Source organism: Dermacentor albipictus, chromosome 3, assembly GCF_038994185.2.
Source record: "Dermacentor albipictus isolate Rhodes 1998 colony chromosome 3, USDA_Dalb.pri_finalv2, whole genome shotgun sequence".
Lineage (NCBI taxonomy): Eukaryota > Metazoa > Arthropoda > Arachnida > Ixodida > Ixodidae > Dermacentor > Dermacentor albipictus.
The window spans coordinates 104,387,643-104,603,035 of NC_091823.1; the positions used below are offsets into that span (position 1 = coordinate 104,387,643).

Here is a 215,393-nt window from a genome sequence, read left to right on the forward strand (position 1 = left end):
CACGCTGTTGGTGCTTGCTCTGTCTGTCGTAGTTTGAAGGATTAGTTTGTAGACTTTCGATCTATATCTAGTGAACTTTAAGAGCCACTAGATAGGTGGTGGTAAACTTTATTGAAATGGGGAAGGGTAAAGGGGGACGCGGCTGAGCATGTGGCTGAGGGATCAGGCTCTAGTTAGGCCCTGGGCCTGCTTGGCCTTCTTTTTAAACTTGTTTTCAAATGTGGTGCTGAAGAATGGCTACCATTCTCCCCCATGTATTGTGTTCTACTTCCCCCGTTTGAATAGGTGTGTGTGTTTGTGCAACGCCTCCTTTATTATAATAAAGCAGGCGTTATAATAAATATAATAAAGGACGCCTCATCTATAATAATAGAGGAGGCGTCGGTGTGTGTGCACGCGCTTATTTCACTTTTCTCCTTGATCCACGCTCCTAAGTATTTGCATTCCCGTGACCTGGGGATGAGGTGTTTGTATTTCTGTAACGTAGGGAACAACGCGCGAACGTTGTTCAAACCCTAGAGCATCGCGTTCCCCCTGTTATACGGCAAAACCTGCCAAGTGGCGCCATCTGGGACGCTGCATTAACGCTGCTTTGAGTAATTATTGTGGCCTCAAAGATTGTATGCGCCTTCGCGCCGCAGAATCTTGGAGGCGTAGGGTGTAGAAATTTAACGTTGTTTCTACCACGTTTCGACAAACAATATTAGTACAAGCTCCCTGATCTACCACAACGCTATGGCAATTAGCATGTCTTTGGTATTTTACGTACCTAACCAGGCAAATGTTTAGTGCATGGCTCTTCCAATTGTCGGCGCCACCTACCACCATGGCTGTCGTAGAGCTTATTACGCGCTTTGACTTAGCTTCGTGTGGTACTTAGCGCCAATAAGGCGTAGTGGATTGTGTTGTAAGTCTAGTTACCTTCTTTCTCTCTTATAGGCAAGAGAAACGCAAGCGTTGTTTTAAGAAGAAGAAAGGAGGTGTGGGGCGGACGCCGCGCGCATGCGCAGAAACCGTTATTGATCGGTGGAGGAAAGGAGGAGAGGAGCGGTCGCTGCCGCTCGCTTCTTGTTCTTCCTGAGGAAACTTGCCGACCGTGCGCGCGTTGGAAACAGTGGTGATAAGCGTACGACGAGGGGATTTCGAGACGACGCTGCTAACCTGTCTGTGATCTCGAGCCGCGCGGACTACATTACTCTGCGAGGACGACAAGATGGCACTAAAAGGATGCTACGCCTGCCTCAAGTACACGGTGGTCATCCTCAATTTTCTCTTCTGGGTGAGTGGCCTCGAGCACCGGAGATGAGCGCAAACCGATTTTGCCGCCCAACTTTTGTCGCGGCAGCAAGCCGACGCGACATCGCGCCTTGTGCCGCCAAGCACTTTGACGGCTCGTGTTCGTCCCACGTTTCGGTTAAGTATGTCGCGCGCTTTGGAGCGTGCCGCGATCACGTATTGTGTTTGTATTGTATTTGCCAGGCCTTATTGTTGCTTCTTGGAACAGAAACGAAGGATCCGGCGGAGCTGTCAACTCAGTGCCGGCGCGTTCCTTATTTTAGGCTGTTGCCACCGTACTGAAAGCGTGGGGCGTGCACTCATGCCTTTGATTCAGATGTAGCTGTTCTTTTGAATAAGTGAAATAAATACAGGACTTGATGATGCGATGTATGTCCACATATAGAGATAGATTGTACGATGCAAACCTCCGATCCTATGCGAGTCTTTATGCCGCTAACTGAATATCTCTTGACGGGACACACGCACACAAGCACACACACACAAAAAAAAATGTAAGAAAGAAACGAAAATCTTGCATGTGTTTTGTTTCCCGTGTTTCACTGCCTGGGTGCAGGATGTTTGCCTCTGCGTTGCATAACATACGCAGTGAGCGTCTAGCCACTGCTCGATGCACTTTCACAGCTTTCACTTCCGAACTTAGGAGTTGCTGTCTGATATGTGATCTGAACACTGGACGCTTGACTTGCCCTGAATGGGGCCCGCCGTATGCTTGGCTGCTTACGGGAGGCCCTCTTCCTTTCACAGCGATAACGATGTAGTGAATCTCGTTTTTTTTTTTCGTTTTTTTTTAAATCGTTAACTGCAGGAACATATCGAATTGGCTGGTAGTACAGTTAAACTTATTCTTCTCTCTAAGTTCGCTGCTGTGCAATTCTGAAGTTTAGTAAGGCCTGCAACGTTTTGTCCCCCCAGGACATGTCCCTCGAACTAAACCTCGGAACTCCTCTCCGCGTTTGAGCATTTCGATTGTCTTGCGCGCATCCTTGCGTCAAGGACCTCTGGCAGCAACAAAAAAGAACGCGGAGGCTCGCTCGCTCGGCCAGGAAACTTGTTAGAATGCGCCTTGAACCTGACCGCGGACTGTTGCGGCTCTCTGGATCGTCGTAGCGCGCGACATTTGCCAGCCTCCGTAATAACAGTGAGGTGCATTTCGTGGCGTCCTTCGCGGTGCCGTCGAACTTTCGCCGCTCCTGCCCGCACTCCACGATCGGTATTGTTGGCAGTTGCCGGAGGCCATCAAGATGTGGAGAGCGGTGCCCACATTCCTGAAGCCGTGGCTTCCCTGCGCTGGACGACGCTGTGTTTGCACTTCTGCATACGGGCCTTTCCGACTGGCGCTCGCCTGCTGCTGACGTTCTCCAGCCATCTTTCTCCCCACCCCCCTCCTGCCTCTCGGTCGTGTTTAGTTTTTTTTTTTTTTTTCTCGCAGCCTGCTGCAACTGTGTATACAGTTGCGCACTTTTCTTGCTGGACATCGCGGTAACTCGTCACGTGGTACCCTCGCTGCGCGTTCTCTATGCAAGGGCGTGACATAAGACCGCGTGTGGTTGAGCGGCTCGCTTGTTTGCCTGTCCGTCGTTCTTTCCTTTAATGCTTGTATTCCTTTTTTGGTTGAAACACCGCAAACTGCGCGGCTTCCTTGCGTGAAATCTCAGATGGTTTTTCTTTCAGCGTGCGCTTTCCTCATTAAAAATAAATTATTATTATTATTATTAAACACTCATATCTGACCGCGTTGATAGCTTATTACTTACTAAAAAAAAAAAAAGATGCCAAAAAAACAGCAGTTGGCAACCAAGGCACACGGACCGCGCGGGGTTGTGTTACTACGCCAGTCAATCACAGAAGCAAACAAAATCGTCGTCATGCGATCATTTCAAAATGACGTCGCACTTGATACCACCGCAGCGTCTGCTGTTCTTGAAGAGCCTCTTCATCGGCGTAAGCGATGAGTTGTGCAATAGACGTGGACAAAGTGTATAAGTAAAATTTCGCTCTTCAAAAGTCAGCGGTATAGTCAATTTCACTGCTGATACCGTGTTGCTCATTAAACTTCACTGCCACCTGAAGTGAAACTTGACCATAAATAGTTGCAGAGAAGTAAACGTTTTATTTCAATTCTATAAAGAATTAGGCTTTCACCGTTTCACTAGAATAGACGAGAGAAAACGTATGAAATTACGCGCTTATACTTTTATATTTGTGGTTATCGCCTTATTTAGGTAACGAAGAAAGTTTGAAGTACGAACTATTTGAAGCCTCGCGGAGGAACAGTGGCTCGTGGTTATGAGGGCGTGGGCGGGGCTTCACTGCAGACTTAAGTTGTATCCGACTGCAATAGGTACCTGCGTTTTCATATTACAGCGCTGTGTCGCTTTAACGAATATATGTTTTCACCATGTCTTAATTTTGCGCTGAACTGATTGCGGTGAAGGAAAAGGGGAGGAGAAGCCTCACAAGGATAGGCCATTAATTGAGGCTTTATCATCGTCACAGGTATAACAAAGGTAAAACGCTAAGACCGCTCCTGAGCGTTTCTCGTATCTCTCTTGCTAAAACGTACTGTTCGCTCCTTGTTTTGGCGTTTTTATTGGAGCCCCGCGATATGCAAATCGCTTAAATGGAAGGGCACTCGCAGAGTCGGCTGCGTTAGCATTGGGAACCTTCTGTATTTTTCTTTTCTTTCAAACTCGGAGTGAACTAGGCCTAACGGAGTTAAGAACGGCGCAAGATATGGTTTCGGCACCGTTGTGTGGCGCATTATTTTGCACTGCCACATTATAGGGCGGCTACACCATAACCACGTATATTCAACCGCCGTTTGCAGCCGTTAGCAGGCCATGCGTTCAGTTCTCATCGTTTCTTTTATTTTTCCTCTTTTATTTATGTTTCCTTCTTTCTTTCGATAGTTCTTGCATCCCCCTACTTAGAGTGAACTCCCGCTTTGTACGAACGGCATTTAATCGCTCAACATGTGTTGGAGGAATTGTCATGTAATATGAAAGGCGACGACCTTATGTTGCCGCGCCGCCATTCCGGTTTAGACAGAGCGTGCGTCAAATCCGACGTGCCCGAGATGCGCAGAGGAAGTTTGCGCGCACAGCTGTGAGCCGGCGGAAAGGCGTGTCCGACGCATCCGCGCGAGGCACCTTTAGAATATTGGCATTTTTCGTGTCCGTCTTCGCGGTCGCGCGTGAAATCCTGCCGACGAACGCGGCGAAGTGGGGGCGGAGTTTTACGATGAAGTTAGCGCAACACACACACAATGTGATGCGTTGACACTTATTTGCATGGCGTTCTGCATGGTGGTGGCTGCATGCGGACAGGTAGAACGCGGGGAACATTATACAAAACGTTACATTGTCGGGTTTAAATCGCCCCGAAACTGCTCAGCGGGCTATGCCGAGGATCATCGTTATAAGTTGGAGGGTTCCGTGTTAATTTTGGCCGCGTGATGGTTCTTAGCGTGCGCCCCAAAGCGTTTTTCTCGCATTCCGCTTCCCATCGGAATGTGGCCGCGCCGCCATCGGGTATTGATCCTGGGACCTCGAGCTGAGCGGCAGAACGTCGTGCATTCAATGAGCCATCATGACTGGTACGGCAAGAACACAACCAGAGAGGTTTGAGTCGTACCTAGCCAACCCTCGTGATTTTTTTTTTATTTTTTCGTAAACCTTAAAGCTAGTTTTGAGATTTTACGAATATTGCGGCAAGCGTTACGAAAGATCGATTCTGCGTGTCAAAATGTGGTAAAAGTGGTGAAAGGTTATGCTGACGCAAGATTGCAAGAAGTAAGAAAAGAAGAAATGTTTGCAATAAATGAAGTTTGACGGTGTACCTTTGTCACCATTTTGTGGCAGCAGAAACCACCATATACTTTGAGCAAGTTTATTTGGTAAAAAGGAAAGGGCCACAAGACCGACCAAAAGGATTTAAGAGCGCTTTCACGTTTCGGGTTCCCCACGGGAGCCTTGTCCACAATTTGTGCGAATTGTGTGTCACACCGGCGCAGACATCTTTTTTTTTTTTCTCATACTCTAGATTTCGGCAGGTTTATTCAGACAAGTTCCTGAAGCAGGCGAAAGTGGCGAGAGCAGAGTCTCTGGAGAAGTCGCTGTGATCCAGAAACAATGGATTGCTTTTATGTTTCAACTCTTGCTCCTAGGTTTTTAAAAAATAAATCGTTAATGAAGTGAATATGTATCCCACAAAATGTGTGCCCTCTGTGCTAACGTTAATAAAATGCATTTTACCTAGCGGCCCGCGCCTTTCGGTCGCATTGGAAAAGTCCTAGGCCCTTAAACGAAACCTGAAACACGTTCCAAAATCCAAGAGTCGGTGAGCGTAAAACGCTACGTAAAACACTTTGTAATGTTGGATGTGCACCCCGCAAAACACCATTTACGTTTCTTCTGTGGGAAAACAAAAATTACTCTTTCGTTAAGGAAAACGATAGGCCTACCTTCCCTCCTTGAATTTACCACCGAAACTGGTTGAAGAAGGTAGTTGTGACGTGTTGTTTACGCGCATTTGTTTCCTCCTACTGCAAGAAACGTACTGGAATGTTGTCAGGTTCATTCACTCTTTTCGTTATTTTTTGAGGCAGGATTATCCTTTGAAATAGTGAGCAGCACCGAGCAGACGATATCGAAATCCGTGGCATCCGGCGAAGCTGGTGGGGGAATTTTAATATGGCGTCGGCCGCTGCCCTTTCTTCTTTTTTCTTTCTCGTTTTTCTTCTAAGGTTCTTTCTGGCTTGCTTTCCATTCAGTATGTCTCCTCAGTACCCGATGTACAATATCGATACACTGCTTAATCTCCACCATGATTGCGAAAGTTTGAGAACTACCATCTGTGCCTTGCTCCGTCTAACTCTTCTCGATAAACAAAACCCATGCACGCATGGAACGCGTGTCTCTGCTTCTGGAGTGTTTCGGTTAGAGCGATCTCTCATTTCAATAGCGCGCAAATGTGATAGACATGTAATATATATATATATTCTCTCGTCTGCAATCGGAAAAACGGATTTTGTTATTTTCGGAAACGGCTATGGCGCGTTATTGCTTTATTTAAATGCGTTTTTTTTTAAACCCCGAAGCTTTGAGCTGACATTCCCTGATAGCTGTCTGGACGAAGCCTTTGGGCCTATACAGGCGGTTACCCCATATTGTTCGGCATTTCTTGTTGTTTCTTTCACGTTGTAGTGCCGTTCACTGCGAGAAAAGACAATATGGCAAGGCCGTTTCTTTCTTTCTTTTTTTCTAATCTTTACGTGAGCTGAACTGCACGCCTATACCAGAGAAGCGCGCCCTGGGAATGGCCCTATATGTTCATTAGCGGAGTGCTTTCTCGTCGCGCTTTGCGGAAACACAGCCGCACTACATATACTCCAGGCACAAGTGCTCTTTTTCCCCTTTATATTTCACTTCGCGGCCAGCCAAGGATATATATATATATATATATATATATATATATATATATATATATATATATATGCTCTGTCCAGTACGTGTTTGCTTCTGGCGCTTCGCGCAACGTCGAATTATCATGCGCAGCGCTTCTCACGGGGCGAACAAGAACACGTAAAAGCGCTTAGGAGTTCGCATTTTCTGTTTGGTGGGGTCGTTTTCTTCGTGTTTCTTTCTTCTTTTTCGACCGCCCCCCCCCCCCCCCCCCTCACACACACGCAGACACACCCACGCCGAGGTTATATCGCGGTCCCCGTCCCCTCGCAAATGTCTAAAGTAAAACATTAATAAAATACTAACGCCTCCTTGTAAGTCGCTCGCCGCTCCCGAGTGGTGAAACCCCCCGCGGGATCGATTAAACAAACCCCGGGCATCCGAAATGTCAAGAGGCGCGCCGAGAGTGGCCAGTGCAGCGAGATACAAACCACTTGTTTCTTTTACGCCAAAAATAGAGGCAGCACCATCGTTCGCGGGCGCCGCTTCTGCTAAGTAAACAGAGGCGGTTTCTCGTGTAAACAGCCGCCTGATGAGATAATTATGTGTTCTCCTTCTATGTGAGAGTGGTATGTCACCCTGTTTTCTTCTTTTCTTTTCTCTCTCGCTATACTTTAATTCGGGGAAAGAAGTGTAAGCGTCATGACAACGCTTATTGAAGGTATATAATATGTGGCTAGAGGGTATGCGGTAAGATAAGCTAGGGAAGCAGCGTGTATACCTACGCTTCTATAGAATATACCGAAAGCGGCATCTCTCATGCCGGCAGCGGCGCGTCAGTATTCCCGAAAAACGGCGTCGAAGGGTAATGCATACTGGTGGCGACGCCAACTTGAAGTTCTCGCACTGAATTGTGTGACCCCCACAAACTGCCGCTACGTCTGCTAAAGCAGGAGTTGATACTGCCGTCGGAAACTAACGGAAGCACCATACTTTCGGAAACGGAAGAAATTTCCGCCTTTTTTTTTTTTTACATCCCCTGTTTGAGCGATGTAGAGACGTCACATGTGCCTATCATCTTCCTCTTCAACACGCAGCTGCGCGTGTTCGAATGGAAAGAATTGCGTCGCGTGTAGAGCCCGTGCTTCCACATTCTAATTTGTATTCGCGGTAGCAATTATACATAGCTTATATACGTAGTATTCACTGCATATTTGTATTGGCTATAAGGCCATTTTTTTTAATTATCTAGTGCTTAATTTCAAATTACTTTTCTCAAAACATTCTTTATGCTACTGACTTTGCCACCCGGTTTCCTTCCTTACTGTGCGCGCGCGTTTGTGTGTGTGTGTGTGTTGCGCCATTACATTGAGGGAACAGCTAACCAAACCAATCTGTGCTGCGCCCGTGTCGTAACATAGGGGCACTTCTTTTGTTGGGCTAGTTGTGGGGACACGTAGCTATTGGAAGAGGTGCGCAAATTGAGACATATGTACTGCACAGACGAAGCACAAGTTGGCGATCGTCCCGTCTGCTTCGTCCGTGTCTTAATTTGCGCCCGCTCTTCTTAATAGCTTGCGTGCCGTAACATCGCGTGTTCGGTGCGGCACTGTTGATGGCTGCGGTGCCCATAGCGTGCCGCTCGCTTGTCCCTCGAGAGTTCATCGTGGCACTACTGTCGCAGCCACGCAGTATACGTATGCAGTGTGTATACGTCACCGCATAAATAAGAGTCCGTATGCCGCCAGCCCGGAGTGGCCACTACGCCCCTCACTTCCCGTCGCCTCCTCCCCCACGCCGGAGTGCGTTGCTCCGCGACCCTGAACGCCGACCTCCTCGAGTCCTCGCCGCACGCAGCAGCCGGAACACACACACACTCGCACTCCGAGCCTGGTCCTCCCTCTCCCGGCGGCTCCCCGTGCGTGCGTGCGTACGTGCGTGCGTGTGTGTGTGTCTGGACGCCCTTGTTCTCGGTGTCGCGCCTCTCTCTTCTTTCTGCCTTTCGCTGGGCCACAGGCCTGTCCGCCCCGGAGTGGGTCCCCCCTTCCTCTCGATGGATGCATCCTGCTGCTCTTCTCGCCGGTGCCGTATTTTAGGACGATGCCTTGGCGCCGTTCCACGGTGCAGCGCCGGCAGCTGTGGTACCTTGGCTTCTGTGTGTGCTTCTTCGCGTGTCTCTTCTCCGCGCCTGTCGGGCAACCGGGCGCGCCGCACCACCTCGTTGTCTGGCTCTCTGTCTTCGCCCGTTACGCGCGCGATCCCTTGTTACGGCTGGGTGGCATGCTGCGCGTCCTGTGTGTGTGTAGGTGTAGACTTGAAATACGAGCGACGAGGGTTCGGGCTCTGGCCCGACGTCTCGGCGTTTTCGGTGAGCGTGTGCGATCGTACTCGTACGCTGCTCTGTATGAGCGATAATTAAAGGAACCGAGGGACTCGACATATATATATATATATATATATATATATATATATATATATATATATATATATATATATATATATAATTCGTTTACTCAATATTACAATGCAAGCCACTTGAAATCACCAATAAATAAAAAGAATACAATAAAGACAAACATGGAGATAATAAGGCACCGCGCGATAGTACAGTCGACCAAAAAACTTTACGGACCACGGGATCTCATAAAATTCCAAATATACCAGTAGCCTTTAAAAGCAGCCACTAAAATTGTGCATCACAATGTTGTTCGCATATGCCACAAAAGGCTGGAAATGGGAATAATAGGCTGCGTCTTGAGACTGAGGAGATATTCAGCTTTTTGTGAGATCTCTTGGTCCGTAAACTTTTTTGGTCGACTGCACATTCAGGGTGCGGGTGAGGCGCAAAAAAAAAAATAAAAAGAAAGCCTCAGTGATGCCCGAGGGGCTTGGCGCCCCTGGTGTCGTGCGCTCGAGTGTACGCGGCCCACTTCCTTCGCGTTTCCTTCAGCACGTGTCCCAATGTGCGAGCGAAACCGTCGTGCGACAAACGTAACCCCCTCCTCCAGCATGCGCGCGCGTGAATGCTGCAGCCAGCGAGCCAGCCGCCGGGGGTGTCGTGCGTCAGCGCGGGTCCCTTCACCGTTACTGGATTACCGTTACCGTTACTAGATCACCGTTACTAGACTAGAAAGAGGTTATCTAGTAACGTCGGGTCCCTTCACGACCCGATGCACGCGCGCGATGCCGCCAGATAGGAGATCGTCCGCCGACGCTCGGGTAGCGACGAGGTAGCGAAGGGAGGCCGCCGTTCGCGCCGCTTCTGGCGTCGAAGACGGGGAAGAGGGGGTCGCCGGGGGCGCTTTCCTCGCGCCGCGCACATGATGGATCAGCGGCCAGGGAGGAGGAGAGCAAGGAGGCGCGCCAGTCCGGGAAAACGTGAAGCCCCTAGGAAAACGGCGAACGATGGTAGTCACCACGCGAGGAATTCCAATTCGTGACGCATCTTTCTGTTACGAGGTTTGTGTAACACGAGCGGATTTCCCCCTTCCGTGTTTTCGGACAGCGCGATCAACCGGGATCGTGCTCTCAACTTGCAGCTCGCGCTGCCTCGGCGGCGGTCATTAAGTGCACAACGCAGGAAATGGGACAAAAAAAAGAAAGGGTGAACAAGACGGGTGGACAGAACAAGGCGCTGTATCGACACGACTGTATGGTCGTAGGCTTACGTTTGCATTTTTTATGGTTTTGTAAATTTAACAGGTAACCGGAAGGTTCAGCTCTCGTTAACGTCCCTGCCTTTCTCTCTTTTGCATCTCTCTCTCTTTCTCTCTCTCTCTCTCTCTGCGCCCACTGTCCGGATAGCTCGTGTTCGATAGCTATTTTGTGTGCGCGCGTCTGTGTTTGTGCGTGCCTTTAACTCTGTGTTGTCCCTATCGTATTTCATTCGTCAATAATTAACTACAAATTCATTTTTATTTGTCTTCTGCGTTCCGAAACAACTGCGACGGAGAAGAGCGCGCCCCAAAGTTGTGGCCCGGCCGTTCTGACGTGAGCGCGTAGTTTCGACGCGTGCGTGGTATTTCTTCTGAGAGCGATCGGGTCCTATATACCTGCCTGTATAGCAGCGGATAGCTCCACTCTCACAAAGGCACGTGCGACATTGATGAATACCGCCAGAGCGTTTTGCAGCGCTGCCTTTTTACGGTGTACGGGGTGGAATTCACGCTCGCAGACATGCGCCGAGGTATTCTTCGACTCGATTCTTTCCACCGCAGTTGTTCGGAATTTCTGCTTGCTGTTCCTACGCGCTCCCGGGAAAGGTATGTATTGCGCGACAGGTATTGATTGCGCGGGCATCGTGGGAATTCGGTCAAATGGCGGCGTGTCTTTGGGAAGGACGAGAGCACGTGCATTCGAAGGACGGCGAATGAATGAACGAACGGCTCTCGGTCGCTGTTTGGGACGAGGTGGCAAAGGGGTGTCTGGGTTAGGGGATTGGTTAGGTGAAGGGCCTGTTCATCTCGTTCTTAGTTCTTCCGGTCTACGAACCCTTGTACCATCCTCCTTATAAGTACACGTTCAAAGCGATCGCTTTCGCATGGGCCGGTCGACTTCTTCGCCGTTCGAAACGGAATGCTTTGACCAGCTTCAGGGTTAGATTCTGTTACATTTGCTGCGGTTCTCATTCCAGCCTGTAGTAAGTGTCGGATCTTGCCATTGTGAGTAAGCTGCGCAACTCCAAATGGGGACGGTGTTAACCTTCTGCGCGTGACAAATTACTCCCGACAGTGTGTGTGCATCGTGGCCCGACTCTTGGCAGTCGCTGCCGTTGTCTGGCTCGGAGCCATTTGTCGGGTGTGTGTGGTGTGCATGCAACGCTGCATGCCCACCACACACACCCGGCAAATGACTCCGAGTGGTCATGACTTTGTTTCGGGAAAAAAAAAAATTCTTCCGGTCCAGTAAGCCCGCCCTGGTCGTCTAGCACTTGCACGCGTGTAGCTTAATTATAATAGTTATCTCTGTTTGCTGCAGAACCGCTAATCGATGAAGTCAAATTTATTCGCTACATGCCTCTTTTATGACTTGACTTCGACTTGCTTCTCCGCTAGCATGTGTGTAGTGGGGGGGGAAAGAGCAATTAAACACCGCCTTCGGGCGAAGGCAACCGGGATTAAGCCTGAAGTGGCCACCGTCGTCTAAGCGTATACGCGTTTGCTCGTTATCGCTGTTGCGTGCTGCTATTCGAAAATCGCGCTTGTATAGTTTCGGTATTCTGCGTTTAGAGCTTCGTCGCGTGACCTACGTATGTCCTATGCTATTGTGGTGCAGTTGCTGACAAAGGAGACACTGAAAATCGACGGCGCTGATAGGCTTCGCGATTTATCCTCCGTCATGCCACTCGCTTAGGTACGTAATTAATCATTGTAGATAGTCTGCAAATATATATTATGATTTTATTCTTCCCGCAACATCTTGGTGGAGATATGAAATAATTCTCTTACAAGGAATCCGCAGTGAATTGTCCCCTTCGCTGATGCCCTTACCGGTAACAAAACAAAGCAAACGAAAATCGCCGATGAATTTTTTTGCAGTTCATTAAAATTATGCGAATCCCACGCAGTCCCCATAGTTCTAATGAGCAACAACAAAAATTCAACGGTGATTTTCTTTTTTTTTCTTTGCTTTGTAACCGATGTAAGCGAAGCATTCTGTGCTGTTTGCTTTGATTGACGGTAATTAGCGGTGATGTTGACGGCGAATGTTTAATTTCTTCAACGTTCAGTCCAACACGAGAGTGGTGAGTTGGTGTTAAACGTTATTTTGCGTGCACCAATGCCGCTTATCTGCGTCGTACACAGAACACACACGGGGAGGTGCTTGCTTGAGGCACTCTTGTGTGCCATTGTTCGTAATCTCTGAGAGAGTTGAGCATTATCATTACCTCATGGCACATCGCACCGTGGGAGAAGTGTTAAACTTTAATTGAACTATGGGGCTGTACGCGCCAAAACCGCGATCGGGTTGTGAGGCACGCCATGTAGTAGTGGAGTCCGGATTAATTTTGGCACCCTGGTCTTCTTTAGCGTGCACCTAAATCTAAGCGCAATAGCGTTTTTGTATGTCGCTCCCGTCGAAATGGGGCTGCCACGGTCGGAATCAAATCCGCGACCTCGAGCAATGCCATAGCCGTCAATCTACCGCGGCCTGCCCAGACGTGTTGATTTGACGTTCGAACGCTTCCGTAGTGTCGCCTAGACCCTACGGCATTTTAATGCGGCTTTGCGTCTGCACGCCTTGCGTAAGTTGTCCGCTTGACAAATTTGCACGGTGTTTATTTTTTCAGAAATAGCAGAAGCGTACCGTAACTTCAGTTTGCCCACAACCGCTGTTTCCTTGGCTGCTCACGTCATTTTTTCCCCTCTCCCGCCTTCTCTCCCTGTTTGGGAACTGCGAGACTCGTTTAGCGACTGTGTCGGTTCTACTCCTACCCATTCTCTCCCTCCTCTCTGCAGTTCTATCTACGTCCCCTATAGACTTGCACGGTATCTCTTTCTTTTTTTACAATTCAACATGTTTATTTAACGTCACAAGGATGTTGTGTCCGCCGTCAAAAAGCCAGTGAGAAGGCTTGACTTAGTACTGTAAGTAAGCGCCGCGATTTCTCCACTGCTTTTGCGGGGGGTCACGGATAGTTACAGCTGTCAATAGGCTAATGTGGCGACGCCCAGGGAGCTCCAGAGGGAACTGTTGGCACTGTGCATATCCGACGCGGTGCAAAGGTCCAGACGAGTTTCTCGCGTCGCTTTTTTCTCTTTGCCGCTCTCCTGTCATGTGCACTCACGCTCTGAAACACCTCCGTACGTGGTGTGCGAGACAGCAGCAGCAGAAGCAGTGGGAAAGTTGAAGGAAGAGGCAAAGAAAGCTTCGCTTTAACAAGACCTCCTCCTCGTTTTTCTTCAATTTTGTCTCGCCACCAGAAGCTCCCAATGGGACCTATATACTTTGCTGAACAGCGTAAATTTTAGCTGGATTGCTCGCGCCTAGCCCAGTAGCGTCGTGACTTTGAGTACGCATATTTATATCACCGTCGGGCTCTCCTTGCATTTTCACGTGGCATAGGCACTCAAAGGCCCGTTTTTACAGGAAGAGCAAAGTGCAGGTCGCAGTTATTGTTGGGCGTATAATTAGCAAAGGCGCCCAGCTAAAGGCAAAGCGCACATTCGAATTAAAGGCTTTGTGAATTCCGCCCCATATCCGCTTTTTTACGGTAATCCGCACTGCGACCAGTTCCGCTGACCACGCTGTAGACTGCAAGGTGGCCCTTACGCATTAGCCAATTAACAGCGCCTGCGGCACAGACCACGTGTGTCTGTCAACGAGGTCGCGGCTGCCCTTTCTCTTCTCCCCCTCTCTCTTCTTTTTTAACCGCTCCTTCGGCAACCGTCGCCCCGGGGCGATCTTTCAGTGCTCGGGTCAGGTTCGGGTTTTTTTACGAGCGTGGAAGCGGTCCAGTTGAGGCACAGCAGCAAGCAGCGCGCTAGCCTCTGCTTCTTTCCCTTGCCACTGCACGTGCATCGGCCAGCGACGACAGCTCCGCTGCCGCCGCCAGAAGCAAGAAAGGAATGCGCACCCACAGGGCGGTGTGGGCGTGACACGTCTGTGGAACGCGTCTCGATCCTTACGGCAACGGCGCGTGTGTATACCCCCCCCCCCTCTCTCTCTCCTCGCCCCATTCTTTCCCCGGTACGTGAGTGTGTGCGTACCCTCGGCTGCGGCTCCGAGCTGCGTCTGTCTTGCGTTCTCTGTGCCCCCCCTCCGGACTTCCTGGTCTCGGATGCTCGTTTCCTGCCGGCTTCTCGTTCTCTCGCTTCGGTCTTTCTTCTTCTTCACTTGCTTCCGGGGCACGTAGTCGCCGAGTGGCGTAGCCTAAACATGTCATCAGTCGACGCCCGCTCGACGGGATTATTTATGCGCGTTTTTTTTTCTTTTTGTTCTTCGCGGTGGCACCGTTATTCGTACGACGAAGGGTCGGAACGTGCCGATTGCTATCGGCTCTTTCGGCCTCTTCGAACACACTTCCAACGAGCGCTCATTAACTTCGGGAAACGGGCTCCCGGTAAGAACTGAGAAAGACGTGCGCCTGCGCCGAAGCTTAAGAAGTATTCCGGAAACCTCCGTTGCACGGATCTGCTGCATGCTTCGCTGACGGACATCGGTCGCCGCTGTGTGTGTTTGTGTAGGTGCGAACGCGTATCGATTGGCGAGTGGCCGACGGGCTTTGTTGTGTCGGGCAAGATGCAGCGGGCATGCAGCTCCTGTACATTGAGCGCCTCCCGAATATATATACCTGTGTACCTCGCGGAGCGTATTGATTTGGTAGAATAGAACTTCTAAGCAATTGTTGTTTGGCGCCCTTCCGCAAAAATAATAATAATAATAATAATAATCTCGGCAATGTCCGCCAAGAGAACCTTGTTACAAGCCGCGCGTACCCAAGTCGTCTGTATATGCGTGCATATATATAGCGTTATGAATATGGGCGTTCGTTTTCCTGTGGGCGCCGATGCGATTTGACATTTTCAGGCGGGTTCGTTTTGAAAAAGGAAAGGGGGGGGGGATCGACTCTCTTTTTTTGAAGCGTCACCGCTATTCGTCTCCGGGAGGCGCGCTCGGGTTTTCAGCCGCAGTTTCTCACGCGTCGCGGTGGCGGTGCGAAAGGAGATATCCTTCGCGTCTGGCGCGCGCATTGCATATCGTGCACCGGTTCATCGCCCCGAGTGCTCGCGAGTGTGTGTGTACAGTGTTGCGCTTTGTATGTCACGTTGCCTCGCGCGAAAAAAAAAAAAAGATAAGGCTGGCTCCCTCTTTTATTGCGTTTCTGTTTCTCCTGACGTGCGCGCGCGCGAACGACGCAGTTCTATTGCTGCTATCCTTTCCGCGCTCTCTCTCTTTTTTTTTTGTTGTTCCTTTTGCTTTCACATTTTGTGCAGATGTAAGAAGCCGCACTTAGGCTTTTCTCTTTGAGCATTGGCCTGTAATGTTAGCTGCTGCAGTCAGTAGTTTCGATGCATATCTCGCGAAAAAAAATGTTGGCGACCGTCGTGTGATTTAGTCGTATTTATTTATTTATTTACACTGTCAATTCCATCGGAGATCTTAGCAGTAAGTAAATATACAGAAGGTGATAATCGTAATACGCAGCAAATCTATCTGTACAAATGTCAATAAGTCCATATGGAAAGTAAGTTTGAGGTTCGGTACTAATGACATATAGGCAAAACTATGGTAAACGGAAAGTTTAAAATTTACTTGTTGGGTTTTACGTGCCAGGACCTCGATCCGATAGTAAGACACACCCAAGTTGGGGGGGGGGGGGGAGGACTCCGGAATAATTTCGGCCATCCCAAGTTCTTTAACGTGCACCCAGTGCACGGTACACGGGTGTTTTTTGCATATTTGCCCCCCCCCCCCTCCCACCTAAATGCGGCAGGTATCTGATCACGGGGTCCTTCAGGGTTGGCATCACAACACCAAAGTCACTAAGCCACCACGGCGGATTGTGGTAAACGGAAAGCAACGCAGAAGATGTGACGCTGTTAATAAAGTGGAGGGTTCAGTTTACGCGTCAGTATTACAAGTAATGATAATGCGCAGAACGTGGTGCGCATGAAATAAAACCGGTAAAGCATCTGATTTTTCATCTAATGATAAGTATAGGGGCAGTTATTGGATGTTAGTAATGGAAGAATCCAGCTTGTTCAATTTGCGAATTGCGGATACGAATTGTTAGTATACGCGCGTACAGGAAAATACACAAGTGAGACTTAAACGCGATGGCCGCGTCTTATTGTTACTGCCTGTAGCTGCACTATCGATCCGCCAGGTGATGATAATGATGAGGATTTATTGGCATCCCCTTTGAAACGGGGTGGTGACACACAGTCACCACGCAAGGTGACGCGATGTAGTTCGCGGCAGCTGGCGGGTGTGGCAGTCTCTTCCCTACCATCCGGTAGGAAAGAGTGATACGACCTGATCCGTTGCAGGCATAGGTAGCGGTACAAGGTAGACAGATAAGTTTTGAGGAAGGGAAAACATGTGAAGGAGATGCATACAGAAATGCCATATGATTGAGGAGCGTGTATATAGAACGCCTGATTAACTCAAGTAGGCTATAGGTGACTGTTTGCCCGTTTCAAACGGAATGCCAATAAGTCATCATCGTCATTGTCACCTGAAGGCCAGAAACGCAATTATGCGGAAATTGATGGAGGATTGAAGCAGGAATTGTCCCCTCTCCACTTTATATTAAGGGTATATAGAATGACGACTGGAAAGCACTGAATAAGGTTTTGATTTGTCTTACACCATTTAACGGGCAAATGGTGCAACGGGAGGTCGCTTGGCTGATGTATGCTTCTCAAACGCTCTTTTTTCAACAGAAGCCATGTCCTCTCTTTTCTGGACGCTTTATTTCAGCATACAGCAGATTTCCTTTGACGGCGGCGCTGCTATTGACCGATCGCTGACATCAGTCAAGAAGGGCGTTTGGATCAGTGCGCTTCTTCCTACTGTTACTGTGTATATGTATTGACGCGGTTTGATAAACAGGCTGAGGTCCAAAAAAAAAAAGTTCAAACGAAGGCGCACCTGTTGGAAACTGTAAAGGTGGCACTCTTTGACTGTATTTCGGTGTCTTCCTGGGAAACTTTTTTTTTTTTACCGCGTTTAAACATTTGAAATGTTCCATACTCTGCGACATAGAGGCACGTCGTCGTATACGTTCCGGTTTGGCAATCAAAAAGCGCTCGCGAAGGAAGTGAACTCTTCCGGTGGGTCGCTCTATAAACCATACGCGGCTTCTGGCGCGCTCCGCAAAGATGGCGCCCCTGCTATCAGTCCTCACGTCGCGTAGAAACCGGCAGCGAGCAAACTTTAATAAAATGGAGCTTTGAGCTCAGCTGTGAGCTCCGTTTCTCATTATCTTTCACCTCTTGGTCGTATCAGTCAAGACTCAATTTTTCCTCGGCTTCTTAGCGCCAAAGTTATACTTCTTTTCTCAAGCACTGTCTAGCCTGTTGCAGTCTCTCATAGCCAGACCGTGTTCGCGTTTCCTCTTGAGCCTCCGATCCTGTGCGTCCGCCACTTGTGCGTTCCTCGATTGGATGCGTCCAAACTGTGTTTTAGCTTTCACTTCGTGTGCGCGCAACCGGCCCGCGGCGTCCTCATCTCATCCAGCCAGAATCTTCTTATGCAAGCCCCGTTTCGCAAAATGCGGCAAATGCGCGCCGTCGGACCCCTTTTGTTCGTGCGATTTTCTCCACGTTCGGACGGGCTGAACTTTTGCGCGCATGCGATGTCGCGTGGACATCGGGGAACCATTGACAACGCGTATCGTCAGTCACGTCACGGCGGTCAGCTGCAGACCTACGTTCTGTTTTGATAAACTGCCGAGTTCAGACGCGTCTTCACCAAAACAGTTTTTATAGTTTGTGTTTAAAAAAAAAAATGTTTTCACTAAGGCGACTCCATCGAGGTGCATGCGAAGCGGAACGGCTGTGCTAATTTCTCATTTGCGGAAACGGCATATATATATATATATATATATATATATATATATATATATATATATATATATATATATATATATATATATATATATATATATATATATATATATACACACAATGAATTCGCACGTGCTCTATAGATTTCCTGGTCCGGATCGTCTCGGTATACCGTATACGAAGTATTGTTCTCCCTCTCTCTCGTAAACTTGGCCTCGTATAGCACCAGTGCTGACTGACCAAAGGAGCGTCCCGCCGACCGCTCGGCATGTGGCATCACGAAAGTCGGGTCTATTGCGTGTGGCTTTGCATTCGTCGCTCTATATTTGGAAGGCGTGACCGCGCGGCGCAGCTGCCGCCCGTACGTAGGTGCGAGGGCGCCTCATGCCCTTCCCTCCTCCATTCCTCGTCCTTCTCAATAAGGATCGCGTGCCCATCTATCTTTAGGCGCTCCGTTTTTATGCGGAGGAGAACCATGCAGATCTATATATGCGTACGTTGCATATCGCCTTACCGGATCCGTTACGTGCATGTGCATAGTGCGCGCTCTCGTTCCCAGCAGCGCATTCTCGACGTTCCGCGTGCTTCACTTGCACGTATTACACACGCGGATGCACTGACCGCACGGGCATGTGCGTGCAGCATCGAGGTGCTCGTTTTTATTTATTATTATTATTATTATTATTATTATTATTATTATTATTATTATTATTATTATTATTATTATTATTATTGCAGGTACGCGCGGTGCTCGTCGAGTGCGCGTCCCAGTCGCCTAACGTAACGTTATAATCCGTTAGTATTCAGTTTGCGAACCTGGAATGGCATAAAGGGGTAAAAACAGGCTCGCGGTGACTGGCTCAGGTGTTTCGCAAACGTATACGCTTACCCGGATACGGGCAGAGCACGCACGCGCGCGCGCGTCTGGCCTTTGTCTTTGAAAGCTGTTTTCGTGATGCGTGTGGTATTTCAATTAGAAGTATGTACGGCCTCTCGCGAAACTGTCCTATCCGCACGCGTCCCAGCGCCGCGATCCGAGAAGGAGGCCGGTGTAAATAATACGCAGTCGCTGCGCATGTGTGTGTGTGTGCGCCTGGCAGGCGACGGCAGTGAGGCGAGTTTAGGGTTGACTTGTGCGCAGGGAAGGGATGCGGCGAGGGGCGGTGATGACGTGTGGTGGAGGGCGCGTGCGTTGACGATGATGAGCTTGCCGGACCGCTTCTCCGGACCCCGCCGTCCTCGTCCCGACTGCATGCAGGGTTGAACGATCGCGTGGCTCTTCCATAGCTTTATGTGGCCCCTTGGTCGAAAAAGAATGGAAAAATAAAGTAGAGGCAAACCCGCACCACCGTTAAGGTATAACGGGTATAAAACCGAATATAAGATAAATGAAAAGGGGCCGCCAAGGCAGCCCAAATCGGCTCTTCCATAGCGCGGCAACCTCGGCATTAAAGGGCAGCCGGGCCGAGTTAAGAATTGAAGGCGCCGTGCTGTCCGCGCGTCTTCTTGCGGCGGGGCTCGCGCGCTCCTTGGATGACGCCGCGCCGTCTTTTTTTTTTTTCTTGTGTGTGTGTGTGTATGACGCACGCGCCGCGTATGCGCGTGTCAATTGCCTTCCGGTGTCGCATGTCTCGGCGTGTTCCTTGGTTACGAAATGGCCGCCGCTTGTTCCGCGTCTATATTACGCTCGCTTATAAACGCGCCTGCTGTAGTGTCGCATTCGGCGCAGCGGTTTTCAGCCGGCGCTGCTGCTCATTTCCTTTGGCCTCGGCTGCAGGCGGCGTGGAGTTCCCGCTTTGAAGTTTCAATTGCAACTTGTTTCTCTCCGTCAGCGTTACGCCTGTTGTTTTTCAGTTGTTTTCCTCGTTGCGCGGTCCTTTGGTTCATATCTCGAGCCCTTCTTGTTCTCTCCGAGTTTCGGTCTTATAAGGTCTCTCTACCGTTGTCGCCTGCGAAGGCATTACTCGACTCCGCGTGTGCTACTTTTCTGTGGACTCATCCCGGGAAGAAACCGGGATATATATCTAGCGCGATGCGCTGGTCGTTTCAGTTCTTCCCGTTAATAATTGCCGACCTTTTTAACACGCGCAACTTCGTTCGTGGTCTACGCGTACGCGTAAACGCAGAAGCGTCGGAGTATATGCAAGTTGAAACCTCGACTGAACGAAATCCGATTTAACGAGGTGCTTTCCATTCTGAGACACTTGTATATTCATAGGGCATATTGCATTGAAAATGCTTTAAGGTATGTAAATCGAAACAACGAAGCGAGCTCAACTAGATTCTTGGCCGGTTTAACGAAGTTTGGGACGGCCCAGGGAGGGGACCGTATATTGATTAAATATTGCCTGTCCGGGTTTATAGTTCTCCTGCGAACGAACTCGTATACACTACGCGCCCGTCGGCTTCGCCGGCTACGATAAGTGCGTACGCAGGCAAAACTTGCATCTCTTAAACTTTTGCTCTTGCAGATATATAGATACCTTATTCTCGTCTTAGTTATTCGTGGTTTAACGAAGTTTTCGATTTAGCGAAACGCTCCCCGGATCGTTAATGTAGCTTCTACTTGCAAAAAGCGTATATATGCAACGGCCCACAAGCTCAGCTGACTCTTCCACTTCCTGCCGGCCCCGTCAGCGAGAAGCGAGACACGTACATAGCCCGCTATGGGTGCGACAGGCGTAACCACGCTGCTTCCGGCGTATTTCGATCGATTCAGCGTAACCTGACCCTCGCGTAACAGTATACCGTACGCCTGATTTACGAGGACGCATCCTCTCGCAGACTTCGGACTCGGACGTGCACGCCTCTCCGCGGTGCTTGGCGCGGCGAAGTTCGATCAGCGGAACTTTCCGCGTGCCGTTCTTATATACGCGGAACAGTTGTGGAATCGTTGGTGCGGGTCGGACTGCCGCAGTGCTTCTCTAAGGGAGGTGCGTAGAAAGCGGGTAAACCTGAACCGAAACCGTCAGCCGCACGAGCCGATAGAGCGTCGACATTGACGAAAAGGAGGCGAACGAAGGAGAGAAAATGTCGGAAGCATTTCTACGTGCCGAGCACGCATTGCAACTTCGCTTGTATACCCCCCCCCCCTCCCCATTCACGTTTCTCCCCTAATGTGCCTGTCGATATGGGCATGTATAGGCAGCTCCTATAGACGCGCGACGGGGTGGATGCGAGTCCTATACGAGCCCCGCGCATCTCGTACACACTCCTGTCTCGGCAGCAGCAAAATTTGCATGCCTGCCAGCGGAGTTTAAAGGCGGCGCGCGCACTTTTTTTTTTCTTACTACGCGCTTCCCGCGAAGAATGGCTGCTGCTGCTGCTGCTACTGCTCGTCTTCGTGCACGTGGTGCCACGCCACTCGGCAGACAGCCACGGTCGGCGAGCTTGCGCGGGCCCGTGACGACACTCATTCCACGCACGCGCGAGGTTGCCGAGGGGGATGGAAGTGGAGCGAAGGTCGAGTGGTACTACTACTACCACTGCTACACGGGCGGCCAAGGAAGAGGCAGGCGATTACTCGATGAGTCGCCGCCGGCGGCGGTGGCGGTCTTCCTGGAACCGCCGCTATATGCGCAACTCGTGGGGACGAGTTACCCAATACTCGCGCGGCTCTGCCCCCCCCCCCCCCCCCCCCGTATACGCTTGCGCCCCGCTACGCTCTGCCCAGGGGGTCTGCAACGTTAACGGGCAGCAGCGGGACCGGTTCCTCCGTAACGGCGCCGCCGTCAAGGGCGCGCACGCTATCGCGAGCTACCTTTACAACGCGGTGTGCCTTCGCATGCGCGATGATCGGCGACCCATTGGGCGAAGGATTCCCGCTGCCCTCGGCTACGCGGTGTTGGTGCTGGATAATGCGTGCCCCCCCCCCCCCCCTCCTCTGTCTCTCTTTGTGCGCCTCGCCGTGCGGAAGCTCATCTCGCACGACGGTCGCTCCTTCGACCTTGGCCCTGAAGTGATCTTGCCGCGCAGCGTGCGATTTCTGGGTCGTGCTTTTATAGCGTGCTTTTATAGTGGTGCGTGCGTGAGGCGGAGGGCTCTTTTGTCATTAACTCGACTATCGGTTGCAGTTTTCTCGATGGTTTGGCGTCTCTCTCTCTAGGCGTGTTCTCTTAAACCATACGAGAGCATATATATATACGCTCGCTTTGCTGCGTGTAGGAATCCTGGATCATGTCTGCTCTTTGGTTCGTGCGCCTTCAGGTGGACCCTGAAGAAGCTTGTGGAATGGCAGTCACGTCTTGCGCCCATCGGCGGCTGCCGTCGCAAGCGTTGTGGAGCGCCATCTCTCGGCGCGATCGACTCCGGGACATTTCGGAGCGCCGCGTCGTTTTCCATCAATTTCTTTCCGCCCTGCCTGTCGCGGCGGCGGTTGTTGTTATTACGCCGGCTGGCCCACATTTCGCGCCAGGTATAGATCTGCCGCCCTTCTTCCTTCCCCGAAGAGGTCGGCGCACGCTGCCCCAGAAGATTGGTGCCGTACTTTTTGAGATCTCTGTGTCTCTCTCTCTCTCTCTCTCTCTCTCTCTCTGTGTGTGTGTGTGTGTGTGTGAGGTGAGAGAGAGAGAGAGAGAGAGAGAGAGAGAGAGAGAGAGAGAGAGAGAGCTGTACGTACGTAAGCGGTATATAGTTCGCCGAGTCGATCGCGTCTCATTCGCGAGCGTGTTGCCATGCGGGCCTGCCTTCGGTTCCCGCGGCGCCTACACAGCGGGGGGCGGCTATGGCGGCGGAGGCAAAGGGCGCTCGTGTGATGTCTCGTGCGGCGAGCGTTTCCTGTCTGCAGCGCGCAGTCTCGGTCGCAGCTTTTGTGCATCGCGTGTATTGCGCAACAAGCGCCCAGCGAGCGTAGAAAAAAATGGCCAGGCTTAGCTTGGTTAAGCCAAGAATGCGTTGCATATTGCGCGAGTTGGGACCCAGCTTTTCCCCCCGGCTGTCGTGACGTCACGTCACGTGGTTGCGCTAAAGGTCAATGGTGGCTGCCCGGCCGCGCCCAAGGGCTGAACTGAGTGATTGCAATATGCAACGCATAAAAAAAAAAAAAAGATGGTGACATGATGACCGGCTTGCACGAAGTATTTTTGCTAGAGGTTACATTTACCTGCAATACATGAGCCGTCGCGAGGCGTGAATTGCCGCTAAATGGCCGTTCACGAAAACACGTGGTGTGAAAGTATATGGCGCCTACACGCCGACACGGGCGGTACTTCCAAACGCATCCGTGAACGCGCATGTGAGCAAATTACAAGGCAAGCTTGCGTGCTTGCGAACCTCAAAAAGCAAATAAGCTGGAAGCTGCCTGGCTGTCCAAGTGTGTAAGGCTGCGTACCACAATCCCGCCAAAACGTTCGGGCTTGAGCCACACCGTTTCTATTAATTCACGTGGAATTACTTTCTACCCCAACCGCCCCGCCCCCTACTCCCCAAGTAATAAGTAATGATAACAAAATTTTAAAAAAAGAAGGCGGTGCGAGCTGTCGCAAAGGCTTGTTACATACAGGTCGAACGGAGCGGTGCCGCGCAAGGCACGAGAGACGCTTTGGAGGCGCAGGCGAGCGCGTCAGACCCGCGGCCTCTTCGCACTCGAAAAGCGCTTTCGACACCGCGTGAAGAAACACCTCGGCATGCGTGCACCTCCGAGGCTAGGCTCCTTCGTTGCGCCAAGCATAGAGGCGCCCGAAACATGCGTCGAGCCAGCGCGTTCTTCGCACCTCTACGCAACGCGTTAACCGCGCTGTTCACCGCATGCCTGACTGAGCGGCTGCGCGTGTTGTTGTGGCCTGCTGCATCCTCGAGCAGCAGCAGCAGCAGCGACGCCCGACCGCGGAAGCGCTGGCATGTCATGTGTCGCATCACCCGTCCGTCCGTCCGCTGCGTGTGTCGCGTGTATACGAGCGTCTCTCTGTCTGTCTCTCTATGTGTGTGTGTGCGTGTGCGACATGTGCGGTCGTAGTGGTGGGGACGCATGCGTAGAAGGGCGTGCCTCGTTTGCGTGGGGGTGCGCGCGGTAAACGTCGCCGACGCTGAATAATTTCTGCGGCCTCCGTGGCTCCGATGCGGGGCTGCTCCTTCCGCGCGCTCCACCTGCCCCCCCCCCCCCGTATACGCGGATGGGCATGGGCGCGGGCGCCATGTGTCCCCCCCCCCTCTTTCACACACACACGCACGCACAATCCTCGCCTGGGGCTTGGGACCGGGGCTTAAAAATAGAACGGCTCCCATTGTCTCATACGTCGATGATGGCTCTGTTTTTTTGAGTCTGATGACGTTGCTCTGGCTGCCACATGGAGTCGCATTGGTGGTTGGGGTTGTTTTGTCAAGTGCACGCGCTTCTTGTGGAAGGAAAATGTGCACGTCATGTGTGTAGCGGTCGCACGCGTAAGGCTGTGCTGGATGTACGCCGCTCTGCTGTAGTGGAATCGCGAACTAAGCTGAAGCGATTTTCTTGTGCGTGAGAACTGTACGTAAGTGTAAATATTCTGTTGTGACGTATATGTGTCGTCACTACCGGTCTTTTACTCCCCCGCTTTTGCTCCCCGTTGTTGAGGTGTCAACCCGTTATGCGTAGACTGTTGCAGTGCGGCGAGGATCTTCTTTCTTGCTTCGTTGTAATATTATTTGTGCGATAATGCAACCAGTCGTTGCTACTGTGCTACAGGAGAGTATGCCAACGGGACCAAATCTGTTTCTTTATATAGTTAACGGGGTTTCACAGTGACCACTGCTACAAAGGATATGCCCCATATAGTAAATTATTCCGGCCTAATTTAATTCACCCAACGTTATAGTCGGAGCACGACTGTTCTAGCATTTTGCATACATACATGGGTGACGCTGATGTCTGCCGGGAATCGAACAGTATGGACCTCGCTGAGTGCCGTTGTCACTACGTCACCGCATATGGATTTCTTTTTCTTTCTTTCTTTCTTTCTTTCTTTCTTTCTTTCTTTCTTTCTTTCTTTCTTTCTTTCTTTCTTTCTTTCTTTCTTATTCTTTCTTTCTTTCTTTCTTTCTTTCTTTCTTTCTTTCTTTCTGTTATTGGTATTTTGTTGTTATTTTTTGTGTGTGTGCGGGGGGGCTTGTCGCGGCCTCCTTTTTCATATACCGCTGTAGAGTAATTGCGTTAGAAATCGCGAGCTTTCTTCTGCACACAAAGACGTGGGTGGCGATACGGCTCGCGACATCCTGCTCCTCCTTGGTCGTCATCGAGGTTTTGGAGAGAGAAATGTATGTTTCACACATACCCCGTCGCAACATGAAAGGCGAGTCCCGGCCGTCGCCGGGTGAAGGGGGGGCTTCTTTGGCATGGAGATGTGTCGCAACATGCCGCGCCGTGTTCAAACGGCTGAACGGGGCGCCCTTTCTTTTTATCACTCTTCAATTTTTCTTTCTCTATTTCGCTTCCTTCCCGACTCCCACGCTGTCCTGAAATCCAAGGCAAATAGCGGAGGCCGTTGCCGCGGCAACCCAAGCCGCTGGCCTCGCATCACCGCTGCTATATTTCATATAAGTCTTTCTTTCTTTCTTTTAGGCGTAAGATTTTTCTAGGTGCGTAGGCGGATTTTAGTTTATGGTTGAGCTCTTCAATCAATTCATTTGCGAAACACTTCGTTGACGCAGAATGTTCCAGAATTTGTTTTTTTTAAGTGAACTTTGCGGTGGTTGTAAAATAGAAAAGGGAAGATCTTGCTTGAGCGGAAAATATTAGCGGGGACGGCCGACCAATGGCGCAAGAACTCCACCTAAAAGCGAAAAGCTTATTGAAATGCTTCGCCGGGGCGGCCAGATTGGTAAAGCGTCGCCTTACGCATTTTTGTGTTAATGTGTGTGTGTGTGTGTGTGTGTGTGTGTGTGTGTGTGTGTGTGTGTGTGTGTGTGTGTGTGTGTGTGTGTGTGTGTGTGTGTGTGTGTGTGTGTGTGTGTGTGTGTGTGTGTGTGTGTGTGTGTGTGTGTGTGTGTGTGTGTGTGTGTGTGTGTGTGTGTGTGTGTGTGTGTGTGTGTGTGTGTGTGTGTGTGTGTGTGTGTGTGTGTGTGTGTGTGTGTGTGTGTGTGTGTGTGTGTGTGTGTGTGTGTGTGTGTGTGTGTGTGTGTGTGTGTGTGTGTGTGTGTGTGTGTGTGTGTGTGTGTGTGTGTGTGTGTGTGTGTGTGTGTGTGTGTGTGTGTGTGTGTGTGTGTGTGTGTGTGTGTGTGTGTGTGTGTGTGTGTGTGTGTGTGTGTGTGTGTGTGTGTGTGTGTGTGTGTGTGTGTGTGTGTGTGTGTGTGTGTGTGTGTGTGTGTGTGTGTGTGTGTGTGTGTGTGTGTGTGTGTGTGTGTGTGTGTGTGTGTGTGTGTGTGTGTGTGTGTGTGTGTGTGGAGAGATTTGCACGGTTTCTGGGATTTGCCCAGCGACGCATGCTCCAAATCAGCGCTCGGAGCGCATGTCTAAACTCGGGCGTGTCAAAAAGGGCCGCAGCGCGTCTGCAGCGTCGCGAAAGAGAAGAACGGGGACCGTGCAGTTCGGAACGAGAGCGTCCATGAGCCCCCCTTCCTCGTGCAACCGCGGCGGAGCACGCATCGCCGGTTTGAGCAGAGATCGTGTTCTCGAATTTTCGTCGCCGCCGTGCGTACGTGTGCAGCTCATCGAAGATCGTGTTGCCGAATTGTTCGCGGCGGTTGTTTACGTGTATGTAGCTATACTCGCTCCCTTGCAGGACGTGCTCGCGGGCCCGAATGCTTGCCGCGTTCGTTTGTTGTTGAGCGAGGCAGGTGTCTCGTGTTCACCTCCAGGGCCAACCGCGTGCATTGCATACGTGACACGCCGGCGTGACGCGTTGAGATCGGGCGCTGGTGTGTATGCGGCTTCGCCATTATGCTTACTTCTTAGAACGACTGACGGTTAAGCTAGTTGTAAGCTCGGCTCTATGTAGGAGCTTATATTGGCTGCTCCGCATGTATCCCTGTTCTTTTTTTCTTCTTTTGCATGCTTAATTCTTACCATTCTTAGTTCTTGCACTTCTGCTTAATTATTACCGGCGAGGAACCGATAGTCTATCGATCGATAACGACGGTTTGGCGTCATTCGAGCCAATGCACGAATGGAAAATGAAGAGTCCTTGCTAAGTACGGCCCTTGCTATGGGTATCTGGTACATAAGCTGCCTTGTTTCATTCCTCAATTCTCGTTCAAAGCCACGTCGCTTTGCAGTCGCCGGAAATTATGCGCCCCTAATTGCCGCTCTGTGAGGAAACGTTTATTGGAAACTACACGGGCCAGTCACCAACGGCGTTTCTATGTATAGGGCGGCTCAGCAGTGAAAGAACTGCGGCTGATACGCCTATGGTGGTCGACTCACCTCCCCATAAACGGCCAGAAGCATACGAATCGTAAAATTGGCGGAAGAGCTTGAAGAAAGCTGTCGCTTTAAAACGCCTTCTGAATGCGGTCCCATAAAAGCGTTGAGGCTGAGGCATGATGCAGCTTACACAATGAATAATGTATAAAGGCGGCTGGGCACTGCGCGCTATATATATATATATATATATATATATATATATATATATATATAAACACGTGAAGTGAATCATGTTAAGCAACGTCGCGCGTGTCAGCAGTTTATTGTCCTGTTATACTTATTTAGGAGGCAGTTCAGATATGTTTACATAATGTGTGCGTGTTTGCAAGCGCCCTGTCAAATGAATCTCTTGTCAGGCGTCATTGCCTGATTTTGGTCATCTTTCTGTTGAATAAGAAAATAAAGTGATAGCGTCAACGAGGCGCGCGGCATAAAAGCAAAGGAACGAAAAGGGAGCTGTGTGCAAGTATGTAGTTAACGATTGACGTGCATCTAGCAGGGGGGGGGGGGGTGAGGGGGGGCAATGGCTGCACTGTCGACGCCGCAGAAATTTGTGCGCCAAATTCAAATGAGCGCCATCTTTGACGCGGGCGGGGTCCGCTACAGCAGACGCACGAAGGACACCTGCCGATAAATATCGACAAAATTTACGTCGTGAACGACTCGCACTGCAAGAACTACTAGGTTATTTGGGTAACTCGAGCAAGAATTTACTGGCGACAGCTTTTCGTGTATGCATAATTGATGCGTCCATGCTTTCAAAACTCATTAAAAGTCTTTTCGTTTACATTATGCAAGACTCTGTGCTCTCTCTCTCTCACTGTGTGCGTGTAAGAGAGAGAGAGAATCGTTAAATCCTGCAATTTAATGTTAAAACAGGTGAGTAGTGACTGTTAATGTTACGTTTTTATGCTGCGACTGCATGATTGTTACAATACTAGCATGGTTAAGGCCTCTGTCAGTACGGCCGTATAGAAATTACGTACACGTTCCTCTCTATTATGTCCATCGCCCGTGTTTTTGACGTGCGCACGTAGCTCGAATCGAAGAAGAAAGCAGGAAAAAAAAGTAATAAGCCTGTCGCTGCACGCCATGTACGTGCTACCGCTGTCAGCCCGCGCTGACATGCCAGCGCGTGAGAGGCGCAGCCGCGGTGTGACCCGATTCACGCGCGGCGGTCGAAAATCGGACCAGTTAATTTTCCCGTCGTATCCTCCCGTCTCGGTAACGCCATGCATCGACGGTACGCGCAAAGCATTTCGGTCTACGATCCGCGCTTTGAGATCGGCGATCTTTTTAGATCGCTTTTAGATCGGTTGTTCTTTTTTTTTTTTTCGAGTCGCGATTCGAAGCTATTCGGGGAGCCACTCCCCGCGATAAGGGGTGGAACCCCATTCCTCGCCTTGGTGTGACTCGAGGCTAATTGGGAAGCATTGCATGTGAGGTGGACAAAACAGGGCGGCTGTAATTAGGCGTAGATAGCTCGGGGATGTGCGCGGGTCACTGCTTAATGCGGTCGCTATACCGATGGACTTTTGACAAGAAAGTAAAATACCGAAAGATATTTTAAAAAACGATAATTCCCCATTTACTCATGCGGCTCGTGCCTACCGACTTTCAAGCAAGCGATAAGTAAGAATAAATAAAATTAAAATTAGAGATGAAAATTACACTTTTCAAGGTAGCACGGAGATCCAGTCGTATTGAACGACATGCTTCAGAGCTATAGCGCGTAATTATTTTACACCGTGCACGTGTAAGGTGCCCACGATATGGTAGATTGATTTGTTTCATGTTCGGTTCTTAATGAAAACAATTCTCGGTAACATTTTTACGTGCGCGCGGCCAGACCACCGGTGGGCTCCTTCCGTGTGCACGGAAGCCGTGAGGGAAAGCACGCTTTACAGGTGCGCGTTGGAACGATTTTTGAACCCCCTATTCCCCCCATCCCCTTGGATTTTTTATTGCAACAGCAATTATATGGACACTCTAGTTGCATTCTTGTCGTCTCCAGGATGTTCAGTTTAAAATCCAACGGCGATAACGCCGTCGCCGCGCACAGTATGCTGTGTGCGAGTGAACGCACGCGAGGGGAGCCGACGATCACGGCTCAATCTGGTGCACGGGAGGGAGGAGACAGAGAACAAACGCGCTACCTTCAGTCGCGCGAAAGGCCGGGGCGGGGGGTGGGGGGGGAGGTGGGAGGGAGGGAGGGGGGCGGCGGCGTTGGGCTCAGGCAGCAACTGCGTATTTCGCGACCGGGCTCAAGTGGAACTGACGATCTCGGCTGAATCTCGCACGCGATGCGGAGGAAAGTGGGAAGCAGCGCGGGAGGAGGAGAGGAGGGGCGGCTTCCACTCCGCGAGCAACTGCGTACTTTGCGGCGCGCGGTCGCGCGCGACGTATCTCGAAAGCGATCTGCAGACGGCTCATACCTCTGTGCGTGTTGTTTTCTCGCCGCTGTTTGCGTTTTAACGATAGACGGCAGGAAGGTAACTTCGCTCGCTGCTGCTGCAGCGCTTCGACTGCGATGCGTTCATGCTTGCCGGTGCGCGCGCTGACAATATGCTTGTTAATTGATTTAGTAAGCGAATGTTTCCAAGTTTATGCGACCGATAAAACTGATATCCTTACTTCGTGTAGCTGTGTACTAATTTACGCGCGGCAACTATTTCATCGCCCTTGGACTATATGCGGAACCTCACGGTGATGGCGACGCCGATGGCAGAGATGCGCTGTAGTGTTCATATAACTGCTATCCCAGTGAAAACAAGCGAAAAAAGAAAAAAAAAGTGTGGGAAAACGTGTCAGTATCAAGCGTATGAAGTGTGGGAAGCCGGTCACGTAATAGATGTGGAGAGGGGATGAGAGAGCTTAGAAGAGCGTGTATGTTTGTATGTGTGGTACATATATTGACGGCGGTCTGCTCCGGGGACCTCCACCAATTGCACTCCGCTTCTCGAAGAGGCAGGACGTGTGTTGGAGTGAGCTCCTGGGCAACACTTTGCAATGTGGTGAACACGGTTTAAGTCATGGATCCGCGACCTCAAAGGTGTGCGACTTAATGCGAACGCATTTCTCTCGCATTCACCTCGCCATTCATTCATTCATTCATTCATTCATTCATTCATTCATTCATTCATTCATTCATTCGATGGCCGATTCATTCGATGGCCGATTCATTCGATGGCCGAATTTCCAGTGGGCATTCGCCTACAGTGCAAGCAGCGGTGGTACCTGTTGCTGGCGCCGGCGCCGTTCATCCGACGCACGCATGAGGCTCGCATTTTTCCGCGGCGCAGCTTGCCCCCGGAGCTGCAGATCCCGCCGCCGGAATTCTCTGGCCGCGCCTCAGCTGTTGCCGATCCTTCTTTTCTTACCCTTGTCTCCCGCTAGGCCTCCTAACTGCGTCTCCATTTGTTGCCATTACGTTGCCCGTGCCTGGCACGCACAAGCTCCGCGGGCGCGCCTGTGCCGCGCCTGCGCGTCTGATTTGTCGCGCGTGTGCGCCCGTATTGAGGCGACGGAGAGGGCACGCGCGTTATCGATCGCCGGGTGCGTGAGCGAGAAGTTGCGTGCATCGTCGCATATTAAGTGCAGCGGGTGATGTCGCGGCGGTTTAGGCGCAAGAGGGAATCCTTCAAGTGCGCATGTACACTAGCAGACGACACAACGCAGCTGCGGCAGAACGCCCACACCAACTGACGGCGAGCCGCTGCGGCAGTCACGTGACAGCACGAAAATCTCGCCTCCTCTCTTTTACTCTGCGTGTAGGTGCGAGATGTATAGCTTGCTTTTTTTCATTCGTCTGCTTCATTCATTCATTCATTCATTCATTCATTCATTCATTCATTCATTCATTCATTCATTCATTCATTCATTCATTCATTCATCCATTCATTCATTCGTCTTTCATTCATCCGCATTCATCTGTGCAGCAGTAGCTACTCGTGGCAGGTTTCTTTTCCATTACCGCCACCCATGAGATTATTTCAGCCTCTCTGACTTTCCGCTTGTCTTCTTTGCTGCCATGTTGCTTACCATACCGGTCGCATACTTGCTGGTAAGCTTCCTATAGTTCTTTTCCTCCACTGGGAATAGCAATGTTTTTCCTGCACAAATACTTGAAAACTTTCCCAGCGCATTTACTTTCTTCCACGTTACTCAGTCGCTCTTCATAATCAATTTTACTCTGAGCTTCCCTCAATTCAAAAATTGTCCAGCCCGTGCCACCCTGCACAGCTTCATTTGTAGTCTTTCCGCGAGCGCCCAATGCGAGGCGACCCCACTGACCTTTGGTTGCCATCGAGTCCTGATGGTACCCCTGATTTCAAGCAAACAACGGCATTTAAACATGCAAGTCCTTGAAGCATTACACCTTTCCTCATAGCCCGGAACACCTCATGCCTATTGTATCTTCATAGCGCTCTGTGTTTCGTTATGGCCACATTTCTCTTCCTCTTTGCTGTTATTGTTTTTTCCTGTGTTTCCATATATCTATTGCCTTCGTTTATCCATATGCCAAGGTGTTTATATTCATTTTACCAGAGTTATTTCCTGGCCTTGAATTCGCACTATCTGTTCACTGTTTTCATTGAATATCACAACACCCGATTTTCTAACGCTAAATTTCGGCGCCGTGTTTGTCTCCTCCCCTTTCTGGTCCTGTCGTCTAGCGCTGTTTGAATTTTATTGTTGCCATGGAACACCAACTCGCCCAATCCGCTGCCCATCTGCAGCTAAATTTCAGACTCAAATTATCGCCTTTTTGTCCACAGGTATCAGCCAGCTTTCGCATATCACTTTGCTTGTTAGGTGGCAACACAATGTCGTCCGCATAAAACGAACCTGGAAGCTGCTGCCCTACTACTGTACATGTCTGTTTGCGTGAAAAATGAAACCCGATATTACTTCCCTGTAGCGCCCTTTCCACCTTTACCTTGTACTTCATAAACAGCAGTGGGGATAAAGGGCACCCCTTCCTCGGTCCCTTGTTGATGTCGACTTTTTCCTTGCTGCTGATCCCTTGCTATTCAACGAAGGGGGCTTATGGAGGCGAGCGACATCCGGTGATATTGTAAGAAACGCAGCGGGTCGTGCGAGCAAGACCACAACAGCAGCAGCAACAGCAGCGTCCGGAAAGTCGGGAGAATATTCAAAGAAAGCTTCGCTTTAAAATGTCCCACTAAGTGTAACTTAAGTGGAACGAGGTTAAGAGTTACGGCAGTGACGTGTTAGATTGGATTTACGATATTGGGATCGGAGAAATACTTCTGTTCTTCGGGGAAAAAAAAAAGGGGGGGGGGGGTGTTAGAGGGACGCTAAACAGTAACATTAAATCAGGCTTAAGCGATATATAGTTTTCTTTCTGTCTCTTAAACTATGCAGTTTCATTTAGCTGGCTGGAATACTAATATAGTATAGTGCAGCAAGTGCAGTGAAAACATCCCTTTTTCGAATTTAGCGTTGGAACCTCATCCTCGGTACGTCGACCAGTGTGACGTGACGGATTTCTTCATGCTACTCGGGCGGTTTTGACAGTGTAAAAGCTCTCGGAACCTTCCACATAGAGAGTCTTGTATGGAGTTTCTTTAGGATTCAATGTCGCTCTATTTTATTTATTTTTTATCTTTGTTTTTCCTCAGGCTTTTGGCTTTTGGATTCCTGTGACTGAATAAGTTGCCGCTTTGTTCTCGCAGTAAGCGTCATCTGTTGATACAGCTCAACTTAAATGTTCCTTTTTAGTATCCCTTCGGTATGGTTAGGTCGGTGGTGGCAACGACGATTCAAGAGCGCGCTGACGTACATCTGCACCACACTGCATGGCTGCGCGGATTGCAAGCTCCGCTCCGCATCGGTGTGCTCTGCGGGGCATGCGTAGAGCGTTCGCCTGGAGAGAAATGGCGGCTTCGGTGCAGTACTTGCATGCATGCACCCCGCAGATGACGGGACTCGCTGGTGAAAAAAAATGCGAGAGGGTGTCGCAGACTCGCCGCGGTTGCCAACCCGCTGCTCTGCGCGATCGAGCGTGCGTGCAAGTCGGCAAGTTTTCTGTTCCTCAACGAAAAAAAAAAGGGGGGGGGGGGAGTTCGCTTTACTCGTGGTCGATCTTACTTTATGTCGTGCTGCCTTTGTGTGGTGTTGCGTTTGTGTTGTCGGTTCTGCCCTAAGGTGATTGAATCGCGTGTCGCCCGCGCCTTGTACTATAGCTTCTTTGACTCGAGGGCATCCGATCGATCGACAAATCAGTATTTCGGGCTGTCGTTCTCACTTCGCAAATAAATAAACATGACAATACATCTATGAACGCATCGACCGCTAACGCGGTCTGGCAACTAATCAATCGATTCATCTTTCAGCCTCGCGCAATCAATAGAGAAGGCGCGCAGCGAACAGCTGGCTTAATTAATCAACCAATCAGTATGTGGCGGCAGCTACACCGCCCGCTCCTCCCCACGTGTATACATCCATTCTCGCGCGTAGTGAGCCTCAGGAATATTCTAAGTAGATTCACGACGTCGGGGTATTTAGGTTATGACGCCATCTATTATAGCGGTAGTGTAACGGGCTAGTTGGTGTTCGTTCATCTGGTACTGTGCCGAGTAAAACTGAGCGTAGCTCTTGTAATAACCAAGATAGGACACACCAGACATTTCGCCATGTCTTCCTTGTCTGGCGTGTGCTGTCGTGTTTATTAGTTGCGTACAGCGCATTACGTGATGAATGTCATCGGTCATGCTAATTAAGCTAATGTTAGCCCAATTGGGTTAGGGGCGCGCGCGTGCTCTGCGCGCTGCATCGAACTCCGCCGACGCACGCCGCCAGCCCCGCGCTCTGTCGATTCTCGATGGAGGATGGCGGATGAGAGGGATGCCGGGAAGCTGCGCTGCGCCGTCGCCGTCCGCCGCATCCTTGGCCCGGGAAGGGATGCCACACCCTCTCGGGGGAACGGCGCCCGCTCTTCGGTGACCTACTCTGCGTGCGTGCGTGCGTGCGTGCGTGCGTGCGTGCATTGATGTGGCTGTTGTGCTTTTTCGTTTAGGCTGCGCGGCAGCCGAGAGAAGAAAACCAAATTGACTATAGTGCCAGTTTGTATCCGAACCCCCCCCCCCCCCCCCTCATCCTCCTTCTCCACTCCTCAATCCAAGGCCGCGCACTCCTTTATCACTGCCTCTTTCGCTACTCTCGTCGCAGTGGGCGCTCGGTACATTCTGGCCTGTGCCGTCTTTGCCATTTAATGCCTTCTATATAGGCACTGTTTCTATGCTTCTTCGATCCTGTCTCTGTATATTTTTTTTCAACACTTTTTTTTCTTCTCTTCGCTGGTTCTGGAGAGGGTACATGAGATCGCTTTTCCATCGTTCGGGTAAAACGTTCCCGTGGAGCTCTCTTGTTTTGGCATGATAGGACCACCCCCCCCCCCCTTCCCTTCCTCCCCAAACACCGGGCATCAATTTATTCGCCGTGGACGCGCGGTGTCGTAATCTGATTGGTGGTAATGCGATTACTTTGTAACTAGATTAGGTTGCTGTTATCCCGACGCCCATGGTCGTACGCCGACGTAGAAATAAAGGAACACGTGGGTCGGCGGCCCTCTATCGCTTTCTTTTTAATTTTTTTTTCGTGGGTTTCGGTCTCCCATCTCGCCGGTCCTCCCCGGTATTTGTGCGTACAGATGTGAGACTTTGTCAATTGCACGCTGTTGCGTATATAGCCTTGTGGATGGTCTTTCCAGTATATAGCCTTTCTTCGTCCGTGTAAATTGGCGCTGTTTTTCCACAATGCATCGATATGTATGCTCGCCCAATATGACGGCTCTCGTAAGCGCTTGTGGTGCTATAGATTAATGTATGTTCATTTTGCACGCTTGGTTCGTGATATAAAAACGCCAAAATTTCCCCCCGTATTTTGCCCCCTCTTCTTTTCAGGGTACTTCATATATATAGTTTAACTGCACGCATGGGTGATTGAAGGCGAGCTTTCCCTTTGACGGGAGAGCTATAAGAAACGGAATCGCCGCGCAGGTCCGCATAAACAACACTGGCGGCAGTTATATGCAGTTTGTTTAGTTGCGCCTGTTTTATGTTTCAGTGCCAGCGACTCCGTTATAAAGCGCGTTGGCGGGCTCTCGCGGAAGCCTTTCTGTATACGAGACCGATTGTGGCTTGCGTAAACGATTCAAAGGCGTTGTTTATCTGCTTGCGCACATGGCATGGTCGTCGTGTAGCTACGGACTCGGCAGAAGCCGCGTATCCGTATGTTAACAATGTAGATCACGCGTAGCGAGTAAGTGATGCAAGGAGATTTGTAGAGAGCATATATACCTGGACACGGTCTCCGTATATAGTCTTTGTTATACCGGCGTCCCACGGGTGCGCTTTAGCTCACGACCGAGCTGTTTCCTAGGTATTTCTCGGAATTTCTCGATCGCGATTGGCTCCTTTGCGGAGGCTGAGGAGCGAGACCATGTCGCGATCGAGAAATTTGATCCGGGTCGGGCTCGCGGTCGCGATTGAAAGTGGCCCGCATGAGTGGAGTGTCGTTCTGTATTGCATATTGTATATATATGCACGTACATCTCCTCGCTGCTGTTTTCTTATCGTGTTGCCCGCTCGTATCCGGCTGTGTATGTATATATATAACACGCATATGCTGCCGCTGCGTGTGACGCACATTGTGCATGTCGGCGGCGGGCAGGCGTCACCGTGTCACCGGAATGCAAGCAAAGGTGTACCCCGGAACCTCGTATTTCCGTCCGCGATCTGCGTGCTCTTTCCGCTCGAGGAACGCTCTGCTTTCTTGGGTCGCGTTCGGCTGCATGTGTACGCTCGCTCGTTTGCGAGAGAGGAGGAAGAAGGTGGAGGACAATGCGAACGCCAAGCAGTGCCAATCAACTTTATTATTATTATTATTATTATTATTATTATTATTATTATTATTATTATTATTATTAGTTTTATTACTGTTACCGTTCTTTCTTTTCGGGTTGTACCCGAAAAGAATATATATATATATATATATATATATATATATATATATATATATATATATATATATATATATATATGTGTGTGTGTGTGTGTGTGTGTGTGTGTGTGTGTGTGTGTGTGTGTGTGTGTGTGTGTGTGTGTGTGTGTATATATATATATGTGTATGGGCCCGATTTTTATTAGTCATATCATAAGAAGCCGACAAACACGCCCAAGGTTCTACTAGGACACATATATACCCAAGAAAGTGGTTGGCGAAACAGCGCCGCGGTAGCTCAATTGGTAGAGCATCGCACGCGAAATGCGAAGGTTGTGGGTTCGGTTCCCACCTGCGGCAAGTTGTTTTTTCATCAACTTTAATTTCCATCAATTTATCGTTTCCTTATTTCATTTATTAGGCACAAGTGATTTCCCCTATGTTGTCCTTGGTGTCAGTGTTTGTTGGCTTCGTAGGATATGACTATATATATTCCTATTTATTTTCATGGTAGATTTCGTGTCACCATTTCCCGCACTCCTGTATCATGTACTCGTTATTGGAGAGGTTTATAGGTTAGGGGACGCAAGCGGCTTCTATAGGGGCCACGGTACTGCGCTGGCGCGGACCCAGACGTAGGTGTCTGCGCATAAGCAGCAACGTGCCTCCCCCCCCCCCCCCCCCCCCCCCAGTTCTTGCGTACGCTAGCCGCTTGCGTCCCCTATACTAAAACTCTCTACTCACAAGTTTATGCGCGCGCGCTTACAGCTTTTTAGAAATGCCCTGTCACTGTAATGAGTGATCGTACCATCCATATACGGTTTATGTCGCACCGCGACCATATTGCGAACTGTCTCGTATATATTAGACACGTACTTTTTTCTTTTATCTTCCTACTCGGCGCAATTCGAACGCACCCGCCGTCGCCATCTTTCCTTCATCGTCTCGCGCCTTTCTTCTCTCTTTCCTTCGCGTCGCGCCTGCGGGCGCCAGCGCCGCTTGGCTCGGGCGAATCACGGCCACTTATTTTCGGCAAATTGGCAGAGCCGCAAAGTTTGGATGGAAATAGAATAAAATTAAAAGGAAAGTAAAAAAAATATATATATAAACTCGACGCATATGACGCCTGCTGCCTTGAAATCCGGGAGCGAGTCACTCGTGAGCGGTGGCGGCTGGCATGTGTGTATCGTTTACGCTTACTTTTCCATCGTCTCATTCGTGATCTCTTTCTTTCTTTTCTCGCGCGAGGACCGCGGAGCAAATAGGCTGTGTCCATCGTCAGAACAAGCGGGGAGAAAGAGTGGGGTGGGGTGGGGGAGCAAGCGGTGGAAGAATCCGGGGGAGTGTGCAAGGGGTTCTGAGATATAACGGATGGGTAGAAGGGGGGGGGGGGGGAAGGGGAGACTCAAGGGGTTGTCCGGTCAGGGTGGGGTCCATGCGGCCATTGCCACGTTCACGCTGTCGGATTTTGGCGTCGAGAAAGGAGGAAATAAGAGTAATAACAGCGGGAACTGGCGCGTGCCGCGTTCTTTGTTCTTTTTTTTTTCTTTTCCTCCTCGTCTTCTCTCAATCGGTTTGTTTTACACTATTTCGGGGCGCAGCGCCGTCGCCGCCGCCGTCGCGGTTTCCGCCGCCGCTGCAGGGAGAGGAGGCAGAGCTGCAGGTTTGGGGAAAGGGCGGACCGGGGATTTAACCGCGAGCGCTCTCTCTCATCACCACGTGCGCCACTCTTGCGTTTTGACGTCTTTTGCTCTTTTGTCCGTAATGCCCGGCTCTTCTTTTACTCTCTCTCTCCCCCTCCCTGCCTCCCTCGCCATTTATGTAGCGGCCGTGCGTGGCCCTCCGGTCTGGGCCCGTGGCTTGGCAGTATAGTACTGGCAGCGAGAGCAAGCCGGAAAGGACAGACGTGCCGCTCTGCCTCCCCCCCCCCCCCCTCCTTTCGGTTCCGTCTCGTGTTCGCCGACACCTCACCGCTCGCGCCGTCTCTTTTGTTTGTGCGCCTTTCTTTCCCGACGTCTTCGCTGGAGCGGCTTTTGTTTGTGCCTTCATTTTCGCCGCTTCCTGGCAGTGCAACGTGTCTCCGTTGGAGGAGTGATGGGAGTCCCTGGCTGTAGTGCAAGTTTGAGGAAGGTTGGGGAGGCGGATGGAGACGGCGGTCTCGCGCGCGACGCTCTTTATTTGTTGTTCTTCAACGTCCCCCCCAGCTGCATCACGGCTGCATCCGTGGCTGCGTTGCGTATACTCTTGCGAGGTCGAGGAGGAGTCCCTTAGCGCAACGAGGTTAAGGTTAGCTCCCGTGCCGGTGTGGTTAGGAGAAGTATACAGCCACTGAAAGGAAGCCCTGCGCGGAGCGCGGCCGCGAAAACTTGGTCGCAGTAACGTACGTAATTGACGCCAAGTTTGCAACGAGCTTTGTCCCGCGTGCGGTGGTGGCTCTTCAGAGTCTTGTCTCTATAGGGTGTCACTCAAGAGCCGCTACATTGGCGACAACCAGATACACGAAAGTGCGACTACGTACTCGGGTAAACAGAATAAAGAGCTATAGACTCCCCCTTAACCGAAGAGGGGAGTCTGTGTGGCAGCTCAGGCTGCAAAACGAAATTCTGCTCCAGGCTCGGACCGAATCACATGTGCTATGATCATGAATCTCAGGGACAAAGTAATTGAGGAAATCGCCTTCTGCTTTAACGAACATTACTGATCCAAAGGTTACGTTCCGACCGAATTGTAGGAAGCCGAAATCATCACAATATCCAAACCGGGGAAGAAATCCACCCTCGAGGCGCTTAGACCCATACCACTCACGTCGTGTATGGGTAAGCTTTTCGAGCGAGTCATGCAAACACGACTACTGAGCTATATAGAAAAAGATCTCTTCCCGGCTACCATGTTGGATTCACATCACATCAAATGAAAGACTCTTAGGACTCGGCGTGCACAGCACATACGCCGAGCTAAAGGCGGCGGTGTACTTCTATCACAGAGAAACCGGCTGAGCCAAACTCGGTCGGGCAAAGAAATTCTCGCCAGATTAGCAGTACCGCCGTACCCGCAGCACTTCGATGAGGCCCTCGTAGCAGCACCGCAAGACATCCGCGGTATGGTCTCGGTCGCACCACCTCAAGAACATGAACCGAGACCGTAATGCCGAAAGAAGGGCAGAAAGAGTCAAGTGGCTCAATAACTAAATAAAAGACAACACTCACGACATGTATACAGACGTTGCCAGGTACAACTGGGGGGGAAATGCGCAGCAATAGTGATAGACTGGGATATGAAGACAGTCATTCAAAGGAGCCTCTGTGTACACGTCCCCAACCACCAAAGCAGAGTCCGTTGCCATAGCTTTGGCCTTCGAGAGCAGGAACACAGGGGAAAGCAGTGAATCATCGTCACAGGCTCCCAGGAAGTGCGCCGGCTTTATATATGAACGGCCGCCTACGCGGCCCCTACCCACAACAGTCATCAAACTACTGGGGCGTTAATTAACCCAGAAACACCGACTGGTCTGGTGCCCGCCACACGCCGGGCTCGAAGGGAACGAAGGGACAGATGCTCTAGCTCGACAACTTGTCAGCCGAGCGAAGCATCTCCACCCCGTCAACGAAACTCATTTAACAACTTCAAAAGGCATTCTCGCTCACCAGCGGTTGGGCCACGGACCTCCGTAAAATACAAACGGCTGTCTTTCAAAATTAAACAGTTTATTCGACGCTGTACCGAAACGCTTGTCCGTGGTGCGGCGGCTCGCCAGCATTGTACCACATCTGAAGGGGGTGCGATAAGAAGCCCGGAAATTTAGAGACTTTCCTGGGCGACAAAGTGGTAAATAGCATGGAGCAGTGGGAGTCACAGCTCGCCAGCTTTGACCAGCAGGTGCAACTGGCGCTTCTGGGTCGCGTCCGGCGGGCGGCTGAAGCCAGTGGAGTCCTCCCCACCTGTAACGTTCCGTTCCCATTTCGCTTTTCCGCCCTTTGCAAGAATGTTAGTTCTTCCTGCGCGCTTGAACGCGGAGTTTTATTTAATCGGTGTTGTCTCTTGTGCTGCGAGCAACCGGCTGATCCCGTTTTAATGAACCTGCATGGAAATCTCAATTTCACGAAAACGCAGTCGTTCTTTGTTTTAATTTTTTTGTGTGCGGTGCTGATTACACGAAAGCGTCCCCCTATTGGCAATTCCAGAATGCGTTACTTGTACTGGCTTGGACTAAACCTGGGAATGTTAGCCAGCAGCGGTGGCGCCTCACGCCTTTGTTGGCGGATGTGGAACATCCTTTTTTGTCGCAGGCTTCACGTGTAAGTGACCTTTTTTGGGGGAAGGCAGCTGGTTAAGTTACCTTCACCCTTCTACAAGAACCTATCTACTAGAACTAAACCTGGGTTAGGCCCAGGTTTAGTTCTAGTAAATAAACATAAACAACCCCGAAAGTGGATGGGAGAACGGTGCCGCGGTAGCTAACGTGGTAAGAGCTTCGCACACGTAATGCGAAGACTTAGGGTCGTACCCCACCAGCAGACAGTTGTTTCTTTCATCCATTTTCATTTCCATTAATTTATCATTTCTTTAATCGAATGAATAAGTACATGTAATTTCCCCTATGCTCTCCTTGATGCCCTTGTTTGTTGAATTCTTATGATATGACTGATAAAGATCGTGCCCTCGGTTTCCTTTCTTCTCGTTCTTTACGTGGTCAATGTGTCTTGAGATAAAAACAAATGAGAGTTCCGTTAGTGAGTCGGGGCCGCACCTTTGTTTTCGTAGCTGATACGTGTGATAAGGTCGTCTGCGTCCGATGACTGGTGCTTGTTCATGGTTGCAGTACGCAGTGTTTTAGGTACGGCTCGGGCTTGCGAATGCAGCGGGAGTTGGAACCTCCAATAGTTCGTCATGGTAGGCTTGGGAATGTGCATCACCGGTACACGAATATGCATTGCGATGACCAGAGCAAATAGTTCGGTGGGAGAAGGAAAACGAAATTTAGGCTGAGCATCAGCCGAAGCGGAGCGTGCTGCTCTTGCTCCAGCGAAAGACGCATGCGCGGTTTGCAGCGCGCGGAAGCAACGACGTTCCCGACTCCTTCGCGCACTCCGAGAATGGACGGACGTGCTCATTCCGCGGAGTTGCGAAAGCCCGCGTCGATGCGAAAAAAAAGTAGGAAGAAAGTCCTTAACGGCAGAACGGCCGTCATTGTCGTTGGCCACCCGCGCGTATAGAGCGGAAGATTAGGCGACCGTTTAGTCGCGGGGTGCCTCCGTCCAGTACGCATATGTAGTTCGAGCGCGTACACGTGACGCTCGCCTTGGACGACAGCGCGGGGAGCGGCTGCGCGCGCACGAGAAACGCAAAACAGCCGAGGGCGCTAATCAGCATCGCGGGTGCACCCTCCGTCTGTCTCCGCGCCATCAGCCATGCATTCAGCTGCTGCAGCGCTGCTGTGGCCGCATGCCGCGAAGAAGGGTGCCCCTGTTTTGAATGCGCGCGTCCTCGAATGGGAGGGGGGGGGGGAGAGGGGGAGGAAGCGACGCCGTTAGCGCAACAGGAATGGCGATGGGGAGAGGAGTGCTCCCTTTTTTTCCCCTCTCTCTTCGTCGACCCGTCCCGACAGAGCCCACACTTTCGCCTGGTGCTTCTTCCTTCGCTGCGTATACTTCTTCGCCTACCACGACCTAGTGTCTCTTAGTTGCGTGCATAGCTGCAACACCAGGAGTCGCCGGCTGCATGCTGTCTCTTGTAGGAGCAGATACGTCCTGCCAGTTTTCAGAATTTCGGCTATGCTCGTCGCGGTCGGTGTGTGAACGGCGATCGGTGTTCCAGTTAACAATCGTGCAGGGATGTCAGGCGCCTCCGGTTCCTCCCCTTCTTTTCTGCGTTGGCCTTTTCGTTTAAATTTCTCCTTTCCCGTTCGCTTTCAAGGGTCGGGTAGGTGAGTCGAACACCGTTCGACTGCTCGTTTCGCAGCGTTCTTGCAATGATGATGTACTGTAGGGCCGTGCGGGATAGCTGTATTACGAGCGGCAGCGGATCTAATAGCGATTACGTGGCTTCCTCGTACCCGCTTGACGAAGTACCCGCGTACGTCGTACCCGCTTATACGCTCCCATTAAAGTTTTGTGTGCTGTTTTACACGACCTCCGAAGCGCCGCCGCTCAGTACTCGATAAAAAAAAAAATCTCTATGAAAGTACAAAATACCATTCCGTCCCGGCCATGGCCACGTGTCAAAAAAAAAAAAAACGTTTCTCCGGGAGGCGTCGTCCTGTCATTTGACCCGGGATGCAGGGACGCAGACGCTGCACGCTTCTGCGATCTAGGGATTTAGAGGAGCGATGGGAAGGATGAAGGGGAGCGCCCATGGCGTCGCTCTTATACAGCGTCTTTAGGGGGATTGCTTTCGCGCGCGCCGGGCACCGTTCCCTATAGTACTTACCCCTCCATCCGACTTCCCCCCTCCCTCGGATTCCTCCTCGTGCTCCCCCCCGCCGGGGAATCGCTTCCCGCTTTTGTGCGCCGCACGCGAGCTCTTCGGTGGCGCCTCTTCGGCGCCTGTCCCGCAGCTTGACTGCCACGGGCCTGTACGCGTGCTTCTTAGGGAAGGAAAAACGCGGAACGCTTTCTATACTCCCCGCCCCCCGCGGTCGCCTGGTGTTCCCTTTTTTTGCCGCTTTCTTCTCTCCTCAGCCCTTCTCATCATCGCTCTTCATCCTTGAACCGTTGCTTCCTCCGAGCGACCCGAATGCCTCGATCCTTTCTTCCTCCCTAATGTACCTTTCATTCCTTCTTTCTCGCTCAACTTTGACGCGCGTCCCTCGATCATGAGCGCATCTGTAGCTGCGTATACTGTACGTCTGCTATTTCCCGACAAACTAAAAATGCCCCCTCCCCCGCTCCCCCATTTCCTTTCGTCTGGTGCGGTTGGCTTTGCCGCCGTCAGCGTATATCGCCGCCTTTTTGTGTGCTGCTCGGCGCCGAGTCGGCCGCGGGCCGTGCGTTATCTCCCATTTCATTGTTAACTCGCAGCTCGTGTATTTACTTTATCCCCGCTCTGTCGCATCGCGTGGACGTCTCGTTTCTCCACGCGCGGACATCGATCACATTAGCGCTTGGACCGTGTCCCATTCAGTCAACCGTCTTGGGAAAGATAGCGCCGTTTCTCTTCGGCCAACGATGACCTCTGTTGCGCGCGTGCCTCTGTGCAAAGATGCTGTCTCGTACACGACGTCGGGAGCAGGCGTATACTCGAATGGCTCGTCCGACATGTCCGTGATGAGAATTGAAGGCCGCACGCCTTCTTGTGGGATTGCGTGTATAATGGGAAGCGCGCAGCTTGCTTGTAGGTGTACTGCTGCGTATACAGTACTTGGTTTAAAGGCGCATGTCAACGTGGTCGCGGCTGCAGCGTCCCGGATCCTTTCACCATTGCTTGATAATGTGTGCATCGGTGACACGTCTATTGGGCCGGGAGAGCGCGATGGAACACCCGCCGCCTGTGGGGTGTTCTTTCGGTTAGCGTGGATGAGAGTTGGCTAGAATCATCTCGGCAACATGACTTCGCGAGGCCGTTGAGGACCGTAGGTGGGCGCACGTGTAGGAGAAACGGGGGTTTTGGGGGTGAGAAAAAGGAAAGGTTGGTCGGGAGGCGTATTTGGAATATCCAGAAGGTACAACGCATGGCAACCGCAGCACCACGCTATTGGCTTACGAGCCTGCGGGACGCCGTGATGTCACTCCTAGCAACGGCGCCAAGCGATAACTCTCGTTCCCGGTGCTCTCCGTACAAAAATCCCTCACGTGACCTGATAATAGGTGCCTAGGGACAGGATTGTTTACGGTTTTTGAGAAGGCATGATGGTGGCGCCGAGCGACGCCGTGGCGTGTTCGTTCTCGGCATGTTCGTTCTCCGGCTCGCGCGGACCGTGCGTTGTTCGACGTTGCTTATGTGATCGTGCTTGCGTTGCTTGTGTGTTGGTGGTAGGTTCTGTGTTACTTGGCGGAAAGCCGCGAGTAGTGGTGGTGCGGCAGTGCGACTTTCGCCTCGGTGAGCTCTGGCAGTACAGAATCTGCGTTGTGACCCGTGCTTCTAGCGCCTCGGCAGCGAAGTTCTGCGAACCGCGATGTGGCGTCGCCGTGTCCGACTTTGCTTAACGGACATTGAGGGATGTGCTGCTCGCTACAAGTCATGTAAATGCGACTGCGTCGATCGCCCATGCACTGTTCAGCGCTGATTGTGTACACAATTAAGTGTGCTGTGCTTGAAACGAGTGGTGCAGCCGTGCAGCGGGGGGTGGTGGAGGAGCAGAGTGGCTTAGGGGTCTCCATTTGCACGTTCACAGATATGTGCTCCCGTTTTGGTCTCATTAGCGGCTGTCGCGGGATTGTGGTGTGCTCCTTGCCTAGTATGAAGTTTACGATGCTAACACACAGCATGTTCGCGTTTTTCCGTGCTATGTGTCATTTGCATGATGACCGAGTTGAAAACAAGGCATATGTCTGTGTTGTTTGCATTTGTGTGTTGTAAATTACTTCCTATTGTGGAAGTTCTGGCAGTCTTAAACATAAACGTAAACATATAAACATATTTCTGTGTGACTGAAATTTTGAATTTCCCATAATAGCCTTTACGACTGATAAGCGGGCTACACAGCCTGTGTGAATCAGCTACCTTTTGTTGCGACCCTCTTCCATGTGGTAGACTGATGCATGGTGCGCGTTTATTTCTGTACTGTTGTAAAAACCATTTGTTTATTCACCCATGGAGTACAAATGTACTGCTTCTTCGCCGCAGTACATTTTAGTTGCGCGCTGAAGGATACTAAAAGTGGGAGGGGACCGCTATCACCCAGCATAGTATGTCCACTCAGGCGACCTGAGAGGCGGCGGTTGCGCGAGTGTATAATTAAAGAACTCTTTTTATGTCCAGTGACAATTGCCCCTTTCCCCTTTAGTATGCTTCACCGCAGTACATAGGAGTATTGCGAAAAAGGTAATCTTAAAAAGCTCAATTATGCAACGTTTCTTTCGTAGCTTGCTACACCGCAATACAGGGGTGTAGCATCGTGCAGTAAAGCATAATAAGAGTGGAAAGGGCACATAGGTTTACTCATTATTTTCAATTGTGATATAATTTGCAAGTGCATCTGTGCTCTTGGTAAGCTTTATTGACAATTCTTTGTACATTACAAATTCATATTGCCAGGAAGCTTACTAAGGCACATTCGCCATATTGTAATGCATTATTCACCTTCAATGCAGGAGCACAATGCGGATTCATGCCTATGCTTCTGGCTGGACTGCACGTGCTCTTTGAGAACTGATTCGTTGTTCATAAGTGCACTGGTACTTACTCTAAACTGGAGGGCTGAAGTTGATACGGAAGCACAATCTTTATTAAGAGGACAAGATGTTGCCAAGGTGGTTGTAGCACAGTTTTTTTTTCTTCGAGGTACCTTTTCTACTAGAAGCTTCCATTGCAGTGTTTCGAGCCTCTTTGAGCCAGCACATAGTCTATATAAACATCGGACACCGATTGGGAACATCACCTATGCTCTCTGCAGTAAGCTGCGCACAGGATAAGTTCATGCCTATCTATAGAAAAAAATGTAGCATGACCAGACTAAAAGGGGGTGGGCTGCAGCAATACTAAGTGTTAAATGTTGCCTTATCCTTTCTGTTGAGTTTTCTGTTTTGTGCTTTTTATTATGGATCCTCCACAATAACCATTAGAGTGCCGAACGTGAGCTTGTTGGTCTCAGATCTCATGGTTGTTACTAACAAAACAGTGTGATAAACAAACAAGGGCTTGGAGGCATCCTGTCACCTTGCTTATCTCATGGTGTTGCTTCATGAGCACCGTAGGCCTCCAGACCAACTAGGAAGGGAAATTTGTTGCAATCACTTCAGAACTGTATTGCAACCAAACGAACAGTGCTCTCAATGACAACATTTGGACAGTAGAGTGCTTGCACCCAGCAAAGTCTAAGAAGGAAGCATTCAGGATGTGCAAGTGGGCCTTTTGAATCTGGCATCATTGTTGAAGGGGCTTTGCCTGCTACCCTCTTTATGGATACACAAAGATGATTTCCTCTTTGAGAGGGATTGTTTCAGATGTCGTTACATGGCAACAATGCTGGGTGTATAGTAGCAGAGAAGCTTGTCTTTGCCCACTGTCAATAATATGTTCCTTTTCCAGTTCCTGTGGAAGTGCCTACTTTTTGTACACAAAGTGCTCTCCATGCATGCATGCATTTTTAGCTTGTAAAGATGTCTATTACCCTTTGCCTCAAGCTGGTCCTTGTTGATGTCACCCAAGAAGGCATTGTGGAGTATGGCGATGCGCACTTACAAATCAGTGTTGATGCCAGTGAAACCAGATTAATGGAGCTGCCATTTATTTCTGTCCACTCCATCTTCATCCAGTTACAATGAGCAGTTCTTTGTCCAAACAGAAGGCATATGTAGTTGGTCATGCATAGCCTACGCACTAAGATTTGTTGGCGTGCCTGAGAACCTTAGCAGTGTCTATATGCAAAAAACATTCTGATGTGTTGATGACTTCCTTCTCTTTATCACCCTTTGCCTGATGAAGCCAGCAACTTGGTCACCCGCCGTGGTTGCTCAGTGGCATGGTGTTGGGCTGCTGAGCACGAGGTCACGGGATCGAATCCCAGCCACGGTGGCCGCATTTCGATGGGGGCGAAATGCGAAAACACCCGTGTACTTAGATTTAGGTGCACGTTAAAGAACCCCAGGTGGTGGAAATTTCCGGAGTCCTCTATTACGGCGTGCCTCATAATCAGAAAGTGGTTTTGGCACGTAAAACCCCATAATTCAGCAACTTGGTCAATTAGATGTACAACAGGCTTCCCATTAGTTTTCTCAGCGTCTCCTTTACCAGGGTGCTGCTCATAGATATCTGTTTTCTTGACCTTGCACTGCACTTAAACCATGGCCACACCTGCTGAACCTATAGTATGCGATCAGAAAAGTGCTATACATCACGTTGCTCCAAACTCGTGACATGCGCTACAAGGCCTTGTGGAACACCCTCATTAATTTCCGCCCTCATCATACTGTATGAAGTTTCACATGACAAGTGCGACAATTAACATCTGCTGGTTTTTCAGTGCTATTCCTGTCCAGCTTGCTGAAAGCTGTCCCGAGTGTTTCAAAAGCAAGACTGCTGTCGGACAAGAAGTGCATAAAGCAAGGGTAGCAATAACCATATATGTCACACAAAATGAAGGTCACTGAGTGTACAGGCGATTTAATTCTTATCCAACAAGCTTGGTTCTCCCTTTGCAAGTGAGTAAACCCAACTTGCCCCAAAGACATGGCCTGTGACAAACTATGTGCCAGATGCTGTGTCCCCTGCGAAGCCGAAGATGTGTACAACATCCTGACACCCATAGTGGCTTCTACACTGGGCAAACAGGCTACTACAAGAATGACCGCCTCTAATAATATGCTAATAACATGAAAACGTGCAGAGATTTGGCTATTCATTGGGTCCAACTGCAGGTGCAAGCCACTCTTCCACCAGATTTGTGTTGTTCACAGGAATTGGAGCTATACAAATGCAGACAAAAACAGTGATGTTTGAAAGTAGTTGAGTTCAACTATATTCTGCACAAACAGTGCTACTTACAGCGCCGGTACCTTGTAGCTACATTTCATGGCTGTCCCGCCATTCAAAGGCACCATTCTTGAATTATTAACTTCTATTTATACTTATGGTGGCCACATATTGCAAGTACATATCTACATTTGTGCAATATGGTTAAATGATGTCAACTATGATAGCCATTCCTAATCTGAGATGCAACAAAAGAACTAATATAGACAACAAATTGCAATTCAAGAAGACAACCCGTGCACAGGATAAGTGATAGACTTCCTTTTATTGAACAAAAGTCACATGTGTCGCACGTCACCAGCAGTGGGTAGCAAACTTGCAAGCTTGGGTGACAGAGGCAAAACTTAGCAAAATGCTACACTCATACTCAAATGTATAATGGCCTATGACACAATAAACTACATTATATTGTACTGAATGAAAGGGCAAGACTCCATCCAAGAACACATTACGGCACAACATAATTGACATGGTGTAAAAGATGTTAACACGCCTTCCCCATAAAAAAAGAAACACTGAAAACATGCCTTAAAGGGCAATGTGCAGTGTCTGAAAGCAAGGAAAAACAACCCAAAAAAGGTTTCGCTAAGTCTTTCAATGATTAAAATTGTCAAACTGTCTTGTCACTTCTTAATGGATCTGCATTGTGTACTAGGGTGTTCTGATAAGGCAGTTTCAGCAAGTGTATTGGAAAGCAGTGTTCCCAGTCTGTGCCCAATATTTCGAATTTAAAGAGGGTCAGGCTGCCTTTCAAAGATGTACATTTTAATTTATAAAACAGAAAAAGGCAAGCAAAATTGCTGTGCTTTAGAAATTCACTTAAAGCAGTGCTAGTAAATTAAAGTATTAGTTTTCACTTATACAGCTTTCCACCTCTAACATTGTTTATCCCAGTTGTAAAAAGATGGGAATTCCTTTTTGAACAGAACTTTTTAAACTATATTTAACAGACGAACCAAATACATCATAAAAGTGGCATTTCGCATCTGCAACAACTTCAATGTACTTGAAATTCAGCATATTGGGACATGGAGGAAGCCATAAAAATGCAATAACGGCCCGAGAGAGTTCTCTGCAATTAGGTGAAGAAATTGGCACATACCTGCAACATTTATTGATATCTAGGGTGAACTTTAACATCCAATGCAATATAGGCTCTTTCGGGACTGTTTATAACGTTTTGTGCCAGCGCACATACGTTAAAACACTATTCAGTGCTTGCACGCCGTGTCGATGTATGCCGAATTGCATTAACAGGACGTGAGCAGCACAGTAATCGCAAGGGCGTTTTGTTTCCTCTTGAGGGCATCGCGCTGCGTATCATTAGTAGTAGTGGTGGAATACGACTCCATCTCACAGGTTCCGATCTTGTCAGCATGGTTTTCGCCCAGCGATCCTCGCAGCGTAAACTGTCGCACCGGCGTAGATCCCGATTCCTATCAATCGGTTGTCGGCATGGGTTTCGCCCAGCGATCCTCGCAGCGTAAATTGTCGCACCAGCGTAGATCGCGATTCCTATCAATCGGCAGGGCGGAGACGGCGCTTCGATGGATGGGACGGAAAGTCGCGTCACCCTCGGCTCGCGACCGCGCCAGCACGCCAGTTTCACGTAGCCGCGTCTGCGTGCCAGCCACGACAAAACGTTGGCCACGGCGTTGGCCACGACACGCAACAAGCTACGCGAAACCGCTGGTGATGAGAGTACGTTGTTAGGCATGACGCCACGGCGCGTCCCCGCAGGCGGCAGCCAATAGCGTGGCGCTGCGGTTGCCATGCGTTGTCCCTTCTGGATTTTCCAAATACGCGGTCGGGAGAGCATTCATCCTAATAGGGAGTGGTCGCATGACGTCACGTAGGTGCCATGTTGCTGCCCTGTGCGTATAGTTTCCACTGCCCCTCTGGAGGTAAGCTGATTCAGATGAAGCGCGGCTTTTTCACTGTGCTAGCTGTTCAACGATGCGACTGTCTATGTGACGTCAGTGCACAGCGATAAGGTTTAAGGGACGTACAGGGAGGAGAGCTATAATGTTAGGTGATGATGTATTAGTACGGTCTGAACCACCACTTCTCTGAAGAGGTAAATCGGCCGATTTGGCCTGCGTCTATTGCACAAAAAAAATGAAGAAAAAAGAAATGCAGGCTGACGTCGCAATGAGCCCACGAATGGTCAGTCGAATGCTAGGTCAATGTGCTGTAGGACAAACATAACTGAAACCTAGCAGCTATATATGTATACTTCGAGGCAGGAGCGGCGGACGTTGGTGCAGCCGGCCACATGACCACTTTAGACAAGTCTGATTCAGACCGCACCATGAACTGTAAGATAGAATCGCGTAAAAGGGCTCCCGCCTGGCTGTATAGCTGCTCTCAATCGAACGTCGTTTCCTTCGCGTTCTCCTTGGTTCGGCTTCGGCTTCGAATACTGCCCGTTCTGCTGCCGTAAATATTTGAACTTTCTGGCTTCGCTTAAGTCACCGCGAATCGTTGTTTCACGCGCCCTGCCCTCCCGAATGCGCGCCATCTTGAAATGGCCGCGGTGGCCTATATATAAAGTTGCACGAATCCTCGGCCGAGTGGTCGGTCGTCCAGCCGACGGTTTATAATTCATCAATCCGTGTTTCGGGTATCGCTGTCCGCTTAAGTGCGCCGACGTGTTTCTCTCTCTCTCTTCATTCTTCGTCTTCATTTTCCGCGTCGTTAAGCAGGCTTCGACTGTTTCCGCGAGCGCTGCAAAAGCGCCCGCGGTGTCTTCTTTCCAGGCGCGATCGTTAAAAGGGCACGCGCACTCTCTCCGTGTCCGAACCCTGGGCAATTTCCTCGCACAGCCCCCTTGGCTCTGTGTGACCCCCTTGCCCGGTCTTAATGGCGTGTCGTCTTGCATTGGTCCTTCGAGACGACGACCCCTTTTCTTGGGTTTGTCTTTGGGCTTTCGTATTCTCGTCCCGTTTGTTTCGCTCGCTTCGCCAACGGTCTCGGCGTTGCGAGAGAGAGAGAGAGAGAAAAAAAAAGGAGAGACATAGAGAGAGGCTCAAGCATCCATCGGAAACGGGCGCGGAGCAGCTCATGGCGTTCGCCCGAAATTTCGCTTGCGAAAGAGCGCGCCCATCGACCCTCGCCAATGTCGGTGGTGACGAATGACACGCTTCTCTCTTGTCGCTGCCACTCGCCGAACGAGCTTGCAAGCAAGAAGAAAAAAAAAAAAGAAGAAAAACGAGGTGAAGAGAGAGAGAGAGAGAGAGAGACGGAGGGAGGGAGGGAGGGAGGGAGGGAAATTGGCCGACCTTTGACGTTGCGCTGCATTTAGGTCGCAATAATCAAGACAGAGAAAGAAGAAGAAATGGAAGGTTAAGTGATCACTGTCGCTTTCCATGCGTCCGGCGATGTGAAATTGTCGGGCTCAAAAGGGTATTATCGCTCTCCCATGCCCACTCTTGCGCCGTTCTTTCGGCGGTTACGTCCGAGCGTTCTGGGGTTCCGCAACTCCCGTGCGTGCCAAAATACGATACGAATACGAACGAGAAGAATACGGTGCTTATTTATTTATTTATTTATTTATTTATTTATTTATTTATTTATTTATTTATTTATTTATTAGAAGTGATTTCAGGGTCCGAGCACCTGCACATAAAGGACTGGTTACATGCACGCAAAAATGTGCAGAAACTTTATGACTTACAGAAAACACCTTCTATCGCAGTATTGGACGCGGTATACCGACCATAATGGCTGCGATGGAAGCGTGGAGCTAGGTTTGTTCGGCAGGATGGGACAGCAACCTTAAATATGCCATCCGTACGCGTTGTATAGTGTACATGGAGCGATATGACATTATTATATGCCTCGTATATAATACAGTGTATATGCAGAAGGGGGTGAATGTTTAACTTCGATCCCCCGTGCAAGGAATGAACGGAGAAAGAGGTTGCGGGTTCGATTTGCCCGGCCTCATTCCGATCGATGGCCGTCTATAGCAACACACACACACACACGCACACACACGCACACGCACACACACGCGCACACGCACGCACACACACACACCTACCACATAACCTGTACCACCCGCCTCTCCATATAGGCTCTACGTTGGTTTTAGACGCTTATCAATGAATGAATCAATGAATCAGTCAATGAACGAATGAATCAAAATAAAGCCTTATCGGTCTGCGGAGTCTTGTTCAGTGGTTTAGCAAGTGGGCTACTATAATTGCCTTTGTTGGCAGAAGGCTGCTCGACCTTTGGCTTATGACGGCTAGTCACACAGGGTTAGAAAAACAAACGCAGATAAGCTAGTAGTCGAGCTCAGATTAAGGGCCCCTAATTAGGGTATATAACATATCATGGGGTCAGAGTGAACAGAAGTGTCTTGAAGGGCGGCAGGGGATTTGGCGGAACGATAAGGCTAGAAAACTTGTAAGCAACAGAAAACAAGAGTCGGCTGACACAACGGGACAGGGTCAACTACACGAGTGTTGGGACTGATCTATCCATGATGGCCACACAGTGCGAGGAAAACACTTACGCAGGAAAAAAGGACACCGGGACAAGACGCATTTTCCTGTAAAACAGTGATTTGGGCTTGTTGGTAAGACATCGTGAGGCTTATAGCGCGTGAAAAAGACAAGGACGAAAGTGAGACGTGACACACACAGGCGCTAACTTGCAACAATCTTTATTTCGAGCAAGGGACTGATACATATACAGAACTTTTTCGCGTACATCATATACAGTCGCGGACAGAATAAAATGGACCACGGGATTTCCGAAAACGTTCAATTCCCGAGCAGCCTGTAGCAGTAACCAGTAAAACTGGCCACGACAACGTTGTTAGCATATTCTAGTCGAGGTCCAAAATGCAAATACCAGATTGCGTTGTGAGGTTGCGGAGATATTCAGCTTTTTCTTAGATTTCATGGTCCATAATATTCTGTCCGCGACTGTACATGCGCTGTTTGCAAAAAAACCCTTACACACCATTGCGCAGGTACGATAACTCTTTGCGGGAAAGGGCAGTCGATGGTTTAGACACACAGTTATCCCCAAGCCTATCAATCATTTCTGCTTCTATAATTTCGCGAGTTATCCTACCTCGGGCTCTTCCCACAATGGAGCAGTCTCTGTATGCTGGAACACACGTCGACTGGTCACCATCATCCACCCCGGCAACAGTGCACCTGCAATGCCTGAAGTGGGCGTCAAGGAACCCACCCCGCTTTTCTTCTACATTATACCGGTGTTCCTTTAAACGCTCGTTGAGGCACCTTCCGCTTTGCCCCACGTAGTTCTTCCCACACTTTAAAGGAAGCTTGTAAACAGCTGCTTCCACACATTCAACGAACGGTTCCTGGTGTTTCTTTTTGCACCTGCGCTTATCAGAGAGGCCTGGTCTGGTTAGTCTGGTTAGTGAAATTTTGCTTGAAATAAAGATTGTTGCAAGTTAGCGCCTGTGTGTGCCACGTCTCATTTTCGTCCTTGTCTTTTTCACGCGCTAAAAGCCTCACGCATTTTCCCCCTGTGTAAGTGTTACCCTTGCGATGTCTGGCGATCATGAATTCATACCGACTCGTTCAACTCTCGTGGCTTCTACAGTCATCTATCCGGCTCGTAATGGACTTAAATAGGACGACGATGGTAATAATAATAAAGGTTCACAGCACTATGCCATGCCACCCGGACAACGACCGATGCAGTGACCCTGCAGGTATAATAAAGTGGCTCGCCCATGAAACTCGCACACAGAGGAGGGGGGGGGGGGGGGGGAGACGCGATGTCGAGGAGATTGACGCAATGGAGTCGCGTGCTTCGTCTATCCACTTTCTCGCGTCCTTGTCTGTGAAACTCGCACTTCGAGTGCAGCATCTATAGTGTTATAGCCCTTGGGCAAAATATGCCGGGCGGAGGCGATAGCGTGCGCTGCACGACCGCGTTGAGTGACGAGTGAACGGGGGGTAGTGCGGCGCCGGCGAGTGAAGAGCGCCGGCAGCGGGGATGGAGCTGTCGACGATGGCTCGTCAACCCTTGGCAGCTGTCAAACGGCGGCGTCTCGTGACCCACTGCGAATCACACGTGGGCAGTGGGGGAAACACGCCTTCGCGTGGCCGGAACAGCTGCATGCACACCTGGGAAGGCGCATTACATTACATGGGTGACAGCTATATAGACGAGCGAGTTCCCCGCCGCATTCCTGTGTGTTGCTTGGGACCCTGCGACCATTTCGCCGTTAACGAACGGAGAGGGCCTGGACGGCTTCCGGCTTTTCCCATTCGCATAGAGCGTGCTTATTTCTGTTTTCTTTTTTTTTACGGGGAAAGAAAGACAATCGCGAACAGAAGGGCTGAAAAAGAAGAAACAGAAGCCCGCAGGTTTTCAACACTTTTTTCAGTATATACGAATAATCAAAATTTTACAACTCAATTTTGCCGTATAAAAAAACGAAAAATTATGCACGTGTAAGTATTTATGCATGACGGGCCTATTACTTCTTTGAAAAACGTAGAAAGAGATTCCTGCACGCCGAACAAACTTAAAAAAAAAACGCGGCTTGTTCCCAGGGCACAACATGTGACCAGAATTTTCTGGGGGCTGCAGGCCCACTGGCTGCCTTGGAGAGTGCAAAGCAAAACCGGGTTGCCTCTGTGACTGAGGTGGAAAAAAAAATACTGCATTGTATTATATGACGTCCTCGGCTTCGAAGCCTCCCAATAAAAACGTTAGGAAGAAGTTTGAACATTTCACGAGATGCATATAGATTTAGCGTACAGCGTAAAAAAGACACATTGAACGTTTGATACGACATACAAGTTTTATACGTATACAAAAACAATAAATAAAGAAACTAACAATAAATGCTCGTTCGCTTAATCTGACGGCTAAGAAACCGTGGTGCGCGGACGGTAACAAAAATGTTAACGGACAGAAAGTTGCCCCCGAGTGACCCATATAATTCCGCCCCTGCGTTCGGGCGAAGCTTTGTACAAAGGTTAAAGGTGACAGGCGGTCAATTCTTTCCCTTTTTCCGCCGCCCTCCTAGTTTCTTCGTTTTTTATTGGTCCTTTATTTCTCACTTTCTTTTTTTTTTCCTCCAAAGCCTCCGCACTGTCGCTAGCTCACGACCGGGGAGGAGGGGGGGGGGGGTCAATGCACTGCGCCGCAGATTCGGCGATCGCCCGCGTGTGTGTGTATCATATTGACCGAGCCGCGCTCTGTTTGAAACCGAAATGTGCGCCTTAATTCGCAAATGTATGAATAGCGTTTATGTGAAAGTCTGGCGTTGTTCTGTTCGAGCTTCTTTGATTGTTGGTAACTTGTCTGCCTCTTTCCTTTATTTATTTTTTTTTCATCTCATACTATGAAAACCGTGCTTGAAACAAGATGGCCAGATGGGCGCGAGTTGGTTAATGGCCGTTAAAAAAAAAAAGAGGATTTTAAAAATGATAGAACAGGCAAAGCGAGCTTGACAAAGAACTACAAAAAAAAAGGGGGGGGGCGCTTCATAGCGATGCGCGCCTCTCTCGGGCAATGTGCTGTCGCAGGCGCGCAAACTACACTTAAAAGGAAAAGTATACTATAGCTGAGGCATAGGTACATATACCCGTAACAGTGTGTCAGTGAACCATCCTTGCATCAGGATGGATATTATAATAGTTGGACTGGTTATCATTTCATTATCCGTAATACTACTACTACTACTACTACTACTACTACTACTACTACTACTACTACTACTACTACTACTAATAATAATAATAATAATAATAATAATAATAATAATAATAATAATAATAAAGTAGGGGACATGAACGACAAGACATGAACGAGAGCTCAGCACAAAAAAGAGAGGGAGAGAATCGGCGTTTGTTTGTGTCATCTTTTCATGTGCTTTCACGCTGAAGAAATTGATTATTTGAATCAGTCGTGATGGTCATTGTCGAAATTGCGCCCTCTGTCCTTCGCGTACACGAGTCCCGCATAGTCTGTATCGCGTAGTCTAGTCTTGTCGGTCTGTCTGTATATATGTGTGTGTGTGTGTGTGTGTGTGTGTGTGTGTGTGTGTGTGTGTGTGTGTGTGTGTGTGTGTGTGTGTGTGTGTGTGTGTGTGTGTGTGTGTGTGTGTGTGTGTGTGTGTGTGTGTGTGTGTGTGTGTGTGTGTGTGTGTGTGTGTGTGTGTGTGTGTGTGTGTGTGTGTGTGTGTGTGTGTGTGTGTGTGTGTGTGTGTGTGTGTGTGTGTGTGTGTGTGTGTGTGTGTGTGTGTGTGTGTGTGTGTGTGTGTGTGTGTGTGTGTGTGTGTGTGTGTGTGTGTGTGTGTGTGTGTGTGTGTGTGTGTGTGTGTGTGTGTGTGTGTGTGTGTGTGTGTGTGTGTGTGTGTGTGTGTGTGTGTGTGTGTGTGTGTGTGGTTTTATGTGCTTGTTATTTTCCATTGAATAATAAGCGCTAGCGTGTATTTTTTATACTTTGTCCTGCGTAATTACTACAGCCCAAAGTACGAAGACGAAGGGGAGACACAAAGAGACGGTTTCGTGCGCCGTATTTGTTTTGCCCTGACTTTGTCCTCGTTTGTGCTGTTTCGAATCTTGTTTTAAAACGTATTCAGTTTTCGCCGGAGGCCTGCACGGCGGCTCGGCTTGGGAATGCTGCATCGGCGCTGCAACGTAAGCGCAGCTGTAATGCAGAATTGCGCTGCGGCATAAGTGTGCAGCGTGAAGTGGACATGCCCGTATATGTTTCCTGGTGTGCGTATACATAGGCACATTAGTCCGTCGTGCGAGAAACCTTGCTGCATGCTGTACGACGACGCGACGTCGCTTTGGAAGTAACCGGAATGGCGTGCCTGCCGGGGTCGCTGGCACCGAAAGCGGGCAGCGTATACCATCCCGTTGGAGCCATTAGGGTGGCCTCATTAAGATGGCGCCCATATGTGTTCGTTCTTTCTTTCATTTTTTTCGGGGGGGGGGGGTAGTTCGGTGTTTATGCTGTTGGCGCGTGGCTTTTAACGCCTACGACGAAGTCAACTGCGATGTCGTGCCGCCCGTTCCCTGTAAATGCGCGCCCCGGGTCATTTGCCTCATCTGTGGCAACGAAGCGCGTTGCTCTAAAGTGTAAGCCGCGAACCGCTGCAAACGCGCCCACATACACGCACACAGATGTGCGCGAGTTCTTTGGTTGTGCGCTTGTGCGTTGTGGGGTAGGAGATGCTCTCTCTCTCTCTCTCTCTCATTACTGTCATCATCGTGCTTCGTGTAATATACACATGGCTGCGCTCTTTACGCCCACTGTTCGTGGGCGTGCCGCGCCTCATTTTGGTTGCTACGCGTGTATAGCTAGCGACACGTTGACAGTCCCGTGACAGTCTAGCGACAGTGTCCATCCACGCTCAAAAGCGAATCGCAAAGCTTCCAAACGCGCGTCGACGACAAGGAAGAGGGGGTGATGCCGTCCGCGGGCGGACCTGTATAGGCCTTGCAAACGCGCTCCTCCTCCGAGCGAACGCCGCTTATCAAGTGCGAATACATAGCAGGCCCGTCCCAAGACTGACGGATCACTAATGGCGAGGACCGAGTACAAAACACGCTGCGCGCCATCCGCCACATTTGGCCCCCGCTATATAGACCCCGTCGACGACAACTTGGACGCTCGTTTTTGGAGGTTCGCGTTTCAGTTTGGCGCCGGGCGTGCTTCGTAACCTAGTCGGGCCTGCCGCCGGCGTGCTTGCGTGTGACGATGATTGATGAAGTGTGGGGGCGCATCGTTCCAATAATAAGCAACGCAAGGAGCTTTGAGAGACGCCGCACTATAGAGGACTCCGGATGAAGTCAAATCAAATTTGGGGCCGTTTATATGCAGACAGATTAGCCACGGGGAAAAAAAAAAGAACGTAGAAGGGGATTTGAGAGACGCCGCACTAGAGGACTGCGGATGAAGTCAAATCAGATTTCGGGCCGTTTATATGCAGACAGATTAGCCACGGGAAAGCAAAAAGGAAAAAGAAAAACGTTGTAAACAGCTCGACAAAGCACCGGCCCCTTGTTTGACAGCAGCACGCAGATACAATCTCTCATCAGTTTCAACCAGAAAGAAATACATGAGGATACACAGAAAGCCGAAACACTTATATACGAGGGCACTACAGATACGTAAGTTATTGTGCAGCGTTGGTTATGTAAGAAGGAGTTCCAGAGGTGATCAGTTGGATTATTTATGCACAATCGTAGTACCTACACATTATGTTCATATTTCGTGTATTTCTGACGACTTTCACGGTATGTACAGGTGGACAGATCAAACTTGTAATTTCGGCCAACTCGGCTTCCTCAACTCTTCCTTTACTGAGCCTATATATAAATGAACTAGTTTGATCGACAGCTTTTCCTACATATTTTTAAGCATTTCAGTCGGGACGTTTCTACTATCAACGCCACGCACCGTCTTAAATGGCGACTGAACTTTACCTATTTGTCAGATATGACTTTTTTTTCAGATTTAGGAGTCTGGAAAAATAAAACTTCGACTAAGATTATCGTCAGAACTAACATTCAGTGCTCCTAGCACTATACTTCAATAAAAAATACACAGAATATGCGCTGTGGTCGGCTCGGCAACCTAAATAATAATGGCAGCAGTGTGAAGACACAGAAGCTTATTGGGATAAAAGCAACCCTCCTACCCCCTCCGTAAGTTGCTTTTATCCATCTGCGTTTCGACAATGTGTGTACGAATTATTACCAGCAATCAATTCCCGTAGTGTGGAGTTCACGAGTGCACAAGAGCATGCCGTCTATTTCAGACCGACCTTCGAGCGAAGCTTGACTAGTAGTCTAATATCTGACATTTCGAACAACGCTTGCGCAAGTGTCCTTAATCATTACTGTACTATATTGTGCAACATTCAAGATTTACTGCACAGCAGTGTACAGGAATTGGAACAAAGTACGTAGAGGCTCCAAGCGCCAGTTGAACGCCCGCCAGAGCACCTCGCTTGCTGAAAGAAGCTGGGCGAAAGCAATAATCTAGTATTAGGAGGCTTCTTCGTGCTCCGTGACCTGACAGCTATTGCTTCGTGAGCCTAAAAAAAATGGAGTAAAAAAAAAAGCTAGCCAGGCGCCTGGCGCAATAAGGAAAAACAAATGCTTCCTGCACAATAGGAGCTTACCCAATTTCACATTTTCGAAGCGACTGCTTTCCCGCATAGCATGAGCATTACTATGGCTAGTATTGACGCCAATAAACATGCGTGATACCTCTTCCTTGCATGGTCTGACTTGCAAAATTGACTTGCACTCTAGAAGCCAGGCTCATATTTCGTATATGTCAGATGTTTCTTTTTTTTTTTACTCTCCGTAAATATACTAAAAATATAGCTGATTATTACTCTCTTTCAGGTTCCTCGAGATGCTTCTTTCAAGTTGCACGTGCAAATTCTAAAAAAAAAAAAATCTATCTGAGCACTTATTGCTGCTTTACAACCATTAAAAAAGAAAAGCAGTGATCAGGCTATAATTTTACGTATCCCGGTAAACGTTTCGACTCGTTAGAAAATAAAAGCACCGAGATTATACAAGCACATTCCTAGCGGTAATGAAAGAGTTAACGAGCTCCATAGGCTCGGTACACGGGCGTTGCTTGTATACCACCCCGTAGGAATGCGGCCGTTGTTGGCGCCAAGTCGAACCCGCGACCTCGCGTGGTAAACAGCGGCGGACGCCAAATTCCCGGAGCACCCCCCCCCCTCCCCGTTACAGCGGGTTTGTAATCGGATACGCAGCATTAGTTGGGTAAGGTTATATGCGAGGTAAGGTTATATGCCTTATACTGTCGGGTGGTCGCTGCCACGTTGTGCGCATATGCAAACGAGCATGTGCGCGGAGAGCGTTTTCTTTCTTTCTTTCTTTCTTTCTTTCTTTCTTCCTTTCTTTCTTTCTTTCTTTCTTTCTTTCTTTCTTTCTTTCTTTCTTTCTTTCTTTCTTCTTCTTCTACTTCTTCTTCTTTCTTTTTTTTCTGTGCTGATGTTCCTTCGTCGGACGTCCCGACGGCGTGGGAAGCGACGACAGCCCCACGGCGCGCTTGCTTGCTTTTTTGCTATAAGGCAGCACCCGTGCGCTTCGGGATCGAGTGCCATTTCTGGCTGAAGTGCATGCTACGTGGAAAACGACACGTCCGTGTTTCAAGCAGCGCTGGGAAGACGCGTCGCGGCTTTCCGTTTTCGCCAACTCGATGCACTGCTGCGAAAACTCTAGTATAATATGCGGTGACACTGGCAAAACTGCAGGCGTGCTCGCCCATTTTTTTTTTTTTTCGTCCCTAATCCCTCTGCTATTCTTCTGTTCAGCGGACGTCACGTACCGGCGGATTAGTATAAAGGCGGGCTGTCGACGAGCCGTTCTTTTGTTTCCCATTCCCGATTTGCTGACACGGCCCCGTATAGTTTTCGCTTCACTTACAAGACTCCTCGGGGCTAATTTTGCCTTGCACGTTGACGCGTGGTTTGCATGCTTGCTTGCCTGCTTGTTTGTTTGTACCATTTGTGGCGTGTCGTTCGCGCGTGTGAAAGTTCAGTTACGTTGTCTTGGGCCTGGAGCATCGAGAGCCGCCTTATCAGGTCCGATATCGTCGAAGGCGCTGAGGTACAAGCGACGCCTGTCGGCGCACTCGTGCGTTTCTTTCACTTACATTGTTCCAGCACCGCTAACCTTTTGCCGAGGTACAAGAGAGACCATAGTTCCTGGAATGAAAGGGATCCTTGTTCGTGCGTATATATATATATATATACACACATATATATATATATATACATATATATATATATATATATATATAGACACACACACACAGCAATACCGGGCTCGCGACAAGGGTGAATGCGAAAGAGGTCCTCGATTACAGAAACGAGAGTCATTTTTCGTCCGCTCGTTCTACCCCATGCTCCCGCGCCCGCCGATGCATCCAGGCAGGGCGGAAGTGGTTCTCTCTCTCTACCGGAGCGATTAAAAGGCCGCGGCCCCGGCGATCGTCGATGTCGTCGGAACGACGTCGCTTCCTCTCCCACACCGCGGCTCGGTGCACCCCTTCCCCTCGATTTGGTCTCGGAAGGGAATTAGAAGACACGCCGCGTCGGTGGGGTCGAGCTGCTTGCTGTTACGGCTCGGGCCAACTCACGAGGCGTATCTGCCCTCTCGCAGCGTCGAAGGCGGCGTAATGAAATTGGCTGGGAGAGGGGGAAATGACGGTGGGAAAGGAAGGAAGCGCAGCGCCCCCAGGAAACGGCCGCGATCTCGTCCGTCCACCGCGCGCGATGACGGTGTCGACGGCGGTTCTCGGTTCTCCACCGAGAGGGAGAAGAAAGTATAGAGAGTGATGGGCTCGAATATGATCTTGCTTATTAAAAAAAAAAAGATGCTTTATATATATATATATATATATATATATATATATATATATATATATATATATATATATATATATATATATATATATATATATATATATAACGTGCTCATTTTTTTCCCTCCTTCTGTTTCTTTGTCGTTTGACCGGTGTGCGCCGTTAATCGTTCACGTCGAAGCACGCGACAACCTGCGCGACGTGTAACTCGCCGCGAGCTCGTTCCACTTATCATCGCCGGCCAACGGCGGGCGACGGTGCAGGAAAAGGCGGCGCTGAAAATTGGGCCGATTGGCCCGCTTTGTTTTCGAGCGTCGGCGGCTGACGTCCAGCGCGTCTCAGCGTTATTAGTGAACCGTTTCGAGCTGACGGTGCGTCGATGTTTAGGCGACAGCAGCCTCGTATTAACTTACGTTGGCGTGTATGTATACCGGGTAGTCAAGTATTCGACCAAGCCTCGTCTGGTCAGGTAGTATGTTTAACGAAACAAAAGTTACGCTCACTGGCCATTTCACAAGTAGTCGGCGTTAAGGAACCCGTACGGGTTCCTTGTTCACAATATCGTTTCAGCGAACACTTTCAAAGTGTTTCTATTTCATGGACTGGTCCACTCGAATAGGCGGACATTACTTAAAAAGAAATGATAAGCACAATAGACTAATTAACAAAAACACTAAGTTTTTAACTAGTTACCTTACGGCACATACTACAATTTACGAATTCTAGCCGGGGAGTTCGTAAGACGCATCCACTTGGAACGAATCATCAGGATAACACCAGTTTGGAGATATTAATTCCCGAACCTTGCGGAGAAATCCATTGGCGTTCCAGTTACTTTTGTGCTTCAATGCATAAAATGACGTTTCATTAAGAAAGTAAGTGGAACGACAGTGCATTTTTACCGCAAGTCTGACGGCGCATATCTCGTAAATGATGTCATCCACACAATTCTTTTCAAGTGGATATGCCTTCCAGTCTCACCAGTTAGAATTTCTAAATTGCAATGTGTGCCATAACGTAATACTTAATTAGTTTATTTTTGTTAATCAGCCAATTATGCACTTCAGTATATATATATATATATATATATATATATATATATATATATAATAGAAATAACTTTATTCATTATTAGTATCGTAGGGTTAATGGGTGGGGACCTTAGTCGAGGGTTCCCACACACATATACAAAGTGATCACATTTAAGTGTTACGGAGTTCTTAAAAATAACCTGTTGCAGATAGCATAACTATAGTCCTTGAGTTGGATTGTTCAGAGGCGGACATATTACCCAAAACAAGGAATCGAAACACATATTCAACTAATGAATAAAAATCTCCTAATTATCGTTTGAATTAGTTACTTTACGGCACACTTTGCAGGGCAAGAATACCCTATCAGGCCAACCTGCGTTAGTACATTTCTCCTTTGCGTCAGGCCATTCAGCGTCCCGATTAACTCTTCGCTCGCAGTACGTGCTGCGAATGCTTTGTACGAAGGCACCGTGCCGAGGACTCCTCGCCGTTCTGCAATGGCCTCCGAGATTTACCCCCGCGCGCGCTCCGCGGTGGATCTCGGAGGCCATGGTTCTGCCCTCTTCTTTCGAATCTCCTCTGCTCAGCGCGCTACGAGCAGCTTCGTTGAGACAGATGTGGCCGGATGCCCCACCGTCGCTCCTGCGCGCGTGTGCGTATACATGTATATGTACGTGCATACACAATCCTTCGCAAGCATCCTCAGCTCGTCGCTGCCGCCGCCCATCCTGTCTGTCCGACCGCCGAGTTGCTTTAAAACGATCAAGGAAAGAAAATATAAAGGGATACAGCGCGCGCAAGTGGGGAGTCCCTGGCGATGCTCGGCGTCTACACTTCCTCGATGCGAGAGCTGCGGGGAAACGTGATCATTGCGCGGTCTTTGTGACTTCTTTGATTTTCTTTTCTTCGCGCGCCCACGACTACCCACGCGAATTGGGATTTCTAAGCGCTTGCGCGAGCGATGAATCTTAATGAGCGGACTGCACTGCTGCCACTTACGCTGATGACTCCCACCGAGCGGCGCTGCGTTTCCTTTCACTTCCGCGCGCTTTCGAGACGCCTTTAGCGGAGAGTATACGGCGGCTGTTTATATATAGCTATATAGCAACGCTGCAAGCGCCGCCCTTTGACGCGTTGCTCTCTAACGATCCTCGGGCCAACCGGCAGACCGCTTTTCCAGAGGATGCATCTGTGTAGCGCACGCTCCGAAAGTTACTGCGCGATAAACTGTGCGGGCGGAAGGGGGCCCCTTTCCCTGTAGTCCGTGCGCGGTCTCCCGCTGGCGACGATGGTATGCAGCTGCTGACGTTTGCGGTCCGAACGGCTTAAATTTAAAGCCGGACGTTCCCTGCCCCCCTGAACGGGGCTGGAAGGTTTTCGGTTAGGGACCGATGTCGCAATTACACGTGGTTGACTAATTAAACTTGCAAGGTACTCCCACTTGCAACGACTGCTAACATACACAGGAATTTTGGACGTTGCCCCTTTGACGATCTGTTAAGACTTTGCCGCACCGCAGCGCACCACCGCAACTCGATGGGTGCATGGTGCTTTCAAAACTTCTATTTCGAAGGATCGACTTATAATTTCAACAAGCTTTCGTTATAGCAGCGTGCTGCGTTATAGCAGTGTTTTTGGCCCTGGCCAAAACGCAACAGCGAGTGCCGACTAAGTGCGGCAAGTGAGGCTGTTATTAGAAGGAAGTACTCTCTCAACGTTGGGTGTTTGAAACTTGTTGAAACTGGGCCGGTCTTCTAATATATATATATGAAGATGTTGGCCGTAGAGCTACGTGGCTGTTTTGCGCTGAAATTCCACGGATTGTCGAAGCGGCACTGTGCACATTTTCTGGACACGGTATCATACGCACGCGGGTTTCGAGATAGGTGCCCCGGAGCTTGCGGTAAAAAGTGCACTGTCGTTCCTCTCACTCCTTTAACAAACTGTCGTTTGACCCATCGAAGCAGAACAAAAGTAACTGGTACGTACGACCACGTATATTTAATTCAAATTAAATTAATGGGGTTTTACTTGCCAAAACCACGATTATGTGGCACGCCGTAGTGGGGGACTCCGGAAATTTTGACCACCTGGGGTTCTTTAACGTGCACCTAAATCTAAGTACACGGGTGTTTTCGCATTTCGCCCCCATTGAAATGCGGCCGTGGCGGGGATTCGATCCCGCGACCTCGTGTTTAGCAGCCCAACACCATAGCCAGTAAGCATTACGTATAATTCGTCGCACACTTTGGGAAATATCTCGAAATTTTTGTTATCCTGAAAAATTCATTCCAAGTGATGCGAACTCACCGAATTCGTAAGTTGGAATGTACCGTAAAGGAATTATAAATTAATAATTTCTTCGTAATTAGTTGATTATTCATTATGATTTCTCGTGCGAGTAATGTCCGCCTCTTTTAGTAAGCCAGCTCAATGATGAACTGTGAAATCTGCCACAGGCTATTAAAAAAAAAAACTTTATGGCCTAAAAGAAAAAAAAACAGTGAAAAAAAGGAGGCAGTGACGATTTTATATATATATATATATATATATATATATATATATATATATATATATATATATATATATATATATATATAACGTGACCGGCTTCTCACACTTGACACATAATGCACACTTTTTCCCACTTTAGTACTCCTAATGCTAACGCATTAACAATAATCTCCCGGTATATTTCTCGCGCGCGCGCGTCTGTATGTCTAACCGTATATGGGGTTTAACATCATAACAGTTGTTCATAAGGGACGCCCTAGCGGAGGGACGATGCCTTGTTAATTTGTCTATACCTGGGAGTTAACGTGCACTCAAATCCCGCGGTTAACGAACGTTCTTGCATGTAACAGCGCGGTTATGTCCCGAAAGAGGCGCTCTTGTCGTATCTGCAGTTCGCTCTGTCATTCGCGCAGACGCATCGATGCATTGGAAATACTGGGAGGCAGTGCAGCTATGGGCATGGTATGCGAGCGCGATGAGCAGCGATGGAGATTGCACAGCATATATATATATATATATATATATATATACACACCCACCTGCGGCAAGTTGTTTTTTCATCCACTTTAATTTCCATTAATTTATCGTTTCTTCATTTCATTTCTTAAAACACAAGTAATTTCCCCTATGTTGTCCTTGGTGTCAGTTTGTGTAGGCTTCTCCTGATATATATATATATATATATATATATATATATATATATATATATATATATATATATACACACACACACATATAGGTAGGATCGAACATTGACCTTTCATGCCTGTGGTAGCGAGGGCGATACTTGGCGATACTGCTTGTAGTTTTGCGGTCACCTGCAGTGATTTGGTATTTGCAGCCCGGAGGGTATACACTGACAGCTCGTGACTTTGAAAGTCTTCGTACGGCTGAATAAAACAACCATTGCGTTTGGGATGGAATGATCGATAAGTTCATCCGATATTGAATGGCGAACGCGTATGCTCATTGACTTACCCAATTTTTGAACTCTTTCATTTGCGTTTCCATTCACGAATATCCTCGTCGATTAATGCCCATGACCCGAAACCTGCCAAGTCGCTCACGCGCTCGCTAAAGCGATGATGCGTTTCCTTCGCACATTTATAAGCGCTCGATCGCTCCAATCGCTGGCGCGCTCGTTCAACACAGTCACTGGCTCCATTCATTCACGCAATGCAGCGTACAAGCTAGCTAGCGCCGGGGAGCTATTTGCAGAATGTATTTTAGTTGGCGGAATGGTCGGTTCTCGCGACGGGCCGCGAATTTTGCGCGAATCTAATAGCGGCTGGTGTCGATCGCCAGAATACAGCGCCGCGACGAGTTCCGACAGCCCGGCTCGGACACTGAATCGGTTTAGCTTGATGTAATATAGTTTCGAAGCACTATTTTTCTTGCATTTTCCTGCAACACGTGGATCATACTGGAAGAGAAAACGAGGCTATGTAACAGTTCCGTTTATTAAATTCCGCGCCGAAACACCATGTCGCCGGTATACGTCAGTGTGACGTGACATATATTAAAGTATATCGTCTGATACTTCATGGTCCCTTGTGGCGCAGCAAATGTATACTAGAATCTTTCTAAAAAGTTTAGTATTTGGCCCGTCTAGAATACACTGTATTGTCCCCCTTTACATGAGCATGCGTTTCAATGGCTTGCACTGAGCGTGCACAGACATTTGTGTTTGGGGTAGGTGCACACTTTATTTTCGATGATTTATCCAAAACTGGCAACCCACTGTTTTATAGCATGCACGGTGTGACTTCTTCGGCGACGTTGCTGCTGCCAATGTTGAACTTGGCTGAACAAGTTTGCTCGAAGCAAGTATATACACTCTACTTGTGTGTGTACGGCGTTTTCTGCAGCCTCGAAGTGACGACGAATGTACGATCAGAATTTCTTTGTTGCACGCATTTTCTTTTCTTGTTTTCTTCGGTTTGCAATCTTGCGCTGCAGCGCCACCTTTCTCAGCACCTTTAAAACTTTTTCAATACCTTTCAACGCCTTTTCGTAAAGTTTACGAAAGAATTCGGCGCCACTGCAACCGGATTGCGAGACGCAGCCTGGCGTGGAACAGCCGCCCGCCGTTGCCGGACTCGTGTGAATTGAGAGCGCCGTCGGATCAAGTGGCGCCTGCTCTCGTATTGCACGATCGCGTGCGTTCCCTGCACCCCCCGCAGGGACAGCTGAAACACATTCCTAAGCATCTTATAGACAGTGTTGTCTCCTGTAAGTTAAAACAAATCTAGAGTAGGCGAATCGGTCTGCGTATAATGTTGAGAGGCAGGCTTTTTGAAGGTGTACTTCGCTTTTTCCCGCTCCTCTTCAGCGTCGGCTATCGTACTATTTATTTATTTATTTATTTATTTGCATACCTACACTTGCCCTGAGCCATTTTTGCGGGGCGGTGTCTAGGCTGGAAAAAGTACTCAAAACAGTCGCAACATTTAAAAAAAAGAAAATAAAAGAACTAAGGAAAATAAAACGCATGAGCAACGCATAAATATAGGTACAATGCATAGTGTGATTACAGCGGCATACAAACAATCAGTTTACTCAGCTACAAGTCGTGATGAACGGTGCGCAAGTGCTTGCTTCTTACCCTCTTCCTCTTCTCCCAAGTAGCTGGCTAGAGAACGAATGTGCAGTCGCGTTCAATATCAGCACGGCGCCCGTGGTTGAAGTGGCTCCAGCACTACACGCTGGCGCAGACGTACGAAAAAAAAAATGGTTTAATAAGTGCATTTAATTGGAACGGTGTTTCGTTCTCCAATATTTCGTATGTCGGCACCGCCGGAGAGTCTTGTGCCCTCCCTCCCTCCCTCCCTCCCTCCCTCCCTCCCTCCCTCCCTCTCTCTCTCTCTCTGTCTCTCTCTCTCTCTCTGCGCTGTGACCTTTGAGAAGTGCAGTTCAAGCGGGAAAATTTTCGCACGTCATTCCGTGTGCCTCGTTTGCTCGTACGCAACACCGTTCTCGATTACCATGCTGCATTCGAATGGAGTCCCGCCTGAGCGCCCCTGGTTTGCAGGTGTACATACGGTTAAATGCGCCAACGCAAGCGGGATTTTCCGACGCCGTTATCTGCGCCGCGTGAACTGAATAGAGCTCCGGCGGCGCTGAAGCCGAACTGCGACTTCTTTCGGCGCCGTGACCAGCAGTGGCGTAGCCAGAAATTTTGTTCGGGGGGGGCTACGCCACTGGCCCAAAAAAAAAAAAATATATATATATATATATATATATATATATACCTATATATATATATATATATATATATATATATATATATATATATATATATATATATATATATATATATATATATATACCTATATATAGCTGCACGTTGCGGCTCAGCCTCCTGCGCAAGCTTTAGCTCGGGTGCTCCCATTTAAGTACATGTAATAGGGGAATTCGTTTTTCCCTGCAACCACTTCACCAAATTTGAGGAGGTTTATTGCATTTAAAAGAAAAAGTTTAATTCTAGTGACTAGTGGCTTCGAATTTTTCATTTAGGTGGTCAATTATTGATTAAAAATTGGCCAAAACTGAAGATTTTCAGGAAACGAAACTATCAAGCTTAAAACTCCGTGACTCAACAATGAAAAATGATATCACAATTCTGTGAATTGCATCTAATAGTACATCTACAGCGGACAAAATAGATATGTTACACATGAATCTCAAAAAAAAAATTAGTATTGTGGAAATACGGCTTTTGCAGAACCCTTGTACACAACGTAACCAATTCACGTAAGATACAAATTGTCATAGCAAACTTGTCCGCTTTGACTGTTATAATAAATGCCATTTACAGAACCACAATATCTGTTCTTCATGCATAGCTATTAGTTTGTAAACGTCGTTCTTCTATTTTTTCAAACTTTCGAATTTTCCAAAATATTTTAAACAAAATTTAGGCCCTAAATCGAAGTTCTGTTTGCAACAGTCACTAGGATTAACTTTCTCTCTCAAATGCAACCAATTTCAATAAAAGCGATTAGCAGGATTATCTCAGAACAGCGTTTCTGCGTTTTACAAGTATTTGAATAGGCCTCGTCGGATTGGGCCCGAGCTAAAGCTTCCTCTTAAACAATTTATCGAGGGATCAAATACATGAATAATAATTGCATTGTAATTGCCAAAGATGCTGCAAACGAATTCTTGAAAGCTACGCACTCTAAATACAAGTAAAATATGTATTTTTTCATAAAATATTGTACTCGTATGTGCCAAAAATTGGCCCAACATAACTGACGTCAATGCTTCCATGTTTTTTGTCTATTTATTAAGTAAAGAAAATATCACACGAACTTTAGAACTATATCAGTTCGAAACCGGGAAAGCAGTGCATGCCGCTGATATGAAAAATTAAAAGGCAATGAACATAACAAGTTGAGGACAAATATTTTAATGAAACTTTGTCATTGAAGAACCGTGCTTACATTCTTGTATATATGCAATGGCCAGTGAAAAATCTCAATGACGCTGTCGTTTGTTCCAATGTATTACGCAGGAGTAGCTGTCCCTTGTGTATCGTGAGTAATTGCACCGAAGTTATAGTTGCGACCGACAGCACGTATAAAAAGCAGGAGTTCTGCAAGATATATGAGGGCAAGTCAAATGAATGAGCCAACAACGGGGTACTTTATTTAAAAGTAGTCTTCATGAGAATTTGGACATTTGTCCTATTGACTAACGAGTTGCGTGATTCCCGTCTTATAAAACTCCTTGGGTTGCTGCTTCAAAAAGTCTGTATCTGGTTCCCTTGAGCTGTTTTTTCGGTTGCCCCAAAATGTAAAAGTCGCAAGGTGACAGGTGTGAGCTGTATGGCGGATGTTGCAGCGTTTCCCACTTGAACTTTGCCAGTTTTATATTAACCACATAAGCGACGTGGGGACAGGCATTGTCATGGAACAAGATGACCCCATTCGTCAATTTTCCACGTTGTTCGTTCTTGCTGTTCGTTCTTGCGACACGCTGCCATTCTGGCGTTTCACAATATAGCAAACAATTGATAGCCTCTCAAGATTTTAACAAATTCTATCAGTAATGGACCCTGTCGATCGAAAAAAAAGTCAACAACACCTTTCCAGCGGAAATGATGGCCTTTACGTTCTTTGGGCGTGGTAAATTCGAATGTTTCCACACTAAGCTTTGCCGTCGTGTTTCAGGCTCGTAGTAGTGGCACCGAGGTTCGTCCCCGATCACAGTTGCAAACAAGAAGTCGTCATGCTCATTGTGATACCCGATCAGATGAGTCAAGGCAGCGCGAAACTTCTCCGTCTTCTCGCGATGGATAAAAATCTTGGGGATCCATTGCGCACCAAAGAGCCGATAACCGAGAAGCTCATGAATTATGGCGTGAACCGAACCGTGACTGATGTTCAGACGGTCTGCCAGTTCATCGATGCTTATCCTCCGTTCTTGTTTCAGCAGCTCATGAACCTTTAAAATTGTGTGGGGGGTGATTGCACGATGGTTTTGGCCCGGTCTTGGAATGTCTTTGCAACGTCCTTTGAACCGCTTGCTCCAACGCTTCACAGTGGTTAATGAAATGCAGTGTTCAACGTACACGGCAGTCATATGGTGATTAATTTCTGTTTTGGAAACACCTTCAGCTGTCAAAAACTTTGCGACACCGAGCTGTTCAACTTTTGAAGTGTCCATTATGTGACGCAACCATATTCAACCCAGTGTATGAGAGCATTAAAGAACATTATCTTCACACCTGCGTGTCACTTTTGTAAATGAGACATGCCGTTCTCCTACGCGCATGCCTCGCAGATAATGAACCGAACCATCATCGCGTGGTTAGGGTAGGCTCACTTCCATGTGACTCGCCCTCGTACATTAGAAATGCAAAGATACAATGGGATATGCAAATGCGAAAATACGGCTTGATAAAGGACAAAAAATTGTCACTGGAAACAAAGTTCACTGCATGTATACACAAAACCTCGCAACAAGATATTTAAGTATACGTATAAGTCTCCAATGAGTCTATGTATGTAAGAAGTAACTGTATATAATGCGTCAAACAAGGCAAATAAACATGTTGCACAATCCTAGATTCACAGAATCCTAGATTCCGCCCCCATTCCATCCACTTCCCCCGATGTATTGCGCGCGACGGAAGGCGGCGCGCTTGCTCCCCGCTTTTCTCCTTTGCACACACAAGACTGAGCCACCATCGTCGGCTCACCTATTCATCCTCCCCTCCTACGCTTTCACTCGCACATACAGCATGCAGCGCGTGGTCACGACGTTATCACCCTTGGACTTTATACGAAACATGAGGGCGATGGCAGGAATGCGCCTGGAGTGTCCATATAATTGCTTTCGCAATAATATAATAAACGTATCCGGCAACTGAAGCGTCCCGTCGCCCGTTACTTTCCGCAAAAGAAGTATCAAAATCGAACTTTCACCATGCGACCATTCGCTGCGCCGCAACAATGTATTTTTTTTCTGCGAGGCGGAGGCACCGAAATGAAAAAAAAAAAAAACGCATAGGAAAGTAAGTTGGCCAGAATCTAATGCCTACTTCGGGCACCTAATGGGGCTACGGAAGGAATACTGAAGAAAACATGAGACGCTTGGTCCACTGAGAACCATACGCATACTGCTCAGTATCCTACAGCGGCGAAACAAGACTTTCCGGAAAGGTTCCGCTCAAGGAATGCGGTGCAATCCTTCGAGTCCCCACAGTGATGGCGGCGAGCGGCCATTGTTTTTTTTTTCTCGTCTGCTAGCCAGAAAGCGTCCAAAACTCTGTCAGGTGAAAATCCACTCGGCCAAAGCAAACCGAACGCGCACCGAAGTGCACCGCACGGTGCTCGGGGCCATACGAGAAAAACGTATGCGCTCTGGCTGGCTCTGGCAGCCCGCGGGTAGGGTAGCGAGAACAAAAAAAAAAAAAAAAAAAAAAAAAAATTGAAGAGGCTCAATGTGTCCTCGCGAATAAAAGTCAAAGTAGTGAAAAATAAATAAGAACGTAGTTACTTTGGCTGGCTTTAGTGTCTTGACATGGATGTTCTGGCGTAGGTTAAAAAAAATGTTGATATTTTTTATGTGACGTGACGGCACAAGTGAACCACCCCAACGCTTCGTCTCATTGGACCTCGCTGCTTGCTTTGTCAACTCGTCTGCTAGTGTGTTGATTTGGCTTGTCTCGTATGTTCCGATGTAAGAGTTTAGAAAAATCAATAGACCTTTGGCGTCAAATGTTTATAACAACATTAAACCCACAAAGTTCCGCAATTGAAAATCTAAAGCACAACTTTGGAAATGTCAATGCACCTTTCACATCAAGAGCTTATGAAATTTATACCCATAAAGTTTCGCAATTGATATCCATGCGCTCCATAGATTCCGTGGCCTCAGTGAGATGCCGCGGCGAGCCCACTCACCATCAAAGCGCCCTTGAAACTTTGTGCTCGGGTGGGACTACTTGGCGTTATGTGACTCCCGGTGTATGGGCGTTGCCACGAAATCCAGCCCGAGTTTGAAATCTTCGCGGTTAAATGTCTTTTCGAGCGTCAAAAAGACATTCTAGACAAAATCCAGAGTGATTTCCGGCGCCGGGGGTCGCTTTGGTCGGCGGTGCATGGACAGCACGAAAAAATTTCGGGGGGGGCTGAAGCCCCATAAGCCCCCCCCCTGGCTACGCCCCTGGTGACCAGCTGGGGCTATATAGCTCTGCCGTGTGACAGACGTGCACGGCATATCGCGAACGGGTCTCCGAATTACACTGCACACATACACACGCGCACGCCCGCGGACTGCGCGTGCGTGTCCACTACACCGTACTCCGTATGCGCACTCACGTTCGAGGTGCCACGCCCCCAGTACAGGTCGCTACGCAGTGGCCCTTTCTTGGAACTGCTCTTCTCCCTCTCCCCCCTCTCTCTCTATAACACACACACGCACGCACGCACGCACGCCGCCGCCGCCTTTCTCACGTCCGTCGTGGCCTTTCATCATACATACTCGCTCTGCCGTTTCGCCATTGTCCCGTGCCGTTATAGGGGTATAAGTATGGATTGTTCTGCAGCCATCGATCAAGATTGGTTGCTGGCGTTGCCGTCGACTGCGTGCATGCCCGTCCCGCAGGAGGTACAGGAACAACGCTTGTCACGTGTCTGCCTTCGGTGCCCCGTCTTAAGGTGCGCGCTTTTTTGAACCTGCGCGAGGTTTGGTGTTCCGTATTCCAGCGATGATCGGCTTTTAGCCGGACTTGAAGCAGCTTTTCTTGTGTAGCTCCACTCCATGGATGGGAACTGCCACGTATGCCCCGTTTGGTCTGCGACGCGTATTGAAAGCGAAACTTTGCGAACACGCATGCATCACAGGGTTTTCGTGACCGTGGGAGTGGCGTGGCTGTTCTTTCGCCGAAGTATATGCGAACCAATCACAGCGCAGGAGGCGCGGGTCACTGCCGCTGGGTACCTTGCATTCACTTCCAGGTGGCTCTGGTATCTGCGCATCCGCGGCAGTGGCGGTCGAGGAAAAGTAAAAAAAGAACCAGAAAGCTCACCTTCGTGCACCGGCGGCTGCGCGGTAAGGAGGAAGTAAACGCTTCTCGCCCATAGAATGGATTCGCATTGCGCTACGTACGTATGCGCATGCTGCCTCTGAAACCATGATGCGTTCGAGGCGTCCGTCGTACTCGCTAGTATAGTGAGCAACTCCGGTTAACAAAAGGCTCGGTGTAATTTGTATGCACCCACGCTTGTGTGCGTGCGTGCGTGTACTCGTGTTTCGACTCTTTATGTGCTCAACAAAGCATCGCTCTATATAGATTACAACTCGTTGGATCTGCTGCATTTTATTAAGGCATGATTCTGTACAGTGGTAGATGAAAAATGCCACGTCTTACGGAGTGTAAGAAGGATGTTGTACCAAAACTATAAACAGACACAGCGGGCCATTGTCCGCGGAACAGAAATTGCGCCAAATCGACCGCTCGGAATTCACCTTTATAGCGGCGCATCGCTCGTTCGACCCGAGTCGGTAGCAACGTATACGTTTAGTTGGACGCGCCAGCAGCGCATTGTATCTTCTAGCCTGGATCATCTCAACGCGATGCGCCAGCGTTACTTCGCTAAGAAGGATTTTTCTGGCAGTATAATATTTGCGTATTCTTTCTTTTTTTCTTTTATAACGAATTTAAAAAAAAGAATAGGAATTGTGTTGCAACGATCACTATTCTATAGTCCTTGAACTTCACGGATTGCTCAGTAAATCGAAATACACTAATGGAAATGTATAATTGACCAGTTAACAAACTTTCTTCTATTAATTGCGGGATAGAGATAGCAATTTACGAGTTGTAGCGGATGAGTTCACGAGGCACATCCACTTGGAACGAATTCTGTGGATGGCACGTGCCAGTTTCGAGATGTGCATCGTCACACTTGCGCGGGAACGCCAGTGCATGTCATCGCACAACTTTCAGAACGGATATATCGAAACTTGTGTCATCCTGAAAGCTCGCTCCATGTGAATACGCCTTGCTTAAGCCGCCGGCTACAATTCGCAAGTTGCAGTTAAGTAACCTGCTCCAAACTTAATTAACCTTTTTAATTAGTCGGTTATGAATTTCGATTCATCGCACAACTAACGCCCGCCTCGTCGAGTAATCCAGCTCGTGAACTACGATTGGGTTATCTGTCACGGGCGATAGTTAGAAACATTGTTGAGTCTAAAAAGAAACACCCGATATACCTTTGGTTTCCCAGTCTCCACGTTTTATGATTTCGATCGATGCACGAGAAATATGTATGCCACGCGCTTCTATCGCATTCATGCAAGCTTGACTACTGTTCTGTCGAAACGAAACCGAGCAGGCTTGTGCAAGCGAGACTGTACGACGTTCCTCCAATGAGAAAATGAATGAACAGCCTCTTCACTGCAGTGACCGGCGCCGTTATGATTGGCCAGAGCAAATGCCGCAGCCACGCGTTACATATTCTTGCCTGTGAACATGCTTTGAAATTCAGCGCTTGGTTCGCCTACGCGAGACGTGAAGCTCCGACAGCACTCCAGGGTTCGGGGCCCAGCACACTGCTGCCGCCTTGCTGGCGCGCCTGCAAAAGCCGCGTTAGGCTTTGCGCAACGCACCGTATTCGTGCTGAGAAGACAGATTAACGCGCGGCGCGTGGGTGGCGCGGGATTACGTTATTGCTTCGTAGAACAAGATTAAAAGCACTTTTGTTTATTTATATATTTGCTTAGTTTCGCTTTAAAATTTGCTGCCAGAATCGCGTGTATTAGGAAACGTCGCTTGCTCCAGCAACTATTTTTCGTGGGAGGAGAAAGGAAAAAAAATAAAATAAAAAAGTGAGTAAAGTCGTCCCAATTCACGCGATTTTGACAAAAACATTATGGACCAGAACTAACCAAATATATAGATAAACAAAAATGGTTCTTATTTTGTAATTTTGCTTCGATCTTATTTTCAAGGTACTGTGATGCAATCGGATAAGGCTGCTTTAATATAAATAATTGATGAGCCTTTTTTTTTTCGCTACGTACGTGGTTTGCCAACATCATCATGGTGGCGCAGTTTTGTTATTTGAAAATATCGACATAATCACGTGACGTTGTCGAGCTGTGCTCCATGCTTAGTTTCATTTTAAAGGATTAGGAAACTGTCGATCGATCTTGTAAATGTTTTACCAAGGACAAAACTACTTCGCAACTGTTTCTTTCTTTTTTTCCTTTTTTGCTATGTGCCGCTGTCAGCTATGAAAATTTACTTTTGATAGCATACATAAGCTGTTGCACTATCGTACGCGTCGTACCCTGTGGAACCTACTTATGTTTCCAGATTTTTTTTTCTGTCTTCTTTTCGTGCTCATAAATAAAAATCCGAGGAGACCTGAGCACTTTATCAGTTGTGAATGCAAGAGCATTAATGTCCGATTGAACGCCGCTGAGCGGTCCTTATTGTTATGAACTTTTATGAATGACAAAGATGAGCGAGTTGATAAGATATTACGGTTTGGAAAGGTAGTCGTATAATACATTGACACTGAAAGAACGAAAAGAGCACTTTAAACTGTACCGTCCACAAGCGGCTGTCCACTGTTTCTGTACTGTTCACAAGCGGCGGATCATGCTGTCCAGCCCCGCCCTGGAAGACCAGCTCCGACTGATCCACAGGGGCCAGGCGGCCCTGGAAGCATATGGAGCCCGCGAAGAGGGAGCCACCCCATCAGACGCTTAACGCGTTTCATTTCATAATGGCCCAGTAAAGTTGTTTCTCTCTCTCTCTCTCTTCACAAGCGGCCGTTTGCATTATCCATTCCGTTCCCCCTATAGTGTCCAAGGCTTCAAACCTACTTTTTTGGGGGGGTTTATTCTGGTATTTTTATACATTAATTTATTTATAGGGATTACCGAGGCGCAGTTAGAATGCAGGCGAGAGCTTGAGCGGACAAGGAATGCGCGGGTAACACAGGCTTCCGAGAGCGAGGGTGACGTGGCGTCGCGGCGATGCCCTCTCCCTTCACGCTGCACCTGCTGGTGAGCTAGGGAGGCAGCAGGCGTTCCCTTTCGCCCGCTCTGCTCCGTCGAGGCTCGCACGTGATATCGCGTCGCAGCCACTGGAAATTTAGGTGCCGTTTTTCGCTTGTCGAGACGACAGACACCGACTTTTTCTCACAATGGGCCATTCGATGCCCTCGCATCAATAACGGAAGCAGTGTGTGGGGGTCAGCCATAGCACGCTCACCTCGCAGCTTCCTGGTCGTTGCGATAATAACCGTAATCATGCTGTCAGCTTGATCGCTATAACAAGCGCTGACCAGACGAGCGGCCCGCCGTTTCAGCTCGTCTTGTCAGCCGATGGGCCAAGGAACTTAAAAGCGGCCAAAGCGATAATCAGCGAAAAGGGCGAAGTCGTGGACGCAAGTGTTATCACGGCTGAGATCGCGCGCCCACTGTTCGCGAACGAGGGATGAACGTTGACCGGTTGCATTAGCGCCGGTCAATAATGGCCGAGTAATTGCTCTTCGGCGGAGCGGGCAGGGCCGCCCGCGCACTGATTCTGTCCATCTACCTTTCAGCGGGCAGCGGCACGCTGGTCGCCTGACCACTTTCCTCCCGCGCGCAGCAAGCGGCAGCAGGAGCAGTTTGCCAGTCGCTTTTGTTGTCGTTCGGATCACGCCGCGGAGCGCGTTGATGGACGCGGAATTGCGTACGCTTTGTCTCCGATGCCGTGCCTCAAGTCACGCACACAATAATTCTGAATAGTCGCAGTAAAGGAGCGGACCAAGCAACTGAAGTTCATCTCACGCCACGTCAATGCAGTAAAAAAAATGTCGCCACCGCCATTTCTTTTCGCCCACGAGGGATGGCGCCACCAGTCCGGGCGCGCAGCGTATCACGTGATCGTTGCCATAGCACACGCAGATGGGCAATCGTGCAGGCGGCGACGATGCGCTGGCGGGCGCCGTTAATACGGATACCTCGTGTGCAGTCAATTAGTGGGGGTTTTTTGCAATGTTATGGTTGTGTGAGCGAGTGGGTCCGCTGAGGCGCGGCCACCCCTGATGCCTGACATCGATTGAGCCGTCCAGCGCTCCTCATCTTCGTGCGCGAGTTGGCGCGTGCGCTTCGAAATACCGTCTGGGGACGCGCGCGCGGAGTTGTGTCACCGAGCCCTGGCACGACGGGCACCTCTCGTCTCCGGCACCCCTATGCCGAAGAGGCGGGTCTGAACCATGGGCTTTCGTCTGATCGACGCTGCCAGGGCCAGATGGAAGAGGGTGGTCCACAGCGGCACCCTGGCGCACTGCATTTTCTTCACGACGGCCTTCATCGTGAGTTGGGGTTTCCGCGTGATCATCACCGAACCGCGTGCGCACGCATGGCCTATCTCGCGGCAGCTGCGCTAACTATAGTTTCCCCGAACGCCCCCCGGTTGCGCTTGTTAGTGGCCGCTGCCGTGAACTACAACATGTGCGCGCAGCATCGAAGAACAGCGTGCATGCATTACTTGCGTGCAGAATTCGCCAGGCGCGTTTTGCGGCGCGGATAACCGAAAGCGTATAGCGTGGTGTTGATTCTTCGGTATTGTTAGTTGTTCGCGGTGTTGTCGAAAGCTAGCCGTCGGCTTCATCGTGGGTTGCGCAAGACTGCGACGGGCTCAAAATAGAAACTTCCGTATGTTTCCGTAATTGGCGCCGTTCATTTAAAGGATATGGTCTCGCAACAACACGTCGCGAATATCAGAATGGCTGCACCTTTTTAATTCGCTTACTCGAAATGTATCTGTGGGCACGTCTTTCGGTTTCGTTCTTCAGCTGTAGTGATATATAGTGCTGCGGAACAATTAGTTAATTGTCCAAAGCAGGCCTACCATGCTTCGAAATACGATGACGCCGGCTGCTCGTTCAAGGCTGTTCTACGCATATGCGCTTGCAAATATACTTGTGTGTAGTCGTTCCCGTGCCTCTTTCTGCGTAACATATTTGGTGGCGATGCTGTGTCCTCAATTTTTTGTAGCCCGTTTATTCACCATTTCTGAATAAGGTTCATGCTTTTCTTTCTTTTTTTTTCGCGTAATTGCACTGTGCCGTTAGTCTACTCCTAGAGCTGAACAGGGGGTTCTCATCTTAAGATTCAAAGGTTTCTTGCTGTTAAGTACACTTATCTGTAACTTAGGCCCGGATGTTAAATAACGTTCCAGTTATGGTACCTCTATTGTAAAAGCCAGATAACGCCTCGCATTTCTCCTTAGTGAACGGGTAATTGGAGGTGCGGGCTCGCGCATATCTCTAGATGAGCCGAGCTTGCAAGCAGCACCATAAACATGTTTCATGGCAGCTCCGGTCATCTTGTGGATTGCTGCCAACTCCGCATTTGCGCAGATGTGGCCGTTTCGCGCTTCTCTGCCTGTGGAACGGAGCCAGAAATGGAAGAGCGATGCTACTTTCTTTCCTGTTTTGCTCAGCATGGTTTCTTGTTTGGGCAGCTTCTGTGGGGAGAACTCTCCATATGTGTGATGGCCTTACGCTTACATGTGATTAGCCGTCTTCGGTCGTTCATGAATCATGCAAGTTTAAATTTGTGTGCGTAGTCCAGAGATGCTGATGATTCTTTTTCTTTTTCCGAACTATAGGTTCTAGGTCACGTTTAGCCCTTACCTCTTCCGTGTTTGTTAAAGTGTTCATAGAGATTGAGTCATTCTAAGCGCTGCACCTAAAGAAAAAAATTAAAAATGTGTGGGTGTGTGTGTGTGTGTGTGTGTGTGTGTGTGTTTCATAAGTGACATGAGCCTCAAATTTTTCATTAATGGGCCCCTTAGCACTGTGTCAACAGTACCATTTGGTGCGCTGCCAGGATTGCATGCTTAATATTTTTGGGAAGGAAGAATATTTTCTTTTGCAATAAATCTCCAGCTTCAGAAATTAGCTGCCGTGATCGCTGAATACACTGTAACCGATCCCACAGAACACTCCTTCAATTCATATGCAACTCTGGTCACTCATCATGCATATAACATGTTACGTCGTTTGGCAGATCTTTGTCGAAATAACTCCTCATCCGCCCGAGTTCATAGATGCAGAGCACCTAGCTTCTGTTATGCAACAACATTAAAGCTTCATAGAGGGCTTGCACTTGTTGTTACAGATGCCGTATTGGAGCATCATTTACAGCGTTTTCAGTGCAGGTGAAAATGAGATAGATGTGGATGGGCCAGATTAAGGTGCAGTATTTACCGTTGTAGTAGTACAATGCAGTGGCCATGACATCACCTACGCATGCAGCCTAGCTGTTGACACATGAAGCCTTTGAATCTAACAACTCTCTTATTGTAAAACCATTGCATGCTCATCACACAGTTGCTGGGATATTGGACTTTCCACTCCAGCAGAGTGCATTTTCACCCTTGAAGCTGAAAGCAACAACACGAAAAGCATCAGGAATTGTTTCTGGCACATTCAAAATATCTTTCTTCATTTTCATGCTCTTTTTTGGCCATGACATCTGCATCAGAGTAAGCTATGAGCCTCTTCAGCCAATAAAGAATATGGATGTTTACTCTTATATATGTATGCGTGTATATATAGACACAGATGCAGCACTGATAATTCAAATAATTTTACAATGCCCACCTGATCTTGTGTTTAATTAGTGAAATTTATGTACTTTGATCACCAATATATATATATATATATATATATATATATATATATATATATATATATATATATATATTGCATAGTCCTAAGCTTATTGCAGACTGCTACATTTATGCTTCATTTGGATGATGTTTCAGTTTGGCAAACCCTTTATTTACGAAAAGCTAAACAGTGCAAAGCACAAGGCACTGTGAAAGAGCAAGTAACAAATGCTGCCTGCAATTAAGGTTTACTTTGTAATAACAGTGCACATACAATGAAATCAAGCACATGTGCAGGGAGCAGAATTTAAAAAAAAACACATAAAAGGCATGGGTAACATTCTCAGCCGTCAAGGCATGTAACACCTTTGTTTCACGGCACAATCAGTGGTTCTTTGCATGACACATTCTCATTAGTGCCATATGCTTCCGAGGCTAGCCACGCATTTCTACTTTCGATATGATGTGAAGTCTCTTGTTTTATCAAACAATGCAAGTGTGACCACACTGTTTGTATCATAAAGACAAAACAAAGATCATCACATAGTTTCTTCGTCAGTGACCTTTTGGGCTCACATGTTTTGACAGGACATTAATGAGGACATCCCAGAAAAAAAAATTTTTGCAAGATTTGGTTGTTCAGTTTGTTCAGTTTGTTCAGTTGTTCAGTATGTTCAGTTGCAGAACTGTTTGTGTCATGTTCAGAGACAGTAGCAGATAAGTTTCTAACCAGATGCGGAATATGTTTCACTGGCCAAACAGTCAAGTATTCAGTGACCCCAAAATGTCATTGACTTGAAAACCAACGTAATTGTTCTCTTGGCTTTCACAACGCAAACAACGTGGTTGCCATGTCTGATGAGACAGACTTTATGTAGGTGCAAGAACAGGAATGTGCAGCTTGTCGCAAACAATCATGCATGCCACGTACAAAAGAATGAGCCCATGTACCACAGCAAACCGTTAATTTTCCTCCATGGCAAAGAGGTTATGCAGCATGGCACACTCCACAAATAAAGGGAACACCAAGTTAGTATTTCGGTACTGATTACAACCTAATTTTGACACAAAGGGCTCAATAACAATTTATTATCTGTAGAAGTGTACCAGTGCATCACATCAAGCAATTTTTCCCTAGTTGATAATATGTTTAAGCTATTTTGCTTCGAATACTACTTAAGAGTTCCTTTTAAGAACCGACGTTATTGTATCTTGGCAACCGATGTTACCCATGCCTTTCATGTTTTTGTTGCACTGCTATATAGTCAAGCACCTGGCTATAATGAAGTCAGGTCCAGCACAAATTAGTTTTTCTTTATATCTGATATTCGTTATAAGCATATATTCATTACACACTGACCTTGGCCAGAAACATTTTAGATATATTTCATTATGTCCAAAAATTTGTGATATTCTAGTTTATTATATTGAATTTCAACTACTTTCATCCTGCTCCATGTACACACCATAACTTTTCGGGTTTACATTTTCACACTTCTTCCAAAGTAATGTTTAGCTGTATGCAGCATTTGTTTTGTTTTCTTACATTGTCTCTTGTGGTTTGCACTGTTCAGGTTGTGGTTTGCACTGTTCAGGGCCAGTCTAATGGAATGATTGCTTTAAAATTCCATTATTTTTCACGCTTAATCAGTGGATCCGGGCACCGTTCCACCCATGTTATTTATTGGGATCAGCCGGCTGTGAATGCTGCATGATAAAAAAAAGGAATAGAATCGATCGCAAGGAATTCCTACATTATACTGGTCCAGTTTTCCATGTATGTTAACCAACTCAAGCAGTTGGCAACTCTACTGAAACACTTTCTCTTGAGGCTCCTTGAGCCTCATTAAAATGAGGTTCCGCACTGCCACCCTGTATTGCTACTTGTGTTATGACTCTGGCATTGACTGAACATTGCATTAAATGATGACATCCCTTGCAATACTTAACAGGACACCACTTAAATAAGGACAATACTTAAAAGAAACATCCGGTTAAGCTGTATCAGTTAATTAGTTTCTGCAACAGCAAAGCAGCCACTTTCCGTAAAAGGACTGGTTCACTGAAAGGCCCAAATATGAAAGATGCAAGGTTCCACACCAGCCTGCTTTGACAGCATCTCTTTGGGTCTAGTTGCTTGTCAATCAGTAGAGGAGGACTACATTGCTTTCAAAAACCTAAATAGAAGAAATCACTTTTTTCTCCACTAGTAATGAATGAAACCTTTTCAACCAAATGAATGAAAATAGTTTTGAAAGAAAATTTTACCACTTCAAATCATTTTGGAGTTACTCTCAAGTGTCTCTTTAAGAAACATGTGACAAGCCGTAGCCAACGAATGTGGTACTTGGAAAGACACCAACAGAAAGCATGAAGGCATATTAGAAGTTTGAGTGGGGTGTTTTCTCGTCTTGTGTGGAGATATCCCAATCTCGTGGCTGCCTTCAGCAGCTCTTTGTGACCAATCATTGAACCCCAGGTGATGCATCCTTTCACGTGATTTTGACAAGAGATAACGAGATACCAAAGTGTGCCTTCAGAGACAACTGTATCTGGACTGCAGTCAAGCACTGACGGCAGTCATCGGTGTCGAATGTTGTTTGCTCAGATTGTTCAGAAATGTTTGAAAACATGTTTAGTACACTTAATTACACAGGCCCAGTCTGTTCCAGCCAAGTATGATAAGTGATGTGTCACTGGTAAATCACTGGTTATGTTTCACCCAACACCCTCATTATATTATATTACCATGCACAGGAAATGGGAAACTGCACACTTATAATTGTTTATGCTGAGGTGTTCCTATATACTTAGTTATCATGGGCCAGCTTTTTGTTGCCAGTTTCCTGATTGAAGTTATGACAGAGATATCCAGTAGATAAGTGAGAACTATGACGCCAGATGTTATAGAATTTTGCAGTTTGCCGGAGAGCACGATTTTGTGGCAAAATTAGAAAGCCATGCGATATGAGCTTGTTGGGATTGCATTAAAATTATTGCCTTCAGGCTCATTCGTACAAGTTGAACAATGACCAGCCCTTCTGGCTGTAGAACGTTCCAGCACAGTGATGTTGAGTCACAAGTTATTGGCAGCCTGTCAGCAGCCTGTGATGTTCTGGTTTTGAGATGTGCCAAACTCTTGGTGTTTGTGTGGTGTTAACGAAGTCGCACCATTTGTTGTTTCAACGCAGCTTGCGGGCATTGCGGTGGTGGTAGTGTCGGTGATGCTTCTGCTGGACAGTAGCAAGTACCTGGCCAGTACTGGGGAGAGCAACCAGGACAGCCACCTGTACTTCTCCGTCATCTACATCCTGCTTGGAGCAGGCTGCTTCATGGCTATTGTTGGCTTCTTCGGATGCTGCGGAGCCCTGAGGGAGAGCCCTTGCATGCTGTGCACTGTGAGTACTTTGCCAGCATCAAGGAAGGTGTTCCTCCTCCTGCTTGGCTTTAAAACATACTGAAATAAGGTCTGGAAACCATAGCAGTGGAGTGGTGAGGTCAGCGTTTATGATTACCATATCGGTTGTGGTTTAAATGACAAAGGCAGGTATGACCAATTCCTTCCAGTTTGTTGCTCTTGTTACGAACTTTGCACCGCTGCACCACGATTACGGCTTTGTGGTCCCGTAGCGCTCGTCACCCGTTTCGTGACAGAGCGTTGGTAGCGAAGACTCCGAGCCTGGCGTCGATGAGAATAACGAAAGGGACTTTATACATTATATACAGGTTATCATACAGGACATGAACGTGTCGGCACTGGGGCCGAGTGCTCACAACAAATGCGACTGTTCTCGCACGACGACGTCCGGCGAAAACGCGTGACACATCTCACCCCAGTCGGGAGCGACACTGTCTCCCGGTGGGTCGGCGGATTCTGTTTTCGAGGTGGCCTCCTCGCCGCTTTATAATCCCCGAGAACCATTGTCACTCAGACGGCCCAATACAAAGTCAGCACACGACGGTCGTCCGAGGGGTCCAACCAGCGACCGCGCTGGCCACCCGGTTCAAAGTTCGCGCGCGCGATGACCTCCAGGCAAAGGGAGGTGTGGCGCCGGGCTGTCTGGCACACGCCGACACGTCCAAACATGCGGCTCGCCGAGGCTTCTCCCGCTGCCTGACGGCTCAGCATCTTGACTTGTGAAGGGAGAATTAGGGCGCTCGCAGGATAGATTCTGCATCTTGCAGATTCGGAATCCGGGCTTGTGGTGATGGCACAACAGCATCCCCGCCCTCAGATAAGGCGCCGGGAAGAAGAGCTGCCTCCACGTGGCTCGGATGCCAGGCGCGCACGTTCGTCAGGCTCGTCCAAGTTCACGTCCAGTGTCGGGACGCCAGGTAACTTCACGTGCCCAGGTCCGACTCGCCAGGACAGGAGCTCTGCTCACCGCGTCGTCGCCAAGGCACCTTGACCAGCTCCGCTCGGGTCGTTCCTAAGACCTTGCTTCTCGCCACTGGTCCCGCTTGGTCGTTCTGCAGCTTGCAAAACCGACCGGCAAAAGGCAACACCCAACACGAACAAGTGCCTTCTGTCTCCCGTCAAACACCAGACAAGGCCATAATCCAAATCAACCTAACTAAATCGCTATCCCCTTTTGCTCCCGCTGCAACAAGAGGCAGGTGTACGATCTAGCACACAAGGCTCAAACAATCAGTTTTCAAATTAACAACACACCAAAATAGAAACAATTAATAATCAGCAATAATAATGACAAATAGAATGGTCCCCTTGAAATCGCTTTGGACCGAAAACATACTACTGAGGAAGCAAATGAGGCCATTCATTTTTACCCCGATCTCCCTGTGAACAGGACAGGTCGTCGCGAAGTAAGAGAAGGCAAGTAACGAGCAGGAACGAGTAGGCCACTGAAAGAAGCGAGGCCTAGAATGCACGACTTAGAGCATCAGCGTTCGCGTTCAACCTTCCCTTCTTATAACGGACAACGAGGCTGTGCTGCTGTAGGGTCATGCTCCATCTCAGCAAACGGCCGCTTTTAGAGGACATGCTACTTAACCAAGTTAGAGGGCAATGGTCTGTTTCCACAACAAACTTAGAACCGGAGACATAACAAGCCAGCTTCTGAACGGCCCACACAACGCAGGCGCACTCTTTCTCAGAGGTGCTGTATGCCTCTTCTCTACAACTTAGTTTGCGACTCAAATACAAAATTGGTCGTTCATGACCACTAGCATCTTCCTGGCATAGTACCGCTCCCATGCCGCGATCACTCGCGTCGCATTGAATGACGAAACCTTTCGAAAAGTCTGGTGCCGTCAGAACCGGCTTATGGCTTAATGCTCGCTTCAGCATTTGGAACGCATTTTCTTTCTTTGAGTCCCACGTCACCTTAACGGGCTCCGACTTCCGAAGTGCGTCGGTTAGCGGGCTGGCAAGGTCAGAGTAGTCTCTCACATAGTGTTGGTAATATCCAGCTAAACCTAAAAAGGCCCGTATATCCGTCTTCGTGGTGGGCCGGGGATAGTTCAAAATAGCAGCTACTTTGATGTCGGACGGTCTACGCCGGCCGCGCCCCACCACATGGCCCAAATAAGTCACTTCACCGCAACCTAGGTGACATTTAGCTGGTTTCACAGTAAGACCTGTCTCTTTCAACCGGCTCAACACGACTCGCAAGTGCTCCAGATGTGATTCCCAAGTGTCCGAAAATATGGCAACATCATCGAGGTACAGCAATGCGAACTCGCCTAAACCATGAAGCACTCTGTCCATCAGGCTAGAGAAACAATACGGCGCGTTTTTGAGGCCGAAGCTCAACATGAGTGGCCGGAATGTTCCAAGCGGGGAAACGAAGGCGGCATAGCGGCTAGCCCGTTCCGTAAGGGGTACTTGCCAATAGCCTCTCACGAGATCCAGGGTAGAGATATAATTTGCCTTCGACACTGTCTCTACCCTTTCTTCCAGGTTCGGTATGGGATATGTCTGATCTCGGGTTATCGCGTTCAGACGCCGATAATCGACACATGGCCTCGGATCTTTTCCTGGAGCCTGGACTAGTATCAAGGGCGACGTGTAGTCGCTCTCACTTGGTACTATAACCCCCAAGTCACGCATGCGCTGAATCTCCTCAGCCATGATTTTTTTCTGCACGGGCGAACAACGGTACGGTTTACTGCGGATCGGTTGATCAGAGGTTAACTCGATGTCATGCTCTAGGACCGTTGTTCTTCCGGGACGGCTCGAAAAAACCTCCCTAAACTCTGAAACGATTCCCTTTAAATCCTCCTTTTGGGCGGCACTTAGACGCGCTTCCAACGTCAGCTGTTCCACCATTAGCTCTAAACCACATCCCTTCATATCAGCCGTCGTCAGGATTTCGGCCCCTTCCTCATCGTCAGCATTTATCGTCATGCTTATAATCGCGCGACGCTGAATGTAGGGTTTCATCAAGTTACTGTGGTAAATTTTGTTGGGCCGTTTCCCTAATTTAACTTCGTAGTTGGTATCGGAAAGCTTAGTTACAACCTTTGCGGGCCCCTCCCAATGAACCTGAAGCTTGTTTTTTTTCGACGGTCGCAGCAACATCACTTGGCTACCTTCTTCGAAGGTGCGTTTTTTTGCTGACTTGTCGTAGTATTCCTTTGACAAGGTTTTCGCCGCCTTCATGTGGCTCTCTACAAGATCTTTGGTTTTCCCGAGCCTCTGGAGGAGGTCGAGGACGTACGAGACTACATTTGGGTCGTCGTCACTGCCTTCCCAAGACTCTCGCAGCATGCGCAACGGAGTTCTTAGGCTCCGGCCATATACAAGCTCCGCGGGGCTAAAGCCGGTGCTCTCATGGGGAGCCGATCTCAAGGCGAACATAGCGGCGGGAATGCAGGCCTCCCAGTCACAGTGACGCTCAAAGCACAGGGCTCTCAATATTCGCTTCAGCACCGAGTGCATCCGCTCTACTGGGTTAGATTGCGGGTGATAGATGGAACTGTGCACTACTTTAATGCCGCATCTTTCCAAAAAAGTAGAAGTTAGGCAGCTGGTAAAGACGCTGCCATTGTCGCACTGAATCTCGGAAGGGAACCCGACGCGTGCGAACATTGAGAGCAGAGCGTCCACGACCTGGGAGGAATTTAGCTCCTTAAGAGGTACTGCCTCGGGGAACTTGGTCGCGACACACAGGGCGGTCAGAACATACCTACAACCGTTCGTTGATTCTGGCAGAGGGCCTACAATATCGATTACTAGTCGCCGAAAAGGTTCGGATATGACTGGCACCAACTTCATCGGTGCCTTCCACTTGTCAGTGGATTTGCCGATTCTCTGGCAGGTGTCGCAAGAGCGCACGAATTGTTCGACATCCTTCCAACAATACGGCCAATAAAACTCCTGAGCCATTCTAGCCTTGGTCTTTTTCAAGCCAAGATGCCCTGCCCACGCATTTTCGTGCGCGAGTTCCAGTAACTGTCGGCGATATTTCCGAGGAATCAGAAGCTGTTCATATTTGCGACCCTGCTTATCTGTGTAGCGGCGGTACAATAAGCCAGATTCCTCGTAAAATGAAACCCTCTTTTTTTTCACTCCCAGTTTGACGCTCTTCATCAGATCGGCTATTGAACAATCTTCCTTTTGCTCGCGAATCAGAGTTTCTCTTTGAACTGCAGCCAGCTCCTGCCAGCTGGCGGAAACCGGAGCGAGTAGGGATCCTGCGTCGCCTAACTGCGGCGTCGTGTCCTTATCGCGGCTAGCACGGGACGCGTCACTCCCATTCACTTCCAGGACACGCTCGACCAGGCCAGCCTCCGAGCTCTGCCTCTCCCGTGCCTGCTCGCCACTCAAGTTACCCTGATCAGTCCGTGTGCCGCACCGCTGTTCGCTCACCGACTCAAAGTCAAGTTCCCTCGACAGCTGGCGCGCTTTGGATCGCGTGAGGGCCAGGTACACCACGTCGGCAAAGAATGATTTGCCCTGATCCTTCAGCAGCTGCTCCGAGCTATTTGAGAAGAGGTAGGGAAAGTGCTCCGGGAGGGCGGCAGACACAGCGGCTTCTGTGTTAAGTTTCCCAAACTCTCCTTCAATGGTAACCGTTGCGATCGGTAAACAGACACTCTCCTCCTCGGCCACTTGCCGTATCCAAGCGCACTCTCCCGTAAAATTACTCGAGGAGACGAAAGACGGGTGGACAACGTCCATAGTTGCTGCAGAGTCTCGAAGTGCTCGGCACTTCTTGCCGTTTACCTTAATTTCCCGCATATATGGCTCCAATAGTCGTATGTTTTTGTTAGTTTCCCGTATTGTCGCAAAAGCAATTTTCTTTGGGCAGCTCGCTGCGATGTGCCCTTGCTTTTTGCAATTGTAGCAAGTTAACGGCTTCCGTTTTTCAAAAGAACGCGTCGTATCGTTTCGCTGCTTGGGACCATCGTTAGCATTCTGAGATGCATTCTGTCCTTCCCTTACAGTTTCTTTGGTAAGGGACTCATCTTTCCAAAACTCGCGATGCGTGATTTGCTTCCGTTCGTCGGACTTCCCGGAAAACCCATCTCTTCTATCAGCTTTTTCTACGCGCACTGCCTTGCTGTGCAAGCTGCGGCGGGTGTAATACTCTTCCGCTAACTGCTGCCTTGTTTAGCTTAACCTCCTTTAGCCTATCTTGCAGCCAGAGCCGGACATCCTCATCAATGCAACGGTAGAACTGCTCCAACGCGATGCATTCGACGATTTTGTCGCGGTCGTCGTAAACCTCTTCGCCCTTCAGCCATTCCACCAGGTCGGCTTTTAGACGAAACGCGAAGTCAACATTCGACTCCTTGCCCTTTTTCGCGTACCGGAACCTCTGCCGGAAAGCTTCGGGCGACAATTTGTACTTCCGCAGTAGCGCTTCCTTCACATCACTGTAGCTCTCAAACGCCTCTTTCGATAAGCAAGTTATTACGTCTGATGCCTCCCCAGGAAGCAAGGCTAACAGATTCTGTGCCCAAAGGGATCGCTCAATGCTATTCCGTTCACACACGTGCTCAAATTTCACGAGGTATTTGGCCATATCCTCTCCGACGACAAAGGGTGGAAGTTGATCGCGTATTCTTGGAACGTTAGAAGTGAGACTAGGCGCCGGCGAATTATTTCGGATCTCCAACTCTTTCATTTTAAGCTCGTGCTCACGTCGCTCCCTCTCTCTCCTTTCCTCCTTTTCCTCTTCGCGACGTTCCTGTTCTCTCCTTTCCTCCTTTTCCTCTTCGCGACGTTCCTGTTCTCTCCTTTCCTGCTCGCAACGTTCTTTCTCTTTCCTTTCCTCCCTTTCCCGACGTTCATTGATATCCGCCCAGGCCTCAGCGGCTTCCTCAGCCGTTACGTCCCCAGTCCTCATGACCTCAAGGATCGCATTCTTTCTTTTGGTTGAGCCCAACTCAATGCCCAACTCCTCACAAATTTGGAGAAGTTCCTTCACCTTGTACTTCTCCATCGTTCACACTGTCCTCCTGCTGTTTACCCTTTTTGAATATACCTGCCGTACGCTACTATAACACTACTAGTAAGACATATGCAAGTATTTCACACACTGCCCTGTTTACCCCCTCAGCATCCCCTGGTTTTCAAAACACTCTTACTAGGCTTGAAACACACAAGGTTATCACAATGCAACACCAAATCCTTCCCTAAGCTACTATAACCTGTGTCAGAGAAAGTCTGGTGTTTGAGGTAAACTTCAGGCACTCACCGCGCCGAGGTAGCTGATGCCGGTCAATCCCGTAGCTGCCATCCAGTGTTACGAACTTTGCACCGCTGCACCACGATTACGGCTTTGTGGTCCCGTAGCGCTCGTCACCCGTTTCGTGACAGAGCGTTGGTAGCGAAGACTCCGAGCCTGGCGTCGATGAGAATAACGAAAGGGACTTTATACATTATATACAGGTTATCATACAGGACATGAACGGGTCGGCACTGGGGCCGAGTGCTCACAACAAACGCGACTGTTCTCGCACGACGACGTCCGGCGAAAACGCGTGACACATCTCACCCCAGTCGGGAGCGACACTGTCTCCCGGTGGGTCGGCGGATCCTGTTTTCGAGGTGGCCTCCTCGCCGCTTTATAATCCCCGAGAACCATTGTCACTCAGACGGCCCAATACAAAGTCAGCACACGACGGTCGTCCGAGGGGTCCAACCAGCGACCGCGCTGGCCACCCGGTTCAAAGTTCGCGCGCGCGGTGACCTCCAGGCAAAGGGAGGTGTGGCGCCGGGCTGTCTGGCACACGCCGACACGTCCAAACATGCGGCTCGCCGAGGCTTCTCCCGCTGCCTGACGGCTCAGCATCTTGACTTGTGAAGGGAGAATTAGGGCGCTCGCAGGATAGATTCTGCATCTTGCAGATTCGGAATCCGGGCTTGTGGTGATGGCACAACACTCTGTTGGTGCTCCTTAAGTGTTGCACGGAGGCAGCATTTCATGATGCACTTTAATACAGTGCATTGCTTCCTTTTTTTCTCTGTGATGGCATGGCAATGTGCCATCTGTCGCTGTTATCCCAAGAGCAGCAGTATGTGCCGTGCTTTGCCCAAACGATGACAGATGGCGCCGTTGTTCCTTTCAGTAGGACAAGTACGTTCTTGCTCCCACCTCACTGCAGGAGATGTGCAAGTCTGATTTATTCTGAAGGAAATAGACATCTGCAGCATCCCAACCTGGTACAAAAAAAGAAAGGAAAGTGCCACCAAGGCTGTTTCTATGCGAAATTGGACCGTGGACCAGCCAGTTGTATTGACGGAAGAGCCAAATATAGACTACTCCATAGAGAGTGGTCTACGTCGAGAGTGTTCGTCCTGTCTGGACTATTGTGTGCAAGTGTAATGCTGATATGCTACCGCTCTTGCAGTGCTTTTCTGTTGAGTGCTCTCGCTTGTGTTCACAATAACAGTCCAGAGTGCGTTATGCCGATGCACAGGTAGCTTGCATTGGAAAGGTCTACGGTTTATACAGGTGATGGGCCACTGATAGCAGGCAGATTGATACCAGAGAATTTTATTCTGAGGCATGCTTCCGAACATTTTTCAGCAGTTAGGCCAGTTTGCATGCATCCAGGCACAGCCACATTATTTTGTCAGTGTGTGACAGTATCTCGCCGTTGTTTCTCACACTTTTTGTCCTCTGTTCTCTTTGCAGTTCTTCATATTCTTGGTGGTCATCATTGCTGCCGAAGTAACTGGTGGCTTCTGGGCCTGGATGAACCTGGAGGGTGTAAGTCTTGCACGAAGCGCAGCATAAGCTTGCGACTTGGTGATCGTGACACTAATGATATTAATAGAGTCAAACATTGCCATTATAATTATGTTGCATCCAGCATGAAAATACTTACCTTTATTATACTTATGTTCGTTATAAGTGCACACACTGATATTTGTTTTTAAAAGAAAGGAACAATATATTCATCATTGCGTCTATGCAAAAAGAATTCAAGCATACGTAATGCCTCAAATGAGCTATCAGATGGTCTCTTGCCAGTTTTGATTGCCTGTTAGCATAATTGTCACCACACACACAAAAAAAAGAGCTAAAAAACAACCATGCTAACAAATCCACACCATCTAAGCTCACCAAGATGTTCTTTTGAATTGCATTTGATGATCTGTTGATGGCTTGCTGTGCTAATATGCAGCCCATGTGAACAACGCTAAATTACAAACAGGTATTGCGATGCCGTTAAAATGCAACGGCACGATCGGTGCTATCACACAAGATTGGCATGTTGTTTCACCAGCTACAGGTCAGCCAAGCCATTGGCCAAAACGCACACGCACATCCAGAATGTTGTTTCAAGTTGTTAATTAGACATTTTTACTACCAGAATACAGTAGAACCTCATTCACACATTCTGAAAGAAATGCAACAAAAAAACGCACTAACTGGGAAACGTATGACCCAAAGTCACTAAAAAAAATTTTATAGACTCAACTGTAGTTAACACCTACTCAATACGAAGCATTGTGTGAAACATTTCAGCGCGAGGCACCAACGGACACATGCCGAGCTGGTGGGGTCTGAATGGCAGGTCCACAACGCACGTAGCCATTTTCGCAGCTTCGGCAAGCTTTTGTTTGAACTCCTCAAATTAGGCTTGGGCCATTAGGTTCTTCAGGCGTGACATTTCAGCTGGAAGTTTTGCCGTGCCAACTCGGTGAGAATAATTACAGCCTGAGATGCACTTTGTCGGTTTCCTATTGCTTCGTGCTTTAAGAGGGGCAACAGGAAGCTGAAACAAAATTGAGCTTGTTGGCAATGCTGCTGTTGGTATGTGCACCACTCGCATTGGCATTGCGGGGTGCCTAATGACTGTTTTGTTTGCTGTTTTGGAACTATGCCCTTACGACATTATACTTGGCTTAGGCTTTTTGTCGTTCCATTAAGCCCTCTTTGATTGTGCGTCTAGTTTCATTCAGCTCGAAATGCCCCACGGATGCTATAGTCCACCAGTCACACAACCATGGTTATTCTCTCCCGCCTGTCGCCTCAAGCCACTACGTACGTCACTCTACTGTCGTTCCAATCTGTTCCCAATGGTTTCTATGTACTATGTCCCATCGCTGACATACTGCTTGAAAAAAATTTGGCCATTCCCCATATCATGCTCGTTGTTCCAGGCAATCAGACTTCGCTCCCTCTCCTTAATTTTAAGTGCTCAACTCAAATTCTTTCCAGAGGCATGTCTTTGGGTGACATCTCACTTGTGAACGATTGCGAGATAATCGGCTCTTGACGCCGAAATTCCATCGCCCTCTGCAGGAATCTCCGATTCGTTGTCTCTCAAAGACAAACTTGGCAAGATAATTGCACCTGATCTTCTTCCGGCACAAGCTGCTGACCTCCGCCATCGTTTGGAAACTTGCCGCGACATTTTTTACCTGGATGGCCATCCTTTAGCCGAGAAGGCGGTGGTCACCCACTGTATCTAGACTGGAGATGCCAATTCGATACGCCGCTGGCATTACCGTGTCTCGTATGCTGAACGGCAAGTGATACAACAAGAAGTCAATAAGATGTTGACTAAAAGGGCTATCGACCCATCTTGCAGTCTGTGGGCATCCCCTGTTGTCCTTGTCAAGAAGGACAGCAGTTGGCACTTCTGTGTGTATCACAGACACCTCAACAAAATCGCACACAAGGATGTCTACCCCTTCCCGCGTAATGATGATGCCTTGGACTGCTTGCACGGAGCCAAGTACTTTTCCACGATAGACCTCCTATCAGGCTATTGGCAAATCTCAGTAGATGATTGGACTGTGAGGAAACAGCCTTCGTAACACCTGACAGCCTCTGCCAATTCGAGGTTATGCCGTTCGGCCTTTGTAATGCCCTGGCTACCTTCGAAAAAATGGACTCCTTACTTCGTGGCTATAAATGGTCCCCATGTCTGTGTTATCTAGACGATGTCATAGTTTTTTAACCAAGTTTCACAAGTCATCTAACACATCTATCGGCTATTCTTGCTGTTTTCCGACGCGCTGGCCTGCAGTTAAGCTCATCCAAGTGCCACTTTGGATGTCATCAAATTACTGTTCTTGACCATCTCGTCAGTGCTGCTGGCGTTCAACCGAACCCTGACGACATTCGCGCTATCCAGAACTTTCCTGTTCTGTCTTTTGCCGCAGATGTAAAAGGCTTTGTTGGGCTATGCTCATATTTCCATCGTTTTATCAAGAGTCATCGTTAAGATTATCACCAACTTACTTAAAAATGACGTTGCTTTCGCACTTGCTCAAACCAAAGCCTTCTCCGCCTTCGTACGCTTGCTCACGGCTCCCCCATTGCTGGCTCATTATGATCTATCTGCCACCACTGAACTTCACACAGATGCCAGAGGCCATGGAATTGGAGCTGCACTTGTTCAATGGCAGCGTAATGCAGAGCACATAGTTTCATTGCTGCCTGGCGTTAGTTTGGGCCGTTGTTAAATTCTGCTGCTACTTGTACGGCTGCACATTTTCCGCGGTTACCAATTAACCACGCCTTGTGCTGGCTCTCCTCGCTTATACCCGTGTCACACGGGCGTTTGGAAGGCCTTCCAACCGATAGTCAGTTGACTCGAAGGTCAAGTTCGAGCTGCTACATGGGTGGTTTCGAAGGCCGCCGAGTCAATAGTCTATTGAGTCAGCGGAGCACCCTACAACTCTATCGAAATCTCGATGGCTTTTGAGCAATGGAAGCGGAAACAGCGCGAACATGCCCTCTCGTTCACAGTGTACTGGTACTCACGGTTAGAAAGAACAAATCAAACCAAATGCTCTAAAAATACTATATACGAGTGTTATTCATTATTCAATAAAGTGTTTTTGCCGCTTGACATGTGCGAACAGACACCAAAACGGCAGCCGCATCGAGCTGCGCAAATGTTGCTGCAGTTTCGCTACTAAACAACTTAAATACTAGACATATATGTATGGCAATGTATAAACAATATTTTTTTAATGTATAAACAAATATAAAAGAAATCATAGTGCTTTTAAATGGTTTTAATGTTGTTTAACTTTTCGTAACATGAAAGCGAAAATAAAGATGCGCAGCGCCACACAATTTTGCGAGAAACGCCTGAACCATTCAACGGCCTTTTCAAAAGTGCCATGTAGCAGCGCGACAACTCCTTTGAGTCGATAGAGTTGTGGCGTTTCAAAGGCCGTTGATTGGAAGGCCTTCCGAATGTGCCCGTGTGGTACAGGTATTAAAGACCTTACTGGATGATTGGGTAGATGGGTGCTATGGCTCTAAAAATATTCGTTTGCCGTTTTATATAAGTCGGGCCATTTGCACAAGGACGCTGACTGCCTCTCCCTTCATCCTGTTGTGTGTCCTGAATATGATGCGCATGACACCGACTCTTGCATCCTAGCCATTTCTGATCTGCACAACATCTTCACTAAACAACGGCGTGATGACTGCTTTTGGCGCGTGCAAGGTGCGTCTCTGGCGCCTTTTCTTGTTCAAATGGGATCTAGCTGCCTGAAAAATGATCATACAATTGCGGTTTGGTGATGTACTGAATGTTAGTGCCAAAAGATCTTATTTTCTGGGAACTAATTAACCATTAAGAAAGCATAACTGTATTGGGTAACTTATTGTGTTCTTGATTGCAAATTTTGGCATTGACAAATCGTATGAAATGGGATCATATCGACGAAGTTCTACTGTATGTAACTAGGAACTGCTGAGCAAACAAATATTCACTTTGCTGTAACCTATATTGTCCGAGATCCTGCATATTGAGTCTCATTGTATTAATAGAATACTCATTGATCTAAAGTGTCACCAGTGAAATGTGTCATGCTTAGCTTATCACAAAGGGTGCTACAGCAGGATTAGCCAGAACCATGCCGGTGACGTGCACTCACAAATCTGACTCGGATCTGGAATGGCAAAGCACAGTTTGTGCAGGAAAGTAGCTCCAACACACCAACCATGTCCACTTACCATGCCGCTGAGGCAGTCGTTTCTCGGAGATCAAACTTGGCAAAAGGCTATCACCACGCATGAGCTAGGGGTGAGTTGTGGAAGGCATCTCAATCCCCACAATGCGCAGAAGCCAAGGCAGACGTTGAACTGTTACATCAGAAAGAAAAGTAACCAAAAATTGTCAGCATACTAATTGCATCATGGAATTGAGAATGGATACAAGGTCAACATTGAAAATCTTGTAGCCACAGTGAGCACAGTAATGGAACAACATGAGTGAGTATGATGTGCATGTAGCAGTGAAGCCGAAACGAGACACACTTGAGAAAAAGAAATGGTGGTACATAGCTCCTTTGATACAATGCAATGAAGAAGCCTTGGGTGAGCAACCTGCTCAGCACTCAAGTGGTTTTTCCCAGATTGTGGCAAAAACTGTTTTGGTATAGCCGTAGCTTTAGCCATCCTTCGTCTATTTTCTAGTCTGATTGTGGCTCCCCTTTGCGACTTGTTCTTGCAGTTTGAGAAAGCAGTGAAAGGCCAGGTGCAGCACATGATGCATAAGGACTACTCTGTGTCCGACGTCATCACCAAGACCATCGACACCATGCAGCATGATGTAAGCACACAACAAACCTTTTCTTTTTTCCTGTCTTGCGCATTGGGCGCACTGTAGTGTCTGCCACCAGCAGAGGTGCTCCATAATTCAATGAGCCCTATGGCCTTGGCCAGTCAACACTATAATGGTGTAAATTCAACAGTCACATGCGCTTTAGAAAATGTTGTGGTCTGTTCTTTTTTTAATATTATTATTACTTTGCTAACAAAATCCATGTGAAAGATAGCACACCACAAGCATCTGAAATTTGTACTGTTCTAAAATGCAAGCAATAGTTTCCCAGTTGAAATAAGGGTTCTCAACCAAGTATGACAGGAACAAGTCAAATGTATGGAACAGTTGGGGCCTGAAAGACAGTGATAATTGCAGGAAAACTGCAAAACACATCAGTGATTTCATCCCTTCGTACTGTACTGAACGTGACACGTTGCAGCCTCCTGCCCCCTGCTGTTTTTCTAAGGTTTCCTGCTCTGAATTTAACCATATGACTTGTGGGTGTGATTGACTCGCCGATCTGCAGTGCTGTCTTTTCTTAGTAGGCAGTATTAATTTTAGCCTTTGTCAAGCTCTACTACGGCCTTTCGCTTTCTCAGTGGTTGGTGGTTAGATTACCATTGGTACCAGCAAAATCAGTAGCTATGTGGTATGCAACATTGTCACCATCTGTGTCGCATTCATAGTTCATTGGTATAATTTGCCAATACAACATTTAGTGCATTAACATTACAGGCTACGTGATATGAAAATGGCCTTAGTGTAGCACATTTATTTATGTTGTGTTCATTTCTTTGTACGCAGGGTTGGCGAGTTTCGATTTCTCTTGAGCAAAAGTATGTGCCCTTACTTAGACCCAATATAATCCCAGTGATATGAATAACCTCAAACTTGCTTTACACAGGCTTGTGGCCATGTCATGCATAGTGATAGGGGTCATGTCGTGCATAGTTGAGGTACTATAACATATAGACTTGAAGAAATAAAAATAAAGCATCATTTCATATATGCACTTTTTATAGGTACGTTTCAAGAAGGAAATAGGACCTGTGTGAAAGAGTACCAGAGCAAAAACTAAAATACTTTTATCCTTTCTTTCAAATGGGTAATAGAGCTGTGATGTTATTAGGATCGTCACGTTGCAAAGCGTGTGACGCAAGGAAGATGGAGGAGACTGTGCATGATGAACAAACACACAATTATATTAGACGGCACGTGAACACGAAAAAAAATGTCTTAACCTAGACCCACACATACAAGGTTGTTCGTAAGTAGGAAATAATGTAGTCTCACGAGGTTGTGGTTAAGTCTGGAGTGTGGTGACACGTGGAGTCCTTGACGTGAAACGCTTGTTCGTCGAGTGATGACCGGCGTGGTGGTAGAGCTGACGCAGCAGCACGGGGCAGGAAAAGGTGGACGGCCCGCAGCTCCGTGGACGCGAACAGGCCACTCTGGAGTCTCGAGCAGGCCCCAGGCGCTCATTTTGATGACGGACGCCCGGTCACCCGAACCTCGCGCGTAGAAGCGGGTTCGAGGCCGCAGCAGGCCGTTCCGGGTCTCGTGCAAGGCAGCGACCTGAGGCGTTCCCAGTCCCGAAGACGGACGCCCGGTCAGGTGAACCTCGCCAGGAGATGTCGGTTCCTAAGGCCCGGTGGCCCTAGTCGCGTCGGCGTTCCGAACGATCTCCGTTGCGCGAGCCCCTTCTCCTGCGCCGCACGAGCCTCCTTCCTCTTTCTTTTTCTCTTGTTGAGGACCGCCGCAATATCGTCTGCTCTTGCGCTCGGTCCTTTTTGTGTACTTCTTCACAAGAGCATATACATTGTCGATGGAAAACTAGACCAGTACTCTCTCTCTCTCTCTCTCACCCGCACAAACACACACACACACCTATGCCAGAACTGCTCGTAAGAGCAGATGTTGGACATATTTCCAGCAAAGACAGCCAGTCAATGGCAAACAGAACTTACGAACAAAAGAAACGTTTTCTAGTGTCTCAAACCAGATAGGTCTGTGAAAAGTGGTTGTTATATCTGTAGTTCGTGATACATGGACTCTCCCTAAAAAAATAACTGCACTGAAGCTGGCGTCAGCAGCTGCAATTCAGCAGCACTTTGGTGCGAAAACCAGATTTTGGTGTCATTTTTGTTCCTGCAGCTAGCTGCATATTTCAGTTAGAAATGTGTGATTAATGTATGAAAAGTGTCGTTGTATAGCTATTTCGAAACAGCGCCTGGTTCTGATCACCTGTAATTCCAGAACTACAAGCATAGCCGCATTTTTTTATTCAAGAGGTTACAGTATATTTTACTACCAGCAGTACTTGACCGTATTCTGTAAAGAGATCAAGGCATTATAGCTGGCCGGAACGTAAACTTCGGAAACTGCTTCGGCATGATGCTGCCATTTGGCAGAGGTCTTGGACATCAGGGTCACCAAATTACAACTACACGTTAGCCACATAAGAGACATGAAATTACATTATCTATGTCGCTTTGGGCAAAATAAAGAAAGGAAAAGAAGAAATCTTTGAAAGGTAGACCATTATCAGCAATCGGAACCGTGTAAATGAAGCATTGCCGAACCGTGATCTCCTGATAATGTCTTAGTAACCGCCGATCCTTTGCAACATTGTTTGGCAATAGCATGCCAACTCGGGCCAGATGGATATCGACAGTAAAGAAAGGAACACATGAGCGGACGTTGATCCCACGGTGAAAGGACATAGCTAGTCATTCAAAATTGCTGAAATAGGTGTAATGCGCGTGGTACTGCACGGACAACTCTGCAAAAAACGAGATTGTATCGCCATGGCATCCAATATTGCACCGGTGCGCACCCCTGGCCATGCTGTTTACGCTGTACGCCTCCTCCTCCCCCCTGGAGGCTTGCCTAAAAGTGAGCAACCTTCTTTGCGGCTTTGAAATCCGCACGCAGTGGTCGCTCGCTCATCTAAGAAGTCGTTATCATCAAAGCTGTTTGACTGGAGTGAAGCGCGCCCGCCCTGCTGAGCACCCAGTTTGGTTGCGTTTCAGTGTTCCGTGCCTTAGTACTTCGTGTGCACCTTCTGTTCATTGTAACAGCACAGCGATGTTAAAAAAAATGTTTGTTATATCTGGAAGTAGTTTCAATAGTGTTGCATCTGGGTCACAACCCCCAAGGGTAGCGTTGGCCTGGCGGCCTGGGGCACAACTGGAAGCATCCGAAGGTGCTGGCAAAGGATGAGTCAACTGCTAACAGAACAACTTGTTTATTATAGCATCGCAAAAGAGCGGCCGGTCAGGTCGACCGAGGTGGAGAGACGGGAGAGCATGTTACTCGATGGAAGAAATCGGAGCCTCTCTCTTGGCGTCCGGGGGCAGCTGCTTTTATACTCTCGGAGTCGAGCGCTTCGGATGGGGCGCACGTGACGGCGGCGCACGGACACATTGAGACGAGTAGTGGCGCATCCGCCGGGCCGGCGCCGGTCAGACCTCCTCGCTTCACAGTTGGGGAGCTCCTCTCTCCGGCTGCCGCACTTTGAGAAGCGTGGGCACCAACATGTATGCACACACACACGAAGACACGTGGCATTGAAACATGCCTGGACGCGCTTGGCAGGAAGCGTTGCAGCAGCGCTGAATGGGCCAAAATGTCCACCGCTTCTAACGAAGCCCCGGCGTCCGTTGCGTCCGCGCCGGCTATGCCGCACGTCGTAGGCGAAACGTAACAGACCCCGCCTGGAGAAGGGGATCCCGATGGTCACGGGACTGCATCCGCTGTCAGGAGGGATGTCGCTCGATGGTGCTCATAACCGAAGTTGGTCGTCCCTCGGCGTTTCTTGAGCGCAGTGCACCGAGAAGGCCTCGTTCTCACGTTCAGGTTCACACAGGACAGTGCAAAGCGACTTTGGGAGAGTTGCCATTTTTGTTCTCGTTCCCAGCAAGCGTTAGAACTACGCCGAAACTCAACCGCTCAGTCAGCAAGCACGACACAACCCTCACTAAGCCATGCCAGGCTCTTTCCCCTTTTATACTACTGCCTAGTTCCTTGCTACTGCCTAGTTCCTGCCTAGCAAGAAGGAACGGCTCCGGATGGGGTGCAGATGATGGCGGCGCACGGACACGTTGAGACGAGTAGTGGCGCATCCGCCGGGCCGGCGCCGATCAGACCTCCTCGCTTCACAGTTGGGGAGCTCCTCTCCTTGGCTGCCGCGCTTTGACCAGCGTGGGCACCAACATGTACGTACACACACGCACACACTCAAAGACACATGGCATTGAAACATGCCTGGACGCGCTTGGCAGGAAGCGTTGCGGCAGCGCTGAACGGGCCAAAATGTCCGCCGCTTCGAACGAAGTGCCGGCGTCCGTTGCATCCGCGCCGGCTATACCGCGCATCGTAGGCGAAACGTAGCAATAGGCAGGGTTGAAAAATCGCAAAGGTGCTGAAATGTGGTCGCTATAACCGATAGATCATTATATCTGGGATCGTTACATGTAGGTTCGACTTAGTTTAGAGCGGTCAGCTCATGCTGCTGCATTTGTGTGTTACATATCTGCTTTACCATCACAGGAATAAATTGTCATCTTTGTCGCGAATGAATCTACAGGCTGCACTGATCTGCCCTCGGTCCAGCAGCTTGTTCCTTGTTTCTGTTACAGGTGCGAAAAAAGAGTACCTGAACATTTTGCAGCTATAGAATTTGGCAACGCATGACATTTCCCTTTCTTGATGTTGAAATAGACTTCGTGGACATAAGCTTAGAGCAAAACGAACAAATCTTGATTCATGTTGGAAGCGTGAGACTTAATGTTACCATCCCTCAGAATAAGTAGTGATTTGATCTCGCTCACTTAAATGTACTGTAACCGTCTGCTATACTGCAACAGTGCTGACAGGCCAATAGTGCCGAGGTGCGTAGAGTAATAAATTGAGCACAGAACAGGAGAGCACGACAGATATGTCGCAACTCTTTTTTTTTCTTTCTTTCAATTGAAGAGGTCATGGCAGCAGGCAGCTTCGTGGTGTCGTCTAGGTTGTGGATGATGCATCAGGAGAGAAGCTGCTTAAAGAAGCCTACGTAAAGTTTTATGCAAAGCCAATTCTTTGTTGGTTGAAAAGGATCGGACAGTCACTGGCAAAAAGTCAAAACAGGTAAACACTACGGGTGACAATACATGCAGCCACATAGCAGAAACGATAGTCTGCGTGCACACAGCGGGCATGGCAGCAGTTGAAAATGAAACGAAGCCATCATTCTGCTGCCGAATCGTCTGAGGGGAATACGACAATGTGTCTGTCTATCTTTTGTGTTCGTTTCCAGCCAAGTTTACTGCACACCAGTTGTGTGCAGTAAGGAAGTGCTGAACTCGTGCAGTATACTAGAGGGTAAAATATGAACGAAGGAGATCATAAGGCAGAGCCCATCAGAAACATTTGAATATTAACTTGACACATGCACCGGCTCGTATGAGTGCTGATAGAGTTGTCACGGTCTTCTCGTCTGCACTGTAGAAGCGGACTTTTAGAGAACCACAATCTGGGCAAGTTAGTGTGTCATTACCTTTGAAGGTATACCAACCAATACACAAGCCAGTAGACAAGGGATGTGACAAAGGCAGCCGTACACTAGCACTACTTGCAACTGCCAAAAATTTAATCAAGGAAATCTGAAGAAAGAAAAAAATATGTATATTGAGGGACAGAATCTGTGGTGAGTGAGCTAATGGCTGTAAATGCAACATTTACTTCATTTGAGTTTGGTCATTGGTAGTTAGTTTGGTAGTTGTGAGCAGCACTGGTGCACGTCTAACTTTTTCACATCTTTTTTCTTTTTTGTCTGTTGACTCCTATGAATTAGAGCTCTGGAACGTGGCCGAATAGACCATTAGCGTCATGTATGGAATCTTCAATGCGAGTTTGGAATTGAAAAATCTCTGTAGTGCCTCCATTTAACGAGTTCTTTCGTTCTTCTGTCATTCGTGGTACTCACCTGCGTTGGCACCTTCCTTCAGCTGCGCTGCTGTGGAGTGGAGGGCCCGCAGGACTGGGCCTCAGCCCGTATCAACCAGAAGCCATCAGAACAGGGTGGCATTGTGGAAGCGGGCGTGGAGGCTGGCATCCGGGCCCTGGGGATATACCAGGTGCCGAAGTCGTGCTGCGTCGAGGAAGATTCGGCCTCCTGCGAAGTCAATCGGCAGTTTGGCGGAGTAGGGATGCAGCTGCATGGCCTGCACCCACAGGTTGGCACCACCCCATTTCATTTTGCAGGCACAAAACCTGCAAGTGTGTTTTCCCATGCATCTAACCTTAACCTAACCCTAACCTAACCTAACCTTGTTTAACCTGTTAAGTTGTGCCCACTTACAACAAACACCACTACAGTCGACTCTCATTACAACAGACCCTGACAGTCCGGCAAAAACCGTCGGTTTTATCTGAAGTCCGTAATTTCCAAAATGCCTCACTTCCGAAACTTTGTTCGCGATGTCTAACAACTTTATTGCAAAGAGTGAGTGACGAACGCTGAAAGTACAAAACGAACAAAGAAAGTTGCAGTTTCGCCCGAAAGGTGAGGCATTGATTGCGATAGCAAATTAAGCAAGATAAGTGCAGCAGCAGCCGCAGACGAATTGACCTTCGTGCTGTCTCTCGCTTCAACGCAAACTAAACTTAGCACAGTGCATACGAAGCTACCGGCACTGGGCACCCTTTGTCCACATGGCAGATCGCTTTCAATATACGGCTCCCACGCCGTAAGCAGCAGCCGCCGGAGTAGAACCGCCTTCTCTCTTGACCCCCTCCTCCCTCCCAGACAAAAGAAGACGGCGCATTTCCTCCCCACCGTCCTCTCTCTCGCGCGTGATATTGAGCCGCGATCGTTGGCTGACCCTCGCAAGTCAGTCAGTCTGTGTCGACACGCAGAAGTATGTTTTATAAGCCTGATCTCGAAAAAAAATTGCTGCTGATTTTGTCCACTGTAGCCAATAGTTTGTTGTAGCGCAGTCCGTTAAATGCAAACTTCATTGTGTTAATAAAATAGGTAGAACGAACTAAGGCTGAAATATGATCCATTATATCTGAAAGTCTGTTGTACGTGGGTCCATCGTAATGAGCCTAGACTGTATCACACAGGATGCATTTGTTATAGCTGAGTGTTCGTAAAACGTGGACACGTAAGAATAAGCCAACGAAATGGTAAAAGCTCATTTTTGTAGTTATCAGTAAGCGTGCTTTAATTCTTCAATTGCAACCAAATAATCATAGATTCCAGGTTGTTAAAAGCATGCATATGTCTATAATGAAGGGCAGTCATTGAGTAACTTCCATTAATGTCCGTTCTCAAGATGTTTGGTCATTCTGACCTTGCTCTTCTTGCCAATGGCACAATTATCACCTTTAAGTGTGTCATCTGTGGCGGCATTCGAAAGAACACTGGGGTTTCATCAACATGCACCACTGCGCGTGCGCGAAAAAAAGAAAAACAAAGGTACAAGAAAGTGGTGCATGTCGGCTGTGTACTTGTATGTGTACATTGTGGAATAAACTTTAGTTGCAAGTCTGCGCCCGTCCTTGTCCCTCTCTGTCTTTGTGGTTCGTGTGTTCGCGCAGTTAAACAATGTTCGCTGAGGCCCCATGAGTGGGATTGAGCAACAGCTTGCAGCAAGCAGCTGTAGACAGCTGCATTAATTGTGTGCCGCCAACAAATCCACAAGAGAAGAGACCCACTCATGGGATCACACACAGCAGTTTCAAGCGATGGCCTGGGGCTTGAGGCCTTATCACAGATGGGACTAGAATACTACTACAATTCTGGTGCACCCTAGATGGAACCAGCCCCAGTTGGGCCAATCAGTTTTTGGAAAGAAGGAATCACGGCTATGATTGGATGCCAATATAACAATAGCGTAGGGGGAAAAGATTATACTTATATACTCGGGCTGAATCAGGGAGACTGGGAAGTAAAGATGTGCCAGCAGGTGAAATGAAGTAGACACATACCGTATTTACCCGCGTATAACCCGCCCCTGCGTATAACCCGCACCCCTAACTTTGAACTCGGCGAAAAAAAACAAAAAAACTCGCGTATAACCCGCACGTTTACCTGAAAAAAAAAATGAGCGCTAGAAAGATGCAACTCACACTCAGTGATCATTTCGTTTTCAGAACATTTATTCAAACGACCGCCACCACGTCACTGGTTATCCGATTCTTAATCGTCGCCGCTCTCACTACTGCCATCCGAGGCTTCATCGCCACTCTCAAAGACGTAGTCGTCCTCGGAACCATCCAAACTATTACTGATCGCACATTTTTTAAAACTTTTGCGCACCAAATCGGCCGGTATCGCTTTCCACGCATCCACGATCCACTGGCACAGCAATGGAATATCAGGCCTTCGCACGCGTCCCGTCGGTGTGAGGGCGTAAAGGCCGTCGGCCATCCACTGGGCATACAGCCGCTTCACGTGTGCCTTGAACGGCTTGTTCAGGCACACGTCGAGTGGCTGTAGCATGGACGTCATGCCGCCAGGTATTATGACGAGGTCGGTGCTGGTCTCGGCAAGGCGAGCCTTCACCGCATCAGTGCAGTGGCCTCTGAAGGAATCTAGTACGAGCATCGACCGGCGTGCCAGCAAGGCACCTGGTCTTCGCTCCCAGATTACTCGAAGCCAGTCACCGACTAGGCCACTGTTCATCCACGAATTTTCTTCCGCACGCACAACGATTCCTGGGGGCAGTGGAATGCTAGGTAGCGTCTTGCGTTTGAAAATGACATACGGGCGCAGTTTCGTGCCGTCAGCCAAAGCGCATAGCATGACTGTGCAGCGCAGCTTGGCATTTCCGCCGGTCAGCACGCTGACTGATTTGGAGCCCTTTTTTTCCATGGTCGTGTCCATCGGCATCTCAAAGTACACAGGTGTTTGATCAGCATTTCCCACCTGAGACAGCAAATAGCTGTGCTCCTTCCGAAGTGCGATAACATATCGTTGAAAGTTCAACAACTTTTCCTCGTAGGCTTCAGGAAGCCGCTGGCACATGGTTGTTCGCCGCCGCATAGAAAATCCATGTCTTCGCATGAAGCGCTGGAGCCATCCACGGCTTGCACGAAACTCACGTGGAATGTTCAATTCCCGGGCCAACTTCAGGGCTTCCCTTTGCGCCATCTCAGTCGAAACAGCGTGGCCACGACTTCTCTGCTCCTCAATGAACTTCGCAAGCTGCGTCTCGAGGTGGGGGTACGCGCCAGTCTTCGGACCCCGAAACGCTCGCCTGTCCCGGTTCGTTGCTTCGAGACTCTCTTTTTTCTTCCTCCAGTCGCGAATGCACGACTCGTCGACGTCATGCTGTCTTGCAGCAGCTCTGTTGCCGATTTCTTCGGCGGCGGCTATAATCTTTAGCTTCTCTTTCGCTGTGAAACACTGCCGTCGAGTCGCACTCATGATGCCAAAACAAAGCAGGCAAACAGTGCAAACTGGGGTAAGTACACTAAACAGCGCCTAACGCGAGGCTCAACAATGCTGGCCCGGCTGGCCTTTCGTTGGCCCTTCATCGGCTTGACAAGCGTCGATGACGATGGGGATGGCGGACTACACGGGGAGGCCGCCGCACATTGCGGTGAAGCCGACCCCCCCCCCCCCCCTCCCAAGTAAAAAATTCGCAGATAACCCGCACCCCCACTTTTTAAACGCGTTTTTTCACATTTTGGTGCGGGTTATACGCGAATAAATACGGTATGTCTCATCGAATGGCGTTTGCTATTCAGATGTATTCGATTCCAGAATTCACTATTGAAAACTTACGAATAGTTTGCGTTCGAATGTAATGCATAACAGCACTTTGAAGTCTCGAGGGCGAGTAACCAATGCAAGTGCAGACTGTTCCGAATGATTCTGCTGCTGGAGAGTCGTGGCTGTTGCGCTGAGGCGCACCAGTTCCTGAGTGAATTAATACACAGGATTGATAACTTCTGCTTAACAAGTTCCCTAGCTGTCATTCAATACAAACGTCCCGTTTCGGGGTAGCCTGGTAATGTGCTAACTCATTTCAGGCAAGGAAATTTTTGCAAAGCAAATTTCACTTTCTTTACCTCTTCCTTCGACTTTTGTGCTGCTGCTGCTTCCGTAGTTCTGTTGTAGTTCCCATGAAGGGGGCAAAAGTAGGAGAGGGAAAAGATGGTGCGAGACGGTGAGGAAACAGCGATTGTGGGGAAACTGAATGTACGGTATAGTACACTTTCGCTATTTTTGAAAGATAAACACCGTAGGGTGTAGCATACGCTATGGAAGCGGTTGCACATCAAATTAACGCTTCCTTCTGTGCCCTGCGCAGTAACTTGACGGCCATGGCATTGCTCGAGGTCGTGGGTTCTGTCCCAACCGTGGCAGCCGCATTTTGACTGGAGCGAAATGCAAAAACACAATTGCACTTAGATTTAGGTGGTGCACGTTAAAGAACACCAGGGTGTCTAAATGAATCCGTAGTCTGCCACTATGGCATGCCTCATAATCCGAATGTTGTTTTGGCATGTACAGCCCCATAATGCAATTAAAGTTTCACACTTCGGCCACGCGGGAGTTCTGAACTGCCACTGCGAACGAGTACCGAATCCCATGGAAAGTGATGTACTCATTGCGTAACGGTCCGCTATATTTTGGTATCGGAGGCGAATCTAGTTTGTTATACCCATTGGCAGGATAACGTCACTTCATTAAAACGAGGTTTTACGTACATGGATCTCTATGGGGATTTCAAGGGGAATTTCACTTATACCCATTATTTCATTATATCCGATTTCGTTATAATGAGTTTTGAGTGTAGTCACAAAACATTGCATGTCATGTTGCCTTTGCTGACTGCCCACTTCTTTTTTCCCATCTACAGGGCTGTGGAACGGCTCTTTGGAATGGCCTGTACAACAATCTTGTCCTTGTTTGTTGCATTGGCCTGGGAATTGCAGTGTTGCAGGTGAGTGTAAAGACTTAGGGCTCAGTCACACCGGTGACTTGCAAAGGTTCTGCAACCAAGTTGTTCGCACAGTGACTGTTTTGGATTGGTCACTCAGCTGCTAGTTTTTTCAGTTGTGTGACTGCTGTCGCATAGCTATTGAGCAAATGAGCAGCACAGCAGCAGGATGTTGGAATGCACTAACATTTATTCGATGTGGCAACGGCGCATAGAGCAGACGTGAATGACAACAATCGCGAGACATTTCTGTGTGGCAGCGGATAGGCCATGCTTGCCGGTGGGAACATCGGTAACCATGAGTTGCTCCTTGGTTGCCAAGCGTGGTTGGTCACAGGACCGCTGTCAATTGCCGGTGTGAGTACACCATTTGCTGAAAGTGTAGCCCTCTGTACAGGCTATTGCTCGACTGGCCGAGTAGGTACAATGCCACTATCAGTGCTGGCATTACTTCATGTAGGGATATCTTGAAACGCCAAATGCTCAAGACATTGCAGGCTAGCCAGCCAATGCCTGCTCTCGCTAAAGTGTGAAAATGCAAGATACAGTCGCAAAATTTGGTGGTTTCGCTGTCCACCACTTGTCCCTAAATTTGGAAACTCAATGGTTTCTGTGACCACCCAGTGATGCACTGCAGGGTTTAATGTTGTTACAAGGTTTAACGCTGAGAGTGTTGCTGTTTTTTGCAGTGAAGGTACTACTTTGTTCATAGATTGTGATCTCATACAGAGAAGGCATGCAGCCCCTAGTTCTACGCTGGCCAACACTATAAGACATGGCTGAAGCTATGTCAGGAAACAGCATTTGTGGGAAGATTGCAGCGGCTCTCAACAACACTTTCATGCATATTTAAAGAAACCTTTTCTCGGGGACGAAATGAAGTCGTTACTTTATTTAGTTGCCGTGCTGGCACGATTCTGACATTTTACTACGAGGAAAAAAAACCAGCATGTCGCCAATTTCGCTATAAAAAAAGAATTCTACCTGAACAATTTACCATCACTCATCTCGGAAAGAAATGTATCGCTGCCTAAGTTGTCCTTCACGGAGTACACTGTATTTGATATTCTGCGTTTCTCGAACGACTTTGCAGCCATCATGAATGGAATAGAGGTGCAAGCCTCGAACTAACCAATTTGCCAATTCATCTTGTAACATGCACAAGTTCCTGGACCATCAAAACATGCAACATGGCTATGCTGCCGCTAGCTTAGCACTTCAAATAATTTGTCATTCGAATGCACTTGTGTAGTGAAAGTTGCCCACTGTCGTTGCTGACCTTTTACAGCCCTTGCACCCCTCCATCGTGTCTCGGAGGGTGAATAGAAACTGGAGATAAGCATGAAATGCAGTGATGCGCACATCATGTGCAGGGGCTCACTTTTTTCTTTTTCCTCTCTCTTGGGATTTTGTGTTCCTTTTTTTTTCAGCACAGACAGCAGTTATGTAAGAGGTTTAGTTTACCATAGAACATGCACAAAAGCTTCCGGTGCTGTAGCTGCTCGCTGTTGCATTCGTGTACTGTTAAAACCAGTACTGTTACAAACATTTTTCATCTGCCTCGTGGAAATCACTACCACTTTTTGACAGATAAGCTTCACAATGAGCGCGCTGCGTATTGCCACTCATTTGTTCCGTGCTTTTGAATATTGCTCTGTTTGTTTGTTCTGCAGATCCTCGGCCTGATATCCACCATGGTGCTGTGCTGCGCGGTGCGGAGGGACAGTGGAACCAGCTTCAAGGCTTGAATGCGGCGCCCCCTGTGCTGTCCTCGTGCTCGGCGCCTGACGCCTTTTCTGTTTCGCGCCTTCCATGGCCCCTTACTGCTATGTCGCCTAGCCTCCCCCAATCTCTCTCACTCGAAGTGGTCAGGACAGTGGACCACCAGGTATTCCAGCCTCGTTGCAGGGCTTTCGTGCACATCTCTGCCGGAGGATGCGACTGTTGACAATAGCACAGTGAACTGCATATTTCTAGGTGGGGCTGCTCCCTATCGTTGCCTCATTTCTATCTGCAGGCATACGGTTGTTCTTGAATAGGTGAACTACTTGCGTGCAGCACTTTGTCAAGCCCTTACAAAGATCCATAGGCTATTGTCTGTTTTGCTTTGAAATCTGAGTACTTTGTGTATTGAGCCATGAATGGTGAGGCGATACCAGCACCGACATAAATTAGGTGACGGGTTTCTGACTGCCTTGCTGACTGGCCGTAGTTGTTGAGAGACAGGTCACCAAACTTACCATTCATCTATTTCGTAAATTCTTCTGTTCTTTTTCCTTGTGTAACTCACACACTTGTTTGCTCAGTCAGCTAATGCCAAGAAACAATTTACATAGCAGCGCCATGTGCTGAGCCATTTCAAGCAAGACAACCACTATGTGATACTAGTACGGACAGTTTCATGCGCCAATGCCTCATGCTAGTTTCTGTGTGTTTGTATTTGCAGTGTCCCATTAATTTTGTATACTGTTAACACGGCTTGTCATAAATGCGAAGAAGTCGTGCTGTAAGGTAGATGCTCATTTATCTGCGAGAATTACTTGCCGCAGCCAGTGCTTACTCTGAGTAGGATTTAGTTTCTATGGAAAGCCTACCATGTCAGCCTGCTGATTTAATTGTTAGCAGGCTTTATTCCTCTATTAGCATGCCTCGTCAAATGCAGAAGGTAACGTCGAGAGAGAGAGAGGTTGGGATTGTCATTGAAAAAAAGAAAGAAGAGGCTGTTCTAATGTTACCTCGCTGAGACAGAGATGCTAAGGGGATCAACGTCATTGACTGCCGCAACTGTTTAATTGTATGTACTGTACGAGTATATGGTTGTAAAGACCCTTTCTCACATCTTTTCGATTGAACTGCCACCAATCTCTACATGCGTTCTATTTTGTGTCAGTTTTCTTTTGTACATTCTGTGAGGCACACCCACTTTCGCGAACTGATTATTTTTGCTCGCGAGAACAAGCGCACTCTCGCCTGCTGCTGGCTGTACTTAGAGTGCATTTGGAGTGCACTTATAGTGCATGAGCGCGTGTAGTGTTGGAGAAAGTGCACCGCAATCACGCTACACTAACGACTGTTGCTTGACTAGATGGATGTGCATTTATTTTTTATGAACACATCATAATATGCGTACATAATCCCTGCTAGCATGTTGTAGGATGCTGTTTTGCTGGTGGAGTGCACAATGCATTCTTACATACTCGTGGATGGATATTCTCAGGGCAGTGCTGCAGCAGCGAAGAGCCCACCAATTTTTGTCATTCTCTCCTCCGACTGAAACATTAAAAGAAGTTAAAGAAACATGACAGTACAGGATACTGGTTTGAGGCAGGAGAACGTTAGGGATTTGTCGCAATTACCTGGTCATAGAAGAGCTCGGCCGTTGAGGCCATCAGCCAGAAAGTAACGTGACGGGCATGTTAGCTGCATTACTGCACAATGTGTCAAACAAAGCCGAAGTAATGCCCACTTTAGTAATGTCATTGCCAGTAATGCTTCTAACAGTGCTAGCAATGCTGTCATTGCTTTGTCTTATTTCCATCTCGTTTTCTACGGAGCTGGGAAAGTATGGTAAGGCCTTTATGTCTCGATGGCAGACAGCCAGGAAGTGTGTTGCAGGAATCGCTGCTGTGCAACCGGCGTTGGAAATTGTTGGGCTTTTGCGCTGCGCATGACAAGCCGCTGCATAATTGTTGCACATTTCATGTTGAAAAGCTGCCACACACGGACTGCCGTGCATGTTTTGAAGTGCTTGAACTCAACTTTGATGCACCACCATTTTTTGGGAGAATTGAAAGACACTAGATTTTTGTATCATACTCTGTTGAACCTTCGGCCATTTACAGAAGCAGATGAACAAAGCTGTTATATAGCACACGGGGCCAATGTTTGAACATTGTGTCGCAGGAAAGCCAGAGGGCTGCACGGCGGGGCACACGTGACCTCCTCATTTGCGCTGTATTTTTGCTGGAGCCGCTTCTTGCATTGGCACAAATTTAGGATTTGAAGCAAAAAATTTTGGATGCGTTTTGCTCAAAGGTTCAGAGAGTCGCACAGTGTTTTTCTAAGGATGATGAGTTGCACATCACTTGCTGGGCTAATGTCCCTGTTCTTTGTTTCATGTGTTTCGTTCATCTCTTATATATAGTACTGTTTGCATCATCTCGTTGTGAATAAGTCCGCTTAATTATTGCCATTATTATTATTATTATTTTTCTTTTTGCATTTCAAAGTGTTACCAGGTCTGCCTAAATGTTGCTAATATATCACCCAACAATAGTATTTGTTTTACAGCTTTAGAGTATTTGTATGCTATGTACATTTGTAGCATCCGAAAACTCTGTTGCCGAAACATGGTATGTATCATGTTTATTCATCGTCCTACAGTTCTTGCAAAGTATTTCCTGTGCTGTGTTTGCAATATGTAAAAGAGTGCAAGTGTATACACTGTTATGATCTCTGTTGTGCATCGTTTTTTTTTTTTAATTACTGTGAAAGTTTGACAGCCATGTAATATTGTGAAACCAATAAACATGTTTTCCTGTATTCCACAAACAATGTCCAAATGTTTGCCTTAATAAAAAAATCTAGAATAGCAGACCGGTAAAAGAGATGGCTGGTGTGAAAAGTCCTCTCCATGTTTTTGTCGTTTGCTTAGTCAGTGAGAGAGAACCTTTACTGAGTGTAATTTCTTTACTCTTAGAATTGTTGGCCTTAACTCCCAACATAGTACTTTTGCTAACACACAAGTCACGTGTGGCAACACATCCTACAAGTTGCAATGCCTAACTGCAGCAGCAGGCACTTCTTGATGCACCCTTGTGCACGTGCTTTTACAATGCACTCAATAGGAAATCGTGTAGACGGGATACTAACTGCCCAAAATTTCTTTTGGCACGTTCAAATCTCGTTTAAAGACAGCTGGCACCTATGATCAGTGGCGTAGCTAGGTCGTCTGGCACCCGGGGCCCATGGGTCTTCTGTCACCCCCATCCCCGCGTGTAGCCGGCGGAAAGAGGGATGTCTTCAGACGTATACGACCCGCCCCCCTGTTGCTACGCCACTGCCTATGATATAATATAGTGAAAGCAATATTGTCATGCATACATTGTTTTATTTATTGTGTGTGTGGAGGGGGAAGACATTGACAGATGGCAGCAGCACAAGTCATAGCTTTTGGCTGAGGTGGTTTTAGACTACAGTTTTGGAACTCGCAGCAATTGCTGGAACTCTTCTTTGACATCAGCAATTGGGGGCCACCTTAGGCTGTTGCACTGGAAATGCCTTCCACAGCTCCTCGAGCACAACAGCTATAATTGTCTCATTGCAGGTGTTTTGAGCCCAGTGCTTGAACTTTGGTGCTGTTTGGCATCAGCAATCGGCAGTCATATTGCCTGGACGTCAACCTAAGACGCACACGCAAAAAAAAAAAATCTGCACAGTTCAATCGTACACAATAGCTTGCGTAATTATTCCAAACCAACATCACAAAGTTTGGTTCGTCAGATCGCACCACTGCGAAATTGCAGCAGTTCAAAAAAAAGTTCACCGACGATTACAATACTCCCTAATGCGAAACTTGACCGCAGCTCTACAGGTGTTTTCATTTCGAGATTTATTGGCTGGCGCGGACAATCTGTCTCGTGCGGCATGTTAGAAATGAGCGAAGTGCGGCATGACTGCCTTGTTAATCTGGGGGTCACGAGAGGCAGCGCGTGGGCGCGATTCACAGACACGTGCCACTCTGGCTATCGTCGCCACACGACGCATCTCCGACTCGTGGTTCTGCTGCACCTTCCTCTCCGGTTTCCTCCTTGCATAGAATTCATATTCCGCTGCACTCTGCATTCACTCGGTTATGCCGCGGGACAATGCCGATGCTCGCTGGTAGAGCCAACGCCTAATGGGCCGCTATTTTGTTCCGAAAAGTTAACGTCCAATTTTGTGTGAGGCGAAAACGAAGGTCGGCCATGGGTCAACTTTTCAAACGTGTACAAGATGGCGGCCCTGTTCTCTAATAAGGACATATACTTGCTACACTTCACGAGCAGCACATATCTGTCCTTCACGCGGTGTTACCAGATCCGAGCACACAACCCACGTTGGAGATTCCATGGAGAAGATAGAAAGGTTGCAGCTAACGTCATCCACAGTAAATGTACCGCATGAAAAATAAGCAATGGAAATATACGATGCAATTTGCATGACAACGCTAGGATTGTACGCCAATCAAAATGAAATGTCCGGGTCACTCAAAAGTCTGATCATTTGCGACGGATTTGAGTCATCCAAAAATTTGTCACGCGCTATGGAAGGCACAACTTGGGGCACCTTGGTAGTCGGTCGACGCGAAGCTGATGCAATCTCCGTGCTCGGCTCAAGCGACATGTTGCTTGTCCCAATCAATCCTTGGTCCATATTTAAGGAGAAGTTTGGGTCAGAAGAGTTGGCACATGAAACGAATAGTCTAGCATCACAATCACTGTTGACTGCAGCGCACTTGGCGTTGTGAAACTTCAGCAGTAGCCAAAAGCGGCAGCGTGGTGAAGCTGCGTCTACAAGACTTCTCTTGCGCAGTCAACTTATTCAATTCACAATGTTCCGTCCTTCGTGACGTACCATGCATGCGTCAAAGTTCCATACTTGAAAAAACTAAGTTATGGGGTGTTACGAGCCAAAACCACGATTTGATTATGAGACACGCAGTAGGAGGGGACTCCGGATTAATTTTGACCACCTGGGGTTCTCTAACGTGCACCTAAATTTAGGTACACAGGTGTTTTTACATTTAGCCCCCATCGAAATGCGGCAGCCGTGGCCGGGATTTGATCCCGCGACCTGCTGCTTAGCAGCGCAACGCTAAAGCCGCTAAGCATCCACGGCGGGTGAAAGTTTCATACTCGAAATTCTCCGAAATCCGCACCGAGGTGCAGTTTACACGGACAGATATGCCGCGGCTCCGCCTGTTGAATCCATATAGTAATCTATATAATATCCATATAGTAACTCTATGGTTGAATCACAATGACAAAATGAAGACGTTAATGACCACGACGGCATGACGGCAACCCTGCGATGACGACGATGGAATGATAACTGCTCGAAAATGGCCATATCGTGACCGTATATGGTGTGAGCTGACCACTATAACCACTACATGACCGATTTTCACTAGCGCGCTTCGAACAACGATTCCCGATCGCGCCCCAGTGTAGCGGACAGCGGTAGTCGTAGTAGTACAAAAGGGGCTTTAGTACGGGCCTATCGGCGTAATCTCACCCTAGACGTATTTATGTCTCGCGAGGAGCGGGAGAGAGAGCTGACCAGCTCTCGCCCTGAGGACCAGCTGCGACGACGGCAGCAAGATTCATCCGAGTCCTGGGCTGAGGAGATTGCCCGCTACGCGAAATTCCTGGGTTTCAATAAACGTTTATTCCTGTTTCTTCATGCATCGCTTACATTCGCTAGCAGACGCACGAACTTCACGCATTCTGAACTAAACGAAACCGAAAAACGCGGCGTGGGCGCCTGGGCTAGAGTGACTCTAGCCTGGGCGCTTTCACAGCGCCGCCTGGGTGTGCTCATAGCCCTACGCATGGATGATCCCACGTCCTTTTGGTAGTTCTTCATTATATGGTGGTATTATATCCTGCATGTACCAGCCAGGGATACACGCTGTAGGTTTTACGGGCGGGCAGCACAAAGCTAATTGGCAGAACTAAATTAAAATGAATAGCGATTGGGACTACGGCTCCACTGGCCATGTAATGCGGTTACATTTGGGGTAACAAAAAATAGCTCAAATGCTCAAAATGTGCAACGCGCATGCAAGAAGGTTATGAGCGTAGAAAATGATAAACGAAAGCTGCAAAAGCTTGTGCAAATTTATAAGCGGGCATGAAGAAGGTCCTTGAAAGTTCTGCGTGTTGACACGTCATTAATGATTTCGGCTGATACACATACTTTTACAATTGACGAGAATAAATATTACACAATAATTAATTATCGCTAAATTTAGTAATTTTTATAAAAAGAAATCACGAACTTTGAGTTTTCACTTCGTTATCTTTTTTTTGTCATGGCTTTTTTATTTGTATATTCAGTGCCTCTACTATTCTATGGCCTCTATCTAGGCGCATGTATATTGCAGTCTGCGGCACGGTGCTCTGCGGTCCTGCTACACTGCATGCTGGGATAGGTTTAGGCGTTTTTTCGGTTTCTCGTGGCGTCTTAACTTGCGGTGGTCGGCTCGCCGCACATTTGAGATAAGAAAGGTGGGTCTGTTTTGCGTACAGCGCTTGTACAGTCTTGTTAAGTAGTAACTAAACGTTGGCTGCAAGGCTTATGATGGAGCCACATCCCGCCAATGAGTCTCCTGCAAGCTGTAAACTTAAACAAAGGAAGCGGCATCTCTAAGCCTATCCGGCCGGTTAGCGCTGCCAGTGAATGTAGCCATATTGTTCTCTCAGCTAATTTACCATACGTTTGAGCAACATTATAAGCTCAAAAGCGCGTTAATTAGTTGTGTACACACTGTGCAGAAAGCTTGCTGCTGAAATGTTAGAATTATGGCGCGCCGGCTTAACATGGCGGCAGTGCCTGCCGCATTTACGACAGGCTCTCTATTCCCTCGTGCGGTTTTCTAGTTGAAGGAGTAGATAGCCATTTAACCGTTTACGCGTTTTTCCCTCGTTTTTCATATTTGCCTTTTAAGGGCTTCTGCTTAGCAGGTGCCCTCTTTCTCTGCTTTAGTTGTGTAGCGTGCCTCAAGTTCACCGGCCCGAATTACATCGATAAGATTGCACGCCCTGAAATTTTACGCCTCTTCTGAAAGCAACGTAGCCGTTCCAAGAGCCACGGTACGTTTCATGGCCGTTGCATTGAACAATGTGCTGCGCCATAACGTCTGCGGTAGTCTCGCGCGTTAGCCTTGCGCGTTCGAATTTCGCTTGGCGCTGAGCGCGCTCCACTTTGTCGTTGGGCCGAAAAGCTCCGCGATTTTCGGTGGTGTGGCGGATTAGCTACACGCCGATTGTACCAGCGGTATGGTGACCAGCGTAGTCCGTAATTTGGTGCACGCAGTTAAGGTAGTGCCTCTTACTTACAGGTCTTGTCCGTAGGCCTCAAGAGGAAAAAAAAAAAGTTATTGAACGCAGCTCAGCCGCTCCTTAAAAGCCCCGCGCGAGACACGATGTTCTAGTAGTACGGACATACTAATAAAAAGAAAAGGAACTAGTGTTTTCGTAACTCCTTGCACGTTCAAGCTTCTATCTTTACCTTTGCCCCCCTCTCCCCCCTATATTGACGTTCGCCAGACGAGCTACCCGTCGAACCGTGGTGTTTGGCCGAGCGAGCCTGGCGAGCAAGTGTGTGCATGGGCGCCGCTAACGTGTGTTTGTGTGGTCGCGTGTGTGTGTGGTATTCGCCAGGACAGCTCCAGTGGATGTCCTGTCAGCTTTTGCCGCCCCTCCCCACGCACGGCGTCTGCAGTCCAACGCAAAAATGTCCTCCCGGGATTCTCCGCAGATGGCACGCTACAGAGACACCTGCCCCATAGACTGCAAAGTGTACGTCGGTGAGTTGGGCAACAGTGGCACCAAGCATGAGTTGGAGGAGGCCTTTGGCTACTATGGGCCCCTGCGCAACGTTTGGGTAGCCCGAAGTCCGCCGGGCTTCGCTTTCGTCGAGTTTGAGGACCCCCGAGACGCACGGGACGCTGTGCGAGCACTTGACGGCAAGTGAGTACCGCGCAGCAGCGCACCGCACATTTCCATTTTCTTGCCGGTATAGTCTGCTAACGCAGCCATTTGCTCTTCTGCTGTTGAAGGGGCACTAAAGATGAATAGTAAGGTAGCCTGTATTAGTTCACTATGCTTCTGCAATATCGAGAAAGTGGCTTACTGTGAGAAAACGACTTGGTAGGCCAGGAAAGACAAGAAAATAAAAGAGGTGGTGACACCTGCACCAGTCTTCTGAACTCATGTACTACACTTGTGGCTTGTTTTCTGCTTCTTGCATTAGAGAAGGCTATGTCAAGCCCAACAGACCATTGGAACTCTTCTAGAAGAGTTGATTGTTGGGCTAGTTGGTTTTCCGTAATTGAAGTAGTAACTTAGCTTGATAAAAACCACACATAAGAAAGGTGGACGAAGACAAGCGCTTGTCTTTGTCCACCTTTCTTTTGTCTGGTTTTTGTCGTGCTAAGTTGCGACTTCAGTTATTGAAACTATTGCCCTAGCTTTTCCATAACTGCATTGTAAGGAAGCTATTCTGATATCAATCCCCTTGACGATTGTCGATAAGTGTTTTCTTGCAGACTTAAAGAGTGGCACCTGGCGAGTCTTCATTTGTGACTAGAAGCAGTGGCTATATGTTGACCTTCACACTTTCAGTGGCCTCCTGAGATTAGCAACATGCGCTGAATTAAGTCTTGCATGTCTCACATTTGCAATGTCTGCCTGATTGTCTGCATTGTAACATTAAGGGGACTGACAACCAGTTTTCATGGTTTCTAATTTTTTTAGTGCAGTGGAAAGCCTACCGGTCAATGTGTTGGAATTATGCAGTGATAACAGGGAAAACACCATGGAACATTTTTAATAATTTTTATCCGCAGTGAGGATGTAGTTCACTGGAAGCATGCTGGAAACAGGGATGGGTGAGCGTGATGGCACTAATTACGCCACCTTTGGTGGGAGGCAGACAGGTGTGGTCATAGTTATGAAAAAGTACTAGTAATACTTGTTGCTGGAGTAGTCAGCTCATACTGTTATAAGGACAATAAGAACTATGGCCACGTGGTGCAAGTCGAAGTGTTTATTTCTACAATAGCTACGTGGTTTCCTGTCCAGTAGATTTGGTTGTTGAGTCGAGGGTGTTTTAGCCAAGCGAAGTTGAGTTTCACTAAAGTGAAGCGATGCTTTTACATATGATACGCGGTTCAGCAAGTTGCTGCATCTGTGGGTGTGCTTTTTATTTCCTAAACGTGTTGTCTCTGGGAAACCTGAGTGAGCTGGAACATAGGATTTTAGCCTGCATGCCTGCTCAGAATCCCGGGCATGTACAACAGAAATCATGTACACTCTGCAATGCATTGAGGGATGCGAGTGCTGCTTGTTGACTTTTTTTTTTACTGGGTAATATGCATAGAATAAAGCGGAAAAGCCTAATAATGTATTCTAATTGCAAGCAATAACTACGTGATAATTAACAGCCAACCTGCGTAATATCTTATACTACATCCAAAGTACCAAAGCTTCACCACTAGTTCGCGCCACTTACTGGTTTTTAAGACTTGCTTTGCCAAAATTGTAATTGCTTACGTGAACAGTGTGCATTATTATATTGCTATAAATCTTGCTCATTTCATTTCCATAAAATCGCAACACATTCTGGCCAGTTGTCAGTCCGTTTAAAGGGCTCCTTACCCAGGTTCTGTAGCAAATTTTGGTTATACGCTGGAAGTTGCGTGTCCTCTATGGAGAGTTCTGTTGCAAAAAATTTTCAGATCGGCTCATTAATAGCCGAGGTAGCATTTCAGTGTTGCGAACCCATGATTTCAGAAGGCGAGCGACACTGCCAAGGGAGATACTTTCTCTACTTGCCCGGTCTAGCCTCTGCAAGCGAAATTCCTTCCCTGCAATCTCCCATACTGGACCTCAAGGATCACATGACTCCTATGTCACTGGGTGTGGCGCGCTTCCGCTGGCGTATGTGCTACACTAATACTGAGGCAGACATAAGCGGATCACAGAGCATGATTCCGCACTGAAACGCGGTAGAAAATGAGTTTCGGTGTCTGCGCACGCGACTGCACGACATGGTAACAGACGAAATGGAAGTACATCTCTCTTGCTGCGGTTCGAAGTAAAACAAAAGCATGCAGACATTCAGTGTGTGTTTGTTATTTCTCTAAGCTTCAATTTGTCTATTCTAGCAACATATTACACAAATAAGATGTTGGCTTCAATAATTCTTGAAGTTGCGTGTCACCACGAGCGATGTCACAGCACGAACATGTGCATGTAAGCAGACTAGCATGTGTACGTCATCCACCAGCTTGGAGCGCAACGGCCACAAGGATAAGGGAAAATGGTGTTCGGTTGGAAATTTCTATCTTCGCATGGTGCGCAGCGATGTAAAGCTTTGCAGATAAGATCGTTGCAGTGCAATATATATGCTTCGCTGCGCAGCTCAAAATGGCCAGACCTGGTGAGGTGCCCTTTAAAAAGGTGACTTGTAGTAGCATAACAGCAGCGGCTTTAAAAAAATATTCCCCAGTGTAATCACTCTTTTAGGCAGTAGACATTTAAATCAGTTCTGGTTATTTCATTCTCTACTGCAAAGTAACTTTATGTTGAATTCCAATGGCAGATCCAAGTGCTTCGCCGGATCACGAACGGAGTGTGTCATTCTGACCGAGATCGCTCTCGTCAAATTTGCAAATTAAATGTGTGCGCTCCCGCGGGGAACTAGTACAGGGAAACAAAGTGCGAGGACGCTAGACTAGAGGTGGATCGGGTAGGCCTCATCACCATCACCACTGCCATCTGGATAATCCTGGCATTCCGTGTTTTTCTTCTGTCAGAAGAATCGTCACTGGATTTCAGAACTTAGTGTCCGAATGGGAGCTGTCACTATCCAGGAGCAGGAACAAAAACGCATGCGCGACGCAGCACCCATGTTTTCCATGTCATCCATAGCTGCCCGCGACTGGAAATAGGCGACCGTGATAGGAAGCATAGGCGGGTGAAGAAAATCCGGTCAAATCTGCTGATTTCGGCGAAGCAAATATTTTTGTTCTGTAGAGTGATGCAAAATCGGCTGGTCCCACTCTGCCACTGGAATAGGATTTGTCCATGCAGAGCAGAAAAACTTGATCTGGATCTTCCATTGGTATTCAACATTAGAAACCCAAGAGAACACTGTAGGTGTTCCCTGCTGTTCTGGCCGATCAGACTGCTCTGCTTGGGGAGAGGGAGCTTTTGGCATTTTATAATGTGCCCTCATGTGGCAACATTAGGTTGTGCTTAGCAGCTGCTGCAGTAACTGTGGTGGTTTTTCAGGATGCTTTGCGGCCGCCGTGTGCGTGTAGAGTTGTCCACAGGGAAGTCTCGCAACTCTTACCGTGGCTCCTCACGCCCATTCCAACCAACTGACCGATGCTACGACTGCGGTGAAAGGGGACACTATGCCAGAGATTGCAGAGTCTACTCGCGCAGGAATTCCTCGCGGTAAGTGGCGGTGCTTTTCTCAGATCGCAATCGCTTGACATTCAATTTTCTTCTCATTACACTGGTAGAAAATTTAGTCAGGGCAGAGTATAGCAGCTTAGTGCACTTTCCTGCAGGGAATGAAAATGTGTACACTTTTTAAAGAGGCAAGCATTGACTTCATAATTCGCTTGTCCTTGTAGGGATGTTATATTGCAGTAGTTATGGGACACAGGTGGTTAGTGGGCAGATGTAGAAAGGCTATTGGGACTTTGATTTGCTGTGGAGGGTTTTGGGGTTTCTTTGCATTGAACAGGTGGCGTGCGTGTGTGTGTGTGTGCGTGCGTGCACGTGCGTCTGTGTGGCGAGTAATGCTGATGCCCCATGTTTTGTAGGCCTGAGCCTCGCCCCCGTTGTCATAAATGTCTGCGCACGAGAGGCTTCGGTTGAGTCAGCGGTGGTTGGCAGCGGCGCACGATGCCAGCACTCCCACCACAACCACTACTACTACTACAGCGCCAAAAAAGGGGGCAGCTAGAGAGATCACATGATGAGCGAGGCGGCCACTGCTGCAAGCGAACGGGGGTGGCAGCCAGCACTGCTACTCGGCTTCTTCCGCTCTGCTAGTCTGCTAAGAAAGAGAGAGCTTCCACTGCCACTGAGACTTGATGGGGGCATACCGCTCCGCGGAACACACTACTACTACTACTGCGTACTTCCACTACTACTTCTACTACTGAGAGGGTGTCGGGAAGAGATTTGCCACTAGCGGCAAGAGATTGCACTGTGCACCTCGGCGAGTGGGCAGAATGCGCGGCGGCTGCGTCTGCTGCTGCTGCTGCTACTGCCAAAGGTGAGTGGCGTCCGAGGTTGGGGGCCCCGCCTCACGGGGCTACCCTGCACTTCTTAAGTGGCCCAATCTGAGAGCTATGCGGTGAATGAGCCCTCTTTCGTGTTTTTTGATGGCATTAGCCCTGTGGCTCCTTATTGTCAAGAGGCCTCGGGAGAGCGGCGCTTGTGACCCATTCTGAGGAAACGGGCAGGAATGGGGAAGCCACGGGTGTGTTGAGTGGTTGTGGAAGGTGAAGGACGGGGCATTCCCCGGCTGCGTGTGAGGATGAGCGTTTTAAGGGGGTGCCTCGAGCCCATGGCTGAATAAGTGAGCAGCATCTTGATGCTTGTGGGAAAGGCTGGAGTAGCTGGAATCGCGTTTCCTAGTCGGTGGAAAGGGTTCTTTGTGTGCTGAATGGCCGAGCACGAGGGCTCGTGCCTCGTGCAGACTGGGTGCCCATTGGAGAGGTCTGGGAAAATGGTAGCACAGTGATGCATGCTGCATTGCTCGGAAGGAACTGTGTGATTACACCTAGGAGAGCATCCCAGTTGGTGAAGGGTTTTATTTGTGGCCAATTTTTGCACCTTGCTTCTTTCGTGTGCGGTGAGCAGACTGGCTACAGCACGTGGTGGCCGTAAATTTAAAGCTGGGCAGAGTAATTTTTGTTAGTCAAGTTAGTGATTCTACAGTTGTAAGATCTATGCATATGCACTTTTTGTGTGTAGTGGAAAAGGACCCGGTTAATTAGTGCTGTGCAGCTTTGATGAAATTAAGATAGACGTACCATTTTTACCCGATTCTAACATGCCCTCAGTTGTAATGCCAACCCATTGTTGTGGCCAGAAGTGCAATTTCCTTGATTGTATCAAGCACCCCAATTTTTCTGCTACAACAAATATAAGCGGTTTGTGCTAACCTAGAAAAAGAAAAGATATCTATGCCTTAGTAGACAAAGCACTGCTCATCGTTGCTATAAAAAAAGTTGCCAACTGCGCAGAAGCCTCTTTTGTGCTGCCTGCAGCTTTCTAGCTACCACATGTTTAAATGCCTTGCAGGCCATAACAGCCTAAATATAGTATCCAGAATATATAGCCTGACAAATTTATGGAATGGGCACAAAGCTGCTGTTTCTACAGCTGCAGCAATGTGTGGATAGCACAAAAAATACTTGATGCCAAGGAGGAAAGCTTGTCACTATTGTAGTTTTTGTTGCATACTCTAACCACTATTGGTAAATTTTTCAGGAAAAAAGGTGCGCGTTAAGAGTAAATGCGGTACTTATACAACTCAAGTTTCTTACATAACATGTTTTGTAGCCTGGGTTCCTGTTGCAGCAGTTGAACATCTGAGTTCACTTAGCTCCGTGGAGTGCCAGCTTTCCGTTGTAGAATTTTCTTTGTCTCTCCCTTTATGCACTTTGTTGGACTTTTGATTTAAGGCTTTGCAGTGTTTCTTTGTCACAGCATCCTTGCTATAATTTTAAGTTAATTGTTCCTCAGTTTTATAATTTGGCATGAGCTTTGCCAAGTTACTGCCAGTTACGAAATGCAAGTACACTTGGAATAGCCTTTAACATATTTAGTGGTGGTGGTGGCTGCTAAGGCTTATGCCAGTCAGGTCAAATCTATTTGCAAGTCTGATTCTGTATGCCACCCCAAATGCCACGTCTTAAGAATTCTGTTGTCAATCTGTCACATGCCAAATTTTAGCCTGCTGTAGGTGATGCACTTCAGGTGGATGTCTTGCATGATTTGCGAGCCCTTCTGCCTATTTTTTCTTTGTTTCTTTTTATTTTTGTCTCTCATCATTTCCTGCATGTTGTGCACTTGTTGATCATTTCAAAATTGTTATATACACTTGTCATGGGAGTGGGGTGCAGAAGAAAGGGGAGGGTTTTTGGTGTAGCACAAGGCACGTTGTTGTCATTGGGTTGGAGCTGTGGCAGGGGAAGGCCTAGTGGTGGCAGTTTGTTGGCTGCAGTGACAGGTTGTGGTCTCGGGGTCGTCATTCGCGCAGCCGTAGCCGATCAAGGTCCAGGAGCCGGTCATTCAGTCCCCGCCGCGGAGGTGGTGGTGGTGGTGGTGGCCGATCCCGCTCGCTGAGCCGGTCGCCGCGGAGGTCCCCGCCTGCTGGATCACGAAGCCGCTCACGCAGCCGGTGAGTGGCACAACCCCCTCCCACGGCCACTGCAGGTAACTGCACACCGAGACACGGTCTCTCTCTTGTCCCCCCCAACTGTGCCTGCCTGCTTCTTGTCATCCACGACTGCTGCTGCACGTGCATGGCACCTCTGTTTGGCCGGTGTCGGGAGCAAGCTAGTGAGCTTGTCGCCACTGTTCAGTAGGAACAGTGTGTAGGTCAGGTTCCTGTGGAAAGCTGTGGGCTGCGTACAGACGTAGGGTGCACACAACTCTGGGTCCTCGCGATGTTAGGTAAATTTTGATTCGATTTGAAATGTCAACCAAAGGCCAACCTAAATATATGAGAGGAATTTGCAGAAAGCGTCCAATTTTCCTCCTTGTTACTCTTGCGATATTAAGGGGGGACGCGGCAATTGAAGTGGTCAAAATTTTCGATTTTCCAATTTATTTTTTTTCGCAATCCTCGGACCTTCTTTTACCTCGTGGTGAAATATTATAACAATATACGCGGTAGAAAACGAGAAAACAGCATTTTCCTAGAGCGCCGTTATCGAAAATTGCGAAAAAATCGGGCCTCGGAAGGTGCCGTCGCATTGCGGATAGCTCGGCTATCTGATGACGCAGCGCCGCCATCTTGGCATCATCGTAAAGAGGAGAGATCGGAGCTCAAGATAGCCACAGCGCCGTATTTCTCCCCTGAAAAATAACGCCAGCAAACGCGAGCGAAAAAGAGGTAAAAGCGGCATTGTGATTGGGCGCAGTAGTCACGTGGGGAACATGGAGTGCTCCTATTGGCTGTTGTTCATTTGAATTGCCCGCGAAACACACTCGCGCGCATTGGCGCAGTAGCGCCTTGCACGTTCCGTTCATTGTGTTTGCCCATCGTGGCAGCCAAACTACCCTAACGTGCGTGTTCCGTGATGAGCCCCAAAGGAGCCAAGTTCCGAACAGCCCACGCGTACGGAAAACGACGAAAGGCGTGGAACAGAAGGCGAATACTACCCGCAGAAGCGGATGCCGCTGCCCGCGTCGACTAGGTGCGACCGGCGCACGCGGGTGATCGGGAAAGCGCGTCTGCGTGCAGTGCTGACGACGTGACCGCGTGCCGTGACCGTGGGCTGTGTTGACGACGTGACCGGGTGCGGTGGCGATAACGCGACCGTGGGCTGTGGTGACGACGCGCCCGCGTGCGATGGTGAACGCGCACCCGCGCGTGGTCGTGGCGGCAATGTGACATCGGCGAGAGCAGACGTCGCGTCAAATATTCAGCTGCGGATTTCAGCTCCAGTTCTCACGAATGAAGAGATTGTGAAACGGGCGGTGACAAGAGCGGATGTTTTTAATGCGCTGTCGTCTACCTCTGCAACAAAGAGGAAATTTCAGCTTTTGAAAGAATGAGAGTGTGCCGACGACGTGGTTCCTGAGTCATCATTTGCGGCAGGCTGCTAAAAAGGATGCACGACGTATCAAAAAGGCAACGAAGGCACATGAAACTGCTGTAAGGAAGCGAAAAATTATCTCAAAATGTAAAGGAAATGTGTCCTCACTGTCAAAGGACTACATTCCAGGCGGGTTTTAGGTGCCCAAAGTAAATATTTTTGTTTCCAGCAAATGAAACTTTGGGCCCCGTTCTCTCAGCTTTCACTTTTTGTGCAGTTGCTTTCAGTAATCCCAGTGCAATTTCACAACGAATAAAGACAGAATTATTCTGTCTTTTGCACTTAGATCGTGAAACATTGATGAGTGCAATAAAGCTGTCCATTTTCATCTGCACCTCATTAAAAAATTTATGGTAAGTTTTTTTCAAAGGTCATTAGTAAAACAACATGCAGAGAAAAGTTCAAAAGAAGATTTTGTGCTTATTTCGGCATTTAAAAAATAAACCAATAGCTTTATTGCACATAATGGGCTTATTTGAACATGCTGGTATGAAAATCTTGACAAACTTATGTGTATTTAATTAATTAATTTGGGGCATGACCATTAGAGGATGTCAAGTGTTCTAACTCAGGAACTATAGTAGATAGCTCAAAACTGATTTCAGTTATGATATCAGCATAACAAATCATACCTACATGCCAAATTTCGTCAATTTTCTCCCATAAATACAAAAAACCTTTTTTATTGCCACGTCCCCCCTTAAGGGGGGACGCGGGGATCAACTCCGGAAAAACGACCCAAAAACCACTTTTAAGAAAGTTTCAGATTTCGAATCTTTGACCCCTTTTCTATAAGTTTTTCAAGTATTTCCGCTGAAAACGACTGCTAAGTACCATAAATAAATATATACATAAGGCAATACAGCGAAAATTTCGTGAAAATCGGTGGAAAAGTCGCGGTTTTCGAGCGTCCCTAGCTCCGGAACGGCAGTACGCGGCGCGGCCATGCTAGTACCGTTGAAAAGCGCGCCTCTTCGCCTTTTGACTCCTCTTTCATTTCCTGATAGAGAGAAGAGCAAGCATAAAAAAAGCAAAAAGTCTGAAGGTCGCGGAGCTGCTTGTCGCGGCTGCCGATTGGCTTGCTCCGTCACGTGCGTTCTATGAGCCGCCCCATTGGCCGGGTCTGGAAGCGAGCTGCTGCGGCGTCTGCTTCTCCCGTTTCTTCGCGCGCTGGCTGCTGCCCCTTTGTTTACGTGTTGGATATTCGAGGTACGCCGCCGCTTCATCGCTTTAATCGGATTTGAGTTTTCTATTTCATTTTGTGGTTTCGAGCATGACTTGGCGGGCGTGGACGACGAAATACGCGACCAAGCGCCGCTTCGGCAGCAGCAAGCGCAAGCCGCCGAACATCCGATGGATAAGTAGTCCTAGCAGAGTTGCGTCCGCGCGCAAGCTTAGACTGTCGACGCATTGCCGGGCAATTCGCAGGCTGTTGCAGCCTTGAGTTCCAGTGGTGATGATACCGAACTAATAACCGCCTTTTCTGATGCTTCCGGGCCTGCAACGCCCTGTAAATGCTCCGCGACGTACCCCGATTGTGCCACCGCCGTCACCGAGATGAACGACGAAAGTGCGGTCCAAGCGCGTGCGTCTGCGGCCGTGAAGACGAACCGTGCATCAACAACGGTCGCACCATGCAATCGCATCTTGAGTCACAATTCATCTTGTCGGCGGTGTTGAATATGACCGCCGCCACTGTCCGCGCGTCACTTCGTTCTGTGCCGGCAACCGAACGGAAGATAGGGTTTACGGCTGGAGGAGCATGCTCGGTGGCGACGGACTCAAGCGAGTCGAGCAGCTGAGAAAGATGCCTTGCGCAAGAAGAGGGCACAAAAAGCACATTAAAGCAAGCATAAAAGATCCAAGAAGCCAAGAGATCAATCTGACACCTGTACCTAAAAGGCCGGTGGTTTCTAGTCGAATAAACATGGCCCAAAACTTCAAACACCTTTTTCTCAAAACTTTTTTCTACCACCAAGGTCAACTTGCAAAGCCAATATCTCAGCCACCGTTATGAATATTTTTACACCGTTTGTTTTGTTACACTCATTGTGCACCACTGCACACAGTGACATGTTTTGTTTTCAAAAAAGTTGCTTCAATAATTTGTTATCTTTTGTTTTCACAGTCGAGATTTTCATGCAACTGAAGTAGCTGCAAAAGAATGAAAATATTAAAAAATTCTGTTAGGCTAAAAAAATTACAGGAATGTCACTGTGTGGAGGATACATATATGAGTGCTATCAATGTTTGTTTGAACTCCTAGCACCAATATACAGGTGTGCAGGCATTTTGCAAAAATGAAAGCAGAACAATTTTGTAAACAAAAAAGTACTTCAGATATTGCAGCCATATTTTCACCATATTTTCACAGTTTTGTTTATGTGATATTATTAACATCTGTGCAAAATTTAATCAAAATCGGATGGTAAATAAAAAAGTTAGCTCTGATCCCCATATCCCCCCTTAAGAGAGAAAAGGATGTCCGGTTTCCTTTTCTAATGAGTCGCTTGAAAATTTCACTAAGCTTACTCCACTTATAAGGTAACTGTTTATAGTGCAAAACTGGCTGCAATGCGGCCTTTCTCGACTCTCGTTTAACGTCCCATAGAACTCCACATGTACACATACTGCTTATAGCACAGCCGTGCGAGATGTGATACTGTTTTTAATATGGCTTTCGCAGTAAAGTCCTACAAATGCGGTAGCGAGTGCACTTCTCAGTGAGGTGGAAAGAGGTGGAAGTTGGAAGGTGGAAAGAGTAACAAGGGTGATGTGGAGAAGGGGGAGACGCGGGAGTAAATGAACAAGAAATGGAAAAAAAGATACTGCAGCGGCGGTGCGCTGCAGGCATGTGGTGGTTTTCTCGGGAACGGAGGAGTCTTTGCTCGGCCGTTCATCGGCGCACACTTTGCACTGAAGGCCACTCGAGTTTCTGTGCATCCATCGTGAAATCCAGATACACGTGTGCGACTTTTATTGCTGTCAGTTTAAGGGGGGGGGGGGACGCGGCTTTCGCATCGCAGTTTCTATAACCCTTTTTCTATCTGATACCCAAATATCATCACTGTAAACCACTTAGAAGTGCTCTAAAAAATTTGTTTCATCAGCCAAGGCGAAAAATCTCGCAGAAATCAAGAAAGCCTTTTTGAAGCCACAATATCTCTGGAATGGTGCAACCAAGCGCCGTCATATTGGTATCGTCGGAAAGCGGGTTTCTCAGTCTTCAAATCTGCCGCTTCAGCGCGATCTCCTCCATACAGAAACAAGCGCACAAAAAGCAAATGATTGAAGGTCGTGCCGGAGTCTGCGATTGACCGCGCCCGCCACATGACTCCAGCGTGGTTCGCCATTGGTCCAACGCTCGCGTCATCTGCTCGGCCCTTTGTGCCTCGCGAGTCATCTCCACTCGCCGTAATCTCAACGTGTCGAAACGGGCGCCACGCGAACATCGCAGTAGCTAGGCCGATCCCTATTCTTGTGGACGTTTCAGACTCTCGGCTAAGCATTCCAAGCATCGGCGACGCGGCCTTCGCGACCAATATTCATGCGCGGAATCCTCAGACATGCGGCTAAGCCTTTCAGCACTCGGTGTTTTGGAATTCGTGACTAAGCACATCGCGCACACAATCCTCGGGCACACGGCCAAACATTTCGCTCATAGGGAGTCTGACTCGGCGATCATGCACATTGCGCGCGGACTTCTCGGACCCTCACCAACGCATTTTGCGCATTGGCGCCTCCGAATGCGCGAATAAGCGCATCGAATGTCAACTCATCGAGCCCGCGGCTAGGCATTTCGCGCGTTGGCACCTCGGACCGTGCGGCTAGGTACTTGGCGCGTCGGCACTCCGAACTGCGCGACTAAGCACATCGCGCGTCGGCTCCTTGTAATCTGCGGCTAGGCATTTCGCGCGTCATCATCTCGGACCCGCAACCAAGCATATTGCGCGTTCACTCTATTGTCACAATAGCTCATAGCAATATCTATCATACCACCCCTTCATAAAGAGAATCTCATCATGAGCTCTGTTCGCTAGGCCCCTTGTGCTGGCACAGACACCTGGCTGCAGAAGTGATCGAGGCATCGTACAAAAGTAGAATTCTGGAAAAGCACCTAGCAGCTGCGTATCTATCACTGGCTCTCTGATCCTAAGTTCTACATCCATTGTCAAGTAAAGATGACTTCGGAGGCTGCTGACACTCGGAGCCTTCATTCAGTAACATGGTCAATTCTACAAAAAAAAAAAAAGTTTGCTATCAATCGGGCAGTCTGTGCGTACAGGCTGCCTGAATGTACACTGGAACTATATTGATGCCTACACAGAGTTCTGCACGTCACTTGGTTTGAAACCTAGGCACCATGCTCTTTGCAGTGCAGCAGCAGCAAAGAATGCCCTATAAAAAGAAAGAAAGGGGGGGAAACACACCAGACTGGAGGCCACATGTACAAGAAGCCCCCACATCACAAAACACCCCAAATACTACAAATTTGGTGCCTTTAGAGAACTGAAGAGTAGGTGAAACTTTGAGAGCCGTTTTCTCAAAACTGTTTTTCTGCCTTTCTGCTCAGTATCTGGAGCTGATTTCCTTGTTACCGTTTAACATATCTTGGTGAGTTTTTTTTTTTGGGTCACGTTCCTTAGGCTGCAGTGCAGGTCGTGACATTCTCGCTTTCTTATCTTGACCCTTTGTAAGTTTACGATATGGCTGTTCACCTACCCTGAAAGTGTGCTTGATGTGAAGGAAACATAAAATATGGCACCCCAAAAAATTTGTGTTGTGAAAAAAGAAAATGCAAGAATGTCACGACTTTCAGCATGCATTTAGCTAAGCAGTCAATACTTAAGAAGCCTTCTATCACGTTCCTTAGTTTCCCCAGGCTCTCCAGAATGTAAGAGGGAGAAAAATTCTGCTCAATAAAATTGAATAAAGTGTTCTCAAGATATCGTTCTGAAACTTTTGTGGAAGCATCAGGGAGAGATGCTAAACATTTGTGCGAATTTTCATCAAAATCCATGAAGAAATAAGGAAGTTGATTTTCAAAGCCACGTCCCACCTTAACAGGTTCAAAGGGCCACGGCAGAATTCGCATTTCGCGCACCGAAGCAGGTGATTTAGAGCCGCTAGGCTTAGAATCGTAAACGCGGTCCCGCTTGCCGCCGCTTCTTGGGAATCTCCGATAAGTGACTGCTTTCGCCGGGTAGCTGATAACGAATACAGCTTCTGTCGTTTCTCCTCTGCGCGCCGTTCAATTGCCACTTGTTCGGCTTCTGTGATGAGAAGCGTGTCGATGCGCATTGCCCTCGATGCGTTGCTGGCCACAGGCATCGCGTGCGTGGCTGTAGCTGCCATTCGCTCGCTGGCGCATGTCACCGTGCTGGTTGCCGTCACTGCCGATTCATCCGACGCCACTTGGGTATCCGAGAACGTCGCTTGCGTTTTTCCCCGAAAGCATGAGCCGTTGCGAACTTCCGTCGACCGCCAGCCATTGTCGCATTGCTATGGCGCACTAGACTGCGTGCAAACCACATCTAACATGGCGTCTCGCATTGTCGGAGAAACGAAACTCCCGGTCGTGCAATCAGAGATCAGGATTTACACCACGTGGTACAAAGGTGCCAATGCTGTGCGAGTATTCCCCTTTTTTGAAAGCGTGTACCTTCATAGTATCCAGACTTGGTGCCCTTTTCTCGCTACGGAATGTCGAAAAATCCAGGTTTCGAATGATGCCAAAATGGCCGCGCTGCGGGTAACGGTTGGCATAGATGAAGGCATTGAATTCGCCTCTTTTCAAGGGGCATTTTTGAGCGAAAGCGGTGATGAAGCTAACTTTAGAGCGCAATAACAAAATAAGTACTCATCAGAACGCGTTATTATTGCAGCTATAGCTTCTCTAGGACGTCTAGATTTCGAAAAAAATTTTTACAATAAGATCAATTTTTTTTAGATTTTTTGGGCCAGAAGACCCGTGTCTCCCCTTGATAAGGTGCTGACAAACACACGGGTCGATGGTCGCACGATACTGCTAAAAACATGGCCAGGTGCACATACGAGCAGCATTTAAATAAATACTGTCATCACCACTGTGCAACCGGCTGAGTTGCATTTGTTTCAAGGTAAAGGGTCGGTACTTTTGCCATTGAAAAAGATTTTTTTCATTTTTAGAATTGGTTAGTTGAGGAGTCGACCTATATTCCGCTCCGACCTATAGTCTGGTTTTTACGATACAATTTTTTTATTTGTGGGAATTGAAATTTGCCATGCGGGTGCGATTTCTCATGCATAACTGATACAGTGAAACCTCGTTAAACCGTAGTCGGCCGGAGCTCGGAAAAAGTACGTACTAAACGGTAGTACTGTTTAAGCGAAATAGCATGAGATCGCCCACTTACCTGTCGATAACGGAACTCGGAGAGAGTGCGATGAAAGGGGAAAAAACATGCAGTATTTATTCACTTCGCGGGACGTAAGTGTTATTTTTGTTTGATGTCGCGGCGGCCTAGCACGATGACAGCGGCCTCAAACTTACTGAAGCTGCGTGCCCGCTTCTCAGCCAGCCCCCCTCTTCTCGGCAAACACTCGCACGGCACGACAGATTCCTCGTTGGCGTTACGTATTCTCCGTGCACGCGCGCAGTAGTGCTGCATAAGTCCCGTGGCGCCTTTTTCATTGCCGGGTGCCGGAGTCCGGAAAACTTTCCGTTTGGAATAGTTACGTTATGGCGCCCCTGTTCTTGCGACGATCGCATTCACGAGGCTGACGTAACGCGCAGCTTCTGCCACTGTCAGGCCTGAATAGCCCGTGTTGTCGCTTTCCGTGTCGTCCTCATCACTGTCGCTAGTTGACACTTCGGCAACAACAGCGACAACGATGGTGAAAAGTCGAACCTCGTAGCCGACATCTCTTCGCGGTCGCAGCAGCGCTGCCGAGCAACTTCGCATTCCAAATGCCACACACTGTTGTCAACAGCAGATCCATGTCGCAGGCCAACGTCGACTTCTTCGTGTCACGTTCGGTAGCACGGACGATGTCTAATTTTTCTTCTATGCTGAGCACCCGGCGTCTTTTTTATCCTAGCTTTGACATGACGTGAGTCCTCGCTTGCACGACGCCACAACGCTCTCTGGCATGGCGTCCATGCGGCGTCGAAATGATGTTGATGTTGATGCAGCTTCACGTGCAAACGCACAGGGCGCTTGGAGGCCGTTGTACCGATCTCTGAGGCTTGTTGTTCTGCCGGGCCGCCCGATGGAGACGACGCACCGCCGTGTTTGCGCGACGAAAAGTGGAAACGCTACGTTTTAACCGATGCGTACGCAATAAGCTGGTACGGTTTATGTGGATACAAAATACATTATGTTCAATGGCCGCTGAGTCGGGGAATTGACTTTACTACTTTTAAACCGAAACTACTGTTTAAACGGGTACGGTTTAACGAGGTTTTACTGTATCGGTATTCTGTCCGTTATAGTTTTCGAGTTACAACACTTGACAGCCTCTAATAGTCATCCCCAAATTAGATAATTATGCATAAGTTTGCCAAGATTTTCAGATCAGCATGTTCACGAAGGCCCATTCTGTGCAATAAAGCAAAAACCTATTGTACATATTTTTTATGAGGTGCAGATAAAATAAAAATTGACAACTTTATTGCGCTCGTCAATGTTTCAGGATCTACATGCAAAAGACGGGATTTTGTCATCATTCATTGTGAAATGGTACTGGGATGAGTGAAAGCAACTGCACAAAATATGAAAGCTGACAAGAACGAAGCTCAAAATTTCATTTGTTAATATTTCAGTATTTACTTTGACCACCACAAACCTACTGGGATGTAGTCCTTTGCTTTTGAGGGCATTTTCTTTACATTTTGATGTAGTTTTTCACTTCTTTGCGGCAGCTTTGTGCAGCTTAGCTGCCTTTTTGACACTTTGTGCAGAGGTTGATAATTTTGCGTTCAAGACGTCCGCCCTTGTATCCTGTTATTGCGAAACCTCTTCATTAGTGAGAGTTGGAGCTCTCTCTAATCCGCAGCAGAATATTTTATGCGAAAATGTCATGCTCTTGCCAATGTCATGGTGCCGTCACGACCACACGCGGGTGCGCCGTCAACACAGCCTGTGGTCACTATAGACGTCCGCACGCTAAGTTTCATCCGAGACGTCAGCGCTCATTTCTCCCCTGGTGGAACGATTTCACCTCCGAGTGTATTGGTTTCCGCCGCCGCTTCCCTTCACGGTCGTGCCTGCGTTCAGTTCGCGCTGCTAGAAAGAACCAGAAAGCCCGCGCTCATGCATAGTGTTTGCTCAAAGCATTTTCCGGTAAAGATTACAGTTGCATAAGTTTGTAGTTGCCGGGAGACGCAAGAAGCAGTCCGGGACCTTTTAGTGCCATTGGAGATGCTTAAGCGTCTCTTAATTTTAAGGGGGGACGTGGCAATGAAAGTTCTTTTTTATTTATTGGAAGAAATTGAAGTATGGCATGCAGGTGTGATTTGTTATGCTGATTTCATAACTGAAATTAGTATTGTGCTTCCTTTTATAGTTTTCGAGTTACAGTTGACAGCCTCTAATGGTCATCCCCAGATTAAGGGGGGACCTGGTGCACGAGCAGAGCTTTATCGTTATTAACTCTAGAGAGTTGAAACTTACAGCTTATATTAAGTTTAGTGAGCTGAGTGCAAATATGTAATCAGTTTTTTTCTATGTTTAATGAAAAAAAAGTTATGCAATCTTTAGTATTATAAATTTGGGATGTGACTTTCAAGAAATTTATTGTACTGAGAGACCTTAAATTAACTGGGTATGTTTCTGAATGTTTGAAGAGTGCACATATAAAGTTTTGTATCTCTATCTACATATTAGCCAAAGTTATCAAAATTTGAATTAGCAACTTTGGAAGAAAATGTTTTGTTGTTACTTCTTGCAAGATTTGAAAAAGTTGCAATGCACTAGCATACTATATTATAGTTTTCTTGCACTCTCCGACTGTTTAGCATCAGGAAAAAAAAAGAATCGTGCGAATCGAAGAACTTACAGAGACACAGTGCACATCCCAAATCTTCGCGCGTGCGAAAATCATGATCTGAGAAAAACGCAAAAAACATTTAGCAATGTGAAAAATACTTTTTATGGGACAAAATCATAGAATTCACCACTACAATGAATCAGAATGCTCCTGGAGAATAGTCCGAAGCAGACTTTTCTTTGTGTCTCTTCTTGATGGCTTCCTGGAATGCTGCCGATGATGTGCGCTTTCTGTCTGCGTTGGCCACACGGCGGCTGTCTTTCTCGGATGCTCGCCTACTGCCTGCGCAAGTTTGTTGCACGTGCAGCTCACTGAGTATGTGCGAGCTAGACTGGTGGCTTCCGAGGTTGAACCGCATAACAGCTTCTGCCACGGCAGCCTCAACAGCAAACAGTGATGCATTCTTCTCTTTTGGCACCAGGCTCCAAATGATCGAGTGCAGCGATTCATTGGCATTTTGCGTCTTCCCTCTCTGGCACCTCTGCAAGAGCTTCTTATCAGAGAGGCGCTCATACACTGGCCGCAGTGCATTGCTTACAGCATATGGCAGATTGTATCTGCTTTTTGGGGGGGGCTCATTCTTTGCAATGGCTGCATTATATTTGCACCATGAATAAGGGCCGTGGGGACAAAAGCTATGGTTGGGCTTCTCATCAGTTGAGGTTACGTGGTAATATGTAGCCCACACTGCTGTGTGCATCTCATCCACATTTCCCGAATGTGATTTGAGCACCCAACCATAATAACTCGTCAGCTTATTTATGAGGTCTCCTGTCAGGCGGCCCTTACCACTGATGCGCTCACCATTTTCCCCTTTCTGCTTCTGCACAAGATTCCGCAGCGCCGTTCCCATGCGTTTCTGCACATGGTTTGCGCAGTCTTCCTTTTCCACAGGTATGAAGCCGTAGACTTTTGCTTCATCAATGGCACTGTATGATCTGCTGTCACCATCGGAGAGCATGGTTGTGTACCTCAGGCCATGAAGGGAAAGCGAGCGCTGAAATAAAATTAGTGCTGCCTCCACCTCCATCTGGCCTGCCTTGGAAGACGTGTTCTTTTGGCATGAATGCTGTGACTTCCAGTGAGCATAATCTGGGGTTCCTGGTTTCGGGCCAAGCTCACAGCCAAGGCAGAAATTTGAAAGGACAACATAGTCCAAAACATAGCCTGAAAAAAGCTCTATCACTGTGGCCACTCCTATGTGAGATGAATGTCCCCGAGTGTGCCAAGTGCCATCAAAAGAAACTGCAATATTACCTGCATTTCCAAAATTCAGGCTTCGGTACACATTCTTCACCGAAGTGGCACACTTAGCCATATTCTCAGTGCAGGCACTTGTTGCAGCTGGATTTAGTTTTGATTTCAAATAGTGCTGATAGGTCTTGTTGTGAAGACCTCTGTGCGAAACCCCGATAGCGGCAAAAATATCGTTAAGCACTGTCTGCCCGTTTCCCGTGCTCTGTACGGCACGCGCCGCGAGAACATTGATCTCGAAAGGATTGCAGTTGGCAGTGCCACCAACTCGTTGCGAGCTCCATTTCGTGTCAATTTCGCCGCAGTTGCTGCACAGAACTTTCAGCTTCACGGCAATGCCGTACTCCCGCGAGTCCCGCTCGATAGTCAACGCTCCGCCACACACTCGGCAACCAGCAACTTTTAGTAAACAGTTCACCATGTCGAGGTCGACGATGGTGTACGTTTTTGTCGACGCACTTTCCAGACGAGGCTCGCTCGTTAGGCACTTCACCTTGCGCTCCGTCGCTGAAACTGAGGAGAGTTCCGCTATTTTTTCCCGTGCTTGTAGCTCGATCTGATCTCGCTCCACCGCCGTGAGATACGCCGTGTCGATTCTCGCGCGGTCCGGCCGAGTGCGCATCTCCGTAGCACACGCGCCCGTGACGACCGCCGCTCCGCAAGCAGGGGTGTGCGCTGTATGTTCACGGTCCGCCGTCAACATCGCGAACGGCACCGACGTTTTCCGTAGCACAGGCCGAGCACCAACGCCGTCAGCCGTCACGATCGCCTCTTCCGGTTGTGCTGCACCCAACTCCTCGGTTACACCGCTATTCCGCGGCGTCTGCAAGTCCGCCGGTCCGATAAGGTCGTCAGACGTCACTGGAAGTTCCGGTGCATCTTTTCGCTGCACCGCGCGCTTTCTTCTACGCTTCCCAAATTTATGCACTGTGCGGAATTCCCGTGCACGGTTTGGCATCTTGACTGATCACGTTCACAATGAGCGATAGTCTAGGCAAAATGGCGTCGCCGGCGCGGACGCCCGGCGTTCCTGCGCTCCAATCAGAAGGCGCTATTTAGTCACGTGATGGTGGCGGACCAACAGGATGGCGGGATTGTCTCTCTCGTTGTTGCCTGGTTGCTCCCTCCTGAAGCAACCTTGAATGCCCTTTTTCGGCGGGAAAGGGAGCGGGAAGCACACGCTTTCGAACGAGACCAAAATGGCGGCGCTCCGTTGATCGGTTTCGAAACTGTGAGCGGCGCAAGATGGGGCGTTTTCGGTGCGTCTTGCAGATGAAAATGAGCGTCTCGCGTGATAAATACGGCGTTCTTTTGCCCAAAGACGCGTTCTTTCGCGTTAATTTTTTGTCGACAAGCGCGTGATGACGTCTAGATTGCGAAAATAACAAAACTGAAAAATCGACTTTTTAGTGATTTTTTCGTCTCCAAGACCCGTGTACCCCCTTAATAATTAATTACACATAAGTTCGCCAAGATTTTCACATCCGCAGGTTTACAAAGGCCCATTCTGTGCAATAAAGCTATTGGTTTATTTTTTAAATGCCGAAATGAGCATAAAAATACTTTAAATTTTCTTATGCATATACCCATATACCCAATTTACTTCTGCAAAATACCCATTATAAATTTTTTTGTGAGGTGCAGTTAAAAATATACAGCTTTATTGCAGTCATCAATGTTTGAGGATCTGAATGCAAAAGACAAAAATTTTGTTTTCATTCATTGTGAAATGGCACTGGGACGACAGAAAGCAACTGCACAAAAAATGAAAGCGAGAAAACGTAGCTCAGTTTAATTTGTTGTAAACGTTTTAATCATTACTTTGAGCACCTATAACCTGTCTGGGGTGTAGTCCTTTGCCTGGATGTAGTCCCTTGCCAGGTCCTTTTCTTTACATTTTTATCTGGTTTTTAGCTTTCTTGCAGAAGTTCGATGCACCTTAGTTGCCTTTTTGATCGTCGTGCATCCATCGGTCTTACAGAATTAGATGATAGCGCTTTCTAAATATCCGCTCTTGTTTCTCGTTGCGTGCACCCTCTTAATTAGCTAGAGTTGGAGCTGAAACTCGCAGTTAAATATTTGACGTGAAAACTTCTGCTCCGCCGATGTCGAGTTGCCGTCGTGACCACACGCGGACCAGCGCTTGCGCCGCCGCTCGCGGACGCGCCTTGGCCGTGAGCATCGCCCGCGGGCAGGCTTTCCTGGTCAACCGTGTGTGCCGATCATGCCTCGTCAGCGAGCTCGGCGCCATCCGCTTCTACGAGTAGTTTTCTCCCTCATTTCCATGTCTTTTGAGGTCTGTACGCGTGGGTCGTTCGGAACTTTATTCCTTTGGGGCTTATCCCAGAAAACTTGCATTAGCTGCCACGATCGTCAGTCACGTTAATCAGAATGTGCAGCTCGCGGCTGCGCTAATGTGTGTGAGAGAGGTTTGTTAGCAATTCAAATCTACAACAGCCAATAGGAGTGCGCCCTGTACCCCACGTGACTACTGCGCCCAGTCGTAATGCTGCCTTTGCCTTTTTTTTTTTCGCTTGCATTTGTTGGTTTATTTTTTGGTAAAAAAAAATATGTCGCTCCTGCTATCTCTAGCTCTGATCTCTCCTCTTTACGATCACACCAAAATGTCGGCACTGTGTCAACGGATAGCCGGGCGATTCGCAGTGCGGCGTGGCCTTCCGAAGCCCTCTTTTTTCTCAATTTTTGATGACAGCACTCTAGGAAAGTGCCATTTTCTCGATCTCTATTGCATATTTTGTTAAATTTCACCAAGGAGTAAATAAGTCGGTGGATCGCGAAAAATAAATCGGAAAATGGAAAATTTTGACCATTTCAATTGCCGCGTCCCCCCTTAAGTTTTCTCATGAGTGAAGCTCATAAGCGTTTCTATTCTTCTAGCTGTGAGTCTGTAATGTTGTTAAATAATCGTAAAAGTTATCGTATATTTCACCAAATTTTAGTGTCTTTGGTTTCAATTTGTATTCTTGAAATTTTAAGGTTGGCCAGTCTGGTGGTTTGTTTAGAATAAACCACGTGGGGTGCCTGTTGAAAGAATGTACACTGCGTTACGTCATTGTGGCCATTTGCACAATGAAGCTGGACTATCTGTATGAGGGCTGCATCAGTTTTTTTCAAAGAGGAGAGCCTTGCATAAATTTGGTGGCGGGCAGGCACATTGGCTTGTTCTTGGCAGTGCGAAATTAGATGAACATGGCACTGTGCGAAACCTTTGTCTGTGACCTCCGTTCAACCCTTGCATTCACTGAATGAACTGCTAGCTTGTGCTTTTCTTGTGCTAATTGTCTCGTGCCTGCTGCTTAGCTTCCTTCTCACTCTGTGTATATCATTTTGTTTGACGTGCAATGCTCTGGAGTTGTGCTTTAAGTTTGTGTATATCTCCTTCGCACAGCTACAGGTCGGCATTTAAATGTCTAGTGGGTACAGTAGCGTTCTATGTGAGCTGCAACATGGTACCCGCAGTTGAAAAGGCTCCACGACTGCGCAGTGGTGTTGACGCACAAAAAATTGGTTGAATAAATACCAGTAATTGGAACTGTTAATTGCTAAAATTCTTGCATGTCGCCGCCGCTGTGCAGTCTTCGGGTGTCTTTGACCATGGGCACCGTCTTGGAGATCATATTGAATGTGATTGTACAGTGGAATGTGTTTTTAAGCTGCATTTATTTATTTGATCTTTGCATTTAGTGTTCTGCCTACCCCACGTATAATAAAAGCTCGATACGATGAACTTCAGGGGACTTCAGCAAACTTTATTACGACAGGTCGCTATAGTCCCAAAATTAACCATTTGGCCCATCAACCAATCAGTTGTCACCGTATAAGCTATCTCGGAAAATGTCTGTGTTGGCTCTTGGGCTGCACTGTTGCTATTTTCGATAAATTACTTAGCCACGTGCCACCCCACCGCAGCAAAGCATATGCAGTGGCGAAAAGATGCTGACACCGAGAAACACTTGAAAAGAAGCTCCATGTCGCCTATAAAATGTACTGTTTCTTTTTCACTTCCCTTGCCGTGGACACCACAGCTGTCTCAACGGTCTTGCTTAAGGCGGACAGCTCGACTATTCCAAAGTGCAAGCATGTGTAACCAACACTGTCCGGAAAGTGACCGTGTGGCAACCCCGCTAGCACTGAGGTTACATTTCTCAGCGCGCATATCTGTTATGACCGCAGACCGCAATTGCCGTGCCAAAATAGATGACTTAACATAATCCCCACGTGACTTGCGTCTCTACCACTCTTTTGTGAAACAGCCAGGGTTGATCTCGCATGAGAGGCACCATGCTGTAAAATAGGAGGTGCCACTGATTTTGTTATATAATTTTCTTGGTTTTGAAAGCCGTTCTCACTGTAAATGAATTTACCCATTATAACTGAAGCCACATCTGTCTATCTCGACCTAATATTTGATTTTATAGACCCTTTAACCCGACAAAGGCAGAACACCATTCCACATTAAGGAACATTAAAACCACTTGTTCATGTTTATTTCTGGCTGTAGAGGGTATATTGGTACAAAAGAAATAGTGAAATAAGAGTAAAAGTAAATAGCATAGTAATTACTTTATTAACTAGTTTGCTGAACTATCCACAACTGAAAACTCCCTCCATCCCTCCTCCAGTAATAAAGAAAGAACGCTAGTATGGGCTTTACATTGTGTTTTCAGCATCTATCCTTGAATGATCGAAATTCGTGTACAGTGAAACCTCGTTAAACCGTAGTCGGCCGGAGCTCGGAAAAGTACGTACTAAACGGTAGTACTGTTTAAGCGAAATAGCATGAGATCGCCCACTTACTTGTCGAAAACGAAACTCCTAGAGAGTGTGATGAAAGGAGAAAAAAACATGCAGTATTTATTCACCTCGCGGGACGTAAGTGTTATTTTCGTTTGATGTCGCAGTGGCCTAGCACGACGACAGCGGCCTCAAACTTACTGAAGCTGCGTGCCAGCTTCTCAGCCAGCCCCCCTCCTCTTGGCAAACACTCGCACGGCAGATTCCTCGTTGGCGTTACGTATTCTCCGTGCACGCGCGCAGTGGTGCTGCATAAGTCCCGGGGCGCCTTTTTCATTGCTGGGTGCTGGAGTTCGGAAAACTTCTCGTTTGGAATAGTTACGTTACCGCGCCCCTGTTCTCCTTGCGACGATCGCATTCATGAGGCTGATGTAACGCGCAGCTTCTGCCACTGTCGGGCCTGAATAGCCCGTGCTGTCGCTTTCCGTGTCGTCCTCATCACTGTCGCTAGTTGACACTTCGGCAACAACAGCGGCAATGATGGTGACAAGTCGAACCTCGTAGCCGACATATCTCTTCGCGGTCGCAGCAGCGCTGCCGAGCAACTTCGCATTCTAAATGCCACACACTGTAGTCAACAGCAGATCCGTGTCGTGGGCCAGCGCCGACTTCTTTGTGTCACGTTTGGTAGCACGGACGATGTCTAATTTTTCTTCTATGCTGAGCACCCAGCGTCTTTTTTATCCTAGCTTCGGCATGACGCGAGTCCTCGCTTGCACGACGCCACAACATGCAACAACGCTCTCTGGCACGGCGTCTATGCGGCGTCGAAATGATGTTGATGTTGATGCGGCTTCACGTGCAAACGCACAGGGCGCTTGGAGGCAGTTGTACCGATCTCTGAGGCTTGTTGTTCTGTCCGGCCGCCCGATGGAGACGACGCACCGCCGTGTTTGCGCGACGAAAAGTGGAAACGCTAAGTTTTAACCGATGCGTACGCAATAAGCTGGTACGGTTTATGCGGATACAAAATACATTATTTCAATGGCCGCTGAGTCGGGGAATCGACTTTACTACTTTTAAACCGAAACTACTGTTTAAGCGGGTACGGTTTAACGAGGTTTTACTGTACCTACTGTTTTTATGGCGAAGCTAGCTGTAAGCGTGAAGTATCCAAAGTTTTGGTGTAAACCTACGCAATCTGCCTACGTAAATATTTGCCAAGACCACTGTCACTGTGCAGTACTTTGTTACCAAACTGCAACCACATTTGCTAACTACTAACTGCATTTGCTCGTGTACCATGTTTCAGTATGTAGGCAAAACCGCATCTGACATTTGAGCCAACAGAAATGCTTGGTGTGATCGACAATTGAGATCCATAGCGGACATGCCAGGGGGCATAGCAGAAAGTTACTTCTTGACTTCAATTTATAGACATTTCTAAAAAGAGGCTTTTCAAGAAGTCTAACAATGGGGTGACAGAAACATGCTGCTTACATGTGTTATCGTGATAATTTGCCCAAGTCACCCTAAATTGAACTGCATAAATGTGATTATGATAAGATTAAGAGAAATGGAGCTTAAGAACTTAGTGATATCGGGTTTAGGAAATGTGGCCAAGCCCCGTGTTGGAAACTTGGAACATTACTCAGATTTCTTAGCTTCTCAACTGTGATCTTCTTAAGCATGGCGTTTTTTTTTTTCATTTTTCAGTCCTTTAAAATATGCTCACTGAGAAAATGCTAATTGATTGTTTGGGCTAATGAAATGGGCAAGTAGAAATTAAGTTTGCTATGATTACAGCAATAGTAAAACAAGAAAACATCCTGCACTCATTGTTTTACGTGCTTTGATAAATGCTTGGAATTGGTCATCCATTGGCACTTGTGTACGCTTGAACCCTAAATGCCACATGGCATGGTGAAAATGTGATGCTGTCTTCGCCATGTACCAAACCATGTTTTCTTTTGTTTACATGTTGACCAGGTCACCTATTGCCAAGAGGGGCCGCAGTGGATCCAAGTCACCGAGCCGCAGGGACTCTCGCAATGGAAACCTTGACTGAACAGATGCACGCACGCATCCTTAAACGCAGGTGCTGGCAGCAGCAAACCTCATCAATCCTGCATTCATCACCCCTAAAAAAAGCTTGCATCAGCATTCTCCCAAATCCACATTGCAAACATTTCACGTGTGTCCTCCTTGGCTTGGCTATAAGCGTAGCTTTTTTCATTCATTTGTTCCTGTGAAGACATGTTCATTCTCTTAGGCCAATTTATTTCTGCAAGACGTTCTGTGGGGAGGAAAAGGCCGGGGTAGGCACTTGTCTCTTTTAAGGACATTCCAAGTGAAAGCCCGCAATCAGCCGAGCTGCCCACAAACATCTTGCCACAGAACATTTAACTACCACCATACGTTTCCTTCTCTGTGAAAAATAAAAATAAAATGTGCTGTCATCACCCCTAATGCGTCTGCCATCACTGATTTGTAAAGTTGCACGGAGCTGCTGGTTTCCAAGTGCCTGGTGAAGTCTGTCGAGTGCAAGTGTTGCGGAAACAAATATGGTGAAATATATTTGGTAAGTGCTCTAGAAGCCCCACGGGACGGGGGGGGGGGGGGGCAATGAAGCCGAAATCTCGCAATACGCTTACGGCAGTGCTTGCTGTATCAAGCACTTGGGTTATCTCTAATCCACTTTTAGAAGTGGTTGCAGTAGTCCAGCAGACTTGAATTCGGTTACCTGCTTTATTGAAGCTGTTGGCGGAACCCGGCGGACCTAGCTGGATCAAGTGCCGAGCTTCGAGTCTTACGCCGACAACCTCCCTAGAGGGTACAGCAACTGGCTTGTCGCTGCGTAAAACTTTATTGCCAACATACATACGCTCTGGCGGCCGCGTCAGCCCGCTGGATGACCCGATGTTCGTCAGGGTCCGAGTTGAGCAGAGCAGCCTCCCAATGCTTGGTATAAAATTGCGAGCGTTCGTGGTAGGGGGGGGGGTGCCGAGCAGGTCGCATGTGACTGGAAAAGAATGTGGCAGGTGGCGTCCGTGCTCCTTGAAGCATAAACCACAAGTAGCCTGTGGCCACTTTCGGCGCTTCGTTATCGAGCTGCGTTTCCTACGCAATGGAACTTTCGGGCTGGTCCCTTGCGTACTTTCCACCCGATTCAAATACTCGAAACAAATCAATATACTTGCCTATTCTGTGCGAGCAGGTGTTTCTTCATACTGGATCATAGCGTTACTGCTAGCAAAACGCAGTAACGTAAAAAAAAAAAAAATTCAAGCCTAATAATTGGATTGAGTAGCTATCATCGGTACGGCAGCGGCACGTTTCCAGAAATTTCGAACCATTGATAGCGCCATCTCGCCACAGCGTTGGCAGCGTCTCACTGGCTGAACTGCCACCAGTAGGGGGCCTCCTGTTCATCCAGAAGCTTGGAAGGCATTGGCATTGCGTCGTTCGCTCTGGGTGCAGTGGAAGGCCGGAAGCCGAATTAGAAATCTCGGGGGACGTACTCGACGGCGCAATTTCACAAAATGTGAGTACCTTTTGTATGCCTTCCTGATGTAGTGCAATAGCGTGTGCTTATTTCTGATTAAGCGGAATGGTGCTCCGGTTTGCGTACACAAAAAAATGTTCTAAGCCTAGTTGTAGCTACGCCTCGTTGCGGTCTACGGTGCGCTCGACCGTGCGCTGTGGACACGCTCTGCGAAATACTGCGCAGCGCAAAGAAAAGAAAAAAAAAAGACAACGTCGTTTTCACTACAATATGCGCAGTTAGACGGTCAAAGGCGTTGCGTTTAATAGCTGGGTGTTAACTCTCGGGTGTCGGTAGGCGGGCGACCATTACTTTCATGAGCAAGCTGTTACCGTCACCCGAGCCTTCCGCGGGCCATGCGCGGGCACGTGTGTAGGTGCGTATATGCGGGCGTCAACGGCGCGATGCCACCTGTGTTCTACAAAACAGTTCGAGTAGTTCGCTAGCAGAGGCTGCTCAACAATGCAACGCCACGAACGCTGCTTCGCAGCGCGCGCGCTTGTACTCGTCCTACCGGAAAACAGGCTCGTTCCTTTTTCCACTGTAAGCTACGTGAAATTTGTCATCGCCATTTTAGATCATTTTCGTGCGATTGCCGAGCCGCCTTAAATATCATTCTGGGTGTTGTGCTAGCGGTGTGCGTATTCGGATCGTGTGGCGCGCTTCCCGCAGTGTGATCTAGGTGCTGGCAAGATCAGCTTTCAATCGAGCAGCCTCGCTATTAAGCGATAATGTTAACCGTTCGACTCCTGTTTACTTTGCTGGGCCGGTGCACCTGGAAATGGCCCACAGGCCAAGAGACCGCGTTCGATAGTTTCGGTTATTGCACATGTGTATGGCATACCCGCCAACACTCCCGAACTTAGCGTAAAGTTCACGAATTCTCGTTTTTTCCACGTTTTTAAAAAAAATGTTGCGTTGAGTTTTACGAAAAATAACTTGTTCGCTAAAAATTAAAATTCTGAAAAGTTGATTTAAAGAATGCGTAGTAAAAGAATGCACCCTGTAACAGGGCGCCACATCATATGCCAACTGAATGAGTTTATTTAGAAAGTAACTAGGGCAGGCCATATCGGCCAAAGCAAGGTTACTGCTTGCTGCTGCTTCTATGCTACGTTTAAGGATAAACCATTATTAAATTGTGTATGTATCCCACAAAAGGTGTGTGTGCCCAGAGAAATGCGTGCCTATCTTCGGCTCCCTTGTAATGTCCGCGGGATTTTTACTAATTCTTAGTTCACAGTTATGTGTGCCATGCAGGCATATGGCAATCTTGACTCTTGTCAGCGATGATTTTCACACGCTTGATATTGCTTTAGATTTGAAGTGCGCCCCCTTGTTGCTCGCAGGGAGTGGAGCCTTGACTGCAAGGTGTATGTGGGTAACCTGGGGAGTGGGGCAGCCAAGCACGAGATCGAGGCGGCCTTCACCAAGTTTGGCCCCTTGCGCAATGTCTGGGTGGCCCGCAACCCTCCGGGCTTTGCTTTTGTCGAGTTCGAGGACTCTCGTGACGCTGAAGATGCCTGCCGTGCTCTCGATGGCAGGTGAGTGGGTCTGGACTGCACTTCTTTACTGCACCGATGACCTGCAGTTTTTAAATTGCCAGTCTTCTCTCTTAATTACTGTTTTTTTTTTCCTAGCGTCATGAGCAAGGCTGGAGGCAGTTTTATTTCCCGCCCTGGCTGTGGCTCGGGAAACATTTTTAGCCCACTGTTGCACACTTCACCAGTGATAAACCCGTTTTGCATACTCTAGCATGATTTGAGTCTAACTGGATCTCGGTGTTTTCTTCAACTGCGCAGCCGTCTTTGTGGAACAAGGGTGAGGGTGGAAATGTCGCACGGCCGATCACGCCGTGGTGGAGCTAGCAGGCGCCCAGCTGCACCGCCACCTCGGTAAGTTCCTGTTGCTCTCTCAGCCTTTCTACGAAATCTGAATGCCTCGTGACAATAGTGAACTAGTGGCAGTTTTTGAGGAGCTTGGAGGACAAATTACTTGTTTCTCAGGATACTTTAGTTTTTGGGGCAGTACGTTATCCCGAGTTGTCGTAGCCCACCACATAGATTCACTAGGTCACTAGCTAGAGACAGTGTTGATGTTGGCTAGCCTAAAATAGCTCATGATGGACTGTCCAGAAATTGTAGGGGCTCTCACAGTTTGGGCAGTGCTGGTTTTTGCTAGGTAGAGATGAAGTTAATTGCAGAGGGTGCGTGTTATTGTATTTTTGAAGTTTGCTAGCTTGTTTTCGCCATAGAGTCAGCGTGCGAGTTCATGGTTTTGTTTGTCTTTGTTGATTTAGTTTCCGAACATTCTACTTCAGTTCACTTCTTTTTTTTCTTTGCTTCATTTGGGTGCTTCTGTGGGGAAGGTGAACTATTGGATTAAGCCTGTACAGGAACTTGAATGATGTCACCATGTGTGCAAGGAAGTCTTCGCATTTAGATCAATTAAAGTGCATGCAAAATCAGTGTTCCTTCCTTTCTTTTCTTTTTGCTTTTCTAGCTACGGAGGTTACGGAGCTAAACGGTCCAGGTAGGTTTCTTCCAGGCGGACTGTGTGCCTGTGCTGTCCATGTGCTATTTTGTCACTGCTTAGAACTGTAAAACTGGCATTACCACATTTCGGTTTCTTCACCTCTTTGCTTGTCTTTTGTGTCTGTAGGCTTATGCTTGAAATGGTGGTGGGAGGTATGTCCGTTGATTGCTAGTTTAGAGGAAGGGTGGTATGAAGAACATGGTTTTTGTTACCCTTTTTAGTGTATTGTAAATGTGAGAAAGGCCATACCCAAGCCCAGGCAGTTGCATACATTTTTTTTAATGATTAGGCTGCAAGTCGAGATGTATGCCGCTGGTGTACTTGACTTTCTTATTTGTTGCCTAACAGTATGTTCTGTGAATCAATTGTGGCGTCCACTCTAGCACGCGTCATTTCGTTAGGACGCACTGTTGACAGAGGCCTATATTTAAGGTTTGTGTGCTAACTTGTATTTGTCTGTCTTTCTGAATTCCTGAACGGCCCTGTGTGGTCTGTAGCCACACGTGATGCCTGGGTTTGGTGTCTGGGCCGTTCCTGTGCAGGTTCCTGTAATGATTTTCATGATGGGGCACCTTACAGGGCATGCGACATCATCTCTAACTCTGCCCCCCGAGGGACTAAAGTGACCCAACCTACCACCACCACCACCTTTCTCCTTCGTCAACAACCACCGCCACACTTCTATCTCGCTGCGCGGGAAGGGTTTGCCGCCGACGCGGCTGGCTGAGCCACCAACCCCCTCACCCCCTTGAGAGAGAGAAAACGTCGGGACGCCGCCCCTGTGCGAGCAAATCGAGGCAGCAATGCCAGCGCCAACAGCTTCCCAACCAACACACTTCCGCAGGGGGATGGCAACGCATTCGGTGGCAGACGCCTTCTTCCCTTCTCGTGCCCCCCTTCGCTCGCCACCGCTCGCCTAGCTGGCCGGTCGGCGCTCAACGCTCTTCTTTGCCACTGGCACAGGTTACCCGTTTGCTGTCATTCTCGCGTCACTGGGGGTTGCAGGACTTGCAAAGGGGCGCCTTCTGTGACCCTCTCTTGTAGCTTGGTTCGGGCCAAGCCTAGTGCAGAATTGGAGGATGCGCAGTGCTATTCACAGAGAGCGGCTCGCAGGAAGGCTTAGCTGTTTGCCTAGCTCTATATTTGCCGCCTCGTGCTGGAATTTTTTATGCGTAGCTTGGCAAGTGTTCTTGATGCATTTAACACTTCAGGGTTCTGAGAACAGCATTTAGCACTTGACGGCACTGAAGCAGTTGGTTGTTAGTGTTGGGGTTTGTGTATGCAGCACAGTGGTGGATGGTTTCAAAGTGGAGGGAGTTTGATAATGTGTAATGTAAGATCTTAATAAGCGAAGCATCATGTTGTGTTGGATTGGGCTTGCTGAAAAGGAAGTGCATTCATTCAGAGGTTAGGATATCGCACATTGATTGCATGGGGTTTCTCAAGCAGGAAATTTAAGCATTGGTGTCCAAGGATAGGTTAACTGTCACAATGTGATAATTTGCCTTATAAGACTTTGGTTGGTGCTGTCAGAACTTGCATAGTGTTAAATAGCGCCTGTTAGGAAGTACTGCTTGACAGATGCATGAGCTCGGAATGCCTAAAGGGAGCATCAGGTAATTGCTATCTGGCGAGGCAGAGGATTATGCTTGTTTTGCAAATGTGGGGGGGTGCCTCAATTTCTGAATTGTCCTTGCAGGTCTCGTTCTCCTCGAAGACGTTACTCCCGAAGCCGCAGTCGTAGCCGCTCCCGCAGCTTGCGCAGGTCTACCGGAAGCCGCTCACTCTCTCGGGAGAGGCGTTGACAGGTAGGGCGTTTTATTGCATTTCAGGCCACTGCAGATACCTTCGCATCGACTTGCCAGCCGAGAGCTGCGTCCTGCTCCGAGCGCTGTTCACACGCCTCTCAGCTTAAAAGCATTCTCAACTGGCCTTCGCATCGCATGTGTCTTCTTGGCTTGCTCGAGAGCCAACAGCGGTGTGCATAGTGCAAGCATGGCGTCCCAACTGTGCAGGGCCGAGGGCTGGCCACTCTGCTGTGCTGCTGGCATCCTGCGATGGACTGTGGGAAGACTGAAGAAGCAGGACATGCAGTTACCACCACATTGCATGTGTGATTCCATAACATTTTTTTTTCATGTTAAGTTTGTTTTCAGCTAAGAAAAAAAGACTACGGAAACAAAAACCTTGGTCATGTGTGTCATGTAGCTATTTCATGAATTGGCAAAACTTCACAATAAAAGCTTTTTTCAACCCCGTCGGCTGGCATTTGTTTATTTGCATACTGCTGCATGGTTCACCCTTTCGCGCGTGCATGTGTGTGCGTGTGAGGGGGGGGGGAATGCAAACTTCCGTGTACCTGATAGTGTACGCTGACAGAAAATGGAAAAAAAATAGTTAATCCAAGAGTAATAGGGTTTGCTAACCTGTGCAGGGGAATAGGAACGCAGTATAAAATTAGTAATATGTACCTCGCTGGACCGGGAGCAAGTGTCAAATATCAAAGAAAACCCACTCGGAAAGTATTTCATCTTGAAGTTCAGATATGTTAATAGTGTATGGGCACATTGATTGTGCCGGTAAAAGTGCGCACTAATATTTACCAAAGACCATCTTGAGTCATGAGTAGAAATTTCTGGGGCGTGTCCAGGTTTTGATATGTCCCTATGTTAGTGTCGGCTGCATATGAGCATCTACAGAACTGCTTGCACTAGGTCTTAAGCAACTTTTTGCATTGGGTGTCCTGAAAGTCTACAGGTCCCCATTGTCCAGGTTTTGCTATGTTTCCAGTGATTTAATACACTCGTACTCGATTTGCCATTAAACTTCGGGTAATATTTTAGCCTTGTCGAAGAGTACTAGTGGTTTTCTGTGCCTTCACCCTTGGTGTCCGAATTGCGAGCTGTAAACTTTCATTCCTTCAAAAATGGAACTGAAGGTTCCACATTTTTTCATGCACATCGGTTATGTGGCAACTGCCACAGTGCTTCAGGATGGCTGTGTGTCTGCTATTAGAATAGGTGTTCGTTAGTGCCACTACACAATTCCTTTTTCATTCCAGGCAATCGCTTAAAATGGGTTTGATGTAAATTCATCCGACTATCATATCTTGACTTGTGATACTTTGTGTCATGTCCGTACCGTAGTGTATGGTGCACGGAGTTCTATAACAGTGTGTGAAGTTATTCAACAGTTAACGATGGGGCCGGCTATGAAGTACCACAATGTTGCATATGCTGAGCACTTGTGTAAGAAACAAAAGCAACATTTTTGGGTCCCTCAGTTCAGACTGTGTTTCCTTCCAAGCATTGTCTGTATTAAACTTGTGCCAACAAATTTATGCCTCTTTGGGAACCATTGATAAGTATGCATTTATACCAGAGCAGAGCCCTTGTTCTTCAGCTGACTTCAAGAATATCTTAAAGGAGAAAAGATAGGTTGAGGAAGCAGCTGATCGAGGTGTTGAAAATTTGTTTCAATGGTTGAGAATAAGGTAGCATGTGTTTTGCTGGCCAGAGCATGATAAACATTTTGATGCCAGCATAAACAAACTTGGTACTCCAGGCCCTGTCCTGAAATGTCCAAATTTCTTGGTGTCCCAACTCGAGCGCCTATCCAAGACTTGCCCAGGCAGACACGTGCTCGAAAAGCTCGGCATCAAGGTAGAAATTCCAAGAACCATACGTGAGCAACTATACGTACCCCCATTGCCTCGCAACATGCACCCCCAACACCACACCGGGAGTCGTAAAGCCAGGGCACAACACATGAACCAAGTTTACTCTAACGACAAGGAGGCGGTCTTGACCGACGCAGCCCGTTATCGAGATGGGAAGAGTTTCGTGGCGGCAGTTACTAGCCACGAAGGCCACCACCTCGCGAGCGTCACCGTGAACACGGCACATGCCGAAGCGGCATAAGAAGTGGCCATAGCACTGGCCCTCACAAACCAAAGCGGCATACATCATCTGCGACTTGCAAACAACAATCCGCAATTTTACAATGGGCGTATCTCGCAAGAGGCGTATCACATACTTCAGTGACATCCCGTACGGGATGTCACTGCGAGAGGCGGAATTCGATAACTGCAGGCATTTGCTGTGGATCCCGGCACACACTGGATTGAGCACCCCCAACGAAGTGGCTCACCGCGTTGCTCGAGGCGTCGCCCACCGAGCATCATCGGAGGAAGAGCCCCCGCGGGGTACTGCAAATGTCTGGGCGTGGGAGGATCGTATGACCAGGTTCCACAACATCATGACACACTACCAGTTACAAAGATGCATACCCATCCCCTCACGCTAGGTTAGACGGGACACAAGCAGTACACTTCAGACAATTGCAAATGGATTCTTACAGAAACCCCAGACTCGTGCACGCCATGTATCCAGACGTACACTACAGATTCACATAGTGTGGCGAGGTTGCCACACTTAATCACATGTTGTGGGAGTGTCGGCAGTAAACAGACAAGTCGGGCAGTGCCGACCCTTCTGTCTCTTCCACTGCCAGCCTCCGCTCGAGCTGGAAGACCGCACTGCTCAGCTCGAACCTGACAGCGCAACTCTGGGCCATCCAGCGAGCCGAGGAAGCCGCATCTACGGTGGGTGCCCAGACCCCCTAAAAAGATGTCGGTCTCAAATCTTATTGATTTGAAAATAAAGTTTATGCTCTTGGTGTTTTATTTCCAGGATTTTTTCAGATTTTAGTGACGTTCTTGTCCAGATTTTCCCAAATCTAGTCGTGAGGGAACGCATTTGGCACAATGTCTTTAAACTTACGGGGAATATGTGCTTGTCTGCACAACGGTGTGCCCTGGCATTGGCTTCGACAGTTGGTTGTCATAGATACTGATGGATGCAATAAACTTGGGTGCCTAGAAAAGCAGCGGTGCATTTGGCATGCTCATTATAGCTAGACCGTGAGTTTGTAACATGGGCAAAAGTGTGGAATGCATGGGATGCAAGAAGTGCATGTAGGCGTGCTTAGTCACATGCCAGATATCCTGTGCTTCAACTGGCACTGAGTGCACTAATCATTGCAGTATTAGATTGTACTCCAGTGGGTTCGCATGTGGTATGTGTGGAATGCATAAAGTGCATGGTCAAAACTTGTTGGATATAAGCGCTGTGCTTAGTTGCATGCCAGATATCCTGTGGGCACAGAGTACACCATAATGAGCCTTGAAGGGTTCCCGAAATTATTTTTATATTTGTAATTTTCATACATTGCCTATACTGCATTGGAAAATATTTCGTTCAGGAATTTTATGACCACTGTGCAAGATTTGTAACTGCCGGTAAGAGTAGTTCTTGCTGAGTCTGTCACTCTAAAGGAGGAAAGGGCATGTCTAGGTGAGGCGCATAGCAGAGATATCATGTCATCATGTGCGTGTATGAGGTCAACTGCTTAGGTGGTGCTTGCATATATTCCAGAATGGCTCCACCAAGGAGCTGTGCGAGTGTGGAAGCGCGTGGTGGGCAGATGAGAATAAAATGAGGTGGGCACGGCATGACATGCAGAGCAGATAACAGGGAAGAGAAAAGATTCAGTCTCGTAATTTTTTCTTGGGAGCTGAAGTGAAGTAATCACTGCAGCAAGTTAAACTAGCAGAGGCCATGCACAGAAGCTGTGGTCAACTGTATGGCTGCTGTGGCAAGCTTGGGGGGTTGGTACCGTACATGCGCATGAACTGTAGTTAAAGTATAGGCTACCTTCCATTTTAAATAAATACCAGATGGGGTCATGATATAGTATTCAATGATATAGCCCACTTGTGTGGGCTTCTCGTGGCCAGGGGGCCCGCGGAGAGAGGACGCCATGGTATGCATGATGCATTACACATGCATGCCATCACACACCTACGAAGCTTCCGATAACGAGCTACAGTAATAAACCGGTGTGAATGGCAGCATGGGGTCCTCTGTTTTTGCAGGCTTCGCATGAAAGCTTTTGGGGGACTTGGGTGTCGGTAGCCTCTCTAAAGGTATGTGAATTCGTGTTTGCTTGTTTGTGGACATGTGCACCTGTATTTGTGCAACATCCAGTCTGTACTTCAAGTTTATCTCGCATGGTATATGCAAGACTGAGTACTACGCATTTCATGTGAATGTGCGGTTGGACAATAGCAGTTGCTACTATGGTTTAATGTTTCTGAATAGTGTTACCGTTGCTTGTTGCCGTTTGCCAAACTCGAACTCTGACAGTAGAGAAGATATGCGTTCCCACGCCACTATAGGTACCTTGCGTGTAAGCTTTACAGTGTTGACATGAGCGCCAGAAGGGTGATTCCACAAGAGATCAAACACGCATGACCACTTGATATTTTTGTTTTGTCTTATTTTTTATGTCATGTAGGAATATTCTAAACTGCACAGAACCTAAAATTTAATTCCCAAAAGGCGTTCCCAGCAAGCCCAAAAAAATATTTGAAGGTGACGGCGCGAGCGTCCCATTACTTACAATATTTTCCGATTTCGCGGCCAAATTAAATGAAAACTCAAAACGCGTCGAAAAACTTTCCTGCTCATTTTAATATGCTTCACAGGGAATTAGTTCCATGCATTTTTTATACTGTCCACAAGCGAAAAAAAAAAAAAAATGCAGACACCGCCCAAATCAGGAAGATTTTGCAACTGATGTGTTTTAGCACATCTTCTATTTCATGCAGAAACTTTAAAAAAGTGTCAAACATAGAACATTCTCGTTGCAACGTGCATATCTGCAAAAATGTTATCTTCCTACATGAAACACAAGGGAAGAATGAATAAACAAGTTTTTTTCAATAAAAGCTCATCTTCAAAGAAAAAAGAAACAAAAGTATGAAAAAAAAATATTTGGATAAAAGTTCGCTAATGTCGGGCAGAACATGGGTGTGGTAATATGTTTCCTCATTTGCTTTATTCACAAAATATAGTGGGCCAAAATGACCGTTGTTGAACTTCCTGGCTTTAGGGCCACAATGACTCATTTTGGTTTAACATTTACTCTATTTTTTAGAAAAAGAAAAGGCAAAAGTTGCCACAAATGAAGGAAGGTCTAACTGTTCTTCATTGTGGCAAGAACGGAGAATGTGCTTTCTGCTTTGTTTTCTGACATCCAAGGGAGAACAAACTCTACATTACTTGTGGTGCTCAAACAAATTTATTGCGTGTCCTTTGCAGTTAGTATTTAAAAGGGTTCAATCACTGTCGCCTGGCTAGCGGCAGTTCTTGCAACGGACAGCGCATGTCCGCTTGACTGATTGAGGGCACACATCCGCACTTCAAATTTCTGCATGAAATAGAACACGTACCAAGACGAATCAGTTGCAAAATTTTTCTGACTTGGGCCATTTTTATTTTTCTGAATTTTTTTCTTTTTCCTAAAAAAACGCATGGAAATAATTTACTGTGAGGCACATTAAAATGAGCAGAGAAATTTTTTGACACGATGTTTTTAGTTTGCATTTAATTCGGCTGTGGAATCTGAAAATATTCAGGTAAGCATAGAAGGATGCTTGCGCCACCACCTTCAATTATTTTTTTGGCTTGTTGGGAACGCTTCTTGGGAATGAAATTTTTGGATTCGTGCAGCCTGGATATTCCTACATGACATGTAAAAAAAAGCCAGACAAAACAAAAAATATCACGCGGACGTGCATGTTTCATTTCTCGTGGAATCGCCCAGAACACGCCGCCTAGCGAAAGCTGGCAGCAATAAATGGGACTGACGCTATAAGCATTTGCTGTGACGACACTGATAAATTATTTCGCGGCAAAGGTGTTAGACATCTGAAAATGTCAGAAGTTTGAATGTTGTGCATGTGTATAATCGGACATGTTTGCTAGAACTGTGAAAATTCATGCACTTGAGCATGGTAAAGCCCAGTGCCTAACATTTGCACGAGCAATGATGCGTGGGTTGTGGTCGTTAGCAATAACATCTCATTTCCATCACTTCCCGAGCGGCCGCTGCGGCGACACTGGATTGATAAATGTAAAGGCTATAGCATCCTCCAGCCAATACAAGGTGCATATTTATTTATTTATTTATTTATTTATTTATTTATTTATTTATTTGTTCAAAAGAACCTTACAGGCCCTATGGAAGGGCATAAAGTACGGGGGGCATATTAAACAGTAAAAGGTACAAAAAGTACAAATTTCCAACAGGAACAGTGCTATAAAAAGATTACCATGTTACACAATATTGAAGGCACTAGGAATACAAAGCAATATCTGAAGGCACACGAACACTTGTTACTGTTAACAGAGCAAAGGAATACCGTTTATGAAAATGATATACAACATGGCAAAATGCACGATAACATACACTAGATTGGTCACTCGTGAATGGTATTAAATGGGAAAAGCATGAGTAACTGATAGCGGAACGTGTCGGGATTAGATATGGAGGCATTCCAGAGACTGATGGCACGTGGTTGTGCCGATGACTTAAATGCATTTATTTTACCGTATATGCGCATGAAACTGAACTGATTATGTAATCTGCGTGAAAAAGAGTGGGGTATTTGTAGTTGCAACCGGGTTCGTTTATTAGTGTAAATATATTTGTGGAATAAGCACAGGAGAGCGATGTTGCGGCGGATATCTAATGGCGGCAACAGTAGGTCTAGTTTAATTTGTGTAATGCTCGAGTTTATACTGTAGTTACGCGATATGAACCGGGCTGCTCTGTTTTGTATCATTTCCGTCATATTTATTAGGTAATTTTGATGGGGGGACCAAATTCGGGAGGCGAATTCTAACTGTGGCAAAATGAACGTTTGGAAAGCGAGTTTTCGAATGTTTGGCGGTGCATTTCGCAAATTGCGTCGCATATAGCCGAGAGAACGAGATGCTTTGGCGCATGTAGAAGTGATGTGTGGGGCCCATGAAAGATTCTCTGTAAGAACAACACCAAGGTACTTATATGATGAAGTGTGAGAAAGCATAGTGTTATTAAGATGATACGAATATTTAGAATTTACACATTTTCGGCTGAAGCACATCACCTCGCACTTTGTAAAGTTTAGTGTCATGAGCCATTTGTTACACCAGTTAGCGATAAGGTTAAGATCTGCTTGAAGTTTCAAGTGATCGTCAGTCGTGTGAATAGGACGGTATATTATACAGTCATCGGCAAAAAGGTGCATGCAGGAAGTAATCTGGGTGGGTAAGTCGTTAATGTAGATTAAGAAGAGTAAGGGGCCGAGGACGCTGCCTTGTGGCACACCAGAGCTAACAGAAGAAGGCGGGGAAGAGAAATTGTTAACAACAGTAAACTGTTCTCGAAAAGAAAGAAAATACGAATCCAGGATAATGTTAAAGAGTCAAGTCGTAGGGCAGATAATTTAGAAATTAGGCGACAGTGGGGCACTCGGTCAAAAGCTTTAGAAAAGTCAAGAAAGATACAGTCAGTTTGAAGGTTGCAGTCCATGTTAAAGTGCTAATAAACATACTGAAATTATGTACTGTTACCTCAATGTTAAGTTTCATATCACAGCAAATTTCGCTTCCAACGAACTTGCTCTTTTTCCACACACTAGCAAAGATAGCACATGTGAACAGACTTACCTTGATTATATGTAGTTAATTCCATGCCTGTGAATGTTCTGACTGAATTCATTCATGGAGTAGGAACAATTGTTGAGAACACCCAGTTTATTGGCACGGAAAAATATAATGAGAAGCAGAAACACTCGTATATGTACATTGTATATATTACAGATGAGTTCAGGCGCAGACTAGTGAAATGAGCTGTTCGAGATCTATTTACACGATGGGACGAAGGCAGCTGCATGCATTCCTAGATGGGCACTACCTTGACGTTCACTCCTCTCTTGATCCGCAGCACCAGAGGGTTCATGTCGATCTCTGCAGGGTCCTGCGGGAAGATTTCATAAAACGACGTTCATTGAAGTATGTGCCCTTTGCAAACTTAGTAAGCTTATATGCATTGCGCATACATTGCATGGCTGTTGCAAACTTATGAAATCTGAAATCTGCCGTGGTTACAAAATACACGAATTGTAGCAACAATGCTTGCAGTGACATCTTGTGACACTTTATCGGACCACAACGTGTTAGACACGTGTTCCTGTTACATAGGTGTTCTTGTGGAAAGAACAAAGTCTGCACGTTAACTAATATGTCACTGCTGAAAATTTATATATTTGGTTACCTCAATAATATGTATACGGTGCCTCTGGTTAAAGTGCACCACCAGATGACGCCACCATCGTTGTCGCTTACGTTTCTGTAACCTGGTGCTCAGCAAACGGAGCTACCCTTATGGACAAGAAAAAGAAAACAAAAAAACTCCCTAATAGAAAGTTGCAGCATGTCGGGTAAGGAATAAGTAACCGTATAGCCGGGTAAGGAATACCAGGTTCCAGGAAAGGTGCATGGCACAAACTTGCAGAAACAACGCTCTTAGCGACATCTGGTTACGCAGTGTCTAACGAGTGAGAATGCAGAACTAGCACTGCAGTTGCCTAAATATTCTCCTTCACTGCTGTGGTAAAGCTTTGTATATTGGTTACGTGCAGTATGTATGGGTATGAAGAACTTCAAAAATTTTATTAGCTAAATTCTCAAACTCAGATTTGAGCTTTGTTTCACTATTTTGCAATTTAGGTCCTGAGGGATCAGTCTGGGACTGATGCGGGCCACTCCCACGTCGGTACAGAGAGGCCGAGCCCCTCTGCTATCACACGGGCCCTCTGGACAGCCCTGAGTTGGTCCGCCAGCACTTCACTGTGCAGCATTCGCTGCCACCACTGTTCACCTCGAGAACCATCACCGGCCAACGCCAAGCAGCGCCACAGCATGTGTTGTAAATCGAGCAAACCCCCACACTTACTACAATAGACTGAAACCCCGCAGTCCGGATTAATTTTATTCATGATGACAGGGTTAGGGAACGTCCGTGTCTGCAGAAGCCTTAATGTAACCGCCTGCGGCCTATTTAATTTAGGATGTGGCAACGGGAATGCCCTGCGCCCTAAGTAATAGTGCTTGGTGATTTCGTTGTAGGTTAACAGTTGGTCCCTGTATTCAGGAGCGGGAGATCCAGCCCCTTCAGGGAGTACACGGCACACTAATCCTCGTGCCTCCCTGTGCGCCACCTCGTTGAGGTTACGCGGGGCTCCCTCCACTGTCCCCATGTGCGCAGGGAACCAAGTAACGGTATGCGAAGTGATATCCCTACCCTGCAGCAGTCTGTTAGCCGGTTCCGCAACAAGTCCTCTCGAGAAGGCTGCAATCGCAGATCGCGAGTCGCTAAACACCAAAACTCTTCTAGAATCAATTAGTGCTAGAGCAATAGCCACCTGTTCAGCAACCCCCGGATCTTTGGTATAAATGGAAGCAGCATTTCTAACGCTCCCTTTGCCATCTACTACCACCACCGAATAAGCATTTTTACCATTAATCCATGCGGCGTCAACAAACGCAGACTCCTCCTCCTGATCCTCTGCCTCTCGCAACAAAGCCCTAGCTCTCGCGACCCGCCTCCCTACATTGTGCACGGGGTGCACATTCCGCGGAAATGGACGAACCATGATATTTGCCCTAAGGTTCACGTTCAACTCGTGTAGGGGCGCCCTATCGTGCGACACAGCCACCGATTCTTCAATTGACTCTAATATATACCTACCCGGTGGTGTACCTAGCAACCGCTCCCTCTGTGCGGTACGTTGAGCCTCAGCAATTTCATCTAAAGTGTTATGCAAACCCAGTCGTAACAACATATCGTTTGACGTAGTCATAGGCAGACCAAGCGCAGCCTTGATGGCTTTTCTGATTGCTTCCAATTTATTTTTCTCCCCCCTATTCCAATTTAGCATAGCTGCCACATACGAGAAATGACACATAATAAATGCGTGAACTAAGCGCATCGCACCTTCTTCTCCTAAACCCCTATGCCTATTAGAGATCCTTCTTATAAGTCTTATGGCCTCCTCCGTTTTCTTGGTAATACGCTGAATGGTTCTAATGTTCGATCCGTTCGCTTCAAGTACAAAACCCAGGACCCTGATTGCTTCAACTTTGGGTATCACCGACCCTTCCCTAGTATGAATTGTAATGCAAGGCTCAACTTCCGGTACCCAACCCCTCGGCCTACGACCTAGCTTCTTAGATTTGAAGATCCAACAACTCCGACTTTTTAGAGGAGCACTTCAGCCCCATGAGACCCAGATACTCCTCCGTAAGCGTTACCACCTGCTGCAGCCTAGCCTCAAGCTCTCCATCACTACCACCGACACTCCATATAGTAATGTCATCCGCGTAGATAGAATAGCCAATATCCTGGACAGTGTCCAGTCTATTAGCCAACTTCGACATCGCCAGATTGAACAACATAGGCGAGAGTACGGATCCTTGCGGAGTACCACAGCAACCCAATTTAACGACTTCCGATTTTATCTCCCCAAACCTGAGACATGTCTTTCTATCCGTAAGGAAAGCCTTGACAAAATTGAAAAGCCGCTGCCCCAAATTCAAGTCCGATAGCACCCGTAGAATGAAAGAATGTCGGATTTTATCGAAAGCTTTTTCCACATCAAGTCCAATTAGTGCCTTAGTATCCCTTGTTCGCCGGTCAAGGATCTGATGCTTAATCCTGATCATAGCATCCTGAGTCGAGAGGCCGGGCCGAAATCCTATCATCGAGTGCGGAAAGACCCCATTGCCCTCAACATAACGCGGTAGCCTATTTAAAATGGCATGCTCAGCGACTTTTCCCAAACACGACGTCAGGGAAATGGGTCTGAGATATTCAAGCCCTATGGCCTTCCCCGGTTTGGGTATCAGAACAGTAGTTGCCAGTTTCCACTCTTCCGGGAAAGAGCCTTCCTTCCAGAGGCAATTGATCTGCCGCGTAAGGAACTCAATTGACCCATCGTCTAAATTCCGTAGCATTTTATTCGTAATGCCATCCGGCCCTGATGCCGATCGACCATTAAGATTCTGCAGCGCCATCCTTATATCACTTTCAGTAAATTCCGCGTCCATAGCTGCATTTTCGTCTCCACTATATTCCAAAACCACATCAGGTGTATCGTGCGGAAGGTATCTCTGAGCCAAATCCTTTAGCAACTCCTGCTCCGTGGAGTCCCGACACGCCTGATGGACCAGCTTACCTATCACAGTCCTCTGATTAGACTTCGTGTTGGTCTCATCTAGTAAATGTCTGAGCAAACTCCAGGCGCCTCCCCTCTTAATGCGACCATCAATAGAATTGCACACTTCATCCCATTGCTGCTTGCACAGTACCCGACAATGGTCTTCAATTTCCTGATTAACCACTGCTATACGCTTTCTAAGCCTTCTATTTAATCTCTGACCCTTCCATCTCGCTAACATCGACTGCTTTGCTTCCAACAAATGTGCCAGGCGACTATCCATGTGTTCCGTGTCAATATCGGTCTGAACCTCTTTAGTGGACGCCTCAACGTCACTTTTAAGCTGACTAGTCCACTGTTCCAAGGTCAACTCATTTCCCTCATCATCGATTCTCTGCGCTCTTCTTTTCCTAAATGCATCCCAGTCAACCATCCTGAATGTGCGCTCCTTTTTATTAGCCACTACCAAAGTAATCATAAGTATGTAATGATCGCTACCAAAATCTATATTAGAATTGGACCAGGACGAATCCACCACCCCCCGAACAAAAGTGAGATCAGGTGTCGAATCTCTACATGTCGACGTGCCACATCTGGTGGGATACGAGGGGTCTGTAATCAGAGTTAAATTCAAGTCTAGTGCCTGCTGCAATAGTCTCTCCCCCTTAATAGTGCTATAAGCATACTTCCACACATGATATGGTGCATTGAAGTCCCCTCCAATAAGCAACGGTGCATCCTTAGCCAGATTGGTTGCCTTGGTCAAGAGAGATTTGAAACTCTGCTTCATGTCCCGGGGGCTACTGTACAGGTTTAGCAGGTAAACGCTCCTCTGACATGACCTTTGCCGACCTAAGATTACTTCCACCATAATATATTCAATCTTGCAATCTACCATGTGAAGATCATGTCTAATGTACGCCAACCTCCTATTAATGAGAGTAGCGAGTCCTCTGCCCTGTTCATTATCCTTAACTTCCGCTTTGAAATTCGTTAAGGTCACGTTAGACGTCAGTGTTTCCTGTAACATGATAACTTGAGGCTTGACACCATGCGTTCTAACAAACTGCTGCAGAGACGCCTTCTTATGATTGAACCCCCTACAATTCCACTGCCAAATACTAAATGAACTATTTAATAGAGCCATCTTGACCACGGAAATTTGGTGAACTAGTTTTGAGCTCAAGTCCACTCGGCGACTTACCCTGCTGGGCTAGCGGCCGAGTGCACTCCCGCTCCATAACAGGGACCACGGTCTCGTTTAGATATATTTCAATTTTGCCTAATCTCTGATCCGTGATAATTTCCCGTTCTTCTATCCGCTCCAGTCTACTAATGATCTGATTTACACTTTCTTGCAATGTCGCCATCATTGCTTTAAGCTCGGAACCGACTTTGCCCTGAATCCGTACGGTCGAGGATAAGGCCCTCTTTTTCGGAGCAGGCGTCTCTTCGTCCGGCATGTTCTGTTCCGCGACCTCCACAGACCTGGGTACCTCAACCGAGTCATCATGCTTCCTAGTCTGACTTAAGCTATCGCTGTTTCCGGAAGGTAAGCCGTTCCTAAGTTCAGCTACCTCTTTGATAAGCCCGTCAATGGCTGCTTTTAAACTACGATTCTCTCTCTCCAATTGCGCAATCCTATCCCTATCCTTATTACCATCCACATGCTCCTGGCGCTGCTCGCGCGCTCGGCCGGCGCTGATGCCACCCTTGACCTTGTCAGCCCAGGTGGTCTGGCTCCCAGCTGCGCCGCCGCCGCCACCAGCTGCAGGAAAGCGCACCCGCGCCTCCATAGAAACGGATCGGCTCCTGGTCGTACGAGTCCCAGAAGATGGCCGCTGCCTCGACCTGGAGCGGCTCCTAGAGCGCGAGCGTCCCTTAGAGCGTTGGCGAGCGCTCACCAGCTGCACCATCTCGGCTGCCTCCTGTTCCGCCGTTTGCTCCGCCCTGGCTCTCTCCTGTCGTCGAACACGCACGACGTAGGGAAGCTGGTATCGTTGTCTGCATTGTTTATCCGCGGTCAGGTGTCGTCCGCCACAAAGCTTGCAACAAGGCACACGGTTGTGATCCTCTTCAGGGTTCCGAGCCCCGCATCCTCGGCATTCAAAACAATCGGGGGCTGGGCAGACATCCGCCCGATGTCCAAGCTTGCCACACACATAACATACATCCAACTGCTTTCGATACAGGAAGCACCGTACCAGAGTTGGCCCATATCTGACGAAATTGGGCACCTTTAACCCGTCGAAAACAATGATGACTGATCCTGTGTTTTTGATTCGTTTGACCGCCATAGCCAGCGGATTGCGATCGTTAACAATGTTCCGCTCAAGTGTCGCGGGGCCATCCATAATGTCTACATTGCGAATGACCCCCTTACACGTAGTGTGTGGGGCCGTCTCGTATGCACTGACTTCAAAATCCTTGTCTGCCACTCTGATTGACCTGAGTCTCACATATCGTTCAGCGTTGCTCCTTTCTGGCGTACTAGCCACCAAGATATTTTGCATAAAGTTCGGGCAAATAACATCTTCCCGAACCTGTTCAATACCGAGGCCTGCCGCCTCTACGATTGCCTTGCCCACCGCTGTAGAGCTAACTTTCTCCAAATTCAGTCCACCCCGTGGGCGAATGACTATTTTGATGTGTTCTTGTGGCATCGGTGGCATGCGCGACGCCTTCACAATGCGATTCTTGATTGCCGAGCCTCCGCGCCGTTCACCTGCGCCCCGTCGTTCAGGCATCTCACTTGGCGAACCGCCATCACCCAATCCATGCCTCGTCGTAGTTCTAGATTTTCGGTTGGACACTGTCCGCCATCCCAGGTCTTCAGTAAAGTCCTCCGCCGGGAGCACGTCCCCTTCAACGTGCATTGCTGCCATGTCGCGCTAGGTCTACCAGACGCTAGCTCTCGGCCAGCGTGGCATGAGCACAAAAGTTCCAATGAAGTCCAAAAAAGGGGTGGCCCACCTCAAAATCAGGTATCCGCTGAATCTTCTCTTCTTCACGGATCCGATGATATCAAATTTACACCACTAGGTGACCAAAAAAGGCTCTGAAGCTTCGAAAAAGACGGACTCATAAAAGCCCACAAGCCTCCATCGAACTTCGTCGTCCGTTACGTGCAGTGCTGCTACGGCCTTTTTTTTTTTCTGACAATATTGATGACGCAACAAAAAGCATTTAGCACAATTGTACAAAATGCGACAAAAATGCCGCTACTAGCTTTGCTACCGCCGTCCATGGCTGCTTTAATTTGCATTGAGAAGATTACGGACTAACTAAGACTCTCCAATGCCGCCCGAACCGATAAGAAGCAAACGGGAAGCAGTCCTTGTCGCATCACCCATTCCCTGGTACGCTTAATGGAGGTCACGGCAAATGATTTTGCCGCACGCCCCAGCGGGCGTCGACCGTCGCAGCATCGGATGAGCTTCTCGAACTTCAGACTGTGATCAAAACATGAATGATGGGATACGTTGCCCGCCGCAGTGTAAGTGGCCTACGCGTTGTGCTGCTGAGCACGAGGTCTCGGGTTCAATTCCCAATCTTCATAACACATGCTAGTTGAGAGAAAGCGATAACCGCAGCCGTCGCTTCGATGGGTGCCGCCATGTTTGCCGACGCAAAGCTTTTGGGGCCGCTATTTGGGCTCCCGCTAAATCGGTGAAATAGCGTTCCCAACGCAAAACCCAAACGCATTTTGCGTCTTGCGCATGCACAGTGGCTTCGACGCTATTTCTTTGGGGCCCCAAAACGTTTGGGGCCCCTATTCTAAAACTCTCTAATTTCACCACCCAAATTTTCTGCCGTCGTCGACTGCGCTCCTCTTTTCTTGGGACCCATTCTGCAACTCTAACGGTCCACCGGTGACCTGCCCTACGTATTACATCATTACATGGGCTGCCAACTCCATTTTAAAAGCGAAGCTTTTATTTGCGAACCTCGGTGGGTTTCGTCACCGTGCGTCCTGCGACCTGGCTGTTCCCTTGCAGAATAGACCAACCAGTCACAGCGGAGTACGCTCGCCACTGGGCTCCTTGCACCGTCACCAGGTGTCTATGCCTCCACGGTGACGTAGTGTTCCTGCATATGCTCCCGCAGGGAGCATATTGGCGGCGAGGAGTTACGGAGTCGCCCTCTATCGGAAGCGCCTCGCTGCCGTAGTATGAGGGATCACGTGGCGCGCTCCTCATAGGTTTTGCTGTCAGCGCTCACTGAAAACACCACGCGCGAGCTCTCCCGGACATTTCTGTAAGTGCTTTCGAAACGAGAGAAGTTTCTTACTGTCTAAATAATAATCTTGGGCAAGCTGAAAGCACACAATCGTTTACAGCCGCTATCTCTTTACCGAATACGTACAGTGAACGCCACTGCGCGCGGTCGCCGCGATGGAGTCCCCCGAACCGGCTTCTTGCGTGAAAGGTAGGTAAACGCTGAGAGCAAACTATGTGAAATATGTTGTTATAGTGTTTGTATAACTAAATGGAGCGTAATAGAACGACGCCTCAATGCAGCGATCGCGCAGATTCGCAGCGACCGACTGCGTGTCTGCATACTTGTCCACGCACTGTTTCGCTTTCTCCGCGCGCGCGTTTTCGCACCGTGCCATGAGCTTTAGGCCGCAGAATATGAGCATTTGACAGTATACAGGCAACCATTGTTGCGTGGGCGCTATCAGAGCTGTTCAAAAATAATTTCGTTGTAGAGACTTCGACGCCTGCGGGGACTGCGATGTGCCGTCGCGACGATGCAATCTTTTTTTTCTTCTAAATTCTTTGACCTTTCAATACTATTTCTCGAGTTGCGTCGCACTGTATGTTTATCGGCGTTCTCAGCGTGCAATTTCCCGCTGCTCCTTTTTTGTAATCCAGTGCATTAATTCATAACACAAACATGACCATATGCCACGCTTTCTTTAAATGTGCTTCTTACCGCTGCCTTTCCACTCCACTGAACTTGCCAGTATCTATAGCATCGACAAGTTCATAGACCAAACCGTCATGACACTAGTCGGGCAGCGGACTCAGGCGAGCGTCTCAGTGCGCGTTTCCAGAACATCGCAGACCGGGCGCCGTAGCAGAAATCTTCCTCGCGTCTGTGCTTGCTGCATACCCGAGTTGTAGCCGATGACTGCCGGTTTTATGTTTCGCGAGCCAAGCTTCACACAGCTTCTTGTACTGCGGCTACGTGTGAATAAGGCCGACACTGGCCTCCGTTACGTGCGTCCGGCCCTGCGGCACCGAGCAGTAGCCTGCCATGTTGCGCGCCTTCAAAGGCAGCCACTACCTATTGTAGTGATTTCAAGCGTTGTAAAGGAGACACTCGAAGCGGGAAAATTTCGCCACTAAATGAAAACTGCAGCGTACGAGGGAATTTAAACTCGTTTTCAGCTCGCTTCGGCGCGCCCGAAGCAGCCGACGCGGCCGCTGTGTCCACGTGATCCCTCCTAGCACGTCACGCCGACGGTGGCGCCAGCTTTTCCAGTGGTGGAGCTCGAGGCCAATACAGGGACACTACGGTGACGGGCGTGCGGGGGAAAGAAAACGAGAAAGCTCGCCTTCGCGCATCCGCAAATTTACTCATTTCACCACCCCACTTAATTTTCTGCTGTCATGGACTGCACTCCTCTTTTCTTGGGACCCATTCTGCGATTCTAATGGTCCACCGGTGATCTGCCCTACGCATTACATGGGCTAGCAACTCCGTTTTAAAAGCCAAGCTTTAATTTGCGAACCTCGATGGGTTTCGTGAGCGTGGGTGCAGCGACCTGGCTGTTCCCTTGCAGAATAGAGCAACCAGTCACGGCGGATTACGTTCGCCACTGGACTCCTTGCACCGCCACCTGATGGCTATACCTCTGCAGTGGCGGTCGTGCGGGGAAAAGAAAACCAGAAAGCTCGTTTTCGCGTACCCGTGGCGGCGGCATTGCATTAGCCTCTGTACAATCCCTGAATAAAGCCTTCCATGTCACTTTGTGCGGACATTCAATAACACAAACTCATGTTTCGACTCTTTATGCACTCGCACAAAGCTTCGCTACTTATATATTCCAACTGCTGCATTTTCTCCTAAAGAGACCCTCGCTCGGTCTGGCCATCTTGAGCTGACAAGTGCAGTGCACATACAATGCGCACTAATGATCGTGTCTGCAAAGTATTACATCCCTGTATATGCGCCGCGGAAAGAGCTTAAATTTCGAACCAAACGCCGTTTGCCATTCTCCTAGCGGGCGCCGCGCTCCCAGCCGGAGAGTCGACGTCATACGCACAAGTGCATATACGTAGTACGCATCAGTGCTGTGACGTCACTCACTGCAGGGACACGTAACTCGTATGGGCACCATCTCACACGTCGGTCCCAGGCAACGAGGCGGCACACTTCCTAGCCCGAGATCTCTACTTCCGGGCAGGAACAGAGCCGCCCGCTTGCAAGGAACTAGACGAGAGACTACAGACCGACACAGAAATGATCGAAAACTATAAGCTTCAGCGTAGAACTGTCCCCCCTCCGGACAAGGAGCTCGGAAATAGAGAGGCGAGAGCCTGGCGCAGACTGCAAGCAGGAAACTACATAAATCCAGTATGGGCGTCACACGTACTGAAAGACGAAGATATATACGATAAATGTAAGAGATGCGGGGAGATGGGGGGACCCTCGACCATATAATCTGGCAATGCGTAGACTCCCCAGGTGTCAAGGAAGGAATAAATAGTAGAGAAGCCTGGGACACCCTTCTGTAAAGCGCGGACTCCGCCATGCAGAGGAGAGCCATCCATCTGGCGGCAGAGGGCGCAAAGAGCCAACAACTCTTTGCCTGCATCTAGTCGCGGAGACCCCCACCCCTGTCCCTAGGCCTGCGCGCCAGGGGCAGGGAGTAGGGGGTCTCCTTCTCGGATGGAAATAAAAGTTTTTGGAACGGAACGGAACGGACACGTAACTCCGATAATTATTCAAGGCAACATCAGTTATTTGTTTAACCTGTTGCTTCAATAGACAAATTAATATTTAGAAACACAATAAAACATACAAAAGGAATGTCTGCATGTTCTTTTTGTTTTATGTTGTACCGTAGAAAAAGAGCTGTACTTCCGTTTCGTTTGCTTGTTCCCAGGTGCAGTTGTGTGCGCATTGAAAAAAACTTTGTAATTTTCTGCCTTGTTCCAGCGCCGCGATCACGCTCTTTCATCCTCTCACGTCTGCTTCAGTTCTCGTGACTGTGGCAATGACTTGTACCGCTAATTAGGGGTTCTCGTGCAGGGCGCGCAAGATCAATCGCTACGCGAAACTAGACAAACGAATCAGCTCGTGTGTGAGGGCGTCACCGGAAGTGCGCCTCTTAGCTAAAACGTGAGGGAGAGGGAAAAAAAAAGAAAACGAAGGCGGGGCCCATGACGTATTCGTTACGCGATCCTCAAGCTCCGGTGTGGTAGAACGCAGGGATGGAATTTCGCTCACTGAGGCTCGACAGGGGTAAGTAGAGAGAGTGTCTATGTTGGCGGTGACGCTCACCTCCCCGCTGACAGCGGTACCTAACGGTACCGAGCTCTACAATCGCCTCAACCTTCTCTCTCCTTTTTAAAAAATTTCTTCTTTATGTCCCCCTTCCCTTCCCCAAGGTGCTGAGTCGTGCTCCCTAAAGAGCTGCAGAAAATGGCGCCTCTTCCTCTTCACAATCACTCTCTCTCATGGGTTTGTGGCACTTCAAATATTTCTATCTCTGCTATTAATGAACTAATTTGAAAAATTCTTGTGGTAGAACACTCCGCATGGGACACATAACAACTTGCATATAACCAAAATTTTGATGTGTGGCCTGGTGAGGGGAGATTTAATGTAATCTAGAATATGGGCTATCCCCGCTGCTCTCTGAGTAATACACAGCTAATTTCTTACGCTTTCCCCTGCTTCATTAGGTGCTGCCTTCGTTTGTAAAAAAAAATCGAGCCTCTCGGTTTCCTCTAGTCTTCTCGCTAGCTGCATAGCGAGAGTTTCGATTCTGGTAGTGTTGATGCCTTTATGTAGCATCCGAGAGTTCATTGACGAGGTATCTCGTGGCTTCGCATAATACGTGGCCCCTGCGGTTGAAAGGATGTACAACAATCTCAGTAATGGACTCGAGGGGCGCTGTCTGACACTCCCAGCGCTATAGTTCTAGTAGACATAGGTACAACAAACGCACAAGAAAGTGGACGGGTGAGGAGCGGAGGTGGTCCTCGTAGCTCAATTGATAAAGCATGGCACACGCAAGCGGAGGTCGCGCGTTCGGGTTCAATCAGTGGCGCATTGCCTTTTCTTCCACTTTCAGTTCATTTGACTTTATTAATTGTACATTTCAAATTGTACATTTAAATGTCAGTAATAAAAGAAAAACAGTTAATTTCAGCTATGCTTTCCTTGGCTTCACCGTCTGTTTGTTTCACGTGGTCTTCCTTTTTCGCTTTTTGATTAGGCAAGTGTTTTGATGGTTGCTTAAGTTTTTGTTTTTTTTGTGCGTACGTCACATGATTTCGTCGCTTGCCGCATAAAGCATAGTCACGAGTTTGTGCTTGTCGTTGTCTATGTCGCTTTGGCGACTCCTAAAGCTTGCGAGATGTCAATGTCTGCACCATACCTTCTCGGTGTTGGGCGTGGCCTCGAGTCGGTACTTGCGCAGCACGTGTGCGAGCGTGAAGCGCATCTCCATCTGCGCGAACCGCATGCCGATGCAGTTGCGCGGCCCCGCGCCGAACGGCTGGAAAGCGAGCGGGTTCTGGCCCTTGCGCCGCTCGGGGAGGAACCTGCGCAGTCAGCAAAGTCAACCCGTTATTAGTAGGACTTGGCCCGTCGTTGTTTGTCTTGGGAAGAAAGTTGCGACTTTGTTGTGCCAGACGTAGGCGACCTCCATGCCGCCCAGGTTCGGTGGCAGGTACTGCGTATCCTTGCGACGACACTCTGATTATCAAAACAGTAGATTTAGAGACTGCACTCATGCGAGATTGCACAGCCACATTACATTTGTTACACATTTGTTGTAAACTGATCCTTGCACCAGTTTTGGGAAACACGGAGTCGGCTCTCGAGAATCGCATCAATGTTCTGGTTGACAGCTTACCGCGGTGAATATTTCCACGTGTGCGGACGGGCGTCTGCAGACACTGTACTACGCTGTCTGTTGGCCTGGCTAACTTCGCGAAGCCATTCATGCCAAACTAACTGGCGCTCGCTGGGAGCATCGAGTGGTGATCACCTGTCAGGGTCGAACGTGTTCGGCTTCTCCCAGCTACAGGGGTCACGGTGGATGTACTCGGTAGCGGCCATCAACGCCGTGCCAGCAGGAATCTTCAGCTTCCCGTACTGCTTGTCGACCACCGCCTCTCTCGTGACGAACCTGCGTGTGCGAATGCAGTGAGGTTTATTTCGAGGCGGGTAATGCAAAAGAACAACAACAAAATATAATAATAATATAAATCGATCCTGAGCTCTCCGCTACGGTGTCTCTTACAGATCCAGTGTTACCCGTCGTGGTTGCCTGGTGGCTATGGTGTTGGGCTGCTAAGCACGAGGTCTCGGGATTGAATCCCGGCCACGGCGGCCGCATTTTGATGGGAGCGAAATGCGAAAACACCCGTGTACTTAGATTTAGGTGCACGTTAAAGAACCGCAGGAGGTCAAAATTAATCCGGAGTTGCCCACTACGGCGTGCCTCATAATCAGACTGTGGTTTTGGCATGTAAAACCTCAGAATTTAACTTTCTCAAGTGCAACAAACTTAATTCGAAGAGGTCCACTGGTTATCTCAGAAAATAATTTTTTGCGTTTTACATGTTTATGGATGGTCTGCATTAGAGGTGGCCCGAGCTAAAGCTTCCTTCTAAACAGAAAAAAAAAATGTTGACAGGTATTGCTTATCGGAAAGCAAGTAAACAAACGGCTCTTCATTTGAATTGCGCAGACGTCGGCACTGTTTATAGATTGCCCGACAAACACTACGCGTATTACACCAGCACTCTCAAAGTATAGTCCCGCTAACCAGGTGTACGTTCATTTGAATGGCCCCGCGATAGTGACTAAGCTCGACATTATTGAATATTTTCATTATTTAAAAAAAATTAAGAGAGTAACCAAGGGAGAAGGAACCCCCCACCCCCGCACACACACACGCACACAGTGAATTAGTAAAGGCAAGGCGCAGAAGACCAGGACTCAAGATGAAACACAAACGACAGGACACTGCCGCTAACATCAGGGCCCACTACAATACCACCACCACCACCACCACCACCACCACCACCACCACCACCACCACCACCACCACCACCACCACTACTACTACTACTACTACTACTACTACTACTACTACTACTACTACTACTACTACTACTACTACTACTACTACTACTACTACTACTACTATTACTACTACTGTTACTACTACTACTACTAACTACATGACATTAGCTGTTTCTGCGTTACAATCTTTATTAACAAATAATATAAGCTCAAACACTGATAAGCAGATCACTAGTCAAATGTCTATATGTATATAGCAGTGCGTCGTTGCCTCCCATATTTGAGGAACATGTGTGCACCAAGTTGTCGAAAGAGACGCGTCACTGCCTCTGGCCTCGCCAACCGGGCTCTCGTCTCTTGCACCGACAGTGCAGCAGCGTTCCGATATCGTTCATGTTCTCGTCGTTCCTCCGTCTGGCTGTCTCCCCCCTTCAGGGTGCCTCTACGCTTACTACCGCCTACAGCCGAGGCTGAGCGTTGATCTATACATTTTAGGCGTAACAAGCGGATGTTCTTTTCAAAACGAGCACACATAAGTTGTGAGAATTGTTCGCGAATCGCTCGAAGCGAGCGAAATAATTAATTAGAGTAATTAATCTTGGATAAAATCTGCCTCGTTCTCGCTGTTCGCTTTTTTGGAAGATCGCTGAATTTGTTGAAAACGCTGAGGAAAAGCTGGATAAAAGTCAGCCTTCAGCATTGCTTAGAGCGCTGTCATGGTCTAATCAGGTGTGCTAATGACGTTTGGATCACTTTCGCTTTTATGACGACAGATAAGGGGAGGATCAAGTAGCTCCCAGTAGTTGGGGAAGAGGGCGGGGAGGGGGGGGGGGGGTAGGTCAGGGTCCCTCTCTCGATCCGCCAGTGCTGCATCAGACGTGGACCCGAAGCTATCTACAATTCGGCTATGCTAAAATGGCTAGTGATCGACTGTGATGTTACGCATAGAATTACTGGTTTTTGGACAATAAAAAAATAAGTGCCCCCCCAAAAGTAAAAAGAGCTCGGGAACCAAGAAAAACTTCCAAGACTGTCAAATGCAGACAAAGAAACTTTTACTAGACTAAACTACGTCCATCTCGAAGGATATGGGTGCAATATACAGACCTTGCTCCCTAAATAACATCATAGTTTTGCATTCCGATAACTCTTGTGGACATGAAAATATCATGGGCTTCTGTTTCGCTGCTTCAACGCTTTTCTTTCGTAAGTGCTCTTCACCATTGGCTGGCCGCCTTCACTAATAAAGATGTCCAGTGACAGGATTGGCTGCGATTTGATCTGATGAACAATTCTATATCGTAAGAGCAATTTTTGTTTATTACGGCAACTGCTCTTCGTTCTATCGACACGCGTCTGTTTATCTGATAAAAATACTGGTCCATTTTAGGCACGACTTAATTTATGCGAAAATAACAAAAGCCTTAGCGCAGCAAAAAGAAGGAACAGTGACAAATCATACGGCATGTGTTCTCCTGACTTTTCCCTTCCTCCTCTATTTCATTATTTTTTTTCTCTAACTCGCCTAAATGTAGAACTGATTAAGTTACTTTGGATATTTTCTCTATACGGGTGGTCTTATTATTTAATTGTTAACGAGTGGGCACCTACAAAAGAAAGTACAGCACGCAGAACACGCTTGACAACAAACGCATGACATTTTTTACAATGCTTCGAGCAACTGTGCTGTTGTTATTTTTCATGATGGCTCATAAAGAAGCTATAATTTTAGTGCTGTTTAAAGCCTAAGAGGCGCTTGGTGCAACTTCACCTTTGAAATAGCCATGGCGTGTGCTTTTGCAACGCGTGAAAGAAAGCGTGCGCGGGTACTCACGCGAATATGGGCGGGTACAGCCGCATGGTTTCCTGGATGACGCAGTCGAGGTAGGTCAGCTTCTGTATCGTGTTGTAACTGATCTCCTCCTGTTCAGAGCAAACAAAAGGCAGCGCGGAAAAGAGAACATGTGAGGACAGCGTGTGGGGAACATTGCGCAATTGACAAATAAATAAATAAATAAATAAATAAATAAATAAATAAATAAATAAATAAATAAATAAATACGCAGTTTTGACCGAAGGCGAAGCACTGATTGCGATAGTGAAATTTTAAAACGGATAGGTTTGGTCGGGCACGTCCATTGACCATTCTTATAGTTTAGATCAAAATATATATTCCTGCCTATAAGTGCCAAGACCGACGAAAATTGATATTTGCTAGGACGATGCACGTTTTTAAGTGTTTCTGATTTAGCGTGTCAGTGACTTAACGAAGTAATTTGATACTGATTTGCACCCGATGCTAATGATTGGCCACCTTTTCTTGAACTTCAAAAAAAAAAAAAACAAGAGAGAGAGAAAATAAGGGAGAAACATCGCACTTCAAAGGTGAACGACGGTGAAGCTGCTTCGTGCGATTGCGTCACACGACGGCGCATGCAAGAGCCGTTTTCCTTTAGTTCGTGAAGTCTACGTGCCGTCTTTGACGAACTTCGATAACGCACCTGGATTGTGCGTGCCTTCTGTAGGTTCCTTGTTGGCCTCTCCTCTCTCTCTCTCTAAATATACCGTTACCCCTTTGCTCACTCCGCACAGGTTAGCCAACCAGAACTACTCCTGGTTAACCTCCCTGCTTTTCTGCCCATCTTTTCGCTTCATCTTGGCCGCCGTATACCAAGTGCGTCTCATAAAATTGTTGCTAGCCGATGTGACGCAATGACAGCCTTTTAAAAGCGGTCGTGATTATAACTGGACACGGATGAACACGGTGATCATGCGATGGTTTGGTCACGAGGCAGGACTCAGTGGAAAAAAAAGGAAGAAGCAAATGCCTCCTTCCATCTGCGAAAAGACTCTGCTCGTTTACCACGCACACGTTATTTGAACAGTGATTTGTTAAGCCCTTGAAAAGAACGGAGGGAATCTGAAAATGGCTACTACATTGGCGCGCGAGCAGACACATAAAACAAAATTGGACTACTATCTCGGACAGAAAGAGAGCGGTTTGGGTCAGAGAGCAAACAGGTATAGACGATATTCTAATTGACATTAAGAGAAAGGTATGGTGCTGGACAGGTCATGTAATGCACAGATTAGTTAACCGTTGGACCATTAGGGAGCCAGAATGGGTTCCAAGAGGAGGGATCCTGTAATGCAGTGATTCGGGCAAGTTGGTAAGACATCGTGAGGCTTTGTGAGCGCCTGCGTGTATCACGTCTTCCTTTCGTCCTTGTCTTTTCAAGCGCTATAAGCCTCACGAAGAGAAGGGAAGCGCAGTAGAGGATGGCAGAAGACTAGGCGGTGCGAAGAAGTTGGGAAATTTGCGGGTGCTAGATGGAATCGGTTGGCGCAGGACATGGGTAATTGGATATCGCAGGGAGAGGCCTTTGTCCTGCGGTGTACATAAGATAGGCTGATGATAATGATCATTATCTTATAGCCATGGCTATAGCGACAGAACGTACAAGACTGTTTGCGGTTGCTCCGCATCGCTTATCTGTGATGTAAGGTCAGTCCCATCGCCAAAAGCTGGCGAACAGATAGGAAAGGCCGTAGTATTTCACGTGGGTACACACACAGTCGGCAACATGCCAGTATCGCAAGTCGCAGTGCAAGCGTGCGTAAGTGACTCACGTCCGGCCCTAGTGCAGCGAGCAGTTCCTGTCGCACTTTCTCTTGCACCTCGGGGTAGTTCACCAGCATGTGGGACACGAGCGTGAGCGTGTTGCTCGTTGTCTCGTACCTGTTGAGGAGCAGGGAAAGCGATACATGACAATCAATTGCGCTATACCGTACTTAAAACACGCCAGCTTGTCATAGTGGCGGGCTGCATCGCAATCGCCCCAAAGTGGTGCAAGCCTTCATTACAGTAGAGCAGATGTTCTGTTTCCTCAACTGGGGCGAACACACTGGCCCGACCACACCCACAGCGCTCCAATAAATAACGTGACTCCAAGTGACTGTCTTCCGGAATCCTGAACCTTTCGGATTTCTTGTTAAAAAACTGTCCCGTTATACTGTATCACCGGTGCTCTAACTTCCTTCGTCGCATGTCCATGCCAAGCCGACTCCCCCCTACCACTCCGTTCATTTTATATTAAACAGATGGAAAGGTAAAGGTGGTCAGTTGCGATTCAGCAGCGGATCTCGGGCGCCGTCTTGTCGCGGGCACTGGACAATAGGATCCTGACGAACCTTTTGCCGGATGTTCGTATCGTATGTCTACACTAACCTAATTATGGCCCCGCATTCCACGAATGAAGGGGCATCGAACCTTTCTCTACTGCAGTGTGCCCGTAGACACTTTCGTGAGGCAGTGGACTGGTTCCTTAGAACTTGTTAGGCAATAACCGCCACGAATCTGTGCTGACGAGAAAACGTCCTCACTTGAGTAGCACTTTTTTTTTTGCCTTTAGGAAAGGGAGAAAGAGGAGGAAGAAGCCGCGGTCATAGAAGTGTCTCGCAGGCTCCAAACCAAATCCAAACCAAACCAAAATCACCTCTCTGAGAGCGAGAAGACAGGGGGGCAGAGGGGCTTACTTTTCTCTCCATTTTTCTTTAAGGCTGGTATTGCGTTTTGATAAGACTGTCAGTACAGTCGAACGTCTCTACAACGAACACCTCTACAGCGAAATGACCTGCATAACGAAGTAATAATTCTGTACCTGTTCTACTATGTACTATGTGGGTTGCAGTGCACCGCACGTCGTTATAAAGGTGTCCAACTGTAATAGCACAAAATTCTGCAGATACCACGCACTGTATGAATAAATGTTATGCAAATCGTTTTGTAGGTACCTGGTTATCCACCATTGTTTGGGGTTCCGCAAGCACCTGCCAGGTGAACCAACATGCTTGTGCAAATTTAGTAGTTGTGTTTGTGTGGACAGCAGCACATCGTCGACCGCGTCGAAAACGTTCATGTGGCAGCAAGGGCAGTTCTACGCCGGCCATTCGACGGGAGATTACGACGTGACGATTGTTAGATTCCACATGGGTAGTTAGAGAAATACGGGTTTCGGTGTCATCAGCACAACTGCGTGTTATATATTCGTACGTACGTAGGACTATGTCATGTGGTGCATGTTAAAACGACAATTACATTTGTACTCGAGCGAAGAATTGTTAAAAACGCGTGTAACTTGAGTTATCATAAAGTTAGTACAACGTCGCACAGTTTGTCTGTAAACTACTACGACGAAAGTACAGGGGGTGGGGAGTGGGCCGATCCCGTAGATAGCGCAGTCTAATACAGTGGCTCAAAGCGCCAGCTGTCACACGAGTGAAGAAGACCAGAAAGTGGCACGTGATGCAAGCGCCGAATAACAGCTGGCTGCCTTCGGGACGAGAGAAGTATGCGTGCGATTGTGGCCCATAGTTGTTAGAACACTGGGCTGTTGTGCTCGAGGGCATAGGTTCGACTCGACTGCACTTTCGGTCACACGTTATTCGCTCTTCTTTTATGAAAACGTGGTGAGGCACGAACCTCTGCCTTCTGCAAAGTGCCGAAAATGGGGCAAAAAATGCTTCATATAATGAACAGTGCAGTAACTTAGAGTAGACGTTGGATAAAAATTCGCGACCTCTGCGAGACTCACCCTGCGACGAGGACAAGGAAAGCGTTCTGCGTGATGTCGTCGTCGTCCAGGACCGTCCTGCTCGAGTACGAGAGACCGTTCGCCGAGGGTGCTGCACACGAGAAAGAGAACTGTGCGTCACCACTCTGTCCTCTTACAAATGAATGTTGTAAAATAGATGCATTGGAACGACTCCGAAGCTATTGCCTGCGTAGGTCAATGAATTGAAACAGGAGCGACGGATGCGAAGCACGAAGGTGAACATTCGTCTGGAATCAGTATGGTATTGGGGAAAGTTAAAGTTAGACAAACTAAGCAATCAAGAACTGAGGTTTATTAGAAATTGATAAAACGTTTTGGAGTAATTCCGACTCCTCCAGGGGTGAGCCCGTTATACTTAGTGGTATGGGCTGGAACACCTTTCTTCTATATGTTTTTCTTTTAGCTCTTAAATAATTTATGTCCTCCAGGGGTGGCTTCAGGAAGTTTCAGAAACATTTTACGCTGATGGTACCAAACAGAACCCAGCGCTCAGGCAAATGACAAAGAAAGAGGTGCTCGTGTCGTGCTCTCCTTTCTTTGTCATTTGACTTAGCGCTGAACATTGTTACCATGAATCCAATCCAACTGTAGCCCATTTTGCAGCTTTCTATATAATCGGCTTGCGGCCCGGGCGTAGGCTCTGTATGTATGTTGGAGGCGAAGCTTCTACAAGCGGTTCATTGCCCAGGTGGCGGCTTGGATGTACCATGACTAAAGGTATGCAGCTGCTTCCGTAGGTGCCTGTCAGTATTAAAGGGAAGCTGAAAGGTTTTCCAGAAAAAATGAGTGAACATCTGTACATAATGGTTTTCAACCCTCCGAATTCGAATATCGTATCCAAATTGAGCGAAAGAAAGCGCAAATATATTTTATTTTGACGAAAAGTGCAGCAGCGGACACGCCCAGCTCGTGCGTCTCGTTTCTGCCTGTGACGTCAACTCTGCGTCGTGACGTCAACTCTGCCGCTGCCGACCGCTGCCGCTACACATGAAGCGCGGTGCCAGGTAGTTTGGTGCTGTTTTCTGAGACGGTAATGGAAAATTTAGAGAGACTGCGTCTTTCTGAGGAGTTCGGCGTTACTCCCTACATGTACGAGCCGATTGCGAAGAGCCGGCCTCTCGAAGAAGCAAACGATGCTGGTGCGAGCAGTGCTTTAGACGCGAACGAAAGCAAAGCCTTGTGATCTCCTCGTGTTGGAAATGCTCTTTAGTGAGTGTGTTTTTTCCAAAGCGATCTAGTGATCTCGGCGATCTTTCGGTGATCTAGTGAGCTAGTTTCCGGTCAAACAACTGTAGTGTTGTGTTCCTGCATGCCTCCTCGTGGAACGTAAGCGGGGATGCGATCGTCGGCATTTGTGCGCTGTCCAAAGCTGTCGGCAATCTACAAAGACGGTTTAAACGCGCGAAAAGCTTCCCGGTTCATGCGGTACGTGTAGCGACCTTCATCTGTTGACTACCACTCACGTTGACTACCACTCACGTTGATTACCACTCACGTTGACTACCACGCACGTTGACTACCACTCTACATACACGCAGACGCACCAACAAAGGAATGCAGGGTCGATCGAAGCAGATACACGATGGCACGCACGCAGAAACAAGCGCGGTCAGGCACGGTCGCGGACGCTGCGAAGGAACGAAGCAGAGTTGACGTCACAACACCGCGGTTTCCGGTCTCCGCTCCGCTCGCTCACTCAAAGGGGGGCGGAGCTACAGCGCAATTTCAACCGACGATTACGTCGCTCCTAATTGAAAAAAAAAACCCAAATTTTACCGACATGGTTTATAAGGTTCCCGCATCCGTATATGAGCGTCTTATTGAATTCGACAGACTCTTCAGCTTCACTTTAAGGACGACGGTGCCATCAATACCAATTCTGTGATCCAACGTCTGGCTGTGTTCAGCGACGTCATTAGGCTGGGTGTCCAAGTGACGGAAGCCGTTTCTGTGAAGCTGCCCGGTGTTTTCGGGCAGGTTTTGAGTCTCCCCCACGTAAGACGTGCCGGGCGAACATTGATCGAGCTTTGTAAAGGCGGCGCACTGCGACTCGGATCGGCGGTCTTTCGGGCTGGGGAGATATCGAAGCCTATGTGGAACTTGGATGTTCTTCCCCATCGTTGACAGTGGCTCCATTCATTTCTTTGTCTGCTAAGGGACGGGTCTACAACAGACTCTGACGGAGTCGACACCTCCGAGCCATTTTTTAGTTTCTTGCGTCAAGCTTTCTGGTAGGGTAACTTTCCGCTGACTAGTTATGTGGCTTTGATTCCTTTCAGTTTCTTTTCTTTTTTTTGGCTCAGGTACGGGCTGATTGTTTGTACACGCTGAAGCGATACGCGCTACTGACTCTCAAGGGCTCGCGGAGAGGACGCACATGACACTTGAAGAAGCGGCAACTCACTAAAGTCACTATAGCGACTCACGTGCGCTCTGCTTGAGTTCGTGTTCGTTGTCGTCGGCGGCCGTGAGCTGGGCCGAGGTGACGCTTCCGACGTCCACGTTGGATGACTTGGCTTCGATCATCAGCTGCAGCAAGTCCTTTTGTGGGGCCTGCATCGAAGCGACAGGATGAATCACTGACTGAACTGGCGTCACGATAGACTTGCACCGAGAAGTGAAACAGGGCAATAACGTTGGATCGATCCCTTATCGTATACGTCAAGGGAACCGCGGACTGCCGAGCCTGGTTTTCATGAGCACTTCGGACTGCATGTACGCGGCGGTTGTATGTTTTTGCTTGGCCCGGGATGGTACAAAATAAGATGTACTACAAATATGTCGCCACCAGGCGTGTCGGCGAAGCAGCGCGAAAACTTAGAGGAAGGCCAAGGCATCGAACTATATGAGTCCCGTTGTGTTCCCTTTTTAGCGGTGAATAAATGGTGAAACGTGTTACAGTTTATCCTGGAGCTGCATGGTAAGTACCTGCCCGTAATTGTTATTGATGCCACTCAAGAACTCTGAAGTAGTGAGCGGAAATATTCGCATTGGTCACACATTTACGGGAGATTGTTTACCGAGTTGTCGATCTGGCGCTGTCTCACGATGTTTCCGCATTTTTTCTGAACTTCCTCGAAGGGGTGAACGCCGTTGTTGATTCTGGTGAGCCTCCAATCGTTGAGGTGCTTCAGTACGAACTCCATCTCGGGAAATGAGGCTGAAGGGTGCACAAAAGAACGGAAGAACGATTAGCTGAATCCTGTATAATGTTGCTGATAGACTGTTGGGTGTTCTCCCAGACAAAGAAAAGCCAGAGCTATAAGCGGTCCGTTTATCTGACAAGGATCAGTTCGTGCGATCTGCTCAGCACGAGGCATGCCAAGCCCGTTTTCGGCGACACCTGTTCATTTGGTTTCTGCAGGTTTTATGATCGCACATTACAAAGCTAGGTCAGTAAGCAATGGGCGTAAACGTTGTTTGTGCATTTGTACACAAATGTCTGTGGAACCTTCAGGTGGGCACAGACTATTTTAGTGAAAAGGCGATGATTTAGTGGCATCCCCTTTGCAACGAAGTGGTGACAAACAGTAACCTAGCCTGCTAGAGCTAATCGGGTAATTTAAAGATGTTTATAAAACTAGTCTTTTGCCGTCATCTTAATATTTTGTCTCCTAAAATCTCCGTGTTTAACTTATACAGTTACCTAAACGTGCAATGGATCCGGTCTTACCATTTTCGTCCTTGCTTCTTTTTTTCACCATTTCTCTAAACGTCTCTTGCTTATTATCTCAACTGTCCGACCGGTTGATGCTTTCATGCGCTTTGAATGTCAGCGCACACGTAATCTACAGCATCAGCGGATGTACCTAGTGGCGGAAAAAGCAATTTTGAAGACACAAATACATTTTGTACCCGCAGAGACATCTCTTCCGCCACGGTACCACAGGAGAGCGTCCAAATACTTTCGGCGTGTTACGTTGTCTGCGTGGGTGCCCTAAAGGCGCCGTCTAAAGTTCATTGGCCTTGTCGCTACTTTCTTTCCTGCATTTCCATATGCCTCGTGAATTCGTAACCACTTGGCCTAATATTATCTACCCGTACTAACAAGATGCCACCGCTAGCCAGATTCCACAATGCCAAGCACATAAAGCACATCACAGCTTGTCTAGTTCCATCTACAGCTCTGTTGGCTTATAAGCCCGCCAAATCCCGCTCACCGAGCAGCACGGCGAGCCACGAGAAGGTGCTGTTGAAAAGCATGCGGCTGCTGATCAGCAGGCTGTGCTTGGGGTTCTTCTGGATGTTGTATTCGATGCCCATGGCGCTGCGGCAGATCACGTCCAACGTCATCGCCTGGTACAGCTCGCCGATCTCGAACTCCTCGCCGGAGCGTGCGTACTCCGCGATCTTCTCCTCGAACTCCTTTACGCTGCACACCATGCCAGGAGCCAGCTGCAAACCGCGAATAAGTACATGCCACGGTGATCCCAGGGTCACTTTAGTGTGGGCTGTTATCAGTAAGTCTCGAGTGCTGAATACATGCATCAGCTACACGAACACGAGTGTTTCAACTTGATTTTCAGGAAACACCCACCTATTTAACCCATGAACAGTTAAATAGGCGGGTGTTTCCTGAAAATCAAGTTGAAGTTAGCGCATTGTGGTGTCGTCTCTCTCCTGTCCTTGTTCGCTAGCGCTATATATGCTTTCCAAGTCAGTCTACCAACACGCCCAACAAATGGCAATCCTTTTGCATGTGACTCCCAACGAGACGGAAACTCGAGGAATTCCTTAAGAGCCCTTCAGAGCAAGCACATGGCAAGCACGCCGCAACTGGCCGCAACACACGGAGAACGCGTCCGTAAGCCCGTGCGGCTGCAGCGCCGCCGCATACATCCGGGACCTGTCTACGCTCCCGGCTTCAAAGCAGTGCGTGGCGCGCTCCGCCGTCTGAACACACTTCCCTTATTCTAGTACATTGTAACGCGGGAGGAGGCCGGATGTAGACATGTGAAAGATCACTTCCGGCGCGCCGCTGATTGGTTTATCAGTTTTGCGACCACGGTCGCATGACTGAAAAATCGCGCTGTGAGTGACTGGCCCAAAATGGTTGCTTTTCAAGAGAAGCGGCGGTTTGCGACCATTTGCGACTGGTCGCTTTGCGACAAACTTGGTCGCGCGGCCACTGTCAGTCGCCGGTGTGAACGAGCCGTTAGGGCAAGGTTGTCCTCTGTCACCACTGCTGTTCATACTTTATATGATAAGTTTGGAAAGAAGGCTACAAGGAAGCAATCTAGGGTATAATCTGTCGTACAGAATAGGCGGAAAGGTTATTGAGCAACGACTACCGGGTTTTATGTATGCGGGCGATATTGTACTGTTAGCAGATAGCCAGGAAGATTTGCAAAGTCTGGTTAATTATAGTGGAGACGAAGGAGACAGACTAAGTGTCAGTTTCAGCGTAGCTAAGTCCGGTGGGATGTTTTTCAATGCTACAACTGATCAAGAGCTTACAATACAAGGCCATAATATACCCCGCGTGGCCGAATACAAATATCTCTGGGCACGAACAGTCTCCCATAGCAAAAGGGCGAAGAGAGGCCGGGATAACGAAACATAGGGCATTGGGAGGGTACAACAGGTATGAACTACTGAGAGGTATTTGGAAAGGAATAATGGTGCCGGGGCTTACTTTCGGGAATGCAGTCCTGTGCTTAAAGGCAGAAGTTCAGTCGAGACGAAGTAAATCAGAGAGCTGTTGGAAGATTAGCACTAGGTGCCCATGGGAAAACCACATATGTGGTGGGCATCGTTCGAAGCACGGGAAGCTCAGATTAAATCCTATACGAAAAACGCCTGAGGAAATTGGACGACAACAGGTGGGCAGCTAAGGTATTTAAATACCTATACAGAAAGAGCATTGACTCACAATGGCGGAAAAGAACTAGGAAGCTAACCAGTAAGTACGCCAGGCACGAGGACGGAGAAAGGCAGAGCATTAAACGAGAGGTTAAAAACGCGGAAGGTAAAAATTGGAAAATGCAGTGGAAAAGCATAGTGTTGAACTATATCGATACTGGAAACAGCAGATGAAGGAAGCGTTTTATGATAACTCAAGAGGCAGTGCCCTACTCTTTGAAGCTAGGTCAGGATGTCTTAGAACGCAAAGCTATAAAAAGAAATTTAACGAAGAAGAAGACACATGTATTGTGTGTGGTAAATCTGTAGAAACAATAGAACACCTCATACTAAAATGTGATGGTATCCATCTCGATGTCGACGTGGACACCGTCACACTTCCTGAGGCCCTAGGGTTTAGAGGTAACCATAGTCATGTAAATAAGTATGCAGTGGAAATTAGCAAAAAGCGATTGGAAGATTGGTGGCTCAAAAGCAGAGAGGTGACATAAGGTTAAAAGTGTAGGGAGACGTATCTAAAGAAAATGGCGAATTTATGAACTTACAACACAGTTAAACAAAAATAAAAAAAATGGCTGTGGCTTAGCTAAGGTTAAGCCCAGGATGCGAAGCATACTAGCCTTTATTTTAGTTGTTGAACCACTGTTTAGCCTGGTGAACTGCTGTTGCTTGGCTATATTTGGTTCGCCTAGACGAAGAAACAACTCATGCGTTACTCTGCTTCGCCTTCAAGAGTGGAACGCGATAGCGTTCCCGTCGACCCGCCAAGGGGTGTAAGACAATGGGCTACGGCGCAGCGACTACGCGCCCCGCATTGGACGCGCTGAGCGTCGAACAACGCAGCGTTCGGCAACGAAATGTGCGCCTGAGCAAGCGACGCACGCCTGAACCTTAGAAAGAGCTCGTTATATTACTGACTTTTTTAGATTCATTTGTAACATATCAATTTTGTCCGCTTTAGATGTACTATCAGATGCAGTTAACAGAATTGTGGTATCATTTTTCCTTGCTGAGTTAGAGAGTTGTAAGCTTAACACTATCATTTTCTGAAAATGTTCGATTTTTGACAATCTTTAATCAAAAATTGACGATCTAAATGGAAAATTGGAAACAAACAGTCACTAACTCTTAAGTTTTTCTTTCAAATTCAATAAACCTCGTCAAATTTGGCACAGTGGTTGTCGAGAAACACGAATTCTCCTTTTACATGTATTTAGATATAGGAGCACCCGAGGTAAAGCTTCCTCTTAAGCGTCCTCCAAATCTTTTGCTCACCATCTTAAGCTTGTTGGTGGTGAAGGAAGGAGTGAGCACGCTGCGTACTTCCTTCCAGCGCTTGCCCGTTAGTTGGATCAGAGACTTGTTGTGAGGACTCGGTGGTCGCTTGCATTGGAAGAGAAGCTGACGGGGGGAGGAAGAAAAAAAAATGGAAACATCAAATTGCTAGGTATGGAAGAAATTCTTTCTAGCGAGACACCTTGTGCAAGATAATTCACACTGCTTTCAATCCCTTTACAAGGTAACTCGGATCCTATCACAAAAACATATTAATGCCGGATATAAAGACGGATGCAGCCGGTACTGCATGGAAGTGGTTTATTCGTATACGAGCGGTCAGCCTTCGTAAAAATTGACGCTGGTATACACTTTGATTATACCTGTCGGCCAATTGTCCTACCTGCTTTCTTGTCCATGTACTGTCGCGTTTTCGCGATCTTAAGATTGCATGTGCCAGACACCCCTCAATTATACGTAATAACCAGCAGTGCAGATCACTTCCACTTTCTTTTGCTTACGCATATATGCGTGTACGTTCCACAATATGTTTTGTTTCTCATTATAACCCGTTTTTGTATTTGTTTTTGAATTTGTATCATAATTAAACCACTTCAGTGATTTGAAAGCTGGGAAACATGCAATGGCATTTCAAAAACGTCAGACGTCGAAGAGCAGCTAGAAGGGGCCTTTGTTCGATGGGTACTGATAATTATTGTAGGGGAGCACATCTGGGTATTTAAAGAAAAAAGAAGAACCTAATACATACACTTCTATCAATGAAATCTTGAAAGTCTTTCACTTGAACCATCTTGAGCAAATCCAGGTCAGCGATGAGCAGCACAGGACGGTAGCCGTTGAAGTACCTGCCCGAAGAAACAATGCTTTATCAAATATAGCACCAGGGCGTAAATCACGTTTATGGTTAGACAGACTAAGCCATTCATGATTCCTCATAAAAATATTTAGGAAAGCGTTAACATGCATTCAGGAGGTTAAACAGTAACCGTGTACTCACCCCACTACTTTACCGTACTTCTCTAACCATTCCCTATAGGCCACGGTAGGTGTCTGCAATAGTGGTGACAAAAAGTTTTGGTGTGAGTCGACAGTAACGGCTAATGAGGCTGGTTAGTGCAATTTCTCATAGGCAATGTCGCAGTTTACAAGACAGGGTACTCATTTTCCAGACAAGCCGCAAATATCACGTTATCAGATCGTGGAAAAAGAGACTACACGTGGAACGATTTCGGCGCGGTCTTGTAAAATCTTGCACGAAGCTTTCTTTTCTCGTCAACCCCTCCCTTCCGCTACGCTCCTTCGCCCTTCTCTTCCTTACTTTCTTCTCCTCTTGCCGCAGGACAACTGAGGTGTGCGCGGAAAGGCGAAACAGTTACGATGGTCTCGGTCACTTTCCTCAATATTATTAAACATGAATGAATGAATGAATGAATGAATGAATGAATGAATGAATGAATGAATGAATGAATGAATGAATTTTGTTTTCGGAGGGACCACTACGTGCTTATGATGAGGCGCGTGGAGATTCAAAGGGATGTCCCTAAGCAATAAAATACTAATACAAAAAAAATATTTTTAGGAACTCGCTTTCTCGCTGTCCAAGGCACATCTCTGCTTTTTGGGAGAACTGATCTCGCCGGGTTGACACCTCCCACTCACGCACTGGAGATCTTTATCCCTTTCTTTTTATTCATCCCCGCTACGTCATTCAAACCGCTGCAGTGCCCTTTCCACCCCATTCGCTATCATAACTAATCCTTCCTTTTCCACACTTCCAGCTGTATCACCCACTTACCCTTTTGCAAATAATGGTGACGATGATTCATTGCATCCCCTTTGAAACGGGACGGTGGCAAATGGTCACCTAGCCTGCTTAAGTTACCTGATTATGTTACTGCGGCTTGTCACTACTGCGGCTTAGTAGCCAGTGCTGTTGGTTAGTTACTGCGGTTTGAGTAGCCGGTTTTTCTCCTCGCCCCTTTGAGAGTAAGAGCTGCGTTGACGCTGTCAGGAAAGATTGCTGCCGCCCCTATGGAGACAAGTGCTCTTGTCGAAGTGTTGACTCCAGCCCGAGGCTTCATTGGCTCGGTCACTGTTAACACTACCTTCAATTTCATTGGAATCTCCGCTAGTCTAATTTATGTTTCCATGCTTGCGCTGGTGATTGTAATCCAAGACACGCTCATACGCAACCAGATACATGCCACGTGTGGATGAGGCGCCCACGCGCATGCCTACCTTCATTCGCAGTTCGCTCATGTTGCCGGTGATTATGCTTGGCTCTGGCCCTGGAATGCCGAGGTCCTTGAAGTAGTTAAAATGCTGTTTCCTCTTCCTGTTTCAGAGCGAAGACAAGAAGTTTCGAGCGGCATCAGTGGCAGTGAAGTATGTCACATGCGGTGAAGTACTACTTCGTTATCTTGATGATGATCGTCATCGCCACGGTAATAATCACTGAAGGATGAAGTGCTTCCTTTACAAAACCGATTCGCCATGCCGGAAGCACATGCCGCCGAACACCACTAGTCCTACTTCTCTACGGCATTATCAGCTAGCCTAGTGTTCGGCCTTTATTTACACTTCTCTTATCGTCGCCTCTAGCACTATGTTTCCAGTCGGTTGTCGCACGATTCTCAGCTTCCTTTCAAACGTCTTCGTTAGCTTCCGGGTTTCGGCCCTGCATGTTAACTCTGGCGAAAAGAACGACCATGCTTTTTTTTTCTTCTTCAGGATATTGGTAACTAGCAGTTAACTGGCTTGGGAGTGTCAGCTAAACACGCTCAAACGCATTTTAGTCCTCCTTCGGATTCCCTGCGCATACGACGGTGCGCTGTTGTTAGTGAGCATTGATGCGCGTTACTCACATGTACCAGTGAACCAGGTAAAGCAGGATGGAAGCAGCAACCAGCTGCCACAGGGCATGCGCGGGATCCATGCTGCCGCAGGAACTCTCTTCCTCTGCAAAGAGCCAGGGCGAGTGAATCAGTTTTGCGTACAATGGCCTTTAACAGGGCTTTGCATAGTAAGGCGTACTCTAATTTCTTCGCTTTGCAATTCACTTTGTAATTGACTTAATTTGACACATCTCCCATACTGGGCATGAGACAGATTTGGATGACCATCAACGTGTCACCATCCAACGTTTCGACAAGTGGACAACAGCGTCAGAGACTCCAGATATATATATATATATATATATATATATATATATATATGTGTGAACAAGAATATAGTAAAACCAGGACAGACGCTTAGAAATTTCTCGCCTCGATTTTAACTTCAATAAGCAAAGCACCGGATGAAGGCGTACACACGTAGTAATTTCATAAGAGCCATTACCGGCTTTTAGGTCGACACGAAACGAATATTTCAAGGAGAGGCATACGTCATTACAGACATTCAAGAACCACTGTGTACTCCTTTCTCTACTTGAAAAAAAAAAGACTTTGGGCTTCGAGTTTGGGGTTGGGTCATTACAGACATTCAAGAACCACTGTGTGCTCCCTTTTGTACTTGGAAAAAAAAATGACTTTGTGGTCCGAGGTTCCATGTTACGCACCCATTTTGGGTATTCGTATAGCTGAGACAATAGCTAAACCACTAGTAATTGAGTCGCGTACCCTATACAGTTCCGATCCGATCTACCTTTGCTTTCGCCGACAAGCGTGCCAGCAACGCCTCAATTAAAACAATTACGCAGGTCCAGTACCCGTGTTGTGATGTATTTCGGAAGCGATTAATCAAACGCCACCAATTTGCTCATTTCGTTCCTGCGTCTTTTCAGCCCTGCGCGCGCATGTGCTCACGAGCACCAGTGCTACGCATTGCGACACTCGCGGCGATCGTCTCACAAAGGGCTGGTTGGCGTTGGCACGACAGACGCGATGCGTGCGATTGTGGCCTAGTGCCCCATCAACGAAAAAAAAAAAGAAGGAAATGCGGCCTGTGGGTGAGAACATCGGGCTGCTTTGCTGGGGGACCGAGGTTCGATACCACCATTGAGCACGCAATTACTTTTTTTTTTCTCGACGTATTGCCTATTCGGCCACACGGCAGCAGCTCCCAGCAGCCACGGTCATGTAGTAATTTCACCCGGGAGGGTCCGAACAGAAAGCTTCGCTGTAACGTGGGACTACAGGTTACTGCCACACTTTCCGCGTAGGTTCTTTTCTTTTTTTTTTCTTTCAGCATGCGATATCCTTGTTTTCATTGGAGATAGGCGGATATGCGCAATGAATCGCTTAGTGCGTTCAAAGGTGTTAGCCAGTGCATCGCGATAAACTCTTTACTTGGGGCAATCGCTGTGGCGGAACAGAGTGCAATCGGCAGAGCTTTTGTTGTTATCGATGCGCACGTGAGATATGTCACGGGAGCGAGTGTAGTATACTCGCGGCCTCAAACTCGCTATACGGAGAACACGGCGAACTGTGCTTGCTTTGCTAACTGTGCTGCTTTGTCATGTCATATGTACTCTGCAATGCAATTGCGTCACCTAGGTGCAATTGTTTCCGGTTATTACCGACTCCCAGGCAGCTTGCCGTAGCTACGCGAGAGGTCGAATATCTTCAATCGCCCACCGACTCCTCAAACAGGCCTCCGCATTCCCGGACGTTGAAATAGTGTGGACTCCAGGACACGAGTCCCTCCGTGGAAATCAGCGTGCGCACGCTGTAGCCCGAGCTCATGCCACCCGGGCGCCACAAGAGAGGGATACGGACGCATCCATGGAGCCCGTACCTTTACAATACAACGCCATACTACAACACCACAGATTGAACAGACGACAATACCCACCTCCACACAAGACCCTCTCACGTGAAGACGCCGTAACATGGAGACAACTACAAACCAATACATACCCACATTTAAGCAGACTACACGCAATCCGCCCTACACTATACTCATACAAATGTCCTTTTTGTAATGATTACGCCTCCCTATATCACACCACATGGGCGTGCCCCAACGTGAAGGCGGCCCCGCAAATACCCAACCCCACACCCGAGCAGTGGGAGGCCGTGCTGACTAGTTCGGACCCTCGTAACCAGCAGCAACTGGTGCGGCGGGCCCGGGAGACAGCAAGAGTCGCAGGAGCCCTGGACTAAGGGCGCCTCCCGCACAAGCAGAAAGACATCTGCTTGTCCTTTCTTTTATTTTTAAAATAAATGTTTCTCCTCCTCCTCCTCCTCCTTCCGGTTCAGGGAATAATAGGCCACGTTATTGTCGTTCACTCTACGCATGGTCACTCGATGTTGAAGCGGAAGCTCAATGTGCGATGTGGTCCGTTCTTAAATAGAATATACACTTAGTATTCCACTATCATCTGTAGCTGAGATGTGGGGTGAAGGTCTCCGGACTCTTTCTTTGTGCAAGGTTGTCTGTTTAATGTTTCATGTCACCCTATCTCTTTAGTCTGTTTAAAGGGTAGGTCCTATTCTTGCCATGCATTTTAGGCTATGTTCGTGATCCTTTTTCTCATGATCTGCTGGGGTTAGAACATTAACCTTGGTGTCATTGTAATCATCTATGTTAGGTAGTGTTACTGAACCAGGATTATGTTTTAAAAAAAATAGTATTTTTGCTTTCTATTTTTTTTACTGGACCCACCCAATTTTAGAGCCAAAATCCGCAGTAAATAGCCTGTAAATAAAGATCCCCTGCAATAATATTTATAATCCTGGTTCAGTAGACTGTCTGTAATGTTTTCTCAATATCTGGAAAATATTATCTCCATAGCTTTGTAGTTTCTGAAAAAAAGGGTCAAATGCAGCAAAATTTGGTGTTTTGAGATAATTGCCTTTGAAGCGGAAGAAAGAGCTATATTGCAATATAGACCTATAGAAACGAATTCTGGCGAACTTTTTCAATAGTCACCAGCCTAGTAGTCCCATCCATCATCAACACTTCTTTTCTGTGCTAGCTGCCTTGTTTTCCGGGCCTCCTTAGTGACCAGTCTTGTAGTCCTCTCTGCAAAGTACAGTCGCCGCCAGTCAGCTTCGCGCAACCACTGGACTGTGAAGCGTCCTGGAGAAACTCCGAATGACCTCAAAATGTTGGGTCGAGCAATGCTGTGGTCATTAAAAGTTAGCACAGCATCCATTGTCGCTATTTTAAGCGTCTTGAGGCCAAGAAAGACATTCTTCGGAGCGCGCTCCCATACAACGTTGTTGAACTCCTCATTCGCGTTCTGAGTTTTTCCATGGAGACATTTCTGGAGAAGCTCAGGCTTTGATAGCTGCTGAAACACCGGCGTTCCGCTTCAAGGGTTCCGCCGAGCGCGAAAGCTTCGATGCTGACGCGCACGTGGTGGCCACGACGCCCACTCTTGCATTGTGTTGCGGAGAATTGGCGTCATTGGAGATCGACTTATGCCGGTTTCCGTGGAAGAGACGTTTTTAAAGCACTTCTTTGGCTTCGTCATTGCATTACCGCTAAATAACCAGCATCAAAGTATAAACAAATTCGATTGTCCGCGAAAACACGCCGAAGCACGAGCAAAACGCCGCGCGTTGCGAGTAATCCAGCTGCGTCTTAGGATTAGTTTCGCTACAGTGGCTGTAGTTTGGCTAAGTGAAATACGCTAGCTAGGTTTTCACTGTTGCCAGATGAGTGACAGCCATTTCACTAAACGGGACGAAGAATAGGCGTTGAAAAAAAAAATTCAGTTTAGGAGAGGCATAGAGTTTCTCACTACATTACCTAGAGGGAAATCTGGCGCTTCTGCGCTGTGGTATGCATGGGAATGCCGGTATATTGTGGATTCGGATTGGCATCGTTCTCGTAGAGACAGGACACCTTGAAGACGCGCTTGGCAAGTACCGCTCCGTCTGTCACAATGATTCATTTTCTACTAAAACAGCACATGAAAAGCTGCTTTAGCTTTATTATTACGCGAAAACATGTTTTGTTTAACTATGAGAACTTGTTATTGTGTGTACGACTACATGTTACATAAGAAGTATCAGCGGGCCGCTAAAGTTGGAGGACAGACGACAAGGTTCGCGCTCGCTTTGAAACAGTCGGTCGTCTGTTCTTGCTTTTCTTCGCTTGGTCATGCATCGTGGGTGAGTAAAGATGTAATATGCGTGAATGGAAACATTTTATGAAGATTTTACTTTGAGAACGCGTTATTTGCGAAGCCATATCCACGTTTTAGACGAAGCCTCTTACAACACCAGCCAACACGAGCCTCGCAGACACATGTACCGTCATTCCCGTAACGGCACGGTGGCCCCTTAAGAAACTCCCATAGACGGTGGCGCCAGATTACCCTCTAGGTGTTATAGTGAGAAACTCTATGAGGAGAGGCACAGATCTCGAGCATGTGTCAAAGGGGGCGTGGCTGGATGCTGCCAAAGTTTCGAAAAATGTTGATTTTCAGGTTAATATTTCGCGTGCGCGCAAATGAAACACTGGGCCATGTTAAGGAAAGTTTAGAGATTTTAAATTACACAAAAACAAAAAAATCGATCTTTTTCGGAAACTTTGCCTACCCTCTTCCCTTAAGAGTCGATTAGGCTTAGGTGTTGGCTTTCTTTTTGTCATTAGTCAGGCGTTCCCGTTAAGTATATATAGTACTGTAGTAAAGCGCAAATTTCGCGGGCACACCTGAGAAGCTGCACGCGCTATATTTGTCGTGCGGTGGCATCGTCGAGACCGCTTGAATTTAGGATCATTTGGACGATGTTTGGTAGCGCTTTGTTGCTCACGTTTCCCGAAGAATCCACCGAGTGTCTTCGTATTTCGCGTCGCCGTCCACATTAGCAGACAACCGTTACCAGCTCGTCCGAATTTCCGTGCCTCCAAAAGTAATTTTTAAATCGCCTGTCGGATGTTTGAAAACAAAGTCCTCACTCCCCCCCCCCCCTCGTTTCCCCACAATGTTTCCTCTCTTAGCCCTGCGTCTGCGTCAGTAATAAGATCCATAGTGTCTGAAACTGATATTGATGGGGCCACTAGATAGATGTAGACGAATTCGATAGTATGCGCTTCGCCACGGTGGTCGTAAGCACGTCAACCGCTTTGCTTTCTTTCGCAATGTCTAGCCGGTACCGCCTCCGGGGGTGCTGTTCAGGGAATTGCCAGCTTTCGCCTAATTGTCGAATTCGCCATATTTCTAGGTCTGATTGGCCCACAGGGCGGCTACGGCATCTCTGATTGGCTGAAAACATCGCCATTGCAGAAGTTCAGAATATGGCGGAATTTGACAGTGCTCAGAGTAGCACGCCGGTTCCACTCACTCCAGCTTCTGGTGTCGTTTTCTCTTTTTCATTGCCACAGATGCAGACAGATTGCTTAGGTTTTACGCGAGAGTTCACCATCCAACGTGCAGATCATTTTCTGGTTTCACTTATCCTTTTTTTTTTTGAGTTAGCTTGTCCTATGGCATAGAAAAATGAGTTACACACGATCGCTAAGCCCTATCTTCTCCAGCATGAAGTTGGAGAAAGAGTAGTGGTGTTACATGGTGAACTCTTTTTATAGAGGCTTGTCCAAAAGAAACCTACATACTACTGACGCTGTAAATGCTGTTGCGGAAATAAAGAAGGAGGTGATCAGAGGTGAAAAAATTGGAGGACGCTTAAGCTTCGCTTTCAAGAGTGGAACGCGATAGCGTTGTCGCACCCCGTTCGCACCGCCCACTCATTCGCTCGGCATGCTCTTGAGTCACACTAAGAGATAGTTTTTATATACAACACTTCTAAGTACACAGCACAACCTTTTTCTCATTATTTGTTCTAACAAGTGCTTCTCACAATCTATATTACCGCACTGTGTTGTTTACACTACAACGTTTCTCGCTCCTCCGTTCCTTTAGCGTTCACACGCATTGAGTATCTCGCTCACTCGCAGCACGGCACACATCGCAGGGGACGCTTTCCCACCAGACGCACTACGGGCCAGCGATCACTTCAGAGGCGTCCCGCATCGGACGCTGCACCTAGGAATCGCGCTGTGACAACGCCACCTATTTCTTCTAGGTGGCTTTGGCTGGGAGCGGAAAGAGGAGCCGCGTCGCCTAAACACGAGGGTTCGAGTGACGCACGCTGGAAGTTGGAAGGGGAGAGAGCGAGAAAACTTAATAAACGCAAGGGTATTAGGGCATCCTCGCACCGGTCTCCGCACGGCCCCAATGCGCTCAAACAAGACGAAGGGGAGAAGCGGGCGACTGTCGCGCCACCTTTCGGGGCAGCGCCGTACATTGCGAGGAGGGGGTCTTCAGTGTTTTGTCGCAAGATGGCTCTGTGTGTGCGCTAAGCGCAGAAGAAATGTAGAGGAAACGTACTTCGCGACTCGTTTAACTGCGACTTCTGTAATTTACGTGCTCATAATTACCTATATACACCGCAGTATGACTTTCTACGGCACGTTTCTAAGGCAACACCGCATTCTCTAGAGGCGCTTTTGTCCCGCTTTGAACCCTAGAACTCATGGCTGAGTGGTAGCGTCTCCGTCTCACACTCCGGACACCCTGATTCGATTCCCACCCAGCCCATCTTGCAAGTTGTTTTAACGCGACGGAGTTAAGGAGCTCGTGTCACAGAAAAGCCAGTGTCACCGGCATCGGCGGCGTTGGCCGTGAGCGAAAAATCCCGGAAGGCAATTCATAAATAAAAACAACTTGCAAGATGGACTGAGTGGGAATCGAACCAGCGTCTCTGGGGTGTGAGACGGAGACGCCACCACTCAGCCATGAGAAGCTTAAGCGTCCTCGAATTTTTTATTTATGAATTGCCTTCCGGGATTTTTTGCTCACGGCGTTTGCCGAAGACACCAGCTTTTTTGCGACACGAGCTCCTTAATGCTGTCGCGTTAAAATAGGCCAAAATCTGATTGCGGGACAAGCGCTCATTTCGGCCCATTTGCATCACCTCCGTTGGCTGGCGGCGACACTCGTCAGACTGTCGTCTAAATGCAATATATGATGTTTACAGGGTTGGCTCCAACACCCTGCGCTTATCGCTGCAGTTAGAGAACGCTCGTGCGAACGTTTTGTTGACTGTCGTAATGCGACGGTTTCTCGAAATCGTCTGCACCTTTGCTTCGCCTTTGTGCCGTTATGCGTGCGGTGAAGAGAGCGTCGCAGACAGAGCAGCGGCTCTCGGTGTTTTTTTCTTGATAACCGTCATGCTACCGTGATCGCCGGAGGTTAAGGTAAAACAGCTGAGATTTTTTTTGGCTTAAATAAAAAAAATTGTTCACGGAAATCTAGTGTGAACTTGCTGATCAAGACAGATGATGGCTCAAATGCTAAAAACACTTTGCATACTAGAAGCATTTCCCGCCCCTCTTCTGTGCTTAAGGGAATAAGGGATTGGCTGAATGGCAGGGTTGATGTCTGAGAATTGTGCCTGGACTACAGAGGCTACAGCTTAATATCGACCAATTGGAATTATTTAACATGCAACAAAATACCAGCACAAGGCCTACTTTGTGCGCCACGCCTCCATCGCGACGTGGTCACTACGGTTGGTAATAGGATCTGCTATCCCGGCCGCACTCAGGAGCCAAGCGTCATGTGCGTTGTGCAACCACCGAGTTGACGTCCGACGAAACATAGTGTTTGAGGGGCTGGGCGTAAATGTGACGTCGCGTCATTGTGCTTTGCAAAGGACACCAAGCTTAGCGATGGGTTCCAAAGTATACCGGCAGCACGGGCTGCATATTTTAAGATTTCAAATAACTCGGAGGGAAACGAGTAATGAATGCATAATTTATTTCAGTGGTGAAGTGCTTACATAAAAATTAAGACGGACGGCAATGATGCCGGGATTACAACTGAGTGTTACTGAATACAATGAAACTGTGGACTAAGGAAAGAAGGCTGTACCTTATCTGACATAATATGCCGCCCTCTTCGAGATACCATATCAGAGAATCCTGATGCGATTCTCCTTGCCTCTTTGCATGCTGCTAGTTTCATAAATTACTCTTTTAGGGTCTTTAGTCACCGAGGTTACGTGTGGCGACGAAAAGCAGGTAGTGAAGCGATATGTGCGTGAGCTACTTCTCAGCGCTAACAACTCACCCCATGATGCAATGACCACAAGTGCTTTCGTCTCCAACAGAATCCTTGCAATGAGTTGTACTCGAATCTCGACTAGGCATTTTTTCTGCGAGAAAACTGTCTCAATCGAGAATGCCGCCAGCCATGACGAGAAGAGAAAGCTTAAGGTAAAATAAGGAGTCAGCGTCCCGCATCAGCTGCGCCGGCGTGCCAGTTCCGTGCAGTTGCTCCTCCCGCTGGAGAGACCCGGAAGGAAATATTAGGAGGGGTACAGTCACCGAGACTTAGACGCGTGTATAACCTGTAAATATGGGCGGCTATAGGTAAGGAAGATAGCGGTCCGGGTTCTTAAAAAAAAAGGTGGTCTGTATTACGGTGACATGGAAGATTATTTGATGACGGTTGAGTGGCCATAAACTATGTGAGCCCAACAACTGCCCTGAACTAAAACAATCCAGAGATGGAAATTCGGTCGCTCACTTACCAGAGTTTAACGAAAGGTGCTTTTCACTTCCAGCCACTGTAGGTTGAGCTGCACTACTCCCCCAGCAACTAGTGCTTTCGTGCAGCCTGCAGGGCTATTTCCGCTTGCCGTCACTCCTTCGCCTCACGCTCAAAGAATGCAAGAACTTCTAGAACAAACAAAACATCCAGTGGTTTTATACAACGTTAACTGATCAGGTTGATGCTGCAGCCGCTTTCGATGGAGGTCGCTGGGCGAACCATAAAAAGCGAAGAACTGGCGGGACAAGATGTAACACGTTGGCGGCGAGCTCTTCGCATCGAATGTTCTCTGACGTCGAATCTCGGCCGACCGTGGGAAACCGGTTAATATATAGGTGTGCCGTTATCGCCTGTCACTCCCAATATCTATCATGGGCTCGCGACCCGCTACCACTTTCCCAGCTGTGAGCACACAAAGCGCCCGCATCATCAACGGACCCCATGTGCGACGCGCCCACTCGACGCACGGCCTCCCGGGTACGCAACGTAAACAATCGAGTCCGCCTGTACGCGGATGCACTGGACGGGGGCGCCCCCGCCCGGGGACAGGTAACTCCCCCTTCCCCCCTCCCCCATGCCGCTCTCCACTATGACCCTCGCCCCTTCGTCCCTCTCTCCACCTTTAGAATAGTAGCATGCACTATTGAAAAACCCACACTTTGGTCACCGCGACAACCCGTACACACAATTACAGCCTTGTTTTTTTTTTCTTCTTCATTTATGTACCCTAAGGGCCCCTCTCGGGGCAATAAATAAGGTGGGTGGGATACACAACGATATTAACGCTTAGCTTTTTCGCGTAGCTTCCAAGATGCGCGTCGGATATGCTTAATAATAATAATAATAATAATAATAATAATAATAATAATAATAATAATAATAATAATAATAATAATAATAATAATAATAATAATAATAATAAATATATCTACTACTAATATAGAATGCGAAAGAACAAAGAGCGTCACCGCAAACGACAAACCTTTCAAGAAACAATATTATCTAGGCACAGGTGCAAGTACGCACATTACCGCTTTATATGTGTGATGAGAAAACGGTGGCGAGATACGAGGCATCTAAAACAGCCGCTAGAAAGATTCCATGTTGTGCAAGCACGATAAAATCTTTCTCAAAGGCCATGTACATAGTACAAACAAAGTCCGTACAGTTCGCGAATACATAACGGTGTTTTTATATTGTTGAAGTTTCTAGTCTAAAGGAAAGAAATGGGGTGGTTAACAAGTAGATAACACGGTGACGACAACGCTGGTTTTTACACTTTCTTTAAGAAAGCGTCGGTTACAGTATGAATTCAAGAAAAAAAGAAAACACGTACGTAGTGTGCGCACTGTAGTATACTGTCTGGAATCATTCGTTTTTCGAGCTGCCACTTTCTGGAATAGCGTTCTCCCGGACATTGTCAATATTATGTGTACATATTATGTATAACTCAAGCTTTTGTTATTGGTAGCTTTGCATCACTAAGCATTGTTACGTATTACTGATACTTAAGACAACCCTGTTCCACACCATGTGATGCTCCCCGCTGGAAGCCTCTAAGGAAACAAACAAAACCCGACTGAACTGAAATATCCCTGCGTAAATGTTGGTCATGCTTCGTGTTATTTATTGTATACACGTTATAGCCTGACGCCAACGTTATATCTATACATTTCTTTAGTGCAATAGATGTTAGATCAATGGGAGTAAAGGCGACCAAGAAGAAGTACAGAACGTTTAGATAAAAGGAAAGACCAGCTGTTGCCTGCAGAAGTGAAAAGTACGCACTGAAAGCTTACCGTGCATATATATGTATTTATGGCGCACATATTCATGTTTTTGGGCATCTTGGAATTTGAAGTTAGGAGCAACACTTTGTTATTGTTGTTTATTTCTAATAGAAAGGGGCCTAGAACTAAGGAAAGGGAAATAGGGATTAAAACAGGGCGGGTACGTCACTGGCATGGACGAAGTCCAGGAGCGGGACACTTGCAGTTTTGTCAATGTCGCAGCCGACTCACCAAACATGAGAGTTGTGACTTTAGCTCGGAGGCCATCGCTCTGTAACGCGGAAATGAACCACGCCACCATGGCTAGCGTGTTTAACGTGCACTTGCGCGCCCAAATTCCAGTGTAACTGGACTGCTTTGCTACGGATACACCTCTTCGTGAATTCTTCTCGTTTCCTGTTCACTGCAGTGTAAAATAATTTACACCCTGAAAAGTGAAAAGGTTGTAAATGTGTTTATAACTGACACCCTTGGGGTGGAACACTTATATTACATACACTCTAAGGGTGGAGTTATTAACACGTTCACACCCTTTTCACTTTAAGGGTGTAAATTATGTTGCAGTGTGGTGCGATCACGTATGGCACTCCTTCAAGCACCACGCATCATTGTACAATCTAGCCCAGACATTATAACTATGGAATAGCACTGAAGAAGCTTTTCATTATAAATATTGTAACTTGCGTCTGAAAAAAAGAAAAGAAAACCAAGACATTTAATTTATCCCGGAAGGTAACAACACAAAGCGGCATTGAACACACACGTACACACACACGAGCTCGATATATGATGCCATCTATTCTATGAAGCAGTGGGCTTCAATGTATGCATGTACAGACTGCGGAGCGAACGCGGAAAAACACGGCTATTCGTGGCGCCTGTCCGCCCTTTTTGCGGTCTGCGACCTTGCTGCTGTGGAACACAAGCCAAGAGCTACGGGCACCGTGCACCTTGCAGGCTGTCCGGTACGTGCCGATAAAACATGCAAACAAACGCGCAGCCTCGTGCTCGACGGTAGTGTTGGCACAGCACTTGTGAATACGCGGAATTGAAACGCCTCGTAATCATTGGAACAAATGATATATATATGGTTCGCCTATATACAGAGCTTCGGGAAGTCCCCCATGACGAAATGCTTTTCTCTCACGGAATAATGGGAGATTGAATTGAACGTGTGTGGTAGGTGCGTGTAAGAATAACCCTTTGGTTATAACGTAACCAGGCGCCTATAGTTAAAAATTCCTAACGCCACGATAGCTCAGTGGGTATACGTACTGCATTGTGATGCCGAGGTCGCGCGTTCGACTCCTGACCGAGGCGGCCTCATTTAGATTGGGTAGAAGGGAAAAGACGTTCGCGTGCCAAGCTTTTGGTGCAGGTTAAAAAAAAAATTTCAAGCGATGAAAATTAATGCGTAGCCCTGCAATCAACCACGACAGCTATTATATAGTCCTCGTGTTAATCAATCGTAACCGAAAATACTCGATTGTTGGCGTGTTTTTGCCATTGACTTGTACCACAAGTTGGGTTTGTGTACCGCTGCGTCCACCGCTGAAGTTCCGTTTGCAATGAGGCTTTTCAAGTATCTGCTGATTACGTTACAACAACGGCCTATTTACGCCTGGTTGTAGATCATACAGTGACAGCATCCACGATTCTGAACAGATGCTGGTGTTATACATTTCTCATGCTAGGAAATGAATTCATCGAAAATGCAGTAAATGAGTCCGAAAGTATGTTATATTACAAAAGAATTGTTACGACGGCGGTACCTTAGTGTACGTCTGCTCATTTCCAAGTTGCGCATTACGTTAACGTTAGCAATAAAGCGCCAACTACTACTGGTGGAACCAAATATGCGTGCCAACATCGAAACTGCGCCCGCATTCACAAAAAGCTCTTGCGCCAGATACGTTCGCAAGAGAAAATTTAAACCTGTGCTGCTGTCGGGCATATCATTAATGAAGGCGACCGACCAATGACAAAAGCATGTACGAACGATCAGTTTTGTGACTGTTGCCTCAGAATTCAAGCCCTGCTGCCAGAAGGAACGCGGTTGGTAATTTGGTGACGCAGCGTTTTGAGTTTCCCGCTTGCCCGGGTGCAATGAGTCGCCGTCACAGATCCTGCTGTGAATTCGAGCCCTGCTCCCAGAAGGAACACGGTTGGTAATTTGGTGACGCAGCGTTTTGAGTTTCCCGCTTGCCCGGCTGCTATGAATCACGGTCACAGATCCTGTTGTGCAGCGCGCAACTACAGAGAGACAGATTCTTTCCCTTTCATTATTGTCACGTTGTTGCGTCCGCGTGGCTTATGCCATTTCTCTGGCTCTTTCCGTTCAGCCTTCTTGTCTACACAACTTCGTGTACCTCGTTTGCCCCCTTGTTCTACATGTCTGTGCGTGCGTGTGTGTGTGCGTGTGTGTGTGTGTTTTGCAATCGTCCCTGAGCTAATGACGAGGCGACACCTGCTCTGTAGAAACAATGCTATCGGTCGCGGGAACGACGGCAGTCGCGTGCCGTCGTTGCGTTTCCCTCCTTCTCTCAACACCGGACGTCCTCCTCTCCATCTGTACTCGCGATAAGATTACGGGCTCTCGTGGTGGCGCGTGCCGTGTGTCGTCCGCGTTATGCGCTATCTTTAATCGGCGCCCCTCGACATTGCATGTACAGTCGCAATCAAAAATACGCGGCCCACGGCTCCGGGTGCAGGAGCGGCCGCGGGGCCACACCGCGGCGCTGCTATCGACATCGGGCGCCTGCTTTGAGGGTGCACCGAGTGACGCCAATCTTCGCCCTCACTCTCGTGCGGCCAAGTCACGTGCTTTATAAATTTCAAGTGCGGCGTTCGTCTGTTTATCATGCGCACGACTTGGCCGCACGAGAGTGAGGGCGAAGATTGACGTCATTCGGTGCACACTCAAAGCAGGCGCCCGATGGCGATAGCAGCGCCGCGGTGGGGCCCCACAGCCGATCCTGCGCCCGGAGCCATGGGCCGCGTATTTTTGATTGCGACTGTACGTACTTGCGCGGGACGCAACGTACATTTTTTTCGCCCTTATCTCCAGTCTATAGGTACGTCCTCACGTGCGGAAATAAGCGCGTGCAAGGCGGCGCGCTTAAAGGGCCCCCGAAACGGTTGGGAGAAATTTTGTAGACGCGTAGGGTACAGCTAAAGTTCATCATTGACACCACAATTTGTGTGAAACGTCTCGTATTAAGAGAGCTACGGACGATTACAAGTTACCCTCCTCCATAGTCATGCATTTGCTCCTCAACTCGTTCGCCAAGTGATCGAGGCTAAGCTCCGCCTTCACTGGCTCGCGTCATGATGGCAGGTCGTGTCGTGGACTTCCGGTTCTCTAGAAGCGAGCGCGCGATGCCTCTCCAAACTCTCCGCCAGCTGCTTGGCAGTCGACCCCAAGCGAGAGCTATCGAAGCAGCGTGCGTTGCGAGCATTCTGTCGCAGCTCCGAACGTGTCTGGTATTCCGCTAGCCACAGGCTAGCTGAGCGTTTCGACGGAATGGTGGAGGCATAAACTCAAGCTGATGAAGTAACCTTAGCGTAGACGTACGCGAGCTGCCTGATCGGTCTCCACGGTGTAACCATCCGTTGGCGTGGAGCTTAACCAGCCAAACAAAGAGCTAATATTGCTCTAACCTTAGGTAAAACATTTTAAACATTTACAAAAAGAACGTGTTAACGATTACACTCCTGCGAAATAATTTACGCCAGCAGCAAAGAAGAATACATTGTTACTGCTTCTGTGTGTAGTTGAGCTCTATGCCTCCAGGTGGCTGCACCGTGCAGACCATTCACATTTGCGCTTCTGTTCATCCCCTGAAACGACACGCAAGGGGACACGGCCAGGCACTGTCCCCTTGCGCTTGCGTTTACCCTAATACCGGACTCGCGAAACGCTATTGCGTTAGTAATATTCCGGTGTAAAGTGACGGCCGCAATCGCGCAAATCCTGGTGCCCATCGGATAGCGGCTGTCCAATGCGCTGCAGCCAGTCCGCTCGTCTACTGGCTTGCAGAAGGACACGATATCGCAGCTTGACCTATTGCCAGTCGCTACGTTTGCTGTCCACAACGCAACAAGCTCAAATCATAGCGCTCGCGAAAAGACAGACCGACATTGACTGCGGAGCTCTCGTCAAAGACGGAGCACGTTGTAACACAAGTGGGCGACACTTGCTGTGTGCCGGAAGTGCTTAAGTGTACTGAAAATTGTTCTTGTGTATTTTCTTTATGTTACTTTCATTTTATAAAAACAAATGAACTAGCATTCCATCTATTACAAACATCATTTGTTTACCATAAAAGTGGAAAAATTATCGATGATGCGCCTTGGGCAGCCAATCGGATAGCTCACCCACATGACGTCCATTGGATGATTTACGTCACATTGGTAGGGGCAGCTTAATATTCCGCCGAGCAGTGTGCTGCGATCGGCAGCAATGTACATTTTTAAAACCTTGTAATAACACGCTTTACGCGGAGCACTTACATGCGTCAATTAATGATCAGAAGGACCTACTTTAACGACTCAGTACGTTTGTAGAAAATCGTGAAAATCGTCTTTAGGGTCCCTTTAAAAACGGGCGCCGCGAAAGGCACTTTCGCGGCAAAAATGCTCTGCCGCGCGAGGATGGGTCGCGAGCCCATTTTTTCGAGCTAGCCAAACCCGAGCCCGAGCTAGCCAATCACAGGCGCCGAAGTCGTCACGTGGGCGGTGAGGTCAATGCTCTCGGAGGCGAGCCCGACCAGCGCGCGCGCCGTGTCCCAGCAGCCGGGGAGGAACGACGTCTGAAACGCGCCGGAATTCTCGCGGGCTCCCGAGGCATCTCGAGAGAGGGCGAGAACTCTCGCCTGCCCGCCTTATGCCCTCCGCTCCCCGCGACCGCGAACGCACAGTGGTGTGGCCTTCGAAACGCGGCGAGCGTTGTTAAGCGCGCCGCCTTGCGCGCGCTTATTTCCGCAAGTGAGGAGTTACCATATCTCCCTTCCTGCTTTTGTTTCAGACTAGGCAGAAAAAATATGATGTTTCGGGTGGTTGCATACATGCGCAATGAATGGCTTTGCTTTCAGTTATTACTTCTTCAGTAATACGTAACCCATCGCGACAGCTCATCGGCTATGGCGTTGCCCTGCTGAGCTCGAGGTGGCAGGTTCGATAACGATGGCGCCGGTGGCCGCATACCGATGGAGGCCGAATGCAAAAAAACAAAACAAAATAGAGAAATAGGTTTTCACGGGCCAAGGTGGCCGCTCTCACTCTTGGAAGGTGAAGCGGAAGCGTGGCAGCTATAGTGAACGGCTATCCTTCCGGGTGACTGTTTACCTGTGACGGTGACATTTCCGGCGAAAGCAGTTCAGGCGAACTGCTGCAGCTAAGATGCGCCAAGAAAGCTGCGATAGAGCAAACGTTGAGCGCGTTCTGTTGTGCGGGTCCCTTCTTTGTCAACGCATTCCTTTCTTTTTTGTGCATAGCGCTGCCCATAGTTTCGGAATCAGAATACGAATCATCTTAATTAGGACAAAAACATAGGTTTTACGGAATGTTTATATAGGAGTAGGTCCTGGTGTCAAATAATGCAATGAAACCTCCTAATAAATAAACCAACTAGCCCACACAATGGACTTAGAGCAATGGAGGGCGGCAGGGATGGTGGCACCAGTACGCGCACTAAGGCCTTATTTCCCAATCCAGTGCAAAATCCGCTCTCCTGGTCTTGACAGGCTAGATATGCTGTAAGGCGAAATGTCGCCTACAGCCTGTATTTCGCTCCTTGGAAATGAAAACTCCCCATTTTGGCAACTTCATGACCTTGCATTAATAAGCGCGCCCCGCAGCATTATATGCGTCTTGTAAGAGCGAAATCGGTAGGCGAGAAGGACCAATCGTTTCGCAGACGACGAAGACCAACGCAGCAGGGCTCGACGTGTGGCCTCAAATTTTGACCAGCGCCGTGTCTCATGTGACTGCGTCGTGTAAATGAGCCGTTGTTAGCACATAAGCGAGCTGCTGCAGAAATGTGAACTGCTTTTGATGCATGTCTGCAACTACAAGTCGGTATCAACCACGCAAGGGAGGCTAGTTTTTTAATGAACAATGTGGACCGATAATATGCAATCCTCTAGTGAAATTTTTGAGAAAACAAAGCTGCAATAAGCACAATTTTTTTTGAATGAAGTTGTTGGAGTAGTGACGCAGGCCAATTTAACTTTTCTCTGTTCATCTGTCCCGGCCAGGAACACATAGCTAAACCAGTAAGGACGTCCTTTTTTGCACGTGTCAAAATTAATTCTATCTATTACTGCTGGTGATAACATTGCGAGTAATCCATTCGGCAAAATGACCGGACAACAGATAAAACAAACGTGGTAACGGCGATGACGGCACCGAGAAGGCGGCGTATGGTGGACCTGGGGCCCTATAACGTAAAACTATTCCAATATGTTTCTATTCCAATTTCCTGACGTCAAATTTGCGTAACCACCGACGCAAGCACCGGGCGGTCACCCATAGGGTTGTCTGAACAGACCAATCAAATGCTCTCCTCGTTCATAGGAGGTCCCTTTTGTTTGCTTGAAAAACGAATAACATTGCCTACACTGAGCGGCTTGTTGCATCTAATTGACTGACAAGAGGCGAGGAGAACGCTCAAGTGGAGAGGGATTCACTAGGGCAGAGCCAGTGCACTGAAAACCGATAACCGGATGAAGAGGGTGGTGGCGGCGTCGGCGATTGGTCGGCTTTCCCTTACTTAGCTTGTGGTGGCTGGTCGAAAATCGCGGCGGCATGCAACGGAAGCTTAAGAATGACGCTAAAATTGACCCTCAGCAAAGAAGAGTTGGCAGAATCAGGTAGCAAACGTGTCGAAAGTGCTTGAAAACGTTACACGATCACGCAAGAAGTTGTATTATACGCAAATACACCCATGCTCTCCGGCAGGTGCGAGTAGCCAGCGTCTCAGCGATCGGCGGCAGCTATCTTTTATTCCTTTCGGAACGGGGCAGCCTGCGGCTATTCCGAAAAAAATTCAGTTTTGTTCGGCATATTAATGCATCTTTATCGCGTACACGTCACTTTGACGCGGTGAGTTCGTGCGGTTTTGTGACGTCGCGTGACAGGCAGGTGAAGTGGGTGCAGCCCGAAAACATTTTGCCAATAGCCGAGGGCTAATGGCGAAAAGGGGTCGAATCAGAAATAACTGTTTTTCTTTTTTTCTGTCAAATCATGCATAATCAGTGTGCACACATCATATCAGATGGGGAGGTATTGCGGTTTTTGTAACGTCGCGTGACAGACAGGTGAAGTGGGGGGTGGTCGAAAAAAGTTTTTGACCAATCGCGGAGGGCTGATTGCAGAATTGGAATAGAAAAGTTTGGAATAGTTTTACGTTATAGCGCCCCTGTTCACAAAAGGCGGACAGCATGTCGCATTGACTTCCGCGTGTCGTTCCTGCTGACGCGACCTGTCCGCTGGTTTTTTTTTTCGACGTTGTCATCGCGTGCTCCAACGTGGTGACAACGTCCTCTTTGCGACGCTTATGCAAACACTGGCTCGAACCAATGGTGTAGCATCCTAATCAACGGGGAGCACTCCAGATGTGCCGATCGTTTGAAAGAGTTGTCGTATTCCAGAGACACAGCGTGCCTTGCACAAGCAACTCGATCATTCGAGAAGGCGGTGCCTATCTTGGCACCTACGCGTCCCGTCGAGGGGGCCTAGATTTGGCAGCCGACAAACTTTGGCGCAGTAAGACCAGACAACTGGTCAGGTTTTTTTCCGATGTTGGCATCGACAGCTATGAACTGCCGTTGCTTTCTCACTGCTTATCGGTTGGTAAACGGGAAGACAACAACTCTATGGCGCGTACCTAAAGTTTACATTGTCACGTTGTTGACCGTGGCGCCCAGGCCCTACTCAAAAATGATAGATATGGCCGAACGCGCCACAGTGCCTGAGCTAGGGCAGATAGCGAGCGCCATTGTTCACATGGTGAAATTAAATGCTTTCGATGTGGCTCGCGGAAAGGGTCATGGGTGTTGTGCCATTACCACAAGCCCGGATTCCGAATCTGCAAGATGCAGAATCTATCCTGCGAGCGCCCTAATTCTCCCTTCACAAGTCAAGATGCTGAGCCGTCAGGCAGCGGTGTCCTGCGGGAGAAGCCTCGGCGAGCAGCGTGTTCGGACGTGTCAGCGTGTGCCAGACAGCCCGGCGCCGCACCTCCTTTTGCATGGAGGTCTCCGCGCGCGCGAACTTTGAACCGGGTGGCCAGCGCGGTCGCTGGTTGGACCCCTCGGACGACCGTCGTGTGCTGACTTTGTATTGGGCCGTTTGAGTGACAATGGTTCCTCGGGGATTATAAAAGTAGCGACGCGCTGCCTGAAAAACAGGATCCGCCGACCCACCGGGAGACAGTGTCGCTCCCGACTGGGGTGAGATGTGTCACGCGTTTTCGCCGGACGTCGCCGTGCGAGAACAGTCGCGTTTGTTGTGAGCACTCGGCCCCAGTGCCGACCCGTTCATGTCCTGTATGATAACCTGTATATAATGTATAAAGTCCCTTTTGTTATTCTCATCGACGCCAGGCTCGGAGTCTTCGCTACCAACGCTCTGTCACAAAACGGGTGACGAGCGCTACGGGACCACAAAGTCGTAATCGTGGTGCAGCGGTGCAAAGTCCGTAACACTGGTGGCAGCGGTGGGATGTCGTAACACTGGATGGCAGCGACGGGATTGACCGGCATCAGCTACCTCGGCGCGGTGAGTGCCTGAAGTTTACCTCAAACACCAGACTTTCTCTGACACAGGTTATAGTAGCTTAGGGAAGGATTTGGTGTTGCATTGTGATAACCTTGTGTGTTTCAAGCCTAGTAAGAGTGTTTTGAAAACCAGGGGATGCTGAGGGGGTAAACAGGGCAGTGTGTGAAGTACTTGCATATGTCTTACTAGTAGCATTATAGTAGCGTACGGCAGGTATATTCAAAAAGGGTAAACATCAGGAGGACAGTGTGAACGATGGAGAAGTACAAGGTGAAGGAACTTCTCGAAATTTGTGAGGAGTTGGGCATTGAGTTGGGCTCAACCAAAAGAAAGAATGCGATCCTTGAGGTCATGAGGACTGGGGACGTAACGGCTGAGGAAGCCGCAGAGGCCTGGGCGGATATCAAGGAACGTCGGGAAAGGGAGGAAAGGGAGAAGGAACGTTGCGAGCAGGAAAGGAGAGAACAGGAACGTCGCGAAGAGGAAAAGGAGGAAAGGAGAGAGAGGGAGCGACGTGAGCACGAGCTTAAAATGAAAGAGTTGGAGATCCGAAATAACTCGCCGGCGCCTAGTCTCACTTCTAATGTTCCAAGAATACGCGATCAACTTCCGCCCTTTGTCGTCGGAGAGGATATGGCCAAATACCTCGTGAAATTTGAGCACGTGTGCGAACGGAATAGCATTGAGCGATCCCTCTGGGCACAGAATCTGTTAGCGTTGCTTCCTGGGGAGGCATCAGACGTAATAACTTGCTTCTCGAAAGAGGCGTTTGAGAGCTACAGTGATGTGAAGGAAGCGCTACTGCGGAAGTACAAATTGTCGCCCGAAGCTTTCCGGCAGAGGTTCCGGTATGCAAAAAAGGGTAAGGAGTCGAATGTTGACTTCGCGTTTCGTCTAAAAGCCGACCTGGTGGAATGGCTGAAGGGCGAAGAGGTTTACGACGACCGCGACAAAATTGTCGAATGCATCGCGTTGGAGCAGTTCTACCGTTGCATTGATGAGGATGTCCGGCTCTGGCTGCAAGATAGGCTAAAGGAGGTTAAGCTAAGCAAGGCAGCAGAGTTAGCGGAAGAGTATTACACCCGCCGCAGCTTGCACAGCAAGGCAGTGCGCGTAGAAAAAGCTGATAGGAGAGATGGGTTTTCCAGGGAGCCCGACGAACGGAAGCAAATCACGCGTCGCGAGTTTCGGGACGACGAATCCCTTACCAAAGAAACTGTAAGGGAAGGACAGAATGCATCTCAGAATGATGACGATGGTCCGAAACATCGAAACGAAATGACGCGTTCTTTTGAAAAACGGAAACCGTTAACCTGCTACAATTGCAAAAAGCAAGGGCAGATCGCTGCAAGCTGCCCAGAGAGAATTGCTTTTGCAACGATACAGGAAACTCACAAAAACATACGTCTATTGGAGCCCTATGTGCAGGAAATTAAGGTAAACGGCAAGAAGTGCCGAGCACTGCGGGACTCTGCAGCAACTATGGACGTTGTTCACCCGTCTTTCGTCTCCTCGAGTGATTTTACGGGAGAGTGCGTTAGGATACGGCAAGTGGCCGAGAAGGAGAGTGTCTGTTTACCGATCGCAACGGTTATCATTGAAGGAGAGTTTGGGAAACTTAACACCGAAGCCGCTGTGTCAGCCGCCCTCCCGGAGCAATTTTCCTACCTCTTCTCAAATAGCTCGGAGCAGCTGCTGAGGGATCACGGCAAATCATTCTTTGCCGACGTGGCGTACATGGCCCCCACGCGATCCGAAGCGCGCCCGCTGTCGAGGGAACTTGACTTAGCGTCGGTGAGCGAACAGCGGTGCGGTACAGGGACCGATCAGGGTAACTTGAGTGGCGAGCAGTCACGGGAGAGGCAGAGCTCGGAGGCTGGCCTAGACGAGCGGGTCCTGGAGGTGAGTGGGAGTGACGCGTGCAGTGCTAGCCGCGATATAGACGCGACGCCGCAATTAGGCGACGCGGGCTCCACACTCGCTCCGGTTTCCGCCAGCTGGCAGGAGCAGGCTGCAGTTGAAAGGGAAACTCGGATTCGCGAGCAACAGGAAGATTTTTCACTAGCCGATCTGAGGAAGAGCGTCAAACGGGGAGTGAAAAAAAGGAGGGTTTCATTTGGCAAGGAATCTGGCTTATTGTACCGCCGCTACACGGATAAGCAGGGTCGCAAATATAAGCAGCTTCGGATTCCGCGAAAATATCGCCGGGAAAAATGAATGACCTCATTTGCTTCCTCAGTAGTATGTTTTCGGTCCAAGTGATTTCAAGGGGACCATTCCATTTGTCATTATTATTGCTGATTATTAATTGTTTCTATTTTGGTGTGTTGTTAATTTGAAAACTGATTGTTTGAGCCTTGTGTGCTAGATCGTACACCTGCCTCTTGTTGCAGCGGGAGCAAAAGGGGATAGCGATTTAGTTAGGTTGATTTGGATTATGGCCTTGTCTGGTGTTTGACGGGAGACAGAGGGCACTTGTTCGTGTTGGGTGTTGCCTTTTGCCGGTCGGTTTTGCAAGCTGCAGAACGACCAACCGGGACCAGTGGCGAGAAGCAAGGTCTTAGGAACGACCCGAGCGGAGCTGGTCAAGGTGCCTTGGCGACGACGCGGTGAGCAGAGCTCCTGTCCTGGCGAGTCGGACCTGGGCACGTGAAGTTACCTGGCGTCCCGACACTGGACGTGAACTTGGACGAGTCTGACGAACGTGCGCGCCCGGCATCCGAGCCACGTGGAGGCAGCTCGTCTTCCCGGCGCCTTATCTGAGGGCGGGGATGCTGTTGTGCCATTACCACAAGCCCGGATTCCGAATCTGCAAGATGCAGAATCTATCCTGCGAGCGCCCTAATTCTCCCTTCACAAGTCAAGATGCTGAGCCGTCAGGCAGCGGTGTCCTGCGGGAGAAGCCTCGGCGAGCAGCGTGTTCGGACGTGTCAGCGTGTGCCAGACAGCCCGGCGCCGCACCTCCTTTTGCATGGAGGTCTCCGCGCGCGCGAACTTTGAATCGGGTGGCCAGCGCGGTCGCTGGTTGGACCCCTCGGACGACCGTCGTGTGCTGACTTTGTATTGGGCCGTTTGAGTGACAATGGCTCCTCGGGGATTATAAAAGCAGCGACGCGCTGCCTGAAAAACAGGATCCGCCGACCCACCGGGAGACAGTGTCGCTCCCGACTGGGGTGAGATGTGTCACGCGTTTTCGCCGGACGTCGCCGTGCGAGAACAGTCGCGTTTGTTGTGAGCACTCGGCCCCAGTGCCGACCCGTTCATGTCCTGTATGATAACCTGTATATAATGTATAAAGTCCCTTTTGTTATTCTCATCGACGCCAGGCTCGGAGTCTTCGCTACCAACGCTCTGTCACAAAACGGGTGACGAGCGCTACGGGACCACAAAGTCGTAATCGTGGTGCAGCGGTGCAAAGTCCGTAACACTGGTGGCAGCGGTGGGATGTCGTAACATGGGAGAGGGTTGCATTCTCGATAAATTCTGCGTATTCGTAACCTGACCACTGGTATGTATGTGACGTCGTGGATTTCGAAGTATCTTTCTTAAATTCGGGCCATTTCTGAGCCGGTAAAGTTCAGCGGCCGGACTCGTAAACCTTTTCGTTCGTAAGGGCTCGTTGGCACTGGGCGGCTGTCTTCGATAATGATGTGTCCAGCACCAGTATTAACAAAGATATTCTCTTACGAGCAGTTCTAGAGTAAAATGTTATCGTGAATATGGGCCTTGGATATTTGCTATACAGATTGAACCTCTGGCTCATTTGGAATGGAATGCAATAATTATTTACGGGTAAATAATTAGCCAGGCGAGTGCAGACGCTGTGAAAATACCTCGAGTCATGACGAGCTGGTTCGAGGACTTCGGGGCAGCATTGCCACAGGTTCGCTGCTGTCCTTTCCGGCATGAGAAGCCTATACTGTGACAGTGGCCATGTTGCTGTTTCATAAAAGTGATTTACCAATCCGCGCAACTTAGTATGCATCCTTAAAGTACCGTTTGTGAATCTTCCACACCCCCGTCATGTCCATGATAGGCGATAGGCTACCATTCCCAAGGTACGAGGTACAAACGTAGATGCACGTAATAAGTATCCAGTAAGGTGTATATTGTGTGGCGGTGTTGTACGCTTCTGCAGTAACGAAAGCGCTACATCTCATTGCGCGTGGCTCAACATGCGCTGTTCATGCTAATCGAAGTAACATTCTCTGCCAGCCACAGCTGCTTCGGCTCTGCCGTTACGCAGTGTTTCATCATTTGTTTTGAATGCGACAAAAAAGATAGCGCCGATACTTGAACCACATGTTATACAATCAACGCTCGTTGTAGCTGCCGTGGAGTTTTTCCACTCTTTACACTGACAAGTTTTCCTTACAGAGAAAGAGATAGAGAAAGACAGACAGACAGACAGAAAGAAAGAAAGAAAGAAAGGAAGAAAGAAGAAAAGGTGGATGTGGTCGACTAGCATGATCACCTAGGTCAACTTGGCAGTGTTTTCCACTCGATAGGCTGAGTGCACTTTCCTTCAGAAAGAGTTCTGCCAGAAGACAATGCAGCAGTGATGCTTGGTTTACATGGAGGGAAAGTGCGCGTCAATTGTACCTCCTCAAGGAAAAAAACCGCAGTTGCAATGTGCGCTCTATATATATTTATTTATTTCCTTATACAATCACGGTGAAAAGGGAGAGGAGGCGAAAGCAAGCAATGGCCTCACAGAGCCTCGGTCGTCTTTACAGAATTGAACGAAAATTGAGCAATTCGCACTCCGAAACGGATTTTGTAGATACAGAATAAAACGCGAGTGTGCAGACTTGGAACAACTGGTAACAGTTCAGCGCGAACGAAATAAGTTGTAATATAGAAGGAGGAGCTGTCTACTGTAGATTTTGAGGCAGTATACCTAAAACGACTAAATACATATCACACAATTACAATAATTTGCTTCTTCGTTTGCTTGATTCATGCACGCGAAATCTAAGTGCTCGTTATTGTGTGCATATATGTGCGTATGTTTCCACTGGCTCATTTTTTCGTGCCATTTCTCCAAGTTCATTAGACAATCAAATGTTGTGGAAAAACCGGTGAGGAAACCTGCAAGCTTTTCGCGTCATCACACCAGGCAAATCAAACAAATTAATGTACTTCACATCAAAGAAATGTGGCAGGAATGGGCGCAAAGTGACACACACTTGTCACACGATGATGCATACTTTGTACATGACTCATGAGCCCACATATCAGGACGGATGCGCAAACGACAAGAGTACTTCATTGTACGGGAAACACCGAAAAGATTAGAAATGCTACACGTGAGTCTCTAATGTGTGACCGCCTTATGTGAGCGCCAAGGGCAATCATATGTTGCACCAAGTGCCTCTTGCATTTACTGTTGAATGATTAAAATGATCATCAGCAGTAAATTTTCTCACCATGACTATTTTCTCCGTATATATAGAGAGTTCGACAGTCATTATTTCGACAGGCATTTTACGCTCAAGATTTCGAATTTTATAGACGTAATATAGTTAGTATTTTCGCAGGGGGAGAAAGTAGGTTATTTTATTGGAGAATTGTTGCAGTTAAATTGATTGTGTCCAGTCGTTTCTTTTGCAGTATTTTATAAATATTGGTCGACTTAAATATATTCGACGCTTGAATATATGAATATGGGAATAAGACTTTTTTTGTAAGATGACGAATACATTGGAATTTGTCATCATTATCAGGCGACATATTAATGTGCCTCATCTTAACTAAGCATATACAAATGCTTAGTACAAAACATAATTAATCCATATGGTGATAAGCTATCGCATCCTATGTACTTGTATCCTTCCAATCATTACGCAGTTCAGCTTTTTGTTTATTAACAAGTGTGGACCATGAAAATTCCCCAAATTTAAACTTTGTTATCAGTTCAACTTGAGTGCCCTGAGAAACTACTTTGATTCGGTGTGAGTCACGTGTATTTGAAGGTTTGATATTTACTTTGTCTAAATTGTTCACATTTAGGCTCACCGATTTGGTTGCAATCATTTTTTGAAGAGCATTATCAAGTAAACGCTAAGACAATTCTGTCAAAGCTTACTGTGTCTGCATCAGTAAATAAAACGTTCGTACCATCCACATACATATTGAGGTCAGAAGAATTCAATATGCGCGCTATATCATTCATTTATATCAGGATCAACAATGGCCTCAATAAAGGTCCCTGAGCAACGCCATGCTGCGATTACTTTCCTTCATACAGACAAATAGTGCATCATGGTACTTGCTTTTTTTCACTCTCTCCTCGAAGATCGCTGCCTTCTGTGCATGAAACCAGTCCTCCAAACTTTTGAAGTTTTTAAATGAAGTTTTGAAGCTTTCAAGTGAAGTTTTTAGTAGAACTGCGGTTAAGCAAACTACCAGTTTTTATTCTTTCAGAAAAGAAAAACATACTTTTAGAATCCTTGATCTGAAATAATGATTTTCGGTAATGTATTTCTGGCTCTTGCTTTGCGTGTATGTTTGTTAATTTATGCTTCAAAGGAATGGAAACAAGGTATATCTGTGCCATTAATGCAGCAAGTGATCGGTAGCGAAAGGGATGACGGAGAGTAGTTAACACCCGATACGTCGCAACAATTTTTACAAGCGTTTTGAATTAGCGGCTATGGGAAAGGAGCGAATTCTTTGATTGATTAATTGTACCGGTCCAGCGCCGAGGGTTGCCAAGCGGGCACCACCGAGGAGTTCGCCTTCTGATTAAAATAGCCGTGTCTGCGTGGAATATCCGTGTTATGTCCTCCATACTATCCGGGCAGAGTATAGCTACTTGTCGGAACCCGCGCAGTTATCGCATGAGTTTCACTAAATCAACCTTCATGAAACTAAGCTCTGGTACATCACGTCGTCTATACGCTCTTAATCTCGTCGCGTATAAGTTACACAAAGTGGAAACCTCTCTAGAACAAAATTAAGGTGTTCAATTTAATGAAGCTTATGGGTGGAGCCACGTTGTTGGATTCTGTATTAAGGGACCCTGATTAATGTCGCAGTCTGTAAGAGTGACATACAGGATGAGAACCGACGCTCTAGGGAGTTTGTTCCTCATAGACTCCACTTACTAAGTGAGACATGTTTGCAAGTGTATTCCAGTTATTTTAATGGGACTTGTGTGCTGCTATATCAAGCGTGTATAACGCATACAAGTGCGGGAGAGCGCCGTTGTCCGTTCACACGCTCGAGCCACTGTACCTTTACGCACAGTATGCGTGTATGACGAGACAGGAATTGAGAAGGAAGATAACGGCACCCCAACTCCGTGTGTACGCGGACTTTGCCGATAGCAATCCGCGTGACGTGGCAGCTTGGGCAAGGTTCCTTCGACCGGTTGTCGGCGGCTGTTTGCACTTGACGTTGCCAGTTGTGTGCGGTATCACCGCGCATGCGACCGCCGAGCAGAAGCGGAACGGGCCCAGTGCATCGTTTGAAACCCTCTGCACCCTTTATGCACCAGAACATAGCATATGCACTCTAAGGGAAATTGTCAACTTTTGGGGTTTATCTCTTTCCCCTACTCCAATAATCTTGCGTGTATTTCCTATACTTGCGATGCTGCGCCCCCGGTACTTTCACGACACAAACAAGTACGTATGCATCAGTGCGACATACACTCTAAAAACTGGGGGTGGGGAGACGGGTGGTGGTGGGGGGGTATCTCAGGAATTAAGTAGCCGAGTTGCTTTCAAAAGCACTGTTTTACTATCCCGAAGCATTGGCAGGATTGAAATGCAATGTTCAGTCTGTAAGAATCGAGAGAGTGAAATGTCCTGTACCTGTGAGAAAGAGAGTTGAATGCCCGTTCTGTAGTGTATCTGATAAGCAGGCAGCGAGTGCAGAGTGTTAAAGGCGATGCCCACAGAGGTTTTAGGCTGCAAACTCAGTACACGTTACCACTTTAGAGGGAGGCAGAAGTCCACCCCCGCACACCTATACACAAATAAAATCTGACGGTACATTTTTGGTTGAAAACAAGCTGCCAGAGCGAAGTTCTTTAGCAGCAAAAAAAGTAGAACTAGATTTGCGCACAATGCCCCCGATAAGACAACCAGCAAAGGTACTGAGGCCAGCACGCTCAACAGGGGCCACTTTGGCTTGGTAAATTTTGTGAATAAGGCGAATGAGGGAGCATTATCGCATCCACATTTTGCTCGACGTAAGCGGACTTCCATCAAAATTTTTTCAAAAATTGGAGCGGAGTTTTTATTATTTTAATCTTGGAATAATTTTCTGTTGGAAAACGTGCAACTTGTTTCTCATATTTCATTTAGAAAGATAACATTTTGCACAAACGCTGCAGAGAACGTTCTCTATTTGAAACTTTCTTCAAGTTTCTGAGTGAAATAGACGCATCAAACTTACAAAATTTTTCTGATTTGGGCCATTTCTGGACGGACGGAACGGACGGAAAAAAACTTTAATGGAAAAAGGACCTGCGAGGTTGCCAGCCCGGCAACATAAAAAACCACATAAAAAACGCACGGAAATAATTTACTCTGAGGCACATTAAAATGAGCAGAAATATTTTTCTAGACAATGTTTTTAGTTTGCATTCAATTTGGCCGTGATATAAGAAAATATTGTGGTAAGCAATAGGAGGACGCTTGCGCTGCCACCTTCAAATATTTTTTTGGCTTGTTGGAAACGCTTTTTGGGAATAAAATTTTGGATCTGTGCAGTCTCAATACATGACATATAAGAAAGAAAAACCAGACAAAACAAAAATATCACGCGGACGTGCATGTTCCATTTCTCGTGGAATCGCCCAGAACACGCAGCCTAGCGAGAGATGGCAGCAATAAATGGGACTGACGCTATAAACATTGGCTGTGACGACACCGACGGACTATCTCGAGGCAAAGGTGCTTGAGATGTGAAAATGTCAGATGTGTGGATGCTTTGCACATGCATCATTTGACATGATTGCTATAACCGTGAAAATTCTTGCGCTTGAGCATGGTAAAGCTCAGTGCCTAACATTCGAACGAGTGACGAAGCGTGGGTCGTTGTTGTTAGCAACTGCATTTCATTTACATTGCGTCCCGTGCGGTCGCTGTGGCGACACTGGATTGATAGATGTTGATGCCACCGCATCCTCCGGTCCATATACAGGAGTTACGTATGTTAAGTTTCATTTTACAGCTAATTTTGCTTCCAACGAAATTGGTTTTTCGCCACACGCTAGCAATGATATCACGGGTGAACAGACTTACCTTGATTATTTCTAGTTAATTCCATGCCTGAATGTTCTGACTGTCAATGCATTCACGGTGTAGGAGCAACACTGTTGAGAACACCCAGTTTATTTGCACGGAATAATATAGTGAGACACAGAAGCACTCGTATATGAACAATGTATATATTACAGATGAGTTCAGGCGCACACAAGCGAAAATGAGCTGTCCGAGATCTATTTACAGGACAGGACGAAGGCAGCTGCCTGCATTCCTAGATGGGCACTACCTTGACGTGCACTCCTTTCTTGATCCGCGTCACCAGAGGGTTCATTTCGATCTCTGCAGGGTCCTGCGGGAAGAGTTCAAGAGACGACGTTCATTGAAGTATGTTCCCTTTGCAAATTTTCTAAGCTAATATTCATTACGCTACCTTGCATGGCTGTTGCGAAGTTATGAAATCTGAAATCTGCCGTGGTGACAAAATACATGAATTGTAGCAACAACGCTTGCGGTGACATCTCGTGACACTTTATCCGACCACAACGTGTTAGACACATGTTCCCGTTACATAGGTGTTCTTGTGGAAGGACCAAAGCCTGCACGTTAACTAATATGTCGCGGCTGAAAATTTACATAATTTACTTATTGCTGCAAATTTACTCAAATTTGCCCGAATAAAACGTACAGTCACAAGTTCGTGCTTGTCATTGTCTGTGTCGCTTTGGCGTCTCCTAAAGCTCGCGAGATGTCAATGCTTACACCATACCTTGTCGCTGTTGGGCGTGGCCTCGAGTCGGTACTTGCGCAGTACGTGTGCGAGCGTGAAGCGCATCTCCATCTGCGCGAATCGCATGCCGATGCAGTTGCGCGGCCCCGCGCCGAACGGCTGGAAAGCGAGCGGGTTCTGGCTTTTGCGCCGCTCGGGAAGGAACCTGCGCAGTGAGAAAAGGGAGCTCGTTATTAGTAGGATTTTGCCCGTCGCGGTTTGTCTTAGGAAGAAAGTTGTGACTTTGTTGTGCCAGACACAGGCGACCTCCACGCCGCCCAGGTTCAGTGGCAGGGACTGCGTATCCTTGCGACGACACTCTGATTTTCAAAACAGTAGATTTAGAGACTGCGCTCATGCGAGATTGCACAGCCACATTACTGGGCACAGCAAGACCATCGGTCAGGTGCTTGCAGGGAATAGACTGCGGTAGGACTTTTCACCTCGCGGCTAAAGTCAAGCGGCACCAAGCAAGAGTGCTTCGCCGGATTCGCCTGGGCGTCGCCTTCACTCGGCGCTGTGCACATCTTATCGGCCGTGCGAACCGCCTGTACTGTGAACGCTGCCATGTGTCTGAGACTATTCGACATATGTTTTGCGACTGCCCTCTCTACACATCGCATTGAAGACGCTGGCTTCGACGCTAGCAGGCATTGGCAGGCAAACATTGTCCAAAAGTATTCATTTGTCCGCACTGTGTGGCCGTAAAGTAGCAACAATAGCTACAAGGGCTGCTCTGAACTACTTGAAGGTCACCGGACTAGACGCAAGGCTTTAAGGAACCTACAGTGCAATTAGTGTATATATGCATCCCTTCTTCTTGTCCTCATCATCTTTCATCACTCTTTTCGGTCCCCTTTCTTACTTCCCCTGTGCAGAGTAGCAGGCCAGAGTAAGCTAGCTCAGGCCAACCTGTCTGCCTTTCTAGTAAATCATCTTTCCCTGTCTCTCTATCTCTAGAGAAAAGAATGGTAAACTCACGTCAGAATTTGCGCGATGATCGCAAGCACGAGTGACAAAGGTTGACCAACTAACTATTTTAATGAATTAAGATATAATTTATCGTAATTGTATCGTTGATTGCGGCAAGTACTCGAAGCTTAGCCTTTCGCTACAAACTGAGCCTTGCACCAGTTTTGGGAAAGCGGAGTCCAGACTCTCGCGAAATGCATCAATGTTCCGGTTGACAGCTGCCACGTGTGCGGACGTGTTCTGCCACGTGTGCGGACGGGTGACTGCAGACACTGTACTACGCTGTCTGTTGGCCTGGCTAACTCCGCGGAGCCACTCAT

General features: G+C 48.0%; 5 protein-coding genes and 1 non-coding gene across 20 annotated transcripts in view; 4 read left to right on the plus strand and 2 right to left on the minus strand.

Annotated features, from left to right (window-relative positions):
* Positions 1–1,058: 1,058 nt before the first annotated feature.
* On the plus strand, positions 1,059–111,691 carry LOC135904895 (CD9 antigen-like). 2 transcript variants are annotated; one of them, XM_065435885.2, is made up of 7 exons: positions 1,059–1,279; positions 83,390–83,596; positions 91,307–91,381; positions 96,102–96,200; positions 102,188–102,415; positions 107,057–107,140; positions 108,811–111,691. In XM_065435885.2, exons 1-7 carry the CDS (start codon positions 1,214–1,216, stop codon positions 108,883–108,885), a joined length of 834 nt encoding a protein of 277 aa, XP_065291957.2. In that variant the 5' UTR covers positions 1,059–1,213; the 3' UTR covers positions 108,886–111,691. The 2 variants fall into 2 exon arrangements, with proteins under 2 accessions (XP_065291957.2, XP_065291956.2); XM_065435884.2 differs by lacking the exon at positions 1,059–1,279 and adding an exon at positions 77,228–77,892.
* TRNAS-CGA (transfer RNA serine (anticodon CGA)) lies at positions 36,800–36,872 on the plus strand. The gene has a single exon. It is a non-coding gene; the product is annotated as a tRNA-Ser (tRNA).
* A 3,555-nt stretch (positions 111,692–115,246) lies between the features above and the next one.
* Positions 115,247–142,265, plus strand: LOC135904896 (serine/arginine-rich splicing factor 7-like). Of its 6 annotated transcripts, none has more exons than XM_065435888.2 (6): positions 115,260–115,407; positions 115,886–115,992; positions 116,563–116,871; positions 120,199–120,366; positions 123,194–123,334; positions 141,786–142,265. In XM_065435888.2, exons 3-6 carry the CDS (start codon positions 116,636–116,638, stop codon positions 141,862–141,864), a joined length of 624 nt encoding a protein of 207 aa, XP_065291960.1. In that variant the 5' UTR covers positions 115,260–115,407; positions 115,886–115,992; positions 116,563–116,635; the 3' UTR covers positions 141,865–142,265. The 6 variants fall into 6 exon arrangements, with proteins under 6 accessions (XP_065291963.1, XP_065291958.1, XP_065291961.1 ...); XM_065435890.2 differs by having other exon boundaries at positions 116,660–116,871; XM_065435891.2 differs by lacking the exon at positions 115,886–115,992 and having other exon boundaries at positions 115,247–115,407; positions 123,194–123,369.
* A 916-nt stretch (positions 142,266–143,181) lies between these two features.
* LOC135904898 (serine/arginine-rich splicing factor 3-like) lies at positions 143,182–148,135 on the plus strand. Of its 4 annotated transcripts, XR_011512855.1 has the most exons (7): positions 143,182–143,340; positions 144,690–144,884; positions 145,143–145,235; positions 145,843–145,872; positions 146,455–146,838; positions 147,575–147,683; positions 147,891–148,135. XR_011512855.1 is itself a non-coding variant. In XM_065435894.2 (6 exons), coding segments are annotated over exons 1-5 (426 nt in total). In that variant the 5' UTR covers positions 143,182–143,338; the 3' UTR covers positions 147,681–147,683; positions 147,891–148,135. The 4 variants fall into 4 exon arrangements, 2 of the variants coding, with proteins under 2 accessions (XP_065291966.1, XP_065291967.1); XR_011512856.1 differs by lacking the exon at positions 145,843–145,872; XM_065435894.2 differs by lacking the exon at positions 146,455–146,838.
* Positions 148,136–155,501: 7,366 nt separating this feature from the next.
* LOC135904921 (thromboxane-A synthase-like) lies at positions 155,502–193,857 on the minus strand. Its single transcript, XM_065435925.2, has 15 exons — positions 193,524–193,857; positions 184,896–184,989; positions 184,270–184,366; positions 183,029–183,081; positions 182,780–182,876; positions 182,011–182,136; positions 179,034–179,268; positions 177,894–178,033; positions 177,300–177,426; positions 174,853–174,943; positions 172,889–172,997; positions 171,093–171,181; positions 168,216–168,356; positions 167,601–167,766; positions 155,502–155,742 (listed from the first exon to the last, which is right to left on the minus strand). Exons 2-15 carry the CDS (start codon positions 184,964–184,966, stop codon positions 155,665–155,667), a joined length of 1,620 nt encoding a protein of 539 aa, XP_065291997.2. The 5' UTR covers positions 184,967–184,989; positions 193,524–193,857; the 3' UTR covers positions 155,502–155,664.
* A 19,641-nt stretch (positions 193,858–213,498) lies between these two features.
* The window catches only part of LOC139046722 (thromboxane-A synthase-like), a 68,690-nt gene continuing 66,795 nt past the window's right edge, over positions 213,499–215,393 (minus strand). For all 6 annotated transcript variants that reach the window (XM_070536658.1, XM_070536655.1, XM_070536660.1 and 3 more), the window contains exons 14-15: positions 214,102–214,267; positions 213,499–213,684 (exon numbers count right to left, since the gene is read on the minus strand). In XM_070536658.1, coding sequence (XP_070392759.1) covers positions 213,607–213,684; positions 214,102–214,267 — 244 coding nt within the window. In that variant the 3' untranslated portion in view covers positions 213,499–213,606. The remainder of the gene's footprint in view (positions 213,685–214,101; positions 214,268–215,393) is intronic.

Bases quoted from the DNA above. Each gene is read 5' to 3' on its own strand.
- LOC135904898 (XM_065435894.2), top strand. The intron at 144,885-145,142 runs GTGAGTGGGTCT...TCAACTGCGCAG, and splicing joins TGCCGTGCTCTCGATGGCAG to CCGTCTTTGTGGAACAAGGG. The intron at 145,873-147,574 runs GTAGGTTTCTTC...TTGTCCTTGCAG, and splicing joins TACGGAGCTAAACGGTCCAG to GTCTCGTTCTCCTCGAAGAC.
- LOC135904895 (XM_065435884.2), top strand. From the start codon at position 77,794: ATGGGCTTTCGTCTGATCGACGCTGCCAGGGCCAGATGGAAGAGGGTG. The intron at 83,597-91,306 runs GTGAGTACTTTG...TTCTCTTTGCAG, and splicing joins GCCCTTGCATGCTGTGCACT to TTCTTCATATTCTTGGTGGT. The intron at 91,382-96,101 runs GTAAGTCTTGCA...TTGTTCTTGCAG, and splicing joins CCTGGATGAACCTGGAGGGT to TTTGAGAAAGCAGTGAAAGG.
- LOC135904896 (XM_065435886.2), top strand. From the start codon at position 116,636: ATGTCCTCCCGGGATTCTCCGCAGATGGCACGCTACAGAGACACCTGC. The intron at 116,872-120,198 runs GTGAGTACCGCG...GTGGTTTTTCAG, and splicing joins GTGCGAGCACTTGACGGCAA to GATGCTTTGCGGCCGCCGTG. The intron at 120,367-123,193 runs GTAAGTGGCGGT...TCATTCGCGCAG, and splicing joins TCGCGCAGGAATTCCTCGCG to CCGTAGCCGATCAAGGTCCA.
- LOC135904921 (XM_065435925.2), bottom strand. From the start codon at position 184,966: ATGGATCCCGCGCATGCCCTGTGGCAGCTGGTTGCTGCTTCCATCCTG. The intron at 174,944-177,299 runs GTGAGTCGCTAT...TCTCGTGTGCAG, and splicing joins CGAACTCAAGCAGAGCGCAC to CACCCTCGGCGAACGGTCTC. The intron at 155,743-167,600 runs GTATGGTGCAGA...ATCTTCCCGCAG, and splicing joins CCACGCCCAACACCGAGAAG to GACCCTGCAGAGATCGACAT.